The 244,806-nt window shown below is 53.3% G+C and overlaps 4 protein-coding genes across 24 annotated transcripts; 3 read left to right on the forward strand and 1 right to left on the reverse strand.

The window, feature by feature from the left end:
- The first annotated feature begins 2,850 nt into the window (after positions 1–2,850).
- Positions 2,851–57,179, forward strand: MLPH (melanophilin). Of its 2 annotated transcripts, XM_012755708.3 has the most exons (16): positions 2,851–3,051; positions 8,945–9,078; positions 21,603–21,824; positions 22,019–22,128; positions 28,206–28,309; positions 29,370–29,489; positions 30,834–31,038; positions 33,435–33,574; positions 40,601–40,684; positions 46,392–46,568; positions 46,837–46,971; positions 48,309–48,401; positions 49,264–49,341; positions 50,944–51,001; positions 51,866–51,966; positions 52,772–57,179. In XM_012755708.3, exons 2-16 carry the CDS (start codon positions 8,969–8,971, stop codon positions 52,796–52,798), a joined length of 1,764 nt encoding a protein of 587 aa, XP_012611162.2. In that variant the 5' UTR covers positions 2,851–3,051; positions 8,945–8,968; the 3' UTR covers positions 52,799–57,179. The 2 variants fall into 2 exon arrangements, with proteins under 2 accessions (XP_012611162.2, XP_012611166.2); XM_012755712.3 differs by lacking the exon at positions 40,601–40,684.
- A 2,210-nt stretch (positions 57,180–59,389) lies between these two features.
- PRLH (prolactin releasing hormone) lies at positions 59,390–59,992 on the forward strand. Its single transcript, XM_012755605.2, has 2 exons — positions 59,390–59,489; positions 59,829–59,992. The coding sequence occupies exons 1-2, from the start codon at positions 59,390–59,392 to the stop codon at positions 59,990–59,992; spliced, it is 264 nt and encodes an 87-aa protein (XP_012611059.2).
- Positions 59,993–64,940: 4,948 nt separating this feature from the next.
- RAB17 (RAB17, member RAS oncogene family) lies at positions 64,941–77,395 on the reverse strand. Its single transcript, XM_012755730.3, has 6 exons — positions 77,126–77,395; positions 71,792–71,951; positions 69,207–69,358; positions 68,105–68,230; positions 65,958–66,051; positions 64,941–65,730 (listed from the first exon to the last, which is right to left on the reverse strand). The coding sequence occupies exons 2-6, from the start codon at positions 71,946–71,948 to the stop codon at positions 65,621–65,623; spliced, it is 639 nt and encodes a 212-aa protein (XP_012611184.1). The 5' UTR covers positions 71,949–71,951; positions 77,126–77,395; the 3' UTR covers positions 64,941–65,620.
- A 21,626-nt stretch (positions 77,396–99,021) lies between these two features.
- On the forward strand, positions 99,022–232,585 carry LRRFIP1 (LRR binding FLII interacting protein 1). 20 transcript variants are annotated; one of them, XM_076006093.1, is made up of 24 exons: positions 99,022–99,183; positions 168,903–168,989; positions 172,644–172,661; positions 176,203–176,250; positions 178,156–178,200; positions 179,117–179,167; positions 181,386–181,424; positions 185,549–185,608; positions 188,347–188,409; positions 193,812–193,877; positions 197,889–197,966; positions 203,480–203,515; positions 203,933–204,058; positions 205,463–205,534; positions 207,541–207,711; positions 208,372–208,464; positions 209,938–210,030; positions 211,136–211,228; positions 212,838–212,979; positions 223,186–223,235; positions 225,475–225,592; positions 226,335–226,414; positions 227,508–227,612; positions 231,528–232,421. In XM_076006093.1, the coding sequence occupies exons 1-24, from the start codon at positions 99,088–99,090 to the stop codon at positions 231,636–231,638; spliced, it is 1,941 nt and encodes a 646-aa protein (XP_075862208.1). In that variant the 5' UTR covers positions 99,022–99,087; the 3' UTR covers positions 231,639–232,421. The 20 variants fall into 20 exon arrangements, with proteins under 20 accessions (XP_075862208.1, XP_075862194.1, XP_075862197.1 ...); XM_076006079.1 differs by lacking the exons at positions 223,186–223,235; positions 225,475–225,592; positions 226,335–226,414; positions 227,508–227,612; positions 231,528–232,421 and adding an exon at positions 215,506–218,580; XM_076006080.1 differs by lacking the exons at positions 99,022–99,183; positions 223,186–223,235; positions 225,475–225,592; ... (1 more) ...; positions 227,508–227,612; positions 231,528–232,421 and adding exons at positions 156,240–156,561; positions 215,506–218,580.
- The last annotated feature ends 12,221 nt before the right edge of the window (positions 232,586–244,806 follow it).

Genomic DNA, 244,806 nt, shown 5'->3' on the forward strand with positions numbered 1-244,806 from the left:
AATTAAAACGTGCCTCCCTGAGGCCCGTCTTCCACAGTGAGATCCTGCTGGCATGGCCAAGGGAACGACCCTGTCCCCCCTCCCTTGCCTGCCCCTAAATCCCAGCAAAGGCAGGGTCTCCAGACAGCCACCAGTAAGACAAGGAAGTAGGCAGGGGTCCTCTGCTGCCCTTGGTGCCCACCTGCCAGCCCAGACTGTCCAGGGCTCTGCTCAGGCCGTGAGAGGCCCAGGGCTGCAGAGACGAGCTGCTTCTAACTCAGCATGAGGTCTGGGCAAACACCACCCCTTCCCTGGGCCTCAGTTTCCTCCTCTGCGAGACACAGGATGGAACCACGAAGTCTTGAAAAAGAGAGAGCAGCCCCAGGGAGGTGGACAAGCAAGGGCAGGTCGCAGAGCCTGGCCTACAGGGAGGGCACCCCAGCAGGCAGCGGGCAGCCTGAGAAGCGGGGAGCAGGAGCACAGCAGCGTGAAACCCATTCTCTGCCACCAGGTGACACTGGTTATGAACATTTTTAAATGTATGCACCCCTCCCCCCGAAACACTTATTGATGACAAAGGGGCAGGGAGTGACTTGACCATGGAGAAGGCTGATGACAGCACCTTGTCACAGAGACCTCAGCGAGCACCTGCAGTAACAGGACACCCAAACTCACACACCGCCTGGCAGCGTGCAGCGGGAGAGCCCAGCCTGGCTTCGGGAGGTGCCTGCCCAAGATGCAAAACCCAAACTTAGGGGCATTCTACAGAATGAGTGGCCTGTAATACTTAAATATGACAAACCTGTGAAAGTCAAAGAAAGACTGAGGAATTGACAATTTGAAGGAGACACACCCTTTGGCGGTAAGAAATATCATTGAGAAAATCGGCAAAATTTGAAAGGGTACTGATGATTAGATAATAGCAATGTATTATTTACCAATTTTGATGGCTCAGTTACAATTTTATGGAGGGTTGTCCTTGTATATATAAAATACACGCTAAACTGAGCATCATGTCAGCAACTTAATCACAAATGGTTGGGGGGAGGGGAAGTTTTGTACCATACTTGCAACTTTCTGTGACTTTGAAGTTCTTTCAACACCTTAAATTTTTTTTTAATCTATTTGTTTATTTATTTATTGGTGACAGGGGTCTCACTTGGTCACCCAGGCTGAAGTGCAGTGGCACAGTGATAGCTCACTGCAGCCTCAAATTCCTGGGCTCAAGGGATCCTCCTACCTCAGCCTCCCACAAAGCTGGGACTACAGGCACATACCACCATGCCCAGCTAATTTCTGTCATTTTTGTAGAGATGGGGTCTCACTATGTTGCTCAGGCTGGTCTCAAACTCCCAGGATCAAGCAATCCTCCCTCCTCAGGCTCCCCAGTTTCTGGGGTTTAAATGTTTTTAATTTTAGAATTTTCTCTTAAAAATTGTGTACATCCTTTGATTCAGCAATTCTAATTTTAGGATTTTTTTTCTGCAGATATATTTGTGTAAGTATGTATGTACAATGATATGTATGTCTGTACAATGGTATTTATATATTGTCAGAAATATGTATTGCATATATGTCAACTGTAGATATTAAGAATTACCAGCCGGGCACGGTGGCTCACGCCTGTAATCCTAGCACTCTGGAAGGCCCAGGCGGGCAGATCGCTCGAGGTCAGGCGTTCAAAACCAGCTTGAGCAAGATTGGGACCCTGTCTCTACTAAAAATAGAAAGAAATGAATTGGCCAACTAAAAACATATAGAAAAAATTAGCCGGGCATGGTGGCGCATGCCTGTAATCCCAGCTACTCGGGAGGCTGAGGCAGGAGGATCGCTTGAGCCCAGGAGTTTGAGGTTGCTGTGAGCTAGGCTGACGCCACGGCTCTCTAGCCCGGGCAACACAGTGAGACTGTCTCAAAAAAAGAAAGAAAGTAGTTCCTGGAGAAAAGGATGCACCTTGTGTTTGATCATTTTAAAACGACAAGGTTGGGGGAATGCTCTGATGCTCCCAGCCGGGGAGGAAGAGGGAAGATGGTGATTCCCTTCCTAGCCACGGGAATTCAGAAGGACAAGCGGGACCGTTGGGCTGGAGTCGGCGGCTCTGCTTGGGACCCGCTGGGTTTGAAGCTCCCCTGAGCGCCCAGAGGCTGACCCTGAGGTCTGGGAGAGGGCGCAGGCGCAGCAGGGCGGGGCTCCCAGGCGCTCCCGGGCACCGCGTCCTGGGTCCTCACACCGCCCTGCCCCGTCTGCGCGGATCTTGACTTTCCCTGGCAGGCAAGGCCTGGGTCCCCTCCCCGCGGCCAGGCTGCCGGCTGCTGTGGCGCCGTCCTGGTCCTGCTGCCTGGGCAGAACAGAAGTGGTGAGGGGCACGTGGTCTGCAGCAGGAAACCCTGACTCAGTCCCACTTACTAGTTGGTGTTCCTGCTTATTAGGTAGTGGCTTTGGATAGGGCGCTTTTCTGAGCCTCAGTTTCCCCACCCGTAAGGCCAGAGTAAACAGCATTCTCCCTGCAGAGTTAGGATGGGAGTTCTAGGAGGCACTGCGCGCTGCGCTCCGAGGGCGCGCTCAGCAAGCGGGTCCCAGGGTGCCGAGAGCAGGGCTGTGGAGGCCACACCACTCTGGCAAAGTCGCTGCAAACTTGCTTGACTCGCAGGTGTGTGCTCAACTTTCCCTCCCTGCCGCCTTTCTCCCCAAAACTGATTTGGGGGCGGGGAGCGAGGGGCTCTCACTAGCACCCGCGCCTCCCGCGCGGGCGCCCCAGGGTGTCCGCTCCGCCCTCCGCCTGGCCCAGTCCGCGAGGTGCCGGGTGATCCCGGAGCTGGGCGGAGCGCAACCCACCCACGTGATGCAGACGGGCGGCACCAGGACCTGGCGGGCTGCCCGCCCCACCACCGCAGGTCAGGAGCGCGCCAGACCCCGTGAGCCCTGCGCCCTGCCTGGCCCCATCGCCCTGCCTGGCCCCAACGCGCCGCGACCCTACGCCCTGCTTTGTCGCCCTCCTTTCCTTCGCAGGACTGGAGAGAGCAGCGCTGGGGCTGGGCCAGGGACTGAGCGTCCCCCGGGGGAGAAGGTCCGGTGAGTGCGTGGAGAAGGGGGCGCTGGGGTGCGCCCAGGCTGGGGGACAGTACGCTGTGGAAACACCCCCAACCGCCAGGCTTTGGTCCGGGATGGGATGGAGAGCGCCTCAGCCATGGAACTCCAAGCCCCAGGCTTCACCCGGTTACCTTGATCACAGGGGTCTGGGTTCTGCCCCACCCCCAGCCCATTTGGGCAGAACAGCTTGTTTTAATCAGAGGCCCATTGAGGGGCTCAGTGCAGCAGGAGCTAAGGCTGCGGACCTCCAAGGAGACTGGGCTGGACGCCCAGGGGCCCAGGGCTGTCTGGGGAAGACTTGCTCTGGCAGTCAGAGCCCCTTTCCGGAGGGGTGGGGAGGACCTTGGCGTGGGAGAAGGGTCCTGGCTTCCTCTGGGCCTCTAAAAGCCCCAGTTTTATTGGAATAATCTTTTGTTTGCCAACAGGCTCCTTGTGCCCTCCCACCTTGTTGTAGAGATGCAGGGAGGCTCTGTGGGTGACTTCTAGGGCCGACCTGGGCAGCCGTGGGCTTCCTCCCCGCTGGCCCCCGGTCCCTGCAGGGGCTGAATCTCTCTTACAGGTCCCCCAAAGATTGGACAGGCTTAGACGCTGTTTCCCACGGACCTCAGCTAAATACCAAATCCCCCACACCTGTCACTTGCACGGGAAACTTGGGTGGGGGCCTTGACATGCCCTTGTGTGATGTATTGTGATTGTCCCTTATGTCTTTCTGGGGCCGTGGATAATGGGGGGAATGTAGGCTCCAGGAGCCTTTTGCAAGGGCTGGCACTGCCCGCAGCCATGGCGTCTCGGGAAAGGCCGGGCTGGCAGGTGCGGCGTTGGCACCTCGGGCTCAGCAGGGATGTGTCAGTCCCAAGAATCCCATCCCTCCACCTGGCTGTGGGCGGGACACAGCTGGCCTCAGCAAGGCCGCAGCTTTCCCGAGCAAGAGCCCCCTCCCCACCCCAATCTCTCTAAGCACCAGCCGTGGGGCGCTGTGCTCCCAGACCGCGCTCAGCCTCAGCGTCCCATCCGGACACTGAGGACAACAGCCAGTGCCTGACAGGATTCCCTGAGGTCGCATGCAAAGGATCTGGGATAGTGCCGGGCATACAGATGAGGAGTCAGTGGGTCTTATTAAGGCGTTAGTGACTCTGAAAACCTAACACAAGCTGAGTTTGTGCCTGGTGGGCTCTGGGGGATGGAGAAGGGTGTTCCAGAACCCTCTATAGGCTAATGGGAAAGTGACTTTGGTGCCTTTAATGACAGTGCAGTAGAGGCTCAAGCGTGCCCCAGTCTGAGTGGTCGGGGCAGCCTTCCAGGGCTGACCTGCCGTTCATTTCAGAAGCAACTTCTGGAGGAAGATCCCTCCCCCACCCCTCCCCACTACACCCACCCTCACCCCCCTCTTAATTCTAACCGCCTGGCATCGTCAGGGCTGGAGAGGGCCAGAGAGGTCGGAGGTCGTGGAGCCCAACCCCTGTCCCCGGGGCAGATGGGGAACTAGACCCTGAGAGGAGGGGAGCCTGTCCCGGCAGCAGGCCTGGCTGTGCCCCAACCGGGGTGGGCACCCAGCTCCCGCCTCTCAGCCCTGTCCTCTTTCTGCAGCTTCCCCTGGGACCTGTCCTTGCTGTGGACTAGAGCCGAGGCTTTAGAGCAGAGGCAAACCCATGTCCACGTATTACATGATGAGGTTTACGGACAATGCCCCAGAGAGCTGGGCAGGCAGAGAGGATGGGCAGGTGTGTGTGGGGGGGAGGCTGTGGAGAGGCGGAACGCCTGCCCAGTGCCGTTGCTGCTGGAGCCATTCCAGAGCGTGGTGACCACACCACAGGTGTGCCAGGTGCACACTCAGGGAAGAGAGTGGCCCTTCCAGGTGCAAATGTGCCCAGCCCCTGGTGAGGACTGGAGGGCCAGTCCCTACGTGGGTGGCAGGCCCTGCCCACAGAATAGCCACTCGAGCCGACTCAGGCCACAACGTTTGGGAAACAGCCACAAAAGGTCAAGGCAGAGGGCAGCACGGCTGGCACCTTTGCCCACCCTTTATCAGCACGCCGGGGCTGAGTCAGATAGCACCCTGCCCTTGCCGGTGGGGCGTCTGCGAGGAACAGTGACTTGCTCTCCAGTTTCTGTTTGCCCAGGCCAGTGACCACCCACAGTCACTGTTGTCCCAGGGTTCCCAGGGGCAGTTGGCCCAAGAGGTGATTAAGCCAAGTCTTCATCTAGGAGAATCCCTGCCCAGTGTCCCTTCAATTTGGCCAAAATATGAATTCAAATCTCTTACGGGTAAAGACAGCACACCACGGAAATTCAGTGGTATGAATCTGGGACGCCCGTCTTCCAAAGCCAGACCCTCTCCCCTGCCTGCTTGTCCCTCTCTGTGTCACCTCCTTCTCCCCCATGGCCACTAAACGATTGGGGAACGCTGCCGGTCTCAAAGATTTAAGATATGATTAAATGCGTGCAGTAGATGGGACTTGAGTATGCATGGAAAAAAATCAATAAAAATAAAGAATGCATGCGGTAGAGCAGGCGCAAAGTGGGAGTGTTTTGTTCAGGGGCCTCAGGAGGAGGCGTTACCTACAGAAATGGAGCAAGGAGCAGGTGGAGCCGCCAGCAGCTCCCCGCCCCCCGGCCAGGGCGGGCACAGAGCAGCCCTGCACCTCCGTGGGTCTGGCCCATTCTCTGCCCCCGTGTCCCCCTTGACTGTGTGGATGGAGGGGACCTGGTGAGATGGGGACCTGGGGGGTGACCAGAGCGGCGTGATGGGGGAGGAGCTGACTCTGCCACAGGCTGTGGCCGTCCCTGGCCAAGGGGCTGTCCCCTCACCACACTCCGAGTGTCCCCATCAGTGCACTGATCTGAGACAGGCTGGGAGGGACGGCTAGCAACACGTCTCCAAAATGCCAGTGACTTTCGGTTTGTGCATTTTAAATGCTGAAGTCAAACGTATGCTCCATTAGATTTTTGGATCATTTTCTAGAGGTAGTTTTTTAGAGGCTTTAGGCCCGCATTGCATTAATTCACTGAACCGGAAGACTGAGTCACAGTAGATAACATCCATGCTCTGGGCCATTGGCTCTCAACCCCTGGCTGGCCGGGAGCATGCTCCCCTGGGAAGCCCCACCCAGGGCTGCAGGGCGCAGCCTGCAAAGGGGCCACATTGGAGCCCTCCTCTCCCTGCGCCTCCTGCTCGCAAGGAAGTTGGACCAGAGCTAACAGTTAGCTGGAGCGTAATTTTTCAAGTGGCTTCTGACTTGTCCTTAATTGTTAGATGGCGTTCATTTGTTTTCCGAAATCCACACCGCAGAATTCCAGGCCCTAGCAAACTGAGCATAGTGAGCACGTTTTCTTGAACGCAGGGTCCTTACTGCAGCCTCCGAGACTGTGCTTGAGTGTCCCCTGGAGACTCGTGGGGGGCATGAGCCGGCTCCCGTACACGGCCCGCGTGTTCCGTCCCCAGCCTCTCTGCAGGCCAGCGCCAGCCTGTGCCTCCCCCAGCCCCAGCCTGCAGACCCCTCGTGTCCAGCACGTCCCCTGGCCCCTTGCTCTCTCTCCCGTCCCCTGCTTCAGCTGTCTTTGCTATTGGGTTGAGAAGCCGAGCAACTACCCTTATTAGAAGCAGGTTTAGACGGGGTGGGGGAAGGGGCGGGGTGTCCGGTCCGCTTACTGGGCACCCACTGTGCTTTAAGGGAGTTAAGCTCACATGGTAAGAAAAGCGCACTTTCTCCTTTTGTTTTGCTTCCCCCCCCCCCCCCCAAGACCTCACTATTTAAGTTTCTTGAAGCCAGGCCTGGAATTTTGACTCCTGCTTTAGGAGGACAGAGGGAATGGTAACTGCTCAGCTGACGGTCATGCTGTTTGTTCCTCCACTCTGAAAATAGAATTTCAATGAATACTGTCCTTATGGTATAGGCTTTTTTTTTTTCAAAAATAATGAAAAATAAAAATGAATAACTTCTAGTCATCCATCAAATAAGAACCTTTTGTTCCAGTTTTTTAGAAACCAGAAACTAAGTGCTGCAGGGGAACATCAAGAATGAGTTCTGTTGTCATGTTGCTTGTCCAGACTCTAAATCCAACCGTAAATGAAGAGGTCACATGCGTCTGGCACATGGGGGAACCACTTAATGCATCACAAACAACCAGAATTGTGTTTGAGAGTGGAAGTATTGAGGGGTGGGCGCAAAAAATCCATGCAGTTATTTTTTTTACCAGTTTTAATGCACAAGCCAGGGGATATTTTGGTTGACTTCCATGGGACCTATGTAGAAATTTTATTTTAAGTGGTATCTGCCCAGAAAATGTCACTTTCCATAATTAACCTCTTGTGCAACAAAATCGAAGTACATTTCTAGCACAGAGGCAGTTTTGTTAGACATTTTCACGATGAATGCTTCCAAATGGCCAGCAGCGTGAGGGGGAGAGCTTCTCAGAATTCAGAAGCCAAGTTGAGTCTTTTCATTGGTTTTAAGGCTTCCCACTAAAAGCAGACAGATTGGACCCCTTCTCAGATGTTCCTGAGAAAACAAGTTAATGTCCTCAAGGAAGACTTGTAGTGGTTTTTAAACTTTCAGTTACTCACAACAGAACTTGCAGTCACCCAGATAAAACCTTCCCCAGAGCCGGTCTGGCCAGAGTGGCAGCGTTCTTGGCTGAGGGCCTCGAGTTATGGCCCACTGCACACTGCAGAGCTGGGGCACAGAAACCCCCCGCTCGTGCTGGGAACAGACAGAGGCGCTGTTCTCACGGCGTTTAACAATAACTAATGGGGCATCTCCAGCTGTCAGGAGGCACAAAGAACTGCTAAAGGGATGGGAGCAGGGAGTGATGGGTGGAGGAGTGGGAAGTCCTCTGTGGGGAGTGTGCACAGTCATGCATCATCCCCAACATGCACACGTTGGGGGCGAGGCCCTCCCTGCCACAGCCATGCCTCCAATTTTATACCCAGTAGTGATGCCCTCATGCCTCCGATTTTATACCCAGTAGTAATGTCCACACCGGCATGAGCTGTGAGGCTGTGTAATATCACCGTGTGAAAAGGCAGCAAGAGGATCTGTGGTCTCTGTTCAGCCACCACCCCTGCATCACAGCCCCACCTCACACCCATCACCCACAGCCCCTCTGTGACTCTCCCCCCACCCAAGTGGATGAGTCTCCTAGAGCAGTGGTCCCCAACCTTTTTGGCACCAGGACCGGTTTCATGGAAGACAATTTTTCCACATACTAGGGGCGGGGGGTGGTTTCAGGATGACCTCCCCCGAGAGCTGCCCCACCACGTGGCAAACCTGAACAGCCCCCCAAGCTAAGAGGACAGTAAGACCTTCCAGATGGTGCGGAGTCTCCCTACCCCTCCTACATAGGGAGTCGGTCTTTGAGGCACCCCTGCCCCAGCAGAGCCTGCACCCCCACCGTAGGGGGGCTTGGGGAATGCATAGAAGGCCATGAACTTGCTGTGAGGTTTCCTCCTTTCTGTTGCTGTTCCCTCTCCCAGGAGCCCTACCTCCTACCCTGCGGATGGAGCACCCCCCCCTCCAGCTCACCTCTGCGGGTCCCATTGCAACCTGCGGCCCTGGCTTGGGGAAAGGAGCCGTGCGGCTCAATGGGAAATCCTCGACATTCGTCCCACAGGGAAAGAGAGTGGGGGACCCGTGGCCGAGTGTGTGTGTTCTGGGGCGGGAAGTTGATCCCTTCTAAAATTCAAATCTGGGGGTTTTATACATAGATATACTTAAATTCATTAAACTACACAATACGTGTTAAACTACACAGGTTTCCAGACCGGCGTGTGCCCGGTTAGAGGACTCGGCCGCTTTCTGTTTTGCCTCTGACTTTCTGACTTCTCGGCATCCACGGCCTCCCGGGACTGACCTCTCGTGATCCTGTGATGTTCCAGGTGTGACCCTGACACGAGGCAGAAATGGGGAAAAAACTGGATCTTTCCGAGCTCACTGACGAAGAGGCCAAGCACGTCTGGGAAGTCGTCCAGCGCGACTTTGACCTTCGAAGGAAGGAGGAGGAAAGACTAGAGTGAGTGTGCGGGACTGGGCTGAGCCCCCGGAGCACGGGGTCCCTGACGTCCCCCTGAGGGCCATCAGCGGGGGTGCTGTCGGGGGTGGACAGGCAGCAGGGGCTGCGGGGCGAGGAGGGTGGGACGGGAAGGCAGGATTTGGGGCACAGTTCTACTCTCCGGCCGTGGTTTCCTGGTCATGAAAATGAGGGCGTCGCTCTTTCCGAGCAAGCAATTCCGTCGTTCTCCGAATAGTTTCCTTGCAGCTTCCTCTAGCTGGGGTGACATCTCCTAGGCCAGGTGATCGTTAGGCCACAACGTCTGAAGAATACAGGAGAGCAAAAGGTGATAAATGCGGAATGTCTCCACGCCGTCCTGAAACACCCAGCACGTTGGGGCAAAGGGCTTTGGGACAGAGGCTGCCTTTCCGCCGGGTTCTTTTCATCGGTGCCAGGTGGCACCCCCATCTCCACTGTGGGTCACCCCAGCTCCGTTTCGTGCCACTCTGCCCCATGACCGAGCTAAACCGCCTGTTGTCATCCACTCCCAACTCTGCCGCCCGTCTCCTTGCCCCCGAACCTCTGGCCTGTCTCCCCAGCGGGCCCCTTGTCAGCGTCCCTTGGCATCTGCTGTGGGTCCCCTACTGAGCAGGGGACGTGTGAACACAGACTCCAGGTGAGGGAAGTAGCCCGGGAAGGCGGACGGCTGCTCCCCGTGGCGGGCAGAGGGAGCCTGGGCGTGCCGGGCGGGCACAGGCCGGCGTGGCTGCAGCGGGAGGAGAGGCAGGCGGTCAGAGGTGTGATGGGGGTGCTGGCGCCGGTCACGTGGGTCCCTGCAGAGCTTTACAGGACTCTGGCCTTCCTCTGAGTCGCCGCAGGCCTTCGACCTGAGCCGCAGCGAGTAGGTTCCTGAGGAGTGGGCAGAGGCACTTTGCAGGCAGGGCCAGCAAGCTTGGGCTGGCTGTGGGGTGCCCGGACGGCAGGGCCCGGGGCAGCTGCAGGCCGTGGCCTGAGTGACTGAGGGTTTGGAGTTGAGGTCGGCTCAGCGGCAGAAGGCCCCAGTGGGACAGCTTCGGGGGAAGCCGAGAAATGGTTTCCGGCGTGTTGGAGTGAGGCTGCCCGTGAGATATCGGGTGGACGTGTGAGTGGCAGCTGGACACACACGCTGGCCTGGAGCTTGGGGGAGCTGTCACCGTGAGAGCTGTCACTGCGGAGGTGGTGTCTGTGTCAGGTTCCTAGGGCTGCTGCACCTGTGATTTGGAAACTGCAGGTTTAGTGGCTTAAAACACACAAATCTCTCTCTCTCACAGTTCTGGAGGCCAGGAGTCCCAAAATCAAGGTGTGTCTGCAGGGCTGCCTTCCAGCCACAGGCTCCCGGCCTTTTCCACCTTCTAGAGGCTTCCGGCCCTGTGATTGCGGGGTGGGCTTACTAAAGCCCCAAATGCGTATGTGCAGGGAAGAGGTAGAGTGGGGCGTGCGGTCGGCACCGCTGAAAATGCAGGCACGCAGAGAGACAGCAGAGCGGAGAGGCTGGATCGGGGAAATGTTGAGTCAAGAACACGGGAGCCCGCGTGGTGCTGAGGGACAGGTCCTCCGTGTGCAGACGCAGGGCTCGCTGGTGGCACGCTTCTGGGAGATGAAGACTCGTGTGCCTCGTGGGGGGTTGCTGATGGGGTTTTTAGTTTCTTATTGTTTGCTTTTGTCTCTTGTTGATTGTCCCATTGGTTAAATATGCTACTAAAGGTAGAGCTGCCTCTACCCGTGAGAGGCCTGTTCACAGGTCCCTGGGGACCCCAGGGGAGCGGCAGGGGCCCCGGCCCTGGTCGTGAGGCCCTCGCGAGCACGGTGAGCACCGTGAGGCCGGAAGACGTGGGTTCAAGCTCCCTGACACTGGGCAGGGTCGGCACCCGGAAGAGCACGGTTGAAACAAGCGGGGAGGAAAGACTGGGTGCTCAGGGCCAGCTCGGGCTCCGCACGGGGTCAGCTAAAACATCAATGCCAGGAGCCACTATGAAACTGAGGATGATTTCTCAAATAGTAACCCTGCTTCTCCCCAGTCCTTTCCCGATGTCAACCTGCTCGTCCAGTTTCAGCGTAAACACTCACCCGCGTCTTGCTGCCCCAGGGCCCGTTCTCGGGGGCGGCTCAGCGGCCGTGGTGCTGGGTGACGTCCTCAGTGTCCTCAGTCTTGCTCCAGTCACTGATTCTTTAATCTCTAACTCAAAAGTAGCTGAATGAGGAAACTGGTCCTCAAGGGACCAGTAAGTGGGTGACAGTGACAAACTTAGCAGTTCGAGAGTGTCCAGCTGAGTTCCTGGTGCATTTGACCAACTCCCAGGGGGACGCCCGTGGGTGGCCCAGCCCGGGGACACCCACCTCGGTCGTCGATAGGACAGAACTAATGGGGCTGGGGGGACTGTGAAACCAGGAAACATGGTGGGCACAATACGTGGACGCCAGGCCGGTCCCCGGAAGCAGATTGGCCAAGGGGCCGATTTCCCCAACAGCTGACTCGCCAAATACGCACCTTGGAAAACAGCCAGACCAAAAAAAAAAAAGTGCTTCTTTTAAAACTGACAGAATTAGCAGGAATGTGTGTCCGATGGGCGCTGCTCGGTCTGCTGCTCGCCAGGTGAGAGCGTCTGCCGACTCGGAAGCTGCCGGGCAGGGTCTGGCGGTGACGCCCGCACCTTCCCCACATGTGAGGCCGGCACCCCTGTCACTGCTCCCCATCAAAGCAGGGACAAACCAGCTGGCCTGGAGCCTGGCAGGCTGGGGGACGAAGGCATGTGGCCGTGAGGCCTGCGAGACCGGCACGCTGTGCCCAGGACACTGAGCCCCCCGCTCCCTTGGCCAGGCCCGACCCCCTCCAGGCTGCGCTGAGTGGCTCCCCCCGACCCAGGCCCTCCTAGCAGCGTTTTTGGGCGATTAGCAACAAGGAACGGGGAGGCCACCTCGCCTCTGACTCAGCCCCCGGCAGACGTAAATGTGTCCCTGGAGTCGCAGGTGTGAGGGGTCAGGGGAGGCTGTTGGCCGTACAGGGCAGAGCGTCGTTCCTGCCTGCCCGGAGGGCACAGGCTACGTGCCGCGGAATCAGAAACCGGAAGGCGGACGGGATCAGGACATCAATGCCTTCGGCATCAGACAGGCGTTTTGGGATAGACTTGACTCAACCGTGTCCTTTCCCCCCGGGGTGCTGCAGTGAGGGCGCTGGGGTGAGCTCCCACGGGGGCAGACGCCCCTCCTGCGCCAGCTCCGTCGTCCCGTGGGGGCCTTGTGTTCCCGGAGCCCCCAGGACGCGGCTGCGTCCCTGGCTGTGTGGAAGGAGGGACAGCTGCAGAAGCAAGGAAGGCGAAGAGGCCTTGCTCAGAGGGGCGGGGCCCTCCCTCTGTCCCTCCGACGGCACCTGAGCCGCTGTGCTGAGCCTCGGCCGCCGTCCTGCAAACCAGGAAGAAGGGAGCTTCACTCGGGGAGCCACGGCGGGGGGGAGAAGGACCACCTGCTGGAGGGTGGGACTGATGAGGGCAGCGGGTGGGAGCCCGGGCAGGGCAGCCAGGCGGGGCTCCCAGGGGTCAGGGGGTCAGGTCGTCACCCCTAGCCCAGCACCTCTGAAGCACAGGGTGAAATTCCTCCTCCACCTCCAAGGCCCATCCCCATCTGGGCCGCAGCCTGCTCGCCAGGCTAAGGCCCGGGAATCGCAGCTGTCCCCGCTGCTTCCGTCTCACCCGTGCTCCTTACGTCAGCAAGCCCCTGGGCTCAGCCCACGTCCCAAATGCAGCTGCCAATCACCACCCTGAGTGCCAGCCCCAGGTCACAGCACGCCATCCTCCTGGTGGACACCACAGGCGTCTCCGCCTCCACCCTAACTGCCCTGCTGTCCTTTGTCCCCACGGTCCCCAGATTCATCCCTTAAAGGGGAGCAGGTCATCCCCACTTATAATCCCCAAAGTCTTCCATTGTGTCTGCTATGCAGTCTGCTTCGCTGCGGCTCACAGGCCCTCAACCCTGCTCACCTGGGACCTCTTCTCCCTGGGTTAGGGTCAGGGTTAGGGGTTAGGGTCAGCGTTAGGGGTTAGGGGTTAGGGTTAGGGGTTAGGGTTAGGGCCAGGGTTAGGGTTTGGTGTTGGGGTCAGGGTTAGGGTCAGGGTTAGGGGTTAGGGTTAGGTTCAGGGTTAGGGTTTGGTGTTAGGGTCAGGGTTAGGGGTTAGGGTCAGGGTTATAGGTTAGGGTTTGGTTCAGGGTTAGGGTTTGGTGTTAGGGTTAGGTGTTAGGGTTAGGTTCAGAGTTAGGGACCTCCTTCCTTAACACTTATTTGCTCCAGGTGAGTCACTGACTTAGCGTCTGTCTCCCGAGGGTTCCCACCCCCAGGAGTACTGGCTGTGATCGCTGCCGTGTCAGCAGCACCCTACACAGCCCTGCACAGGAATGCTCCATAGCCATCCCTGTATTCACAAGGAGGACGACCTCGGGGCTCTGTCTCTGTTGATTCAGTCCTCAGATAACCCATCATTTGGCTACTCTTCTGACACTGTTTACAGGTGAGGAGACTGAGGCTGAGACCGGTGCCCAGCCATGAAGATCCATGTTGTTAACGGCAGGTGTATATGAGGTGCAGGGTAGCTTGCCATGTCCTGTTTTTGTATTATTGTTGCTCTCATCTTCTTTACCCCCACAACCCACTTATTACATCTAAAATAATTTACAGTAATTCCTTAGTATTAAATATCCAAGATGTGCTCAGATTTCCCCACATGTCTCCAGAGAAGGTCTGTACCTAACACTTGGTTGCTGTATCTTCAAGTCTCTTTTAATCTATAAGATCTCTGTCCATCTCCCTCTTTTTTCTTTTGAATCTTACTTACAGAAGAAAGCCAGTTGTTTCATTTTGCAGAATTGTTCACACTCTGGAGTTTGCTGGCTATGTCCCCGTGATGTTTCTTTTGTCCCTGTCTTTAAGTTCCAGAGACGTGCTTCTCAAAGTGCCTCTCATCTTCTAAGTGTTCCATATTAATTCATGTCAGTTGGGTATTAAAAAGGTTTTAAGGCCGGGTGTGTTGGCTCAGGCCTGTAATCCCAGCACTTTAGGAGGCTGAGGCAAGAGGATCTCTTGAGCCCAGGAGTTTAAGACCAGCCTGGACAACATAGTGAGATCCTGTCTCTACAAAATATTTTAAAAATTAGCCAAATATGGTGGTGCGTGCCTGTAGTCACAGGTACTCAGGAGGCTGAGGCAGGAGGATTGCTTGAGCCCATGAGTGCAAGGTTGCTGGGAGCTACGATCACGTCACTGCACTCCAGCCTGGGCAATAGAGCGAGACCTAGTCTCTGAAAAAAATAAAGGTTTTAAATACAGAAAAGATTATCACATGCTATTTTTTTAATGTTATACAAATACATGGTGGAGCCAAAGTAAACCTTCTTGACGGAACACCCAGTTCATACTCCCAGCTTTTAAACTTCCTCCCTCTCCAGAAGAGCCCAGAGCTTCTTGGGCACCCACCCCCCATCCTGGACCCAAGGGACCTGGTTCGGAGCATGGAAGAAGCAAGCGTCCACCTGGGCATTCTAGAGCTTGCACTCATGGCTTATTTGTGTCTTGCCTGGTATCGTTCGTGGTTATGTAGAAATTATTGGATATTTCCAAAACCCAGGAAGAACAGCAAGCCGGTGTTCTTCTAGCCAGACTTGGGTGACTCATGCCCATGGGTAGGGACTAGAGCCCACTCCAGCGGAACACCCTGTCATATGGGCACGGCCCAGAGATCAAATATTAGGTCTGCTGGCCTCCCCAGAAAGGCAAATAGGTGGGATGTGTGTTTGTGCTCTCTGCACACAGACCGAGATTCCTGAGATCCCCTGGGAAGGATCTCCCAGTGGGATGCATGGGCAAGCCATGGCCCTCTTAAACAACAACAACAAAATTGTTTTAATAATATAATAAGGAATTTGACGTCACCCTTATCTGGACTGCTTGGCAAGGCTGACAGGCAGCTCCAGAAAGGAAAATACAGGAGCTGAAGCAGGAAGTCAGCTGCCAGCGCAGGGCCTGCAGATTAGCCGTGGTCTAAGATCGTGTGCGAGATTCTCCGAGCTCTCGGGCATCCCCGCTGACTTCCGCTTTTTGGTTTGCATGGCCACCCTGGCCATCCTCTCCTGAGGAGCTCCAAGAACTTCAGTAGGTTTAGTAAGGTTCTTCTTCTCTCATTCTAATTTCTGATATTTATTCATGTGGTCAGGATTTTAGATCCACCTAACTGCCCTTAAATTATCATTATATTCCATCTGTGTTCTCTCAGCGGTCGTCTCTGACAGCTCTCTTTAGTTTCATTGCCACACTTCCAACAGTTTTGTCTCTTAGTTCTTTGTAGGGATTTTTGTTTTGTTTTGTTTGAGACAGAGTCTCACTCTGTTGCCCTGAGTAGAGTGCCGTGGATCAGCCTAGCTCACGGCAACCTCAAACTCCTGGGCTCAAGCGATCCTCCTGCCTCAGCCTCCCAAGTAGCTGGGACTACAGGCATGTGCCACCATGCCTGGCTAATTTTTTCTATTTTTAGTAGAGATGGGGTCTCACTCTTGCTCAGGCTGGTCTCAAACTCCTGAGCTCAAGTATCCTCCTGCCTTCACCACCATGCCCCGCCTGTGGTTATTTTTTTAATTATTATTATTATTTCAGAATATTACTGGGGTAAAAATATTTTGGTTACATAAATTGCTTTTGTACAGTTTGAGTTGAAGTTATAAGTGTGCCCATCACCCAGGTAGTGTGCATTGTACCCATTTGGTGTGAATTTACCTCTCCTTCCTCCCTCCCAACTGCTGGATTTCCAGTCAATGTTGTTTCCGTATGGGCACATGAATGTGGATTAATTAGTACCCATTTAGTGATGAGTACGTGTGGTGCTTGTTTTTCCATTCTTGTGATACTTCACTTAGTAGAATGGGCTCCAGCTTTACGCAGGATAATACAAGAGGTGCGCTAGATCAACATTGTTTTTGTGGCTGAGTAGAACTCCATGGCATGTATACATATCACATTTTATTAATCCACTCATGTATCGATGGGCACTTGGGTTGTTTCCACATCTTTGCAGTTGTGAATTGTGCTGCTGTAAACATTTGAGTGCAGGTGACTTTTGATCCAGCAACCCCACTACTGGGGATGTACCCAAAGAAAGGTACATCCTTAAAAAAGATATTCCATAAAAAAAGACAACTGCACTCTTAGTTCCTTGACTCACTGGGTTTTCACTCACTCTTACCATCATCCTTAAGAGTCATTTCTCAGTCATCTGGGGTGTATCTTCAAGTTGTTTTCTCAGGAATGGCTGGACGTGTGGCTTTTAGATTTGCGAATCTCCCTTCCACCTGGCTGGGAGTAAAAGCTCAGCTCACACACTTTCCCTCGGGACTCTGGGGCTGCCGCTCCCGGGGTGAGCAGAATAATATGCCCCCCCCCACAAAAAAAAAAAAGATGTCCACGTCCTAATCCCTGGATGCTGTGAGCATGCCGGGTGCATGGCAGAGGGATTTGAGGTTGCAGGTGCAGTTAAGGCTGCTGGTCAGCTGACCTGGCCATGGGGCGGTTGTCTGGGTGACCTGGGTGGGCCAAGGTCATCTCAGGGCCCAAGCGGAAGGAGGAGGGAGTCAGAGGGGGTCTCTGTGAGACTCGACCCACCATCACTGACCATGAGGGTAAGGAAGGGGCCGAGCCAGCGAGCATGGGCCCCTCCCCACGCTGGGGAAGCCGGGAGCAGATTCACCCCCAGGGACTCCAGAAAGGGTCACGGTCCTGGTGACACCTGGATTTTAGCTCAGTGAATCCCACGTGGAACTGCCCCCGAGAACGCAAGGTGACAGGTGTGCACTGTGTTAAGCCACGACGTCTGTGGACATCGGTAGCAGCGGCAGCAGGACGGGAGTGCCCCGCCGCTTCAACCTTGCACGGAAGCCACGGGCCCGGCCACGGCCCCTTGGAGGTGGCTGTTTATCTGCCCACTCCGGCTGGGATTTTCTCCATCCTTGTGACTGGGCAGCCCCTTCAATCGGTGCGTGTGTCACCTACACTCCAGTGACCCCTTCAAATCTGATGATCCAGCTCTTTTTTTATTTCTTTCTTTCTTTTTTCTGATTGGGAGAGTTCCCCTGTCTTAGTGAGATTGCTGCTTCCGTGGCAGGGGCAGAAACTCGCTCACACCCGGTGAAGCTGTGCGACGGAAATGCAGTTCTTTTATTCCCTGCCCAATCCTGCCCGAGGGCCCCACGCCTGGAGCAGCAACAGAGCTCAGCTGGTCTCTGGGCTCTGTCCCTGGCTGAGCTCGCCTTCCAGAGCCCCCCTCTGCCACCCGGTGCCTTTGGCCAGGGGCTTGGGGTGAGGGCTCACCACCCTCCTGGTGACAGAGTTGATAGTGTCGGGACTTCAGGAACTGCCCGCTGCCTGCAGGCTCCTTGCTGATCCCTGATGCAGGGTGCAGGTCAGGCTGGCGTGCTCAGGTGTGAATGGGCCTGCCCGGGCATCGGGATGCACTTGGTACCCACCACTGAGACGCTGACCCCAGCCACGGACCCCCACTGCGGCCTCTTCTCACCAGCCCCTGGCCGCTCAGCACCTCGAGCCGTCCTGCTGGGGCATGGCCTAGGGTCACTGGAATAGTGGATGCCCCGTTACCCCAACACGGACACAGCAGTGGCCAGCAGAAGCACTGGCCGGGCCCCTCCCCACGGCTGTGCCGGGCCTGGACGGGTGGGCTGCCAGCCCCCCGGTGCCCTGGCTCCCCCGTCCTCCTGCACGCTGCCCCCACACTCCCTCTGGATGCCACCCCAGGAGGGGCCAAGCAGGGACACAGGCCTCATCTCTCCACCCTGCCCAGTGTGTCTGCCTTCCGCACCCCGTCGTTGCTGGAAGGGGCTCCCCGTTCCTCCTCCTGTGCTGGGAAGGTTTCCCTCCATCATATCCGTCCTCTCCTGGGAGGACACAGAGCCCCCCTCTGCAGCAGGCGTCTCCCCTCAACTCCGTTCTGCGCCCACCGGTCCTGGCTCTCAATGTGGGCGTCCCAGGGTGACCCGGAGGGCGGCGGTGTGGGTCCCCTGTCCCGAGGACCCCGCTGCAGGCCCCATCCGCCCTGCCTGCCGTTTCCCGGGTCTCTTGCGCTCTCTGCCATTGCAGCTTCTCCTCTCCCTGCCTTCTCGCTGTCCCCTCCCCTGCATGCTGGGAGAGAGAGCAGAGGTGACTTCAGAGTCAGCGGTTCTCAAGCTTTGGGGCCTCAGGATCCCTTTACTTTCTTGAATTACCGAGGACCCCAAAGTGGGGGTTGCTTACATGGGCCTTACCTGGCGATATTGAAATTAACACTGGGAGGGTTAAAACTGTTGATTTATTCACTCATCTAAAAATAAAAATAAACCCCCCACGTGTTAATGTAAATATCCTTTTTATGAAAAACAACTATTTTTCCAAAACAGAAACGTGAGTGAGAAGAGTGGCATTGTTCTGTGTTGGTGAAAATCCCTTTACTGTCCAGGGCATAGCGGAAGATGACTGGGTCTCATCTTGCCTCCTCATTCCACGCCTTGTGATGCGTTTGGGCGGAAGCATTCGGAGCAAACCTGGCCTCATACGCGGTTGTGTAGTTGGAGAAAGGAGGGCTGCTTTAAAATCCTCTGTCTACGTTATGCTTTGACGCTTCGTGAAAACCTGGCAGTTGGCAGTTTCTCAAAGCTTAGTTGTAATGCGGATTCTGAAACAGCCTCAGCGACCTTCGCCTTTTCGGTGACATCGGAACCCTTTGCTCTGTCTCGCGCTCGGAGCGGCTCTTCTACCCCGGTGCGATATTTGTGGCACCGTGCATTGCTCATTTGGAAAATACTGGTTCGCTGAGTTATGCAGACCTTCCAAATGTTGACACATCTCATCGTGCATAACAAAAGAAAAACACAGCCATTACTGTCACCGCCGGCCCCATGAGAACTCTCTTAAGTGCTGGGAACTGTCACGCTGTCAGCCACGGATATATGTTTTCCAAAGTTCTACTTTGTGCTGGAAAGCTTTGGTTTTGTCATCGGCGATAAATACTGTCGCTCCTTTTCATCCAAGTGACAGGCTCACTTTTGTTCGTTTCTGAGAAAAATGTCTGCCAAACCCGCAAGTCAGAGTAGTTCATCTCTCAGTTTTTCTTTCACGTGAAAACGGTCTTTCGTGAGAAGAATTGCTGGCTCAGGTCGCAATCCAAACACCTGCCCAATTCCTTTTGTTGAGACTTCTGTCGGCCTTTGATGCCCGGCAGAAGTGCTTTATGTACTCCTCCAGTTTGCGCTCACGGAATGCTAAAGGGGCAGGTGCTCGGTGCTCGGTGCTCAGGTGCTCAAAAAGATTCACAACTTTTACTGTTTCATCAAGGCTATACTTAAATGTCCTTCTCTTTCTCAAGGAAGCATACGGAGAGCGCTCATGCAGTGGGTCCCACTGCCTTGATCCGCATGGAAGCCCTGGAAGTTTTGCCCGCTATTGCTTCTGCACCGTTGGGGTGCAGGCATCAGAGAGCAAAGAAAAGGCAAATGATGTCTCAGTGCTGTTGCAAAAATAGCTTCGACCTTGTAAATTCCCTTAAAGGATCCTAGGAACCTCCAGAGGTCCCTGGAACACATTTTGAGAACCACTGTTCTGAATCTCTGGATTTGATGTTCCACGGTAGAGATTCTGCTCCTTTTCCCCTCCATTGCCGACTGCAATTCCCTCCCATGTTTATTTTCACCAGCTCCTCCCCACCTCGGCCAGCACAGCCTGTGGTCTGCCTGCCGCCGTCTCCTCAAGACTGTGCGGACCTTCTTATGCCCCGTTTAGCACACCAAGCGCACTCTGTTTCAAATCTTCTGTTTCTGATATTGCATCACATTCAGGAGAGTCTTTTATTCCTGAAGGTAACTTTAACCTGTAGCCGCGTGCTGGGCTTTCCCCTGCGATGCGCCTGCAGTGGAGGACAGCTGGCTGGCCCGGCGTCTGCGCTAGGCAGGGGGCGTGGGTTGCTGTGGCCCCGTTCACCCTTGGGACCCGAAGCCCCAGGTCTGGTTGATTTGCCCACCTGCTGGCAGGCATCATCTGGTCCCCCCAAATAGGGTCTCCTCTGCCCTCCCTCCCTGTTCTCTGGCTGTGGAGAAGGGAAGTTATGTTTTAAAGAACGTGAAGTGTAGAGCACAACTATCCTTTCCCCCGGGTCAGCACCTGAAATAGACCAACCCCCCGCTGCTGCCCTAGGACTCCACATCCCGGGATGCAATGCTCTCGCACACGTCCTCGGCGTCTTTTCTGCTGTGCTGGGCCTCAGGGCTATAATTCCACCAGGATACAAAATAAGTGGCATCCACCGGGAGAGAGGCCAGGCAAGCCCTGCCCTGCAAAGGGGTGGCCTTGAGGCTTTCTGGCTGATACGTATATGGCAAGAGCCGAAGTAGAGGGCACTGGGCCCTTCCCCTCTGGCCCCAGGTGCTTCTCTGGGCAAAGACTTGACCTTGTGGATGCAGCTTTACCCAGACCGTACTCTGTGGATGACCGTATCCCTCCACCCCCTGCCCCAGATTCCTACAACTGCTTGACTTTTCTTTCTCTTGGTTTTTGAAGCTGCGACAAGAGCCTTGTTTCGTGTCCGTCTTGGTGGGTATGTTAATGAACAGTTGGGAGTGGGGCGTCAGTGAAGCTCAGCAGGGCCACTCTCAGCCAGAGGCAGCCTCCGACACCTCTTAGGATGACCCCGTGGCCCTCGCCCTTGTGATAGTCTGTGCCGTCCCCGTCAAAAATGCAAGGACTTCAGAGTTCTCGGAAGACAACGGCACCTAGTGTCTCTCTAATTTTGTCGCTAAGAATGGATTGATTTTATCTCATCTAAAATTTAAAAGAGTATGTTTGGCAGACATTCTCTGATATCCAAAGCAAAAGAATGTGTTCATTATTATCTAGGTACATTTTCTAGTCGGTTCAGGTTGGCCGGCTCACCAGGAAGCTGTGTTGTTCAAAACCAGATGGTCCAGGAGAGCTGTGGTTTTCCTGGGACTTCCTGGTGCTGGGTAATTCCCTCTCTGGAAACTCTCCAAGCCAAGTGTCAGCTCCACTCTCGGAGCCCTGCTGGAAGAGACCCAGAACTGCTTGCTGAGGAAATGTCACCTGGCTTTGCCCTCAGGACTCTGTCATCCCACTAGGGAGGGTGCAGCGACCTGCCCTCCGAACCCCGGTACAATTGTAAACAGCCACAGAAATGCTTAAATACAATGTCATTTCTATGAAATTAATATGTTTCGATTCCAGCCTACCAAAATTGCACGTTTTAACTCAACCTACTGGTCTTCCTCCCAGAGATAGAGTGGGGCATGCAGTTGGCACTGCATGGTAAGGGCTGCCTTTGGGGGCCTCTGCCCAACCTTGGGCCACTATTTCCTGCATGTGAGAGAGCTCCTCTATGTGTGTGTCTGTGTGTGTGTGTATGCACATGCATACACATTTAAAGCCTGTCGCAAGAACAACATGCCTGATATATTTCCTCTTTCTGGTGTTTTCCCAGGGGGTTGAAGGGCAAGATTAAGAAGGAAAGTTCCAAGAGGGAGCTGCTGTCCGACACTGCCCATCTGAACGAGACCCACTGTGCCCGCTGCCTGCAGCCCTACCGCCTGCTCGTGAACAGCAAAAGGCAATGTCTCAACTGCGGCCTGTTCACCTGCAAAAGCTGCAGCCATGTCCACCCGGAGGAGCAGGGCTGGCTCTGCGACCCCTGCCACCTGGCCAGGTGAGCCAGGGCCTCGAGGTCAAGAGGCCCTGATGGCTTCTGGGCCTGCATGTCCTTGGAGTGTGGCTGGCTGAACAAGGGTGGACATGCGTGTGTGTGTGTGTGTGTGTGTGTGTGTGTGTGTGTGTGGCATTTGCACGTGCCACATGCACGCGGGCAGTGCCGTGGACCTGTGCCGATCGGTCTCTCCGCAGAGTGGTGAAGATCGGCTCGCTGGAGTGGTACCACCAGCTCGTGAGAGCCCGCTTCAAGCGCTTCGGGAGTGCCAAAGTGATCCAGTCCCTCCACGGGCGGCTGGGGGGAGGTAAGGCGTGGACGGGGGAGGGGTTCCTTTTGTTCCCGGGCATGTTTCACATTTCAGGACCAGGCAGACTCCCTTGGAGCGTGTGTGTGTGTGTGTGTGTGTGTGTGTGTGTGTGTGTGTGTGTGCACGTGTCTCTCTGTCGGTTCCTGATTCTGGTGTCTTACATGAAGTTGGCAGCTTTTTAATGTGATGATTATCAAGACGTAGAGAAATCTGTTGCAAGTCAACTGTTTGAGTCTTTTAAATCCAAGTGTTTATTTCATGGAGAACTTGAAATCCAGGCTGTGATCTTAAACTAAACAATGTGATCTCCTGTGTCATCCCTCTCTGAGGCATTTGGAAAGAGAGATCCTTTTAGGGGAAGGATGGGAGGATACCAGAGGGTCACTTGAGCTTGAACTTGAAAGCAAATAATTGAGCAGTGCTTTTTTAGAGAGAGCTTACCTCGTCCCCACTGCCTGAGTCCTAGGCTTCCGCCATTAAGCCTAGCCAACCATTTGGGCTGGGACAGCCACTAAGCGGGTGTCTGGGGTCTCAGCATCCTGGATGTCTCCATCCACGGGACGAAGGACACAAGGCAGGTGCCTGGCTCCAGCATTGGGCCACGGCCAGAGCAGAGGCTGTTCTCTGGACCAGGCTGTCCTCCCCACACCCCTGCCCAGACGTCTCCCCCAGGCCCCCCTTCTGGCGAGGTGCCCTGTTTGTGCTTGGCCCCTAAAGCCCCAGGTTGGATAGAAGGAGCAGAAGTTGGGCACAGCCACCCCTCTGAGTGTTCATGGACTCGCTGGGCCTGGCACAGGTATTTCTGAGGCATCTTAGCGAGCTGTTTAATTTAGGACAGAGACTACCAGAGGCACCCTCACCTGTAACGGCTGCCAGCACCTGGAGCAACAGACCACAGGGTGGCCTCGCTTCCTGGGTGGTGGGGGGGGGGGGTGTAATAAACCATCAAACCCAGGACATTTTTAAGGATAAAAGGAGGCCCTACTGACAACCATGCCACAACACACACGTGACTGGCAGCGCCCAATGGGGCGGGAAGAGACCGTCACCCTATTCTTGGGGGCTGCCATCTCTGTGGCTGTCGTCACTGTCCCAGGCTACAGCCCAGCAGCAAATCCCACCTCCCCGCACCTGCTTGGCCAGCTGGGAGCCACTGCAGGGCCTCCCAGCAGCAGAAGCAGCTCGCTCCAGCCCCCGCCAGGCTTAGGGATGGGGACGGCCAGTGGCCAGGGAGAAAGCCAGGCCGCAAAGCATCTGGGAATCTCAGCCCCAGAGGCAGGTTCTCTCGGGACTGGGGTGGACTCAGGAAGCTGTGTCACTTAAAAAGGACACAGGATTTCCGAAGCCAGGCCCAGGTCTGGAGCTACTGGAGTTAACTCTGCCTGCCCAGAACCTTCTCGTTTTGAAATTGTCACCACTGAGGGCCAGGAGGTGGCGCTGTGGGGCAGCAGGAAACACAAAACAGAACTCGGAGCGGGTCCCAGAGGCCACCAGCTCCCAGCAGCTGCCCCAGCCCCACCTGGGTAGTCTCAGTCCCCCCTCCCCCTGCCCCCCGCCCCGGGGAGATGCCCAGGAGGTGCGTCCCCCTGTCCCCCTGCCGGGTACCTGCAACTACAGCATGTTAAGATGGGTGTGAGCAATGAGCTCCAAACCAGGAGAAGTTGTGCCTTAAAATATAAACATATATTAATATATATGACCTATAAAAATATATGAATATGTATTTAAAAAAAAGATTCAATGTAATCCTAGCTCTCTGGGAGGCTGAGGCGGGTGGATTGCTCGAGGTCGGGAGTTCGAAACCAGCCTGAGCAAGAGCGAGACCCCGTCTCTACTATAAATAGAAAGAAACTAATTGGCCAACTAATATATATAAAAAAAATTAGCCGGGCATGGTGGCGAATGCCTGTAGTCCCAGCTACTTGGGAGGCTGAGGCAGTAGGATCGCTTGAGCCCAGGAGTTTGAGGTTGCTGTGAGCTAGGCTGACGCCATGGCACTCACTCTAGCCTAGGCAACAAAGCGAGACTCTGTCTCAAAAAAAAAAAAAAAAAAAAAAAAAAAAAAAAAAAAAAAAAAAAAAAAAAAAAAAAGATTCAAGTTGAAGTTTTGAAACCCAGCCCAGCCAGGGCCTAATGCAGACCTTGTCCAGCCGGCAGGTGGGCCGCGGGGTCTTCTCAAGCCTTCAGCGAGCCGGGCGTGCGGGGAGCAGAGCCCTGGGCTGGCCCTCCCTCTGCAGAGCACCTCCCTCCTTCCCGGGGCCTTTCCACCGTCCACTGGCCTTGCGCTTGCCTGGCAGGGTGCAGACCTCGCCCAGCGTCAGCACTGAGTCCTTTATGCTCAGACGCTTTTATTTTTGTTTCCTCTTCCCTATCAGGAGTGGTCAGAAAATTCTGTCCCGTGCCAGGAACACGGAAAATCCTTGGGATGTTTTTTAGCATGACTTGGTCAGATAGGTGGGTGAGTGTAGCCCACACCCTTGTCCCCAGCGCGGGAGATGGAAGGGTCCGGGAGCTCCCGGAACGCTTTGCTCCTCATGGTCCCCGTGGGGGCAGGGACTTCACCCCGACAGGTCAGCCTCCCGGCCTCCGAAAGCCCATTTCCACGTCCCCTCCATGCGGGTGCAGTCCACACCTCGGCGTCTCCTCCATGGTGGTTTGGGATGAGATTCCGCAAGGCAGTCGCTGTCTGCAGAGAACAAAAGTGGTTCCCAGGTCTGCTTCCGGCTTTGTCATCGGCCGGCGCCAGCCAGGCCGGCCTGTCCTGACCAGTTCGGGCTCGGATACAGGCATCCGGGGCCCCTTGAAAACTCTTGATAAGTTTCAGTGAAAACTACACCAGGCTGCCCCCTCCCTGCCCCCAGCTCTCTCCACTGGTCAAACTGAGACCCACAAGGCCCACTAAGACAGGGCAGGTGGCAGGTCCCCTCCGTGCACCCGGCACCTTCCCAGACGGTCCCAAAGAGGTGGCAAAGCCGGGAGCGGCAAGGTCAGCTTCAGCCAGGACAGGGAATGAGGTGCATCTGTAACCCGATCTCAGCTGTTCGCCAAAGAGCCCTCCTCTCAGCAGTCCCGTTCTCCCCGCTGGTTCACATTTCTGTCTGTCTCTGTGTTTATGAATGGGAAACCAGACAATGAAACTGTTTCCCAAAACCATATGAAAGGTCCCTGTTGGTTTAGAACAAAGCCTGGGAGCCCACAGCAGCCCGAGGCCCGTGTGTTTTAGAATTGTAGCTGTTGTAAGTGCCATCGGGGGTTGCGTGCACGCATGGTCAGAGAGCACATGGCTGCGCAGTGAGCTCCCGTGTCGGGGGCTTGGGAAAGCGCGCTGACGATCCAGTCTGTGCCCTCGCTGAACACCCGCCAGTGCCGGGCGCTGGCCGTCCTGTGGACAAGCGTGGAAGAGGCAGGCCCTGCTGTCCCCACGCAGGGATGGTCAGTGTGGACCCCTGCTCCCCTGGGACAGAAAGCCCAAGGAGGGGCTCCCCGCAGAGGGCCCCAGGCCCGAGAGATGAGAGTGAAGCTGTGGGGACAGCAGTGGGTCAGCCGGGGAGACGCTGGAAACAGGACCGCACCGCAGTTCCGTGCAAGGAATTGCTAAAATGGTGTTCACTGAGAAAGCGAAAGGGGGTACTGAGGCATCAGAGATACCTGCAGTGAGCACCTGTGTCCCCCGCCTTGCCCAGGGCTGGGGGCAGCAGGCAGGGGCTGGGATGAACAGAAACAAGCAGCTCCCGGGAGGCCACACGGAGGTGGCACCCAGTCCCCCAAGGAGAGGGCCACAGGGGGCTGGGCCGCAGTCAGGCTGGAGGCCCTGGGGCTGGAAGCACGGGAAGGAGCATGTTCCTTCTCCCGCCCCACCGCGTGGGCAGAGCCCTCCGGCAGCGGCAAGGCAGAGGGGCAGAGCGCAGGTGGGGCCGCAGCCTGGAGACGGTGGCTCAACGCTGGCACTGCACAGCAGTCTTGCCCCCCTTGCAGCTGGCAGTGCACCCTCTGGGTCACCAGCTGTCCTGCTAGTTCACGCCTGAGCCCCGCTATGTGCAGAGAGCAAGGGGTGGGCCCCAGACCTGGCTGGGCCCCCGAGGACCCGAGCTCCACGGTGCCAGCTGTGCCCTCTGTAGCCCCAGAGATAGGAAGGCAGTGAATGGTCCGGGGCACTTCCAGCTCTCAGACACTGGGACCTGTTTATGGGATCACTCTCTGCAGTGACCTAAGGAAACAGGGTGCAGGCCGGGCCAGCGTGAACGGGACAAGACAGGGGAAGATGTGGGGCCGTGTGGGGGAGGCCGGGCCCAGGTGGCCAGGGTGAGGAAGGGGCCCTGGGGCAGAGAAGGAGCCGGGCACCGGGCTGAGACTGCCGGGAAAGCGGTTTATACCCAGCTCTGGGCCTCGTTCACCTCACAGCTCCAGGGTCTACCGACCTCCCAAGAAGTAAGTGGTCAGCAAACGCAGGGGCCCCTGCAGATGTGGCCAGACCTGCAGAGGGCTAGTGTTACGCTGCAGCCCCGCCCAGCTCTAGCTGATGTTTGGGCAGGTCTTGGAAAGGCCAGCAGAGGGCCTTGCCTGGGCGTTTCTCAGTGGGGGGTGGATGGCTGGGGCGGGGGGAGAGGGGAGATGGATGGATGAGTAGAGGGGTGCCTGGGTGGGTGGGTGGGTGGAGAGCTTGGTGGATGGATGGACAGATGGAGAATGGTGGATGGGTAGATGAGTAGATGGATGCCTGGGTGGGTGGGTGGGTGGGTGGAGAGCTTGGTGGGTGGATGGACAGATGGAGAATGGTGGATGGGTAGATGAGTAGATGGGTGCCGGGGTGGGTGGGTGGGTGGAGAGCTTGGTGGATGGATGGACAGATGGAGAATGGTGGATGGGTAGATAGTAGATGGGTGCCTGGGTGGGTGGGTGGGTGGGTGGAGAGCTTGGTGGGTGGATGGACAGATGGAGAATGGTGGATGGGTAGATGAGTAGATGGGTGCCTGGGTGGGTGGGTGGGTGGAGAGCTTGGTGGGTGGATGGACAGATGGAGAATGGTGGATGGGTAGATGAGTAGATGGGTTCCTGGGTGGGTGGGTGGGTGGAGAGCTTGGTGGATGGATGGACAGATGGAGAATGGTGGATGGATGGATGAGTAGAGGGATGCCTGGGTGGGTGGGTGGGTGGGTGGAGAGCTTGGTGGATGGATGGACAGATGGAGAATGGTGGATGGGTAGATGAGTAGATGGGTGCCTGTGTGGGTGGGTGGGTGGAGAGCTTGGTGGGTGGATGGACAGATGGAGAATGGTGGATGGGTAGATGAGTAGATGGGTGCCTGGGTGGGTGGGTGGGTGGAGAGCTTGGTGGATGGATGGACAGATGGAGAATGGTGGATGGGTAGATGAGTAGATGGGTGCCTGGGTGGGTGGGTGGGTGGAGAGCTTGGTGGATGGATGGACAGATGGAGAATGGTGGATGGGTAGATGAGTAGATGGGTGCCTGGGTGGGTGGGTGGGTGGAGAGCTTGGTGGGTGGATGGACAGATGGAGAATGGTGGATGGGTAGATGAGTAGATGGGTGCCTGTGTGGGTGGGTGGGTGGAGAGCTTGGTGGATGGATGGACAGATGGAGAATGGTGGATGGGTAGATGAGTAGATGCGTGCCTGGGTGGGTGGGTGGGTGGAGAGCTTGGTGGGTGGATGGACAGATGGAGAATGGTGGATGGGTAGATGAGTAGATGGGTGCCTGGGTGGGTGGGTGGGTGGAGAGCTTGGTGGGTGGATGGACAGATGGAGAATGGTGGATGGGTAGATGAGTAGATGGGTGCCTGGGTGGGTGGGTGGGTGGAGATCTTGGTGGGTGGATGGACAGATGGAGAATGGTGGATGGGTAGATGAGTAGATGGGTGCCTGTGTGGGTGGGTGGGTGGAGAGCTTGGTGGGTGGATGGACAGATGGAGAATGGTGGATGGGTAGATGAGTAGATGGGTGCCTGGATGCGTGGGTGGAGGGACAGAAGCAGGGCGGGAGCGAGGGATGGGTAGGTGGTGGGTGGGTGGAGGGACAGGCTGGCTGTCCCTGGTGGAGTCACACCGGTGTCTGCTGCAGGTGGCCCTGAGCCCAGCCCCGGGGAGAAAAGTGGGGACGGTGAGCAGACGGACGAGGATGCAGAGCCGGACTCGGAGGCCCAGGCCCAGCCCCTTGGCAGCAAAGTACGTCCTCCCCAGCCACCCCACCCCCCAGCCCCAACCTCGGGCTCTGACGTCCTGAAACTCTCCGCGCTCTGTCCGCCACTCCACTAGTCCCCACAGCGTGAGCACAAAGCCTCCGCCCATTCCCGTGCCCAACAGTCCCTGAGTCTTGAGCGCTGACGGGACGCTGCCCGCACCATGAGAAACCCCAGAGCAGGCTGCGGGGCGGGCAAAGCCCACTGGAGAAGCGCCCGTGTGGCTCCCAGGTGCCGTGAGTGCCGGGAGGTGTCCTGGGGCGCTTGGGTCCCCGAGGGGTCGCGGGTCCCTGTGCAGGCTGCCTTCCCATCTTTCAAAGAAGCAGACCCCTCCCCGCTCTCCCCTGGGAACATTTTTGCTCCTGTTTCTTGCCATCCATGAGCCTTGTCTTTATTGGTGTTTATTCCTGGTTTTCACTTACTGTTGAACTTATTTTTTGTGCTAGAGACAAGCGGGGTCTCTGCCCCACACTGGGTTCCCGGGCGGGGTGCGGGCAGGGGAGCTGGCGGGCAGAGTGGGCTCGGTGGGGAATGTCATCACCCTCTGCGTGCACACACCTGGGTCGTGCCATCTATGAAGCGCTCAGAATACCATCCAGCGCCTGGCACATTCCCTCCACGATAGTAAGCTTAAAGGATCCAAAGAATTAAAACCAGGGAGGGATTTAGAACGCCACACGGCTCTCGCATCTAAAGAACGTGGAGTTCTGGGGAGATCACCCGCCTCTGGCCCCCTGGGCCGCCACACCCACCGTTCCTAGCACCCCAAGGGCCCCCACCCAGCTCCCGAGCAGCCTGCGCCTCCCCCAGCGGGTGCAGCTCAGCGCTGCTCTGCCCACCCAAGGTCCTGGGCACGCAGACATTGCGGGTGGGGCAGGTGCTGTGGGCACCGGGCCCCGGGCTGGCTCAGGTGGGTCTTCGGTGCAGGAGGACCCGCTCCAGGAAGAGGCTGCGGGGCTGAGTGTGGGGTGCGGGACCCGAGGGGTCTGGTCCTCCCGGCCCAGCTGACCCTGACTCAAGTCTCACCTCGTCTTGTGTCTGCTAAGAAAAAGCGCCTCCTGTCCTTCCAAGATGTGGACTTCGAAGCAGACTCAGATGACTCTACTCAGCCTCAAGGTCGTCCCCGGAGGCTGTCCTCCGTCCCCGGGGCCACGGACAGCCTGCAGGTCAGCGGCTCTCGAGAGCGGCAGGTGCTCGGGCCCCGGGCGGGGGACGCCAAGAAGCAGCATCTGCGGCCGTGCGGCCACGCCAGGCTCCCAGAGCATGGCCAGAAGTGGGGCAGCGAGGGGACAGGATCCGGAAGCTTCACCCCCTCCCAGGACTCGCATGTCTGGAGAGACGGACCGGGCGCCTGTGACAAGGGGGCAAGGCAGGAACCTGAGGCTGGGCAGATGGGTCAGGGGCCAGGGACTGGGGTCCGTGCTCGGCACAGGAGCAAGGCAGAGCCCAGGACCCAGGAGGACAGGACAAAGAACAGCGTCCTCCAGGGGGTCAGACAGGGCCTGGTTGTACCTGCCTCTGGTCTCACCGGTGGGGGGTCAGAAACTTAGTTGCCCAAGCTAGGGCAGACGTGCGAGTGCAAGAGGCGGCTACTAGAGATGCCACGAACACGGGGCACCCACGGGGGCCATGCAGGTAAACCGGGACATGTGGCCACTCTTCTCAGCCATGTGGCCTTGGTCCCAGGAACCTCTTCTTTGAGGCGCCCTCCCTAATCTGGAAAAGGGTGCTCATTTCTGCCTTGTGGGACTGTTTCCAGGACTACATGTTGAGCCCACAGGCACAAGGCACTTGGGCAGGCAGTAAAGGTAGCTACAGGCACAGAGCTGGGACAAGGCCCAGGGCCCAGGCAGTGCCGGGCCAGAGCTGGTACACCCCTGCTGGCCTGCAACCCCTGTGGGAGGAGGGGCCATGGTCCTGCTGTCACTTGAGGCTGGCATGGAGGTCAAGCTTCCCATGACCTCTTTCTCACCCCCACCCCACCTGCAGTCAAGCCAGAAGGGCGCTGTGGGGTGCTGCTTGTTGAAGCCCTCAGCACTTCTTTCCTTGGGGACAGTGACACAGTGCAGACACACACACCCCCAAGCTATCTGGGTTGCAGCCAAGGAGCTGCCAGGGAGCCCTTCCCCTAGCCACTCTCACCTTCTGACCTTCGAGGATTAACGGGGACATATTTAGGGACAATGCACCCCCCAGAAAAATAACTTCCCTGCCCAGGTCCTCAGGCTCTGGGTCTCTGGGTGAGTCCGAGACCCCCAGGGCTGCATCAGGAGAGTTTTGATCCCCTGTGGGGTGCCCGGCTCGGGTGTCATTGGGAACCCAACATTGCACAGACACTCGATGCAGAATAGGCAATAAATGCCTTCAGAGTGGTTTTAAACTGGACAGAACTGGGAGACCAGAGTGGCAGCGTGGATGGGAGTCTAGGATTTGGTCAGTCACAAGGCTGGACACCCCCAAGACATGGGTTGGAAAGACCCACGTTCTAAGGATTGGCCCCGTGTGCTTAGTCCCTCACAGACGAGCCCTGCTCGGACGAGGCAGCCCCCCGCTCGGCTGCAGGCCTGGAGGAGACCCATGCGGGGGCCGCTGGGGGCCGAGCCCACCCAGGAGAGCAGCCCGACAGCCTCTCGTCTTCCGGACAGGACAACCTCGCTGAGCTCTGCCTGCCTGGAGACCCTCGAGGGATGGCCGCGGGCATGGCGGCTGCACCAGGTGGGTGCCCCTTGCCAGAATCTTCCACGTGGGCCCTGCCGGGGGAGTGGGCCGCCGAGAAACTAACCCACCATCCTGTCTTACGCAGACACACTGGCTGATTTAAAAGATCCCCTCCGTGTGGCATGAATGTCCGGCATGTGCGGTCCTAGCCAACGCCAGGGACACCTGCTGTCCCTGGGCTGGGCGCCTCCCTGCAGCTCCCCAAAATACCAGCTTAGGAGCTGGCTGGCCCCACAGCTCACAGCTGATGGCCGGGGGTGGGGGCATGCAGGTTTCCCCGAAATGACTGGGACCCCGGGTCACCTGACCGCCCATCCTGACCATCAGGTCTAAGGCTGCACCTGGGGCCGCCGCACCAAAGGAGCGGGTCCACAGTCAGCTCCGGGCTGTTACTCCAGAGACCTTTAAGTGCTGAGAACCTAATGTGCTCCGTTTAATTTTGTTATCAGACAGTTTTGCTTCCTAATGAAATCCTCAAATCTCTGTCTCTCCCTGGGCCCGGGGGAGTGTGGACGCTGGGTTCAGGAGTTCAGGTGCCCTATTAAGGTGGGACCAAATGAGATCACTGCGCAGCCAGCCCGCCCCCAGCCGTGGGGGGAAACCCGTCCGCTTGACGTCCTCCCTCTGCATCCTGTCGCAGGGACATAACCTTGGACCATGGCCTCACACTGATTAGAATCTTGGGGGCTTTCGGGTAAAGTCGTGGCTTTCTTTTCCCCAAAAACAATGAATAAATGAATCTGCATTGACCATGTCATAGCTCAAGACCTGGACAGCCTTGTCATCTCCTCCCGAGACCTCATGTCCCCCCAAGCGTGAAGATGCGGGGCAGGTGGGGGAGGGGGAGGCCGAGAGGGCACCCTGTAACTGGGCAGTCCCCAGTGTGGAGCCCGGCTCTGCCGGCCCATGGCATGATTCTCACATGCTTTCTTTTTTTCACATATCAACGTCTCTTAAATTAGGAGTTTCTTGGAGTGCATGTGGCAAGAACAGAGTGCTAGAGTGCAACTGTCTCTTAGTGGCACAGCGTCCAGCCCACGGAGCTGAGATTTGATGAGATACGGCACGCTGTTCCACCACATTGCTTGGCCTCTCTGTGCCTCCCCTACCAAATTGTCCAAAAGGGATTAATAACGTCCAACCCATCCCACTGTTGTTGGGATTAAATGAGGTGGTTGTATCTGTTGACTGTTGCTGCCTAACAAATTATCACAAAACCAGCAGCCCCGAACAACACACGGTTATCATCTCACCGGGCTCAGGAGTGCGGCAGGGTCTAATCCTGTCCTCAGCACAGGGTCTCCCCGGCTGAAATCACAGGGCTGTCGGAGTGACAGCCTCACCGGGGGCTCAGGCTGTCGGCAGAGAGTGCGGTGCAGCGTGGGCCCTGCACACCAGGACAGGAACGAGCAGGGACCCCGGGCTCCCTGCTGAGCATCTGCCCCGAGTGCTCCTCCTTCCCGCTGTGTCTGCGGCCGCTCCAGCCAGCCGGAGGGGTGGTAGGTAATGTTCGGGGAGGACGTGGTGACGGTGACCTCCCCGCCACTGCCAGAGCCCAGGAATAAGCATTCAAGCCACACCAGAGGGGACTCCTGCCCACGAAGCCTGCAGACCCCCTGTCTAGACTGTGGCCGTGCGGACGTGGAAAGATTAGTCCTAAAGTCACCCCGTCGAGGGGGACACGCCAGGCCCCCAGCTGCTCTCCACACACGGGGAATTTGCTGTTACTGTGTTTCCCTGAAAATAAGACAGGTTCTTATATTTATTTTTGCTCAAGAAGACACCCTAGGGCTTATTTTCAGGGGATGTGTTATTTTCCCCTCAAAGCCTCAGCTTGCAGCAGGCACAGGATGGCCGGGACCTGACACGTGGAGCCGACCTTGTTGGTGGGGCTGCCCGAGCCTTTCCGGTCACCTCTGGGACAGCAGCTGTCACGATGGGGCAGATGAGCAGGGCTGCTCCTCTTCTTTCCCGCTTGTGACGAAATGCATGGGTTGTGCAGACACGCTGCGTAGCCACGCCCATCACTAGGGCTTATTTTGGGGGTAGGGCTTCCATGGCGCAAGTGCTTAGAAATCCTGCCAGGACTTGTTTTATGGGTAGGTCTTACTTTGGGGGAAACATGGTATTAACATTTGCAGTTTGGAATTTACACACACGAAGTATGTCAACTCTTCAAGCCCTACCTGCAGCACCAGGCAGGGCCTCTTTCTCCCCGAAGATCCTTGTGTGGGGGCCTGGAATCTGCTCCCTTCTTGCCGTGACTTCAACACCAAAGGGATGTTGTTATGCCCTCGTTTGCTGTGAGCTCTGGCTTTTCTTTACTGGGCAAAACATGCCCATCAGCCTCCAGCTCTTCAGCCCAGGTAATTCCTCCTGCTCTTACTCCACAGGGAGGGGCGTCGCCGGCAGCCTGCAGCTGCCCCCCCAGTACCTGGCCGACGTGGACACCTCTGATGAAGACAGCGTCCGGGCCAGCAGGGCGGCCGCCCACCACCCCAGAAGGAGAGGCCAGGCTGCGTCCGAGAGCCAGGTAACGGCACCCACCTGAAAGACGTCCCTCCTGTCGCCTCTTTGACCTCCCCACCTTCCCCACGTCGCTTTTTGGGGAAATTAAAACTTTCTGTATTTTCCGACTGTAAAATGGCACAAGCCTGCTACAGAGATGTGTCATCAACATACATTTCTTACTGAAGTGAATTCACACACTGTACCGAGCATTTTAGCATGGCAGTTCCTCCAAAAACTACAAGTGGAAGTTACCACGTGGGGATCTAGCAGTTCCACTCACTGGCATATACCCAAAAGAATTGCACGCGGGCACTGCAAGAGGTATTTGTATGATGCCCATGTTCACAGCAACTTTATTCACAATCGCTAAAACGTGGAAGCAGTGTTTCTATCCGTGGATGAATGGGTAAACAAAATATGATATGTACATGTAATGGAATAATTTTTTAGCCTTAAAAAGGACAGAAATTCTCACATGTGCTACGACATAGATGAACCTTGAGGAAACCATGCTAAATGAAATAAGCCGGTCACAAAAGGACAAATACTGTGCTACTCCACTTATATGACATCTCTAGAGTCATCAAAATCATACCAAACACAAAAGGACAAATGCCGTGTGATTCCACTTACATGACATCCCTAGAGTCATCAAAATCACAGAGACAAAGTAGAATGGGGGCGCCAGGGGCTAGGGGGAGAGGAATGAGGAGTCAGTGTTTCATGGGCACAGAGTTTCAGTTTAACAACATGAAAAGAGTTCAGGAGATGGATGGCAGTGATGGTTATACGATAACATGAATATTCTTACCACCACTATAAAACGGTTAAAAGGATAAATTTTTGTCAGGTGTATTTTATAATAAAAAAGATTTTTTTTGAGACAGAGTCTCGCTTTGTTGCCCAGGCTAGAGTGAGTGCCGTGGCGTCAGCCTAGCTCACAGCAACCTCAGACTCCTGGGCTCAAGCAATCCTGCTGCCTCAGCCTCCCGAGTAGCTGGGACTACAGGCATGTACCACCATGCCCGGCTAATTTTTTCTATATATATTAGTTGGCCAATTAATTTCTTTCTATTTATAGTAGAGATGGGGTCTCGCTCTTGCTCAGGCTGGTTTCAAACTCCTGACCTCGAACAATCCGCCCACCTCGACCTCCCAGAAAGCTAGGATTACAGGCGTGAGCCATCTCGCCCAGCCTAAGCCACCGCGCCCGGCCAAAAATTTTGAAAAAAGACAGAAACTCACATGTATTTTATAGAATTTAGGAGAAAATAATCTTTAATGTTTAAAAAAATTAACTATTTTGAAGTGTACACTTCAGTGACAGCACAGTCACAGTGCTATACAGCCACCACCTCTGTCTAACTCCAAAACAACTTCATCACCCCGAAAGAAAATCCCGGACCCATCAAGCAACTACTCTCCCATCCCCTCCCCCAGCCTCTGGCAGCCACCGGTCTTCCTTCTGTCTCTGTGGATGTGTCTGTTCTGGACAGGTCACAGAAGTGCAATCACTGAAGGGCGTGTGACCTTTTGTGGCTGGCTCCTTTCATGGAGCATAATGGTTTTGAGGTTCATCCATGTCGTAGCGTATACGGATATGGAAAATACACATTCCTTTTCGTGAGAATATGTATTTTATATACTATAAAGTATTATGACTTTCACAAGAGGAGGAAATAATCTATCATTTATTTAAAACTCTTAACAGGTTGTATGCAAGCTTTAAGGAAATGCTACTTAGAATACTTAACATGTGTTAAGTGTGAGAATCACGTGGTGGATGTGGATTTATGGAATAGTCCATCACAGGATTCCTTTATGTACCATGAGTTCCCCCCACTGCATTTAAACCAGGATTCTGTTTACAGACAGCTGATTTCAACTTGAGCAGGTACATTTTACCAGGGAAATACAATGCTGTTTTGTATGGGAGCATCATGACCACTGGGCTCTTTGAAGCCATAAAAGATCCAGGCTCATTGACCCCTCTGATAGGGCCTTGACTCCTACCAGTGAAGTCACAGCATTGGGGACCGTTTTGTGACCGATGAATCTAGCGGCATGAAACCCAGAAAGGGTAGGTGTGCTTGCTCTGGATGAGACCAGCTCCGCAGCTCTGCCACCCAGGAGCCTGGGGCAGGTCCAGTTCCATCCATGCGTGGGCAGGTGGCACAGAGCTCCTCCCGGGACCCTCCGTAGGCTCTGGGCTGTCAGGTGGGAAGCCTAGTACAGTGCTGAGTGTGTTCAGGAAAGGCCTGCACACAGAGCCGGGAGGGACAGTGTGCGTATGGGGTTATCTCGGTTCAGGGTGCAGGCTCGAGGGGCAGGCGAGGAGGGACGGGCTTGCAGGGGCTGCTCTGCAGGACTCAAGCTGCGGCAGCACCTCACCCTTCTGTGCAGAAGGGGCGTCGTCCGACTCTGCAGCCATGGAGCTGAGGACTCCCCTCCTAGGCCTGGGGCTCATGCTGCAGTCGCCAGCCCAGCGCCGGCTGGGGCGGTGGGCAACAGGAAAGGCGCCCAGTGGACCCAGGGCTTTTCTGAGCCCTCGTGCAGCGGGAAACCTGTGCCACGGCTGTTTTCCAGGGCTAAACCTTCACGTGCAGGACAGTTCAGGGGCTCTTGCAACCTCTTGTCACTTTGCCTCTGAGCCCAGGGAAGTGGTCTGCCAAAAAGGAGCACCAGGATTTTGAAAAGAACCTTTCTTAGCATGGCATTTTTGCGGAATCATTATAGGGCTTTTTTGCTCTAAAATTGACTGGGCTAAAATGTCAGCAGGGTAGAAACGTGGAGCTTCTGACCCCTGTGTCTGTCCCCTTCCCGAACCAGTGCCCTTAGGCAGGGCACTCGCTTCACTGCAGTGTCATCTGGAAGCGTCCTCCACCCCCGGCTGGACGTTCTTCCTGCACCCAACATCCCCGAGGGGCCGCCTGGTCTCTGAAAGAAGCACCCCGTGGGGCCCACACTTTCTGGAGCACTGAACCCCTTTTGGGTGGCAGCAAGTCCCTGATGCACAGAAGTGTCCTTCGATGAGACCAGGGAGTGACTGGCTTGGCCCCTGGGGGACGTGGGGACTTCGGGGTTCCCAGCTCTGGCAGGGGTTCAAGGCGGACACGGGTACCGCAGCCATCACGCCTCCACCACCCGCATTCTTAGGTCTGTTCCGTGAGACGAACCCTCGCACGAGTCAGGTGGAGCAACTTTATTACTCAGACAGGCAGCAAGGCCCCGTGGGGGCCTGGGGTTCACGGGTGCCCCCGGCTCAGGAAAGCTGCCCAGGGAGGATAGGGCCTCACCAGCACGTGCCCCGTGTCACACCGTGGCTGGGGAATCCCAGAAAGCATTCCTCTCTGCGCTTTGCACCCCAGGGAAAGCTGGGTCACTGGGCTGGCGTGTTAAGGATGTCCTATTCTAGGGCCCGGGCTGTTCCAGACAGTTCTGTCTTGTCCCGGGATGCTGCATTCTCGGTACATCCTACAGTTACCGAGAACTACAAGAGAAAGGGTGTCAGAACTGCGTCAGCCAGGTCCATGCAGGGAACTGTCCTGCAGGTGACAGTGGAGAGCCAGCGAGGCCAGGTAGAGGCCCCCTAGCGTGGCCAGGTAGCGGCTTCTGGCAGAATCATGGCTAGCTCAGGATCTCCCGCTTCCCTAGTCTGAAGACAGAGGGGTGAAGATTAGAATTAAGTTGTCTGTTTTCAGTAAGCGCTAAATTAGCGACTTCAGTAACTCAGCGAACTTCAGTAACTCATATCATGGTCTCCAGCCCTGCCGACAGCAGTTACCTGCTATGCTTCCTTAAAACTGATCTCTACCTATTGCATGTTTGTGCGTCTTGTCTCTGGAATTTCTCTTTTTTTATTTCCACTAACTTTTATTTACTTAACCTGCTACTTCACCTGGATTGCACCATGGGTCTTTATACAACGCTGGTTAAGCAGCAGAAGGAACATCTAAGCCCAGCCAGCAGCTCCCAGACTTCAGGGGAGGCCTAGGCAGACTCACAGGGGTCTCTGTGAAGGGGCCACTGCCGAGCCCGGGGAGGAAGCCAGTTCTAAACTCCGCACCCACAGACTTGCCCTCACGGGCCTGAGAGTGCTCAGGCGTGATGCTCTATCAGGATTAGTCTGCCTGACCCCCGTTGTCTGCTGCCTGCCTTTGCGGTCGTGCTCGTGGTTAGACTTTCTGCACGAGGGTGATCAGGAAAGACTTTCTGTAGGTAACTGTTCACGCCCAGGGAAAGCCAGCGGCTGCACATGCACGTGGTAGAAAGAAGCTTCCTCGGGCTGAGATGGAAGAGGGAAGAGGAAAGGGAACCCTGGCCACATCCTCCCCTCCCCTCACCCCCGCAAGCCGGCCCCAGTTGCAGACACTGACTCAGTTTCCCATACGAGTGTCACCAGTGACAGACTTAAGTGGTTTGCTTTAATCTCTGGCCTATGTCTGTACTGCATTCCTAAATTGTAGATTTTTATTTTGTTGCCTACAACTTGAAAGCAGCAGGAGTTCCTTATGCTACTTTTCCATCCATTCCACTAGGTGGATACCTAGTTTTCCATCCATGCTTATCTAAGTAGCATGATAATTCTGGCAACTGGAGCCCACACAGGCTCAGACATCCATGCCCTGTGTGGGGCTGCCACCACCCTAACAGTTGCTGCTATTGGGAAATGTAATTAAGGGTGAAAAAAAAGAATTTCTCCAACCCAGAAAATCCCTCCCCAAAGATAGTAAAGAAAGAAAACAATTTTATCGTCGAATAAGCATGAAACCAGACTGTGCTGTGCACATCAGGCAATGCATTAGGACAGCACAGTGGTCCCCAACCTTTTTGGCACCAGGGACTGGTTTTATGGAGGACAATTTTTCCATGGGCCAGGGAAAGATGCAGTATACAATTGAAGTAAGATGCTCACTTGCCGCTATAAAGCTAACGTCACTTAACCACTCCCTGATAGGGTTTCGATATGGGTCTGCAAGCAATTGATGATTGATTCATTGTGGTCCCTGTGCAGTCAACCCTCTCTGCTAACGACAATCTGTATTTGCAGCCGCTCCCCAGCGCCAGCATCACCGCCTCAGCTCCAGCCCAGATCATCGGGCATTAGATGCCCATAAGGAGCGGCAACCTAGATCTCTCCACGTGCAGTTTACAGTAGGGTCCGCGCTCCCGTGGGAATCCGATGCCGTCGCTGGTCTGACGGGGGTGGAGCTCAGGCGGGGATGGGAGCGATGGGGGGCGGCTGTAAATACAGGTGAAGCTTCGCCCGCTCGTCCCCCTGTGCTCACCTCCTGCTGTGCCGCCCGGCTCCTAACGGGCCATGGCCCAGGCCCAGTACTGGTCCACGGCCTGGGGTTGGGGACCGCAGCGTTAGGAGACTGGGAAGACAGGAAGGGATCTCAGCCCATTATGGGGCCGAGCAGACACAGCACCTCACATGCCCACTCTCAAGATAAGCCGCCACTAGTCAGGGGAGACTGGACAGCACCGTTTGTCACAGTGCCCATCCCGGCTCTGCCACGGTAATTGGGAGACGCCTCTGTTGGCTTTATCGAAGGGCAAATAGACTTCTCATGTGTTTAAGGCAGGAGGTAGTTTTGCAGATCGGAGCAAGGGGTCACCGACGTGAGCCTCCTACCCTCGCCTGGGACCTGGGAGATCGGGCGCTGTCCCCCGAGGCTTTCGAGTCTCCAAGACGGCTCCCAGCGCCTGCGTTGTGAGACTGCGCAGAGGCTGTTTGGCCGTTATCAAGATTTGCAAACATCCAGAAAGGACAGAGAAAGAAACCGAGGAGAGGCAGGGAGAAGTCTCTTTCCTGTTTTCCGAGGGGAGAATGAAGCTTGTCGTTTGCACTCAGTGTTTGCTCCACCGCGGGGCGGAAGTGGAGGACAGCCAGCTTGGCCGAGGCCGCCACGAGGGGCTGAGGAGCCGCTGCTGCCTTCTTGGTGGCTTCCCGGCGGGCCTCTCCCTCACCCCCTGCTCCACCACCCGAAGCTCCTGCCACCTCTGCCAACCCCAGCCGCCCCCACCCCCCTCCAGTTTCTCGTCGTGAGGCATGTTCCCTGCTCTTTCGCTCCAGATGTGTCTCTTTCGCTCCAGATGTGACATTTCACAGTGACAGTGCCAGGCGCTGGCTGGGCGGGGGCTCTGTTCCTAGCCCGGCACACCGTGCCCCCGGGAGTCAGCCATCTGCTGAGCACCCTCTCCCGGGGGTATCGATCGCTCTCTCTGCGGAAGCGGAATGTGAGCCGAGGCGGCCGCTCGAGGCGCGGGCCAGGTCTAACCAAAACCCTCCTGTTGACACTTGTCAGCTTGCATTGTTGTTCTTGGGGCGGATTTGCCCACTCGAAGCCCTCAGTGCTATGAAGATCAAACTAATTACCTGCCGAACAGCGCAAAAGCATCTTCACAGCCCGCAAGTGTCATTTCCCGCCTTTAAAGCAAGGTGAGCCGCCGACGAGATAATGGCAGGGAAGACGCATCTCTGGGCGAGGAAGAAACCCGGAGAAGAATCGATTTCTGACGTCTGGGTCTGGGAGCTAATAGACTTTGGGTGACTCAAGAGTCCGGTGACTCAAGGGATGAGGAAGTTGTACTTTTGGTCACTGTAGGTTGTCACCTGGAGTGTCTCCCAGCCCACGAGTGACCCAAGGCTCTTGCTAGCTAATGGCCTTTAGTTTGATCACCACGGCATAATCAATTGACACCTTCCCATACTCATCAGTATCGGCCGTGGCAGTAGCTGCCCCTCGGTAATGACACTGTCATAGCCCCTCAGCATCAGCGTCCCCGTCTTGCTGGGTCTGGCGCCTCTCCTGCCGCATCCGTCCTGCCCTCCCTCCCTCCCTCGGTGCTGCTCCCAGGTTTTGCTTGGTGTTCCAGAACCCTCCGTGTCACAGGTGACCCTCCCAGGCCCTGGCATGGGCGGCGGCCTTGGCTTTCCTTCCACTTCTTGGGATTCTGGTGCTTCCGAGGTGGTGGGTGCAGGTGCCCTGCTGGCGGGAGCGGGCTGGGAGCTCTGGCCACTGTTTCTCTCCCTCTGCTGCAGATCTCTGAGCTGAATAAGCGCATGTCAGCCGTGGAGCGCCTGCTCACCCGCCTGGAGAACTCAGCCGGGCCTCCCCCGACCAAGGTAACACCGGCCGCTGGGCCAGGAGAAAGACAGGGCCCCGCGGCGCCCTGGTTCAAGAAGGCTGAGGGGTGCGACACGGCTTTGAGCAGAAGAGGCTGTTGAGGCTTTGCAGCGTGTTTGCTCGAGCTGTGTGTGCGGTACTCAGACAGCGGGGCAGTTCGGCCACACGGCCTGCAGCAGGTCACCTGCCCCGAGCAGGCCCACTGCCTCTCCCCACGGCCTGAGCGTGGGTGCGAGAGAGCTGGTGGCCATGCAGACATAACGGCCTTCCCAGGGTGTATGATGGACAGGAGAAGGTGACTCGATTGGCCCTGCAGGCCTCTGGGGTGCAGGCCATCAGAGCTGGGTGGGGTCCCCTTCTGCGCCGGGTCTGCGAGCGCACAGTCAGCGCCTGTCTGAGCCCATTGTGAGCTGCCGTAGCAGAGCACCACAGGCTGGGCGATTTGCAATGAACAGAGGCCTATTTGGCGGGTGGTTCTAGAGCCAATTCTTGCTTCTCACAGAGGCCCCCGCCTGCTGTCACCCCGCCCCAGCTCCGCTGCATTCTTCCCCCAGGACACACCGGGCTTCCCCCGTCCTGGGGATCCTGCAGTTTCTCGGCCCATTTACTCCGGGAGAAGGTTCTGCTTGTCTCGGGCCCCGTAGGATTAACAGGCCAGATGTCACAGCAGCTCTTTACACCTGCGAGGCCTCTGAGGAGCTTCTGACTTTTGAGCTCTATCAGAAAGGTGGACTCTTATAAAACAGCACCCCAGATAAAACTGTGCGGCTTCTTCACCAGCTCGGTCTAATTAGCCCCGTGTGCTCATCCTGCGAAGCCCCCAGCAGCAAGGCTGTTGATCCGTCCTAATGGGCTTCATCCAAACAGAAAATCAAATGATCTCGAGCAACATCCTGGCTTGCTGGGGCGGGGGAGGGATCGATGCCGCCGTGGGCACCGTGGGCCATGAGTAACTTCCTGGCAGAGGAGAGGCCTGTCCTCCTCTTCAGCGCCCCTCGTCAGCGGAGGTGACTCACCCCCGAAAGGAAGGATGAGGAGGACGTGCTAGAACTCTCTGGGCGCAGCCCCTGCGGGGCGTCACCCACACTTCTGCACGTCCGCTCGGTGGGCGGAGGAGCCCCGGGAGTGCAGGGTGAATGAGTGAATGAACGAATGAATGACCGAGCTCTGCCTTTGCGGCTGTGTCGGTAACCTGACCTGTGACCTGTAGCCCGGCGGGAGTCGGCAGACGCCTAGCAAGCCGCTCGGTGCCAGGCACGGTTGCCGGGGAGGTGCGTGTCCCCGAGTGGTTGCCACTCGGGGGAGGCAGGAAAGGCGACCAACCGCAGGGAAGCGGACTTTCCCTCTAAGGGCCCTAAGTCTGCGACATCTGCCCTGAGCTGCCTGGCCCGGGCACGGACAGGAGAAAGCCGGCGACTGCACTGCCGTGTGCCTTGAGCACGGAGCCCCCACGTGTGGGCCCAGGAAGGGCAGGTGACTGAAGTCCTGCACCACCCTGAGGGGACAGAGAAGGGCCTTGGGGCTCGCAGCTCAGGGGAGGCCGAGGGCAGGAAAGGCTGCTCCTTGTACAGATGAGATTCTGCCAGGCGACCCCAGAGCCACCCTCAGAAGGAAAAGATAGCAGCCTGCGGTGGCAGTCTCTCTGCGGTGGCAGTCTCTCTGCGGTGGCAGTCTCTCTGCGGTGGCAGTCTCCGCGGTGACAGTCTCCCTGTGGCGACAGTCTCCCTGTGGCGACAGTCTCCCTGTGGTGACAGTCTCTCCGTGGCGACAGTCTCTCTGTGGTGACAGTCTCCCTGTGGTGACAGTCTCCCTGTGGTGACAGTCTCTCCGTGGCAACAATCTCTCTGTGGTGACAGTCTCCCTGTGGTGACAGTCTCCCTGTGGCAACAGTCTCTCCATGGCGATAGTCTCTGTGGTAACAGTCTTCATGTGGTGACAGTCTCTCTGTGGTAACAGTCTCCCTGTGGCAACAGTCTCCCTGTGGTGGCATTCTCTCTGTGGCGATAGTCTCTGTGGCGACAGTCTCTGTGGCAACAGTCTCTCCATGGTGATAGTCTCTGTGGTGACAGTCTCCATGTGGTGACAGTCTCTGTGGTGACAGTCTCCCTGTGGCGACAGTCTCCCTGTGGTGGCATTCTCTCTGTGGCGATAGTCTCTGTGGCGACAGTCTCTGTGGCAACAGTCTCTCCATGGCGATAGTCTCTGTGGTGACAGTCTCCATGTGATGACAGTCTCTGTGGTGACAGTCTCCCTGTGGCGACAGTCTCCCTGTGGTGACAGTCTCCCTGTGGCGACAGTCTCTGTGGCAACAGTCTCTCCATGGCGATAGTCTCTGTGGTGACAGTCTCTCTGTGGTGACAGTCTCTGTGGTGACAGTCTCTCCATGGCAATAGTCTCTGTGGTGACAGTCTCCATGTGGTGATAGTCTCTGTGGTGACAGTCTCCCTGTGGCGACAGTCTCCCTGTGGTGACAGTCTCCCTGTGGCGACAGTCTCTCTGTGGCGATAGTCTCTGTGGCGACAGTCTCTGTGGCAACAGTCTCTCCATGGCGATAGTCTCTGTGGTGACAGTCTCTCTGTGGTGACAGTCTCTGTGGTGACAGTCTCCCTGTGGTGACAGTCTCCCTGTGGCGGCATTCTCTCTGTGGCGATAGTCTCTGTGGTGACAGTCTCCCTGTGGTGACAGTCTCCCTGTGGTGACAGTCTCCCTGTGGTGACAATCTCTGTGGTGACAGTCTCCATGTGGTGACAGTCTCCCTGTGGCGACCGTCTCTCTCTGACGATAGTCTCTCTGTGGCGATAGTCTCTGTGGTGACAGTCTCTCTGTGGCGATAGTCTCTGTGGTGACAGTCTCCCTATGGTGACAGACTCCCTGTGGCGACAGTCTCCCTGTGGTGACAGTCTCTCCGTGGTGACAGTCTCCCTGTGGCGACAGTCTCCCTGTGGCGACAGTCTCCCTGTGGCGACCGTCTCTCTGTGGCAATAGTCTCTCTGTGGCGATAGTCTCTGTGGTGACAGTCTCCCTATGGTGACAGTCTCCCTGTGGTGACAGTCTCTCTGTGACGGCAGTCTCTCTGTCGGGCCTCAGGTACCAAATCTTCAGCCTCCGGCGCGTTCGTCTTTGCTGATCCGGGTGAGGCGGATCCGGGCCCCAGCGCAGGCCTGTCCGCACCCCGGCGTCCCTCCCCAGCACAGTCATCCCCCACGGGTGCCCATGTCCCCACACAGGGCAGTTCCTCAGAGATACCGTGTCTGCAGTGTCTCTGAATGGCCAAGTTGAAATAGGTCAGAGAAGTCATTCTGGGGTGACATGTTTCGGTTTCCCTCACAGCCCGGCAAGCGTTAGGAGGTGGAAGAAGCTGGAGAAGAATAAATGGAGGCCGGGGCCTGGGGAGGGGTGCCGTTGTAACAGTCCCAGGGCTCCCACTCGGGGGCGAGATTTTCCCAGAGCGCTAGAAGAGGCGCAAGCCACCGTGTGGCTGTCCAGGACAGAGTGCTGCAGGCGCAGGAGACAGGGTGGCCGGGACGAGGGACGGGAGGTCCGAGCAGGGTGGCCAGGCGGGAGCCTGGCTCCTGTCCTGCTTCACGGCCCTCCTGAGAGTGGGCTGGGCAGGGCCAGGGACGCGGGGGCCAACGAGGAGGAGGCGGACAGGTCCCGGAACGCCATGGGGCACCCCCAACAGGCATGGACATTTGGGACAAGAGAAAATGGCCTTGAGGACGCCCCCAAGGTGTCTGATCCGAGCGATCTTCAAAGGGTGGGGCTGCCTCAACTGAGGTGGGGGCAGTTCACATTTCATCACCCACTGCAGCACCCTTTCGTCTGTAAAAGGCAAGTGGGATAATTTTGCCGTCTTTGTGGTTTTGTCACATAACTCCGGCACCTTCTCGGAGTGGCGCACAAATCCCTTCACAAAAGGCCAGTGGCCGCAGCGGACAGGGCCTGCCCAGAGAGGAAGGCAGCCTTCGGGACCAGACCCCTTCCCACTCACACATCCAGGCGGCTGCTTTTCTGGGATCTGGCGCAACGTGGCACAGAGTGGGTGTTCCACAGGTAGCTGTTAAGTGGCTCCTGGCCAGAGCGTGAGAAGAACGTGGCCACTGCAGCCGGGCCACAGTCCCCGGCCCGCTCTGCCTCTCGGTGAGAGACGGGGCGCAGAGAGATCAGTGACCACACGCTCGGCTCTCCCCATCCGTGAAGTAAGGGTGACAGCCTGGAGCACACGAGCGACACCTGCCCCTGAAGGCTACTTGACGCTTGTTGGTCCCCCTCTGTGAGCCATTCACAATCCAACTCCAATCGAAATTGCAACACACCACGTACAAGAATTATGGCCGAAAAATACAGCATCGGAAAATGGCTCCGAGCAGCCGAGAAACGGCTTGAGTCTGGACCCAGAACTTGCCCGAGATGAGCGCTCGGGTCAGCCCCGAGTTTCCCCCTAGCCAAGGCAAACAAGCAGACATTCTGGGTTATGTAAACCTCACCCGAGATGGGGAAGCAAGCTTCCCTCGAGAGACAGACTTTCCTGGCTCTAAATCCAAGCAGGGACCGTTGTGAAGGACGTCACCCCCTGTGTCCTGGAAGACACCCCCAAGACGCACTCACGGCTCTGTTGACGGTTTTGAGAAAGTCACAAAAGTACTGCCCCTGTCGGGTGCTTAGTGCGGGGGTCTGGGGGTGCAGTCGTGTGGCACAGCTGACGAGAGAACCTGGCACAGCACCTCGCCCCATGCCTGGTCCTCGTGGACACTCGACATGGGGGAGCCGTGGATGCCCTGGTCACTGGGCAAGGTGACGTGCGTTTCTGGGCGGAGCTGAGCTCACGTGGCCGTGGTGTGTTTCAGCGTTAACACGGGGACAGCCGCGAGAACCCGCACGCTGGGACCGGCAACACCCGCCTCAGCCTCAGCCGGCCAGACCTGACGGTTCAGGGCCGCGGTCTCTGTGCCGTTGGTGCCGGGGCCGACAGCCAGAGGAAAGGGCTTGGGGGCCCAGCTTGGGTGGCTGACGCAGGGGGAAGGATTGTCCTCTCATGAAAATTCCCACCCAGGGAAGCTCAGTGTCTTGTTCGAAAGTGGCGGGTCTCACCAGTCACCGCTAGAAGGAAGGAGATGCTGATACCCCCTTCAGCCTGGAGAAGGCTCGAGGGCTGGCTGAGTGACCGAGCCAGTCACAGAAGGACAAACACGGTGTCATTCCACTCACGTGAGGCGTGACGGTCACAGAGACAGGAAGTCGCTCGGTGGCTGCCGGGGACAAGGGCGGGGACTGGGGTTGGAGATTGGTGGGGACCGTCTGCTTCGCCAGGTGAAGAGCTCTGAGGGTGGACGGCGGTGACGGTCCCACAACTGTGTGAATGTCCTTAAGGCGACTGCACTGTGCACTTAAAAATGGTTAAGGCGGACAATTTTGTGTGTGTATTTTTCCACAGTAAAAAAATGTTAAGAGAAGGCCAAAGAAAACGGTGGGTCTGAGCTAGCCAGGGGTAGGGGCCAGCACCCCCGGGACCCCCCCAGCCCCGAGGAGGGAGCCTGACTCTGGCTGGGCCGGGCGGTGGCACTTGGGACCAGCTCACGCAGAGAAGGGACGGGGATGGTGGCTCCGGCAGGGCCCCCCTCGGGGGTGCTGGGGGGATGCACCTCCCCGCCTGTGACCTCCCCGCGGCCCCAGACGCTGACCGGGGTCCCCCGCGTGTCCCGTCAGAGTCCCACCGCTGGGGCGCACACGGACGCCGACCGAGAGTTGGAGACGCTGAAGCGGAAGCTGGAGGAGCTGACCAGCAACGTCAGCGACCAGGGGGCCTCGACTGAGGAAGAGGAGGGCAAGGAGGAAGGGGCAGAGCCGGACAGCAGCGGCGCCCTCACCCTGGCGGGCCCAGAGGTGAGGCCACCCCCAGGGCTCTCGGCGGGGCCCAGCAGAGGCAGGGGCGGGGACGGGCAGTCCCAGCCAGCCAGCGGTTTGCAGCCAAGCCACCGCCCTCCCCAGGCAGGAGGGTGGCCACCCCGGGGGGCACAAAGGGCCCTTGACCAGAGCCTCGGGGGTGGCCAGCGCCGGCCGCCCAGCTCCCCCAGTCCGCGCAGGAGCACAGCGCGAGGCCGAGTGCACCCTCTGGCTGGCGGTCAGCCCGGTGGGCGCATCTCTCTCCTAGGGGTGCACAGCGGCAGGCCAGACGTACGGACAGGACGCCAGCCCTCAGGGCCGCGGGGACCCCGCCTGGCACAACAGGACCACAGACGAGGAGCTGTCGGAGCTGGAGGACAGAGTGTCCCTGACGGCGTCTGAGGTAGAGCAGGCAGAGAGCGAGGCAGCCCCATGGACCACGGGAGCAGGGGCGTCTGCACAGATAGAGGTGCCTGTGACCAGGCCGTTGAGGGCTCACACAGAGCCCCCCGCCCCGTCGGCCCAGTGTGCCAGTGTGCGTGTCTGTGGAGGCCAAGCACGGGTTTGGGGTCCCTGGGGGACTCGCCTGCCTCCGCTGTGGCTGCAGAGCTAGAGTCCGGGTGGCGGACACGCCCATAGCGTACAGGGGTCAAAGGACAGAGCCAAGCGTTCGGGCCTCCTGGGACAGCCAAGGCGAAGTGGGTGCTGCTGTGTCCCCCCACACCCCCCAAGACCCACGCAGAAGGCAGGGTCTGCCCCTCGGGCTGCAAAACGGCCAACGCCCACTGCCCTTCTGCCCGCTTGTCCCGTCGGCAGGTGCCTGGCACTCCCCCGGGGGGAAGGGCACGGCCCCCAGAGCCGTTCACGTCACGGGGAGTGAGTCGGGCTCAGGGGCTTTCATTCCCTCTGGCTTTGCAAAGAGTTTTCGAATGCCTCCCGTGGGGCCAGCCGGCATCGTGTGGGGCACAGAAGTTACGGCTGTGAGCATCTCAGACCGAGCCCTGCCTCCGTGCAGCTCACATTTTAGTGGAAGGAGGCAGACAACACACACACAAGACCATTTCCGTTCATGAACACGGCTAAGATGACGCTAAGTGGGGGTGACTCCTGGAGTGCTGGGGGTGGGGGGCTTAGAGGTGGCGGGAGGGACACTAGGAAAAGAAGCCAGTGTGGCAGATCTAGAGGACGGGGTCCAGGTGGAGGGAAGGGCAGGTGCAGAGGCCCTGGGGTGGCCTCAAGCTCAGCAGCGAAACCTGACACCGGAGCAGAGTGTTGAGGGCAGGGTTGGGAGGAGGCAGAGAGCCACAGAGAGAGGGACCTGGGCAAGGGTGATCGATGGGGCCTTCTGTTTCCAGAAGCTTCCTCTGGCCTCTGTGGGAGGAGCGTCCTGGGAACAGAGGAGGGCCAGGGCTAGGGCGGTGCCCGTGGGGCTGAGGCGGGGTGCGTGGTAAGGAACAGCGGGGTGTTGGGGTCCCTTCCCCAGGCACGGCCGCCTTCGGGCCCTGATGGGACCCGGGCCTCCTGACACACCTCCAGAGGGTGCACAGAGCCCTCCTCCTGCCTGGGTGACCCGCAGGGGGCCCCCCCCCCCCCGCACAGCCGCGGGAGGGGCTGGGCTGGACGCCACCCTTAAGGGAAAACACGAATGAAATTAGCGTCGTGAGTGACCCGGAAGCAGCTGCTCTTTCTGTCCCGTGACCTGGAGCCGGACAAGCGTGTGTGTCTGTCTGCATCTCTCAGGTTTCAGACATCGAGTCCCGCATTGCAGCCCTGAGGGCCGCGGGGCTCACGGTGAGGCCGTCGGGAAAGGCCCGGAAGAAGTCCAGCCTCCCGGTGAGTGGGGGCCGCGGCGCCCGGCGGGTGTGTGTTCCCGGGACCCTACCCCGCGCAGCGCCTGCCACCGATCTCAGAGCCGGAGCCCCACGCCGGCCGCCTGCCCACCCCTTGAGCCGCCATCTGGGTTTCCTAGGAGCGAATGATGGCTACGCGGAGATTCTGTGTTGTCTGTGTTTCTGATGGAGGAAGCTCTCTTTGAGGGCCCGTCAGCTCCCAGCTGAAACACGCACGTGTGCGCAGTTTAACACGCACAAGAAGTGGCCTGAAGGGTCACACCTGGTGTCGAAAGGCTTGAGACGTTGCCATCCCACCATGGGAGCCACCAGGCCAGACGGGGGACACGCCTCCAGGGACCTGCCCTCCTCACAGAGACCCCCGGCCAACATCCTCCCTCCTGGCTCCACTCAGGAACCTTCAGACACAAGCACAGTGCTGAGGATATTTGGCAAAAGAATAAAAGATGTGCTCAGCAGAGTCCCAGATTAGGGCCGCCAGGTAGAATACGGGATGCCCAGGGAAATCTGAATTTCAGATAAACAGCAACTAATTTTCTACTATGAGTATATCCCATGCAACATTTGGGAAGTACTCACACTAACAAAATGTGTTTGTTGCATATCTGAAATGCAACAGTAACTGGGTGTCCTAAATTTTAGCTTTCGCAGCCTGGCAGCCCTAGTCCCGGAGCCTGGGCGGGCGGGCGTGGCGTGCGGGGGCTGACGCGCCGCCCCGCGCTCCCGGCCTAGCGTTTGCAGAGAACGCCGGGCCTTGCGTGTCACTGGCCCACTCCCACAATCCGCCCTGTGGCTGGGTGTCAAACGGGCAGCAATAACCTGGCAGCTCTTCCCTTGTCCCCCAGATATTTCTCCCCCGGGTTGCCGGGAAGCGTGGCAAGAGTGCGAAGGACCCGGACACAGGCTCTTCCGACGAGGTCAAGGTATGTGCCATTCCCTCCACGCCCTGGAGCCCGCCCGAGGAGGGGTGGAAGGCGAGCCCGTGGAGTGGCAGGGCTGAGATGCCCACACAGAGGACGTGGCCGCTCCGTGGGCTGGCCTCCCTGGTGGCGCGCACTGGGACGGGCGTGTGGGGCAGCCACTGTCGGGGAAACCCGGGGCAGCCGGTGCCGGAGTGGGAAAGGGAGATGGGCAAGGCAGGCGGCCAGCAGACGCGGCATGGAGCAGCCCCGGGCGGGCTGACCTTGGCTCCGTCCTTCGGGGAGCTCTGGGGTCAGTGTGGGCCACACCCCGGAGTTGCCCCGCTCCGGGGCACGGCAACCGGGCAGCCTCAGCCATGGGCAGGGGCCAGGCCCTGGGAGGCACGCATGCCCGGGCACTCCTGCCCCATCCTGCACCAGGCACAGAGGGCTCCGGGGGTCCAGGCTCCTCCTTCCGCCCGGAGGGCAGGCGGGGGCTGCTGGGAGCGCAAACACACAGCAGCCAGTGGGCAGACACTCGGGCAGCATGGGCAGGACACGCCCCGACGCCGCACAGAGAGGCAGGAGCCAGCCTGGGATGGAGGAGAGCTCCTGCATATTGGGGAGTGGTTAGGAGTAGGATGAGGCGCCGGCGCCCCAGGAGGAGTGGGCGTCAGCTCCGGGTCCTGCCTGCACCCGGGATACCCGCCGGGAGCCATAACGCACATGTGGCCACTTGCCCTTATTAGGCTCACCATAGTTATAAACTGTGCTTCTTTAATACGCATCATTCCGTTTGCAGTTTAGAAGCCGGGCGAGCAGGCAGTGCTATTGGCCCTGTCGTACTGATGGACAAACTGAGGCTCAGGGAGGTGGATGCGCTTGATCGAGCTCACAGACAGGAAGGGGCAGTGGGGCTCAGCCCTGACCCCTGGCCCTGACCCCGCGCTCTCCACTGGGCCGTGGCGCTTCCTCCTTCGTCCTGGGGAGCCCAGCCCTGAAGGCTTCTGCAGCTGCCTGAGCAGCCCACAAAACCAGACGGGCAAACCCCGAGGGGCAAACACTGGGAAGAACTTCTAGGGCGACTGGGCCACTGGCTCTCTCCACACCTGGAAAAGGCGGAGCGGAGAATGATTTATCCCACTGCAGGAGGTGATAGACTGGAAGAGAGGAGAGGTGTGGTTCTGACAGCTGCGGGGAGCTGGGAAGTGTGTTAGACGTGATGAATCTTCCAATATCCCCTTAAAGAGGGCCACGGGCCCATTCTACAGGGGAGGAGACTGAGGTTCGGAGAGGATAAGTAGATTACTTGTCCCTGTCTCACAGTGCTAAGGGGGTAGCACTGGGATTTGAACCCAGATCCGTGAGGCGGGAATATGTGCTCTCTCCCCGCTACCACCCAACATTGGCAGTTCCCCCAAAGCTGAGCTTCTCTTATGCTCGGGCATTTGGTGCTTCGTGCACTGAAAAGGTGCTGGTGTTGTTAGAAGTTCAAATAGTGCCAGAGAACAGAGACCGTGACCTGGTTCATTAGAATCTGGAAGAGCAATAATCCCCAATTGGCCCACAGAGTTTCTAAACGTTACGACAATCTGATGACGTCTGGAGACGTTCTCTTTCTTCTAGGCAACAGCCGCGCCCTATCTTCTAAGGAGAAAGTTCGCTAATTCCCCAAAAGGTCCAGGTAAGAGCCACCTGCTGCCCTCACCCCTGCAGGCCCGGGAAAAGGGGGTGGGGGTGTTCCGTGAATTTCTTTGTCATCTGTGGGACACCTGCCGTGTCCTGACTCCTGGAGAACACTCTCGGCGACCCTCGGTCACCCTCGGGGCCCGGGAGTTAGTGATCCCGACGACAGGAGTTTGGTGCTTCAAGGGTGCGAAGTCGGTGGTGGTGGTGGCGGCTGTGTTTTCCCTGTAGATTGTCCTAACATGTACACAGTTCCGGGCCTTCTTACGGAAAGTACGGGACATCATTTAGCCTTCCTTAAAGTCCGGGTGGTGACCAGGACACCAGCTTTGTCCCGGACAGATGGGATGTGAGGGCTCCCGGCCCCCCACACGTGGCCGGCTGTCACGGCTCACCTCGTGGCCTGACCACGGCTCGCCAGAGGCCAGCAGCTCCCGTCGCTGTTCAGAGTCCAGCGCTCGCTGACGAGTGTTTCGCGTGCCCCCCTGCTATCCCCGCGTCTGAGCCGGGCCCTCGCACCCTCTGCCCCATTCACACCCCGCCACGGGCCCCGGGCAGCTCTCTGTGTCCCCCGCCCCCCACAACAGCCCTTGGCTCCCAGCTGCTGCAGAACCAAGGGGGATGTCCCAGCACAGCCCCGCGGACTGTGGCCGCGTGTCCACGGGGAGCCCAGCCTGCCCCTCCTCCGCCACCCGCGACGCGCTTTCCCTCCCGTGGGACCACACAGGCCTCCGGCAGACGCTGGGTGCGGGTCCCGGCTCGCAAGTCCAGACACACCTGACTGCCCTCCCCAGCCCTCTGTGCCGTGTGGGGAAGGTCTGTGGTTCATAAACGCGCCTCCCTTGTTCTGTCCTCCCCAAAGGTGAAGACGATGATTCCTTCGATCGGAAATCCGCGTACCGCGGCTCCCTGACCCAGAGAAACCCCAGCGGGAGGAAGGGAGCCGCCAACCACGTCTTTGCGGTAACGTCGCCTCTCGTTTTCTGGGGATCCCTTAAAATTCCATCACCTGTAAGGTTTGCGTGTAGATAGTGAGTCTTCAGAGTAAAGAAAATTGGGGCAAACGAGCAAGAATTAAAGCCAGAGATTCAAAGCAAAATCTTGCCAACGGGGACTTGAAAATCTAAGTGCTTTGAAATAAGAGTAATATCTTCTAGTGCTTTAGCACTTTCAATTTTCAAATACTTTCCATCCACATACCCACAGGACAAGAGCCAGTGTCACTGACTCAAATTCATAGCTGGGGAAACAGAGGCAGAGAGAAGTTACTGAAAAATCCAGGGGATATTGACTGATGCCTTGAAAAAAGCAAACACAAGCATTTGACCAGTGTGTCCATATATGTGTTCGTGTGGCTGTGCGTGCTCCCATGTGTGTATGTGTGTGTGTGTGTATGTGTGTGTGCGCGTGCCAGGGGCATCCTCTCATATCTGACTTTGTATCCATCTGTGTACAGGCCTGTGTATGTGTTTCTGTGTACACACCCTTGTGTGTTACCTGTTTCTGTGTGCTCGCCTGTGTTTCTATGTGCATACCCGTATAGATCTGCATGCACACTTGTGTGTGTGTGTGCACACCCATATAATCTAAGTCTGTGTCTACCTATGTGCACATCCATGTGCACACCTGTGTGTTTGCATGTCTCTTCATGTGTGCCCATGTGTGTCGGTTACATGCCTGTGTATTTGTGTGCGTGCTCATGCACATGCATCTGTGTGCATGCCCATCTGTGCACACTTACGTGCGCATGTGTGTCTGTGCTTCGCAGAAACCCGTGATGGCCCACCAGCACTGACGGGGAGGCCGTGGGGCAGGGCAGAGAGGCAGGGCCGCCCTGCACTCGCTGGCCCTCTACCACTGCCACCATGTCCCTCATTGGCTCTGCACTTCCTGCTATCCACGGTCACCTTACAGAGAGAAACACCTGCCCACGTGGACGCCCACCTGTGAGAAGGAACACCTGGCCGCGTGGACTCCCACCTGCAAAATGACAGCAGCTCTCAGTCCTTCGCTGTTGACCCAGGCTCACTGACGACTTCCACGGCCACCCCGTCAGCCTTCTGATATACGAGAAGTAGCTAAGCTGGCGTGACTTTAGGACACTGTTGTTTAAACTTTTTGAAGGACACACAGAAGACCCTTTCCACTCGCTCTTTCACCCCTTTCACTCTGGGCTTTGGTATGTTGCTTTCCGTGAACGGGATGGGAAAGAGAAGACTATGAGGGCACCAGCCACGTGTCTATTCTTGACCATCTGTGTCCGAGTGTGGGCAGCTGTGTGTGTATTTCCTGTGGGTGTGATTGGAAGTCAGGCATCAAGACAAGTGACTGAACTAATGAGCTGCAAAATGAGGACAGAATAGACACCCCCAGCCCCCCACGCCACACACACCCATTCTGCAAGTTCCCTGGGGTCCACAAATGGGGAGAAATTTCCCTGCGCGGAGGGTAGCACATGCGCGTGGTAGCGAGTGAGCATTTGCTCTGTGCCCGGAAGCAGGTGCAGAGGGCTTGCTGGGACAGGTGGCTGACGCAGCCCTGGACAGGCAGGGAGAAGACCTGGGTCCCCGCCTGGCTCTGCCACTCACTACAGTGGGCCCAGTGGGACAGAGGACAGAAGGTCAGGACCAATCAGTGACATCTGCCACGGGTGGGGGTGCGAGGGGTGGCAGAAATCAGCCAGCCACTTGCCACGGGTTGCGCGGGCGATCTCTGAGCCCTCCGCCTCGGCCAGTCAGGGACTGGGAGTTAATTCTGGATGTCTGTGTGGCCCTTCTGGTCTTCAGGGGAGCCCTCGGGGACTCCCCAGAGCTGCCTTTGAACATCATAGCGGTGACCACACCTTCGCCCTCGCTGAGGTTCACCCCAGACAGGGCCCTGGGTGGAGGCCCGCGTGCTGGGTACAGCTTCCTTCGGAATCAAGCAGGTAGCAGAGACAGGGTCCAGCCTTGTGTCTCCAAGCGTCGACCAAGTTAAGGGTCTCCTGCGCTGTCTGAATCCCACACCTCAGTCAAAGCCAAAACTAAAGTTCAAACCCCAGAGCGCCTTGCCGGGTGGGGGAGACGCCCGAGTCTTCAGGAGATGTGTGAGCGCACACTGTGGCATCAGATAAGAAGGCGGGGGTTTTTTCATGCAACTCCCAGCGTTGTTTATAACTTCCATCCTTTGAAAGAGTTCTTCAGAGCTCCTCTCCCAGCAGATGGCTACTTAGGGACGGCTTCAGGGGAGCTGCACACAGCAGGCCAGGGCCCGCCGAGGCCAGGGCACAGCGAGCAGTGCAGCTGCCGGCAGGAGCCAGGGGTTTCACCGTGACTCCAGACGGAGTCGAGAGACGAGCATTTAAAAGATTTCTCTGAAGTATGATTCTCCAGCAGTTTTCTTTGTCAGGGAAAAAAGAAGAAGTTTTAAGAAGAGTTGAATGCACAGAGCTCCCAAAGATGCTTCACGGTTAGGAGTGAGCTTTGAGCCTGCAGCACGGTGAGTTGCTCTGCCCAGAGAATCTAATGTCTGACATGGTGCCGTCCAGCCCCTAGGTCACCAGCGGACGCCTCACCTCACTGCTCGTGGTCAGAGCAGAGCTCAGTTTGACAGGCTGTGGCGCCAGCTCTCATCAGAGATCAAGCCAACCGTGCATTCGAGTCTGGCAGTGTTTACCATGATTTCCCGTCAAGCCACTGTTTCAGTAAGTGGCAAGGACTGTCACTTGCCGGCAACTCTATCCAAAAGAACCTGCTTTCCTGGGAGCCAAATAGCCCATCCCCGAAGGTGTAATGGAATTGTCACATGCCTGGCTTCAGGGACCCCAGCTGTCCACGTTCAGCACTCCGGCTGGAGCCCGGTAATCTTTGCTGGTACTCACAATGTTCATATCTCCAAAGTTATTCCTATGGGGAATTTTTATTACATGTGAAATATCTTTTTATTTTATTGGGATAAAACAGAAAAGATAGTTATGCAAAAAAAAGAGGATAAACAAAAGAAAAAGAATCATCTACCAACCAGCAACCACTGTTAAGTTCCTCCAGACACACACACATACACACACACCACACACAATACACACATACAAAATACACATAACACACACACATATACACACACAGTGTACACATACACAATACACACAGCACACTACACACATACATAATACACACAGCACACACACACTGCACACACCCCACACAATACACCACACACAATGCACACATACACAATACACACACCACACACACAAACACGTGCAATGCACACACCACACACAATGCACACATACACAATACACACAGCACACACATAATACACCACACACAATGCACACATACACAATACATACACCACACACAATGCACACATACATAATACACACACCACACACAATGCACATACACAATACACACACCACACACACATACACTACACACACCACACACAATGCACACATACACACCACACATACATGTGCAATGCACACACAATGCACACACACCACACACAAACACACGTGCAGTGGACACACACCACACACAATGCACATACACAATATACACAGCACACACACACTACACACACCACACACAATGCACACATACACCATACACACAAACACACGTGCAATGCACACACAACACACACAAATATACACCATACACACTCCAGTGGTGATGCCCAGGAAGCTGCCTCCCCCGGGGCTCAGTCCCCACTGCTCCGGGCGGCTCCCGTGCTGGGCAGAGACCCGCCTCGCAGGCAGGCCACACTACCACAGCCATCACTGCTGCCACCACAGGCTGAGCATCCCTTATGCAAAATGCCTGGGACCAGAAGAGTTTCGAGTTTGGGATTTTTTCAGATTATGGAATGTCGGCATTATACTTACCAGTTGAACATCCCAAATTTGAAAATGCAAACTGCTCCAATGACCCTTTATTTGAGTATCATGTCGGGGCTCAAAAAGTTCCAGATTTTGAAGCATTTCACATTTCTGGGTTTTGGATTTGGGATACTCGCCCTGTATCTGCTAGAGCCACCTGGGGAGCTTTGCGTGTCGCTGGTGCCCGGTGGAATTCCAGTGGGACTTGTCCAGGCACAGCCCAGGCACTGGAACGTTGTTAAAGCTTCCCAGTGACTAATCTGCAGCCTGAGGCAGGGACCCTGTGCCCCACCTTCCAGGGCCCCTACCCTTCTGCCCCCTTTCCCAGCCACCCCTGGACCACAGATGTCCCAGGGAGCCCACCTGCCAATTCCCGCACCGCCAGGAACAGGCAGCCGTGCAGAGAGAAAGAGAATCACGCATGACCCAGTCCCCGAACGACGGGTGAAGCATTGCCCTGGAGCTTTTCCTCAGAGTCTGAGTGGGGTGCAGTCAATGGCACGTTGCCCGTCTGCGAGAATCCAAGGGATGCACCTGCTGCTTCCTCTCCAGATAGTTCCCTTAAGAAGATTATATTCGCCCAGGTGTGGTGGCTCACACCTGTAATCACAGCACTTTTGGAGGCCAAGGCAGGAGCATCACTTGAGCCCAGGAGATCAAGACCAGCCTGGGCAACACAACAAGACCCTGTCTCTACCAAAAAACAAAAAAAAAATGGCCAGACACTTGTAGTCCCAGCTACTCGGGAGGCTGAGGTGGGAAGACATCCTGAGCCCAGGAGTGTGAGGCTGCAGTGAGCTCTGATTGTGCCACTGCACTCCGGGCGACAGAGTAAGACCCTGTCTCTAAAAAACAAAACAAAAAAATTATACTCAACTTCACTTAAATGACCTTTAATATAATCTACAATGATCCAAGAATATGAATGATTCCATATTCCAAGTTAAATGTTAGACTATTGCACAGTTATTTAAAATGGCACAAATATATAGATATTTTAAAACAGCTTGAGGACACGACTATTATAGGTGAAAAGAATGGGATTCAGCGTGTGTAAGTGTGGTGAATCTACCGAGAAAATCCACGGGAAACTCACTTCCCACTCATCAAATGTGGGAAGTGACTGGTGTCTTTGACATTATCAGTGCTTTTTTTTAACATTAAATATTTTGCGTGCACTAAAATTTTTTCCAAATACATAGGAATTGCTTGTATAATAAAAAAATAAACGTGCCTTATAATAATAATAAACTTGTCTATGTTGTGTGCTAGTTATGAAGACTGTAAAGGCCTTGGAAAAAAACATAAATCGTAGCCTGAGGATGAAAATGGTTTGCATATAGTCAGGGTAGCTAGAAAGAGCCGGTGTGAGCAAACAGGGCTGAGCCGGGCCGTGGAGCGAGCGCCGTGCTCAGTTTCCTGCCTGTTCCTGCTCCCCTTTCCCCTGCGCACCCCTTTCCCCTGCGCACCGTGACCACAGGCGGGGAGGAAGGGGCGGGAAGGACCCACAGGGACACCTGCTGCGTTAAGGCCCGGGCGCAGGGACAGGGACACTTGACGCCGATGCCATGCCCGAAGGCCAGCGCAGAGAAGGGAGGCTAATGTGTTTTAAAACCACTTGGCCCAAATGAAATTATATAATCCAGGAAGGAACAAATCAAGTCGCTGATGAGTTTTTTTTTTTTTTAAAAAAAAAAAAGGAGAGAGAAAGAGATAAAGGCCTCTCTCTCTCTCCTGACACCGCCCGGTGTGGGAGGTGGTGCGGTCAGGGACGACAGGCGGCTTGGGGAGGGCTCTGGGGGCCGCATCCTCCTCCTCCTCCTCAGGGCTATAAAAGGAAGGAGGGGCTCCCGCCCGGCCCCGCTGCACGCGGCCACGCTCAGGAGAAGGAGATCGGGGTGAGTAGCACACCCCGCGTGGAAACCCTCGGGGCACCTGGGCGTGGGGCGGGATTCACCTACGGCCCTACCCGGCCTCCTGGCAGCCGGGCCGGCCCTGAGCAGGACGGGCTGCGGCAGCTGTCCCAGGGGTCGTGCGTCCAGGGCCACCCTGCCCCCCCCAGCCCCTGCTCTCCGACCCCGTCCACGGTGGGGGAGGCAGGTGAAGGCTCCCGTTCACCAGTGTCCTCAGCGCGGACCGGAAACCCCACTGGGCGGGCGGCGACACCCCCCAACTCTCGGGGAAGCAGGAGCCCAGCAAGGCTGCGAGGCTAACACCCTAAGGCGCCCTCACCGAGCGAGGGTCCTGGCCCAGGGGACACCGCCGGACCGTCCGGATGCATCTCTTTGTTACGCTTCAGTGGGGCACCTTCATTTCCTCTCGCTAGGGACCCCGGCCCGAGTGGCGCACCCCGAGGGGCTCTGCAGGGGAGACAGTGGCTGTTCTGAGCAGCTCTGATGGACGGCACTGTCCCTGGGGCTCTGGGAGAGGCCGGGCCGGCGAGGCCGGCAGGGTCCTCCCCTGAAACAGACAGGGCTCTTGGGCGTCTTCCATGGCACCTGAGGAGCCAAGGGTGGAGCAGGACAGGGGTCACCTGCGACGGGTTGCCAGGTCTGCAGAGCGGACGCTGTGTCGGCAGGCCAGGGCTCTACGCCAGCAGGGCCGAGCTGGGCCCTCAGGTCCTGCGTCCACGGCAGCCCCTCCGCCTTCACCGAGGGGGCTGGTCCCGCCCTGCGAGGAGAGGTCCCTGGCGCCGCGGGTTTGTCTTGGAGCCCAGCAGACTGGGTCTGGGGTTGCGGTGAGGGCGAGCGGGCTTGGTCAGGACGGAGGATGCAGGCTCGTCACAACGCCTGGCTGTCCGCTGATGCCGTCCTGCAGGGCAGCGGTGGCGTCAGGGGACCCTGGGATGAGCTTGGGAAAGAACCGTGCATGGGGTCCCAGCCCCTGCGCCCACTCCAGGCTCAGCCCTCCCTAACCCCCCAACTGCACCTGCACTGCTGGGCTCCCTGGGACCCGGGACCATCTCCTCGCGGACCTGCTCGCCTGGTGCGCAGAACGCACGCACGGCCATCAGAGCCTGCCGCACCTCCGGCTCCCCGGCACAGACGGCACGCGGGCCCCAGGCTGCTCCAGAACAGCCCACCTCTGTCCACGCGGAGCTCACTCCTCCCGGCCTTCCCGGTGACGGGGGTCAGGGCAGATGTGGCGCAGCCCGCCAGGGCTGACGCACGCGAGCATCTGGCTTTACCCTCACCGTGCGGAGCAGAGAGCGCGTCCCGGGGAGGGCAGGGGGCGGGGGGCCAGCCTCACCTGCTCAGGTCGGAGGGACACACGCAGAGGTGCGGCTGCGTGCACACGCACCCACACGCTCTGTCACGTGCACAGGTGCATGCATAGCGCGCCGGTACGCGCGTGAACACGCACAGGCCGCGCCCTCACATGTGTGCACACATGTGCACACACATGCAGCGTGCACATGGCCAAGGTCCAGCTTTGTGCACACGCACCCTCACCCCTGCCTCATGTCACTCCCGCCCTCGGCCCCCAGACGGCACCCTCCTCGCCTGAGGAGCGAGGAAGATGAAGGCGCCGAGGGCCTGGCTCCTGTGCCTGCTGCTCCTGGGCCTGGCCCTGCGGGCGGCTGCGGGCCGCGCCCGCCAGCTCTCCATGGAGACCCGCGGTGAGTGCCTGCCTGGCGCCCCCTCTCCCCACCGCCACCCCAACACGGCCCCGCACAGGAGAACCGGGGTGGGTGGGGGTAGGAAAGGGAGGTCGATCCTGGTGTGCTTTCGACTTCCTGTTTCCCGAAGCCACCCCTACGCCCAGAAACGGCCTCGCCAGACCCTCGGGGCGCTCCTTACTTGGGGGAGTCCCGGCGTGGCCTGGTGCCCGGGCAGCAGCCAGCTGAGAGGCCCCTCGGGGAGCTCTGAGCATGGGCACCCGCCCTGCCACCCCTGGGAGCACAGTCATGCCCTGGGCCTACCAGCCCCGTGGGCCACTCTCGTTCTTTCTTTTCCAGCCCCCGACATCAACCCTGCCTGGTACAGGGGCCTCGGGATCAGGCCCGTGGGCCGCTTCGGCCGGAGGAGGGCAGCCCTGGGGGTTGTCCCCAAGCCTGCCCAGCGACCCCGGCCAGCCTGCTTCCACCTGGAAGGCCCTGCTAGGTCCTCCCAGGTCGGGTGACCGCCAGCTCGTCAAGAAAATGACTCCGGAGCCTTCCCTACCCCACCCTCTCCTCTCCTCCTAATAAAAGCACGGCTGTGTCTAGCTGCACATCTACAGTTGTACTGATGACTCGGAAGGTGTTTTCTCTCCTGGGCTGTTAGCCTACAAGGAAACTCGGGGCACAGCAGTCTCTTAGGAAAGAAGAGGCTCTGTGACTTGCCCGAGGGCCCCCGGCACTCAGTAGAGGAGCAGGGGCTCCCCTTGGTCATTTGCAGCCCATACTTCATACCCATACCCAGGCCGCCCTGAATGGCTGGCCAGGCTGTGCACTGCACCGGGCCAGGGGCTGCCAGGCACCACCCTGCGTGGGACACCATCCCCAGAGGAGGGCAGCGCAGACCCCAGCCTGAGCCCGGTCCCTCTCTCAGCCCCAGTACGTTTTTTTAAAGACTTTATTTTTCACAGCAGTGTTAGGTGCACAGCAAAACTGGGCAGAAGTGCAGAGGTTTCCCAGGAACCCCTGTCCCCAAATGCACACTGCCCCCCTCGAGTTATCAACGTCCCCAGCAGAGGGTACGGTTGTCACAGTCGATGAGCCTACCCTGCCACTCCACACGCCCTGGTTCGAAGTGTGCGACGGGGCTCACTCTTGGTGCTGCACGTCCTGTGGGTTTGGATACCACGCAGTGACATGTGTGTCCACCCCCACGGCGCCGCATAGACAGGCTTTGCTCGCTGCCCAGACAGCCCTCCGGGCTCTGCATCTGCACCCCACCTCGCCCCAACCCCAGGCACTTGCCGGTCTTTTTCTCCGCTTTGCCTCCCTTCGTGCTCAGAGACAAGACTCCTGGCTCGTTTGCTTCCCGTCCAGGGCAGGGAGACCGGAGCTGCATGCCAACATACTGAGCTTGACCGTGTGGTCCAGGCAGCTCTCAGCGGTGAGGGTTTTGCTCCTTGTGCGATCAACACGCATCTGTGGGGGGCCCGGGCCCGTGGCCATATCCCATTTCCCAACCAGCCCATACCCCAGGGTTTGGCATCCAGTGACCACGCTTGCCGGGATCAATTGTGACACTCTGGGTCACACGTGGTGACTCTAATTCCCTCCACATTTGTCAGCTGGATTCTGCCAAAGAAGAAGGTATCTTTTTTTTTTCCTTTTTTTTCTCAGTTCCTAATAAATAATTTTTGATGCTCGAATTGTCCTAAATTTGGCCAGTAGGACACCACCCCCCGAAGAAAGATATAAATTTTTAAAGAAAAAGAACAGATCTGGCCAAGTGCAGTGGCTCACACCTGTAATCCTGGCACTCTGGGAGGCCAAAGTGGGAGGATAGCTTGAGGCCAGGAGTTCGAAACCAGCCTGGGCAAAAGCAAGACCCATCTCTACAAGAAAGAGAAAAATTAGCCAGGCATGGTGGCACACGCCTGTAGTCCCAGCTACTCGGGAGGCTGAGGCAGGGAGATCGCTGGAGCCCAGGAATTGGAGGTTGCTGTGAGCTACGATGATGCCATTGCGCTCCAGCCCCAGCAACAGAGTGAGACTCTATCTCAAAAATAAATAAATAATAGGTCTGTGAGCCAGCCCCTCTGGGGAAAGTGGATCCATCCAGAGGAGTTAGATGAGAGCACATTCAAGAGGAACAAGAGAAGAAATGGAAAAGATCAGAGTCACAGGTCACAGGGAGCTCCTACCGGTCACCCGTAAACCTCTCCACGCCTCCACTCCCCACACGGGCACCGACAGCAGCTCACGGGAAAAGCCAGGTCCGAACTCAGGCTCAGCAGGGCTGGAGCCATTTACCCTGAAGCATCAGTGACAGGAGTGTCTGCCAGCCCAGTCTCCATCCCCGTGTGCTCGCAGGGCTGGGCCCTCCTGCCTGTTGCCCCGTCCGCCACACCTGCACCGGGTGGGATGGGGGGGGCGCATGGCACAGTCTCCCCTCACGCATGTGTCACACGTGGGGAGGCTGGTACTGGGAAGCCTGCCACTTCTTTCCTTCTCTGGGGAAACACGGCCATGGTCCTTTTGCTGGACACACACGTGTTGAGCGCCTATGTGCCAGACACTGTAGGCAGCGCTGGGAACCTGCCCTCGCAGAGGCTCTGGGCAGACCATGCCTAAACATCAGGTCCACCTAGGAGGGCTTAGAAATCCCTGAGCAGGTGCATGTGGTCAGAAGCTCCGAATGGGTTGCAGGTGCAAGTTGTAGGTGTGGGGTGCAGGTGCAGGTGTGGAGTGCAGGTGTGGGGTGCAGGTGTAGGTGTGGGGTGCAGGTGTGGAGTGCAGGTGTGGGGTGCAGGTATAGGTGTGGGGTGCAGGTGCAGGGTGCAGGTGCCCGATGCAGGTGTGGGGTGCAGGTGTGGGTGTGGAGTGCAGGTGTGGGGTGCAGATGCCAGTGCAGGTGTGGGGTGCAGTGTAGGTGTGGAGTGCAGGTGCCGGTGCAGGTGTGGGGTGCAGGTGTGGGGTGCAGGTGTGGGGTACAGGTGGAGGTGTGGAATGCAGGTGTGGGTGTGGAGTGCAGGTGTGGAGTGCAGATGCCAGTGCAGGTGTGGGGTGCGGTGTAGGTGTGGAGTGCAGGTGCGGGTGCAGGTGTGGGGTACAGGTGAAGGTGTGGAATGCAGGTGTGGGGTGCAGGTGTGGGTGTGGAGTGCAGGTGTGGAGTGCAGATGCCAATGCAGGTGTGGGGTGCAGGTGCAGGTGTGGAGTGCAGGTGTGGGGTGCAGGTGCAGGTGTGGGGTGCAGGTGCAGGTGTGGAGTGCAGGTGTGGGGTGCAGGTGTAGGTGTGGGGTGCAGGTGCAGGTGTGGAGTGCAGGTGTGGGGTGCAGGTATAGGTGTGGGGTGCAGGTGCAGGGTTCAGGTGCCAGTGCAGGTGTGGGGTGCAGGTGTGGGTGTGGAGTGCAGGTGTGGGGTGCAGATGCCAGTGCAGGTGTGGGGTGCAGTGTAGGTGTGGAGTGCAGGTGCCGGTGCAGGTGTGGGGTGCAGGTGTGGGGTGCAGGCGTAGGTGTGGAGTGCAGGTGCCGGTGCAGGTGTGGGGTGCAGGTGTGGGGTGCAGGTGTGGGGTACAGGTGGAGGTGTGGAATGCAGGTGTGGGGTGCAGGTGTGGGTGTGGAGTGCAGGTGTGGGGTGCAGATGCCAGTGCAGGTGTGGGGTGCGGTGTAGGTGTGGAGTGCAGGTGCGGGTGCAGGTGTAGGTGCAGGATTCCAGCGCAGGGTTGGGCCCCGCCCGCCTGGGTGTGGGAGAGGGAAAGGACAGTCACAAGCCCGGACGATGGGCAGCCCGGGGCTCCAGGACCATCAGAGCCACCCAAGCTCACAGAGGCTGCACAAGAATTCCTGATGGAAAAAGCCGAAGGATACATTGTAGTAAAAATTCTAGCCTGTGACAGAGTGTGAAAGACGGGAGAGGGGCGATCACGTGATCGCGCATTCCAGCATCCCACAGATCTGCGGCTCCTACACTTGCTGTTTCCTGCAGCCACGGCCAGCCCTGCGCACAGAGCTCGGCGGGACAGCGGAGGGTTTGCCTCACTGGTGCTGGAGCGCCACCTCGTGGACATGGGCAGCCTTAGCCTCCGCCGCCCCAGGGAGGGACCCGCCTGCCAGGCACAGGGGTCCCCAGGGTCCCCAGCCCTGCTCGGGTCCCGCCGTGGGGCACGGGGCGGGAGGACACAGCCCAGCACACCAGCGACTCACCCCTCGCATCCCTGATCTGCAAGGGAATCGCCACGTGAGAGACGGTCCCCTGTGCTGGCAGCCGGGCACTGCGGTGCTCAGCCATGAGACCTCAGCTTTCACCTGCAAAACTAAGAAGAAAACAGCCTTGGTGAAGATCAAGGAAGCAGGCCCTCGAGGAAGCTGTTATTTTCTGTATTCGCACTTGGCTTTCCTCGAAGACCACGGCAAGGAAGAGCTCGTGGGCATCTGGTCTGCACTCATCTAGTTCAGGCCAGACTCCAAGGGACACCTGAGCTGTTTCCAGAGCAGAAGCAGGTCCCCAGGGGCCCAGCAGGCACAGGCGGTGGCTCCAGCCGGGACAGCAACGCCGGGAGGGCTCGTTAGGAAGGAGCCGCTGCGACTGTGGTTGGGATGCTGAGAACCCGGCCAGCCCCGCAGAGCTGCGCCCTCCCCAGGCCCCGTGGAGGGGGAGGGGCCACCTGGAGGGCACAGTGGCCCTGTGGTGGCACATGGCCCTCTGAGGGCACACGGCCATCTGGGGGCCTCGCCGAGGTGCGTCCCAGCAGCTGAGCCCACCCATCCCCCGAGGTGGAGCCTGGAGGCTGGGCAGGTGGTCTCCACTCAATCGAGCAGGTGCAGGCCGGGAGGAGCAGGCTGCTCGGGCCCCGTGGGGACGAGAAGACCAGCGAATGGGAGGGATGCTTTTCATTTCTCCTCTGTTCACCCTGCGGTCGACACGCGGCAGCCACCTTTTCAGGTGGTGACAACGTCTCACCGTGTACAGCTCAAACCTGCCGGTCACAGTCCCAGAGGCAAGGATGAAAACCAACATCACCTTCCCAGAAATGGCCACCTTTGAAAGACCTTCACCTTGCCACATTGGGTGACCAGAGAGAGACCCGACAGAAAACGCCATGGGGGCGAACCACCCAGAATGGGGATCTAGGTTTCTCTGTGAAGGCAGGCAGTCACGATGGGGATAGGACATGTCACCATCTGGCAGCAGGTCTGGTCCAGAGAGACGGGCGTGCCCATGGGGGGCCACATTCTTGTTTACTAACGTGAGTCCCTCTAGGCGTGTGCAGAGACACCTGAAGTGACACCAGTCACAGGGCCCTAGGACACGTGCAGGGATATCTCAGTGACACCGGCCACTGGGCCCTAGGACACGTGCAGGGATACCTCAGTGACACCGGTCACCAGGCCATAGAACACATACAGAGACACCTGGAATAACAGCAGCCTTCAGGCTCTGTGCCCTACCTTGTCCTCAAAAACTCACCAGAAGTTAGATTGTCAAAAGCAGTTTAATTTTTAGAGAAAAAAATGCATACGGGGTACAACTCGCATCTCAGCCTGAAAGTCTCCGAATCTTCACGCCAACTGGACAGAAACTTTGCTTCATCAGATTCGCAGCCAGGAGGAGAGAGTGGGAGGGGACCGTGTCCCCCACCCCCAGCTGTCCTTCCCGAGATGCAGATGGCTTGGGCCTCCCTCTCTGCCCTCTGGCCTGCTCCTGCCTCTCCCGCCTCCCAGCAGCAGGTGGGCGCAGCCGCAGGCCAGCACACTGCCCAAGCCAGGTACAAGGCGTGGTCGACCATCACGGTGATCGAACTATCTTTCTGATCATTGCTTCCTCTCCGCCCCGTTTAATTCCTCTGTGTCCCAGGGCGAAGCGGCTGAGAGTACGACAGTCCAGATGGCGCAGGCACAGGCTTCCGGAACCAGGTGGCGTCTGGGCTGACACTCTTCTGGGGGCCACTTGACCCCGGATCCTGCCCGGACAACCCCCACTGGCTTTGGGAAGTGGTTACTGTAAAGGACGCCAACCTTCAGGGCCCTCTGGGCCTCAGGGACGATGCAGCGTCAACGGTGAGTCAGAATCAACCTGGAGCTGGCAGGGGCCCACCCTGAAGACTTGGCGTGGGCTGGGCGTCCTCCCCGAGACCCCTCCTGGAGCGGGGGCTGCTAGTGGGCGCAGCATCTGGCCCGCCTCGTGGGCCCCTCGTTCAGAACCACGGCTGCGTCCCTGCCCGGAGCCTGGCCCTCCCCGCCGCCCCTCTGCGAGAGCTCTCGGGCTGTGGAAGCAGAAGGAGGGGCTGGGTGGGGACGAGAGTCGCCAGGGCAGTCCGGGCCCCTCCTGACCTTTGCCCAGAGCCATGGAACCAGGGCCCCCTCACCCCTCCTGGGCGCCTTCCAGTCCCTGGAGGCATTCTCCTGGGTCCCGGCCACCAGCAAAGGAGACCCAGGGAGGCGGGTGTGGCACGGAGCACCTGCCCCCCGTCTGCCCTGGGCCGTCACTCACCCACAGCGCTGAAGGCCTCAGACACCTGGTGGTTCAGTTTGGCCGAGGTTTCCATAAACAGCAACCTGTTGCTCTCCGCAAACTCCTTCCCTTCCTAAGAGAAACAGCCACAAAAATCCAGCTTTTTTAGTAAAGAGAGAGTTTCTGAAGAACACCTGGTTGGTATTAAGACCCGAGAAACACTTGCGGCCGTGGAGACCTGGTTCCTCCACACGTCTTGTTCAAGCGCTGTCTCATGGTCCCCTGGAGAAGCCAGCCCAGGACCGAGGCAGGGGCAGAGGGGAGAGGTGGCTCCCGGGAACAGGTTCTTCCTGGGGCAGAGCCTGCAAAGGTGAGCGTCCATCACGTGGCCCCCCTGCCCCCACGGCTCTGGCCCCTGTGGGCTCTGTCGCCGGCAAAGACACCACCTGAGACCTGGGGCAGCACGAGAAGGTGGGGGGAGGGGAGGCCTGGTCCGAGCCCACCTGGGCCCTTCCTCCAGGAGCCCGCGTGTTCTGACGGCTGGGTTGGGCCCACGTGGAGAAACGGGAAGCAGCAGCTGGCGCCGCACCACCAGGAAGGAGAGAAGCGTTCACCGGAAGGCCACATCCAGGCCAGGAGTCAGGGGGGCTGAGAAGCAGTGGCCTCCCCGCGTGGGCCTCTCCCGAGGAAGAGGAGCTCGTGCGGACCCCGAGGGCACAGCACAGGCTCGGGTCCCCACGGCAGCCACCCCGCCTGGGGCCACTCCTCCCCTGTCCTGGGCCCACAGAGCCGGTGGCAGTCCTGCCTCCATCCCCACTGAGCTTCTCAGCCAGTAACTTCCACGGCCGTGCGTCTGCACCTGCCGGTCCACCAGCCGTCTGGCCCCACCTGCCCCGCCGCCACCTGCACCGAGGGAGGGCTCCAACTCGGCTGCCCCTCCACGGGCTCCGACTGACACTGTCTCCCTTTGTCCCTGGCCCTCCCCATTCTCCACAATCCTCATGCCACCTCTCTGTCTCTCCATGGCCTTCAAGGAAGCCGGGGCCCCTCTCCTTTGGAGGTGCCCCCCTCTGAGCCCTGAATCAGCCCTTCCTTGGGCGGCCGCTGGCGTGTGTGCAAGTCTCCCCACCAGCTACTTGTCTGCAGCTTCCCACACGGTCCTCGTCCTAAACGGAGTAGGGAGGGAGATGCCATGGATAACCAACAGCATCACCAGGGCAACCTGGTGTGAGTGTGCAGGTGTGCGGGTGTGAATATATGGGTGTGCAGGTGTGAGTGTGCGGGTGTCCATGTGTGGAGGTGTGGAGGTGAGTGTGTGGGTGTGTGAGTGTGCATATATGAGTGTGCAGGTATGCAGGTATAGGTGTGCAGGTGTCTCTGTGTGTGTGCAGGTGTGAATGTGCGGGAGTCCATATGTGAATGTGTGGGTGTGCAGGTGTGAGTGTGTGGATGTGCAGGTGTGAGTGTGTGGGTGTGCAGGTGTGGGTGTGCAGGTGTGGGTGGGCAAGTGTGAGTGTGTAGGTGTGCAGTTATGAATGTGCAGGTGTGGGTGTGCAGGTGTGAGTGTGTGGATGTGCAGGTGTGAGTGTGTGGGTGTGCAGGTGTGGATGTGCAGGTGTGAGTGTGCAGGTGTGCAGTTATGAATGTGCAGGTGTGGGTGTGCAGGTGTGAGTGTGTGGGTGTACAGGTGTGGGTGTGCAGGTGTGAGTGTGCAGGTATACGGGTGTGAGTGTGTGGGGGTGTGCAGGTGTGGGTGTGCAGGTGTGAGTGTGTGGGTGTGCAGGTGTGGGTGTGTGGGTGTGCAGGTGTAGGTATGTGGGTGTGTGGGTGTGTGCAGGTGTGGGTGTGCAGGTGTGGGTGTGCAGGTGTGAGTGTGTGGGTGTGCAGGTGTGGGTGTGTAGGTGTGAGTGTTAGTGTGTGGGTGTGTAGGTGTGGTTGTGCAGGTGTGAGTGTGCAGTTGTGAGTGTGCAGGTATACGGGTGTGAGTGTGTGGGGGTGTGCATGTGTGAGTGTGTGAGTGTGCAGGTGTGGGTGTGCAGGTGTGCAGTTGTGAGTGTGCAGGGGTACAGGTGTGACTGTGCAGGTGTGTGGGGGGTGCAGTTGCGAGTGTGCAGGTGTGCAAGGCCTGGACACCGAGGTGGACAGACTCTCTGCTCCCTGGACTTCACAGGGTCACCAAGCGGTACCTCAAACGTGACCTCCCGCTCCTCGCTGAGGTCTATCTTGTTGCCGACCAGCATCACCACGACCTCTCCGGGGCGGAACTCCTTCTCCAGGTCCCGCAGCCACTGCTGGGCCTTGTGGAAAGACTCCTAGGAGAGAGAAACCCTCGTGTCGGACGCAGCTTCCAGGTGGCCTTCATCGGCCACACCTGGCAGGAGGCAGGTGTCGCCGGTCCCACTGTGTGAAACGTCTCGGGACCCAGCTGGCCGCGGACGGACCCGCCGGCTGCTCCGCCCTGAGGAGAGGGTGGCCAGGTCTGCTCCTGCCCGGGCCACCTGTGCGGCCAGGCAGACTGCCGGGACACACCTCAGCTCCGTCCCACCACTGGCCCAGGAGACTGGCGGCCACGGGGGGTTGGGGTCAGGCCCCAGCTCCTGAGGCCTCCACCCCGGATGTCCTCAAAGGGTCACTTTGTGCAAGAGTTTTGGGGTGGCCACCACCCCAAATCCTGGCCCTAACTGCGGTAGCCCTGCAGACCACGTAATGGGGCTCCCCCCTAGCCCGGCCAGCCCCTCCCCACCCTGCAGAAGCCAGCGCTCCCGCAGCCTGTCCTGCCACCCCGACCTCCCCAGACCCCACCACAGGCCTCCCTGCTCACTGCCCTCTGCCACCGCCCAGCCCCACCCCGCACGGCCAGTCCCCGCCTCTCCCGCATGTCAGCTTCCCTTGTCACGCCTGACGTGTGTGCTCACTGGCATTTAGTGTCTGCCCGGGTGACGTGCTCTGCAGAGGAGCGTTACAGAGATGTGCAGACTCGGCCCAGCCCAGCGGCACTCAGGGGCCACTGAGGGTGGACAGCAGTGCTGTGTTTGGGCTGTTCCGGGAGGACCAGGGAGGAGCAGAACCCAGCTGTGGAGTAGGAGGAGGAGGAGGAGGAGGAGGAGCTGGCAGGAGGGCTCCCTGGAGGAGGTGGCCAATGCCCACTACCGTGGTCCTGGTCCCATTCCTTGCTGTGATTACACTACAAAGCACCCGCTCCGGCCACGATTCCCTCAGAGGAGCCTCCCCCGCCCCTGGGAAAGAGAGGGCAGCCGCCTGGAGGAGCAGGGTGAGGACGCGCCCCACCTTCTTGGTGACGTCGTACACCAGAAGCGCGGCGTTGGCGCCCCTGAAGTAGAGGTGGCAGACGCTGTGGAACTTCTCCTGGCCGGCCGTGTCCCAGATCTCAAGCTTCAGAGACGAGGCCCCCACCTCCACCACCTTCGTGAAGAAGGCACCTGAGAGGGGTGGGGGGCGAGAGGAGCTTCGCTTAGGACGAGGTTCCCACCTGCGGCTCCTGGCATGTCACCTTCCTGCACAGGGCCCGACATCGGCAAGTGCACACACAAGCACTAGGTGTCACCATCCTTCCAGAAGATGTCACTAAGAAGGTGTTTGCAGCCCAGGGACTCAGGCCAGAATTCCCCTGCTGTGACCGGTTAGGATTCAAAGGGGGCGGTCTGTGGGCCCCCCAGGTCTGCCCCTCCCCCCCGCCCTGGCCAGGCCCCCTCCTGCCGTGGACCCAGGCCTTGCTGGAGGGGGCAGGCGGGAGGCAAGGGCCGAGCTGAGCTGGAAGCTGCACCAGCCGCTCGGGATCCCGGCCTGCTCCGCCTCACTCCTGCCCGGTCCTGTGGCGGCCAGGGAGCCACCTGACTTCTCGGCTGGGGACCAGAGCCTGTCACATTCCAGCTCTGGAGGACGGCGTCTTGCCCAGAACCGAGCCCAGTACCCGTGGCGTGCCCCGCTGCTGCAGAGCCCTGGGAACCCGGGGGTCCTGCAGCCCTCCCGAAGCCTGGACCGCCCTGCGCGGACACGGCACCACCTTGGACAGGGGGGTCCTCGGCCCGTCCTCACGCTCAGAGTTCGGGGGTGTGTGTCCACAGAGGGAGGGAGGGAGGGTGGCACGCAGGGTGACGGCTGTAAGCCACCCAGGGTGACAGCTGCCTTTCCCGGAGAGCCCCGCCAGGAAGGCGTCCCAGCCCCTCCTCCCAGGGAAAGCATCCCATCGGGTGGAGGGAACGGGGGGCGCCGTGCCCCTCACCCCTCTGTTCTTTCATTCCTCCACCCCACAGTCACTAAGCGCCCCCTGACCAAGCACTGGGCCGCCCTGAGGGCACTGGCACCCCACCCTCCCCACAGGAAGCCGGTGTCTAGCGACAGAGGACATGGGAGTGTCGGCCTTCGAGGGTCTGTGTGCACCACAGGCCACTTTCCCCAAGCCACAAAAGCTAAAGGAATGATTCTGTTCCATTCCCCTTCTGGAGAGTGGCAACATCCACTCTTTATAATGATATATGGCAATATATTAATGCAATCACTATAATAACATAGCTAATAATTTATAGCTATGTTATATAATAAACAAAAAAATGATGCTTATAATAATACAGTAACATCCGTGTACCGGGCCGTGGAGAGCCCGTGAGGACACGTGTGACGCAGACGCTCAGACCAGGGGCCCCAGCTCCCACGGGCAGGGAGGGCTCGCTCCCTGCCGAACCCCCAACGCCCAGCCTCTGGCTGGCACACAGTAGGTGCTCGGTGAATGAGCGCCAGGCGTGGGGCTGGAGGCTGACTGAGTGAATGAAGGAGGAGCGCCAGCCCCTCCGTTCTCGGCCCCACTGGCTCTCTCCCGGCCGAGGCCCGCACCAGCCTGTGGCACCCACGGCCACCAGGGTAGGAGCAGAGACGCGAAGCTCCGGTCCTGGGACAAGGCAGGGCCCCGCCGTGGGACAGGTCCTTCTCTCTGGAGACAGCGGGTGACCCCAGGCCTGGGGAGGGAGAGACTCCAGCCACCCAGCAGGAGGACAGCCCCTGAGGGGCCAGGCAGAGGACCAGGAGTAGAGAGGAGACACCCAGGCCTGCCCCGAAAGCCAAGACCCCCTGGGACCCTCCCTGGGCACAGCCTCTGTCCGCCTCCTGCCAGGCCCCGGGACAGAGAGGGCGGGCGGCTGGGACAGCCCAGGCAGGGGCGAGGGGCACTGGCCCCTGGCATTTCTGGGAGCAGGGGCAGGCGCCCTCCCTCTAAAATGCAGACAGCCCAGCGTCACCCTGACTGCTAAGTGAGTGCGTGAAGGAGGAGGCAGCTCATCTGCTGGGACTCTGCACGTGGCATCTCAGGAGGATGCAGGGCAGGCGGGTGCCCACAGCCCACGGCGCTCCAGAGACATTCACATCTGAGAGTCGGGACATGTCAGTCTCTGTAAGCAGCACGGTGAGAGGGTCTTCCCTCCCTGCTACCCCCCGCCACAGTCCCCCAACCCAACCCAGGCCGGGCCGGTAAACCGAGTCCAGGCGGGAAGGGAGACGTGCTTTAAGCAAATGAGCCAAGGGAGCAGCATTAGCAGGAGGGCGACCTGGGCGGGGGAGAGGCCGGAGCCTGGGAGGCTTCTGCTGGGTCCCCCCACCCCATAACCCCTGACACACCCAACCCTCTGGAGCCAGAGACCCTGAGCTGAATCTCCACCCCTGCAGACCCGGCTGGCTGGTGGGAAGCCAGGGGGTTATACATCCTTCCGGACTCTGCACGTGTGCCTGCCCTTGACCGACTGCCCCCACCCCACGTGTGCTGGGCACACCCAGCCCGAGGCTCCAGGGCAGCGTGGGGACTCCAAGGCAGGCCTCGTCCCCACCCACGGGTCGGCGGCCCTGGCCTCTGCCCCTGCACTTACATCCCACGGTGGGCAGGATGCTCCTGAAGTCGTCCTTCACGTAGCGGAGGGCCAGGCTGGACTTGCCCACGGAGCCGCTGCCCAGGAGCACCAGCTTGAACACGCAGGGCTGGCCGGGGTCGGCCCTGGGCGGGGGGGTCCCGTGCGCCTGCGCCATGCCCTGCAAAGAACCGTGCAGACTGAGGAAGGTGGACTGTCTGAGGCCAACTGCTCCCTCCCGGGGCTGCTTCCCTGGCCGATGCAGACGGCCGGGAACAGGGCTCCAAAGTCACAGCCCACCCGCACTGGCAGCCCTGCTCCACCCTGCACCACGTGCCCCAGCTCCCCCTCTACAAAGTGGGGTGCACAAGGTCTCCCGTACAGGCCCGTTGTGAAGAACAAACACAGCTACTCTTGGAAAGTGCCCGGCACAAGCCACCGCAGACCCTGAAAGGCAATGACTGCGTGTGGCGGTCTCACGGCTCACTGTCCTCATCTGTCACTTCTTTTTACGAATCTGTTACTTATTCCAGCAAGTGTCTGAAACACCCGAGAGGTGAAAACTATCTGAGCACCTCTTGGTTGCCCGTTCATGGGTTAAAGTTGGTGCTTCAACGATGTCAAAACATTCCGGTTCTTCCCATCGCGTCTAAAGCCTCCGTAGCCGCAGCTCTGTGCCCCGGAGGAGAACCAGCTCTGCCTTCAAAACACACACGGCTGAGTCTGCATAGCTGTTCATCATGGAAAGTTCCGTGCACACACCACCCCAGACAGAACGGTCTGCTGGGCCCAGGAACCCACCCCCCTCTTCCCCAGTAAGCACCTCTGGCCACAATGTGTCACCCACGTCCCCGGACCCTCCCCCCCTTATGTTGGTGCAGACACCCCATCCTCTGTGCATCTCAGGAGAGACGCGTATATTCTCTTTTTCTTTGCAGTTGACTTGCTGAAGAAATCAGGCTGTCCTGCAGTTTCCCGGAGTGGATTTTGCTGATTGCATCCCTGTGCTGTCACTGCATACGTTCCCGTGTACCCCGTATTCCCCATAGCTTGGCGGCTCAGAGCAGAAGCCTGATCAGATACGGCTTGTTTTGGCAAGGATGCCGCGAGAGCGTGGCTCGCACTTCCCTGGGGTGGAAGTAACGCCTGGCTGTATTCTTGCAACGTTAGCGGTCACTGGAGGTCATGGCCTGGACCGGAGACTTCACTACGGGAGCTGCAAGTGGTGACACTCTAATGTCATCACTTTCTCTTTCTCTTTTACCCGGATGGCTGCTAGCAAGAGAAACCGCCCCTAATCGGTATCCAAACCCATCGAGGGTGCAGCTCGTCCTGGGAACGGGGTCCCCTCTCCCTCCCTCGCCACACCCGCAAGGAGGACGGGGAGGAATTTTGAAAAGGAAGAAGAGAATCGGGAGCAGCCCACGTTCCTTCTGTGTCCCGACGCACAGCCACGGCCACGGCCTGCCGGGTGCCCCTCAGGGACGAGACGGGAAGAACCGAGTTTGGAAGCAAAGTCTCAGGACAGACAGGACTGAGTCCTGAATGCCAGTGAGACTGATCTGGCCGGACAGCGACTGCAGGGGTGTGGCGTCTGGAAGAGAAGGGTCTCGGGTGCTCCTCCCCGGGGGTGCGGGAGAGGGGGTCTGTGGCTGTTGAAGACATGCCTGGAACCGCGTCTCAAACGAGAACACACTCAAGTTTCACTAGCAAGTGTGATGCCAGTTTCAGAGAAGGATTAGAAAAATAAAATTGTTTTAAGTCTTCCAACCATTCTTTTTAATACACCCCACCCCCACCCCCAGTATGCAGCCAAGGCTGAGAACCACTGCCAGGACTTTGTCTAACTTCTTCAGGGCTGGGCTCAGTGCCTGGCACATAGTAGGTGCTCAATAAATAGCCAAGGAAGGGATGCGGGAATAAGACCAGCAGCACAGAGGAAGAGCACAAGACCCAGCACCTGTGTTCTGAAATATTTTCCCGAACTGAGGACAATTCTCAGGGCCTGCTGTGGCTCAAATGTGTCCCCTACAAAGCAGGTGCTGGAAACTTAATCCCCAATGCCATAGGGTTGGGAGGTACGGCCTAAGGGGAGGTGTTAAGTTCATGAGGACTCCACCCTCGTGAGCGGATTAATGCTGATTCCGAGAGGGCTTGAGGCTGTGGGTTCCATCCTCTCTCCTGCCTGCTCTCCTGCCCCCCCCTTCCACCGTGGGAGACGCAGCGAGAAGGCCCCCGCCACATGCAGGCCCCTGACCTTGGGCTCCCCAGCCTCCACTACAAGGAGTAAGTCTCTGTTCTCTATAAATTGCCCAGTCTCGGGTGTTCCGTTACAGCAGCACAAAATGGACGAGGACAGGGCCTAAGTCACAGTGAGCGTGGCTGGAGCAGGAGCGGCAGCAGCTGAGAATCTGGCTGTGTGAGCTGGGGACAGGTTCTCAGAGCCCTGCCCAGCCCTGCCCGGCCCTGCCCGGCCGCCCACAGGCCCACGGCTGCCCAGCCAGCGCCCTCCCACGGCCCCCTCTGCTGCCCAGCGCCCACTCGCACACACAAAGCCCGAGGCAATTCCTCCCCCAGAGTGCCACCCACTGGTAGAAGATTAAACGTAAAGGTGTTGATAAAATAAACAACACCGGCATGCAGGAATGCACCTCGAAAACTCAGCTAGCCCCCCAGGAAGGAAACGTGCAGCCCCCTGATCCAACCCTGCGAGCCAAAGCACACAGCAGAGTCCACATTCCAAATGAAGCGCCGAGGACGACAGCAGAAGGGTGTTGTCCCCAAGTCCGGATACGGCCAGGGTTTGTCCGTCTACTTCGCTGTCTAGTTAAGGGGGATTTCAAGCCCCCCCGGGTGTCCTCGCTTCTCTCCACTCGGGTTGGTGCAAACCTGTCTCCTGCAGCAGCCTTCTCACCTGTCTCGCAGCTGCCAGCCTTGCCCACCCCACGCCACCCTCCACAAATAGCAGTCGATGGATGGGCAAAGCCCCCGCCGACACGGGACCTGCACGTCCCTGTTCCTCTCCTGGGCTGAAGTTATCTCAGTGTTTGACTCTACATTAATTGGACTAATTATTATGTAAGGACCTATCTCTCTTACTGGGCTGTGAACCTCTAATGAGATTTCATTTATATAATTATTGTCTTAATATCTTCTCTTCCTCCTGGGCTGTAGCCACTAACAAGAGCAGGGACTGCATTCATTGAGTATACAGTGGGTGCTCAATAACCATCTCAGGAATGCAGGAGGGGGTGGCTTACCAAGAAACCTTAATGGGACAGGCATGACGCTGCCACCTCATGGCTTTACCTCCGGTCACACCCGAGGCCCTTGTCCAGCAGGGAGGCAGAAAGGGGAAGAAGGACCCCAGCAGCCGCCGAGACAGGCGCAGCTCCGAGTGGCCAAGAAGGGAAGGCCACACTCGCCGAGGCCACCCTGCACACGGCGCTCAGGTGAGGCTGCCGGGAGTGGCTGGCCGAGACCGGACCCCAGGCCCCCTCCACGGAGAGAGCAGGGTGGGGACACCCACGGGCGCCTGCCCAGGCGGGCTGCACAGCTCCTACTGACACTGGACCCCCCGGGGTCTGCGTTACCCCGGCTTGCAGGGAGGCTCGGCGGAGGCTTTTCCTGGACAGAGACGCGGAATCAAAGCCCGAGCAGGCGGCCTCCGCCTCTGCACTGCACTCTCGGGAGCTGGCGTCACTCCGGCCACCTGGGGAGAGTGGCAGGGCGTGTTTCTGCATCACGATCACCTGCCCCGGGCACCTGAAACGGCTCAGTGGTAAGCTCAGCGGCGAGTCATAACTGATAAACCCCTTTTAGGAATGGAGCTTCGGAACTCTGCAGGCCACCCGGGGCTAACGCCTTGTTTCTGGATAGAAGTACGCAGGGCACCTGCTTGGGCGGAAACATCCCGTCCATCTGCACTGTGATTTCACCCAGAGAGAAAGTCCTAACACACCTGCAGCAATGCGTTCTCGAGCGCCTAAAGATGCCCTTCCATGTTCTCCTTGCTATGTATTCACACAGATTAATGAAAACCACTCATGTCATTAAAACCGATGGCCCAAAACATGCCAGAATTAAGCAAATTGCAAACAGATGCACCGTTACCATAATACCAGACAGCAGCATCTCAGTCCTTTGACAATGACACTTCTCTTTGTTTAAAAATATATCTTTTACTATAAATATAAACATATAATTGTCAATATTTTCAAAAACTATTTATAATACAGTCGCAAATGGGCTTTTGCCTACTTTCTTCTAGTCTTTTTCCTTCTGTGATTCTTAAAAACAAACCGAATCCATAGTGTTAGCATAAAATTGTATATCCTACCTTTAAAAAAAGACTTCAGAAACTTAACATTCCTACAAGTATCGCGATTTGCTGACCCATTTCCCTATTACTAGGTCTTTACTTGGTTTTGAATTTTTTCTCCGTGATGAAATGACTGTGCTGAACATTTTCGTGTGTGACCTGTGTGTGACCGTGTCCCGAGCTTCCCATAACGAGAGGTTGTGCCCTCTGTCCAAAGAGAAAACTGCTCATGTGGCCCCGACCTGCCTCCAGAATCTAACCAAGGTGGGTTATCAGAAGTCTCTCGAAGGCAAAGGAAGGTGTTCTCAGAAATGCCGAGTGCACGGTGAGGGCCTCTCTGCCGATCTTGATTTGGGCCTTCTCCATCTCGTACGCCTCCCCCACTCCAAAGGAAAAGAGCAAAAGACAGCAACCCTCAAACTAGTCTTTTTGGAGGAGGGAGGCCCTTCCAGGGAAGGGTCTGGTGGGAAGAGTGTGCCGCTCAGGCGTGCCCGTGGGCGCCACTCTTGCCCAGGTCGGGAAGGACACCGGGAGGGTCCCCAACACTGCATGGCTGTCATAGCAAGGCGGCCATTTGAGACAGAGGAAAGACAAGCTGTAGATTTCAAGAGGGAGAATTACAGGAAACCCTGACAAGCCCTGTAGGCATCATCAGTCTGTAAAGACCGAACATTTTTGTGCCATCTGAGATGGATTCTTTGAAGGGCTTCTCTTCATTGCCAGTACTTTTTCGCTCGAGGCCTTTAACTGAAATTTTCCCAAAGGAAAACTTAAAAATAGGAGTCTCCTTCCGAGAACCCGACCTACTGAGCCACCAGGGCTGCAAACGAGGACACCTCTGGCCTCGAGTAAAGCAAATGCCCCTGTCCCTGCTTTGCAGCTTTGACTCCGGGCACTCGGGCACAAACAGAGCCACACAGACACTCACAAACACACACTGAGCCACAAACACGTGTGCGCACACACACACGAACAGACACCCAAACACACACAGACACTCTGCAAAGCGCACAGAGGTTTAAACAATGACTCACCTGTCCCCAGGCCTGGTCACTTCCAGGGAGCCTGACAGTGGGTCATGGCCGGGTCCTGCAGGGCCTCCACCTGCCTCCCTCTCACCTCCCTTCTGGCCTGGGGAAGGTCTGCTTCCCTCTACAGGCGGGCGGGGCGGGGGCCGTGGAGGGACGGGAGCAGGCTCTTAGCCGGTGGCAAACAGAGCCCCAGAGCGGAAGTCAGCAGCAGGAGCCGTGGGCCGGGTGGTGCCCGCCCTGCCCCCAGCCCCAAGGTCAGGCCTCTTCCCTTCCCGAAAGGCTCCGGAGCAAAGTGCACACAGTCATGTGGTCACCTGGGGCCAGGAAGGGCGGGAGGCTGGACCGCAGAACAGGTGATCTGGGAGCACCTGGGCACCCAGCCGGAAGTCACATTCCTGTCCTGTTTGTTGGCATTCACCTCCCGCCCGGTTTCTCGGCTTTATTGCAAGGTCTTTCTTTGGTGTCTAACATTTTCCTTGGCTCCTTCCCCAGAGATGGACTGAATCTTTGTTGCGATTGAAAACTAACAGTCTAGGAGAGAAGAAAGCATTTTTGTCAAATGAATGAATTCCTTCAACAACGGCAGAACTTTCCGGGCCCTGCATCCCGACCCAGAGGCAGCCGGGGGTCAGCCAGGTGCAGGAGTCACATCCTAGGCCTGGTGCCACCTGGGGCGAGGTGGGGGGGGTGGTCCTGCAAGCAGGAGAGACGCAAGGGGACCTCCCAAATTGTTCTCGCAACTGTAGTCCTGGAATGTCCTGGCTTGGTGGTAACAGAATAAATCTTATCTTCCAGATAAGATTTTCAGAGTATCTGAGTTTAGTGGGGGGCGGGGGAGAGGGTGGTTGGCCAGAGGCTGAGGAAGATGGCAATTTGTCAGCTTTGACTGCCAGTGCATGAAATCAGCATGCAGGAAGCTAGCATCTTCCTGTTCTCACTGCTCTCCTTAATTTCTAGTTTGGGTCCGCTCCCACTCCCCTGCTGGAAATGAGTTGCCTCAGTTTCCCCAGGCCTTATGTGGAAGGGGGGACACCTGCCCTGGGCTCCTGCTCTTCTGTCATCCCTGCAGGACTGCGTTTCTCGGCTGCATCTGCACCCCCCAGGGGCGGAGGATTCTTCCTTCATGCGCCGCCTCCCTTGATGAGCCAGCACGCCTGGCTGGGCTCTGGAGGCTCAAGAACCTCCTCCCTCTGTGAGCGACTGTCCTGTCCCCTGCCCCAGCCCGAAACTCAGGTCCCGGGAAGGCTGAGGCGAGCTCCAGCTGCAGCTCGCACGATGGAGGGGCAATGTGCTTTTTCTCCTCTGGCACAGAGGGTCTGCTCCGCCGTGGTCTGGAAGCACCCCCTTCCTGCAGGGCTGGGGGCACAGAATGGGAGGGAGGTACAAATGCCAATCTTATAGCAGGAATGCAAAGAGATAAAATTGCTAAACACTAGCTTCTTGCCCCCGCACGGGAGCCGCGTGTCTGCCGTCAGACAGCAAGCCCGGCAGCCAGGCCTGGCCTGGAGAAGGAGAGATCTGGAACCTGCTCAGCTCAGCTGTGACTGTCACAGACCCTGTTAGGGAGGCTCTGGACCTAGAAGGGGTCGGGGGCAGAAGAAGGGAAGCCACCACTTAGCCTCGGGACTGGGGGAGAATGGGGACTTGGAGGTGGCATAGGGAGGGAAATATGAGAGATTCCAGAGAGATCTGAGGAGCCCCAGGCACTGGGGCCAGCGCGGACTCTTCTGAATGCATCACTGGGGAAGCTGGAAGACATCCCAGGCCAGTCCCAAAACAGCACGGCGCCAAGGAGAGGCAGAGGGGTAGCCCAAGAGTGTAAGACAGCACCCCAGGTACCCCTGGGCAACACGCAACGTGCAAGGTTGCATAAGTGACTGATAAGGGTGGTGCAGAAGGGCAGAGAGGCCCCCGGGGTCCAGCCGAGGGACAGGGGATGGACACAGGCTCAGGGGTGGCCGTGGGCAGGGCTGTGGCACTTCAGAGGCTGGCGGTCCAGGGAGACACGCCCTGCAGAGACCGGAGGAAGCCAGAGGGCCCCGCGTGGATTTGGGGACCAGACGTCCCCTCCCCACACTGCCACCAGGTCACGGGCCATACTCCCCGCCCCATCCGAGACAGAGGAGCAAGATGTCTGGGAGAAGGGGCATTTTACCTGAAGTTCCTTTGTGTTACTGTAGCACAGCAAGTCTACTGGATTGGACTAAAGTTTCAAATCCTCTCGATTTTCCATAAGACAGGGGCTCCTGGGAAAAGTTGGGTTCATTAATATGAAATGAAACAAGATTAAGAAAGTCTGCGACTTGTGGTGGGGGCAGGGCACGGAGCTTCCGGAGCTCAGAGAAGAGAACCCCATGTTCACAGTGGCTTCCACCATAGCCTAGGGCAAAGCTAACACAGCACCTCTGGTGAGCTCCGGGGGGACAGGGGCCAATGCCTGTGTAGTTACCTGGGTCACTGCCCGGGCTCCGGTAAGGCTGGTGTCGGTCAGGCTGGGGTCTTTCTGGAGTTCGGGGCGCTCTTCTGAGCTCACGTGGCTGTTGGCAGAATTCACTCCCTCGTGGTTGCAGGAACGAGGGCCCCTGTTCCTGCTGGCATCAGCCGGGGCTGCACTCGGCTGTCAGAGGCAACGTGACCCCTCACGGGCCCCTCCGACAGGGCAGCTTGCTTTCTCTAGGCCAGCGAGAGACCCTGCCTGACTTCTAGACCCTCTTTGAAGTGCTCGCCTGCTTAGGGCAGGCCCACCAAGCACAGTCTCCACTTTCGCCCAACTCAAAGTCAACCGACACAGGACCTTAACTACATCTGCGAAACCCCTTCACCTTCGCCATGTGACGTAGCCCAGGGGTGCTATCCATCACACTCGCAGTCCCGTGCACAGCCAAGGGGAGAGATGTGGACACCAGAGGGTGGGAGTCTCAGGGCCCATCCTAGAATCCTGCAGCCCGCAGTGCCTGAGCCAAAGCTCACACAGCGGAGGGCACCCCCCTCCCCCCGCACAGGTGACATAGAGGGAAAAGCTTCCTGTTAGCACATGCTGCGGGGTGGGGCAGGGAACCCACTGCTGGAGCCTCGTGCTTGGGCAGTTTGGCGGGGCCCTGGGCTCGGGAAGATCCCAAGCCTCCCGACGCCCTCCCATCCCGAAAGGCCCAGGGTGCAGTGAGCAACCAGACCCCAGGCGTTGGGAGGGCCTGGGGGCTCCTCATGCCCCTCTGGTCTCAGGGCACCCTACACACAGGTCACCTAGGGGGGTCTTTTTCCCACAACCCACAGGGTCCTCCCCCAGGGACCTCTGGCCAACCGTCCACTTCCCAACACCTGTTTGCCCCCCTCTACAGTGAGGGGCTGGACCAGATGTCCTGAAACCTCCCTTTCTCATCTGGCCTCCGTGACTGGGTCATCCTAACCCCGCGCGGACAGCCACCCAGCACGAGAGGGAAGCCTGCGGCGTTTGGGTAAGTCAGAAGATGCTTCCCGGAGGGACGCGGGGAGTCAGGCTCAGGCACAAATAAGCCCATGGCAGGGCGAATCAACGCACAGCGCAGGCATTATCCCTGTGCCACACGGGTTTGCTGTTGTGCACAACACAATCATCACTGCCTGTAGTGGAAATCAGGCGAAAATGGAATATAAGCAAGTTTCTTTTTTTTTTTTTTTTTGGAGACAAGGTGTCTCTCTGTTGCCCAGGCTGGTCTTGACCTCCTGGCCTCAAGTGATCCTCCTGCTTCAGCCTCCCAAAGTGCTGGGAGTACAGGCAGGAGCCAGCATGCCCAGCCCTCTCTGGGCGTTTTATAAACTCTTCTGTATTAGCATTGGTAAGCAGAGTTTCCACCACACAACTCCCGCAGGCCACATCTGGAGGCATGTGCACGCCCCTGCACACATTCCCAGTTCCCAGAGAAATGCAAATTTACAGAATTTTGGAGCCAGAAGGGCCCTGGGGATGGTCTGGCCTGAGCACCCGCCCAGCGGCTGAAGAATCTGTGCACCCTCCCTGCCTACTGACTTCTCAGTCTCTGCTCAAATACGCATAGCGACAGGGGATTTTCTCTCCCCGAGGCAGCCCAATTGTGTGGGTTCCTGTCTACCCAAACCGGCCCTTGGTAACTTTCCACGCTTTGCTCTCCCAGGGTGGCATGCAGAGAGCCCGACCCGCTGCTGCGTAGACACCTCCGAGGTTCGGAAGCGGCTCTCAGGGCTGGCAGCGACACTGCTGACTGCCTGCCCAGACCGGGACTCCCCTGCCCCTCCCCCCAACACTGTTCACGTGTCAGACTGTTCACGTGTCCACCTCTCCCTCCCGAGGCAGTGGCCAGGTGACCACACCTGTGGCCAGGGAAAGGCGGGCAGCCCTCTGGTGGCCAAGGGGGCGGTTACCGGAGGCCCAGCTCTGCCGGATGCTCTTATCTCCCAGGGTCTTACCGTGAGTCTGCCTTGCGGGAACCTTCACCCCTGCTTATCTCAAGGGAAAATTCCAGCGGGGATTTCTGATCGCCAAGTTACATTCCTCAGCTCAGTGATCAGCCTGGCGCGTGGCTGCCCGCCAGGCCGGGCACAGCAGGCAAAGCCAAGCCCTGCCCAGGTGCCCGGAGCCCGCGGGGACGAGGCAGGTGCCTGCGGAGCGAGAGGCCGCCTCTTGCCCGGGATTCACACGAGGGGCAGAGGGCACGGGCAGCCCAGTCCGACTCACCTGGCTGGAAGGGATGGGGTGGGGGTGGGGGTCCGGGAAGACCCCTCCCGGGAGGAAACGTTGAAATGGCACCAAGAACCTGCCCAGCGGCAAGAGGAGGAAGCGCGTCCCGGGCGGGGATGCAGTGTGAGCAGGGCGTGAGGACCCAGGACAGCGTGCTGGGGGTGGGCAGCGCTTGGGGACACTGCCAGGGAGCAGGGTCTGGGGTGGGTGGCGAGAGGGTGTGGAGGGCCTTGCCCAACTCTGCAAAGACCTGGATTAGAAACAGGACAAAAGTCAAGTCGACACCTTTTACTGAGCACCCACTGTGTGCCCGGTACTGCGTAGGTCCTTGGCTTGGAGCACCTCATTCAATCCTCACGTCCTCACGGCAGCCCTGTCCCCAGCCCCGGGGAGCAGAGGATTCACTGACAATGAGTCATGGACGTGCAATAAGCACCTGCAAACAGGTTCAGCTTCACGGCATGCACAAACGCCGACCTTGCCCACACGGACATGAGGTCAGCAAGGACGAGGAACAACCGGGACTTGGCAAGAGAGTGGAGGGACATCCACAACTGCCCCGAGGTGGCCGAGCAGACTGGGGTGAGTGTGAGCAGCCGGGCAAGGACACGGCCTCCACCGGGCCACTGACACCACAGGCTCTGCAAGAGCCCAGATCGCAGAATGCAGTGAACGACTCAGTCGGGTGGCTCATCCGCCACTTTCTGCTACACTCGAGGCTGACAGTAAAGCCACGCACCCTCACGCCCGGCCGGCCACGGCACACACGGCAAAAACCCTTTTCAGCAGTCAAAGCTGAGAGCAGCAGGAAGGTGCCGGAGGAGAATGGGCAGGTTGGAATTTGCTCTGCTTAGATCCACACTGGGGACCCGAGGTGTGGACCCCAGGGATTGTCTGCCCCAAGCTGTTCACCTTCCTTTCCCTTCCCTCTTCTCGGGGCTCCTCCCCTTCCTGGGGACCCCTGACTGGAGGGGACCCACTCCCGTGCCCTGCCCCGAGCCTGCAGCCTCTCTGGAGGGTGGCCTGTTGTACAGGGACCAACAGAGAAGCCACACTGTCCACACCCCCGAGGACAGTGGGGTGCGGGAGGCAGGTGGGGACCCGTTGGACAAGGCGCTGGCAGTTACGTTCAGAGGGCACCAGGCAGGACCAGAGGAAGGGCCCGACATGTGCAAAACCCACCTCCCATAGAGAGTGGAGAAGCGAGACTCCCCCCACCCAACATGGTGTCCGGGTTCGCTGGGCCGCTGTGACCAAGTTCCACACGCTGAATGGCTGAAACAACGAAACTGACAGCCTGGCTGTCCCGGAGGCCACAAGCCCAAGACCGAGGTGTCGGGGGGGGGGAGGGGGGAGGGTCAGCAAGGTTGGTCCCTCGTGGGAGCTCTGGCGGGGGCCCGGCCCAGGCTCTCTCCCGCCCCTGCGGGATGCTGCAGCCCTCACGGGCCTTGCAGAAGCGTCACCTCATCTCCGCCCTCACGTTCAGGTGGCTTCCACCCGAGCGTGCGTTTGTCTTGCAATTTCCCCTTTTTGTAAAGAGGCCAGTCCTATCGGATCAGGGCCCACCCTAATGACCTCGTTTTAACTTGATGACCTCTGTGATGGCCCTCCCTCCAAATAAGGTCACATTCTGAGCAAGGGCAGTTAGGACGTGACCACGTCACCACGTGAGCTCTGGAGAGACTCAAGTCATTCAACCCGCGACACTTTGGAAGTCATAAATATTCATGAGAAGGTCACCCTTTTGTGTAGGTCCCTCCCCGTGAAAAGCACATTGGGCATTTACCCCAGGCCCTGTCCTTGGGGGCCCTGAGCCCTGGAGGAAGCTTTTACACCCCAGGAGCCTGTCCTGGGTTGGAGAGTGCTCCCTAAAAATCCACGTCCCTTTGGAACCTCAGAGCGTGTCCTCATTCGGAAATAGGGTCTCTGCGGGTGTAATTTGTTAAGATGTGGTCGTACTGGGTTGGGGTGACTATAAATCCTCTGATGGGTTTCCTTATGAGAACAGAGAAATCTGGACAGAGAAACGCACACGGAGGCAAGAGGCCACTCGAAGACAGAGGCAGAAGTTGGGGTGATGTGCCCACAAGCCGAGGGCTGCGGGCTGCACCAGGAGCTGGAGGGGGCTTGGGACAGGGTCTCCCGCAGACCTCCTGGGAGGAGGTGCCCCTGCCGTGCCTCGACTTCAGACTCCTGGCCCCCAGGACTGTGAGAGAGTGTGTATCTGCTGTGGGGACCTGCACAGTGTGTGGCGATTCCTCGCTGACACAGGACTCGACCTGACCCAGGTTGCTAGCCCAACACGGAACGTCAGACCACGCCCGGGTCCTTCTGAGCACGGCCCGGAGTGGCCACAGGGCATTTGTCCGTGACGCCGGCGCTGCCTTGGACTGGCCCCAGCCGCCGGGCGCTGTGGACCAAGCGGAACGGGCACAGGTAACGAGCAGAACACAGAGCATGCTCGCTGTGCGCCCGGCAACACGCCCCAACTGACTATCGGTCGTATCCCCTGTCTGATCATTCGGCCACAAGAGCGGAAATCATAAGGCAGACCGACAGGAGGGGTTGTGACAGTGGTGTCACTCTAGAGAGGTGGCAGATCATAATTTAGTGCCTATAGCAGCATCGCATCAGTCTAGCTCCCATGAGACCTGCTGTGTGGCCAGAATCCCCCACCGCAAAGCCCCATCACTCCTTGCAGCTGAAGAAGTGACGGCAGAGTGGCCTTGCCTCTGCTGGCTGGGCGGGGCCGGGCGGGCCTGCAAAGCCCGTGGGCAATGGAAGCACCGGGCTCCCAGCGGGGGCCTCACCTGGGGCCACCTCCCCAGCTACCACCTGGCCTGGCCGCCCAGCTCTGTGAACAAGACGGGTCTGGGGTGGCCCTCGGAGCCACAGAGCGCACACCTCTCACCCCTCACCCCTGCAGCTGGAACCTCCACCACCCGCTCCCTCCCTTCGGGGCCAATCTACGACCCACCTGGCTTCTGCTGGGTCTTCCTGTCCTGCAGAGAGGAAGCAGGTTTGGCAAGCACAGAGAGCGGCAGGGCTTGGCCTGGGCATCTGATGGACGTGGGTTTGGAGCCCCTCTGTCCCTTGTTGGCTGCGTGACCCGGGGAAGGCCACTGGACCTCTCGGAGCCCCGGCTCCCCTAGCTATAAAAATCTGATAAATCTGGCCCTAAGAGGTTGTGGAAATGACTGAGATCAGGGATGTCCGAGACCCAGCACAAGAGCGTGGCAGTGGCATGCCAGTGTGGGTCACGTGACTCTGTGCGTTTTCTCTGCCCTGGCATCTCTTGTCTGGCTGCTCTGTTTCTCTGTGCCCACAGCGGCCCACGGCTCAGGCACTGGCAAGGGACCAGCCCTGCCCGGCTGCTAGTCATGCCACCCACTCCCAATTCACATGAGGTCACCCACGGCCACCAACTGCTGGGGAAGCTTGGGGACAGGGGTGCCCGGGCAGGTGGGCATTTGAACACAGTGGCAGGACGGACGAGGCCCTGAGCAAAGGGGGGTCCTTGTGAGCTGGGCAGAGCCCCACAAAGCGATGGCTGTTGTTTTGGTAATGACCATTAAACTGCCGCCCACTTCCTGCTCGCTCCAAAACATGGCAATCCACCTGGCCAGACATTGTTTCAAGTCATCGGGGCAAATGCACCTAAAATATATCCCGATTCCAGGGAGGAAAGACACCAGGGGCTGTTCAGAAAGCCACAGAAAGGTGCAGCAGGGCACCCAGCTAAGTGGCTGAGTCACCCTCAGTCTTACAACAGATGTGCCACCAGACAGACCCTTTATTCTGGTATCTCCAGAAGTGGGCTCTGTGAATTCTCAGCCTGTCCATGCGTTTCCAAGATAAGAGTCCCATGGGTTTGGAATGGCCATTCCTTGCATTCCCTTCCTGGAGCGTCAATGCACATTTGCACTTAAAAGACGCCCAGGAGGCTCACAGCAATGAGACCTGCTTAACTCTGTTAAACGCAGCATTCCCCAAATTTATTGGAGCCCAGACTTATTTTTCATAGAACCCCTATTAGCATGCCCTGGAGCTAGCACTACCAGCACCTCCGCTGGGCTCTCTGACAGTGCCCCCCGCCCTGAGCCTCTCTGTGCCTATCCCAGGCACTGTTCTGCCCTCAGGTCCTTCCTCAGTGACACTTTCTCTGGCCTCTCAGCTTCCTGGGGGCTTGGGGGTCCGCATGGACCCTGCTCCTTGCAGAACCACCTCCCATTATCCTCTCTCCTCCCCGGGCTGGCTGTGACGGAGGCCGAGGCGCGAGTAGAGGCCATCCTGGCGGACACGGCCGCGAGCAGGAGACCGCACCTTCCCAGGGGCAGGACTCCGGGGAGGGGCCGGGGTGGGCTTCCGGGAGGCAGCTTCTGTGTTCCAGGAAAGGCACCTGCGGAAGCCCCGACAGCCGGGAGAGGTGCGGTCATCAGCGGAGAGAGGGGACCTTTCAGGCGCGCTGGAGAAGGCTTGCTTCGCCTTGATCACAGCCGAAGAAGAACACACCACTTGCCTCATTCCCAGGGGGCACTGTGAACATTTGCCGGATTTGAGTGAATGGGGGAATGGGTTGCAGGTGTCACTGTATCACTGCAAAAAGCAAAAACAAAAATGACAGGGTCCCCACCTGAAGCAGGCGTGGCCCGGCACGGAAGCACAGGGCCACGTGAATGAAGGAATGGCACAGCCCCTTAGGGAATGGAATCATCTGGATACGCTGCATTTTGATGGTTTTCCACAGTGCATTCACCAATCACCAGGAGAGACAAAGGCAAGTCCTCGCCTAAGACCGGGAGCAGAGAGCTAATGATGCACCGCGTGTGCACACACACACACACACACACACAGATACACACACACACACACAGATACATACACACACACAGATACACACACACACAGATACACACACACACAGATACACACACACACAGATACATACACACAGATACACACACACACAGATGCACACATACAGATACACACACACAGATACACACACAGATACACACACACAGATATACACATACACACAGAGATACACACACAGATGCACACATAAGATACACACACAGATACACACAGATACACACACACAGATATACACATACACACACAGACACACACAGATGCACACATAAGATACACACAGATACACACACAGATACACACATACACACACAGATACACACACACAGATACACACACACAGATACACACATACAGATACACACACAGATACACACACACAGATACACACACAGATACACACACAGATACACACACACAGATACACACACAGATACACACACAGATACACACATACAGATACACACACAGATACACACACACAGATACACACACACAGATACACACACAGATACACACACACAGATACACACACAGAGATACACATACAGATACACACACAGATACACACACACAGATACACACACAGATACACACACACAGATACACACACACAGATACACACACAGATACACACACACAGATACACACACAGATACACACATACAGATACACACACAGATACACACACACAGATACACACACAGATATACACATACACACATAGATACACACAGACACACACACACAGATACACACATACAGATACACACACACACAGATACACACACAGATACACACACACAGATACACACACAGATACACACACACAGATACACACAGATACACACACAGATACATACACACAGATACACACACAGATACACACACATACACACACACATACACACACACATACACACACAGATACACACACAGATACACACACACAGATACACACACAGATACACACATACAGATACACACACAGATACACACACAGATACACACACAGATATACACATACACACATAGATACACACAGATACACACACACAGATACACACACAGATATACACATACACACATAGATACACACAGATACACACACACAGATACACACACAGATACACACACACAGATACACACACAGATACACACACACAGATACACACAGATACACACACAGATACATACACACAGATACATACACACAGATACACACACATACACACACATACACACACAGATACACACACAGATACACACAGATACACACACACAGATACACACACAGATACACACACAGATACACACACAGATACACACATACAGATACACACACAGATACACACATACAGATACACACACAGATACACACACAGTTACACACACACAGATACACACAGATACACACATACAGATACACACACACAAATACACACACAAATACACACACACAGATACACACATACAGATACACACACAGATACACACACAGATACACACACAGATACACACACAGATACACACATACAGATACACACACACAGATACACACACACAGATACACACACAGATACACACACACAGATACACACACAGAGATACACATACAGATACACACACACAGATACACACACAGATACACACACAGATACACACACACAGATACACACACAGATACACACACAGATACACACACACAGATACACACATACAGATACACACACAGATACACACACAGATACACACATACAGATACACACACAGATACACACACACAGATACACACACAGATACACACACAGATACACACACAGATACACACACACAGATACACACACAGATACACACACAGATACACACAGATACACATACAGATACACACACAGATACACACACACAGATACACACACAGATACACACACAGATACACACACAGATACACACACAGATACACACACATAGATACACACACACAGATACACACACAGATACATACATACAGATACACACATACAGATACACACATACACACATACATACGCAGATGCACACACACACAGATGCACACACATATACACACACACACAGATACACACACACACACACACAGATACACGCACACACACACACAGATACGCAGACAAGCAGCCTGGATGGTCCCTGTCTCCAATCTCAGCCAGGCACTGACGTGGCTTTGTCCCCTTATCTGGGCCTGTTCTGGAGTGCCGTCCTCCTTCCTGGGATCAGGCCTTGGCCTACGCCTCAGCCCCACCCCGCCTGCCCCGCCCCCTCCTTCTTGACAGGGGCGACTTACCTGTCCCGTCGGGGCAGCCGGCAGCTTTGGTCACCAGCAAAGGCCTTGTGCTGAGCAAGGATCCTGGCTCCCCCTCCTCGAGTGACCAGATGGGCGTCCCCTAAGGGATGCAGAGACGTTTAGAACTTCCACCCTTAAGGCGGGGAAACCGGGCACCAGGTACAATCGAGGCTGCAGCGCACAGTGTTCTCCGCCTGGAATCTCCTCTGCTACAGCCTCCACCTGTGGGAGTAAATCGTGCCCATCCTTCCGGCTCCTTCCCGATTTTCCCACCAACATGCCGCATGCGGTGGGATGGGCCATCTATGTGCTCTTCGCTCCTTTGACGCCCTGAGGGCCCCTGGAGGCAGGCAGGGACTGTGTCTTCCTCATCCTCGTCTCTCCCTTCTACACACTGCACACAGCAGGTGCTCTGTCGTGCATCTACAGTGCACTGAGCTCTGTGACCATGTATGGGGTCATTTCATTTGATCCTTTAACGGTCCTGTCTTGCACTGTGATTCCATCTGAGTGTGAGGAAAATCTTCCATAGGAAGAAAACCACATAGTCTTTGTTCTGCTTGAGGCCAGCCTGAATTTCATAAACTGAAGCAAATTTTATAAGCTGTTTTTGGCCTGAGGATGTTGATATAAAGACTCTGACTTGAGCACAGGATGCAAATGAGTAAGTGGCAAACTATTTTTCTATTATGTTCCTAAAATAGCCCGGATGCTGGCACAGAGCGTGCCGTCTCAGCCCATCCCTGAGCTCCGCCGGGGCTGAGTAAAATTAGGCAGAGCCCGGCCCTTCCAGAAGGCTTTCAGTTGTTGGGTGCTATCTTAATGCAGAGGAATTTTCAGTGATTTTTCTCGTGAAAAAAAAAAAAAAGTCCTCAGAACATTATTCAGCACAACAAAAAAACTTGATGAAATGTTTGTGCTATTTAAAAAAAAAAATCGGCAAATCGAGGACACAGAGTGCTTTTAAAAGCCATTGCCAAAAATATGGCAAGTATCTTCCTATAGCTATGAGAGATCTGAAACATCTGTGCTCAATTTCCGCCCTGGAGGACTGGGGCTGTGAGTGGCTGATGAGGGTGGCGTTTGCTCGTAAAGACAGAGATACCTCCAGGGGAAGCCGGGTCAGCTCACTGGCACCTGGAAATCCCAGCGGGGCGTCGTGACCGCACATCGAAAATGCCCGCCAGGCGGAGGGCGTGTGCAAGCCGTCGAGGGCTGCGGAGGAACCTGCCCACGGCAGCACCTCCCGGGCGGCACCTAATGGAAGGACAGCAGCAAAACCCAAACACAGCCCGGCACACCCTGGCTCTGCCATTTAGGTCACAGGTGCTCCATCGGTGACCACGAGTGCAGGAAAGGTCACGGCGACCTTGGGGAACGTGATTAACCGTCACAGAAATAAAAAAAAAAAAAAGACGCACACTTCATGATCCCTTCCGCAAATGGGACAATAAGCCGACCTGGGACTGTGGGTGCATCACCTCTGTATGTGCGAGTCCTGGTGTCACCTGCGGTTCTTCTGCAGGAGGACAGCCTGCCGTGGGCACCTGAGGCCCCACGGCACGTGCCGGGGGCAAAGAGATGGAGCCACTCCAGCCCGCTAAGCTCTCCCGGAAAATGAGTGTCAAATATGCCGAACACCAGATATGCCTTCGCAGCAACTACTGGCCTGGCATCTCCACGTCCTGGACGAAGTGATATCTCAGGCAGCCCCCTAAGTTATGGACCTTCCAAAACTTACCACAGTTAAACCATGAGTTTAACATGATACCTAAAAGGCAAATGCCTTTTTCTGTTGCTTGCTTGTGATTTCATTGATTTGGTTGTTTTCTCATGATCATATTTAAAAATACTCTTTTTTTTTAACTGAAATATAATTTACACATAATAAGATGCACACATTTTAAGTGTGCGTGCACTTGTACATGCAAGTCCACATACATGCAAAAATTCTGCAAGTTACAAATGTGTGCAACATGCGCACAACATAGGTGACTGACTCACCCTGGTTTGACAAGTGACAGTTCCACACCTTGGGAAGCTCCTCGTGGCTAGGTAAACCAGATATTTGGTCACCTTAGTGTAACAACTGACTCACTGAAGACATAGAACGTTTCCATCACCCCCAAATGTCCTTGTGTACCTTTGTAGTCAACCCACCCAACCACCCTCCAAAGATCACCCCTCTTCTGGTTTCTATCGTCAGAGCTCAGCGTTTCCTGGTCTAGAATTTCAGATAAATGGAATCATTCAATACATTCATGTTTGTGTCTGGCTTCTTTCACTCAACATAATGTATTTGAGATCCTTCCACGTTGTTTGTTTTATTGCTGAGTGGGATGGCGTCTAGAAGTACAATTTGCTCATTCATTCACCTGTTAACAGACATTGGGTTCTTTCCAGCTTTGGGGCATTGTGAACCAAACCTCCACGCCCACCCTTGTGCATGTCTCCTTGTGGACACGTTTTCGTTTCTCTGGGGTAAATACGCAGGAGTTGAGTGACCGGATCATATGGTAGGTCATGTTTCCAGGGAACTTCCAAACAGCATTCCACAGGGGCTGTACAGCTCGACACTCCCCCCAGCAATGCGTGAGAGTCCCAGTTGCTCACACCCTCAGCGACATGTGGTCTTGTCAGTCTTTCAGTTGCAGACATTCTGGTGGGTGTGAAGTGGCATCTGCTTCTGGTTTTATTCCGAATGTCCCTGGCCATAGAGATGCTCCTTTGTGTACTTTTTGGCCTTTTGCATATCTTCTTATATGAGGTGTCTGCTCATTCCTCAAGCTTTTGGCCCATTATCTAAATGACACGTTTGTCTTTTCCTTAGTGATTTGTGGGAAGTCTTTATATACTCTGGTTGCAAGTGATTTGCCACATCTGCATATCTGGATATTTCCCCCCAGGCTGAGGCTTGTGTTTTCATTGAGTCCCTGGAACCTTGGTTTTTCGTTGGGTTTGTTGTTGTTGTTGTTGTTTGTTGATGTTTTTTCTCTCTGTCCTTCAGTTTGGGTAATTTTATTGACCATTCCTTGAGTCCACTGGTCCTTCCTTCTACTCTGTCCAATCTGTTGCTGATATGATTCAATAGATTTTAATTGCAAATATTGTACTTTTCAGTTCTACAGTTGCCATTTGGTTCCTGTTTAGAATTCCCGGATCTCTGCTGAAATTCTCCGTCTCTTCACCCATTATATCCACCTCTCTCATAGTTGTTTTATACGACTTACCTGCCAATTCCAGCACCTAGGTTGTCTGTGAGTCTTTCCCAAGCGACTGCTTTTCCTCTTGCCCCTGAGTCTACTCTTCTTGATTCTTCTTGTCTGGTAACTCCCCGTCTAGGGTTGAAAAGCCCTTCTAATTTGGAAGGACTTGAATTCCTAACTTTACCTCCGGCACTAGGCAGCTGCTGCAATCTCTGCTCAACTTTTTTTTTTTTTTTGAGACAGAGTCTCGCTTTGTTGCCCAGGCTAGAGTGAGTGCCGTGGCGTCAGCCTAGCTCACAGCAACCTCAAACTCCTGGGCTCGAGTGATCCTTCTGCCTCAGCCTCCTGAGTAGCTGGGACTACAGGCATGCGCCACCATGCCCGGCTAATTTTCTATATATATATCAGTTGGCCAATTAATTTCTTTCTATTTATAGTAGAGACGAGGTCTCGCTCTTGCTCAGGCTGGTTTTGAACTCCTGACCTTGAGCAATCCGCCCGCCTCGGCCTCCCAAGAGCTAGGATTACAGGCGTGAGCCACAGCGCCCGGCCGAACTTTTTTTCAGCTTCCAGCTGTTCCTTCCTTCTCTGTTTCTTGGAGTCTCACCACATAGACATAGTCCAGGACAAGCCAGGGATGCTCGATAAGTTAGTAGGTAAATCTTGAGGTTCAACCCTCTGTGGGCCCCCCTCTTTTGGTATTTCCCTGCTAAATTTCCAGACGTACTTGTAGCCTCGGACCCAGACATCTAACTCTTCAGTCCAATAAGTCTCGAGCCCTTGAAGATGAGACATGTCCCCTGGGAAAGTGGGTGTCACCTTGTTTACTCCTCTTCCTTCAAAGGCTGTCTGACCCCTGTCTCTCTCTGCATTTCACTACTCCCTGGTGCCTTCAAAGGGCCACTTTCTATACTTGTCTGAGCCTTGTCATTGTTATTGGCAGGAGGGTTAGTTTGATATAAGCTTCATCTCCGTTGCCAGAAGCTGAAAGTCCTCTGGCACCTGTTTAAAACCAATTGAATTAATAGTCAATAAATCCCAGTGCCAGGAGCACATTGATTCCATGGCTAGTCAGTAAGTACCTGCCTGTGTAGCATTCCCCTTCCACCAGGGAAAAGAAAATTGATTCCCACACCCTATTTCATACGGCACTTTCTGAAAGGGTTCTCCCTTCAGTTCAGCCCCATTTTCCAGACACCCACGGGGTCCATAACCCCAAACGAGGCTCTCTGGGGATGAAAAGGCCATCTGGTCCTGGGTCTCAGGAGGTCACCCCAAGAGAGCTGCGCACAGGTGCCCTAGGGGCTGTCTGAGCGACTGGCGCAGTGCACAGGTGAGCAGTCACCCTCAGCGCGTCTCCCCATGGGCACACATGGCATGTAATCGCCCGAAGCATGACATCCTCCTACCCAGGCACTTGTTGGTGCAAAATTCCTGCCACTCCGTGAGGGTGGAATTTTATGGGAATAACGCTTAACGCAAATGATTTCACAGACTTCAGCATGGTAGCTATCACTGGTCACAAATTAGCAGCGATGCATATCACACCTGTTGGGACCCTCCGGAACTGCTGCAACGGTCGCTGTGCAGCCATTCTAAAGTTTTGAGTGTGCAACATGATGGACGTGTATTTCAGAAGGTCACTCTGGCTTTGGTAGGGAGAATGGATCAAATAGGGACAGAATAGAATAGGAGTTCAGAGAGCCCACGGATGGACTTCCAAGTGTCACCCTCTAAGATTGTACTGAAATTTCATGTCCATATGCCCCATTCTTCCAACTCCCGTAAGAGGGGTCCAGCTTTCATCAGATTCTCTAAGGAATTGACCACCTCCTAACATTTAATAGTCCCTGGTCTGGAACCTAAACTTTTTTTCCCCTTTCTTCCTTCCTTTTCCTTCCTCCCTCCCTCCCCCCCTCCTTCTCCCCTCCCTCCCTCCCTTTCCCCCAAACGTTTGTGTTCATGGAAACAATCAGTAAATATTTCTAACCCTTCACACTCGCTTGCTTTTTTCCCGATTCCTTTATTCTACTCAGGATTGAATTTTTTAAATACCCCAGATTTTACAAAGCGCAGCAGTAGAATAAAAAACTGGAGTTTCTTTTCATACAAACTTATTTGGATTTTTTTATATTTCAAATTATTGATACATTCAAAGAGTAATTTTAATCTCTATAATTTTTGCTAACCGTGTCGAGTCACACTTGACATCCAAGCGCAAAGGGTTAAACCATCCCCACAAATATTTGCATATTTATATATAAATTATGTTCATAATCTACCGCCATTAGTTAATATACAAAGGTACACTGTCCACTGAGAATAAGGCTAGTCATTTACGGCAGGAAATGCAAATTCATGTTTCACGTGGTTTTGGTGATTACTAATTGCTCTTACCCACCTGGTAACCTGGTACTGAGGCCAAGAAGACCCTCCTACCTGTGGTGAGAAAACAGACTCTTATTTCTTGTTTGTTTGTGGTTTGGGGGAATTATCTTTTTTGGGAATCTTTTAAATATTTTTAAGCCATTTGTCTACTCTTCGAATTCTAGTTAAAATGAGGCTATCTAATCCATAAATCCATTTAACCTGGTCCATGGAAATACAAAATATGCTGAAAATAATCAAATGAGAGAAAATCCCACTGCCAGTCCCAGAAATACCTTGTGTATCATTAGGACATAATGTGACCACCTGAAGTGAGCTTATATATCAAAAACTTAGTAACATTTAATTTCTAATTTTTAGTTAAAATATATATTAGTAGACATTCTAGTATTTTCTTCCTGGAATCCCATAGATTTTCTCATGCACTCCATCCCAGAGACCCCAAGTCCAGAAGTTGACTCACTGCCGATGATCCACAGATAGGGGAAACGGGGAGCCAGGTACAGACCTTGGTGGCGTCAGCAAAGGGGGCGGAACTGACAGGACAGAGATGATGGAAGGGACCAGTCTGGGCATCGATGGGGTTTAGGGGAGAAGGGAGGAAGGAGGCCAAGATGATTCCAAAGTTTTTAGCCCAAGAAACAGGAGAAAGTTACTGGAAGTGGGGGCCCCCAGGAGGGCAGAGGCACTCATTGGGGTGGGGGTGGGTCCACTTTCTGCCCCAGAAATGTGGTGACTGAGCTGCTGAAGGAAGCACCTGAGACACCCAGCAGGCGTCACCTCGCGAGCGCTGCATGTGCCCTGACCTCGGTCGGCCCCGCTCTGGGCGCAGTTTGGGCTCCAGTGCTAGGCTGTCCCCGGGAGGGCGGGAACGCTCTGCCTTCGTGGCTGCCGTCCAGGCGGGGCTTTCTGTCCTCCAGTAACCGGAAGAGCAAGGCTGGGGCGCCGGTGAGAAGCTCGAGGTAAGGCCACAGGGACGATGCTCTCAGCGGAGCCAGAGTGACTCACGCGGCTGCTCAGAGGCCCTCCGCCCGAGAAGCTCCGAGTCCTCGTGCAGACTGGACGCCCCTCCGCAGATGCTCGGGACCCTCCTTCCCCAGGCGGCCCGGGGGCTTTTCCAATGAGCTCCTGAACGGAGGGAACTCCGTGCTTGGGACGAAACCCCACGTGGTTTCCACAGGGTGGTGCCCCTCGCCAGGCTGCCCGGCTGCCTCCACTTTCTCAGGGACCCTTCCGGAAGGTGGCATCTGTATTTTTGTGACGGGCCTTGGTACCCGGCTTGGAGATGAGCACACTGATTCTCTCTGGCCCTGGACGTCAGATCTGTGATGCAGCTTCTCTATTTCCTGCTCTGAGATAACCCCGGTGGGCGGCACAACCACCCGGAACAGCGGAGGGCTACAGGGCGGGACAGGCGGTGCTGGCGGGAGGGCAGGAACAGCTCCCGGCCAGCCGTGCGGGACAGTCTGGGCGCCAGGGTGGAAGGGAAGCCTCAGCGTCTCAGCACCACAGAGGGTCCTGTGGGTCTTTATCTCCCTCCCATCACAGAGGAGACCCTTGAAGCTGCCCAAGGTCCCCGCCCACCTCCCCCCACGCCCAGGCAGACACCGTTATCCACCGTGCATTCCAGACCCCGGCCTTTGAAGGCGGAGCCGGAGAGACCATGTACTGATTGCCTACGTGTTGAGCCCTGTAAAGGGCTCGGCTCTTTACTGGACTGTCCCCACCCTGAGAGGGGAGACACCACAGTCTGAGTGTTGCCCTCCCCAAATTCATATATTGAAACCTAACGCCCAACGCTCCAGTATTAACGGATCGGGCCTGCGGGGGTAATGAGGTCATGAGAGCAGAACCCGTGAGTGAGATCCGAGCCCTTAGAAAGGGCTGAGGGAGCCTTTTTGTCCCTTCCACCATGCGAGGCGCCACCTCCGAGGGATGGGCCCTTGCCGGACACCAAGCTGCGGCACCGTGACCTTGGACTTCCCCGCCTGCACAACTGCGAACAATACATTTCTGTCGTTTCATAAATCACCCAACCTAAGGCACTTACCACAGCGGCACAAAGGGACTAGGACGGTAGGCATTAACATTTCCGTTAAAAGGCGAGAACTGACCCTAAAGTGAGGGCCAGCCCTCAGACACATCACCAGAGGAGGATGCCCAAGGACAGGGGTCGCAGAGGTCATGACGTCACAGGACCATCTGAGGACCTGGTGATTCCCGAAAGGCAGCTTTTCCCCGGAAGTGGATGGCTGACCCGGGAGGGACCGGGAGGGAATTCGCCAGGGCCTGGAGGCTGGGGCTATTCAGACACACCTCCAGCCAGCCCCTGAGGCCGCCAGTCCCCTGTCCCCGGGCAACAACCCAACAGGGAGAGTAAGGAGGAGGGTCAGGAACTGGACCCAGTTCCGTGAGCGCGGCCGTTACACCCTCCCTAAGCAGCCGGCACGTCCGATCCCCAGAGGGGGGGAAAGCTGAGGAAGACGCGGCCAGCTCCCGCCCGCCCCACTCCGGCAGCCCGTTATGGGAAAATGTGAGCGTTACAGTAAAAAGTGGCTCAAGGTTCTGATGAAGGACAGGGAGGAAGAAGCAGGCCCTGGGAGGTGGGGAGGCTTCTTCCAGGAAGGAAGTAACTTAGCTGTGGCTCTGGATGAGGAGTTCCAGGCATCCCAAGTCAGCCGAGAGGGCAGCGGCCTGGCTGTCATGGCACCTGGGAGGTAGCGGGTGTGGGCGAGGGCTTGTCTGAACAGATGGAAACCAGCCTGGGCAAAGACGCAGAGTTATCACAGTGCCCCGGGGCTGGAGGCCAGGACAGCGGCCAACACAAGGCCAGAGCAGCTGGAGAGGCGGCCGGTGGCTCACGGTTTCCTACAAGGAGGACCATATCACTTAAGGAGTACGGGTCCTAAGCGGGGTGACTGTGGCATAGGAGATTCAATCAACAGGCATTTCCTTAGGGTCTACAGTGCACTGAGTGTAGTACAAGCTCTGGGAGTTCAGCGATGATTGAGGTCACAGCCTGCTCTGCCAACCCACCTGAGTCCACTCAGTCACCCTGCCCAATGTCACCTGGATCTGTCCTCCCTCTCGTGTCACTGGACTCATCTTTTCTCTACAATGAAGCCTCCAACAGTTTTCCCTGCCACTGCGGGGTCCCCTTCCTCCTGTCTCCTCCATCTAGCTTCCAGGGTACCTTCCTAAGAACCAAGGCTATCTGGCCACATCACCTGGTTGCAAATATACCAAAATGTTAGCCATCCCTACCTGGGGTGGGCATCGCAGCTGACTTCACCATGGCCCCCTCCCTCTTCCACCACTACCCTCCCCCATCCAGCCAGGGGAAGCTCCCAGTACCCGAACACGCCAGCACCTTTCCCACCCCTGCTTCTGTGGGCGCCTTTTTTCTCTTATTCAAGACTGACCACTAACAGTGCTGGACCAGAAGGCAGGGGCTTTTGAAACCTCACCCATTTATTTTTAAATCCACCTCTAGGGTGTGGAGGGTGAGCTTCTGAGAGCTCAGGCAAGTTCATTCCTTTTTCGCCTATATATTGAGAGCAGCAGATGCACCAGACCAGATCCTAGAAGCTGGGGACCAGAGTGAAGTGGCAGGTCCTTGCTCTCAGGAGGCAGACACGGGGCGGAGACAAGCACGGGGAACACGCGCGTAAAGACAGAAACGCACACTCCACGCGGTGATTCTGAGCGCAGGGAACAAGCTCCCAAGAGGCTGGCCAAGGTCACCTGGGCCTGACCTCAGAGCCTGGCTCTCACCCCTCGGTGACTAATGGGCCTCTGGCTCCCTGGGGGATGGGGGAGGGGCAGTCTAAACCATACGCTGTGCCCGCCCCTCTGCCCAGACCCGCCTGCCTTGACAACCCAAGCCCCTTAAAGCCTGCCCACCACCCCCATCCCCACTAGCTCGGCGCCCAGCGCCCTGGGGCGGGGCGTTCCACCACTGCGCCCCAGTCAAACAATCCCCCCGCGAGGTCCACCCTCCAGAGCTCCCAGCCACCGCCTACCCGCGCCCATGGTCCCCCGGGTCCCGCGTGCCCGGCCCTGGGCATCCCTGGCGTCTTCGCGACTCTGGTTATCTCTGGCCCCGTAGTTCCAGGTCCCGGCGTCCCCGCCCCAGTTCCCCTTCCCGGCGTTCTTGCGGGTCCCCACCGCCCCGGCCTGGTCCCCCCCCACCTCCCCACGTCCCCACTATCTCTGACCCCCGTAGTTCCTGGCCCCTGGCGTCTTCGCAACCCTTGCGTGCCTGGCCCCCGGCGTCCCACGCCATCGCCCTAGTTCCCCTCCCCAGCGTTCTGCGTCCCGCCACCCAGCCCGGTCCCCCGGCCTCCCCGCGCCCCCGCGCCCCCGCGTCCCCAGCCTGCGCCCGCTGACGCCATGACGCCGCGGCGGAGGGAGGGGCGGAGCGGGCCGGGCCGGGCGGGCGCAAGCGGCGGGTCCCGTGGCAGCTGCGGGCGACGGGCCGATGGACATGGGCACCCAGGGCTCGGGGCGCAAGCGGCTCCCCAACCGGGAGCGGCTGTCGGCGGAGGACGACGCGCTGAACCAGATTGCGCGGGAGGTGAGCGCGCCGGGCGCGCGGGGGCGGCCCGTTATGCGGGCTGGGCGGGCGCGGTGGCCCCGCGGCAGCTGTCAGGCGTCGGGCGGTCTGTCCCTGCGGAGGAGCGTGTGGCCTCCGGCAGGCAGGGCCGGTCAGGGCGCCGGCAGGGGCGCGGTTTCTCAGCGCTGGGCCCCCCTCTGACCTCGGCAGCCTGCAGACCCGGCACTGCACGCCCTCCCCCTCCCCGGCCTCCCCGCCGCTGCCCCTGGGGAGAGGAGCCCCTGCGCAGCGGCACTAGGTGGCCCTGGGCCGGGCGGTGGGGGCGAGCGCCCCGCTTTGTTGTGCCGCATGGGAGAAGGGCCCACCCTGGAGGCCAGTGGACGGTCCCTGGAGGCCACATGGCCCCGCCGACATGGCCCAAGTTTGCCATCGATTGTCACCCGTGGGGTGCAGCTTGGAGATGAACCTGGGGTCACTGTGAACCCCGTTTCTGGACTGAGCCTGAAAACGAGTCCAGGCGCACAGAATGGTTCTCGTTAAAGTTTCCTGGGCAGAGTTTATTGCACCGGAGATCACGTTCGGTAATGAACTTGAGTGTAACGAACTGAAGGTGCACTGGTGTAAGGATCTGTACAAATGCCTTTCCTCTCCCACGGGGGTTCTGCCTTAAGGCTGAACGACGCAGGTGACATCCGGAGAGATGTACAGCGGTTAGGGAGCAGCGGCTTGGGGGAAGGGCAGCAAGCGGGTTGGGGCCCCAGTGGACAAGGGAAGCTTCATTTTTTGTGGTATCCCCTTTGGTGCCCTTTGAATCGTGTGCCATGTGCGTGGGTGCAACCCTCCTCCTAGGTTCCCTTCCGTATTGGGGTTTGCTGCAGAGTTATTCTGTTATACATGTTATTTTCACATGGAAAAACTCCCAGGCAGTTTAGGCTGTGGTGTCTGGTTGCATCAGTCAGGTATTTATTGGGGTCCACTCTACAACCGGTTATGAGGTGTTGGTAGTTGTAAATACCTGAGTCTGCTTTTATGGACCTGTGGCAGTCAATCAGTATTTGTTGAATGTTGGATGAATGAAGACTTTCGTTTTACTCTATAGGAGGCAAATGGGCTTTCCAGGCAAACTCCTATTCATCCCTTGAAGCCCACTGTAGATGCTATGTGAAACCTCCCCACGCCTAGCTTTCTGGCGTGGCCCCAAGCATAAGCCTCCTAGCCCCCACGTGGCTCCCCTGGCTCTTGATCCCCACCCCCGCCGTGGTGCCTCACCGGTATTTGCTCACTTGTAGAGGGTGACACCCAGGCAGGCAGTGTCTCACTGTCATGTCCTAAGAGCTCAACACAGAGCCAGGCATACAATAGGTGCCTGTTGCACCAATTCTTAAACAAAAGAAGCACAAGGCATTTAAAGGACCTTAGGCTAAATATAGATATTTGCTAAATATAGTAGCTTGACTATCACTCACCACCCCCACCTCCTGTGACGACAGTCATTTATGTATGTGTTTGACCATAGCGTCAAACAAGTGTCCCCTGGGAGGGCCAGAGGTGACCGGTGAACCGGTGGCCTTGTCTTGCCATCTGTGGTTGCGGGGCAAAGGAACGAGAAGAATGAGAGTTCCCAAAGTCTGCCTCTTATCTGCTGGTTTTTATAAAAATAGACTGAACGAAAGGCAAGGAAGGGAATGCTCCCCGGTTGCCGGCCCTGAGGTCCTGCCTCCCGTCCAGGGAGGTGCAGCTGGCGGTTACAAAGATAGACTCGGGAGTCAGAGCTGGGCTTGGAAGCCACACGCTTCTCCGCTGGCCGTGCCGTCCTGGGAAAGTGAGTCGCTCAAGCTCCTCGGAGCCTCTGTTTGCTCATCTCTGAAATGGGGAAAGAGAAATGCCCCTGGGCCTTCAGGATTAAAGAAAGTGGGTCGCAGATATGAAGTCTGTGACCAGGCTCCGGGTAGATAGGAGAGCTCCCCTCACACCCTGCCATGAACAGCAACCACAGAGGCAGCTGCTGCGAGTAGTGAGTGGCACATATTGATAGGCGTGGAAGGAGCAGGTGCAACATTTCATGTTTTACTACAAATCGAATTCTATTCCCCAACTGCGAAAATTAAACTCACTATTCAAATGGCAGATTGAGTTCTTAAGCATTCTTATGAAAATCAACACAATTGCCCGAAGTTCAGTACTTTCTCGGTCACTCATTGACTCTACAGGGACAAGTCATGGTCCCCAAACCCCCGCGCAAGGCAGACCAGGAGCCGGGGAGTAGCGGCCTGGCAGGGAGCTGCCCCCGAGAAGCTGGGTCGGAGGGCACTGGGATCTGCAGATCAGTGGCACTAACGGAAGACGGGAAGTGACCCGACATACAGGGCCTGGGCAGAGGGCTCTGAAGGTTTGGAAACGAGAGAGGCTTGCAGCCGGACGATGGGCTCGCAAGCGGCTTCCTGGAGGAAGCGGCACTTTGAGCTCTTGAAGGATGTATGTACCAGTGGGGGTGCTTGGCTGCCGGGACAGGAGCCCTGACGGGACTGGCGCTGGCAAGGGGCACTATACTGGCCCGAGAACAGAAAGCCGGGAGGTAGGGAGGCTTCCCCGGCAGCCTCTCCTGCCCCTGCCGTTCCTGGTGGAGGCCGACTGGCCGCTCGGCTGCCCCCCGGGAGCCCACGCTCGACCCTCCTGGTGGCTCTCACCTGAGAGGTAGAAGCGTCTCCCCGATAAACTCCAGGTGTCTCCCCGGCCGCCCTCTGTGGCCAGCACGGTTGACTCAGGGGCCCAGCACAGTCCCGGTGGCAAGCGGGGTGGATCCCAGCATGGCAAGCGAGGCCCATCCCGGACCTGGGCCGAGCCAGCCTGCCCGGGAACACTGGAGGAGGTGCGGGGGCCTGTGGGGAACTCCGTCCTTAAGGAGGGGCAGGGCGGGTGGGGTCAGGCGCGGAGAGTGCACCTCCGGGAGGGTCAGGGGGGAATGCAAGCCACTAGGGCCCCTTTGCGCTTTTTTTGGGTGGGGGCGGGAGGCAGGGCGGGCGGGAGGTTGAAGCCACAGGTTGCCAGCCTGCAGTTAGCATGATGGCTTGCACTCCAGGCAGGTTTATGTGAATAGTAAATAGAGCTGTTATTTTCAAACGCCTAGCTGCACTAGCGCGAGCCGGCTGCTTCTCGCTCTCTTGTCGCGGGGGAATTCGGGCAAGATGTTTGTCAGGAAAACGGCCCGGCGAGCACCCTGGAAGCACCTCACGACTGCAGACGTGAGTCGCGTTGCTCACATCTGGACAGGCGTCTCCAACGCAGGTAGATTTTCCTCTCCTGCCACGTTTCCGATAAAACCACGCGGCTGTCACCACGCCCGAGGCAGTCCAGGTGTTCCTCTCGAATGGGGAATGCCTCTCCTGGCCCAGGCGCGGTATCTCTGCGGGCGGCGTCCGTAACTGGTCTTAGCCGCGGTCATTTCGACGTTGCAGCGTGCTTCTCCTTTCGCCATGGCCCCAGGAGCGTCCCTCCCTCGCTCAGCAGGGCTGTTTCCCAGAGTGTCCTCTCCAAGCTGGTCCAACTGGACCTGCGTCCTCTGGCCCCACGACCGTGCTGGGCACACTGGTGGCCCACCCTGCTCCCCTCCACTGGCCCCGAGTTGACTTCCTGGCCCTTGAAGGGCTCACAGCACCCCTGTCACTGGAGAAGGGGCCACGCAGAAGGTGGCTTTGTGGAGGAAGGGGTCACGCCACCCCAGGGCAGCCCCGGCCATTGACGTGTCTCAGGTGGGACCGACTCTGTGGTGCATTTGCTGCTCCTGGGCTGGCGTGGCCAGGCTGGGGCGACTCCAGGTGAGGCCACCTGCTGGCCATGCCCTTTCTCCCCGCCCCCCCTCCCCCACCTCCCTCACGCCACTCACAGCCCTGGGCTCTGCTTCTGGGGAGCCCCATGTGAGCCTGCGCCCCTCATCTGGGTAGTCTGTAAATACAGGGCATTTTAATCCTAAATCTCTCTCCCACTTTGCCCCCCCCCCGTCCTTCCTAAATAGCCATCGTGGTCAGCCTGTGTCGAGGGACCCTGTCCCTGTCCTCAAGGTTGCCGAGCACCAAGCCGAGGTGTGCCGTGCACAATCTTTCTCAGAACAGCCTGAAAGTCAGGTTCAGAACCTTCGCTTCCCTTTTCCCAGCGCCGACCCCACCTGGCTCCCTGGCCCCGAGCAGTTGAGACGAGCCCAGCTGCAGGGACCACACTCCTGCAGGCGCGGTGACCTTGGGCCGGCATTCACCTGAGCCCAGTCAAGATGTGGGACGTGTCACCATGCCCTGTTGCACTGCGGTTGTACCCTCCCTCCATGACTTTTTCTCCACGAACTGGCTTTTCTGAGGCCGGTCAGTGGGCAGAAACCGACCAGACCCTGACCGGAAGGTGCCGTCCAGTGTCACCGGTGGTTTGCAGTCAGGGACAGTGTCCTGCACCCTCCTTCCACAGGAGTGGGGATGGGGGAGGGACAGAACACAGGGAGGTCCAGCAGGGAGAGCTGCCCTGCTTGAAATTCTAACACAGCCACCCCGGGTCCCCCAGGGCCACTCCTCGGCTTTAGGACTGTGACACAACCGCATTCCAGATTTCTATCACGAAGTCCGAGCCATCAGGGGTCACAAACACTGTGCCTGTGACCTTGGGCTGTTTGTGTGATTCTCAGAAGATGCTCCTGGTTGGAGAGGGAATGGCAAAACTCAGCTGTGGCCGGTCCTGCTGGTCCCCACTGGCCTGGGGCCCCACCCCCGACAGAGAGCCCGCTGCGCCCCTCCTCCTTTCCTGGGTGGGTCTGTAGCGCCTCCCTGGCTCAGTGCTTAGGGTTGGATTTGTGCGTGGAAGACGTGAAGAGGACGTCAGGGGCCCCAGGCTCCAGCCTGCCTGACACCTGTAGGCCCGGCCGGGTTGGGACAGGAAAGGAGAGATGGGGACAGAGGTTGCCTCTGAGCCTGCAGGGTGCCAGGTACTCTTAGAAGCTTCACTCCCATAATTAGTATAAATCCCAGCGCAGGAGTTTAGAGTGTCTCCCTTTGGCAGAGGGAAAACAGGCTCGGAGACGCTACAGGGCTTGCCTAAGGTCATCTAGTAACTAAGAGGTGCTAGTTTGTCACCCAGGCTGTCTCCTGGATCAGTTCTGAGGCTCCATCCAAGACCCTGTTGCAGCCAGCGTCCTGCGGTCAAGCCAGCGTCACCCGTCCCTGGGCCTCACTGTCCCCAGGCGACCTCTGCACTCACTGTCTGGCGTAACATTTCCTGAGTGGGAGTCCCGTGCTCCTCTCCGCCTTACTGTGTGTCTCTCGCGTCTTCTTGTTCCATTCTCTCATCTTCAGAAAATTAGTTTTTAATTCCATTAGCGTAATAGATGCTTTCACCCTTGCCCCTCTTCTGAGGCCAGTCTCCACGCAGCAGCTCTGTGGTCCTTCTAAGATGTGTCAGATCATGTCGCTTCTCCGATTGAAACTCTCCAACGGCTTCTCGTGTATCACTCGGTAAAAGCCAAGTCCTCGGATGGCCTGCGAGACCCTGCGTGATCTGGGAATTCTCTCCGTGTTGATAAATAATGTGCATACATGCTGCGTCTGGGTTTATCAGTTTTAGCTACTACCAGCTGGCTTCCTGCACGGAAGGATGAGGGCTTGGTGCGCTTGGACCTGGCTCAGGCCCACTTCCCCCTTCCCTTTCTCCTCTCCGCCACACCATACTTGCTTTGTGGTCTTGGGTTACATGAGTATTAGCTGGGCAGAATGACAGACTGGTTAAGAGTATGGGTGCTAGAGTCCGATTTCCTGGGCTCAAATCCCGATTATGGCAAATTACCTAACTGCTTTGCGCCTCGGTTCCCCAGTAGATAAGATAGGAACATTTTAAGAGTATAATTCTCACGGGGTGGTTATGAGAGTAAATGAGATATTTCACAAAAAGACCTCAGAACAATGATTGGCACGTAGTGGATGCTTAGTAAATGCCAGTGATGATGGTGATGTTGCAGACTAGGTGAATAGTGTTGCTTGCAGAGCCAAGCAGTGTACTATAACGTTTCTTTCCTTATACAACCTTTTGTTTTTTTCTAGAGTGATTTCTTTTTTTTCAATTGGTCATCTGTCTACATCTTTCATATCTAATTCTTCACAAAATTTTCAACAATAAAAAAAAATCAGATAATCTATCACAATACTATATTCTGTATGATTAAGTAAATCAAATAGTCTATCAATTCTATTTTATTCCCCCCCTAGAAATCTAGCCCCGAGTGACCCCCGTCCTCTGGATCTAATCTGGTCAGGCTGCTCTCCAGGTTTGCTATAGCTGTCATTCCCTTTGGTGCCATTCTGGGAATTCCTTTTGCCATTTTTTTTTTTTTTTTAGTTATAGCCCTATTTCCTGGATGCTATATTGTCTTCTTTCTTGGATTGCTATCTCATTTTGCTGGAACGCATCCTTCAGTAGCTTTCTGAGCAAGAACACCTTTTCTAAGTATTTGCAAGTCTGCAAATGTCTTTATTCTACCATCACACTTGATTCATTGTTCAGCTGCGTATAAAGTTCTAGGTTAAAAATAATTTCCCAAAGAATGATGAAGAACTCTAGGTATTCTTTGAAATAATTTCCAGTATGTATCGTTAATTGAAAAAAGCAACATGCAGAAAGTAAAAATAGTGTGCTGTTCTTTGTGTGAGAAAGGCTATAATTGTCTTGCATTTGCATTAAAAACACTGGCAGAACACACAGTGCAAGGGGTGTGGGGTTGTAGGTGGAAGCAGCCGTGTGAAGTATAAATTTTCATCCTCTTTTGATATCTGAACCATGTGACTCTGTTACCTAGTCAATAGAATAAATTAATAAATATCAAAAAAGTTAAATTGAAAACAATTTTAGGATATTTTTCTCATTTTATTCTAGCTTTCAGGATTGTTTTGAGAATCTTGATGCCTTGTATATTTTCAGTATCCTGTATTAATATAATATCCACTTTTGCTCTCTAGAAGCTTTCAGGATCTCTTTATCCTCAGTTTTCTGGATTTTTTTTTTCATTTATTGAGCATTCATTGGTTTCAGGCAATCTGGAAACCGGTATCCTAAAATTCTGGGAAATTTTTCTGATTATTTCCCCTCCCCATCATTTTTTCTGTTCCATCTTACAGGAACTCCTGTTGTTTGGATGAAAGTTCCTTTTCACTCTTATTTTCTCGTCTGTCTTTTAGTAGTGCTATATGGGGGATTACTCAACTTTACCTTCCACTCCTCCTACTAAGTTTACCTGTTCTATATTTAATTTGCAAGATTTTTTTTTTTGGTTGTTCCTTGTTACTTTTTTATAGCATCCTTGCCTGATTCAAAAATGCTTATTGCTCCAAGGATACTCACTTTGTTTTTTTTTGTTTTTTCCTGAAATTTTCTTTTTTCCCTTGCATTTTGGTCTGTTTCTTCCTGTTTCCTTTTCTGTTTTGTCTGTTTTGGCCTCTGTCTCTCATCTTGGAGCCTTTCCCAGATGTGTGGTGGTCCCTGGCTGTGGATTCGTATTTGAGCGTGAGGCACTAAAAATTGCAGGTATGATTTGAACCAAGACCAGGAGGGGGGACGTCACCAGGTGTGAGCAGAACACCACCTGGGGTGCAATGGGGAGGCTGCAGTGTGGGTACCAGACGATGGGTCCCCAGGGCGGGGACACACAGCCCCGGTTGGAACCCAGTCCCCTACGCTCAAGGCCAATGTTAGGAGGAAGCGTTGCTTAATGTTCATAGCGCAGAACTCTCTAATTTGGTGCCTATAGGCAGTTTTGGTTTTGATTAAAGGAGTGGTAGGGATTGAGAAGAAAGTTGAAAATCAATCTCAGACTTACACCAGGAAAGGGCAGTTACCCTCTAAAAGCAAGAGAGCCAATCATTATGGTATTCTTTTACTGAGAGTGGAACGAAATGTCAAATTAGGTGATCAAATAAAGAGAGTAATAAAAACGAGATTTTTTTCATAGCTTCAGGCATCAAGAACAATTCATTGATTTGCTTGGAAAATCCTCTAAGATCTGAGATATACTTCCCATGAAACAAATATAAACTACCTGGAGAGTTTAGGTAGGCAGAATGTGATCCGGGCTTGGCAGGGGGCGAAGCCCTGGATCAGCAAGTACCCGAGGGCCAGGCCCGTTCAGTGCCTCCTCTGGCATATCATGTTACCAAGTTTCCACCCACTTCTTGGCTCAGGGGAGTGAAGGAAAAAAATCACACAGTGATTAGGATCCTATTTAAACATAAAGAAACCAGAAGATCTAAAGCCGGTCATTGTGCTTTTAACACCTCCGTCATGTAGGTTTACCATCTTGCCGCCCATGCTCTTGGCTTCTTTCATTTTTATTTGTCACCTTCTTTTAGGCATCTGGGAAGATGTGGGGTTTTTCGGGTTGACGCTTAGAGAGATGGGATGTCCCTGTTGACTGAACTGGCATGACTCCACCCCGGGTGCCCTAAGATATTACTCTAAGCAACCTCAGGCTTATTTTTAAGCCCCCAGAGCAGTGCCGTCCGTGGGACTTTCTGCAGTGCGGAAATGTGTATGGTGGTAGCCGCCGGTCCCGTGTAGCTACCGAGCACTTGAAACGTGGCTCATGCAACAGAGGACCTGCATCTTAAATTCTACTTAAATGAATTTAAATTTCAGTAGCCACACACGGCTAGCGGCTGTGTACTGGACAGGGCAGTTCTAGAGCAGTGGTTCGGTCTTTGCAGCGACATGTCGTAATAGAGGTACGGCTGTGTGATGCGCAATACTTACTGAGTATTCATACAGGGGGCTGTGTGCCACTCACGGCCAGGCACAGAAGAAGAGTGAAATGGTGGACTGGCCTGTGGCAGGCTGGATCCCTGGCGGGGCTGTGGCCTCAGGGACCAGCGGCCAGGCTGTGGCCCGAGCCCAGCATGGGGAAAATGCGCTGGCTGTTGGAAAGAGCAGGGGGAGCCTTCCTGAGCTGTGTGACGATAGGCAAGTTCATCTTTCCCTTTTCCGTGAAGGCGGAGTGATATTATAACCGGGGTGCCTGTACCAACTGCAGCGCCCGCCTCCTGGTGCCCGGCAGGTGCCAGCTCGGTGGAGGTGCTCGTTTGCTAGCTTTGGTGGCTGTGTCTGTCCGTCTATGGGAGGAGGCAGCAGTTCTCCTTGACCCGTTGGCATGTGTCCCGGGGCTGAGATGGGGGCAGGAGGGAGAGAGAAAGGGGAGGAGAGAAATGCAGGAATGACAAGCTCCCGTGCACAAGAGGGACACCGATGGCCCTTGGGACCAATTCAATGAACTCAATAAAAGCACTGATGGCTGTCACTGTAAATAGGTGTGTGTCTTTAGGGTCAGTGCCCCTGTGTACTTCCTTATAAGTTTAGGGCCTGCGTGCCGTTCTTTGCGTTGAGTCAGAAAGGCCCCTCTGTTTCCAGTAGCATTTTCGCTTACTTGGTCTTGGATGAAGAATCAGCTGCAAGTTGCCGTCAGATTTTTGGAGCTGCTCTGCTCGAAAGCTGCCTAGCCTGCGTACCCCGGGTCTTCCTGGCTTCCTGGAAATAAGGGGCCACTGGCCCAGCCTTGTTCTGCACTGAGTATCTTCGGGCTTATCTGCCCTCTCAGAAGCTACTAAGTTACCTGCCTATTTTTAACCTGCAGTGCTTGCCAGCCAGATGAGTTGAGATGAGGTGACAGCCGCGTGGTCTGCCAGCTCTTTATTTCAGTTTCTGAAGTTTTTTCTCTTGCTTTTGTTTTGTGTTAGGGTTTCTCAGCCGGACACCACTGGGATTTGGGCTGGATGATTCTATGTCATGGGCTGTCCTGGACGCTGGGGCTGTTTAGCAGCGTCCCTGGCCTCTGCCCGGTAGCGGCCAGTAGCTCCCCTCCCCGGTGTGACAACCAGACACCTTTCCAGGCACTGTCAAATGCCCCCTGCGGAGCAGAGCGCCTGCTTGAGGGTCACCGTCATAGGTTTTTCCCTGCTGCACTGCCGGGCTCGTACCTTGAGCTCCAAGCCAGCCACCCCTCAGTTATAGAAACCTGATCCTTCCCTCTGACCTCTTGTCGCTGGATATGACCGTTCTCCGGGGGACAGAAAGCACTAGCTGAGCAAACCGTGTTCTGCTCAGCGTTTCCTCCAATTAAACCTCCTGTAAACCAGCACGGAGGGCCCCAGGTGCCCTGGAAGCCGTGGCGGAGCCGAATTGGGACTCAGCTGCAGACCAGGAAATGGAGACTCGGCTGCAAACGTGACCGCGCTCTGCTGCGTCCCAGAGTCTGCCCGCGTGGGTGGCGGGCGGCGGGCGGGGGCGGCAGCTATAACGAGGTTCTACAGCTGGGCGGCTTGACGCACTGCGTTTCTCCCAGTCGGGAGGCTGCAAGGCAAGGACTAGGCACCAGCACACCCAGGGTACTCGCTTTGCCTGTTCAGACCACTCGAATTCCAGGTGTGGCTGTAGGGGCGCAGGGACAGGGAAGACCCCAGTTCTCTCTCTCACTTGTGGGGGCAGGGCTCGAGACCCACTCATGCCCCACCGCCAGGCCCGTCCCCCAGGTGAGAAGGGGGGGACTGGATGTTGGACAACAAAAAAACCAGGGACTGACACATTTCCGTGGGGTTATGATGGTCCGCATGTCTCCTGCAAATGCACATAGCTGAACTTCTTAAAATAGACGGCTGGGTCATTGTCGTGTGCTTGTGCCTGTGCATTGCCCTGGGTCTGTGCATGTCAGCAGGACACTGTCCTTACACCCCCAATCATTCTCCAAGAAAGCGCAGTGCAGCCTCCGTCCCTCCGCTCTTGCTGGTCTCCGTGAGGGAAGCGTGACAGGCAATCATGTCTGTCCAGGACTAGCCCTTCCTGCCCTCAGGCTGCAGAGATGGGGCGGGAAGGGACAGTGGCCACGGTAAAGTTCTGGGGCATTCACCTCTCATTCATTGAAAGTTCAGTTTTAATATTCCTTTTGGTTTAAGGTTTAATAAATCCTTTTTTTTTTTTTTTTTGAAACAGAGTCTCTCTCTGTTGCCCGGGCTAGAGTGCCGTGGTGTCAGCCTAGCTCACAGCAACCTCCAACTCCTGGGCTCAAGCGATCCTCCTGTCTCAGCCTCCCGAGTAGCTGGGACTACAGGCATGCGCCACCATGCCCGGCTGATTTTTTTTTTCTATATGTTTTCAGCTGTTCAATTAATTTCTTTCTATTTTTAGTAGAGACTGGGTCTTGCTCTTGCTCAGGCTGGTTTCGAACTCCTGACCTTGAGCGATCCGCCTGCCTTGGCCTCCCAGAGTGCTAGGATTACATGTATGAGCCACCGCACCTGGCCTTAAAAAATCCTTTTTACTCGAATTTCATTTTTGTGAATAGTGTCACAAATCGAATCTATTTTTATTTCCTAAATAATCTTTTCCAGCATAGAACCTGATAGTTAATCAGCGATACTAAATATAGCATGTGGTGGGAGGATTGCCCTACAGTTCGACAGTTGTACTCTACGCTATCCAACAGCTTGCTCTTAAAATGTGGTTTTTGAATATGGCAAAGCACAGCAAGTTCATGTGGTATTTCAGACAAGGCTACACACCCGGCCCTTAAGGGGACTCCTTTTTAGGCAGCCATGGTGCTTCCTTTCCTGGGCCCTTGCAGGGTTCAGTGGTGAGTGATCCTTTCTTCATCAGGCATGTACGTGGAGCCCCAGCTCTGCTGCTAAGCACCTCTGTGACATGGGCCCGTGACCTTCTTGAAGCTTCAGTCTCCTCGCCTGCAGAATGAAGGCAGAGTTGGTGGAGAAGGGGACACTCGCCAATAGTCCTGTCGATGCCACCTGAGCGAGTGCTCAGTTCTCTCCAACCAGCACGGCCCCTCCCCCCTGAGGGCGCGCGGAGGTGGCACCTCGTTGGGGAAGCCTCCCCACCTGCCCGCTCTCGGCCCAGGCCTGGGGTGTGCCTCCTTCCCACATGCCCCCCAGCGCCTCCTTGTCACTCGTCTCCGTGCGGTTTTCACTTGCTGGCTTCTCCCCCAGTAGACCGCATGCTCTCCAGGGGCCTCGCTGGCCCTGTCGCGGGTGGGCCCCAGGGTGGCACAGTCCCTGGCACACAGTCGTCACCCAGGAACCACCTGCTAGAGGAAGGAAGGTCAAAGGACACATGGAATTCCTGTGTGGTTTGGTGGTCATTAATATCGTCTTATTAATATGAAAACCTTTGAATACAGTACTTTTCTTCCACGTAGCTTAAACTCCCTCTGTCCACGTTCGGCATGACCGCGTGGGGTGCCTCCCATTGGCAGCCCGTCCTGTTGCCCGACGGGCCCATCAGAAGGAGGACTAGATCAGGAGGAGGGACGGTCCTGTGCCCGTACTGACAACCTCACAGAATTCTCCGGCAGGAGGCCGCACCACCAAGAAACCACGCCTGTCCCAGAGCCCAGGCGGAACTTTCCCGCCAAGGCCAGCCCTGCGGTAGCTGCATCTTGGATTTCTCGTGCTGTGAGAGTTTTCCTCCTGACTCCACGACCAGAGACGTTTCCCCCACCCCTGAGGAACTGTCCGGGACACCCATGGAGGGTGCAGTTTAGAGGGCCAGTGTCGGGCTGCAGTCAGGAGACCTGGGCCCGAGGCCGGCGTCACCGAGCTCTGGCTTTGCCCCCTTAGACGAGTGACAGGCGTCTCTGAGCTTAGGTGCAGGAGCCTGGCCCCGAAGCTGTGCACACACGTGGCCTTCTCTGGCCTTCGAGCCCCTGCCTGTTCCGGTCCACATGGAGCAGAAAGAGATGGATGAGAGTCGCCATCGCCATGACGACCACGGATGCCAGGAGCCCAGGCTTGTCAGTGATGGCCCTCCCCAACCTCAGCTGTGCCCCTGCCATGGGGCTCCCTCCGCTCTGCCAGAGGAGAGCCTGGCCTGGCCCCCGCCCTGCACGCCAGCCGCTTGGCACACAGCAGGCCGCGGGTTGCTGAGGTTCAGTGGCGGCGAGTGAGTGAGGGAATGAATGAATGAAATGAAAGAACGAGCGAACAAATGAATGAACAAATGAAAGAACAACCGACTGAGTGAGTGGACTTAGTCCTACTTCACAGTGACATTTGAAAGTTCAGATTCTTTTCCAACCAGAAGGAGATTCCCAAGGGCCGTCAGCGGCCCCTTGCGTGTCAGTGGGGACCTACGGAAGCCCGCGGCCGGCAGGACGGAAGTGGGCGAGCCGTGGACCCTCTGAGACACGCATTTCGGTTCCACCTCGCTTTTCCAGGGTGGTTTGGGTCCTCACCACCCCCCCACACAAGGAATAGCATCCAGAGTGACAGTTAAAGCCAGAAATTATTATAAATCTTTCTCCTTTTCACTCTTAACTCTTGCTCCCTCTTTCCAGCTCCGCGTTTTACAACTTTTCCTCCCTCGTGTTCCTCCGTTGGCTCTTCTCCTGGTGTACGCATTTGGAAAAAATCTCCTGACTGATCCTGGTGCTGGGACTTGACCTCGCCGGGCGCCGTGCGGGCGATGGAGTTGCCTGCGTTGCCAGTGCAATGAGCCCCCGCGCCCTGGGAAGGCCCCCGCTGCGCCCGGCACTCGCCGGGGCTGAAGTCACTGGGCCGCGCCTGCAGAACCTTCTCCTGCGGGGCTCCCTGTTGGGTGGAGGGTTCGACTGGAGGGATGGGGGTGTACTAACACACCCTGCCGGGAGCAGTAAACAGCCGCCCTTGCCCGAGCTTAACCTGGCACGAGCCGGGGCTCTGAGGAGCCCTGCGCGCCGCGGAGTGGCTGGTAACGTCTGGGGAGAGGCGCGGCGCCGATGCGTTCCAGGCGGGCGGTAGGTCGGGGCGTTCCGCTGGAAATAAAAATGAGAGGCTGTTGGAGGTGATCTGGGGAAACTGGAGGGCTTAGCCAGGCTCGTCTGCGCGGGGATGCGCGACTTCTCAGCAGTGTTTTTTAAAAACTAGTGACAGGTTTTCCCGGGTTTTTCCGCTAAAGGCTCTTCTCCGTTCTAGGATCCGTTCCGGGATCCCACGCTGCATTTTTCCTCATCAGGTGGCCTTTGACTCCCCCAATCTGCGGCAGTTTCTCCGTCCTTCCTAGTCTTCCTGACCTGGCGATTCCGAAGGGTAGCGGGCAGGTATTCTGCAGCACGTTCCTCAGTGTGGACTTGTCTGATTAGACCGAGGTCACGGGTTTGGGGGAAGAGCCCCACGGAGGGGACGCGCCCCCTCCCTCGCGTCCCAGCGGGGGCACCTGTTACCTGCATGGGGGCGGGGGGGGGGGAGGGGACAGTCATCGCTGGGGATGTTGGCCTTGGTCACCTGCCTGGCTAAGGTGGTGTCTGCAGGGGTCTCCGCTGTAAAGCTGCGGCTCCTCCCTGGCCCTGCGCTGTCCCCTGGAAGCGGGGCACTCAGCCCAGCACGCACCGGTGACGGACACGTAGGGTCACAGCCTTCAGGGAGGAGCATCGGGGATTAGTGGCCCTAAGGTTAATGGTCGCCACGCTGGTAAATTTGGAGAGAAATGCCTGGCGGTCATGCAGGCATCCTGTGTCGCCCTAGAACTCGTCGGCGGGTATGCGATTCTTTTTGTGGCTGGCGTGGCTATCAAAAGCGGGTTGTCCCGAGTAACCAGTGAACTGGAGAGCAGGGACCGGGGAGCCCTTGAGCGGTCGAAGCCCAGCCCCTGCTTCTCCTCTCTCCTCACTCCTCACTGCCGGGATGCCGCTGGGTCTCTGGGTCTCTCAGAAACCTTCGCGTGTCGTGGGTGCCGCTGGGGACATGGGCGGCCGTCGCCTTCCCGCCCCACACTGCTCCCCTCCTCTCCTGCGGCCTGCAGAGCCAGCAGCAGAAAGGCGGGTGCTCGGCCATCCGCCCCGCCTGTGCTCCGGGTCCTAACACGCATGCGGACAAGATAGACGTGGGAGATGATTCTTTTGGCTTCGTCTTCTTTTTAGGGGAGGGAGGGTGGCGAAATACTTGGACCATTATTTGAATTAAGGCCTTACGTGATAGGTAGAAAGAATAGCGACTTTCTTCTTCTTAACTCAATGTCACGGTTCTTGATCTACTCGCTTACCCTCCCCCCCCCCAGTTTGAGGTGAGACCTCAGTTTTTAAAAGCGCTTGTTTGGCTTCGCTATGGGACATTGATGAAGAACCCCGACAGCGGGCAGCAGGCACCTCGGGTCAGCCCAAGCCTGGTTGGCCATCAAGCCTAAGGAACTGCTGTGCAGCGGGCACAGTTTTTGCTAATTTTGTTTCCTACTTTCTGCTGTTAAAATGAGTAGACTGTGTGGGGGGGGGAGTCTAATGGAAGGAAGGGGAATGAGCTGACTTGTAGGATTTCTCCTGAATAGTGGTGAGCGTGGGAATGCGAGGAAGATCAAAGAAAATGCAGACTCGACAATTAAGAAAAGAAAACGTCTGGATTGCAGAGGATTGCAGTCTTTCCCTAGAAAACGTGAGCAGTAAATCTGTCCCCAGCAGCATCCGCCGGGCTCCCCCGGGCGCCAGCACCACAGGGTTAAGGTTTACTAGCTGGTCATGTGCACCATGGGCTCTGAGCCCTTTTCTTGGCTCATTAACACAGTGACACTATGGGGTAAATGTCCCCACCCCCACTCATCTGTGGAATCCCCAACCCCCCTCTGCGGCCCTGTTTGAAACTGGGCCTCTAAGGAAGTGTTAAAGGTAAAGGAGGCCACAGGGGCCGGGCCTGACCCAGTAGGAGCGCTGTCCTTGCAAGAGAGAACCGCAGGGCCCTCGCTGTCCCTCCCCGTGCACACGGAGTAGAGGTCACGTGAACACACATGCAGCACTGAACGGCCTCTGCAAGCCGGGCATTTGCTGGCCCCTTCATCTGGAACTTCCCAGTTTGCAAAACTCTCGAAAGAATGGATTTCTGCTGGTTAAGCCGCCTGGTCCATCCGTGGTATTTTGTCACAGCAGCCTGGCGGGACCAGGCGGGGGATACTGTTAGTCCCGTGTGGAAGGTGACTAAGCGAGGTCACAGGAAGGAGGAGTTGCTGGCATTATTGATTTTTCTGTTGATTTTTCCTTTACCTCTGGTAGTCGTGCTGCATAGATCGAATGTGCCGTTTGGTGGGTAGAGGTTCCTGACCACTGCGGCTTTACTGCAAATCTACCCCCCCCCCACGCGCCTTTATCCCGCGGTTCCCTTTTCTTCATTTGACTTTTTCCACTTAGAACCCTCCTTCCTGTGATGTTAATATCCGAAACCTCCCGAGTGTCAGCCAGGACAGGGCGGGTGTGACGCGGCGGTGGCCCACGAGAAGTCCATCGCAGCTCTCTCGGGGCCTCGGATAATCGTCCTCCCTCAGCCCCTGCTGACACGACTCTGTCCCCTGTGCAGGTTCATTCTCTGGTGCAAGAGACCTCCACCTGCAGGGGCAGGCAGGTCGTTTGGGGCAAAGATGGGGGGAGGGAGCCGGGCAGGCTCCTCTGGCAGGTGTGGGGGCCTCCGTGCAACGTAGAAAAAGGGAGGAAGACCCCACCCACAGGTGCAGGGCGAGGAGAGGAGAGGGTGTCCCCTCCCTCAGGCAGGGCAGCCCCCGCAAGGCTGGGGGAGCAGGGGCTGGGCTTCACCCAGTCACCCCACGGTGTGGTGCCCTGTTCTGAGCACTCAGGCTGGCCGGGGGACAGTGAGGAGAGAAGAGGCCGAAGGGATACACAGGGAGGGAGAGTCGGAGGAAAGGAGAGTGCGGATAGCACTGGGGCCCAGGCCCCTGGGGCCGTCCAGGTGGCTGTGAAACTTGAGGGCCCCCTGCCCGGTGAGGTAGGCAGCTATTAAATGGCTCTGTTGGAAGCCTGGCCCTCTGGCCTGTGTCTTAAGAGGATTCTTCATGGTGCCGTGTGCAGGACTGCGGTGGCTGGCTGGGCAGGTTGCGCACTGCAGAAGCCCAGGGTGCACCCCTCCTTCTGACTCCTGTGTGAATGGCCGTCGCTTCCCGAGCAACACGGCGCTGTAGGAGGAGCAGACGGCTGGGGGCGAGGGCGAAAGCCACAGACGAGGCTAGACGCTGGCACGGTGACCCGGAGGAGTGATGGTCGCAGACCAGAGTAGAGCCGTGGGAGTGGCCAGGAGTGGTTGCGTTCCTCCTGTCTTCTGCCAGTAGAGCCTAGAGGGTGTGCGGGTGGATTGGGTGTGGGCTGGGAGAGAAAGGCATGAGACGCGAGCCCGGGGGTTGGCCCTGAGCGGCCAGAGAGGGCATGTTCAGGTCTGACCTTAGCTGGTTTGGGGGGCCGGGTGAATGCCAGGATGAGGGGGAACCTATTTGTTCTCTGGGCAGCTCTGCACTCTGCCCCCCACATCCACCTTGGAAGGCTCGCTGGGTCCCTCTGGGGTGTGGCTTTCTGATTAGTGGGGTTCAGAGGCTAATTCGTAGTCCTTAAGGGGTACACTAAATTTATACGATATATATCTCACTCTTTAAGTGGGAGGGTTTTAAAAATGAATTTTAAGATACAAATTGTCAAACATGCCCCCAGTGAGGGAGACTAGTGCAGAGAACGCCCACACACCTGTCACCCAGATCCAGCGGGGTTCTGCCTACCTGCCTCGTCTGGGTCTTCCTCTTCTCCTTGCGTTCTCTGCTCGCGTGCCTCACCCCCTCACTCCTCGGTGTGTGCGTCTGCGGCAGGAATGTTCTTACATGACCACGGTGCTTTCACACCCAACACAACTAACATGAGTTCCTTGGCGTCATCCAATACCTAAAACATATACAGATTTTCTAGTTATCTCAAAAACCACATATCACCCCACCCCTGTTAGGATGGCTATTATCAAAAAATCCCAAAAGATAATAAGTGTTGGAGAGGATGCAGAGAAAAGGGAGCCCCTTGGGCACCGTTGGTGGGAATGTAAATTATTACAGCCATAATGGAAAACAGTTATGGAGGTTCCTCAAAAAATTAAAAATAGGACTACCGTGTGATCCAGCAATCCCACCTCTGGGTGTGTTTCCAAAGGAAATGAAATCAGCATGTCAAGCAGGTATCTGCACTTGCATGTCCGTCGACTGCAGCACTGTTCACAACAGCCGCGACCTGGCATCAGCCCGAGTGTCCACGACAGATGGGTGGGTAAAGAAAATACGCTGTACCGATATACAACGCAATACTGTTCGGGCTTAAAAGTGAAGGAAATCGGTCATTTTTGACAACGTGGATGAGCCCGGGGGACGCTGTGTTAACAGTGAGATAAGCCAGGCACGGAAAGACAAATGCCGCGTGACTTCACTCACACGTGGAATCTGAAAGTCAAACTCAGAGACGCGCAGAGTAGCACGGTGGTTACCGGAAGATGGGGGGAGATGTCGGTTACATGATACTGAGTTTAAGTTAGGAGGAATAAGTTAAAGAGACCTATCGTGTATCACAGTGTCTGTGGTTAATAAGAATATATTGTGTACTTGAAAATTGCTAAGGCAGACTTTAAGCGTTCTCACCACAAACTGATAAGTGTGGGAGGGAGTGTGCATGTTAATTGGCTTGATTTGGCTGTTCTGTGGTGTGTGTGTGTGTGTGTGTGTGTGTGTGTATCTCAAAGCATCACGTGGCACACCATAAATATATATTTTATTTTTCAATAAAAAATAAATAAAAATAAATGAATTGCTTAAAAAAAAAATTGAGAGCAAGGCCTCAAAGAGCAATTTGTATCCCAGTGTTCATGGCGTTGTCCACAATAGCTGAGAAGTGGAAACAGCCCAAATTGTCATCAGTGGCCGCAAAATGTGGTCAGACATGCAGTGGAATATTATTCAGCCTTCAATGTAAAGGCGATTCTGACACATGCCACAACACTGAGGACGTTGTGCTAAGTGAGATGAGCCAACCACACAGGGGCGAATGCTGTGTGATCCCCTAAGTGGGGTCTCTAGAGGAGTCAAGTTCACAGAGATAGAGAGTCGAGTGGTGGGTGCGGGGGCTGGCGGTGGGGGGTGGGGGGTGGGGGGTTAGTGCTCAGCAGGGACCGAGCCTCCCTTTGGGAAGATGAAGTTCTACAGATGGATGGCAGTGGCGGTTGCACGGCAATGTGAGTGCACTAATGCCACAGGACTGCACGCTTAAAAATGGTTAGGATGGTCAGTTTTACGTTGTGTGTGTGTTTTACCACAATTTTTCTTTACAAAGGTTGGGGGAAGAGTGGAAGCGGAGGCAGGGTTGAGCCGGGCACTGAGGTGGGGAGTGGGGTGTGCATGCCATGTGGGAGGCGGGACAGGTATGACCAGGCAGCGGAGACCAGAACTCATGTAAAAAGAGCAGGGCACACCCTGCTGTGAAGGAGCTTACCTGTGCAGGGGATCCGGGGCGTGCATTTAAAATCACCCCTGTAATCCCAGCACTCTGGGAGGCCGAGGCAGGAGAATCGCTTGAGGTCAGGAGTTGGAGACCAGCCTGAGCAAGAGTGAGGCCCCGTCTCTACTAAAACCAGAAAGAATTAGCCTGTCAAGGTAGCAAGTGCCTATAGTCCCAGCTACTCAGGAGGCTGAGGCAGGAGGATCGCTGGAGCCCAGGAGTTTGAGGTTGCAGTGAGCTACGATGACACCACTACACTCTAGTTTGGGTGACAGAGTGAGAGACCCTGTCTCAAAAAAAAAAAAAAAAAAAAAAGAATTTTTTTTTATAAAGTTAAGGAAAAAAAGCAATGTTTTTGGCAACTTCACCATGAATTTGGAGGCTGCCCCAAATCCGGCAGACTCTTGATACAGTATAACTTTCAGGCAGGGCTAACAGTACTTCCAGGAATCGATTCTACAAAACAGACCAGATTATACAAAGCAGATGATATAAAACAAACACCTTTGGAGTGACGGAAATGTTCTGAGTTTAGATCATGGTGATGGCTGCAGTGCTCAATAAACGTACTAAAAATCATTGAATTATACACTTAACGTGGATGAATTTTATGGCTTGTAAATCAAAACTCAGTAAAGCTGTTGACACACACACACAAAGGCACACGCACACGCACACGCACACACGGTCCTGCTTCCCTATAACCCAGGCTTGTCCCTTACACGGGGCAGCCTGCCCTCTGCCAGCGCCCCCGTTCACCGTGAGAACTGCTGACATGTCGGAGCCGTGGTCCCCTCGTGTTGCGTCATCTGTTCGGGCCCCTTCACAATTTTGGAGCTCGAAAGCACTTCCATCTAGACGCGTGGACCCCATCGGAGAGACGACCCCTAATGGCCCAGGGAGTCCCTGCTCTACTCTCGGGCTTCCCTGCAGTTGGGGCCATCAGAGTGACTCGGGCAGGCGGCAGGACACCGGCTTCCAGCCACGTTCGCTCCCTGTCGGAACGGCAGCCCCTGAGGACACGAGGAGGAGGGTGGCCTGGTCTCCCCACGCCCGCCCGCCATTCAGGACCGTCTCTGGCTCACATTTCCACGGCCACCGAGTTTCCTGCCAAAGAAGGAACGGCCGGCCCTGCCCGGGCGCGAGCCAGCAGATGGGACCCGGCAGCGAGGCTCGGACCGCCTGAGCGCTAGGGCTTTCTCGAGAGGGTGAGTGTCCTTAGGACGCCGTCTGTCTGCAGATAACTCTGAGCCCGGCTTTTTGTTTTAGAGCCTCTCATCATGTCATTCCTCTGGATTTTGTCGCCCCGCCTGTGGCTGCCGTGAGGGTGTGCTGGACTCAGTGGCATTTATTAGCGGGGCGCATTCTCAGGGTAGGTGCAGCAGAGGCTGGCTGTCCCTCCATTTAGATGACAGAGCGGCAGGGGACCCTGGGGACGGGGTGGAGAGCAGCTGTTACCCGCCGGGGTTTGACTCTATAAAAGACACATTAAAGAGGCATCGCTGAGCTGTCTGCTGAGGTCAACAGGGACGGTTGGTAAGTGCTTCCCAAGATGAATAGCGTTAAATAAAACAGCCGCGAAGAGGTCACTTATCTCTATCCCGTTTCCTTTATTTGAAAAATGGCCCAGGACTTGCCCAGGGTTATCGGCTACTCAGCGGCAGGACGCAGACTTGCCACCGCGTGTCCCGGGAGCGGGCAGGGCCGACTTCTCACGCCCAGTCCTCAGCCCCCCACCCGTCCCTGCCCACTTCTTCCTCTGTCTGAGTGCCTCAGCGGGTGGCTCACCGCTTGGGCTCTTTACCTTCAACAAGGCCTGTCCGTTCACTGAGGAAATCACACACGCATTCGTACTCAAAGCAACCTGACGATTTTAGGAAATCCATGCGTGACTGAGACTCGCGGTGGGAGTAAAGTCTTCATCTGGATGAAGTTGGTTGAGATAAAACTGTTGGCCCTAAGAGTGGCTTGAGGTGCTATCCACATGACTCTAATGATTCTGGGTGTTTACTTGGTTTCCAGTGTTTATGAATAAGAGTATCTCTCTGCACATTAACAACCTTTACAATATTAGTCATTATTTTGCAATGAGCCGCAGCATCCGGTGGCTTTGAGAGACTTGGACCGTCACTCTCTGCCATGGTGGCTGGAGTGGTAGGTTTTGAGGGCAGCTAAATGACTGAAAAACATATGCCCAGATCTGCTGAGGAACGACTGCTCTAGGGCATAGCAATCAAAAACAATAAGTGCATGACAAGAAAGCTACAGTCACGCTAGTTTGTTTTTCATTTAAGAAGACTCAAGGCAAGTCTTACCTTCTTGATGTCACTCATCTTCTGATGAAGAGGATTTGCATGTTTAAATGAAAGACTGATGATTACAATTTTTCTAAGAAGCTGAATTCACGGTGGCAACAGAGATGACTCCAAAATCTCACGCTAGTGAACGCTAAATGACATGCCGGTTGATTCTGCTACAGATCTGTCATCTTTAAAATGAGTTTGAAAACACACAGGGTAGCTCAACTAAGTCTACTAAATAAACTAAAGCTGATTTGCTTGCTTGTTTTGTGATTGGATATATCTATGCCATATTTTTGACTCCTGAATATAAAATAACCAAAAACGGCTCTATGTATTCCTGTAGAAAGCAACACAACAGGCCAGTGCTGAACGAAACCCTACCATCTGAGCAAAAGGGGGAAAGTCCGGGGATGGTAATCGTCAGTTAAAATAACAAAAGACAAAACAAAGGAGATACTGCTTTGTTTCTTATTAGGTTGCTAAGGAAAAAGACTCAGAATTCATAAACAGGGTAGACAGCTCTTTCTGGTCTCCCTTTATTTTATGAAATGCAAGAAACTGGCTCCCAGTCTGAGATTTATTCACTCAATAAACTGTTAGTCTTGTTATTGAAGTTATTTTCATCTTGCTTCATTTTGTTTCTGGCTATAACTCCATGAAACTGTAATTTGTACGCAGGGGATTGGGGAATGGGAGGTAAGGGAGACTTCCTGCTAGGAATTCCATATGTAACCTAAAATAATGATTGGCTTACAGTGGCAATGTGCGTTATGTATTAAAAAATTAAAGAAGTAATTAGAGCCATGTATATAATTCCTTTTGGGTGCAGTCTTCTTTTTTATGCAATTTAGGATTACAGTGAGAAGAAATTAAAGGAAAATCAAGAGCTATATTAACTTAAAAATCACACAATTTATTAATTTAGAAAGGAGACTTTATTTCTTATAAAGGGTTACAGCCTGCAGGGTGGGAAGCGTAGCCTCAGGCAAAGGCCAGAGACCGGAGGAGGGGAGGAATTTAGGCTGAAGGGTTGAGCAAATATACATATTCAACAGGTTACAGGAGGATCTATGAATATTCATAAAGGGGGTCCTACCGCATGTGTATCGACTAAACATGCATGTTACATATGACCTATGTTCAATTTGGGATGGATACTTATTACACTCAGGCCCTGTATCTCAAAAGGTCTTTTCAGGACACAAAGGCGCTCAAGTATGCAGCCTCCATAAACCGGCCAGAACCAGTCCACGGTCGGTGGTCTTCTTATCGGGAGAAAGTTTCCGAAATCAGGGTCTTGGCCGATGGAAGCTGCAGCCGTGCCTTGTGGAACGGGGGTCAGTCACTCGGTGTCGGGGTGATTGAGCTACGACTGTTTCAACATGCTGTCTCCGGGCCGGTGCTTGTTTAGCTGCTGGAGAAAAAGGAAATCCTTGTGGCAGTTTGAGTGTAGGGTGTGTGACCTAACCCTCACCTGCCACGGCCTTAGGTCCTGCTCATGATTTTATATCTTGTGCCCACCAAGAGTCCGTTCTGTCTGTATTGTGCTGTCTGCTTTAACATTCATGCTGGTCAGTTGTCGTGTCTAAACCACAAGAGGGAGGGGATATAGTGAGGTGTGTCCAACCTCCTGGCCAGGAACTCAGTTTTTATGGTTTCTCTGGAGTCCTTTGGCTAGGAGGACACCTGTTCCATCAGTTGGAGGCTTAGGATTTCATTTGTAGATTATAGCTATTAAACTGGGTAGGGGTGAGGCAAGGATTTTAAGTTCCTTGAATATTTTAGGTTTGCTCAAATCATATGTATGCCTTTATTTTTGCCAAACTGGTGAAATATGTGGTTTGTCATATCTACTGAAATGCCGCCTGAAGGAAGTAAATCAACTAATATTTAGTGAACGACTGTACGTGCAAGACTGTGTCTGAATTTTCTAAAGCAGTAGGTCCTGGCGTGTCCCTTAGAACTCTCTGGAACACCATGCCCAGGAGTCCTGTGTGCACAGCAAGCATCGTCCAGGACAGAGCAGCAGAGTTTTGATGGGATACCCATCTGACTAGTGTACGATTATTTATTTATGAACTGTACATGTGCTAACTACCACAAGAAAAAAATCAATTCACTGTACAATGGAAACAAAAACAGAAATTTTAGAAAGAAGAGGCAAAAAATTAGAAGAGCATGCATTTTACTTGGGCAAGCTAGACCTCCAGAATAAAATTACATATGCTTTGTACCCGTACATGCGTTTGCTTTTTAAACATCTGTAGGTGCTATTTGTGATTAATAAGATATAGCTACTCCTTAAGACATCACTGAACTTCTGTGTAGAAATGGAAGTCCACTAATGCAATGTAGCACTCTGTGGAATTCTGTAATGTTGCAGAGATAACATAATAAATGATAGAAAATAGCTGTTCAAAGATTTTTGTTTTCATCAAAGTAAACTTATCCATGCAGGGGCATTTTCTAAGGGAAAAAAACCCAACCTTCTTTGCAACACTGGCAAAAGGCTGGCCATGGTAGGGAGGTCCCCTACACCAGCCTGGTTCCAGTTACCATCGTGCTGAGGCCGAACACAGAGTCAGAGCCACAAGTCAGCCGTGCAGCAGGGTCTGCCAGCCGAGCAGGGGGAAGGCAGAAATGGGAGGCTCGTGCAAAATGAAACGGAAATAAAGACAGAAAGATACTTTACGAGAGAACCATGTGGAAGACAGGCAAGGGAGAGTCAACACATGTAAAATTGGAGCCTCTGAAGGAGAAAATCAAAGTAAATGCAACAGTAAATGGAATAGAACAATAATTATTTTAAAATATAAATTAATAAAGCATTCCATCAAGAAAAAAATATTAGAATCTACCCTACGTCTCAGAAAACATGGAGAAGCAGAGGCAATACAGAGACATGATCTAGTAAATTTTCTGGCTGGCCATAATGAAGAGTTTCTGGGGAAGGTAAGCCAAAAAAAAAAAAAACCCCAAAAAACCAATAAAACAAAGCAAAACAAAAAACAAGATTAAAGGGAAAAGCATCCACCCTGGCCTCACATTTCTCCATGGCAACACTCACTAGTAGAATAAAGTCGCAACAATTCCTACAAATTCTCAAGGAAAGAAAAGTGTGACTGACAATTGCACACCCTCCAAACTGTCATTTAAACATAAAGAAGGAAAAAGCTTATTCATTTATATATGCATAGAATTTCTCTGGAAGGGTATGTAAGAAACTGGAATTCCATTTCGAGAATGCAGGGACTCGGGAATGTCACTCCCATAGGCCCTTCTTGACTCAGCTGTTGAAGACAACGTCTTCCATCTGATGTGGCTTGATAGAATCACCTGAGACCCTGTAAACAGCCAGGCTCCGGCCACAGCCCAAACTAATTAAGTTAAATTACATTAAAAGCTCTGCGTTATCAGTATTTTTTAAAACCCCAAGTTTGAGAACCAGTGCAACCAAGAGTTAAGTTTAAGAACCACACAAGAGAACCGGCGGTGAGCGTCACACCTGTTTAACGTAGAACTATGATTACAACAAGCGTGGGAACACTAACGCCCAAGGGAAACACCTGAAACCTGCTACAAACAGTAGAAGGATTCAGGAAGGTGCCTGGGCATAAACGAGTGCACAGAACTCACAGCCTCCGCATGTTCATGCAGTAACCAGTTGGAAGATACGATGGAAGAAAAGGCTCGAATTTTAATAGCTACAAAAGGTAAAACACCAAGGAATAAGGTAGGCATAAGAGCCATTTGTGTGAAGAAAGCTTTAAAACACTACTGAAAACAAAGATTTCAACAGCAGGAATGGCCTACCGTATTCTTAGACAGGATGAATTAACATTATAAAAATATCAAGCCTTGCCTGGTTAATCTACATTATGCAAGTCCCAACAAAAATAGCACTAGGATTTCTTTTGGTACCAGAGATCATGATTATAAAATTTACATGGAAAAATTAACAAGCAATAATAACCAGGAAGACTAAAAAAAAAAAAAAAGATTAGTATGGGGGGTTAGCCTGAAGGTATTAGAACATATAAACCTATCATTAACAAAACTAGCACATCTCCTGAACAGGCTAGTCAGTACGCAATAGAAAACGCAGAGGCAGATCCAAATAAATAATGAACTTTTATATGTGGTGAAAGGGGCATTTCCAGCTGGTGGGAAAAGATAGATTATTGAACAATAATTTGGGGACAGATGGCAAACCATATGGAATAAAATGAAGTGAATGGAATAAAATGGAGTTAATGCTTCCCACCTCACACCAAAATAAATGACAAGAAAATCAAAGGTTGAAACATAAAAAAAATGAAACTGTAAAATTACAAGAAGAAATCATGGGGAGAATTTTCAAATAATAACAGAAAACATTTCAATGTAAGATAAAAACCCAGAAGTTACAAAAGAAGAGGAGTTTAAATTTGTCTTACATAAACATGAAAATGTTCATAATGGCAAAAGCTAATATTAGGAAGGTCACAAGACAGGCAACAGGGAAAAAATATTTGCAACTTGTATCATTAAGGCTAATTTTCCTGATACAAAAAGAACTCCAAAAAGTGATTGAGAAGACCAACAATACAAAAGAATAGGCAAACAAAATAAATAATAGTTTTTAAATAAGAACTACATATGGCTATACAACGTGAGAAAGGAAGTGCAAACTTCACTCACATATTAATTAAAACTACTTATCCCCGCCAGCGGGCTAGCAGGGACTGGCAGACGTTTGGCAGCTCACTGCTCAGCATAGATTTGGGGACACAGGGCCCCCGCCCTGCTGAGTCCACAGCAGCGATCTCTGCAGCTGGCCAGTATCTGTCCACTCACAGAGGCATGCGCCCTTTGACCCGGGCATTTCAACTCTAGGAATTTATCTTGCACCTGTATTCCCAGGGTGTGAAATTCCAAGCCATTGACCTCGACATTGCTTATAGCAGCAAACGTTTGCAGATGAACAAACTGGTCAAGTAACTTGTTAACATCCGCATAGTAAAGGCCCTGTGGCCGCAGCAAGGAGAACCCTGAGCCCCTGCGTACCACGTGGGAGACCCCTGAGCTAGATTGTTTAACAAGAGAAGCTCCGGCCAGGTGCGGTGGCTCACGCCTGTAGTCCAAGCACTTTGGGAGGCCGAGGTGGGAGGATTGCTTGAGGTCAGGAGTTCAAAATCAGCCTGGGCAACATAGTGAGACCCTCCTCCACCCCATTTTTATCAAAAAAAAATTTTTAAATTAGCCAGGCATGGTGGCAGGCACCTGTAGTCCTAGCTACTCAGGAGGCTGAGGCAGGAGGATCACGTGAGCCCAGGAGTTGGAGAGAGGCTGCAGTTAGCTATGATGGCGCCCCTGCACTCTAGCCCTGTTGAGAGGGTGAGAACCTGTCTCAAAAAAACTAAAAAAAAAGAAACATGATTGGGTGAAGAAAGCTGGGCTGGATCAGCATGCTGTGCCACCTGTCTCTGAAGGGAGACAAGTGTGTATTTTTAAGATTATGTTAGTACATGCCATCACCTTTGATACTCGGGGTCTGGACACCGTCCCTGTCTGGGACTCACTGTTGTCCTGGGAGAGGGAGGAGGAAGCTCGAGGGTCCCCTCCCCGTCCTGGCACAGGCAGGAGGGGTCCCAGTGGTCACTCTTGGCCTGCGTCTTCTCGCACTGCAGAGGGGAAATCTTGGCCCAGTGGGGTTACGTGTTTCAAGTTCTATTTGAAGCAAACTTCCAGAACTGAGGATTTCCACCTGCCCATAATGTAAATCAAAATGGTTATTTCATACCTCTTCTCCTAGGTACTTTTTTTTCTTTTGAGACAGAGTTTTACTCTGTTACCCAGGCTAGAGTGATGTGGCGTCAGCCTAGCTCACAGCAACCTCAGACTCCTGGGCTCAAGCAATCCTTCTGCCTCAGCCTCCCAAGTAGCTGGGACTACAGGCATGCGCCACCATGCCTGGCTAATTTTTCCTATTTTTAGTTGTTTGCCTAATTTCTTTCCTTTTTTAGTAGAGACGGGGGTCTTGCTCTTGCTCAGGCTGGTCTCGAACTCCTGACCTTGAGCCATCCTCCCACCTCGGCCTCCCAGAGTGCTAGGATTACAGGCATGAGCCACCGTGCCCGGCCTAGGTACTTATTTTTGCCTTAAAGTGACAGTCCTTTTTCTCTGAAATAGTTTCCACACTGGAGGGGCTGTTCACTGTCACCCTGAAGTGCAGTGCTTTGACACCTGTGTCCTCCCTGTCGGATTCCAGGGCCGAAGTCGCTCTTCCTTTGCCTGGGGACGCTGCCCACTTTGGGGCAGACATTGTCAAAGAGTGCCACGCCTTACAGGGAAATGTCAGTGTCCCTGGGGTTCGCTGTCCCCTGTGCCTGCAGCTGCAGTCCCAACTGCTGCCACCCAGGGAACACTCTCCCTTGTCCTGCTTCCAGCAGAATGAGGAACAGAAACCAGGTTTTGACATCTGGCGCTGACCCACTAGCTTTGACACTGGAACGCTTATTAGGGTTAAACTCGTACGTAAATGTCTAACTCTGGAAAAAGACAGTGGGCACAGGCCTGGGCCTCAGGTCAGCTGTAAGGACAATGTTGCGGGATTTGAATGATGGACCTTTCTGTAGGTGGCCTTGCTGCACCGCTTGTTAGAGGCCCGAATTTGGATCATTCCTAACCCTTAGGCTGTTGGTTTTGATGGTGAATAGGAGGGGGAGCCCCTCTCCGTGAACCCAGGCCCCGGCTCCTGGCTTGTAGGGCTGGAGCCTCCTCTCGGGCCCCTGCCCCAGGCACTGCGGGCCCTGCTGTAAGGGACAGTCAGTCTCTTAGGAAACGGACTCAGAGGCACCTCCGGGGCATGTTGTCGTGGAATTTGGGCGTGAGCGTTGCTGCCGGGTGCATGTTCACCATGCACAGGCAAGCCTAGGAGATTTACAGATAACCGGGTACATGCCCCAGACCGGATCAGCCAAGAGGAAGGCGGCCAGCTGGGCCTGGAAGAAATGAGGAAGCAGAGGACTCTGCCGCCGTTCGCGAGTGGGGACGCCAATGGAGGGGTTGGCAGGGAACAAGCGAGAAGGTGAAGTTCGGGGCAGTGCGGGTAGATGCCTAACCAGGAGCTCGAAGTTGGTCACCAGGGTGGCTGTGTGAGCAACACGTGTTCCGTGTTTGGAGGGTGGAGGATGCTGGGGAGGAGCTCAGGGAGGGGTGCGGGGCAGGGGGTGGGTTTGTGTCCGCAAGGGACCGCCCACCCCAACCACTCCCAGACCAGCATCCAGGGAAGCGTGGAGTCCTCGGAACTGGCCGAGGCTTGTTGAAGAAAGTGGTGGGTGGGTGGTGGGTTCCCCTGCTCACAAAACAGCATAGGAAGGGGGGTGTGGAGCTGGGGGAGGGTAGATCAAGTTCCAGACCCCCCAAACCGCAGTCCCTTCTGAGTCCGAGGTGGGTGGGCTTCACGCACCCCGTGTGGCCCCGAGCCTGACTGGCCACCCGTAGGTTTGCACAGGCACCCTGGGGGGACCCAGCCACACAGATGCTTTTCCTAAGGGGGAAAGGACTTCGTAATTCCATACAATTCCGAGTGTTCTCAAAGAGAGCCCAGGGCGGGGACCCTCACTCCCACACTTGCTTCTTGGGAAAAATGTGAAATTTGAGCCCAGCCTCCTCCTCCCGAGGGAAGGGCAGACCCTGTGCCCTGGAGCCTAACCTGCCCTCCCTCCTGCTTGGGGGGGGGGGGGCTGGGCTGCAGGCAGAGGCCTTGCTGCAGCTGGAGCTTCACCCAGGCTGGGAACCCAAAGGAAAGGGTGTCTGGGGCCCCCGAGGGACCTTGGGGGATGCTGGACAGAGCCCGGAAGTGCCTGAGTTGTCCCCTAGGCCCTCTGGTGACTGTCCCGTCTGCCTCGGAGGCTCAGCGTCGCGGCTGGCTCTGGGGGCGCAGTGGGCCGGGCTACAAACGGAGAGGGACCGTGTGTCGGTGCACCCAGAGGTCACCGTGCCCACAGCTCTCCCATGCTCCTCATGGTGAAAACCTTTGTTCCCCAGAGCCCTGCAGCTGGCCGGGCTGCTGCTGTCCCCTGACTGTTTCTCTCCTTCCGGATTTGATTGAATCCCTCCCCCTCGCCTGGCCCCTGGCCCACCTGCTGTCCCCACCTGGGGCAGATAGCTCTACCTGCGTTTCTTCTCTCTGCTGTGGGAGACCATCCTTGTCCTCACTGTCCATGGAATGTCTGAGTGACAGCTAACGGCTGTTACAGAGCCCTGCACGTTCAGAGAGCACAGCCCAGGAGGACCAGGACGTCGTGTCCCCGGGCAGCACAGGGCTGGGCACACATTCCCAGAGCTGCATCGGGGACAGCTCCAGGAAGAGAGGTGGCAACAATTTTCTTCTGTTTCCTGAGTCCACCCTCTGCGGTTACGTGGCCCGGCTGAGTGGCAAAGGCTCTCTAGGCCCGGGTACCTGTCGGCCCCCAGAACAGGAGTTGCCGAGGTTCCCCTGGGCAAAATGTAAAAACAGGCTGTGACATATGACAGCAGGTGTGTATTAGTTTGCTAGGGGGTGCCACAACAAATCGCCGCAAACTGGGTGACTCGAAACAGCAGAAATGCGTTCTGTCACGGTTCTGGAAGCTGGACGTCTGAAGTCCAGGTGCGGCGGGTTGGTTCCTTCTGGAGGCTCTGAGGGAAAATAGTTTCCAGGCCATCCTCTCTCCCGGCAGCCCCCAGTGTTCCTGGGCTTGTAGACACCTGACTCCAGTCTCTGCCCTGGTGTTCACGTGGTCTCCTCCCTGTGAGTCTGCGTCTCTGCGCAAATTCCTCTTTTCTTATACAGAGTCATTGAGTGATCATGCTAATCTAGAAGGATCTCATCTTAACTTGATTATATTTATTTCCAAATGAGGTGACATGCATGGGTCCAGGGTGGGCATGAAGTTTTGGAGGACGCTGTTCAACCCGGTGTTCTCACCATCACATGTGTGACTTTGTCCTTCAGGACGGTGACTCGTGGTACGTGCCACGTGCTCTTAACTTCTTAGACAAGACAAGGAAAACTGTTTTTTCAGGTCCAACTACTGAAATTTATTTTCTTCCATTTCGCTTGGGATTTGAAGGTGTATAACAATATGCCATAAGCTGACCTGAATTGCTTGTTTGTTCTGCCGCAAAATCCATTAATAAAACCTATAACTGGGACAGTTTTATGTCCCCATTCTTGATCTGGCTATTTATAGTGAAACCTATTTTATCTGAATTAAACTGCCTTGGTTAACATGAGAAACTGGAACTGGTTTAAGTGGAATGATTAGAATTTTTGGTCTTACGAAATGATCGATAAAGATTGTGAGCATTCCGTGGGATGAGGAGGGGAAGAAGTTCCTATAGTCCGAATGTTTGTGTACTCCAGAATTCATATGTTGCAATCCCAACCCTCAAGGCGACAGTGTTAGGAGGTGGGACTTTTGGGGAGGCGATCGGGTCATGAGCAGGGGACTCCCATAGATGGGACTAGTGCCCTTATATAAAATAGGCCCAGCGGAGCTCTCCTGCCCCTTGCGCCAGGTAAAGACACAGTGAGAAGGCACCGTCTATGAAGCAGGGGTGTCACCAGACACCAAATCTGCCAGCACCTTGATCTTGGACGTCCAGCCTCCAGAACTGTGAGAAACCAATTTCTCCCATTCATGTGCTGCCCGGCCTCTGGCCTCGTGCCGCGTAGCCTGAGCAGACCCAGGCAGAGGCGAGCAGGATGGCGTGCCGGCTTCCAGGAGGGTGCTTGGGGCGGGATGGCATGACGTCGGGGTGTCCCTCGCAGAGGCCAGGGAGCCCACTGGGTGGGCGGGGTGGGGAATGAGGGAGAAGTAGGCCCCATTCCGGAAACGCTGTGTTTGAGGCAGCTGAGGGCTGCCCGCATGGAAGGGTCCAGCAAAATGTTCAGACATGTTGGCCTGGGCTGCAGGGGAGAGAGGAGTCTTCGGCGGGAGGGGGTGGTTGAAGCCACACGGGTGCCTGAGATCCCCTAAGGAGACGCGGAGAGCAGGGGCTGAGGATGGAGCCCTGGGGACCTGGGGGGAAGAAGGGGTGAGTAGAGGGAGAGTCGCCCTCGGGGACGGAGGGAAGGGGGGGCAGAGGAGAAGCGGCAGGGTCCCCACTGCAGAGACCCAAGGGATCCAAGTGGAGGAACGCAGTAGGGAGGGCCCTGGGGGGGGGGGGCTGCACAGCAGCAGCGAAGCCATGGGGGAGGAAGGGGCACAGAGGCCTGGGTCCGGGTGGGGCGCAGTGGAGCTGGGGATTTGGGGAGCTCCGGCTGCAGGGGCTGGGCTCCTGGCAGAGAGGCCAGAGGTGACCTCCCCAGCGTGGTTCCGTGCACAGGTGTGCTGGCCGAGGCTTTGCTGGTGGCTGTCACTTCGTTCTGGATTCCACCACGGACCAGACCGAGGTCCAGCAGCAAAGGAGGTGGCTTTGGAGGTGTGGCCGTGCGTTCAAATGCCCGGATCCCACCTTCAGAAGAGGCCGGTCGTGTCGCGGATGAGGGTAACAGTGCTGGGGAGGCGGGGTTTCCACACGGAGAGAACCTTCCAGAAAGGAAAGCTGCTCCAACGTTGAGTGGACTTCCCTTTTGGGTGTGAGGTCTGGTCCTGGGAGACATGTCTTTCCTGCATTCTTTGAGCCTTTCTGTTTGGAGTTTTACATTTTGAGCAGACTGCCTTTTATAATCATTCTATATTTATTTTTTCTACTCGATGGCTATATAGTATTCTATCTACGTTTCCCACAGTTTATTTACTTACGCCCTTGTGTTTCTCTGAGATAAATAATGTCAGGATGAACATCCATGGGTAATTATCTTTAGGTGCATTTTTGGTTGTCGCTACAAGAGAAATTGCTGGGCTCAGAGGATGTGGCCATTTAAGACTTTTGAAGCATACTGATGTCCATGCCTCCTCGGTTTTCCATTACGTTGCAGAATTTAGTGACAGCCAAGAATTTTCGTTCATAAACTTGAGTGTAGGGTTTTCTTTGGAAGCTAGTAAATGACTTCAGGCTTGTCCTTGGACCCTTGCACTGTGCTGACTCTGAAGAATTTTCAAGTTTTTCACTTCTCTTAGATACTTACAACTGTATTCATGAAACATTTTTAAAAAGCTTCTTAGTCACTGCTTAATAATGCAGACTTTTTGTTGTGGAATAAGCCACATTTACTTATGTTTTTAAAAATTAATGAAACTAAAGTCTAAGGGTATCACATAAATATTAAGGTAAAATACAATAGTAATTTAATTTTTAAAAAAAAGAAAGAGGCCAGACACGGGGGCTCACTATAAAGTGCTATAATCCCAGCACTTTAGGAGGCCGAGGCAGGAGGATTGCTTGAGCTCAGGAGTTTGAGATCAGCCTGGGCAACATAGTGAGACCTTGCCTCTACAGAAAAAAAATTTTAAAAATTAGCGGAGCGTGGTGGCAGACACCTGTAGTCCCAGCTACTCAGGATGCTGAGGTGGAAAGGACCTTTTGCAACCAGGAGTTCAAGGTTGCAGTGAGCTATGATGATGCCACTGCACTCCAGCCTGGGCCGCAGAGAGAGACCCCATCTCTCTAAAAAAAAAAAAAAGAAAAAGAAAGAAAGAAATGCTAATTTTCTTATTTACTAACGTGAATTGTTCTGATGTTTTTATATATTGAAATAATTTTAATCTACGAGCCTGTGCTTTTGAACAAAACATGTATAGTTGAAGTCATCTGTCATCTATGGAAGACAAGTTTCCCAATCTCTCTCACGGGTGTTAATTGGATAGCCAGGATTGTCATCCACTCTTCATGGAACAATGAGTCGGCTTCCAGCGGTACCAACAACCCAAAATGTCTTAATTTAGCGTCTTATTTGTCAGCACAGTATTTAAAATTGAGGTTCTATTCTGAGTAACTCGCTTCCTGCTATGAAACTGCCCAGAAAGCACTGCAGAAATGACACACATACGTGCTCTTCGTAACCCTCATTCACATGCAGCTGGACACCGTGTAACTTCGTGTCAGTGGTGCCGGGCGGGGCGCTGGCGTGTCCCCAGCGTGGCCGAGCTGGGCGGGGAAGGAGAAGCCCCTGCAGCCCGGGTAGCAGGTGCCACCCCTGCAGCAGCAGGCGCAGCCTTCCTTACCGGCCCGAGGACCCTGCAGCCGCCTGGGCACCGGCGTGGTCCGTGGCAGGACCCCTCCCTCCTTGCAGGAGGGCCTCTGACCGTCTTTGAATGGGAGATGCTGAGAGTTTCCATGGCAACGGCAGTCCTGCTTCAGTGGTCCCCGAACCCACCCGTCTTTGGTTGGGAGCACCCAGGAGCCCGAGTCCTTCCCCAGGGGGCGCCCCGGGGTCCTGGCCGCGAGCTGGGGTGCCGGGGGAGAGGCCCCACCCCGGCTGCACCGCCCGCTGGCCGCACGACCTTGAGCGGTGGTTCCGCCTTTGTGTTCCTCAGTGTCCTTACTTGGAACGTGGCCCTGACTCGTGGGCTTGTTGTAAGAATTCGGTAAGGGGACCCCGTCCAGGGCCCAGCACGGGGCCTGGCACACGGCAAGCTGTAGAGTCCGGCCCTCCCCCTAAAGCGGATACATCAGTTGTCTGAAATGGGCACATTGACAAACCCTGTGGAGCCATGTGAGCTTGTACCGCAGTTGTCGTTGTTTTTAGGTTTATTTTTAAATTGTCTGCAGTCCCTGCCGATGGGAGTTTCATCCATCATGCCCCTCTTCCTGGGCATCAAGGTTGTTTTTTCTTTTTTGCAACAAAATCTCGCTTTGTTTCCCAGGCTGGTCTTATCACAGTTCACTGTAACCTCCAGCACCTGGGCTCAGGCAGCCCTCCCGCCTGAGCCTCCCAAAGAGCTGGGACTACAGGTGCCACCACCACACCCAGCTAATTTTATCTTCTGTAGAGCCAGGGTCTGGCTATGTTGCCCAGCCTGGTTTGCAACTCCTGGGCTCAGGTGGTCCTCCCGCCCTGGCCTTCCAGGGTGCTGGGATGACAGGCGAGAGCCAGAGCCTTCCTGGAGACCGGGGAGACCCTGAGAGGTCTCGTGGGGACAGACGAGGGGAGGGAGGCAAACCCCCGGTGACGCTGCTGAGGAAAGAGGTGTGTTCTCAGCATCGTAAGGTGGAGCACATCTTCACTCATTCGCTCATTCATTCATTCCTTGAACACTCCCTGTCGTGTGGTTTCCAAGGTATCCATTCGGGATGTTGAAATGAAGTCACCTAACCAGTGTGGCGATTGTGTCTCCGGCCACCGTCCCGCTCTGGGTCCTTTGCCCGCAGCCCCCGTCCCCTCTCCTCTGCGCCCCTCCATGCTGCAGCACCTGGAGAGACGCTGTCTGCTTGGTCCCTCTCCCCTGCCACCTCTGCAGGACGTTCTCTTTGCAGTTTCAGCCCCCTCGTGGCTTCACGGTCACCCCTGAGAGTCCCCTCCGCTTTTCAATTCCACCCTGCACCCCGACTTCCAGCCGTCTTCCCCTCCAGCCGGCCTGCTGCGGCCCCTCCCTCCTCGGGTGGTGAACGTGTCCTGGCCCAGGCCCGTGGCCTCCCGTGGCTGCCTCCCCGCCTCCCGGTCCGTCTGCTTCCAGGACTGCCCCCGCTGCAGGTGCGCCCTCGTCTTGGTGTCCCGGTGACCCCTACAAAACGCCGGCCTCTCTCCACGACCCCATGACCCCGTCACAGTGGTCCCTACACCTGCCGCTGTGGCCCCCCCTTGAGTGGAATCTGCCACACCGTCTTTAAAAACAGACAAAGAGAAGAAAACACAAACCTCATGCTGTGATTCCTCTCTTCCCCATCCCCGATGATTGCTGGCAGCTTCCAGAATGAATTTCAAGCTCTTACGACAGCACCCTGGCCCCCTCAACGGCCTCCCTCCTGCCTCAGTTCTCGTCTCTCTCCCATGGGGACCTTATACTCAAGCATACTGAGCGACTCAGCAGTGTTCCCCATCACTTTCTCTCCTTCCAGCCTCAGGGCCCCTCTCCTCCAGGAAGCCCTCCATGACTCCCTTGGGCCGGGGCAGGAGCATTCACCCTGGCTGCATATCGTCTTCACAGTGCTTATCCTGAGGTTTTGGCCTACAACAGTTTTTTTCTTGTTGTTGAATAAGTGAAGAAATCACCAACAGAGGTAATCACTGTTGATGAAAGAAAAGGTTTTAATTTATTGTATTAAATGTCATACATGCTTGTTGTAGAAAAATAATAAGGAAAATTTAGACAATAATAGAAGATAAAAAAATTATGGCCCATACGTGACTAGGCATAAAATCTGTTAACATTGTTTTATTTTCCCCCATTCTTTTATCTACGATGTTTTGAATATAGTCTCAATTGTATTTGGAAATACTGCATATAGTTTTTTTTTGTTTGTTTGTTTGTTTCTTTTTTTTGAGACAGAGTCTCGCTTTGTTGCCCAGGCTAGACTGAGTGCCGTGGCGTCAGCCTAGCTCACAGCAACCTCACACTCCTGGGCTCAAGCAATCCTCCTGCCTCAGCCTCCCAAGTAGCTGGGACTACAGGCATGCGCCACCATGCCTGGCTAGTTTTTTTTCTCTATATATTAATTGGACAATTAATTTCTTTCTATTTATAGTAGAGACGGGAGTCTTGCTCTTGCTCAGGCTGGTTTCCAACTCCTGACCTCGAGCAATCCGCCCGCCTCAGCCTCCCAGAGTGCTAGGATTACAGGCGTGAGCCACCACGCCTGGCCTGCATATAGTTTTTATTCTCTTTTTTTTTTTTAAGGAAAGAAAGAACCACAGCCCAGGCATCAAAGGCCCTGTAAGATGATTTAATAGCCACAGAATAAGGCTCTCAGGATGCAGTATCTTGTCTTCATTTGTGTATTGTCGGACACTTAGGTTGTTTACAGGCTGAGTAAAACCAAAATGACAATTCCGCCCTGAGTGGCTGCTTAAACACACGCCTCTCTGTAAAAGTAACAATGTCATTAAACAATGTGTTTGTTTGCTGTTGTGAACACCATTGCTATGAACTTCTCGAAGGGTAAATAACTTTTTGTATTTCAAACTGTTTCCTTAAATTATAATATTAGAGGTGCAATTATAAATTTTAAAAAGTATAAACATGGCTAAGGACCTGTTACTTGTTTGCAAAAATGTTGTATCAGCTTACACCTGCATGCGGGTCATCTGTGATCACCTCCGCTTTGTACATTTGATAGCTAAAAACTGGTAGCTAATGGATTCTTAGCTATCCGGAGTTCTTTTTCAAATTGTCAAAACAAGTATTGGAGTAAACTTAGTCGAAGAACATACTTAGTACGCATGTTCTCGTCGATTCGTAAGTTGCTTATTAACTTTTTTCTCGATTGTTGCAAGCGTTGTTTCTCGGTTTAGGAGTTGAACCTATCTGCCTTATGTCCTCAGAGAAATATGCCCAGCCAGGTGCTTGATAACCTAAAATAGATTTTCCTGCCCGGCTTTATCGCATAAGATGCTGACGGCGTCACAGCGTGTTGAGCAGATGAGTGAGCGATGAAGGCTGGAGCTAAGCAGAACCCAAACTATGTCTCCACCTCGGGTGAAAGCTCAAACAGTCCTCTCTGCAAAAAAATAACGCGATGTCGTTAAACACGCCCCAGCTGTTCCATCACAGGGTTTCCTAGGAGACAGCTGCTGGCTGGCCGGGGCCTAGCAGGGCTCTGTCATTCCCACCCACGTGTGAAGCGTGTTCACGTGACCCAGAGCCTGCACACCCCCGCGCCGAGGGTCAGCCCGAGTCAACTTCGGTGCGGAGGAACGGGACGGTCTTTGGACAAATCTAAATATTAGGCACCAAATCATTTAATGAAAACCAACTGGGAGGAGTAGGTTTCCCCTGTGTTCTTGGCCATTTCACAAATGGTGGTAAATGGCTATAATTTTAAAGAGGAAAAAGTGATGCATATTCTAAGGATGACTTGTCAATGGGATTTTTCGCAGGGAGGAAAAAGTCCGACATGTCCCGAACGACGCGATCTGCTATTGTTAGAACGCAGCCTGGAGACAGGGTCTGCTCGGCCCTGTGGCTGTGGACAGAGCACTTGCCAAGCCTGGGGTGATGACGCCGGCCTGCGGGGGGCAGGGGCCCAGGCCACGTCACATTTGGGGGCCCCTGACTGTGACTGCAGGAAAGAGGGGAGAACATCCATTTGTCCCAAGGAAGCCAGGGCTGGGGCGGGAAACAGGGCCACCGAGAGCTCCGCTGGGCTGCGGGTCTTGAATCTGTCAACTTGACCCTGAGCCTCGGTTTCCACAGCGGTGCCCGGGGGATGGCAGTGCCGACTTTTCAGGGCTGTGGGCACCTACGTGGACCAAGGCGTGTGACATGCCCAGCACAGCACCTGTGCGTCCCGAGTCCGGTGACCGTCTCACGAGTGTCTGTGACAATGACATTCTCCGGGGGGCGTGTTCTGCGTGCCAGCCCCCACAGCTCCCTGGGTGTGGGACCTGGGCAAGCTGCTCCCCCGTCTGTGGCTGGCGTCCTCATCTTAAGTCAGAGAGCGTGGTCATTCCCCAATAAACCCGCCGAGGCGCGCCGGGCATTTTAACAACGTCTGGCACGTGGTGTGCGCTGCCGTGGTGTTAGCCTCAGCACCGGCTCTCCTCCTCCTCCTCCTCCCCCTCCCCCTCCTCCCTCCTCTCTCCTCCTCCCCCTCCTCCCCCTCCCCTCCTCCCCTCCCCCTCCTCCTCCTCCTCCTCCTCCCTCTCTTCCCCCTCCCCCTCCCCCTCCTCCTCCTCCTCCTCCTCCCTCTCTCCCCCCTCCTCCCCCTCCCCCTCCTCCCCCTCCTCCTCCCTCTCTCCCCCCTCCTCCCCCTCCTCCTCCTCCTCCTCCCTCTCTCCTCCCCTCCTCCTCCTCCCCCTCCTCCTCCTCCTCCCCCCCTCCTCCTCCTCCTCCCTCTCTCCCCCCTCCTCCTCCTCCTCCCCCTCCTCCTCCTCCTCCCCCCCTCCTCCTCCTCCTCCTCCCTCTCTCCCCCTCCTCCTCCTCCTCCTCCTCCCTCTCCCCCTCCTCCCCCTCCTCCCCCTCCTCCTCCTCCTCCTCCTCCCCCTCCTCCCCCTCCTCCTCCCTCTCTCCCCCCTCCTCCCCCTCCTCCTCCTCCCCCTCCTCCTCCTCCCCCTCCTCCTCCTCCCCCCTCCCATTCCTCCTCCCCTTCCTCCTCCTCCCTCTCTCCCCCTCCTCCCCCTCCTCCTCCTCCCCCTCCTCCTCCTCCCCCTCCTCCTCCTCCCTCTCTCCCCCTCCTCCCCCTCCCCCCTCCCCCTCCCCCTCCTCCCCCTCCTCCCCCTCCTCCCCCTCCCTCTCCTCCCCCTCCTCCTCCTCCTCTCCCTCCCCCTCCCCCCCCTCCCCCTCCTCCCCCTCCCCCTCCTCCCCCTCCTCCTCCCCCTCCCCCTCTTCCTCCCCCTCCTCCTCCTCCTCCCTCTCTCCCCCCCCTTAGAGATGTCATCCCTGGAAGTCGGGGGAAGGCGGTGGGCATGGCAGGCGTCAGTGGTGCTGACAGCTGTGGGCAGCCCCTCGCCAGTGCGGTCCGCGCTCCTCTCCGTCTCTCCGTCCCTCCGAACGGACCCCGGACACCTCCTGGGAGACCCAGTCTGTTGCAGCCAGCGAGAGTCCAGGGATTCCCGACCGAGGGAAGCCCTGCAGGTCTCTGTGGCCACTGTTGCTAATAGCCCCAAGAGTGTCACCCCGTCCGAGTGACAGCCTTGGACTAGTGTCGCTCGCGTGACAAGCTGCACTGCACACGCTTCCCGCCAGTGCCCCGGGGGCGCACACCTGGGAGCCAGAGGCTGCTCAGGTCAGCGAAGGCTCTGAAACGCTTCACAGCAACTCCTGAAGTCAGATCCGGGCACCGCCGCGACCCCACAAACGCTCATTTGCTTGTCACACGCCAGAGACCCAGGACGGCACGGAATCCACGCTCTCCCGCTGGCTCACGAGTCCTGCCGGGCACTTTTGGGCCGGACACTTTTCAATCAGAGCCGAACCCATGACAATGACACCTTTTATGTTGTTTGAGCCTTTTGTATTCTAGCAACCGCTAAAGAGAACTGTGGCCGGGAGCGCTGGGGGCACGGGGACGGGGAAGACAGCAGAGCTGGGGACCGGGAGGGAGCCAGGGCAGAGGGGAGGGTGCAGGTGAGGCGCGGGGGCCGTCTCCCAGCAGGGCGCAGGCTCGCACCGCCCACCCCCTGCGTGTGTCCCTTCCAGGGGAGCTGGCTGGGGCCAGGGCCATGTACACGTCTGTGCACGTGTGTGTGTGTGTGTGTGTGTGTGTGTGTGTGTGTGTGTGTGTGTGTGTCTGTGTTTTGACACCCTCTCTGAGTGATGTAACCGGCTGGTCTGGCAACATTTTTTCTTAATGCATTTACTCTGTTGACTGGGTGGAGTTTCTTTTTCTTATTTTGGCTTTTGGGTGCTTTGCTAAATTATGAGACTTAATACCATTGTCATTCTTTTTAAACTGGACATTTTCGTGAATGGTTTTTTTCTCAGCAGGCAATTACTCGGGCAGAAGTGGTTTACGTCTAGATCCTTTAGGAGATATGACCTTATCTTTGCGCCTGTACCATGTGCCTGTATCCAATAGAGTAAAACAACGAACTTCCCTTCGATTAAGCAAGGAGTTACCGAGGAATTTCTCGCACATTTCAAATGAGCAGACTCCGAATGTGACTGTATAACGTAGTCATCAGTGGCTTCTCTTAACATATTGGCTATTAGGCTGATCAAATGAGCTGCCTATTCTAAAATTTCCGCCACAGTGTGATACTTGAATGACCCACATTTCAGTGATAATTTATGGTCCTGGAGTACAAAAGCACTCTTTAAAATACGAATCCTTATTAGGCCTCTTAAGTGTAACATTTGCCTCGATGAGACCGTTTTGTTCACATCCACAGTCCTGCGCCGTTCAGATACAAGCACAGCAATTTCTGTTTATCTTCACATCTGCACGTGTCGACTCTTACTCTTACATGGAAGCACAGCTATCCATGAGTAGGAATTATCTTTTTGCCCTAAAAACCAGCCCTTTAGAGGAGTGTCCCCCTTCACAGCCAGCCCCCTCCAGTTCCTTCCCACGGTTTCTACAGTAGAATCCGTGGAAGCTGGTTCAGTCTCTGCACCTACAGTCACTTTAGAGAGGAAGGATCAGCCCCCCAACTTCTTGTTCTGTTAGTGATTTTTGTAAAAACAGTAGCCGGTACATACCTATATACTGGCAGCATGCATCTCTTAAAATCAAGGTGGGAAATGTGGTTCTTAGGCAAGGGAGTTAGAGTTTTGTGTTCAATGAAAATCTGATATTTGAAAAATAAAAAATTGAGAGCAAATAAAAGATTTAAAAATTCTTAGGTATCCACTACGATCAGGCTACTCGTTCAGAATTGAAAGCAGGGAGTTTTCTGTACCCCTCAATACAAATTTATGTTGTTCTTGAAAAAATATTGAACTAAGAGTGTTTTAAATTTAGTTTCCTTCTGGTTATTCTAAGGGAATATCGACTTTATCTTATATTGAAATAAGGCCTTACGAGTATCTAAAAGTGGGTGATACGTATTTTTAAGTGTTTCCCTTATGTTGAATCTCTAAGCATAGCCTCCCCGTCTGAGTCGGCTTGTGTTTCGAGTATTGCCACAGAGGAGCCACAACATGCTGTGTCTTTTTTTTTAATTAATTAATTTATTTTATTTTAGTGTATTATGGGGGTACAAGTGTTAAGGTTACTTATATTGCCCATGCCCCCCTCCTCCCTCAAGTAAGAGCTACAAGCGCGTCCATCCCCCAAACGTTGCACATCTTGCTCGTTGTGGTTGTATACACCCATCCCCTCCTCCCCCCTCCCACCCTCTCGACACCCGATAAATGTTATTCCTATATGTCCACTTAGGTGTTGATCCGTTAATGCCAATTTGCTGGTGAGTACATGTGGTGCTGGTTTTCCCATTCTTGAGATTCTTCACTTAGTAGAATGGGCTCCAGCTCTATCCAGGAATGTACAAGAGGTGCTATATCACCACTGTTTCTTAAAGCTGAGTAGTACTCCATGGTATACATACGCCACATTTTTCATGGGCAAATGGGTTGATGGGCACTTGGGTTGTTTCCACAGCTTTGCGATTGTGAATTGTGCTGCTATAAACATTCTAGTGCAGGTGTCTTTTTCATAAAGTGACTTTTGATCTTTTGGGTAGATGCCCAGTAGTGGAATTGCTGTGTCTTTAGTAAACAGTTGCACCGTTTCAATTCTTCATAAAGTGCCATCAAAGACTCTTGCAACCCGGTGGAAGGGTTCCAACTTCTTAAATAAGGGGCAGACTTAAAACGAGTTGTGCTTCCATTCGCTTTATGAGAAAAATCAAGGAGTGGCCTTGTCTCTATATTAAATGAAACGCTGGGATCGATCAGTATGCTAACCGATTTCTTCAGCTAGGGGTTGGGCCTTCTTTTATTGCAAATAACTGCCGGATTTGTGTAGACTGTTTTAGTGAAAAAAAGAAACACTCTTTGTTTCTCACTCTCCAAGCCGCCACCAGGAGGCACCACGGCCTTCTCTGCCGCTGGTCCAGGAGGGGAGGGGGCAGGGGTGGGGGCCGCGGGCGGACGCAGGACCCTGTCAGCCAGGAAGAGCTGGGAGGGGAGCAGGGGCAGTCTGGCCGTGGCTTCTGCCCCACCCTCCGCACTTCTCCTTTCTGCAGAAGCCACCGCTGCGTGTTTTATGTCCGCATCCCGCGCCTGCTGCGCCGCTCATCCGGCACCCATCACGGTTGTCATCAGCTAGCTGCGCGGGGATGCGGGTCAGCTTCCCTCCGGAAGGCCCGGGTGCCCGGGTGCATCCTGGCGTCTGACGCGTGGGAGGCCCTGGGTCCGTGGTTGTTGATGGAAGGAAGGGAGGAAGGGAGGGAGGAGATGACATTCAGCAGCGAGGGGCTCTCTGGGACAATTGAGTCACTCTGAGGAGACACGCTGAGGCTGCGCCACACGACGCTGGCCGTGGGAGGGCACCGGAGCGCGGTTAGACGTGAAGATGAACCGAGAGGAGGGAGGAGGCCGACCCGAGGCCAACGGCTGGCACCTGGGGACATCCACCCACGCTGGGGCTCTGCCTCGCCGCGTTCATCGCTGTCTGCCAGTGTTGCGTGGAAGTGTCGTCTCAGTTCATCCTCACAGCCCCGCCCTGCACGGTCGTGACTGCTGCTGTCCCTCCTTTACGGGCGGGGACTGAGGCACAGGTGCTCCATGGAGCCTTGCAGGAGGCTCTGGCTGGCAGTGCCCCTGCAGGTCGGGACATGCAGGGGAAGGGCTGCAGGGGCAACAGGAGTTCGTCTGGGATGTGTCTCCTATGAGATGCCTGGACAGAGGTGTCCAGGGGCTGAGGCTTGGAGAAGTGGGGATCAGAAACCTAGATCTGGTGCTGGGCAACATCTGGTGGTTGGGGGTGGGGGGGCGTTGCAGGAAGGAGCCCTCGGATCCCCAGGATCTAACGCACTCCCCCGGATGAGTGGGCATGGGGCTGTCCGTGCAGGTGTGTGTTTGCTTTCACTCTTTTCTGTGGCACTCAGAAACAGGTATAATACGATAAAAAAGATGCAAAAGTTACTGACTATTCACTTGTTGCAAGAGTGGTAATCTGTATCGATTAAATAAGAGCTGTGCATGCAGAAAGGCATGAATTTGCATTATTATTCCTTTTGCTTTCAAAATATTTTTTAAAAACCTGGTATCAGTGGTCAATGAGGTGACTATTAAAAGCAGAAAGCAAATATTAAGGAAGACAAAGAACTGTATTTGATACCTTGAAAGACCCAGAAGGATTCTTAACCTTCCCAGAGATCCCTGAAATTGGATGAGAAAAACAGAGTAGCGTTAACTTCAATTATCAATGCAGGCACAAAACACCGGGAGTGTTAAAAGTATGCGTGAGCTCATCGCAGGTAGAAATCACGGACATTTTCACGCCACTGCATGCGTGCTCTGTCAGTGTTACGGCAGACAGACGTCAGCTCCGGTTACTTAATGCACTGATAAGGAAGCACGCATAAGCGCTGCTTGCTGAGCTGTTGTCTCTCCAATTCAAGCCCCCCTTCCTCACCCCCACCCGGGATGCAGGGGCCAGAGCTCTGCACCGCGGCGGCCGGGCACTGCCCGCTGCGCCTGCCGGGCTCTGCCCACAGGAGCAGCGGGGCAGGCGGGCGGCGGGAGGAAGGATCCCGAGCAGCTCCTTCCTGCCTGCTTCCTGTTTCTGTAAGCATCACCCTGGCAACGGGACGGGCTGCACCCTGGCAGCCGCTGTTGGTTCCGTTTCTAGTGTTTTTCACACCCCCACCCTCATCTGCCCTGTCTGAGCCTGTGCTGGGAGGTCTGGGTCCCTGCTCCAAGCTTTGGGGCCCCAGTCACCCGGACCTTTGCCCTCGACCCTAGCTATTCCTGAAGTGACCGCCCCTCCCGCTTCAGCCGTCCCACACCTGTTTAGTGGGTCCCCGCTATTAAATTACTTTTAAAATAGCTGCTGTAGTTTCTTTTTCCTGACTCGACTGTGATTGATACTCTGTATACGGATTTGAAAATATATTTTGATAATGTGTTTCAAAATAATCCATTTCCTTCGTAACTCTTGTTTTGTTTTATGCACTTAAAAATCGTATTCTGCAAATGGCCCATAGGCTCTGGCTCCAGCCTGCCCGGGCATCTGAGGAACCGAAACTGCTGCCAGCCTCGTTGCCTGCAGCTTGCCGGGCCTGGTTTGATAGCCTCCAGGAACACGAAGCAGAAAGGTTTTTCTTTCTGTTCTTCCTTCCTTCCTTGTCAAACAGTTACGGAAGAAAATGAGCTTTGTTATTGTTCCCCTGAAAAGTGGTACATGCTCATTGGAAAAACACTGCAAAGTAGAAGGAAAGAACATAAAAGCAGCCCTGGCGCTATTGTGTGCGCTTCCTGAGGGGCCGTGTGTTGTTGTGTGTTTGCTTTTGCGTCGATCTAGCTGGGGAGGGGAGTGGTGTGCACGCCACCACAAAGCAGTAAGTCCACCTGGCCATTTTCTTATAATGTAAAAACTTTTAACATAAATCGTTTTTATTGTGGTAATATATACATAACAAAAAAAAAATTCCCATTTTAGCCATTTTTAGGTTTCAAGTGCATTGTTGTGCAACCATCACCGCCATCTACCTCCAGAACTTTTTCGTCCTCCCAAACTGAAGTTCTGCACACGTTAAACACTAGCCCCCAAATTCACAGACAGAAAATAGAATGGGGGTGCCTCCTCCCAGCCCCTGGCAAGCCCTCATTCTTTCTACCTGTATGAATTTGATGGGCATGAACTTTCACTACTGTGCCTTGCTTTTCTAGTGCGAGTACATGGTAAATGGTTTAAAATGCACACTTACTGCGGGCAGTGCTGCCCGCTGCCTACCTGCCTTCTTGCCTCCTTTCCTAAGGATGAAATTAGCAGCTGCGGCGCAGTAAGACACCTCGCCAGTCCCAGTTGTTACGTGTCTAGTGAAACCTGGAAATTCATGCGGGGGCACGACGACTCTCCGTTTCCATGAATTTCATATGTAGAGAGCTCACGGGGGGGGGGGGGGAGATGATTTTAACAGAGGGGGGTGCAGTGGTTGCATCCTCTGAAGATTTCTCTCTCTACACAGATTTCCACATCTTTTGTGTGGCCAATTTCACATGGAGTCTGTTGGAACTCACACAGTCTAGCTTCTGTTTTCTGGGGAAAACTCCACACTGGTTTTCTTCTTCCTTTTGTGAAATTGCATAAACAGAAGAGTAAAGTGTTTTGTTTTTTTTAAAAAAAAGTATTATTTTTAAATTGTGGTGAAATAAACATACCATGATATTTAGCATCTTAACTATTTTTCGGTGTACAGTCTAGTGGCACTAAGCACATTCACATTGTTTTTGCAACTACCTTGTTTCCCTGAAAATAAGATCTACCCAAAAAATAAGCCCTAGCAGGGTTTCTAAGCATTTTTGCAATAGAAGCCCTACCCCGAAAATAAGACCTAGTGATGGGCGTGGCTACGCAGCGCATCCGCACAACCCATGCATTTCAACGCGGAGCGGTAAAGAAGATGAGCAGCCCTTCCCATCTGCCCCATCATGACAGCTGCTGTCCCAGAGGTGACTGGAAAGGTGCGGGCAGCCCCACCAACAAGGTCGGCTCCCCCGTTGGGTCCCGGCCACCCTGTGTGTGCTGCAAGCTGAGGCTTTGAGGGGAAGATAACACACCCCCTGAAAATAAGCCCTTGGGTGTCTTCTTGAGGAAAAATAAATATAAGACCCTGTCTTATTTTCAGGGAAACACGGTACCACCACCATCCATCTCCAGAACTTTTTCGTCTTCCCAGACCGAGACTCTGTCCCCACTAAACACTGACCCCTGGCTCTCTCCGTTCTGGCCCTGGCACCCCCCGTTCTGCTTTCTGTCACTGTGAATTACAGGAGGTAGCTCACATAATCGGAATCATATTTGTCCTTTTGTGAATGGCTCACTTCACTTAGCATAGTGTCCTCAAGGTTTATCCAAACTTTAGCCTGTGACAGGATTCCTTCCTTTTTAAGTCTGAATAAAAAGCCATTATACGTCTATACCACATTTTGATTATCCATTCGTGTGTCAGAGCACACTTGGGTTGAGTCTGCCTACAAAAGGGTATGTTGTTTTTTTGCATTTAATGTGAATTATTTGAAATTTTAATGTAGATCCCTTTTCCTCGTGATATTATCCGATATTATTAAGCCAACACGAACCTCTGGCACAGCTTACCAGTGGCCACCTTTGGAGCTGGCCCGCCCTCCCAGCTCATCCGCTCCTCCCTCACGTCTTCTTTCCGCACTGGGCGCATCCGTCCCCTTGGCCTCGCTTGGAGATGAAGGTGCTAGACGTTAGAGATGGAGCCATGATATCTTATTATAAATGTAGGACCTATATTTTTTAACAACCACAGAATATTGGAGCTGAAAGGTTTGAACGTATGTATTTTTTTAATGCCCTGAGTTAGTTGCATCACTGTGGGCGGATCATTTCCCCTTTTTCTAAAATCTCTACCCTGGGAAAGTCTCTTTACCCAAAAGGAGAAGTTCAGGAGCGTCCATTGCCTAACACCATTCTTTGGAGACACAGTCGTACCTCCTTCTCTGGCTCTCCAAGTTCAAGTCCAGCCATCTAGATCCTAACTCTCAACGGGGAAGTGCCGGTTGCCTTACAAAAATAACCGTCGCAAATTCAGGCCTCTCGTTATAGAAAAGCAACGTGGTTGCTCGTACTGGAGTTCCGCGTGCACGTTTACCAAGCACGTGTGTTTCCCCGCGCCCGGCCGCACGGACCCGCTGGGGATCCTGAGCTGGGGGAGGTCGAGGGGTAGAAGCGCTGGGGCGTGGCAGGAAGGCGGGTGGGGAGCGGCTGATTTGTCTGGGGCAGAAGCCAACTCCCACATCCCTTTGTGAAGTGTGACTGGGTGCATCAGATGTAGAGCAAAGGGCCCTGCAGCTGTTCTGCAGCTTGCATTGTGTCGACCCATCTTCACTGCACTGACATTCATTCAGCATTGTATTTGTTTAAATAATGGTCATGGACAACAACCCATTAACCCTCGTAAACCCTGTGCGCCAAGGCACCACTATCACCCCCATTTTACTGATGAGGAAACCGAGGCCCAGAGAGCAGTGGGGAACATGCCCACAGGTGAAGATGCCCCAGGCAGAGCCACCTGCGTGTGCCCCTGGTCATTCTATTCTGATATCAGCAATAATAAGAAACTTTTCACTGACTTGAGTGTTATTCCTTCTCCAAGTTGCTTTGCCTGTTAATCTTTTATTGGTCAAAATTAGATTCTAGCCTTTAGGCAAGAAGAGTGTCTCGTTGTGAGACTTGTAATGTGTTTCCCTTTACGTGTGTCAGGGCGCTATTCTCTCTTTACCTTACAGGTGATCGTAAATGCTATTTAAACTCCTGCGAGCCTGGAGTCCTGAGCTGTGTTATTAGAGTGCAAGCACTAACTCGCAAACCCACTGTGTCCTTATCATTTTCCTAATGGTAGCGCATCCAATTTAAGAGGAAAGGGACAGGTCGCAGATACTGTGATGTTACAATGATGATGCAGCTGTGATGTCCAGACCCATAAGAAATCAGCAGTGTAACTACTGAAAAGGAGTAGGTAACGTGTCCACCTACATGCAGACTACATATATGTCTAATCCAAAGAACCGCTCTCCAGCTGAGAGTTCAATGAGATAGTGTGGGATAATACAAACAAAAATCCAGACCATTCCCATATCCTGCCATAATGATTTTTTAAATAACGGAAGAAGAGAGAAGATCCAGACCCCACTCAGAGCTGCATGAAGGAATAAAGAAATACGCAGGGCCTGTATGAAGAAAACTGTAAGAATTTACCAAGGGACATATTCCATTGAAAAATAGAGACCTTGTTTCCAAAGAAGACTCTGTGTTGAAAAGATGCTGACCCATCCCCAGATGATTAATAAACACAGTCAGCCCTTCCTACCCATTGGTCCCACATCCGTGGATCCAACCAACCTAGGAGCAAAAATATTTGGGGAAAAAAATGGATGGTTTTGTCCGTACTAAACATGTGCAGACTTTCTTTCTTGTCATTATTCCCTGAACAATATAGTATAACAACGATTTACAGAGCATTTACACAGTATTAGATATTATACTAGAGATATTATACTAATCTAGAGATGATTTAAGCTATACAGAGGATGTGCATAGATCATATGCAAATACCATGTGATTTCATATCTGGGAGTGGCTCCTAGAACCGATGCCACATGAATATGGAACTGTATGATGCATTTCAAATAAGATCCCCATTTAGGGGGGAAGAACGATTGAAAGTGTAACAGATAGACCCTAAAGTTAATCTGTAAGAATAAATGGTGAGGCCGGCCAAGGACTCTTTGAAAAAGAATAACAAGAGTGGTTTTCAACTTTTTATAGCTTACACATTCTTTGTTCAAACAAAATCTTACCTCCCTGTTCCAATACTTTAGGTGGGTCCTTTACTGCTTCCTGAATAAAGTTCAAGTTCCTTAACCTGAGTATTATAAAAAGACTATTCTCACAATATCTAAGGATATTCCAAAAGCAAGAAAATTCCCACAGTTCCACCACTTCGACAGAGCAGCCCTTTGTTTATTCTGCGTTTCCTTCCAGTCTTTGTCTCCGTGCATAGGTCTTTTACATAGTCATATCCAAATATCCTTGTCTAAGGACGGGGAACACTGAAAGCTTGGCTTTGGGAATAGCAATAAAGCAACAACGGAATTCTGGGTCCAAAGGGGCGCAGCTGCCTGAAGGATGGCAGAAGCTCCCTGAGTGTCCCAAAAATGCTGATGAAAACTTTAAACCCAGTCCAAGCTAACTGAGTAACAGTAGTCTCTACCCAGGACTTCTCTAACCTCTACGTAAATTGTGATTCCAGAGCCCCCTGTCTTGCAGGAGAAATCATCTGTGTGCGGTAAAGTGAGTGCAGACAGAGTAGGCTGCAGGTTCTCTGTAGGGGCACCCGTTCATGCCAGACTCGGGTCCCCCGTTCTCTGCAGTCCCTGGGCCGTCCTGCCTGGTAGCTGTGTCTCTCCCCGTTTGACACAGGAAGCTGGGAGAGGTCATGGGGTTCGCTTGAAGCTACAAACTAGTAAGCAGCAGAGCAGGACTTCGGATTACCTGCCGAACCTCTGCTTTGGAGGTCTGAGGGCTGCTGCCCACGCCCCTGGCACTGCCTGCAGGGTGCAGGGCCGCTTGCTCTCCTCGGGTCGTGTACTCTGCGAGGGGCCTTCCCGGGGTGGCGAGAGGCAAAACTCAGTTCTTTGACCTCCTCGCTTCAAATGCTCTGTCTTTAGCTGACTCCCGCAGTCACACCCTTGGTGTGAGTGCCCCTTCCCTCCCTGTGGCCCCCACGCCCTATCTCTCAGTGTTCCCGGCGCCCACTTCCTCACCCACCTTTTGAGTTCTGACTTGAAGAAGGCTGGCCACAGGTATTGGATGATGTGCTGCCCTATTGCCATCTTGGCCATCATCTCTGTGCATTTTTTGCCACGGATCTGTTGGGGTGTGATTCACCTGTGTAAGTCGATAAGTCAACGTGCTTCCAAGTGTGGGTACCTCGGAGGCAGATCTGAGTCCCTCTAGATCGGAGTGCCATTGGGCAGTGTCTGGAGCCATGTTTGGTTGTCACGGCGGCGGGGGTGCAGCGTGCTGCTGGCACGCAGCGGGTGGAGGCCAGGAGTGACGCACAGGACAGTCACAGCACAGGGGTGTCCGCGGTGCCGGCTGGGGACCCTGCTCTTCATTTACGCCGGAGTTTCCCCAGAGAGTCCAAAACCACGTTGGATGCAGCCGCGGGCACTGGAGTGGAGATGGGGGCGGGGGCGTTGCTATCACCCTTAACTAAAGCCAAACCCGCCGCTGGCCAGAGGCAGCACCTGGGGAGCCTCCCGCGGGAGGGGCGCCACGCCCTCGCGTTGTGCAAAGGCGCTGCCCCAGCCAGGTGGAGGGTGTAAAGGTGACGTGGTCAGGAGTGGCTATTTGATCTCCAGTTATTCCAGAATTTCCACTCTTCTGCCAAACATCTCTCCCGACGGCTGTTCCTCGCTGTTCCTCAAACTCCCTTTGAAGCTCATCTAAAATCTTCATTTTTCAAAGGTGAGGCTTTTAGATGTTCAGGTCTTTCCTAAAGATATCCAGTTCCTGGGAAGGGCTGATAAGGCAGCAGCCCACAATCTGGTGCTGGCCTGTAGCTGGCTTTTCTCTAACTGCATTCCGGGGGCTGCAGCAGAAAGGGGAAGCCACACGGGCTTCCTTGAGTGTGGGCATGTTTGTAGCACCATGCTGAAGTGCCTGTCAGTCTTTATTTCCCTCCAGGGAAACTCATTTTCTTGGGAAGATTATTTTAGGGATGCTGTTTTAGGAATTTCTATACTTTTCCTGATGTTTTTGTCTGTCTTTCAATCAGGTAATCTGTAAGTCAAGCTGTTTGGCTGCAGTGCCAAACTTTTAAACGTTTGAATCCATCTTAAGTACCCTTAAATTTCCCTTTTTGCTATAGGAACTGTTTACATTCAGGCTATAAAGCCCTGTGTTCCCCGCACGTCCTTTCTGTGAATGACGGTTGTCAGCCACACTCGTAGCCTGGCTGGTTTCTGGATTTTCAGCTAGTGGGGTAGATATTATTTCAGGGCTCTGATTGTAGGGACATTCCATATTTTCTGGACTGTTAAACTCACAGGCAGGATTACTGGGGCCAAGCCAAATAAATGGGTATCTGGAAAAAAAATATTGCTTTTGTTTTTTTATTGAAATTGCCATTGTCTGTTGCCTAAGTATGTATTGAAATATTTGACTTATTTGTCAATGGGGTATTCTGTTAGCTATGTACACAGTTGTTGAGAGTAAAGCTTGTTTTCCCCATGTCACCATCTGTTCCGATCAAGAGCATTCTAAATGGACTATTCTGAAAACATATATAGATTTTTTTTTTCTTTGCACTAGAGTTGACTAGGGGGACTTTTCAGAGTTTGCTCCTGTATGACTTAAAAATACATAATGATTTTGGTTATGTTTTCAATATATTTAGAAAATAACCGGTGGGTATCTGCAGTGCGTCGTGTTAATGGAGAACAGAATTGGTTTTCCTAAGAGATGATTTATTGCATGTGCTTGTGGCCATTTCCTTGGTCACCGTGCGTAGGGGGTGTTTCTGGGGCCACTCTGGTCTGCCTTAAGGGTCACCAGTTCTGAGGGATGGACTGGAAAAATGGATACATGTAGGATTGTTACAGACTTATCCTTGCACACTTCTGGAGATGAACTTAATTCCAGAGTAAAATACATTAGAAATCATTTTAAGCGTGGATCGGATTCTGCGCCTTGGCAGTATTATTCCGCTCGGCGGCTGGCTGGCACTCCACGGCAGGGAGCTCAGGCACTGATCACCTCGGCTGGGCCCGGTGGGGCTCTGTGGCACGTCCTTGTTTCTGCTCCTCCGGGTCCCCATCCTCCCTCACTTCTCCACCCAGCATTCCTGCACAGGGACAGCTACTTCTCGCTATCTGCCCTCTCCTGCCCATTTTGGTCTTCATATTCCCATTTAGCTCAGAATCAGGTCAAACCCTGAGTCGGTCAGTACTCGGGGCCAGTGCCTGGCTGATCCCCCTCCCGGCCTCCCCCTCCCTGCGCCCCCTCAGTTGGCGGGTTCTCAGGTCTCCCCAAAACTCCGTCTCTTCTCCTTCCCCTTCCAGCCTCCAGCCTTGGGCTCTTGAGTCTCGTCCATCCTTAGACACCTGTGATCCAATGAACAAATCCCCTCCCCTTGGTCCTGCCGTCCCCCCTTCATTATACGCACACGGATCATCAAAAGTGTTGAATTGTAGAATTTTCACAATGGAATGCAATAACCAGTGTTTTTCTAGTTGCAAAATAAAGACGTTCTTGACCTTGTTCTCTTCCCTCTGAGGCTTCCAGGAGCCACTTCTGTTTCTGTTTCTCAACTGCCCCTTCTCTGCCTCGCTTGTTCCCTACACATCTCATCCGTGGGATGTAAAATCCCAAGATTCCTTCCTTCCGGCTCCTTTCTGTCATCCACAGGTTTGCACCAGCACCTCTAAGTAGCCACTACTCTGTGCTGAAGTGCCTGCAGGACACCCCCACAGCGGCTCTCTGCCACCACTTCCCATTCAGCTCAACCAAGGATCAAATTCACCACTTTCCTCAGAATATCCAAAGCGATTTAAAAAAATCAAAACCAAAAACCAATTAGATGAAAAAGAAGTGTGGTGAATTGCTGGGTGCTAGGTGGTTATGTAAAAAAAAAAAAAAAAAAAAAAAAACCAAAAACCTAAAAGCATGTCATTTTTAAGAGGTTCTATTTCCAGTTGCTACAAAAATATAAAATACTTAAGCACAATGAGAGTTCACGATAACCCACCAAATTGCTCTATTTTATTAGTTCTCTATCATTCATCCATCCACCCATCCGTTGATCTACTCACCCATCACTTATAAAGTTCGGAGCTGTGAGAACATGCTCCCATCCCGGAGGAGCCCACTCATAGTCTGGGGGAAGGGGCGGGGGAGACTGTGTCAGTGGCTGGCGTGGTGAGAATGACCCGTGCTGTTGTGTGTAAAACCCGGCACAGAAGGGGTGCCGCATGCTGGAGACTCGCTCACCGTTGCTGTGCAGCCTCTTCTGCTGCGGGTGCTTCTGCCCCCTGGAAGCAGCCTGGACCTGCAGGCCAAGTTCACCTTGGGCCTGACCCAGCTGGCCGTGGGATCCCACTTTCCTGCAGGCAGCAGGCAAGGTCTGGCTGCCCCGTTTGATGTTCCTACCAATGCTCCTGGTCTTACTGGGAGATCCGGCTCCTGCCGTCAGCCTGGGTGTGTGCCCTGCTTTGCCAGCACCCCTGGAGGGGGCGGGGCAGGGCCACTGGTCCAGGCTGAGCCCAGGGAGACAGCGAAGGGCATTCACCAAGCCCACCTGCTGAATGCCTGTTCCCAGTGAGGCCCCCTGGGTGGGTGGGAAGGAGCACCTCTGTGTCAGGCGGCATGATGGGTGCTTTCCATCATAGTGTGCTAAGGGCTCAGACTGTTAGTGGGGACTTGGGTTGAAAGCCTGGCTTCACCCTTCCAGCACGCGTCTGTGGACAAGTTCTGTAATCTTTGTGAGCCTCGGTGTATGCATAAGGTATTCGGTGAACTGAGAGGTGCTGTGCAAATTCTGGGGGATCAGTTCACGACCACATTTATGATATGACGTGTTTTTAGATGTGAGTCAAAAGGATCCAAATAAAGTAATAAACTACATGTAAGTGCATGGTTTTTACAAGTAATTTAGAGATGTTTATTCGCTATAATCAATATGGCTAGTGATTCGTGTTCATGGAAAACAGACGTGAGGGCTGTGATTTAGAAAAATGATTTCCTATTAGTTATCTGACTAATGGGGAGGCTGAGAGCCACTCTGTCCTCCCGCCTGCCTCTGGCTGTGTGCTGTCACCCTGAAAGGACCTGGCTCTGTGGCCCTGCATGCAGAACCAAGGGCAGCGCAGCTAGCGAGCCTAGCAACACACAGCACCATGGAGACACAGCAAAGCGTGGTCGGGCGTGGCCCCAGACCGGTCGGATGTCCTGGCGTTGCCTGGTTAGCTGTGATTCTGAAGTTCCTGGAACAGAGTTAGACCACTCTGTTTACCTTTTGTTCTTTGCTGACGAGTCTCTTGTGCTTCTGAGAACAGATTTTTAGGTTTGGGGCATTTAATTTTCACTGAGAGGGCACAGAGGAAGACAAAAACTCTCCCGCAGCCATGAGCACTTTTAAGAATGCCGGGCCGACACAGTCAGACCTTTCTCAAAGCCCGAGCGCTTTCTAAGTGCAGGGACTCTGGGCTTAGATAGGGACCACAAGAGGTCGGTTCTGTGTGTTTACGGGTCATTAACCGCCTGGAAATTCGGAGGAAGGGACGAGAAATTTAGAGTCAACGCGTTAGAAGTGGCTGTCCATGAATCGTCACTACCAAAAGGAGGAGAAAATTGAGCACTGGCATCCGCCTCACAGCTCTTTACAGGAAGGCCGGGGCCCTGCTGGCGTGGTCCGCACGGACAGCCAGCCTCTTCCTGAGACCCCTGGGGCCTTTCAAAGGTGCCCTTGGGTTTCTTCTGTGCACCTTTCTGAGGACAGAGACCTGTCCGATTGTTTCAGACTCTTAGGTGATTTCAGTTTTGTCTGCATCAGGGCAGAGCGTTTTATATTGCTCTGCCAAGCCACCTCCGGAGCCGTGAGCACCAGCACAAAACCCTGTGCACTCCCGCAGTTCCCACTGTACAAATGTCACCTTTCAAGCCACACCCATGCCCTGACTTCTGGGCAGGCTCTCCCAGGGCCGAGTTTGTAGGTTCCCGTCACCCAGTCACCACCCTCACAAGTGACCTTGCTGAAAGTTAAAAAAGGCCAGGGGTCAGGGTGGGGGGGTTACTTCATTGAAAGTGGGCTTTGAGGGGGGGCCATTAGAGAGTTATTCGTGTCAAAACCAACAGATGGCAACTGTGGACCCTCCACGCTTTATTCCTGGGGCCTCGGGACCCAAGTAAGAGCACCAAGGAAGACGTATTAAGCACTCAACTTACAGTGTAGACGTGGACATTTGTCCTAGGGCTGGGATGGTTCTGAGATCGGCCACCCCACAGGACTCTGGGCTGAAACACAAGCAGAACGTAGCACCCTCCCATGGAGAAGGGTGCTCGGACGGCAGTTTTCGACAACAGGCTACTACTTGGTGGAATGAGAAATCGGCAGCTGTTTCATCACTGGCATCAATAGTTTGTTCCTGGGTCCCAGAATGGTGAGCTAGTTGCTTCTTGGCACGTCCACTTCCCTGCCACCTACATCCTCTGCAGCGGGCCCTCCCATCGCTTTCGTGGGGGGTGGGAGGTTTGTTCTCCTCCCTGGGCTGCCCACAGACTCTCTGCCGGGCTCATCCCCGTTCTTCTCATCGTCTCAGCCTGTTGACTCGCTTCCTTCCTGCTGGGGAGGAGGCCTGGGCCTCCACCACGGGGACTCGGTCTGGCGGCAGAGGGGCAGGCACTGGTTGAGCTTTACCGCCCTGGGTTTACATGAGGCCGCGCCAGGCTAGCAGGGCAGCTCACCCTAACTGTGCCCAGCAGCGTCTGCGTGCTTGGGCCTTCCCTCCTCCCTTTTAGTTGTCACTGTCATTATCACTGGCATGTGTTAGTTGAGACTCAAGACACAGGAGCTGAGTAACTTGCTCAAAATCCCACGGTGAGTGGCGGAGCCGGGAACTGACCCAGATGGTTTGGTTCCAGAGCCCACTTTCTTACCTGCTTCTCTCCCCTTTTCAGGTGCTGACACCTAGCAGTCGAATGGCCCTGTGAGGTCAGGAAAATGCTCCCTGTGTCATTGCAGGTGTCCTCAGGCAATGCCTCGGGGACAGGCTAAGCCAGTGGTGCCTGTCCCAGTGCCCTGCTCTGGGACATGTGGTGACAGGGATGGGATGGTGAGTAGCTCTAGAATCTGCCAACTGGATTAGAATATTCAAGCTCACGTCTCAAGAGGAGGAGGCTATTTTATTAACTGGCTGCCGTTCTCATCTGTGAAGTTGTTACTACTAGTAAAATTATAATCGCATTCCATGACAAATCCCGTAAGTTCCCACAGTTGCTTATGTAAAACAGCTTAACATTATTTTCTCCAAATAATTGAACTCATAGAATTGTTATATCAATGTTTTTTTTTTTTTTAAAGTGTTATATCGAGAAAACAGACTATTGAAAGATAGGCGTTTCATTCTCTTGGAAAGTTGTTTTTGTGAATCTGAAATGCCCTCCATCAAAGCGTGGCGCTCTGATTGATCATCTTCTAAGTTTAAATCTGGCGCGGCCCCTGTTCTCCTTGTCTCCGTGTCCCCTGCCCCCAGAACCCTGTCCCCGCTGCCCACCCTCCCCGCAGCCCTTTCCTCAGAGCCCTGACTCGGAAGCCCTCCGGCGCCCAGTTCCCAGCGGGCAGGCGGTGCGCACAGGCCGCGCTAAAGAGCTGCCCAGACTTGGGTCGGCGCAGAGAATGGGGGGCTGGGGGACTGTTAAATTTCAGTGTCGCTTTGTGGTCTCTGGAGACTTCTGGAGCCGCCTTTGCAGGGAATTAAGACAGGCGATTCTGCCGGAGATTCCTGTCTGGAGCGGGGAGGTCGCCTTTGTAAGAAAGGCCGTGAAACGTGTCCGCAGGGCACGGCCAGGAGAGGGGCCGCGGTGAAGCGCAAAACTGGTTGACCTTCTGACAGCCACCGTTGACCTTCTGATAGCCACCGTTGACCTTCTGATAGCCACCGCGTGGTCTGGTCGCCTCTGCCCAGCCCGGCCAGGTCAGGGACCCTTCCGGCGCTTTGCCGCAGGACTTTTATTTTAAATTGCTAGGACGCATGAGGGGAGTCTGGTCCCTGTCCCGGGGTGCGGGAGATCAGCCCCTTCATGCGCCCCCGCGGTGCGTCTGCATGGACGGTGCAGACCGCGGGCTCCAAGACCCGAGACCCGAATCGGCGCCGAATGGCTGGCACCGGCCCGGGAGCTCCTCCACAGCCCCTCGGTAGCTGCGGATCCGACCCGAGTTTGCGGGACGTGCGGGGGTGTGGGGTGTGGGGTGGGACCCGGCCCTCGGGCCGCCCCGCCAGGCCCCGCCCGCACTGGCTCCTCCCCCGGCGGGCCCCTCCTGGGGTCGACCCCTCCCGGCTGCGGGTCCCCCAGTGGAGCGCTGGCCTCCTGCGGCCTCTCAGCCGCCCTCCCCCTCAGACCCAGGCCCGGGCGGGAGGGTGGCGGGCGGGGCTGCCCGCGGGACTTTTTGCCCCAGCGCCTTTCCGGTGGGGGCCGGAGGGGCTGAGCGGTGACTAACAGGGGCGGGGCGGGGCGGGGCGCGCAGGGGCGGGGCGCGCAGGGGCGGCTCCGGGCTCCTCTCCACCCCCCTGGGTCTCCTCCCCCGCCCGGCGGGGCCCGCGGCCACCTGCGCCCCGCCCCAGAGGCCGCGCCCGAGCCGGGAACCCTGGGCCGCCTGCGAGAGCGCTCCTCGGCCATCCCGGCGCGGGCCGTCGCGGGGAATCGCTGCGTCGTGGGCACAGTCCCGCGCAGGGATGCGGCTGCGCTGAGAGGTGCCCGCCGCGGACGCCCGGAGGCCGCGCGGAGAGTCCCCGCCGGGAGCGGGCCGCGCGTGTGGCCGCCAGGATGACCAACCCCGCGGCCGCGCAGAACACGGAAATAGACTGCCTGAGTCCCGAGGCTCAGCGACTGGTAAGGGGCACACGCTTTCGAAACTTTCTTTCCGACTGCGAGCGGCCTTTGTTAGCAGAGTTTCTGATTGTTCTAAGGCCAGGAGCAGACCGCACCGTCCGCCGCGCGGGGTGGGCTCCGGGGCCGGAACCCGGACCGGCGACTGGGCGTCCCGGCACGAGGCGCGCGGGCAGCGGCGCGCTCTGCTCTCGGCGCGGCTGGTGGCCCCGGCGCCCCTTACCGTGCTGGAAAGCGCATTTTATTGTAGACGCCCCTTCCAAGGGCGAGAAGGAACGCGCTCTCTCTCCTCTGCCTGCGGGGACGGTCCCTTGACAGGCTCTGCCCAGCTGGTTGGCTCCGGCCGGGTCTGCGCCTGGTCTAGAATTTCACGCCGAGCTGCTTCGTTGGTATTTTACAAAATACAGCGCCCAGGAACTGGTGCCCAGAGCAAGCACGCTCGCCCCGGGGCTGGCACACCAGCGGCTGGGTGCTTCGGAGCAGTCATCCTTTTCTGGAGCCTTAGGACCCCCCCCCCAGGACCCTGCGCCCCACACCCACTGTGGCCGATATCCCAGAGTCTTCCCACTCCGGACAGGATCCTCCACCTGTGGGGCTTCGCCGGTACCCAGCTCGGCGCCCGGTAGAGGGATCAAGGAGGTAGGGGTAGGTTGGCATTGAAATTGGGCAGAGAGGTGGGGAAGCTTTGTAACTACCTATTTCCATGCAGCTAGTGGTTGATTGTGAATGGAAATATTTAAAAGTGAAAGGGGACACTTTGGAAAAGAAATGTTTTATGTAGTTAGTCCACGGAGAGCCCCTATATTTCCGCTTTAGCCAGTCTTCATGGGACCTCGATAAAAGTGTGAGCCTAAAACAATCGCTCCTTCATCGGGTAGAGATTAATCATCTTCCGGGTGTTTGTGAAGGATTCAAGATGAATGAGACAGCCCCGGCTCTGGTAGCACTTACTAGGAAATGCCGGAGAGAAGCTCAGAGGTAGAGATTCTGATGAGAGCACACTTGAAAGTCCAGTTCCTCGCCTGTCAGGTGGTGGCAGGGTTTTCTTTTTGCCCATTTCTGTGTGCTTTGCCTATGACCTCATCTAGGGCTCTGGCAGCGGGCCAGGCTTTTGGAGCTGGTTCCTCTCCCTGAGCCTGCTTAGTTCCTGGGGCCCTGGGACCTGGAGGCAGACCCTCGACTGGCTGTCAGGAAAGGGTTCCTGAGAGAGGGAAGGGCGAGAGTGCTGCAGAGGAAGGCTGGTGTTCGGGGGCAGGCTGGCACTCCATAGATGGCAAGAGAACAGGGCGGATGTGAGGAGGAACTAACTGCTGGCCCAGAGTCCTTGGAGAAGGGAAGAGTAAACACAGAGATCTGGATGTGAGGGAGGGAGGGACAGGCCGACTGGGGAATATGCAGCAGTCTGGGCACACCTAGCTATCCTGCTGGCACTGAAGGCTGGGGCCTCCTGGGCGCGCCTGGGCTGGCTGGCTACTTGGCGGGGAGGCTGCCAGGAAGAAGTGAGAGGGGAGTCTGGGCCGCATCCAGCCCGGGAGGTGCCCGACCGGCCCGGGCTCACCGCCCCTCGCCCCAACTCCAGAATCCAGTAAGCTCTGGAAACGGAAAGGTTTGCGTTTTGTTTTTGTTTTTATACGTTTGTGGCAGAATTTTGGCAGAGAACCGTCCCGATGGGAGGCTATTTTTAGTCTCTGTCCCTCTTAGTGTGAATATTTCATACATTTCTCTACAGCCTTGTGAATGCATTTGACTAAGGGCTGCTGCTAGTAAACAGTGGCGAGACTTTGTTACAGAGTGGGCCATGGAGAGTAGACGTGGAGCACGGCCCCTGTCTGCGAGGGCAATGGTCTCCCGGAAGGGAAACGAGCTGAATGACAGCCAGGCAGGGCTTGGGGGTGCGTTAGAAGTAGAGTCACCCAGCACTGCTCGCTCTGGGCCGTAGGCCGTGCATACCAGTTGGAGACTAGTAGCAGGTGTCGCAAACTGGTCAGTGCCAGTTTGTGTCCTGCATTGTGTCCCTGGGTCCTGGGAACGAGGGTCTCCCGTGGAGAAGAGTGGCTGGAGGCCGCCTTGGTGCGGGAGCAGAGCTGGGCCTCAGCAGGAAGTCGATTCGGCGGGCTCTGCCTCACCTAGCGGGAGGAAAGCCGGATCTGAGCGGCTTCTTGAGCAAGCCGGCGCCCTCCCCGGAGCCGCAGGAGAGGGTCAGCCACCCACAGTGGAGAAACTGCGCGTTTCTTTAACTTTTGTAACTTCCCCGTGTTGGCGAAGGGTTGTGTCACCCCTGGTCTCTTTCCACATACCGACTAGCACTCAGCCCTCGCAAATGGTCCGCACCATCCAAGGAGGGGCAGTCAGGGCACAAAGTGGAGACCATCTCCCAAGTCACCTCTGGTTGTAGGCACCTGTGCCGGGGTCCCCAGGTCTTGGAGAGTGGGAGTGTTGACAGATGAGGGGCTGAAGTCAGCACGAGGTGGCCAGCCCTGCTGTGGCTCAGCCCGAGATAGTGAGCACTGGAGTCCTATGGTTTATTAAGACATGTCATTTCCCCGGGCAGTTAAGGAGTAAAAATGGAAAGGTAGGTCTTTTCTAAGAGTGCCCTACTTTGGGGGCAAAGATGGAGACTAAAATTTCCCTTTTTAAAAGTTAGTTTCTGTTCAGCCCGGACTGGTATCACACGCAGCAGAAACCTCTCTAGTGAGTTTCACTAAACCCTCTAGCCTCAACTGCCGCTTATGCCGAGCACAGGAAATCGAGTTATTTATAGATGCGAAGTTGTGTTTCAGCGACGTTGATTGGAGGATTACCTGATTAGCGTGAGGCTCTTATCCAATCCCTGCTGAATTGTGAGACTAAATGTTGGCGCAGTGTTTGCTCCTCAAAAGGCAATGTTCAAGAGGAATTCTTATCCCTGAAAAATCAGACTGTGTGACTCAGCAAAGGAATTGTTTATGACTGGTTACTCATATGCCAGTGTTTCCAAAATGTTCGTATTCAAAAGGTTAATCTTGGAGCCCCAATTAATAAGCCTGTTACATCTCAGTGTATGTTAGACATGGGACGGGGAGAAGAGGAATTTTTATTACCTTACTGTTTTTACTGGAGGCCACCCAGATTCTAGTTTGTTTTTTTAAATAAAGAAGCTCATTTTCAGGGAGTAGATTTACTAGGACTTTCATTATTCAGATTATCTAGATAAAATTAAATAAACTTCATTCTTTCTCCCAAATTAAACAAAGCATTACTTTGACTACATGCAAGATTGAATGACTCAGAATTACCATGTAAGTGATCGCAGACCACCACTACAACCCCCTGCCCCAAGTCAGACTCCAAAACAATAAAGCAAATAAAAAAACACCAGCACCACTGCTAACATGTCTTCTGCGATTTGTTCATCATTCATTCATTTTGGGGAGGACCAGTGTTTCAAGTGGCTTCTCCTTGATACTGTATCTTGACAACTTTAAAAACCAGTTAAGAAGTTTGAGCTTGAATCTAATTTACAACTACTTTGTAGCAGAGAAGTAAGATTTACTTTTAATTTAAACCAAAATGTTGCATTTGTGTGTTTGTCTAATGGAGATTATTAAAGTAAGATCATTTTGGATCCTCCCGTGTTTTTTACTTTCTGTGGCAAGGAGGTGCGTAGTTTCCCTAGGGGCAGAGGCATAGGGAGTGAGCTTTGGTGTGAGCTGGAATATCCACCTGCCTCCTCTGAAATGTCCTGGGTGGCACCTTTTCCCGCCGTTCTGCGGGGTGGGTGCCTTAGTGTGCTTGTCTTCTCATTGTGCTTCCAAACTTAATGGGGACGGAGTTTCTACTGTTAGATTTAGTAGCTGTCACAGAAGATACTGTGCAAGTTGTAAAAGCAGCCAACATTTACCAAACCTCAACTGAGTCATCTCAGTTAAGTGTTGTATACGCAAGTTTTCCCCGACCCTTGCCGTAACCTCGTGGGGGTTAGGTAGTTTTGTTATCTCCAGTTTACAGATAAAGAGGACACTGGGGCTAGAAAAGTCAGGGGACTTTTCAAGTCCCCACAGCTAGTAGGCAGTTCAGACCCAGGCCTGCTGACTTGGAGCCGGTGCTGATGAACTGTCACCGCTATAGAGAGTGCTTAGGGCAGGGTCTAGCAGGTAGCTGTGCTGCTGTGGCTGTTGTCAGCCGTTCATCGCAGCCTCGGGTCTCAGAGCCCTACATGGGGCTGAAGGATTTCCTTGTGCTAAAACAGCCTTTTAGGACCCGAGTCCTTGCTCTGAATGCTTACGGAGAAGCCTTCCTCCCATCGAACTTTTCTATATCTGGTAGTTTTCAGGTAAGAGCTCATGCAATGAATTTTATTTTTCAAAATAAGGAAAAGAATAGTAGACACAAAAGACTGTAGAAACTTCTGTTTTGCTGTTTTTGTACTATACTAGCATCTTAATTATTACTTACGTCAACATATGTACACCCAGGAATCGCTGAGATTTAAGCCTTTTTTTTTCTGTGTTGTGTAGCCCCTCCCTCATCCTCATCCCAGGAAGCAAGTTCATTGAGGATGGAGACGACGGCTGCCGTTTCTTTCATAGCCGGTCCCAGGAGCACCGAGGGAATTAGCGGATAGCGCATCAGTAGTTGTGCCGCCCACGGCAGGAGCCCGTGGCGCTGCGGGGGTGCTCAGCCCTGTTCCGAGCAGCAACAGTTGAAATGTTTTTGTGCAACCTTAAAGCTGAGGGGTTTATAGGCCGGCCTTGGGTGGGGCAGGCGGAGGCGAAGGGAGGGGAGTCCAGGCGCTGGCAGGAGGGACACCTGCCACCTGGAGAGAAGTGGCGCAGGGGAGGCAGCCCACCCTCACCTTCAGTCCCACACAGCCTCGTTAGTGGTTGTCCTGGCTCTCCTTTCTAGTTCCGGCCTGTGGAGGCTATGGAAAGAAATAGGAAGATTCATTCATCCCAGGGAAAAAAAATGTACGAGAGTAGCGAGAGTAGAAATGCATCTGCCTTCCTCAGCACAGCGTGGGTCGCTGCTGAGCCCGATTGTGCCGCGAAGTTCGAGCAGGTAGATGGATCGGTCATTGCACTCGACAAAGTGGCATCGTTTTGTTCTCGTTTAATGTGTCTGTTGTTTTAGTTTGTGAAGTACCTTAAACCCGTTCATTATTCTGGAAAGCAAAGTGCAGAGATTTCCAGTAGCGAAGCAGGGAAAGAAAAGTCTGTGGACAGCTTCGGTGTACATTTAATTATTAATTGTGCATTATTTAATTCACCTCTGGGGTAAAGACAGAATTTCACAAGATAAGCTCTTAGAGATTATGTAGGTATAGAATTTCACAGGAGAAGGAAACTCTTAGAGATTATGTTCCCCCCTGCTTCTGTAGTGAGGGCGGGTGTTCAAAATTAAGTGATTTACCCAAGCTCACAGAGCTGGCGAGAGAGCCCAGGCTGGTGGACAGGGCCAGGTCTGCAGGGTCCCCAGCTGCGGAAACTCGGATCCCCGCTGAGCATGCTGCAGCCACGGCTCCAGAGACAGTCCCACCCAGTGTTTCCGGGACTCGTCCACTGGGTCCCCCTGCAGGGCGGTAGAGCCCCCTCCTCAGGCTGTAGCCCAGGCCGGAGCAGCCTTGCCAGGTAAAGCCTTCTTTGAAGGCTGCTGTTTTATCATAACATTTCATGATAACTTTAGTGTACTCCTTAACTCGTCTGACTTAATTCTGATGGGAACATGGTGTTCTAAATAGCCAGTTAAGCTTTTAGTCTTTAATTTTGTGTCCTCCAGATTTTCACCTAAGCTTGGTGAAAGTATGTCCTGTCTATTCTGTCCGGACCTGTGCTCTGAGTGGTACCCGAGCGAGTTTGGGAAGTGTGTTGTGAGCCGTCTGAGTGAGGAGGGAAGGACCGCACCTGCTTCCACACTGAGCTGCGGCCCTGCCGGGCCCGGCACCCCCTTTTCATAACAAGGTCCTTCACATCCTCGTTACTAACCTGAAATGAAATTCTTAGGTTATAAAATCAACCAGCATGCATAGTTTTAAGTCAGTATAATATTCGCTTAAAAAGAAAGAAAGGTAATTTATAGCAACACAGCATGAATCTTGAAACAGAAGCGCTCACACCCAGGTGTACCAGGAGCGGTGGATACAGACAGGTGCAGGTGTGCGGTGCTGAGACCCCCACGCCACCCCTCATGTCGCCGCCTGTGATTTGAGATTCTGAAATCGTGACTGACGCCTGGGGAAGTTCTGGACAAAGCCAAGTGTAATCCTCCCTCCATTTCCAATTTCTGGAACGTTTAATACATGTTTGAACCCTGTGAGATATATGTTGAGTTTACTTGTAAGTTGGAATCGGGTTATAGATCCCAAAATTAAAAACAGCAGTTTTTCCATCTGCCCGAGAGGCCACAGTGTGGGCCCATCTGATGCCGGGTGATTGGCGGTCCTGGCCCCGCCCCTTTTGTGCCATTCACCCCCCCCCATCAGTGTGACCCCCCCCCATTTCCAAAATGCCTCTGAGTCAGCACTTCCGGCCCTGACAGCCACATGTCCTCACTCAGTAGCGACTGTCCTCCCAGCCGTGGCTGCAGATGGGGCCCCCTGTGGTTTTTGGGGGACTCACAGGGGCTGCCTGCACTGAAGTAAGATGCACGGGCAGCCGGGCTGGGAGGCACCGGCCCTGTGCTCGCCCTCTCCCCTGCACGTTGCCCTGAGTAACCGGCTATTTTTAGAGGCTCCTGCATCTGAGGGGTGGGGGGTTTACAAAGAAAACAAAAGTGGGTGGCTGTTGCCACTTCCTGTAGCCAAGGCCACTGGGGAAGGGAGCCGTGTGGCAGCCGCCTCCTTGCTTGTTCCTAAACAAAACCGGTCCCTTGTTGGCCCTTCACCTGCACAGTCTTCCTGTACAGTCACAGGAGCGGACTTCACAGACATCCTTCAAACTTTCCCCAAAAGATCGTAGCCTATAGTTGGGGCATATCACGGGGCCTGGAAGAAAGCTACCGGATTTCAATTCAGCATGATTCTAAAACCTGGGGGCTCAGATGCATGTGTGTGACCAACATGCATTCGCCCTCCTGCTGGCGGAGCCCTGGGGGCTGAGGAACTGCCCCTCCCCGAGCAGCGGTCCCCTCCCTCGGCCCCCGGGCGCGGCAGTCGCTGACCTGCACGTGAGTGACGTGCAGTGAGTCTCCACCAGGCTGAGCCGGCCTCCCAGCTGAGGTTGGGTGCCTCCCCAGGGCCCCAGAACTTTCTCAGCCTGGGTGGAGGAAGTGACACATCTCAGTCCTATTTCTCGAGAACTGCCCGAGAGCTGCGGCTCATAGACCCCTTCCAGCTGCTGTGTAGAATTCTGGAGCCCTTGGGTGCCACGTACAGAGTCTGAAAACAGAGGGAGGACTTTTTCTGTGGCTGCAGGGTGGGGGGTCCCGGGGTGTAGAATGCCACACGAGGCTGGGACCCCAGGAAAGCTGCGACGCTCAGGAAACGGACAGGCCGAGCTGGGACTCCCTGAAGTTGTGCCGGGCTTCGAAGAAGCTGCCACAAGGGCCACCTGCCACACCTTCGTCCCTACAGCGGTCAGGACCTCTGCCCCACCATGTCACGTTCTTGTCCTTTGCGTGGGGACTTCCTGGGAGGGGCCACAAGAAGGATGCAAATGCGTTAGAGCTGTCAGAGCCCCCAGACTTCACTGGAGCTGGGTTCAGGGTGTCGGGGCTGCTCGCCCTGGGCAGCATCTCCAGCTAGCAGGGTGCTCTGCCGCCTCTGTCCTGGGCTTTGTCTTGGTGTCCTGGTCAATAGCTTCTTTTTCTAGTTGTCCTTGGCCTCCCCCCAGCCCGAGCGGGCTGTTCCCAGACCCTCAGGAAGGAGCGGCCGTTGTCTCCAGATGACTGTCTTTTGCGGCCGGGAGTCTCTGGTGCTCCGAGCAGGAGCCTGCTCTGTGCTTCTGCCTGGAACTGGAGCCCGCCGGGCCTTTCTGTGTGGCGTAGGGACCCCTCGAGAAGGGAGCCCCTAAGGCCTTTCATCTGTGGCTCAAGACGACGGTGACTTCTTCGCACAGCTTTCTGGAGGCTTCTCCGGCCTGGCTCCGGAGACGTTGCACGGGGTCTGTGCAGCCCAGAGCAGGCCTCCTGTCGTGGGAGGAGGGTGGCTTCGGTGGTCTGTCTCCCCTCTGGCCCGCGGGCCGGGTGCCTGGTGACGGGCCCAGCTCCACGGCAGGCGGTGGGGATGGTGGCGTGGAGGACAGCGGCGGGAGACCTGGCTGCCTCGGCCCTGTCTTCAGGAGGCCCGGGGGGCAGGCCTGTGCTGCCTCGTGTGTTTTTAGACCCCCCGTCCCCATCATCACCTCGGTTCCAGGGTGCTCTCGTGTTTCCATTTGGCAAAATAAGACGTGAAAGTCCAACTCTGCCCAACTCTGGAGTCAGAGGTTCAGCTTTTTAGAATTATTATGGTGAGGAACTCTGGTGATAAATGGAGTCTTTTTTTCCCCAACCATCCCCCCTCCCCCAACGACAGTCTTACTCTACAGCCCAGTGCGTGGAACAGCGTGTGGGACCCCGGCCAGGGCAGTCGGATCCTGGGGGAGGGCCGGCTGTGTCGCCTGCAAAGGGAGGTGGCGCTCTGGCATTCCAGACCCCGGCCAGCGGGGAGCGGCATCTGGTTGGGGAGTTCAGCTGTGTCCGCCTCCCTCTGCCCCGCCCGGCCCTGGGGCAGCTGCGGGACCAGGGGGAGCCCCGTGGGGTGGCACTGCGGGGGCTTCCAGCAAAACCCTGCCCCAGCACCGTGGAGGTCTCCTAGCCATGCGTCCATGGGCTTCGGTTTGGGGGCTCCTTCGTCTCCTTCTTTCCTTTTCTTCTTTTTAAATCTTTGCTATTTTTTAGGAAAGAAGTCAGACAGACCGAGAAGTAGGTGGCCTGCCTAGAGCAGGTGCGAGGGAGAGGGATCAGGGATTGCCAGCAGGCCTGGAGCGCTTGTCGCTTGTGGGAGCCCAGCAGGTCGGGGTGGGCCTGACGCTAGCATTTCTGACAGGTTCCAGGTGAGGCTGGTTCTCTGCTGGGGGCTGACATTTGAGAGCCATCAATTAATTTAAACAGCCCGTGTCCCCCCCCCCCAGCCTCAACAGTGGCCAACCCACAGCCGTTCACACCCCACTTGCTCCAGCACCCAGGTCATTCTGAGACAGTCAGAGGGAGATCCTGTCATCGCACCCTTAAGTGTCTTACTGTGTATCTCAGCAAAGAGGTCTTGAGCAGAGAAGGGCAGCTTCGGGGTCCAGAGCCCGCCATTTCTAGAGTCCCTGGCATGGAGTGACCGTGCCCAGCGTGTAGCTCAGGGCTTCTTGCTCGGCCCAACCACGGGAGCGGCATCCATCACATCCACATCCCCCGCACATGCCAGGACAGGGGCTGCGCAGTGCGTGTGCACCGGTGGTGCTGTGTTTCCCCGAAAATAAGCCCTGCCCATGAAATAAGCCCCAGCAGATGTCTAAGCATGTGTGCAATAGAAGCCCCACCCCAAAAACAAGCCCTAGTGACGGGCGTGGCTACGCAGCGCGTCTGCACAACCCATGCGTGTCGTCTCGGAGCGGGAAAGAAGACGAGCAGCCCTTCCCATCTGCCCCATCGTGGCAGCTACTGTCCCAGAGGTGACTGGAAAGGCGCGGGCAGCCCCACCAACAAGGGCGGCTCCCCCTGTCGGGTCCTGGTTATCCTGTGTGTGCTGCACGCTGAGGCTTTGAGGGGAAAATCACACATCCCCTGAAAATAAGCCCTATGGTGTCTTCTTGAGGAAAAATAAATATAAGACCCTTTCTTGTTTTGGGGGAAACACGGTAGGAATCTCGGGGACCATCCCGGAATTCTGCTTACTGAGCTCCTGTCCTGTCCCCATCTGGTGGCAGCTTCCTCTTGCTTTCCCTTCCCTCTTCCTTGAGTCCTCAGCCTGGACCCTCCTCCCCCGGCCCTCCCTCCCCTTCTGCCAGACCACCCCTCTCTGCCTCCTCTCCCACGCCGAGGGGGGGCTAAGGCCGCCGTGACGACTCTGGCCTGTTACCTGCTGGCTTGGAAACCGAGCCAGCAGTGCGCGGAGCCCCGTCCCTCCCCACGGGTGGCCTTCGTCATTTGCTGGCTGGCTGGGGCCGTAGAAAGTCAGTCCTATGCGCTTTCCTTCTCCGGCCCCTCCCCCCATGCCGGGCCTTTTCCCAGACTCCACCCGGCCTTCTCGCAACGTGCCGTGGCCTTAGAGAGCGAAAACGGCGTGGAAGGTTCAAAACTCAGGTGCAGCTGTGACTTTTGACGCCCCTTGATTTGAAAGACATGGGTGGGTTGATAAAGGAGCCACGGTTATAGGTTATAGGACAAATTCCTTGTGGGGACGCAGGCAGGCCGAGCTGGAAGACAGCTCACCCGAGGCTAGTTTCAATCCAGGTGAGAACTTAGAAAGAAGGTAAATTTGTGACACACTGTGTGGAGGGGATGGCCCGTGACATCAGGACCCCCTTCCTGGCGTGAGCCCGCCGGACGGGGCGCCCGCAGCCCACCTTGCCGCTGGCTGGCCGCAGCCCCCACCAGGAGCACACTGGCCGTCTCTGAAGGCCCTGCTCTAAGATTCTCTAGGAGCCGGGCGTGGGGGCAACCGCCTGTATCCCAGCTGCTCAGGAGGCCGAGCGGGGAGGATTGCTTGAGACCAGGAGTTCGAGGTTACAGTGCGCGATGATGGCACCTGTGAATAGGCCCCACACTCCAGCCTGGCCAGCATAGCAAGACCCCCTCTCTCTGAACAAAAAACAAAGATGATGTGAGTTCCCGGAAAACTGTGTTTATGGAACCATTGGTGTGAGGATTTGCATTCCCAAGAAAACTTAAGTGGAAAGAAGGTGGGATTTATTTGGTACCAGGAAACCTAAATTCTGGAACACTCGTGCCATCTGACATCACTGGGCTGTTGTTCTGCATGAAAACGGCATGAGAATCGTAGCATGTGGAACATGAACATAAACGCGGGTTTGACGCCATGCATTGGCCGTCCCTGGCCGGACAGTTTCAGCGCTCTCAAGTAGAATATGGCAGAACAGCTACAAACTGAAAGGCGGTTCAGTGGAGGCAGTTTTCATTTGTTGGTTTGTTTAACATAAGGACGGACTCTGGGCCAGGCGGGGTGGCTCACGCCTGTAATCCTAGCACTCTGGGTGGCCAAGGCGGGTGGATTGCTCAAGGTCAGGAGTTGGAGACCAGCCTGAGCAAGAGTGAGACCCCGTCTCTACTAAAAATAGAAAGAAATTAATTGGACAACTAAAAATATATAGAAAAAATTAGCCGGGCATGGTGGTGCATGCCTGTAGTCCCAGCTACTCTGTCTAAAAAAAAAAAGGACGGACTCTAACAGCTATAACTATTTGCTCTGATCTGTCTTGAGGAAGGGTGGTTCTCCTGGCACTGCAGGGCTGAAGGGGAAGCTGAGGGTGCAGGTGTGCTTCTTGGTGACTGGCTGGGAGTCTAGAGAGTCGGGGTGAGTCCCAGCACCAGGCCAGCAGCCCCCTGACCTCAGTCTGGCAGCTTCCCCGGCCTCCACTCCCTGCTTGTCAAGAGAGGGGTCAAACTAGCAACCTGCAGGAGCATCCAGCTCTGATGCTCTGCTCTGTGTGTCTGTTGTAGCTCAGAGGAGGGCAGACTGCCCAGCCCTGCCCCTTACAAGCTGTGTGACCTTGGGCAGGTTGCTTAGCCTCTCTGTGCCGTGGGTCCCTCTCCTATAAACCAGGGGTGGGCTGGGCACGGTGGCTCACGCCTGTAATTCTAGCACTCTGGGAGGCTGAGGCGGGTGGATTGCTGGAGGTCAGGAGTTCGAAACCAGCCTGAGCAAGAGCGAGACCCCTTCTCTACTATAAATAGAAAGAAATTCATCGGCCAACTAATATATATATAGAAAAAATTAGCCGGGCGTGGTGGCGCATGCCTGTAGTCCCAGCTACTCTGGAGGCTGAGGCAGGAGGATCGCTTGACCCCAGTAGTTTGAGGTTGCTGTGAGCTAGGCTGATGCCACGGCACTCTAGCCTGGGCAACAAAGCGAGACTCTGTCTCAAAAAAATAAACCAGGGTGGTCACAGTCTCTGCCCAGTGGGGCTGTTCCGAGGCGCGCGTGGCGTAATATATTACCCGCGAAGCACTTAGAATAGCGCCCTGCTGGCATTGGAAGGGCGGGCCAGTGGTAGCGGTTACTATGGCTACCATCGCTGTCACTCCTGACCGCCCTGCAGCCCGAATGAGTCCGGGAGTCGTCGTGTGCCTCTCAAGAGGGAACAAGATTTTCTCTCGGCAGCATCCCTGCTGACCGCGCCCGGGGCGGTGTCTGTGCTCTGATCGATGTCGTTCTGTTGCAGGCGGAGGCCCGGCTGGCGGCGAAGCGCGCAGCCCGCGCGGAGGCCCGCGAGATCCGCATGAAGGAGCTGGAGCGGCAGCAGAAGGAGGTAACGCCCGGGCTCCCCGCCGGGTCCTTTCGCGGTGGTTTTCACTTTAGGCCCAGCGTGCGAATGCGGAGGCACCTGTCGCGGCCAATGCACCTGTTGAGGCTGATGCCCCTGTGGCTGCCGACACACCTGGCCGTCTCACACTGCCCGGGTGCGGCCGTGTGCGCGTGTGACCGCTGCCTGCAGCCAGGCGGGAGTGTGCGGAGCTCGAGACCCAGGTGCCTGCCCGGGACCCCGAGCCAGGCGTGTGAACCCCTCGCCTGGGGAGACCCCCTGGGCCGGCACCTGGCTGAGCGGAGCCCGGAGTGCCGGGCTGGACCTCAGGGTCTCACTGTCGCACTAGAATTTAGATCCTTTGAATTTAAACGGGAAAGAACAGATTGATGATTTTTAAATTGACCGGACTGTTGCATTTGTAGACATTTCCCCCAGGGTTTCTGCGGTGTCGAGTGGGTTTCAGGACACCTGAGGCCTGCGTGACCCCGAGAAGAGGAAGCGGCCTGGATAAAGCAGCTGGGAGCAGCACCCGGGAACCGGGCGCTGAGGCGTGGGCACCTGTGCGCCGCCTGCCGCCTGCTGGCGTCCTCTCGAGCTGACCCCGGGGTGGTCTCTGGGAGCGCCAGGCTCTGTGATGCAGGGTGCTTCCTGTGGCCGCCGAGGCGGAGAAACCTTCCCGCTCAGCTCGCCTTCACCACCCACACCTGCCCCTCACCAGAGGGCCTTTCTCTTTAAAAAGATGTGAGTTTACTGTGCCGGACAGACGTCACCGGCTGCCTTCCCCAGGGCTGGTTTTCATACACAGGTTCCTGTTTGGCTCTCAGGGTGACATTTAAAAAGTCCAGCCAGTTTCTAAAATGTATGAGACTTCAGAGAAAAATCGGAACCTCTGGTTTCCCGTGAGACCATCGCCAGTTCTGCCATGTTCCCAACAAGGACCAAGCCGGTCGCATTCCCTGTGGGGACAAGGCCCCGGCCACCGGTGTGAGGTACCCGTTGCCCTTCCCGCCCCGGGAGTTTGCCGCTCCACATGGAAATACGTGGGCAGGGGAGGGGGCAGCGTCACCCGCCTTGGGAGCCGTCCTGGCGCCCAGCGGCCCCCGCACCCTCAAACTCTGCTCTGTGCGGCGTTGCTGGAGCCCACCGCGTGGGAGACTTCTTTTGTTCGGAACTGGTTTTCTAAAACACGAGTTTTAAATGACAAGATCCCAGTTGCCTTTCAGACTGCACTTTCTCTGTAGAGTATTTCTGTTCATGTTTCAGTACACACTTTGAGGCTCATTGTGTGCCGGCCGCTGCTAGCCCCTTCTATCTGTTCTAGAAGCCATGCCGCGGGAGGGCAGGACGGTAGTTAGTCCCAGAGGCAGGGGCCGCGGCTTCTCGGGCTGCATGGCTGCCTCGTTCCGCAGAACCGGAGCTCGTGGACGGCACAGGAGCTCCGAGGAGCATCCGGTTTTAATCTGCTTCCCCAGCAGGCCCACAGTCTTGATGATGATGATGATGATGATGAAGAAGATGAAGGTCATAAAAGAGTTGTAGGAAGAATTTCCCCAGATATTTTGTTGTTATGCCGGGTTCTGCCACACTTGATTGGATTTAAGTCCCCTGCCCTGCTGGTGGTTTCTGTGTGGCCGTGTCCTGGGCCCCGTGGGGGTGGCCAGGCCGAGGAAATGGGGGCAGAGAGGCTGTGAGTGGGGCCTCCTTGGGTGCTCATGTGACATTAGCCGTCACTCTGTCACTCATCCCATGTGCAGCATGAGGGAAAGTTGCTTTCTCCAAGAATACAAATGCAAAATTTCTACAAAATCAAGGCGAAAATGTATGCTATAGTATACCTACCTTCTGAATTATACATTTAGATAAAATATGTTTTATCGTTCATTAAGGGGCAGAACTGATGTATAAACACATGATGATATTAGCAGCTTGTTACAGAGTTCTTTGGGAAAAGTTCTTGGTTTAGAAAATAAACACTGAGATTGATTAAGCCACAAAATCATCCATTCGAACAGCCTCCTTTGAGAGCAAAGCGTCCCTTTCCTCCTTCGAGCCCAAGGTCCCGGGGTGTGCCTGCGGGACTCGGGCGGGTCCTGGGGTGTGCTGCCAGCACCCCCCTCGGGCGCGTCTCCGGGGCTGGCTGTTGGGAGAACTCGCTGACGCAGTCTGCGGTCCTACAACCCGATACCTGGGGCGCTGGCATTTCAAGTTGTTGATGAGGGCGAAATGAATACGCTGTGGAAGACCAGTGTTTAAGTGGCAGGGTTGATATTTTGGTGTAAAATTGGGAGGTGCAATCCCTGTTTTCATCTGGGTGGCGAGCCTTCCCACCGCACACGGGCGTTTCTGAGTGGCCGAGGGTTTTTTTTTTTTTTTTTTTTTGAGCTGGAGGATGCTGTGAGAATGCAGGGGAGGGCAGAAGCTGGTGGCTGGGGCCGGGTCCCCCCGGGAGGGCGTGGAGAGCGTGCAGGGAGGAGAGGTAGCAGAGACTGCAGTGCCGGGCCCCGATCTGTCACCACGCCTTGGGGGCAGCGAGCTGCCTGCCAGTGTGTCAGATACAGGCCAGCTCCAGCCCAGCCTGAGCCCTCTTGTTGATGGCTGTTTTCAGCAGTTGCACGTGGTGAGAACCGACTGGACTCCCGCTTACGTTAGCCGTGCTCTGGGGCTGTTTAAAAGGACATGTATGAGCTCTTTTCCTATTAAGGGAAAATTATATGTAGATTGTTTTGGGGGAATCCAAGTGACCCTAAAACCTCATTAGAGGAACCTACAGCACCAGAAAAGAATTCGGATCAGGGTGTTGTCTGATGAACATTTTAATTGGAGGTGCTGTGTCTGTTATCGTCACAGCATCGCTATATGTTCACCTGAGCTTCCCCGTATATGACTAGAAACACTAAGTCTAGTCTTAACGGTTTGGGCAGAGCCTTGAACAGTGCCTGACACAAATGTTTTGTTGAATGAATGAATGAAAGTGGTTGAATGAATGAAGGAAAGTGGTTGAATGAATGAAGGAAAGTGGTTGAATGAATGAATGGAAGTGAGTAGATATCTCAGTCTTGCCTAGTGATTACTACAAAATTAGGAACCTCTGAAGCAAACTCATGTGTCAGTGTGTGATAATAACTGCTTTTCCCCCCACTATTTCAGTGATACTCTAATGCTCGCTCTGTTGAGCTGCGGTCTTCCTGGTGGTCTGTATGTGTCGGCATAAATCAGCGCCTCACAGCCTCTTTCTACACTGTTTGTGAATTCGACCGGTTGACTTTCCAATTAAGTTTCTGCACTTTCTGGTTAAACTTTTACTATAATAGTACGGGAAGAAATTTCGAATTAAAGATGAAGAAGTGTTTTTTTCCCTTTCGTGGTAATAGGTTATATAAACTCTGCATTAGAACAATAGCAGGATTGTGGTAGAGATTCATGTGGGTATGCCCGTATTTCTCCCAATATATCTAAAGTGGAACATGAAGTAAGTAATGAAATTGCTGATTCTTTCAGTGGGACCACAGACACTATTTTATAGCACATTTTACCAGTATTCACTGTTTCTTTCCCAGTGTGGCTTTTATTCATATTTCTATTTACAGAACCTTCCTTTCTGATGTTTCTGCTTCTTTAATTGGATTTTATATTTCTTCCCCTTTTTCTTTTCTATAGATCTATCAGGTCCAAAAGGTAGGCTTTTTTCCTTCTTTATTTTCTAATTTGCATGAACTAATTTCTCCCTGCCAAGGGCCTGGTCACCTTTCAGAAATAACGCCTTGCATTGGAGATACACAGAAACTCTTGCTCTCTGTTTCACTGCCTTGTGTGTGAATTTGTTTGAACAAAAATACTAGGACCCTGCTCCAGGCCCAGGAAAAGCCACAGCCAGACACATTCCTGTGTACCGAATGCCTTTCCCGTCTCCATTTTCCTCAAGATGTTAGAAAATTGTTTCCCTCAGAGAAAAACTAAGAAAAAAGTAAAATCATATTTCAGAACGTAAGGAGCCTTTTGAAATCATATATTGAAAGAGAAAGATAATTTTCTTACAAAACGTTTAAAATATCGATGCAAATTACCACCTATTGAGAGGTTATTAGATTTATGATAAAAACTGAGTAAGAGGCCGGGCGCGGTGGCTCACGCCTGTAATCCTAGCTCTCTGGGAGGCCGAGGCGGGTGGATTGCTCGAGGTCAGGAGTTCAAAACCAGCCTGAGCAAGAGCGAGACCCCGTCTCTACTATAAATAGAAAGAAACTAATTGGCCAACTAATATATATAGAAAAAATTAGCCGGGCATGGTGGCTCATGCCTGTAGTCCCAGCTACTTGGGAGGCTGAGACAGAAGGATCCCTTGAGCCCAGGAGATTGAGGTTGCTTTGAGCTAGGCTGACGCCATGGCACTCACTCTAGCCTAGGCAACAAAGCGAAACTCTGTCTCAAAAAAAAAAAAAAAAAAAAAACTGAGTAAGAAAGACAATGCTATAGCAATGAAATAAACCCGCTCTCCGTCCCTAACATTCAGAGTTTCGTGAGCTAACGTGCCTCCCCGTTTCCTAGTATTTTGTAGGGTCGGCTGGGGTTTAGCAGTGAATGCGCCAAGCAGGCCAGGCTCAGAGGATAGAGAGAAAGAGCAAGTCGGTGACTCAGGGCTCAGCAGTAATAAGGTCAGGAGAGAGCAGTTCCCTGAGAATTTGCAGGATTTGCATGCAAGTGAGTCTTGCCCACAAATGCTTTCAGTTTGTTACTGATGACGTCTGTAACAGTTTCTTCTTATGAATTTTAGTTTCTAGATAAAGTACAACTAACTGTGTTATTCTCATAGAGCAGCTAAGGAGGTGAGAATAAGGCCACTCGCTTTCCGAGGGTAGAGTGCACACACCCTCTCAGCACGGCGTCCGTACGTTTGGGAGCCTGGTGTGCCAGATTCCTGTGCTGGCCACCGTGCCAAACGGCCGTCCCTCCTGTCCCTTCGCTCTGCCTAATGCCGCGCTGACGAGGGCGAAGAGATCAGTGATGCAGACCGATGAGTCAGTTCTTTCTAGGGTCCGAGTATCCAAATGGATCCTGAAGCCCGAGTGCCCATCTTCCCCAGTCTGGACAAGCCCCGGCAGGTCAGGGGCCAGGCTGGGGTGGCCGAGTCCGGTCCTTTCCACTTGTGGTCACCCCTTCCCTGAGCTAGTTCACTGCCATTTTCCTCTCACACACGCGCCAGGGATGCAGTTGTGAGAACCCCATCAGGAGGGAGTTTGTGCACGGTGCACGTCCACATGGCAGGGCGGTGCACAGCTCCGTCACGCAGGTGTGTCCCGCGGCAGGGAAGGCTTTCTTCAGCATGGAGATAGAGGAAGAGGAAGAGGAGGCAGCCAGCCTTCTCCCCGCCCGGTTGGCTGTTTTGTGTAATGGTTTCTCTTGAGTCAAAGCTGTTTCTGAAAGTCAAGCTCCTTTTTTTTTTTTTGCATTGGCCTGGCTCGCGCTTCCCTCTGCATGACTCACCGGCTGATCGCGGTGGTTTACCTTTGGAATATTTTGCCCTTTCTGGACTTTGCCGTGCGGGTGCCGGTAGCTAATGTGGGAACTACCAGGGAATGGCGCTGGCTGTCTCTAGGGGTGTTCTCACCCCATGGAGTGGCATGGAAATGCAGCTAGAGCTACAGGAGCTATCGACAAGGCTGCCCATGAACTAGGTGGAAGATTTTGAATACTGGTTCTTATTTTTATCATCAAAAGAGCAATATATAATGTGCAGGATTTTATATAGGTATATAACGGGGCAAAAAGAAGAATATGAAAATAGAAAAACCGATAATACTGATTTATTTTGGAATTTAAGTTTATTGTGAATTTATATAGCCCCTCCTCCCTCCTTTTAAAAAACATATTTGTCATCTATGTTGGAAGTTGAGCCATGAGATAAAGGAGGGGCGATGGCGTCACGTGTTACAGGGGAAAAACCCGGAACTTACAGGAGCTGACGGTACCTGAGTGCACAATAGCTTTAGGCTGATGCATTTCACTGAAATTGAGGTTAAAACAAGACCTTGGGAAGTGTTTACTTTTATTTCTTTTTTGAATTTATATTTAAGGAAATAACTTACAGAAAAAGTTGTGGCTCATCTACTTCTTTTTATTAGAGTCCAATGTTGTTGAATTGTTTAAAGCGTTGGTAAATTCTCCCTCCTAATTTTTCATTTTCCAATTTTCTACTTACTGCTATCGCCAAGACTAGGAGGAGACCATCGGAGAGCTGTAGACTTTAAATCTGGCTGCCTTTCAAAACGAAACTAAACCAAACAGAGCAGCAGCACGTTTTGGTTATTGCAAAACAGTGTCAAAAACTGTCTTGTACTTCTAGCATCCACTTTTTCTTCTGATGATGATATTTTAACGTGTAAAGAGAAAACTCACATCTGTGTTATACGATGTGAAGGTTTGGTGGGTTGTTTCTTAATTTTCTTATTGGAAATTGAAGAAAAAGTAAGGAGAGAAGCAAAACCCCATGATTTGGGACTGTAACCTGGGTCCCCACCTAACTTTGGGGTTACTGTAATTATCAGTGGCAATAGGCTTTCTGAGTCTGTTTTTCTGATTCTAACTGGGCCCGTTATGGTTTAGACTAACAACATAAACACCTGGAGGTATTGTAACTACAGTAAGCTCCAAACATAACTTGCAGGTCTGCGTATCTTTCTAACTGTACAAAGACCTCTTCTGTAGGCTACGGTCATCTTTCTGCCCGTGGCAATGCTATAAAAACACCGAAAGGGTGTGAACCCCCATGGGCCTAGGTTCAGCGTAGACACCAGGCAGCTGGGACAGGTGTACGAGACACCAGGGGGCCAGCGCACAGTCCCCCATCCTCTGGGTGTCCTTGTTCCCGATTAATAGCAACTCGGGGATGGCTCTGAGCTCTTGCTGCTCCCAAACAGTGTTTTATTCCTTCCGCCTTTTTGCTTTGAAGGCATGAACAGCTTGACAGAGGGGCTTGAAATTCTGCCGGGCGCGGGTTACCTGCTGGGGCGGCGGGGGCCGGGGTGGGGGTCTCTCTTCACAGCTCACAACCTGCACGGCTGCGCGGGCGCCGGCTTTCTCTGCGGAGCTCTCTGCCTTGGCATGTCACCCTCCCTGCGTGGCTTGGGGGGGGGGGTGACTTAGAAATGCATGTCGGAACGGTTTCTTAGACAATTACTGTTTCTCTTCTTGCCTAATCGTCTTTCCTTTCTGTCTGTAGAAATATTATGGGCTGGATTCAAAATGGGGTGACATCGAGCAGTGGATGGTAGGCTTTAAATACAATTTTAAGACGTAAATGGTTTATAATTTAATTCTTATGCGGTTTAATTATGTAGATAGATTCCTATTGCACCATAATTTAATACTGGGAGATTTTCTTCCGGGGACTTCTGCATCTGGTCTCTGGTTGTTAACGTCCCCAAACGAGCCTGCTTAGACACAGCCCGGCCAGGCGTTTTGTCCCATCTGTTCAGGAGCCACCGACTGCTGAAGTCTCCAGGCCAGCAGTCTGTGGGGTCCCCACTGCCACGGCCGCCCCACACTCCGTGGGCAGGGGGCTGTCCACGGGGGACTCCGGCTGGGCACGTCCCCGGGTTTGAGAACTTCCCGGCAAACTTGCCCGTTACCACCCCGGCTCGCCAAGTCCGGCTGGAGCCCGAGAGCCCCACTGTGCTCCGTTTCCTTCCCTCGTGATGCCACCAGCTGGCCTCACCCTCATCCGACGTCACCTGCCCTTGCTGCCGGGCCCCTCCTCACCCTGTCCGCTGCGCCCGCTGAAGCCGCTGCTCTTTGGTGAGAAAATTCCTTTACCTTCTCAGCCTGTTTCCTAGAACCACCTTCCCAAGTTAGGTGAGAGCCAGCTTGCCCCTAGTGACACAGGAGTCCCGCTGGCCCTCCCAGGAGGCTGCGGCGCCCACAGAGGGGGCTCTGGCAGGGGCATGCCGTGTGCCTCCCACCACCCTCGTCAGTTAATCGGCCTGAGTCATTCCGCCTCCCGGCCGTGTTGCTTTGTTGACTGCCCTCGTGGATAGCATCCCACACTTTTAGCATTTGAGAACCTGGCCAGGGTGGAAATGCCCAATATTAAATGTTCCTTAGATGTAAAATAAGCAAAGGAAAATGCAAAATTATCTCCTAGCATCTTAGATACTGCATGTAATGTAAAAGAGACTCGTTCTTCAAATATAAAGAATATACACTTCCTCTATTGAAAAAATGATTAAATCTAACCTGTGTTGTAAACCATCATTTTAGGCTTACATGGCACAGGCAGATGTATTTTTATCAACTCTTAAGACACAGTTAAAGGATGCATCATTGTTTTATATACCACGGAGAAAGAAAAGAAAATGTTGTTAATTATAATTGTGAGCAACTTTGATTATAGGATATACCTAACTTCAGAGATGTCCAAGCATGAGAAACTGTGTGTGCCTTAGAATCCACAAAATATAGTAGATAGGGTGATCTTTAGTCAATCTTTTGTGGAAATGATTTATCTTCTGATTCCCAAAGAGAGAGAGTAAGGTTGTGAACATAAAGGAAAAAGTAGGTTGATTTAAATGGACCAGATTATAGAGGTTAAGAAAAAAATTAAGACCCAGACCAGGCACAGTGACTCACACCTGTAATCCTAGCACTTTGGGAGGCCAAGGTGGGAGGCTTCCTTGAGGCCAGGAGTTCAAGACCAGCCTGGGCAACATAGCAAGACCTCGTCTCTACAAAAAAAAAAAAAAAAAACTATCTGGGCGTGGTGGTGTGAACCTCCAGTCCCAGCTGCTTGCTAAGGCATGAGGCTCGCTTGAGCCCAGGAGTTTGAGGTTGCAGTGAGCTATGATTGTGCCACTGCACTGTAGCCCAGGCAACAGAGTGAGAGACCTTGTCTCAAAAAGAAAAAAAATTAAGACCCAGGTTCTGCCCCAGCACACACTGTTTTCAAAGCAAAATGAAATATGCCAATTATTTGTGTGTTTAAGAACCTCGCCCTTTCATTATTTTCCAGTGGTTTAATAAAAGCCTTTAAACGAAAACAAGGCGTATGTTTATTTGACATTTAGGTCAGAAATGCTATATTATGTTGCAATGGGACTATCTAGGCGTTTGTAAAGTACCTCTGCTGTGTCTGCCTGTCTCTAACCTTTTCCAACTCTTTCCTCCATTGTTTCGGTAGGAAGACAGTGAGCGCTACTCTCGTAGATCCCGAAGAAACACATCGGTTAGTACTGTGCTCGTTGCTCCCCTGGGCAATCTGATCAACGTGGAATTTGTACTTTTAGTGACTGAAATAGATGCAGCATCTCTCAATAATGCTATCATCATCTCTTAATGTGTATGAAAGAAATTAGGCCGGGCAGTGGCTCACGCCTGTAATCAATCCTAGCACTCTGGGAGGCCGAGGCGGGCGGATTGCTCGAGGTCGGGAGTTCAGAACCAGCCTGAGCAAAAGCGAGACCCCCGTCTCTACTATAAATAGAAAGAAATTCATTGGCCAACTAATATATATATAGAAAAAATTAGCCGGGCATGGTGGCACATGCCTGTAGTCCCAGCTGCTCGGGAGGCTGAGGCAGGAGGATCGCTTGAGCCCAGGAGTTTGAGGTTGCTGTGAGCTAGGCTGACACCACGGCACTCACTCTAGCCCGAGCAACAAAGTGAGACTCTGTCTCAAAAAAAAAAGAAAGAAATTAATATTGATATTACCTAAACAAAGACTATGAACTTGGCTATTGGCATGTTGACCTCAATTTGGTAAGGAGAGTATATTTGAGAAATTTGTGTTAATATATTTATGACAGTTTTAGTGCTTTTTTTTTTTTGCTATTGGTTATGTATACATAATTTGCATAGTAATACACACTGAGGCTGTGTATTTTTACCTGTGAGTAAATAATGCCAGTTTAATGAAATTAGTTTAAATCCATATTATCCATAAACAGTCCTATGAAAACAGAGGCACACGTAGCCTGTGATGTCTGGGACCTCAGCTCATGACCTCTGAGATTTTCAGAGGCGGCCGGCCCACCCACTGCCGTGGTGTTGGACCGGCCACATCCCTCTGTGACTTGGACGTTGGTTTCTTTGTGTATGTTCTGTTGTCACTTCACGGTTGTTTTCATCCTTTCTTTTAATAGGCTTCTGACGAAGATGAGCGCATGTCAGTGGGTAGTCGCGGAAGCCTGAGGGTCAGTACCCGTGACTGAGTTTGCATGGCACAGTGTGTGGTCCGAGTGCTTTGCTTTTCCATCCTGCATTCAAATCTCCCATCCATTATTCCTGTAGTCCAATCGTCAGTATCTAACCGACAGGATGCTTGTTTAAAATCTAATCAATGGGGCCGGGCGCGGTGGCTCACACCTATAATCCTAGTACTCTGGGAGGCCAAGGCGGGAGGATCGCTCAAGGTCAGGAGTTCAAGACCGGCCTGAGCAACAGCAAAACCCTGTCTCTACTAAAAATAGAAAGAAATTAGCTGGACAACTAAAAATACATATAGTAAAAATTAGCCGGGCATGGTGGCGCATGCCTATAGTCCCAGCTACTCGGGAGGCTGAGGCAGAAGGATGGCTTGAGCCCAGGAGTTGGAGGTTGCTGTGAGCTAGGCTGACGCCATGGCACTCTAGCCCGGGCAACAGAGTAAAACACTGTCTCAAAAAAAACAATCTAATCAATGGGCAAGGTTTCTTTGCTGTTGCGGATAGATTATTAATACACGTAGGCATTTTTATTGTTTCTTTCTCCTGAGAGTGGAAGTCATCATTTTTCTATATTGGTCTGAACCAAAACTACCAGGACAGGAAGAGAGAGATTGAGACAGAATCCAAAATTCCCTATCAAAAAGTAGCATCTTCAGAGCTGGGATCCTCCTGAAACTGTGTGCACTTAGGGTTTTCTGGGAAAAGAATCTTCACTTTCTTAAGATTCTTCGGGGCTTCCTGGACCCAAAGAGTTTATTGCAGTATTAACGAGTATGTTGGGGTTATGCCAGCATTCATCTCACTTTCAATGATTTTAACCAGAAATGAGTTTAATTGCTTTGTTGGACACCATTCTTTGCCAGGACATCAAGTATGTTTGGTTTGAGGCATGGAATTCCATGCGGGCGGTCCACAGGATGCTAAATAAGAGGAGGAGAAAGCAGGTGGCATTTTCGCTTTCAGCTACGTAGTTTGCTACACGACTCTTTCTCCCGATGTACTTGATCCAAAGAAATAGACTCTCTCTAACCACTTCGGTACGAGCGCCGACTACAGCCGACGGCCACAGATGAACGCGCACAGCCCAGCGTCGACTGCAGCGTTAATAACAAAACTTGAGCTTTCTAATTTTTCATGTATCGAAATAAAATTGCGAACATTTAAAAATAGCGTAATGAAAGCATGTATGTATATGTTACCTATTCTGGTATTTACGTGACAAGGAAAGCTGCCTGTAAAGCAAAACAAGCTGTCAGTGCTCTCAAGCTTCCCTCCTCACACGAGAGCAACACGGCCGCGTCGTCAGTGCACAGCACGGACCGCCGTGCGGACTGTGAGCCGGCTGTGGGCGAGGGCTCGTGGCCGGGGAGCGCCGTGCCGAAGTGGTTAACAGTCACCAAACTTGAGAACTTGGACTCTGGAGGTGAGAGTCAAACCTCCTAATTTTTATTGGCCCGGAGCAGCTAAGAGGCCTGCTCGGGGTCATGGTTCTCAGTGACAAGGCCAGTGCCACTGCTCGGGGGCCTGCGGGCTGCGTGTCCTGCCTGTGCTGGTTGCCCCATCCCTGTCCTGTGCCCCTCGCTGCAGCCGAGCAGGGCACCCGACTGCCCTGCGGAACGGACTTGCGTCTCGCTCCACCTCTGTGCATGGCCAGCTCGGTCTGCTCCCGTGTATTTAAATGTTCTGAAATCTGCACTTTGTAAAGTCCCGATACAAGATCATACTTTTTATTTCTTCACTCTCAAAACACAGGCCTTCTGCATTCAATGATGATAAATGCTAAAAAGGGTGGTGGGTGGGATTTTACTATCCTAGTGTTTGTATGGAAAATCTAGATTTTGGATATCATAAGCTTTTAATTATCCTTATTTAAAAATTGACAGTGATGCCTCTGTTACCCTTTTCCCTACTATCATTAGCATGTAAGATGCAGAGGAGTAAGTAAGCTTTCTCATACTGTTTCAGATTTCACGAATTACAGCAATCTTTGCCATGGAAGCTTTGGTTAATATTACTGGATTTTATGGTAGCTATCATTGGAATGTAACTCTTTTTGCAAGTAGACATGAGATCCTAAAAGTTACGGGAAAGTGCCTTTTGTTAACATTTTGAAGATTGCTTGTTTTTCTGTTTTACTTAGCTTTTTAATTTATTTTTTGGCAACTCTCTTTTCTGTCGTTCGCCTCTTCCCTCCTTCTTCTGACAGTCGCAGCCGGACTTGGAGTACGGGGGTCCCTACGCCTGGGTGAGATGGTCGGATAAACTTTGCCGTGTGACCTTAACCGTGTGGCGTGACTGAGACTGACCTGTGGCGTTTCCACTGATTTCATGAGTGCTTTTCTAAAAACCCAAGTGCATCCTTGTCCGTCTGCCAGGCTCTGCCTGGGGGCCGTGATGGGGAGGGCAGGCGCACCCTCTGGAGTGCGGGTCCCCGTGCCAGGGCCTCCTGGGTGCAGCCCTGTCTCCCGACCGGCTCTGGAGCCCGCCAGGCACCGGTGCACAAATACTCCCTAGCCAGATGGTGCGTGAGCACCGGCTGTTTGCCGCACCTCATATAGCAGCTGTGCATGCCAACGTGAAAAAGACAGTGTCTGCTTTCAAGGAACTCAGATCAAAAATTCCTGATGCCTCTAAATTTCCTTTAACAGATTAAATGTAAAATCATTGTACCCAATGGAAAGCCCATTATTTTCTAATCTGTGTCCATTCAAATGAAATGCATGATCCGGCTCTTTAGCCAGAAAGTCCTTTCTGAGGAGAGACCCCAGTGCCAGGAAGGAAAACAAAGGGTTTAGATTTAAATTCAGAATTATTTATTCGTATAGCCTGTCTGTGAGAGTCTCCGTGCCTCCACGCTTCCCCGAAAACCTGTAAAATTTACACCCGAAAGTAGAAAAATTTCTCACCAGAAAGCACAGCTCAGCGTTAACGTGATTTGGAACTGAAGTTTTGAGAGCAGATTATACACCGCTTCACATTAAGGACTTCACGTAAAAGCATTTTGTGTTTCATTTGCCCCATTGCATTTCAGAATTATTTAGCAAGTTCTTTTGTAGTGGCTAGCGCCGCACGTGTGCACGGCGTACCTGGCGCTCTGAGCCCGCTGCGGGGCCGCGGCTCTGCGCTCAGCAGAGACAGCGGGGGCCGGAGCGAACCCCGGAACCCTGCTGAGCCCCCGCAGACCGCCCGGCGCGGCTTAGATCTGCCCGGGCGGTGGAAAGCACAAAGACCTGTAATCAGACTCAGAAAGTGCCCTTCACAGAATGCTGGTCATCCACGAGCACTTCCCCAGTCGCCCTGCTCGACGACAGCATTTCTGTGACACTGTAACTCGAGCGACTCCGCCGTTCTTCAAGGAATTAAACGTATTAGTGGTGCGTCTCTAGATTATTGCTCTTTTTATTTTTTAAGCTCAAAGCAAGTTTTGTTTAAGGGCCAGTGCCTGGTGTATGTGTTTGCAAGGGTCAGGAACACATTTTGGATTTTGTTTTTATTTTCAGTCTCGTTCTTTTTTTAAAAAATTACATTGAATGCATCAGGTATTGCACTCAAGAGTTTTGATTTTTGCCCTTCTTATATATTTTTCCCCCATCTCTAATGCCCTTTAAATGTGCTCTGTCTTTTGACTCCTGTAGAAAAATAGACATTAACATTCATTTAAAAAGCGGACAGTTGACTTTTGCACGGTCACGTGGAAAGTTCACACTGCATGGTGGTCATTCGCGTTAGCACTCAGACTAATCACAAGTTACCGTTAGAATAGCTGGCTTTGGTAGGACATTTACTCGTGTATCTTACTTATCCTGAATTAGAAAATGCTAATTTATGAATGTCCTCTTTATTTTGTTCTCTCTTCTAGCAGTGTTTCTCAATGTTAACGTGTGTAAGATTCACCTGGAGTGCTTGCTAAAATGCCTATTCCTGGGCCCTACCTCCAGGTATTCTGGTTTTCTAGGTGAGGCTCCTAAGAAGCGTGCCAGGTGAGGCAGGAGCATCACCTGAGCCCAGGAGTCTGAGGTCACAGCGAGCTGTGACTGTGCCACTGCACGGCAGCCTGGTCGATAGAGTGAGACTTCGTCTCTTGAAAAATAAGCAAGGAAGCATGCCGGGTAGTCTGCAGACTGCCCCCGAAACACAGCCTGGCAGCGTGGAGCCATTAAAGTGAACAAGCATGTGTACCATGTAAAGCCGCAGAGTACAGTGTTGTAAAAAGAATCCTGTAGCGCAAAGCTAGGTAAACGTGAAGTTAGCATGCTGTCTACGGACTTCTCATTCAAATGTTGTCATGGTTAATTGTCATCTCTCCTTATCTCTCCTCCCATTATGCCACGTAGAAACAGCCCCATCCATCTAAATACACCACGTGAAAACACAATTAAGAGGAGAAAGTTGGTGGTGTTCTTTAAGAAGGTCAAAGTACTTTTCACCGCGGAGGTACAGCCAACGAGACACATTCTAGGAACGTAGTCTGGGAATATATTCCTCATGACAGGATCCCATTTCCACAGACCTGGGTGGGTGTTCCACAAAGCCTGCAAAGCAGGAGTTTCTCCTGCATTTTCATGGAAGGCTAGAAGACAAACGGTGACGAATGAGGGGGTGCATTCGCCCTCCCAGCTCTTGCAGCAGGCTGAGTTTGGAGGATGGAAAGACCCAAAGGGAAGAATTCCTGCAAAGCAGTCTGCATGTTGTGAGCAGCAGTGAAAAACCAGAGGGCTTTTCTATACAATTCATTTTTCTTCCTCATTCATTAGTAAAGGAAAAGTCATCTCAAATGGATGGATGTTAGCCTTCATTATTATATTAATTTTTTTTCCCAGAGACTAGTTTCTAAAGAGATAACCAGGGAATAAGGTTGAGGTCTGAAACATACCAGTCCTTGACATGCATTTTTATGTCAGATCATCTTGTCAGTGAAGACATGAAAGGAAGTGAGGCAAAGTAAATCTGCCAACCTCCAAAGGTTTTTACTATAAAATGCATTTCAGAAGTGTTTTCATGTTACTCATAGAGTTCTCTAATTGAATGGAGAAGGATTTCTACATTTTGTTTCAAAACTTCAAATTCATTGATTTTTTTTTTGAGCTGTAGCAAAGGTAAATAAATAGTTCTACAGTCAAGGTTTCATGAAACTGGATTTATAATGTCTGGAAATTCAATTATTTATTCTGTGTTAATGTCATGGCTGCCAAATATGTGCTAAACGTCACCCCCGACAAGAAACTGTGTCCCGTGGCCCCTGCGTGGCAGGCAGCTTCCACGTGTGTTCCCACACCTGTCCCGTGGGCACACAGTTCACGGGGGCGCTGTTCTAGATGCTTGCGATCCTCGTTTATCATCGCATGTCATCCTCACGGTGGCCTTGTAAAGTGTCTGTTGTTACGCACATTTTTCCTGCAGAGGAAGTGGAGGTTCAAGTGGGTTAAATAACTTGCTTAAGGTCACACGAAAGAGCATCTGTTTGGAATTTGGACACAAGTCCGTGACCTCATGGCATCTCCTTCCATTTTTACCAGTTATGTAGGCCGCTTCTCCTTTTTCTGTCTGGAGAGACGGTTTTGTCTCCAATGTTGGCAGCTCTTGCCTTGCTTGAATCGGCAGAAATTTCCTTGTAGATGAATGAGAGCACTTTTAGAAAGCCCACGCTTGGGCTCAGGGGACCTTGGGCTGAGAACTGAGAAGAGAGGGGAGGTAGACATGCACGGAACATCATTGTTTGTTCCCATTCATTCTGGAGGACAGATTACGAAATCATTTAAGTGAGTCCTTGGATTTCATTTTGAAAAACAAAGCAGGAAGACTGGATGAATGAAAAACCACTATGGAGTACATACCCCACGATGAACATTTTTTTTCCACGATGAACTTCTGTGTTTATAGGTCGAACAGAAGCTAGCTCTGAATCTTTGAATATAGTTCACAGTGGGCCATGATTTTCAAGGACTTAACCTGAACCAGGGACTGAGAACGCCTCGACTCTGGCCCGGTCGCTGCCCACGGGGCTGGCGTGGTTCGCGGCCTTCTTAGAAGCTAAATGTCCGCGGCACCGTCATAAGACAGGAAAGGAGAAAACTGCCGGACAGCAGCTGCCCAGGCCCACACGCCCACCCCACGGGAGGGACTGGGAGCTGCCTTCAGACCCAGAGTGACATGGCACACGGAGACTACTGGCTGTGCTGTTTTCTCTGGGATGTGTGGAGAGGAGGGGCGGCCCGGAGGCAGCCTGGGCTCTGTACTGTCCCGCGCTTGTCATTCACACGCTCACTAAGAAAGCTCACTCCGTACTCGGCTCACCCTTCCTTGCTGATTTGTGCCTGTGCCTTCGTATGTGTACTGACGTCAGTTGTTCTCTTTTCTGTGTTGAAACAGACAAATGGTTATGATGGAGACTTACACGGACCACAGTCCCTGCATAGAAGATCTGGCAGGGTCAGTATAGTAAATTTGCATGCCACCAAATTCAGACAGGTTGCTTTAAAGCAGGGGTCCTCAAACTTCTTAAATGGGGGTCCAGTTCACTGTCCCCCAGACCGTTGGAGGGCCGGACTATAGCTTTAAAAAAAACTATGAACAAATTCCTATGCACACTGCACATATCATATTTTGAAGTAAAAAAACAAACGGGCAGAAAACACCCGCATGTGGCCCGCGGGCCGTAGTTTGAGGACACCTGCTTTAAAGCTTCTAAAACATATTGCTACGTTTAGCTTCTTTGCTTTGTTTTTTTTTTTTTAATGTTATGATGGGGCTGTCTTTTTTTTCCCTAGCGCATGATAGAATGGAAGATAGTGTTTTCAGCTAGTAAACATCCTCAGAATGTTAGTATTCAAACATTCTTAGAATGTGAATCTGACATTCTGAGCTTTAGTGTGGGAGATACTGATAAGAATCTCTAAGTTTAAATGGATCTAAAATTAAAGATTAGCTCTGTCACTATTTCATTGCCCTAGGTGTCTATGTGTGCTGTGTGTATTAAGTGTGTCCAGCTTTCAGAGACACTAAATCCAGTGTGATCACAGTTCTTCGCATCTCTCGTTTGTAATCTCATTGAATGTCTTAACGACACATGCACGGCAGTCCGTGTTTTCCTGGAGAGGAAAAGGAAGAGAGCTGAACGCTTGGAAGGCTCACAGCTGAGGGGTGGCTGGCAGGAGAGGGGCCAGAGGAGAGGTAGAAATGGAGGTGGGGGGAGAGGGGGAAAGAGGGAGAGAGAGAGAGGGAACGGCCCGTGGCAGGGGTGTCAGAGGCCTTTGGATTTATCAAGAAAAAGGTCATTGGGGATTTTAAAAGGTTAAACTGGAACATTTTAATTAAGCTTCTTGATCTGCTACAGGTCCAGTCTACGTTAAAAGATCTAAAATCTTCCTGTTCTTACTGCTTCATTTTTTCTTTTAGCCATACATTCTACTGATTGTGTAAAATAGTATTTCTTTAAATTGATCTGAATTATTTTATGTTAAGATATTATATATATACTTAAATTGTATTTTTAGGCTTCTAATGGGTGAACCACTCCCCCCCCCAGCCTCCCTCCTACCTTAGCCCAGTCTTAGCTTCCTAAAACTGGCTGTGATCGGGTTTTTACTTTCTCATTCCTATCAGGATTGCATACACTTTCAATATATTGCACCCAAGCTCTTCTCATTCCAGACTTTTAAAAAAACAAGTTTAAGGGCTAGGTCCTCCTACTGGTGTTGCTTTTTTTTTTACATTGACGTCCTTTAACTGTCCCCAGCGCAGCTGTGCTTTTGTTTAAGGTGATACAGCATTCCAGAGGGAGGGACACTCAGCTCACCATTCTGTGCACGCTGGGTGTTGGCAGTTTTGCTGACCATGCTCAGCATTCCTGCAGACTGCTTAGTGGTAGCATTGTGAGACAAGAACTGCAGTTATTTTCTGATGGCCTCTCAACCGCTCATTGGAATTTTACTGACTAGTTTGCAACGTTCCTAAATGCATTACCATGATCGATCGCCAAAAAAATCATAGGTTAGAGTTGGAAGTTACTTTAGAAATTCTTTATTCCAACTTCTACCTAACATTACATTCTTCTCTAGAACATCCCTAACGTGTAGTTGGCAACATGTTTGTGGCAGTACAAGGTGACGTCAGGCTCTATGTTGTACATATACCCATATATTTTAATCTTTGGTTTCTACGTAAAGACAGTAAAAGTGTGCTTTATGATTTAGTTAAGATTTAAATAATGCCTCTCTACAAACCAAATACAAAAGGACCTGATTATAAAACTGTTCACCACTGAACGTAATTGGCTATAAAATTGATTTAATAAATAATCAGAAAGTATAATGGCTGAAGAACAAAATAACGTACGTCCTAGGCAGCATCATGTATGGGAAGACTCCCAGAGCAGAAAACTCCAGAAACGGTGTGAGGAGGAGCTTGGAGGAAAGACTGGATGGCAATGAGAAACTTCATAGATGCAGGAAATACCTGTTGGTGGGAGGGAATAAAAGGACAAGACTGACGCCGGAGTTGGAAATGCCCGTTTCCTCTCTCAGGAACCCAGAATCTCCGTAGCAGGAGAACTGATCATTTTGAGTGCCATCTCGGGCCTCCATGTGTACCTTCCACACGTGGCACTATCCCTCCACGACCTTGGTTGACTACACTCACGACACCATACAGACAGCCTGCAGGGCGGCGACACCTGTCACCCGGACAGGTGGGAGCAGGCCCGCTCAGACTCCGCCTGCCTTCCTGGAGCTTCAGGCCCGAGCTGTCGCCCTCACATGGGCTGGGCTGAAAGAAAATTAAAAATTTTTTCAGTGCACAGAATTTTAGTTACTTAGCTAGATAGGTAGTGAGGACAGGTCAGACTAGGAGGCTATAGGTGGTCTGGCGTGAGATTTATTAAGTAATTACAAATAATACTAGAGATGTGAAACTGTGAAAAGCCGGGATAGATAAACGCGTGGCATCGCCGAGACCTAGACGCTGAAATAAAAAAATGCAGCTTAGAATCTCCACTTGTTAAGAATTTCTGCTATGCCAGTTGTCTCGATTCTAGATAAATCAGCATTCCCGGGGTGCTAATATTGGCTTGGTCGTGTCAGCTCTTAGCTGCCTTTTGCGTGGGGTAGGCAGTGCTCTTGGAACGGCGAGGAGCTGCTCACCATTCAAATGTCTTCTTCTTTGCTGCTCAGAACTCCAGCTACAGCGGTGACGGCAGATTCTCCACTTTGTCATCATCCAGGGAGGAGAAGCTGGTCGGTTTCCATTTAAATCTTTCGCATCCTATCTTCAGAAACTACAGGTTTTGTAGCATGCAGTCTTGTATGTGCGAGTTCAGCTCTACTCTTCTCTTTTACTGTCTATTTTATGAATTTTTATTTTGTTATTCCGTGCAGGCTTACTTCTGTGACCTGCATTTGACTATGCCAAAAGGGTCCTTTAATTTGAGTAAAACGTGTGTTGTGCATTTTTCCTAATTGGAATTAATCAAAAGGAAGAAAGAATGAGAAGCATGCCTTGGAGTCCTTTCCTAGACAGTTTCTGAAAACAGAATTACTTTGTAGGGTCCATGCAAATTTTGCTCTGTTTCTCAGGGATGGACCAGACTTGGAATGAAAATCAAAGCTAATCCAAATCCAGATGTCTACACAATAGAGTTCCTTCCCATAAGAACATGCACCAATCTTGATATCGTTTCTGTTGTTTAAGAGCCCTAAAACAGCTAAGGCTTGCTCGTCCTAGTTAAGGTTCATATTCACTCAGCAGAGTTAGGGAACTAGTCTAGGTAAGAAGGAAACTGAACCGGTCCTGGGATCGCAGAGGTAAGCAGGTGAGACAGGTGCTCTCACAGCTCGAGCTTCTAGAAGAGAAGGCAGAACACCACCCCGGTACTAGGGCAGCCGTGAACAGGTCAGTAGATAGGACGCTAGGGAGACGCTCATTTTGCCGGAAAGTGTCCTAACAAAGGATGTGAACTGAACCCGAAAGAATAAATAGGAAAATAAAAGCCCAAGAAGAATAAATGGGAACTAACCAGGTACAGCCTAGAGGGGAAGCTCTTTGAGAATAAGGAGGCCATGGAGCGGAGCAGAGGCCGTGAGCCCTGAGGACTTCTGGGAGAAGCTCTGCCTGGCTGAGCTCAGGGCAGTGCCTGACCCCGGCAACCGCTCCCCTCTGAAATCGGAAAATCAGAAAAAGTCAGACACCCACACAGTGCCTCTTCTGTTTCCTTCCCTGCCCCCATGTACCCTCCAACCTCGTTCAAATGCATCTAGAAAAAATAGCTGGACCCCCTTCCATCCCCTACCCCCCACACCCCAGTCCTGTTTCCCCTCGGGGCCTCCTTTCTTGCAGGGGCCCTGCCTCCTCCCCTGCCACAGTCTTTGAACTCCAGGTCCCCTGGTCCCCTCGTCCTCACCTCTGAGAGGCCTCATTCATACCCCCCCCCATGCCAGAGGGGGCTCCGGAAGGTGCGGGCAGCTCCCTCACCCCTGCGGCTCGTCCACTTTCCCAACTCCTGCTGCCTCCCAGACCCTGCAATGGTCAGTCCTCCTCCGCCCCTCACCTAAGCTGGTGACCTTCCTGCCCCCCAGTGGTGAGTTTTGACTGGACGTGAGATGAGCTGTGAGCACTAAGGTACTGGTGGGTGTTAGCACTTCGAAAAAGAGCTTGCGTCCTTTCTCAGCTCCCGGGGAGATTGTGCTGTTGCAGAGAGCACTTAGTCATTAAGAAAACTTTATTTCCTCCTCGTTTTTGACAAGCTGAGATACTTGCTGTAAACTAGACGGTGGTGATAGGTATCTACTGCTTAGATATGAATTATTCCCCCAAGTTCAGCTTGCATTGGCTCGTAAATTCATTTAAGAGAAACAGCCCACCTCCAAAGGGTTAAATGCCAAATTCGAGCTGGCCCGTTCAAACATAAAGGACATCAGAGCTCGTTCCCTGAGGCCACGTGCCCCCATCAATCTGCTGCCCGAAGTCCCATTTTACTCACCACCCCTCTCCAGAATCTTCCTGGTCATCATGCTCTGGAGGTGCCTGTCTGTCCCTACGCAACACACCAGCTTGCTTAATTTTATTCGAATATAATACTGGGGAATTATCCCTGTAAACGCAGTACTTACCACTCCTCAGAATGACTTCTCCAGTGCGTCGGGTCTGTCAGAAGCAATCCCTGGACGTGACGGCGCGGTACTGAGTGGGGGCCGAGGGCACTCTCTCCCACGTGGCTGGGGCCCCTTGTGCCGTCTCCCACGGCAGGGCGGACACAGCGACATCCACACAGGGCATGCTCTCCAGCTGCTGGAACACGTCCCGGTATTTGCGCTAAATGGTGAGGGCGTCTCCCTGCGCACCCCAGAATCCCACTTACGGAATCTCCTTCAGGTCATTTTGGTGTGGCCTGTCCACGGGATAGGGGCGAGAGGCACAAGGTAGGGGACCTGGAAGAGTCACCTTAAGGTGCTGTCAGGCCACTTGCAGAGAACTACGTCAAGGACTGCGCTGTTCCTGTATGATTAGCATGCCCTAGACAGGTCCGACGCGACTAGCTTCCCCTTCAAGGGTCCTTTAATTTGAGTAAAACGTGTGTTGGGGGAAGCCATTCACTTACATAGGAGTGATCCCCAGAAATGTTGTCCATACCGTGGGTCTCAGAATTGTGCTGCTGAGTTCATCGCAACTTCTGTGACTCCTGAACACATGTTCATCCTGTAAATGCCCAACCAGTTAGGCAAGGGGCCAAGCGGGAGGTCATCCCGGAAAAAGTATTTTATTAGCTTTGAGTTTTTCCCACAAACCTTTGCAAATTAGAACTCAAATCACAAAGGTTTTCCAAGCCTCCAGGGCCTTGCTATCAGTTAAAATCTATGTTTCTCTGTGTGTAGACTCAAAAATCCTGATTTGGTCTCATGTAATAATTCTGACAGTTAACTGGCTGGGCCATCTCTATTTCCTTCTGATCGTCTTTCTTCCCCTCCCCGATAAGTGCATGCCCTTTACTGTTTTTATTGTAAATGTTCCTTGTGTCTGAACTGACAGAGCTGACGTTCCTTTGAATGACATAAGGGTGTGAGCCTTTGTCCCTCCCGCCTGCCGGTTGGCTCTGATTGCAGGGCCCTGCTGCTCCAACCCCGGGCTTCCCAGTGGTGGTCTTGCACCCTGTGTGTCCTGAATGGAAACTGAGTCTGTCTCCTTTTCACGTCACCTTTTCCCTCCTGCTCTTCCCTTCTGTGCATCCTTTAATTGCTGGTTAAACTTAGTGGGTACGTCAACCTTCTCCATACGAAGTCAAAAGAGCAGAGCTCAGTAAGTGTTTTATTCATAATTGGCTTGACTAGTTTGCTAAGACGTCTCTCAATCTTTTTTTAAAAAGTATCTAAAATATTTAGGACCTGATAATACAAAAAAGGAACTTAAAAAAGGAGGGTTTTGTTGAATGTGTATTTTCAAAAACCCAGGTCCAAAATAATTAGTCTCCTGGGTCTCTCCTCCTTTTCCAGCAATTGTTCCCCATTTGGGGTTTCATTTGTCCTTTTAAAAATATTTTTCTCTTGTAAATGTGTCCAGGAAGCAATTTGGAAGGTTTTCGTGCATAATCCGACTCCTTCGTCTTTGAGACAAGGACGTGACAGCGTGATTTCCCTGGCGCGCGCTCTGCTCGGTTTCCTGTTTTTATAAGGCCGGGCCAGGGCCAGCGCCGATTTGCTTGCCACCTTAGCTTTAGGAGGACGAGTCCGTCCTAACACGGGGAAGCCGTGTCCGAGGTCCAAGTGCAGGTCATGTTTTGGGGGTTGAATTGTCATCTCCCTGGCATGCAGGCTACAGTCGCTGAGTGACTCACCGCCCCCGCCCCACGCACCTCGTGTGACTCACGGGCCGTGCCTGGGACCTCTGGCCTGTGACAGTTCGGGACTCTGCCCCGTGGCTGGGTCAGCCTTGCACGCTGGTGAACGCCTCTGAATTCCAGCACGTCCCCTCGCGGGCACTGCCTCGCCAACACACGTGCTGGGCGTGGGCTCCCCTTGGGCAAGGAGGGCACACGCAGGGCACAGGGCAGCACCTGCCGGAGTGCCAGCCCCCCCGCCCCCGGCTCCCTGTCCCATGTTGGATGTGGCTGGCAGCCCGCGATGGAAGTCAATACTACCCTGTCTCTGCTGCTGTCTTCACAGGTGGAAACTGTGCACTAACCACCCCGAAGTGCTTTGCTAGCCTCAGCTTCCTAGTTGTCCCTTTCATTGCTGCTGCTTGTGTTGACCTTGTTACCGTCCGTTCTCTGCCATTCCCCGGCCCCTTTTGTCCAGGAATGCCTGAAAAAAAGAAATGACTAGAAAATAATCATGTCTCAAAGATGCTGGCATTTACTATTTCAAAATTTTAAAATCAAATCGGGATTTATCTTTCTTGTGAAGTTGTGGGTTTGCATCTGTCAGATTTAACTGGCAGCTGCGGTGCCTTCTCACTGCTGCACAGTGACTTGGCTGTCATGGTAACCGAAAGCACCATGGTGGCCTCATTGCTTATTATTTGCTGATGTTTTTCCAAGGCTTCTAAAACCTGCCGTTTGCTTCCGTCCTGCAGCGCTCCTGTCTGCACCGCTCCGCCCGGCCTGCGGGGAGCTACCGGGTGCGTGCGCCCCGCCCGGCACCCACTGCGCATGCGCGCCGCCTCGCCGCGGAACCGCACCTTTGCTCGGAGCTTACACGTGTCGGTGGCGCCTGTCGGTCTCTTTGGCCAGATCTGGGTTTTATCTCTCTGGACGGCTGATAAAGCTGTCACGCTGCCCCAGCCTCCGGGATTGTTAGGAATGGAACCAGGGCAACGTTTGCTTTACCTGTTAGCAGAAAGCAAGCTGGGTTTTTAAGGTGTTGGTAACCTGGGCAGAGGCTCATCACGTCACTATATTTCTTTGCAAATTCCATGTTCTGAATACGGATTCTTAAGCTATGTAGGAAGCAAACTAAATATTCAAAGTAGCCACACTGCATTGTCAAGAACGGTCTAAGTTTCCACCAGATTATACACTTATGAATAGATATATAAACGGCTGAGCAAACCAGTGTGTCCTCAGGGGAAAACAGAGAAAACTTAAGTCCCTTTAAACTGGGCAAAGTTTGACATCGCCACTTCCGTACTGTAAGCTCCTGTTTACCCACAGTGACTAACCACATAATATTTCCAAGCTAACCAAGTATTCTGTTTTCTACTAAGCAGCTTTTAAAGAGTTATAAAATATGCATCATTAAAACTACAATTAACATAGTTTAATACTTTATTTCAAAGTCATTTCACCAGAGATTAATTTCAAACATCGTTGTGTGAGGACGCCACGACAAAACTTAGGATGTTTGAATTGTGTGTTCATTTTAAATCTGGATTAACAAGTTTAACTTGGCATGGAACGATTTCCAAAATAATAGAGGTTGAATGGCACACAGGTTGACAGCAGCTAAAACTTCTCTGCCGTCTGATTTTTGCACGTTCCTTGTGCTCCACGGCTCTTGGGAGAAGAGCTGGAAGAGGTGGCTTCGAGCCCCCCCTGCATGATGGCTTTCCGGACATGCTCCTGGCACGTGTCGATCTTTCTTAGCTTGCGTTTTCTGGGCACTGTTGGAGAAAGGAAGGCGCCCATCCTGACAGTCTGTTTTGGTCACAGGCGTCCGTGTTCGACGACAGCAGCCTCGGCGGGGCGCAGTGGAGCAGGGCCCGCGGTTCCCGTGCTGTAAGGCGCTTTCTGAGTTTCCCGCTCTCCCCCGCCCCGCATGGCCCTGGGGAAGCTCTCCGGGCGGGGTCCAGCCGTGGGGGGGGGGGGTTATCTATGTCACAGGGTGGAAATCCTGTGTCTCGTCTCCATTTTCCGGTTGTCATAAATGTCATGCACAGCGTGACTGGAGGAACCTCTGGTTGTCAGCTTAATGTCTTCACTCGTCGCTGAGGCCAGAGGGAGGCTAACCTGAATCGCGGTCCCTCTGCTGTCTGCTGTCTTCCGCTCTGTCGCACTGGCCGTGCTAGCGAGCAGCAACGGTGTGCTCTTAAAATAAAACAGGGAGAAGAAAAGGAATTTGGCAGGCCACACATTGTTTTCGTCTCCGAAACAAAATGATGGGAGGAAGGCGAACAAATTTAAAGACTTGGAATATAGTACACCTATTTAATTTCCTTTTAAAAAAAATGTTTTTGTCTTTTCACCTCTTTTTTTTTCAAAGGATTTGAAACGATAGGCTCAGCTACCAGAATAAAGTGGGTACAATACGTATTGGTAAATGAATGGGTGAGCGAGCAAAGTAATAGAATAGAAAGGCGAGAGAGTCTGTGGGGGAGAGGAGGCGAACTCGCCTGCCCCGAGGACCTGACCCGTGGGACGGGCGCGTCCAGCCCGATTTGTGCCGCGCGGGCCGGGAGGCTCCTGCACAGCCCTGTGACGCTGCGTTCGAGCCCCACCTGAAGTGCGGTGCTTTGCTAAGAAGTGCTCGAGATGCTTTTATAATTTCGCTTTTGAAATTAATTGGCTAACCCTAACTGTAAAGTCCATTTTTGTGATGCACTATGCTATTTGTCCAACCATCATGGATATTCACAAATTCCTGTGAGGTAAGCCAATCTAGCCTACAGTGTTCTTTAAAATGTAATTTTTCATGAATATTAATCTAATACTCCGTTGACATAGCACATAGTTGACATATTAATTAGATCCATATTAATCTAATACTCCGTTGACATAGCACATAGTTGACATATTAATTAGATTAATATTAATCTAATACTCCGTTGACATAGTTTTTGTTGACATCGAATTGAATACCAATTTTCGTATTGCAGGAATTGTCTAATGTAGTAGGGCCCACCATACTAAACGTTTTCCCCAGTTCTTGCACGTTTTCGTGGGCTGTTTGCTAGAAAGCTCATCAGCTGTGCCTGCAGGCTGAGATGGCCCCGCCCATGGCCTGTAATATGATGGATAAAGTACAACTAAATGGTTTTCTTTCATCAGAAAAGAGGGAGCACACTAATTCTTTAAGAGAATTTTCCCCAAGCGCTAGGTGGTCTTCTGGTGGCCTGAGTAGGATTTCTAAGGCCTGGCAGGATGGGGGGGGGGGCTCATATATGCTCTGTGAATACTACCGTGTCACCCTTGAGGTGAACTCCTGGAGTGACCCGTCCTTAGATCCCTGGCCCGTGTTGCTCTTTTGCGAGCAGTGATTTCTGTGCCTCCCGCCTGCCTTGGGGTTGCCTGGGAGCGCTGGCGTTAGCAGAATCAAGGAAACGAAAGGTCATCTCATCCTGGCAGCACAAGGGCCTAAAATAGGACTGGTAAGCTCTGCTGTCGGCAAAAACTTAGCATGGTGAGTAAGAGGGAGGGGACACAGAGGTTCCTGAGCGCCTGGCCTCACCTGTCTTTTCCCTGAACGCTCTCTGTTCCCCTCCAAGTGCATACTCGTTTTCTTACATTCCGGGGTGTTCACTGGGAGAAAGCCTCCCCAGTTCTTGGTCCAGCTTATGGGGAGGCTGCGGCTCAGGCATCTTGTCCTTCGGCCCAGAGCAGAGTCCAGCGAGGACCTGGCCCCTGGGCCTGAGGCACCACCAGCCCCAGTTGCCGCGACCTCAGGGTCAAGGCTGACCCCAAGCCTGCACGGACAGGCCTGGTCCCACTTTGGGGGACTCGCTCCTGCCCCTGGAAGACCAGGAATTGCCCCCTGGCAACCCCTGAGGAAGGGCTAACGGCTGTGTGAAGTGACCTTCTTAGTCGTTTGACACACTGGGACGCAGTTGTCACCTGTGGTGTCATCTGATCCAGGAGCTAGGGAAGATGTTTCTAGCAGAAAGTGAAAGTAGAGGGGAAAAACAACAACAACAACATGCATTCTCTCTCTTAACCCCAGCACCTCGGTGTGGCCTGTGTCCTTACTTCCATGTCACAGATGGCAGACCAAGTGACACTTATCTGTGATCCTGTGTGGCCAGCAGGAGATTGGAGCTGTGTTTCGAACTCGGAGCTTTCTGACTTACACCAGCCCTGCCTTAGCCACACGACTCGCACACATAGGGCCGCACGTGGACCTCAGTGGTGGAGACTTTTACCTTACTCTTTCCCGCATGGTCCGGGCAGGTCGGCTGGTCTGAGAGCTGTTTCGATTAGGGATGCTTGGGCTGGCGGTAAGCTCTGCTGTCAACAATCTGCCATATCCTTGCACCATAGGCCAGGGCGTGAGAGACTCGGAATGTAGTAGGATTTCTCTACAGTCTCCTACCAGTAAACCCTCAGGGGAAATTCTTCTGCCTTCAAGTGCTAACATGTTTTCCTCTATTTTGAATGATAGTAATACGGGCGAATCTCTTGCCTGGGCCGTATGTGGCAGTGATGTCTCACGTTTGGAGAGCACACAGCAGTGCTACCTGTGCATCTTAAACCATATCTTGCACCGGAGTTGAGTGCATAGTAAACATTTACCGAGTAGGGCAGGGGTCCTCAAACTTTTTAAACAGGGGGCCAGTTCATGTCCCTCAGACCGTTGGAGAGTGCGCACTGTGGGCCCGGGACGAGTCGGCTGCTAATAAGCAGGACAGGCAGCGGCGGTGGCAAAAACACCCAGAGGGCCGGATAAATGTGCCAGGCAGCCCGCAGGTGGGCTGCGGGCCGTAGTTTGAGGACTCCTGGAGTAGGGGAATGGGTGTAGACAGGATGGGTCTGGACCTGCCCAGCCTGACCACGGCACTGTAAAACACTTAATGCTTTTAATCAACATCTGACGGTTATTTATAGTCTAAAGCTGAAACCACTCGTTCAGTCGACACGTGTATTTCCTGAGTGTGCCAGCACTAACCTGGTCCCAGGAGGTCCACCCTGGCGGGGAGACAGACCGACGGAGAGCTGGTGTTTGAGATGAGACCCCGAGTGCCCCGGAAGGTCCAGGGCTCCTCGTAACTTGCGTAAGGGTAATGCCCGCAGGTCAGCGGAGGCCCTGAGGCCCGCAGAGGGGGTGGCCGGCGCCCGGCCCAGGGTGGGCCGTCCCTGTCAGCCGTGCAGGGTGCTGCGTGCAGGGTCCCTCTCGCACACGCTCCTCACTCAGGAGGGTCAGGATGTGCTCGGTGCTTGTGGCCCGAAGGCATCCACACCCTGCCCCCACCACCGTGCCTTGCTCGGAGGAAAAGGAGAGTTTTCTTTAACGACCTGAAAACCTAAGACCAGAGCAAGTCGACGTTAGGCGGGCAGAGCTGCTAGGGCATTTAGTTGCTGGCGTTTTCCTCCACCGGAAGTGAGAAAGCTCAGAGAGATGGGCGGGCGGGTGCACCCAGGGGGAGGGGGATCTCGCACTCGTACGCACTGTGTATTAGCCCTAAATCTTACTTCGTTTCTGCTCGGAAAGGCAGAGAAGCAGAACTCCCCAGCGCTCGGGCACCAGGCCCCGCGGCCTACCGCTCGGTTATCTCCCGGCCCGAGGGGCGGCTCTGTGCGTGAACGAGGGCGACTGCACGCCCAGGCTGAACAGATGCTGTGTGTCATTTTCTTCTTACTGACTCCGAGAATTCTGTATTCCTTTGATAACATGATTAATTTATTTTTCTCCTTGGTGGCACGTAATCTGAGTGTACGTTTGCCCTCTGCCTAACCTCTCTTTCCCCCCCGAGTGTGTGTGGCTGACCCCGCAGCTAACCGGCCTCTGTTCTCCTTGCCTCTCTGCTGACCCTGTTCCTTTGTCTCTGGCTGCGCGTCCCGGCGGCGGCTGTGCGGCAGCCCTCGGAGTGCAGCGGCCACCTCAACTCCGGCTCCCGCGCCTCCTCCAGGGCCAGCTCGGCGCGGGCCAGCCCCGTGGTAAGTCACGCCTCCTGGCCTCGCCCGGGGGCCTTCACCCCTTCCTCTTCCTCACCTTCCTCCTCCTCCCCTTTCTCCTCCTCTTCCAGGGGTTCCAAATTTAGCATATTACTATTTGACGGTGTTACTAGGATTACGCTGCTAAATTTTTCGAGGACCCTTGTAAAAGTTGTTAACAGTCCTTAGCGGAGGGAAACTGTGCACTGGGGGGAACTGTAGCCCCATGCATGGAGGAGTGGGCTTTCATCATTTACAGATGTGAGGGTCTGACTTTGAGCGTTTTGTTTGAAACGTTATCTGTTGTCAGGCCCAGGCAGCGTTTAAAGTAAAGCCTGGGCCTATAAAGGCTGGGAGGTTCCTAGTTCTGCCACATGGGTTCCCGGGTCGTTCAGAACATGCACGTTCACAGGCCTGCACCCTGCCACTCTAGCATGCTTTCAAGGAGGGTTTTGCAGGGCATTTTTGGCCTGGGAGACTGTGGGAACAGGGGAGGGACGCTGGCTGCAGGGGAGGGTTCCGCACTCCGGGCCAGCGGCACCCTCCCCGGTAAGCCCTGGGGAGAGAGGAGGAGGATGGGCAAGGCGATCTCTTAACCCCCAGCCACAGAGAACCCTAAATGCGGCTCTTAACTTGGCCACCCAACACCGTGCTTAGTGTGTTGGTGCCCGAACGTCCGCCGACTGTTCCTGGTAATCAGCGAGTGGCTGCAGGGCTGAGATGTCCCCCTTACGCAGAGGTACCTCGTTCGGCCAGTTTCCTTGTCGCGCTAGTGCTTTGCTTGTGTTGTAAGTCAGAGGCAGTCTTTCAGAAGAACTCTGAGATTTCCTACCAGATGCAGACACCAGCTGCTCTGGGGAAGAAAACAGGGGCGTCGAGTCCCTGGCCGCTCCAGTGAGGGGGGCAGCCTCCGTCCCCACCCACCCCGTTTCGAGGACTCCGGGCCAAGCCCCAGCCGCCATCCCTCCGTCACTGGGCCCGCAGCGGCGCTTGCCCCACGCTGGAGACAGTTTCTCTCCACCATCCCGCCAGGGAGCGTGAGGACACCGGAGCCAGCCCAGGAGGGTGGGTGTTAGCTCGCGGCAGCCTGCTCCTTTGCGCAAGCCAAGGCTGTCCCCTCTGTAACCTGCAGACCCCAGCCTCATCTCACACGTGGCTGTGCCCGCCGGGCTCACAGGTGCCCTGGACACCAGCGAGAAGGGGGAGAAAGCGGGTGGCTGAGCGAGGCAGGTGTGTGTGTGGCAAACGCCGCACAAACTCCAGCACCTGCTGCTCCTCATTAAAAGTCTCCCCAGAACCGACCAAGCAGTGATAGTGAGATACGCAGCCGCTCCTTAGCGTGTGACTTTCGTCTTCACGATCCGGCTGGGTATTCCAAATACTCCTTCCGCCCGGGGGGGAGGAGCAGTCGGTGCAGGGCAGTGTTGGTGTGGGTGTCACGGTGAAAGGGGAATGACCCCTCGGTCTGGCCTTCCTCGGGGCGGGCCGTTACAGGACCCAGGCTCAGATGTCACAGCGCTCACTCCTGGCTGGCGACATCTGGCCAGGCACATAAACTTCTTGAGATTCTGGAAAGAAGGGTCTTGACACCCTTCAAAACAAACACGACTGAAAAAGTGAGGCATGGTTACCTCGATTCTCCTTGCTGGGTTGCCCAGGGGGTGACACAATCGTTGCAGCGTGGTGGCCCGTGGGAAATGCTGCCCCGCCCGGCACTTGGTCGGGGCTGTGCACCCGGGGCTGGTACGGGTGAGGACAGAGCAGGGAAGGCGGAGGTCACAGCGGGGTGGGCCTGCGGGGAGTGCCACCCCGGGTTTAGGAGACTCGCATCTGCTAGAGAGAAAGGAAGGCTGCTGCCCCAGAGGGTGGGGGCGGGGACAGTGCTGTTAAAGAGCAGAAGTGACCAGAACGAAGGAAACGGTCACTTGTCCTGCTTTGAGAAAAAGCGCTGCGGTGTCTGAGACCAGCTAGGAGCACCAGGACGTGGCGTTTGCCCCACCCCAGTCCTCCCAGGGCTGCAGCTCACGGGGACATGTGACGCGGTTGTGCCTCACTCTTGTCCCCCCCCACACACACACCCCACCCCATCCTGAAGAGGAGGAGCCGTCTCTTCCTCTCCAACACGTCCGGCTCTCCTCCCTGAGGAAGCCGTTGTTCGCTCATTCAGCCCCTGAGCACCTAGAACGTTCCGGGCACAGGGCCGTAGTGCGAGCCAACACAGAGCTGCCGTGTCCTCCTGAGGGCTCCCCCGGCGGTCAGACGTGCAGTAGGAACCGCAGCGGCGCGGCCGCGAGGGAGAGATGAAGGTGCCCGGAGAGCGTTGGAATCGGAAGGTTTGAGGACCAGGCTCGGACCAGACATCTGCCCGGGGAGAACGACGCTTCTCCCCGGGTAGATGTCTGGGACGCTTCTCCCCGGGCAGTCCCCGTGGGACTGTGGGAACGGGCCCCACAGTCCCACGGGGAACCCAGCGCCCGTTTCTGAAACCTCCATCAGGAGTGTCCCGAGTGGAGCCGAGGTCCCTGTGTCACCTTGCGTATCCAGAGGAAAGCGAAAGGCTGTGTGACTCACGTGTTGTGTTGTCTGAGGACGCAGGGCAGGGACTAGGAGGTAAAATGGGCCCTGAGTTGTGCTAAGCACGGGAGTTCACGCATAAGTCATTCAGGATCACGTCAGTGTTACTGGATTTCAAACCAAACGTTTCCACCCTGATGATAGGCTCTGCCAGTCAGTTAAATTTGAAAGAAAATCGCCCTAAAAGTGGGTGTTTTCTGAGCACGGTTTGCTGTTGTCGGTTTGTGTCTCGGGAGGGACGTCAGGCAGTGACGTTGCTTGGGCGACGAGGAAACGCTCCTTCTGGGCCTGTCCCCTCGGGCAGGGTGTCTCTGTGCACGTGGACAGGTGCCCACGAATTGTGTTCTGTCTCGAGGCAAGGGGACAAGTAGCTGGTGAACTGGAAAACCTAGCGTTTTGAACCTTACGGGGCACCGTGTTTACGTGAGCCTCAGTAGTAAACTCGTTTAGACACCACGTTAGAGGTTGGATTGCGTAAAATAGTTCACGTGCTCCTCTAAGCATTTGGTTTTCACGGGAAAAGTTGCCGTAAATGAAACTGGCACAGATATTTTTTTTAGAAGTGACTGTTTCCAGTAGGTTTTTAAAGGTGTCTTTGTACACTCAGTTGCGATCCTGCAATATCATGATGTGCATGTTTTATAAACCTGTGGGGGATGAAGTTTTCCCACGGGGCTGAAGTGTTTAGTTTTGCTCAGAGGACGAGAGGGATGAAGTGAATGGGCTGCAAGGCGTGTGCACCGTGGCCATTCCCAGTGTGGAGCCTGTGCCCGGCCACGCCTCCATGTCATGGTCCCCACACCTAGTCATAAAGGGCCACGACAGTGTTTGAAATACTTTCATTTTTTTCAGTTTCTTTGCATATTATTTTCAGAGATAAAATATTGTGTTATGTGTCAAAATTAAATGCACCATCTGGCTTACTGACCCATCTTTCACGGGGCTTCGTGAAAGGGGTGTTGTATAAAGCAGGTGCAGTCGCTTCCTGGGCCCGGCCCAGGCAGAGCCGGCACACGCTGCCTTCTAGCTGGGGCCCGTAGGGGTGCTATGGGCGCCTCCTCCCCCCCCTCCCCCGGCAGGGCAGGAATCCAGAGGGGCTCCGCAGACCTTGTGCTGCAGGAAAGTAGCAAATATATGTGTCCCTTTTAATTCGGACAACAAACAAAACAGAATTTACTCTAATGTGGAATTAATGTTTGTTCTGCAAACTAGCTAATGCTGAGGAACGAAGGCCTTGGGCCCGGAGACTTAATGAATCGGTTCCCCAGCAGACTAGGTGCCGGGCGGTTCACTTTTCCTTAGTTATCTGAAAGTTTAGTTTTGGAAAATATTTCAGGAATATTTTTGCCCCCGAGTGGAGGAGAAGAACCACACTGGAAATGCTAAAACCATCCTCTCGGCCGGGAAGGCTGGCGCAGGGCTCCCTGGGGCTCCGCGAGGTGAGACACAACCGTTTCCATCGGAGGTTGGCCCCAGGGCCCCAAAATGCGTAGTAAGGGCGACGTGGCAGGCACACCTGGAAAAACCATTCCGGGTGTGCGCTTTTACACGTATCAACACGCATGAAAAGGTGCAGGCGGTGTGGGCACACCTGGAGGGCGGCCGTCCTTACCTGCGGGACTGCACCGTCAGGAGGGAGAAGCGGCGACAGGGAGGCGAGTCGCGGGCAGGCTGAGGCTGGGGAAGCTCCCACGAGACACGTGGCTGGGCCTTGGAGGGCAGTGGCTGTTGGCCAGGTGGAAGGTAGATCCTCTAGGCAGAGGGACCACTGGGCATGCAAGCCCCCCAACCCTTCGGGTCTGAGGGCCTCTTCACTTACTTCCTCTCCTGCTCTTAGGACACCAAGGAAGCAGGGTGGATGAGCGTGGGAAGTTCATACGGAGGGCAGCTGCGGGGGCCAGACCTGCAGGGCTACACTTGGATCTGTTGGGCAGGAGACCCTCATGCTTGGCCGTCCTGAGCTGTGAGCTGGTTTGGGAATTTGCTTTCTTTGGGGTTGCTCAGGTGTTCCGGAGGATTCCATTTGCTCCCCTTGATTGGGTGTAATTCCGCGCAGTCTTGTTTTAGTGGTTGCTTCGGGTGTGCTTGGAAGGGAGGTTGAAGGTACAAGGAGTTCGGAGGAGGGAAGGAGCTTTCTTGGTGGGCAGAGGGCAGTCAGGGCAGGGGCACCGGGCCCAGCACAGACTCAGGGGCCACCAGACAGGAAGTGGTGGTTTGGAGGTCATTGTCTCCTGAGCCCTGGCCTCGGCCGGAGCTTGGTGGGAATTTGTCAGACTACAGTCTGAGCCGTCTGCTGCCTGAGCTCACCAGGGTGACTGCAGAGTCCCCGGTCGCCTCTCAGATCTGCGGAATCAAAGGTGTGGTCTGCAGTTGCCACACACGTCTTCCGTAGATTCTCTGGCAAAGTGAAGGAGCTCTGAGCTGCAGGCAGTGGGGTTGGAGGCGTGATGGGGAAAGCATGATTAGGTGACAGCTTCGTCCTGGAGAGTCTGCAGACAGACTCAAGCCCTGTAACCTTCCCAGTGGGCTTGTGACTTTGGATCTTTCAATGTGCAAGAAAAAAAAAGAAACCTGTCTTTTGTTGCACACTGATCAAAGAGAGAAGTAACAGCGACGCCAGCCCGGCCTCTGGTCCCCGAGATATGCTCACAGTCCAGGGCTCTCCCTTGGGGTCTGACGGTCCCAAGAACCCTCTTTCAGCTCCGTAGGCTGCTCTGGAACTCCCTCCCCCCGCCCCAGATTTCTGCTGAGGAAAAGAGCGGGGAGGCCTCAGAGAGACATCCAAGCAGGAAAGATGTGAAAAGCCAAATTTTGGGAGTCCCACTTTTCACTTTTCCAATTGCAAAGGAAGCTAATGTTTTATTTTTTTTAATTACCCTCTAAATTCATGGAATCCATTTAATGCTTATAAAGATTTAATATTTGTTTGTTTTCCTGGACAGGTTGAAGAGAGACCGGACAAAGATTTTGCTGAGAAGGTAAGGAATCATTCAGAAACCTAGAGGGTCCCAAGATTTGTGGGTGAAACTGACAGGAAAATATGTTGCTTGGTCTTGGATAAAGATGTTCCCCAGTGAGTGAACGGGGCGAGGCAGCGGCCCAAGCTGGTGTCACATCCCCCGGGGGCTTCCCCCAGGAGTCCTGTCAGTGCGAGTCATTAGCTCCTGCAGAACGGGGAAGGCGGTCGCCGTGGACCGGGCCGTCTTAAGGTTCATCCAGACAAACCCCAGAGCATCCTCGAGGCCCTGCAAAGGGGACCTGTCGTGCTGCCCGCCGCCCGCCCGCTGGGGGCCTCCCAATTTGGAAGGGGCATTAAAGCGAAGGCGCTATGACATCAGGGTCTGACGTGATTGCGGTTCTGTCTGAAGTCACAGCTGACCCCCATGACATTGCAGGGCTCCCGAGGCATGCCGGGCCTGTCTGCGGCCACGCTGGCCTCCCTGGGGGGGACCTCCTCGCGGAGGGGCAGTGGGGACACCTCCATCTCCATGGACACCGAGGCCTCCATTAGGGAAATCAAGGTAAGACGCTCTGCTCACTTAAAAGAGCCTTTTGTGAAAATCATTCTTCTAATTAAAAAAAAAAAGAGAGAGAGATCTGATTCATGAAGTTCTGGAACTTTCTTCTCAGTCACGTTTCCCCCCCTCCCCCGAGTCACGGCATTCTCGTCGTGACACCGAGACCCAGCTCTGATACTGTCTCCTGCAGGAAGCGGCCCCGTGCCCCCCCGCCCAGCAGGCCACACGTAGCGAGATCGCTCACCGAAGCGTGTGCATGTGTGCTGTCATCCGTGTGCCTGGCACATGCGTCGGCCACATTACTTCCTGCTCCCCGCCACACCGAGTGCTGTCACCCAGCCTTGGCCTCTGAGCATCTTCCCCCTCTGCCTAGAACGTGCCCTTGCCTTTCTGTCTGCCACCTGCCCTTAGTAGACCTCACTGTTGTATTTTAATGAGTTTTTTTCTCCCGCTGGAATGTGGTCATTTTCTGTTCCGTCCTTGGCAGCCAGGATGGTGCCGGGCATTTGGTGGCCGTCCCTGTGTGTGAAAGAGACACACGATGCTGTTCCTTAGAGTAACTAGGGACATTGCATCTGAAAAAGAGGAGACTCAGAGGGAAGGTTAGTCTACTAGGACTTCTGTCCTTGGAGGGCAGACCCAGGACAGGGAGCCGAAGGGGGTGAGAGCTGGCGTGTTTGTAACAGCTCTCTAGTATGAGAACTCGGCGCCCACTGGTGATGTCTGAGCTCTGGGTGGCCGTTTGCCCGTGTGCAGAGAGGGGACTTAAGCATCCACCAGAGCTTGCACTGGGTTACCTTGAAGATGCCTTCCAGCTCCTGTGTTTTATCATGAATAAATGAAACCAGAAGAACGGTTTCCCTGTGCTGCCCCTTGGCCTCCTGCAATGATTTGTTTATTCTTTTCCTACACGGAAGTAGAGTTCGCTGCAGCCATGAGTTGTCTCTGCTCTGAGGGCGCCGTGCCCTGCATGTGTTCAGCAGGTGTGCACAGAGTGGGCTAGCTCAGGCCCGGCGCTGTCCGGGCACCGGGAGTTTGGCAAAGTAGAGCCTTGGAGCTCCGTGAATACAGGTGATTTTTACCTCGAGCATCTTCCTGTGTCTTTGCACAGAGGAGGAATTCAGCGTGCTTGAAGGAATCATTCAATATGAGTGGAATAAGCTGTACTGTTTTCAGAAGCTCTTTTGCTTGTTTTTTGGAACTATGTAAAATCACGCAATATACACCTAAATTTTAATCTTTGTAGTTTTGAAATTTATTTCATTTTCCTTTAACATTTAATAAAAGCAAAAAGAAAATCAGGTGCTCAAACTACCCAAATGATAGATACTACCCAAAAGTATAAAAGATTTAGGGAATCCCCCTTTTTCCTTAACATCATTTGCCTTTCGTTGCCACTTCCCTCAGGAACTCAGTGAGCTAAAGGACCAGATTGAGGACGTAGAAGGCAGATACATGCAGGGATTGAAAGAGATGAAGGTACCCGTTTATGGAAGTGTGGTCTCACAATATTAACCCAACTTAACTTAAAAAAATCCTGAAGAAGTTCAGAGTGCATGCTTTCTCTAAAGAGACTCCAGATTGTAGAGCTCAAAACGGCTGGAATGCTAGCATGGTTGTGCACTCACCATTTCCCCAAATGCAGTTTTTTGAACCAAGACTTGAAAATAGTAACTCTCAGCTGGGTGCAGTGACTCACGCCTGTAGTCCTACACTGTCGGGGCCTGGGCTCCCCATTTCTACAAAAAATTTAAAAACAAGACAGGCATGGTGGCATGCACCTGTAGTCCCAGCTACTCAGGAGGCTGAGGCAGGAAGATCACTTGAGCCCAGGAGTTTGAGGTTGCAGTGAGCTGTGATGATGCAACTGCACTCTAGCCCGGTCAACAGAATGTGACCCTGTCTCAAAAAAAAAAAAAAAAAAATAGAAAGAATTGTAACTCCCCAATCCAAGGGGGTTAAACTAACACATTCCCCGATGCATGTCTTGTGCTCACCATCCCTTTCTCAGGCCTAAAACCAGTTTCTAATTTCCCATAGGCATGTACCAGGCACTGAAGGAAGGTTTTTTGTTTTCTTCACTTTTTGTAGTAGTTGCTTCATTTGATTTGCTTCTCAAAATATCTGTTGTCTGCCAATAAGGCAGTGCTAACATGCCATGCTTCTACAATTCCAGATCATTTGCAATACTGTAACATTTTACTAATTGATTACTAAGTCTGAATGTGTGTCATCCTGAATGTATTTGAGTATACCTAACACACTACTTTTAGAGTGTGGGGTTATTAGTATTTCATCGTGCCAGCCGGGAAGTTTGGGTGCCGTGTCCCTGCAGGTTAAGGTGAGTGAGTGGCCAGCGACTGTCTTCCTCAGGCAGCTACGGCAAATCGCCGCTCTAGCAGTAGACGGCAAATCTGTTTCTTCCTTCTCAGCTCCCCATGAAGGACCTGAGAAATAGTCTGAATTCGGTATCAAAGGACACCAAACAGAGGAGGTGACATAAGTCACATGACTAAGTCATCAGTGTCAGATTTGTCATCTCTCTTTAAAGGCAGAAGAATTAAGACTCTGGCTTTTAATCATATGAGCAAGGAGTTACCGAACCAGCCTAGAACCACTGGCCCCACCCAAGATCGTTGGCTTGGTGTGGCAGTTCAGGGCGAGACCAGCCCTGGTGTCCAGGAAGCCGCCGCTCAGCACCTGCTGTACCTGACCAGGCAGCTGCCACCTCCTTCTTTACCTTTGGGTACTTGGTGCCCAGTGGTTCCAGTCTCTCTCTCTGCTCTCCTGGAGTCGCCTGCCCCTGTTCATGGGCGGGACCCCCAAGGGCGTGGGCCATGTGAGGGCATCACTGTGTTCATTCTGCAGGAGTCTGTCTGTCTTTGGGCCGCCCTTTGGAAGGATGACCTTTCTGTTTTCGGGACTTACCCAGTGAGACCTGTGCACTGTGTTTGGTTTTCCTATAGGTCAAAAATCTGAAGTCACTACTAATCCTTTCCTGGTTCATAAGCCAGAACAGGGATGATTGGCGTCGCCTGTGGCCTGTGGCAGATATTTAGTTATAGTAGCCATGACACGCCGGTTCTTTTGCAGTCGTTGGTCACGCGTCTTGAGTGATTGCTTCCGAAACCTGTTGAACAGCCCTCACACGTGGCAACAGGAAGATCCTCTGTGACCACAACTCTTTGCATACCGTGTGTCTCCTTTGTTCTAACGGGTGTATACATTGCTTTCACCCCTAGACAAAGTAACTGATTTTCTGAGTGGTGGGAATTTGATCCAACTGAAAAGAGGAGACTTCTGTGCATTTAAAATTGCCACGTGTTTCTTATTCCAATTTGTATGCTCTTAAGAAATATAGTCTAAATTTAGGGCTGAATGTTTTTGTGTGTTTTGTTTTGTTTTTGTTTTTTTAAAGAATACTGAACTAATCTTTGTTTTGGTTTTCTTTCTACAATTTCAAAAATATGACCTGCTTCCCGCAGGACTCCCTAGCAGAAGTCGAGGAGAAATATAAGAAGGCCATGGTGTCCAACGCTCAGCTAGACAATGAAAAGACAAACTTCATGTACCAGGTCGACACGCTGAAAGACATGTTGCTGGAACTTGAAGAACAACTGGCTGAATCTAGGCGACAGTATGAAGAGAAAAGCAAAGTAAGCTTTAATATGATAGAGAACGGTGGATTGTGTGTGTATGTATATGTGTGTATATAACATATAATTGATATTACATTATCTGTATGTTTTTAAACAATCATTCTCCGCTTATCCAGGAAACCCAGACATCTGAGAATAAGAATACCATGCTCTTTGCAGAGTGATTTAAAATATCGATATGCATAATTTCAACATGTAAGCTAGAAACCGTTTACCAGGAGAACATTAGTGTTTTACATGTAAGATAAAATTACAACCTTTTCAAAACATTCCTGTGAAAGAGCCAACATGCTTGGATAAGGCACACTCACATGCATCAAGATTTTCTGGTTAATATGTATTTCCTGATTTTTATTTATTTTGTTCTTTCTTAACACCATAGAGAAATAGTTATGAGTATCAAAGGCACAATTATACCATTTAAGAATTAAATACTTTGTGTCCCATCAGCTCTTCAGGTTAATTTTATAGTAAATTATCTGGTATTTTCTACAAAGTCCAGAGGGATGGATTTGTGTTGTTAAAACAAGCCTTGCAGATTCTGACCATGTAGTAGCAGGTGATTTGTTCCGGGGGAAATGTAAATTGTAAGGAAATGAACTAGCAGGACGGGAAAATGTGATTCCACTGCCTCAGTACCGTCTTCCTGCTTTATAGGAATTCGAAAGGGAGAAACATGCCCACAGCACGCTGCAGTTTCAGTTTGCTGAAGTGAAAGAGGCCCTGAAGCAGAGAGAAGAAATGCTTGAGGTAGGTCAAGGCTTCCTGTTTTTCTTTTTCTTTTTTGACTTTGGAGCAATTCCTTGGTTCATGACTGTCTTGGCTTAGGCTACGGTAACAAAATACCATAGCCTACAGGGCTTGGACAACGGAAATTTATTTTCTCACAGTTCTGGAGACTAGAGTCCCCGATCAAGGTCGAGTTCTGGTGAGGCCTCTCTCTTGGCCTGCAGACAGACACCTTCTCGCCGTGTCCTTGCATGGCGGAAGGAGAGCGAGCTCCTGGCGTCCATATGAGGACGCTAATCCTAGCCCTGCCCTTGTGACCTCGTTTAACCTTAACTATCTCCTAAAGACCCTGTCTCCAAATTCATTCACTTTGGGCATTAGGGCTTCGCCATATGAATTGGGCGGATGGGTGGTGGGGACACAGTTCAGTCTATAGCGATGTGTAAAGTTATCAGTTCTTTTAAAATGCAGAGTTTAAGCTAATTGTCTATGCCTGATTTAGGGAAAACGGATTCTGTCACTGGTGAAGAGCTTTATTCTTTGGTGGTCGTGTGTTTGTTTTGGGAGGTGTGGTAGACAGGACACCACCACCACCCTGTAACGATGTCCTCATGGTAATCCCTAGAAATAGTAAATATGTCACCTCACATGGTAAAAGGGACTCTGTAAATGTGATTAAATTAAAGACCTGGAAGGGAGGGGGTTAGCCTAGATCAGGCATCCTTAAACTACAGCCCGAGGGCCACGTGCAGGTGTTTCTGCCCGTTTGTTTTTTTACTTCAAAATAAGATATGTGCAGTGTGCATAGGAATTTATTCATAGTTTTTTTTTTTAAACTATAGTCCGGCCCTCCAACGGTCTGACGGACAGTGAACTGGCCCCCCATTTAAAAAGTCTGATGACCCCTGGCCTAGATGATCTGGGTGGGCCTGAGGTGGCCACAAGGGCCCTTGCAAGAGGAAGGCAGGTCACAGGCAGAAGCAGGGACATGGCCAAGGAAGCAGACTCGGGAGTGGGGGACCGGGAGCCGGGGCTCGGCCAGTTCTAGGAGCTGGGACGGCAGGAGGCAGAGCTCGCCGGAGCCTCGGGAAGGGCTTGCTGCTTTTAGCCTGTGAGGCGCATGTTGGCGTCTGACCTCCGGAATCGTGAGGGGGATGCTTGTGTGTCGTTCAAAGCCACTGAATTAGTAGTACTTTGTTAGAGTGGCAATAGGAAACGAATACAGGGTTGCTTTTTAGTGCTTCATCTCAATCTGTACTTTCACTGGTGCCTTGGAATTGAGAATTTCAGGCAAGCAGGTTTTCTTCCTGCACCTGTTAAAGCTGGGAGTAGGTCGAGGGAACAGTCCTAGATGCTGGCAGTGAGCTCGGGGTCATGAGCTAGGGGTCAACCAGGCGACTGTTCCCCGGCTGGCTCCCAGGTCCTCCAGCGCTGGGGCTGCTCTTCCTGCTTAACCCTTTTATCTTCTCTCTTTCTGTCTGTTCCTCTCCTCAGGAAATCCGGCAGCTACAGCAGAAGCAGGCGGGTTATATCAGGGAGATTTCTGACCTTCAGGAAACAATAGAGTGGAAAGACAAAAAGATAGGGGTAGGAGTCTCATGTCTTTGAAAATCTACCCAAACGGGCGGGCTGCTTAGCAAACAGAGCTCTTCCAGAATTTTGGTTTGCAGAAACGCTTGTCTGAGCATGCATGCAACCGCCACGTATCACAACATTTTGTTAATTTGATGAATTGTCATTAATCTGAGGTGTGCAATTAAGTAATGAACACACTAACTTATCCCAATGTGAGCTCAGTATTCCGTGCCGACTTCTGGCATGGGCGTGGCACTCTCGTCCTGAACACCAGGAGCAGGGCTGGTGCTCGGAGGCAGGTCAGGCCCATGGCAGTTCCCAGGCTGGTGGGGCCTGGATTTTTCCTCGAAGGGGTTTGAGGAAGCTGCAAGGGTGCAAGGAAAGGCTGTGCCCCGAGCATTCCCACCTTGAAACCTCCTCCGGGAAGGCCTCCCAGACCCCCCTCGCTCCACAAGAAAAGAGGAGGCAGCCCGCCTGCATTGAGAGTTGAAGAATAGGGAGCACGGAACCCCACACAGGAACTGCTTTGATTTTAGTTTCCCCAGAATAGCGACTCACACACGTGGCTCTGATCAAGACCCAGAGATGCTGGGGCTCGTCTCGCACGCTGACCCCTGCATGTGGTGGCGCCCGAGTTTCCGCTGCGTCAGCCCTGCGTGCATGTGTGTGTGTTTGCTTCGTGCCCACTTTGCACTTATCCGTGGCAACGGAGTATAAAAATAATGATTAGATTGCTAAAATTACCGTTGCCACGTGGGGGTTCTTCAGCATTCCTCTTGTTCTTTGCCGGGCCCCCCGCTCCTATTAACTGTCTGCTGCAGGGCTGTGACCTGCAGGGAGCTAGAAAGTGACGCACACGAAGTGGCTTCCGGTGCCGTGTCTGTGTGCTGGGCGATGCCAATTCTTCGGGAAGCATGAACCGGGACGTTTCTTAGATCGCATAAACTAAACGAAAAGCTGCTTAGCGCCTGCCTTGTGTTTGTGCCTTTGAGCAGAGTCTCTCTGATGTCTTAACTCTGCTAGTGTCTAGACAGGAGGAGCCGCTCCCCGTTCCTGCTTCTCACGGCCCCTCTCACCCGCGCCAATCTTCTTTCTCTTTGCTCTTCTGCACGCTCAGGCGCTAGAGAGGCAGAAAGAGTTCTTTGATTCCATAAGGAGTGAACGAGATGATCTTAGAGAAGAAGTAGTCGTGCTGAAAGAGGAATTAAAGGTATGAAGCCAAAGTACGGTTTAAAAAAAAAAAAAAAATCCCGGTGACAACAGCAAATTCTGGGATTCTGTGAATATGTGTGTGTACTGGTGTTAGCTAATTGTGTGCTGTTGATTTTAGTTCTGTTAATAAATTCCAATCTTAGGTTAACTGACACTGACGAGGAATAAGTGCGAATGCAGTTGGTTACGCCTGTGGCCGTTAGATCTTCACAGGCATGGCTGGTCTGGACCACAACTCTGGTTTCCAAGAATTTTTTGATATATCATCTACACTTTTTTCTCGTGCTCATTGATAAATTCTCCAGGCTGTTACTCAGAGTTAGATAGCTTATTTGCTTCTTTATGGAAAGCCTCAAAGGTAAGGACCTCTCTAGCTGACCAGTGTGTCTGGTAAGTGGCGTGGGCGAGCCCCACGCTGATCAGACCTGGAGACCCACCGAGTCACAGGAGGAGGAAAGTTCCATGTCCTGTGTGGGCCCCTGTCAGGGGGTCTTCAGCCACTGGCTTGGTGCAGAGTTAAAAACCGGTGGGCAGCGCTCTGGCCGGGCTCTCAAAGTGCTGCCGTAGGAGGCGCTGTTGAGAGGAGGTGGCCGAATAGTCCCCGAATAGCCCGTGGGAGCCTGTCAGCGTCTCCTGCTTGTCTTCCGGGCTCAGAGCCAGAGCAGTAACCAGCAGAGGACGGGCCTAGAGCTGAGATTCACCGTGCTGCTTCGGGAAAGGCCACGAGCACCGGGGTGGGGATTCCTCGTGCACACGGGAACGAGCAGCAGGCGGCGGGTGAGGGACCCCCGAGTCGGGAAGTGCAGCTGTGTCTAAGTGCTTCTCTCTGTAATGAGCGTGACTTACGTTTCTTTTGAATACGCCAGACATTCCAGCCACCTCTTAATGTCTTCATTCCTTCCAGAACACACACATATTTCTTGTTATCTCACTCCCTCGTTTTAAAGAATGCAAACCAGGGTTTTAAAAGTACGGGTCACTTTACAGTGATTTGCTGAAGTTCCACTTTGTGGCCGCCCCAAGGCCAAAAGGATGCCTGGCCAGGCTTGGTGGCTCACGCCTGTCATCCCAACACTATGGGAGGCCAAGGTTGGAGGGTCGCTTGAGCTCAGGAGTTTGAGATCAGCCTGAGCAAGAGCGAGACCCCATCTCTACAAAAAGTGGAAAAATTAGCCAGGCGTGATGGCATGAGCCTATAATCCCAGCTACTTGGGAGGCTGAGACAGGAGGATCGCTTGAGCCCAGGAGTTTGAGGTTCCAGTGAGCTAGGCTGACGCCACCATATTCTACCTGGGGCGACAGAGTGGTCCCTTTGTCTCCAAAATAAATAAGTAAATAGGATGCCTGTTGGAAGCATCTTGTCACCAGCAAATTGAGGCATGAATTGGAACATCTAAGAAAGAAGTCGCCTTTGGAGGAAGGCATTGCAGATTTGTGTGTGTTGATAGAGTATCTATGAGCGGGATGCCTTAGCACTTCTCTGTCTCTGTAGAGTTGTCCTCTACTTCAGGAAAAATAGTTTCCTCTTTTGTTATAAACAAAAGTAATAAAACAAGAGTTTAACCTGATGTCACTGAGGATTACGGCGAGCCTATTTTTGTTCCCAGAAACACGGAATAATCCTAAATTCAGAAATAGCTACCAACGGAGAGACTTCAGACACTCTAAATAACATCGGACACCAAGCTCCTACCAAGATCACAAAGGAGGAGTTAAATGCCCTCAAGTCGGCAGCGGACGGGACGCTAGGTAAGTATGTGTTTTCCTTTGGGTCCTCTCATCTCCCAAGCCAGCATTGGTTCACCTTCACCCATCACGGGAGTTGCAGTAATCACCACTGATCGATTAACAGTCACTCAGCATGCCATCTGTCTCCACGCCGCGTAGCCATCCCCACCGTGTGGCATGACCGCCCGCGTGTTGTCTGGCGTGCATCTCTGTGCCGTGCTCACCACCAGTGGCTCGGGGGTGCGCCCCTTTTGCTTCCCCAAGCTACCACGCGAGGCAGCGAGTGCACCTCAAAATGAAGTGACAGTGTCGAGAGCACTATTTGGGTTTCCCCGGATACGTGCCGAGTGTGGCCTTTTAGCTTACTCTATTGGAGAAGCGTCAGAAGACGAGGACAGTGGAGGCCGTGCAGGAGGTTAGCTGGCCATACCTGCGAGCCAGCGCTGTGCGTCTGCAGCACTCTGCGTTCTGGGGGTGCGGGGTGGCCGGGCGCCCCAGGCGGGGGTGCTGGTGACAGGGCACAGCTTCCTTCCCAGCCCTTCTCCAGCCGGCCCTGGAGGGGCGCAGGCAGCCTGGGCGGTGGGGGTGGCCGTGCGCGGAGGGAGTGCCTCCCCCCAGAGTCTGAACCCGCCCTCCTCGGTCAGCGGCGGCCCTCCCTCAAGGGTGTGCCACCTTTAGCTTCTGAAAGAACATAAAACCGGGGAATCTGACAGATCGTAGGAATATTTTGTGAAATTTTCAAAGACTCACTGATTAATATGTGTTGTAGTATTTGGCTTTGGGGAAAACCTTCAGATTTTTGTGCGCAGCCTCAGGCCGTCGTCTGTCGATACGGCCTCACCGGTCGCTGCTCACCAGTTGTGCTCCAGCCCTTCACGGCGGGGCTGGAATAAGTCAGGGCCCAGGCCTTTTAATTTTGATTTAGAAGCTTTCATCTTACTGCTTTTCTATTTATGGAAATGTGGAACCCTTAGGTCCTGGCTTCTCGGGGCTTGCTTCCTGGGGAGGTCACTCATTTATTGTCTTTATGGCTGTTGCAGAAACACAGCTCTTGCAAATTGTGTGAGAGTTATTGAAAAAGATAATTAACTTGTGTCATATCTTTATATTAGCTCCCTGAACTGCTAGGAATTTGATCATGCTGCTCTTACTCAAATACGCATTTTGCAAATCCTTGATAACCATGGTGAAACACTTAAGGAACCAGAAATAATCAGTTTTGTAAGTGGTCTCCAAATGTTTTTTGATCACATATCTTATCAGTGAAGAATTGTGGGAACTTCTCAATATATATACATTTATTTTTAATTTATAGATGTATGCTATTTCATTAATAGGAAATGTACACTATAAAACATATGCATAGACATTGTTAAAGGGTGAAGTAAAACTAACTCTCAACAGAAGCCCTAATAGGTGCCCCCATTTACCCCAGGGTAAGTGCACCCACCACTGAGACTGCTGGTTATAAACTTATCTGGCCTTGACTTTCAGTATCATGGCACTATATCTAATATGCTAGGATTTTATTTGGAGAATCCGAAATATAACTGTTCATTCCAAAGCAGTAATTGCGTTCTTTAACTGATGACCAGTTTATTATCTAATTAAGTGGTCACTTGAACTTAAGCACTTGCCCCCTATTGGTCCCCTGCCCGGTCCCTTGGGGAGCAGTAGCAGGGCACAGACGGGGGGTTTTCTCAGAAAGACCGTGGTTGGGCGGTAGAAGATAGATGTCTTTTCCCTGTACGAGCTATTTCAAAAGTTGTCTTCTCGAGACTGACCTTGAGGCTGAGTTTCTGAAAGTGAACCGAATGTTCTTTTGAAAAAACTATTGGAAAGCTGCGGTGAGGTGCGCAGCAGTTTGGTAGCTGAGAAAGCGTGAGTTGTCAAGTTGTGCGTTTAGAAAGGAGAACAGGGAACATGAACCTTCAGTCTGTTCTGAGACCCAGCGTTTTGGATCGTGTGGCTGCCTGATCCAGAGCTCGTTCTAGTTGTTAAAACTTAACATTGCTTTAAAAAAATCTGTCCACACAAGACAGCACCAGCAGCCACCCTTGCCTTTGCGATGGTGGCCTGGTGGCCTCTACGATGGTGGCCTAGTGGTCTCTACGATGGTGGCCTGGTGGCCCCTACAGTGGTGGCCTGGTGGCCCCTGCAGTGGTGGCCTGGTGGTCTCTACGATGGCAACCTGGTGGCCCCTGCGATGGTGGCCCCTGTGGTGGGGGCCTGGTGGCCCCTGCGGTGGGGGCCTGGTGGCCCCTGCAATGGTGGCCCCTGCGGTGGTGGCCTGGTGGCCTCTGCAATGGGGGCCTGGTGGCCTCTGCGGTGGGGGCCTGGTGGCCTCTGCTGATCGGAAACTCACTGGTGCAGCTGCTGCTTTGCCGCACGGCACTGGCGAAGGCTTCCGTGTCGCGGGGCTCTCGGGGCCTCCCTGTCTCCGGGAGTCGGGCGGGGTGGGGCTTAGAACACGTTTTTACGTTTTAATGTATGTTAAGTGGCTCACCACATCGTGGGGTCCCCTCAACTTTCTTAATGGTCTTCTAGGAAGAGCCCGGGAAGCGGAGGTGAAAAAGGAAGTGGTGGAGAAGGTGGGGAAAGGAGCCGTGCTGCAGGATGCGGACAAAGAGCAGCACGCGGAGGACCCGGCAGAGCGCCATGCGCACGCAGAGGCGCACCCCGGCGGCCGCGCCGAGGACCGGAGAGCCTCTGATGGCGACAGAGCGCCCTCCCCGGGAACCTCAGCGGGCGCTGGACGCGAGGAGCAGGCGCAGAGCCACAGTCCAGGGGGCACCCCGCTCCTGGGAGGCAGCGCAGGGCAGGGCAGGGGGCACGGGGGCGCGCCCGTGCCGGACGGCAGCGCCGGGGCTTTCCCCAGCCGCCGCTGGGGCGATTTAGGCGGTGAAGTCCCGGGCCCTAGGAGCGGGCAGGGCAGTTGTAGCGACGCCCTGGACATCGAAAACCACAGCAAGGAATCTGCGGAAAAGCAGGAAAAAGGAAAACAAGAGGATTCCAAAAGCGACTCGGAAGAGGTTAGCGCGGAGCCGTGTCGGGAGTCCGCTCCGCCGCCGCCGTCGGAAATGGAAACCGGGGGAGGCGCGGACTCCGGTGGGCAAAGCGCGAGCCGCGCAGAGAACGAGGCCCGGGCAGGGGACGCCCAGGGTGGGCAGCGGCCGGGCGCACTGTGCCATGGGGAGCCGCGTGCGGGCGCTGCCCCCGAGGACGGGGAGCCAAGCGGGGGATGCAGTTTAGAGAAAGAAGGGACCGGCCAGGAAGCGGCGGGGCCCCAGGCGGCCCCGGTGCAGGGCACGGAAGCAGGTAGGGAGGGCGGCGAGGAGGAGAGCGAGGAAGCAGGGCTCGCGGGTGGGAAACCAGTCGAGGCAGGTGTCCGGAACGGTCCTGGCTCTCCAGCGGCCAAGAGCCACCACCAGGAGGCCGCAGGCCCACGCGTGGTCGCCGCGGAGCGTGACGCCCTAGACACGGGAGAGCCCAGGGAGGAGAAGAGGGACCAGCAAGCGGTGGCCTTGGAGTCGTCACCAAGGAAGGCAAAGAACAAGAAAAAGAAAAACAAGAAGAAAAAATCACCAGGACCCGCAGAAACCCTCAAGGGTGTTGGGGACGAGGTGACACTCCAGAGCACAGACGTCAGCGAAGCTAAGGAGGAAGAGCAGGTGGCAGTCACTGACGGGGAGTCTGGCGTGGAAGCTCTAGACCAGGCGGCCGAAAATCCAAAGCAGAGTGTTGTAGCAGAAAGCGGCGAAAGTGCCGATTGTCCAGAAAACCCTGAAAGTGAGTTGGATGGAAAACGTAACCAAGAAGCAGTAAAAACACAGGCAGGGAAAGTAACAGCCGGTGGAGACACGCAGGAGTTTGAAGGTGACCCAGCTCACTGCTCAGGCACCAGCGTTAGTGGTAAAGAACAAGATGAGGATGTCCGTAAGAGTAACGCTGAGAAAGACGGTGCCACCCAAGGCGGCGCCCCGGAACCGGGAAAGGACGCAGTCCCTGGCTGCAGCCCGCTTGGAAATCATTGGAGTCCCGCGGAGGCCGTGAACGACCAAACAGGCAGGGCAGGGGGCCAGGCGGTGCCAGGACACCCCGGCCAGAGAGCGGAGGACGCTCCAGACAGCGCTAGTCTGGACAGCGAGGCCACACCGGCCCCAGCGGGAGAGGCGGGGGGCTTGGATTCCGACAGCAGCGAGGACGCGAAAAGAGGGGGCGAGAAGGGGAGAGGCAAGGAAGACTGCACCATGTCCTGAGCGGAGGCCACCGCAGAGGAGGCAGGACGTGAGGCCGAGCTGTAGAGAGGGGCCGGGACTCTGCACGGTGAGTCTAATCGGAGGAGGCTCTCGCCTGTCGTCTCCCCTGGCGGCGCAGGTAGAGCGTTCTAGGCTCATCCAGATGCACTGTGCGACATCGATCATCAGGTCCCCTGATGCTCCACGGCGTAGACCGCTGCTTGAAGGTTTATATTTAATCATTGACGGAGTCACCCAGGTTAGAAAAGAAGACACGTCTGTTATCACTGTAATTTCTATGGGAGAGCATTCCAGTAGTACCAAACAATAATGTATACTGTGTATAGTCCAGCTTAAAATGAAATAAAGAATATTGAACAGTTGCCTTAGGCTGATATGAATGTGGCCATTCTTGACCAAACACATCAGCTTCTCACCGAAATGACCAAATAGCATTCATAGATTTCTGTGTTAGGAGTGCCATTGATATTTAAATTAATGCCTCCTTCTTATATGTGTACTTTCATACTTGATTTTAGTATATGCATTGTAACCTGCATGGCATTGTATTTAAAGGAAATAAACACCCAAATAGCAAATAGGTCACTGAGTGATAAGAGTTGCACCTTAAGGACAAAAAATTAATCATTTTAGGGTTAACAATATCTCAAAGCATAAGGAGACTCTTATTTTCCTTTACCTCATGTAAATCTTTTATCTCAAATCACTGCTTTTGGATCTCACTGTTTATGATACCTGAATTTACTCTGTAGGAGACTTTGACTTCACTTCATGCTACTGTGTACCAAATTCAATTTATACTAAGATTTCTTTAAAAAACTTTTTTATGCAAGTGGCATGTGTTGAAATTTCATTTCCTACAGCAGTATTTGGGCAGGGGAGTCATTAAAAAATGTTTTTGGACCTTAAAAATCACTTCTCTTTCTGTTTGAGTGTCTAAGCATTATGCAAGAGAGCAATATAAAAGGTTACTTCTTGTGCAAACTACTAGTTAGACTCTAATAAGATATTTTAAAGAGTTGAATCACTTTTGGTATTTCGGTATAAATATTTTCATTTATTGTTTCTCAGCATATTGTTATTGGAAAGTTCTTGTTTTGATCTGCCTGAAGAAAAAATATATTTTCTATATAAAGAAGCATTTAAATATAATTATAAAGGTAGATTTAAAAAATTGTGACATATGAAATCACAAAGAAATGTATGTTATAAATGTTGTTGACACTTTATGAGATTATGTGGGTTCATATTACTGTTACAAGATATCATTGAATGCAAAAAAGACCAAAGCCTCAGTAAAAGTTGAGGCAAACTATAAGTGTTAACTGTGTAATTGAAATAAACACATTTTATAATTTTACAAGCCTGTGGTCCCACTCTTTGGGTGAGCTGAATTCCGATGCTGGCGACCGTTTTACGTGATGACCACCTTCAAGGCTGTCTGCTTCCGGGTTGCTGACTCCCGCTGGGGTCCTGGGGGAGACCCACGCCTGGTGACCTTTGTCAGTCATGAGTGGACGTCTCTCGGCGTCCAGCCTGGTGCTGGCCTGGGGGTGCTTGCGAGAGGGAGAGCTCGTCCCTGGCATCCTCCTCCCCTGTCGTCTGCGGTTCTGACAGGGAACCCGGGCGAGCAAGGTCTCCATTCTGTTGCTCTGCTTAAGTGTGCCGATCCCGGGAACGTTTGAAGAGTAGGTGAAAGCGGCAGAAACGTTGACCGTTTCCACTTAAGTGTCCCCGAAGTGGAGGACGGTGGGGACGACAGAGAAATCCGAGGCTTGCCGGAGAATCACGTCAAAGAAAGGCTGTACAGGGCGTTGAAGGGTTTCAGTGTGGGGCTCTCACTTCGGCAAGGCCGCGTTCCTGCTGGCATGCACGTTGGGAAACAGCTCTGGCCTCTGCGCTTGCAGGCCCCCGGGGCAGCAGTGCAACACCACAGTCGCTAAATGCTGGGGTCATCAGAGCGTTTTAAGTTCTTTCCTTTCTTTCCCATGTTATTCCACGGCCCCGTTCAGCACAGCGGGCACACTTGGCACCCTCAGTCCAGCCGTCCGGCAGCCTCGACTGTCCACTCACCCGTCCCCTTAATTGCCACACAGTTTTGGTCACTCTGCACGTGGAGAGCAGGTGCCGGGAACGCACAGGGAGGACTCGGCCCACTGAGGGGTGGGTGCGGGCGTCCTGGACAGCTGGGAGTCAGAGCAGGAGCGAAGAGGAAGGAAGGAAAGACGCTGAACAGCCAAACGTGTTTATTGGTCGTTCCGGAGCCTTCCTCGTGAACGCCAGTTACTCCGCCCTGAGCGTGGGATGGCTTCAGAGCCCGGAGCGGTAACCGATATTCACAGCGAAGGCCCTTAAATCGTCAAAAAATGGTTCACTTAGGTATAGTCAGTTTAAGAAGGCAGGGAAATATGTTTGAAAGGTTTCAATGTCGAAAGATTCAAATCAGAAAGGAATTGAAAAGTTACCAGCCAGCTGTATCCCTAGAGCAACCCAGACCGCTGAGGGTCACTGTCACACACGACAGAGGACAGCGTCCATCGGTGACACCTGACATCGAAAAGCTTGGGTAGCGTTCAGCCCCAGACCGGAGCACAGGTGCTGTGTGCAGGTGTAAATCTTGCCTCAAAGGTATGATTAATTATAATTAGGGGTGCATGTAGAAAATAGGGGAGGACAGATTTCTGAATTATAGGTCGTTACAGTAGACAAAGGTTCAGAGAGCAGTAAAATGTTTAAAGTTTCAAAGAATGAGATGCAGGGCGTTGACTACTTTCTGTAATTCTCAGTGTTGGCAGTTAACGGAAGACCTAATGCCCATGTAAATTCCCACCATCGCGAGGACCCTGGGATGCTAATTCTGGGGCACAGGCGGTTCGGGCTTGGTGTTTTCTGTCGACAGCCTCCTTTCCTGGAAGACCAACCACGTGTGCAGCCTGCCACGCAGCCACGGAGCCCAGGGAACGCCCCAGTGAGGCTCGTTCCAACGTCCCGGCCCCTGAAGGAAAGAGGGCTGTGTGTGTGTGTGTGTCTGTCTGTCTGTCTGTTGTGTTCAGAATATGGACTCGTGCAGAGTGATGATCATGTATACAGAAAAGTTTGTTTTTCAAGAGGAACATCCTTCTGCTCTTTCTCTTCCTTGTCTCTCTTACTGAGGCAGGGATGTATGTGCTAACTCTGCAGTCCCCTGGGCCCTGGAAATAGGAGAACAAGCCGAGCGGCCGGAGCCGCGCCAGTTCTGCCTTTTGCAGGAAGGGGCTGCAGTCCTGGCGGGAGGCCGGGCTCAGGCAGGTGAAAACCGCGGCAGGCAGGAGCTACAGTCAGACTAAGTGGGCGTGAGGAGGGGTGAGAAGAACCGCATCCAGCGCGTTTGTCGAGAGACCTTGGTCCCTCCTCAGTCCTCCTCATCCTCCTTTGTCACCTTTGCAAATACAGAGGGGAGGTGACTCTCCTGGGCCGTGGGAGGAGGAGCCCCGGCCGGTGATGGCTGAAATCAACCCCAGAATTGGCAACGTGCTCTTGGCAATGCATTACTAGGAGCAGTCTGCTTAGCCTCGCCGTGCCTTGTTTCGAGAGTGGGGTGAGGCCCGCCTTTTAGGGTGTGGGGAGGCCGGATCCCGCACTTCACAGGCGCTGTCGGTCGGCCTTGCCCTGGCCCGGACAGGCCAGCGGGCGACGGGGAGGCCGAAAGAACGGCCAGGGAGCACGGGAGCTCGCAGAATCCCAGCACCTGTTTGGCTACCCCGGGAATTTTCTAGGTCTTACCTCTTTGTTTCCCATTTTATGGGTCTCTAAAATATGCATACCAGAAAGTTTGTTGAGACTTAATGTATGACAACCAGGTTTTTAAAATTATAATCCTTTGACAGTGTTACTAAAATACCTTTAATGGCCAACGGACTTCCCAGTATAAAAGAACATCCTAAACTGGGGACAAGGTGGCTTCATCTCTTTTGATGCCTCGTTTCATAAAACTAGAATGACTGTCTTCATGTTTTCATGTGTTTATAATTGGATGCCACAGACCAGTGATGAGCAACGCTGTTTACGAGTAAATACAGGGCACTACTAGGTTTCCAGTATTCTTGCTAAGTAGTATCACAATAAGTGCATCAAGGAATGTGCTCTCTTCACTCAGCAATGAGATGTGTTGGTTTTTAAAGCTACGAAAAGCCGTACTCCACGTTTCTTCATATCAAATTTATTTTGCTTCATTCTTTTCTCATTTTCTTAAAATTATTTAGTTGTCATTTTCTTCTCCAGTCCTGCTTTAAAATTTCTGTTCCTTAACAGTTTTATCTCTCTGTTTTTTATATTCTCACTGTAAGACCGAAGGTCAAATTATCTTCATTTTTTTGCTAGCACTCATTACATCTTAACACCACCAATCTGGAATATTTGATATGTCTTCTAATAGAAAAATATAATAAAATTGTACAATAAATATAAGAGCTTCAAGATCATGTTCTAATGTATTCAGTGTTTCTTATGATGCCTGTAGTTTTTGTATGTGGGAGGATAAAATAAAAAGTGATATTGGATAAAAGAGCTAGGTTTATAAGCACATAAATGTTTTGTTTCAGCGTGGGTGAGTTTATGGACAGGAAAGAATAAGACATCTGTCAGAAGCAATCTGTCTGTAAATGAAAATGGAACTCAAAAGGATCATAAATTTAATTCACCTTATATTATGCTCAACATTTTGTGGTGTCCTATTTTGTCACTGTGCCTTTCAAAATAACAGGAGAAACAAAGAAAGATGTAACTTGGGTTATAATGTGACTAGACGATTTTCTTAAGTGGAAACAAAGATACATTTCATGTGAGTTATTTTTTCTGATCACATGGCTAATTAGTGTTTTACTCTGAAGAATTTGGAGCTAGGTATTGTGAGCTCAGTGTCTTCTCTGGAGTAAGAGTCCTGGGCCAGAAGTCACACCTGACAGAAGCGGACTCAGGTGTGAGTTTAGATCTGGAAAAACAGTGGCGTGCCGCGGTTGGGGCTGTGCCCTGCTGCCGGGCTGGGAGGCCTCAGGAAGGTTGTGTGATCACTCTGGGCCTCCGTTGTTCCTCCTCTGTAGAACTAGGAGGATGTAATGACAGCCCACCCCATAGGGCTTCCCACATTGAAACGAGCTTATGGCGTCAAAGCTGTGTCACAGAGGAAGTGTGCAAAACACGTTGTCTTCACTGTCATCGTCCCATCATCCTGATTTTGCCTTTACACTGGTGTGGGATTTTACCCAAACCCCCAAACTCTCCCAGGCCTCGGTTTCCTCCTCTGAATCTGAAGATTATAGTGCTCCACGCCCCGCCAGAGAGATGTTTGGGGAATTTAGAGACACTTTAAGGTACACGCATCTTCATTTATCTGTGGTGGGAGGAATGACAGACACCTAAGCCATCACTGCATTTTTCCTCGAAAGAATAGCAGCTTTTGGTAACTGGGTTAGCAGACGTGTTGCCAGTGGACTTGGGGTTCACAAACATGTGGTCGGAAGTCTGACACTGATGAGTCTAGGAGAGAAACGAGAAAGATAAACACGTCTGCTGGGACGTAAACTCGGAAAGGCGAGGATGATTAAAATGTTGGTGCCCATTGAACCGCAATTATCGGTGTGTTTCTAACGATCATTGCTAACGATGTTAAACCATGAAGCCTCTGAGATCTTGTGTTGCAGTGTGGCTTGGCCCTAGAGTTCTTGCATGCTAACCTAAGGTAGAAGATTAGCCTGTTTGCATGCAGCCGGAAGCTGCTCCCGACGTGAAGCATGTTCTGGGCGGTTGACCCAGCCCCCCTTGGCTGAATCCTCCCCCAGTCCTGTCTGTGGCCTCATCCACCATGGTACGTGTGCATAACTACCTTCATCATTCCTTTCACTAACCTGAACAGTCATTCTTCAATTTAGCCGTGTGCTGAAAGGTGCAGTACACAGATTCACCTAAACCTGTATCTTTCTGATTTCTTTAGATACTAGGTTGAAAAAGCTTGTCGATGAGCGGGAATGCTTATTGGAACAGGTAACAATCTTTTTTATTACTTTATGGGGTTCTTGGACAGGGCACCTGAAACCGCCTTCCCATCCTTATTGTTTGCTTACTCAGAAAACCCCTCTGTGTATCATGCCTGAAAATAATTACCAAGCCAACTGGTGGTCTTAATATTTTTATGCAAATAGAACATCGTAAGTCATAGGAGGTTTCATGAGGATGTCTCAGACTCACAGCCAGGGAACCGAACGTGGTATATGCTACCCAAGTGCTGCCTAAAATAAACATTAGTGTAAAAGACCTACGTGGCAGGGGTATTACTAAGTCATTCCAAAGACCACTTCTCTTAACGTCTGCTTGTCATAACACCAGTTTTGTACTTGCCCAGTGACTCTTCCTGGCAGGCATGTCTCTATGACAGCTGATCACAGGTGTTTTAACTGTGGTTTACCTCCACTGCTCTCACCTACCCCAAGGAATACTAAACAGTTGATCTTTTTTTTTTTTTTTTTTCATGGAGGATATTTATTAAATCATTCCATCACAACTTTCTAAAGAAACTCAATTCTTCTAATTTCCCCTCATGAGCCTAATTGAGTGTATCTGACTCACTTTTTACAATTGTGTTGAAGATTCTGTCCATTGGGTTAAAGCACTAAACACAGTGGGAGGATTCTCTTGAACTCCCTGTGGTCTTTTAAAAACATGTATCCATTGGAATTCCGTACTTACGTCCTTATAGCAGCACGCACTGATGGTTTTATTTAATTCGGGGTCTCCCAGGCCACACCAGCCACCTCGGAAAGACTGTATTTGTGCTCTCTTAGAGAGAGGAGAGCTGTGCAGAGACCGTCTTCCTGAAGGCTGAAACCCGCCCGAGCTCCCCTGCAGCGCCGCGGTTCTGTGGGAAAGCGCACGGAGAGCTTTAACTTTGCTGGGCATTTAGTTAAGATACAGCTGAGCCCAGAAGGCTCCGAGGCGGGGCCCTTTCTGGTTTCTCGGTGGATAAAGTTTAATAGCGCCCTGACTTGCTAACCCATAAACATGTAAAAGTATTTTATGTACAGTCTCCTCCTGAGTCAAGAGGGATTCCAACTTTAGAAATGACTTTTCACCCAGAAATGCACAAAATAACTCAGGGCTGGTGTTGTAAAAATCGCTTACCTTTCTTCCCGAGAAGAGCACTAAGCTGGCAGAGGTTTTTTGTTTGTTTGAGTTGGTTTCTTTATGAAAGGGGCGGGATTCGCCATGCGGCTGGTGGGCTGCAGGGCGGGCTGTAACCCTCACTACGAGCCCCGTCCCTCTGGCACCCGGGAGCCGCACCCGGGACTGCAAGGCAGTGGGCAGCTGCGCCGCGGGTGTCGGGACTGCAAGGCAGTGGGCAGCTGCACCGCGGGTGTCGGGACTGCAGGGCAGCGGGCAGCTGCGCCGCGGGTGTCGGGACTGCAGGGCAGTGGGCAGCTGCACCGAGGGTGTCGGGACTGCAAGGCAGTGGGCAGCTGCGCCGCGGGTGTCGGGACTGCAGGGCAGCGGGCAGCTGCGCCGCGGGTGTCGGGACTGCAGGGCAGCGGGCAGCTGCGCCGCGGGTGTCGGGACTGCAGGGCAGCGGGCAGCTGCGCCGCGGGTGTCGGGACTGCAGGGCAGCGGGCAGCTGCACCGCGGGTGTCGGGACTGCAAGGCATCGGGCAGCTGCACCGAGGGTGTCGGGACTGCAGGGCAGCGGGCAGCTGCGCCGCGGGTGTCGGGACTGCAGGGCAGCGGGCAGCTGCGCCGCGGGTGTCGGGACTGCAGGGCAGCGGGCAGCTGCGCCGCGGGTGTCGGGACTGCAGGGCAGCGGGCAGCTGCGCCGCGGGTGTCGGGACTGCAGGGCAGCGGGCAGCTGCACCGCGGGTGTCGGGACTGCAGGGCAGCGGGCAGCTGCACCGCGGGTGTCGGGACTGCAGGGCAGCGGGCAGCTGCACCGAGGGTGTCGGGACTGCAGGGCAGCGGGCAGCTGCGCCGAGGGTGTCGGGACTGCAGGGCAGCGGGCAGCTGCGCCGCGGGTGTCGGGACTGCAGGGCAGCGGGCAGCTGCGCCGCGGGTGTCGGGACTGCAGGGCAGCGGGCAGCTGCACCGAGGGTGTCGGGACTGCAGGGCAGCGGGCAGCTGCGCCGCGGGTGTCGGTTTTTGCCTGACATGCCGCTTCCCTTCTCCCAGGCTCTAAGCGCAGCTGTTGTCAGTCTCGTTTAGGGTAGCGAAGTTAACGTGTCTCGCCGGTGGGTGCTTTCAGGTTAAGAGACTCAAGCGGCAGCTGGAGGAGAGACAGAAGAACGGCAAGCTAGACGGTGTCCGGGCGGAAGAGGATGTCCTAGAAAACGGGACGGACGTGCACGTGCTGGATCTGCAAAGTGAGTGTCGGTTCTCGTGCGGGCGCGAACTCCCTCGCATGTGCCGTTTGCGCTGGACTCGTGCTGGAGGAGAAAAACTGCCCTGGCAAAGAGCACCCAGCATTCCCCTGGGTCCCCCAAAAGCCCTTGAATACGGGAGCACGGAGACGTTCCTCTGTGGGACAGAACAGGGACGGGTCGGTGGGCAGAACAAAGGCGTTTCTCTGAGAGCCCATCGGTTAGAACAGGGGCCCAGAAGTGCGCGCCAAGAGACCACCGTATGACGCGCTGGTAGAAACCGCGTTTATTTTACTGGATACAGCAGGGTTTTGATCTGCCGGTTGCATTAAAAAATTGGAAGGTATTTTTTTATATTTTTTTAATGCCAATAAAGTAGAAACAGGCTTAAGGGAGGTAAAATTATGCCCAGTCTCTCTCCTCGCTTCCCCCAGCCCCAGCATCTCTTTGTCTTCTTCACCCACAGGTGCTCTCTTGCCTGGGGTTTCCTGCCCCTTGCCTGGGATGTGAAGGCACGTTCCCAGCCTGGGTTCACGGAGAGGCGGGGGGGGGGGGTTGGTTGGAGGAGTAGGGGGAGAGAGCGAGCCTTCTTCTGTTTCCACTCGGGCAAGCGTGCAGGCGTGGGCCAGAACTAAAAGGTTTTTGAGATGATTATAAAGTAAGGGCTTGGTTCCCAGTGACTACTGTTTTAGCATTTTAAAAGCCCAAGAGCTTAACGAATTTTCCTTCTCTTTCAACCTTCAAGGGGATGCCAACAGACAGATCAGCGACCTCAAATTTAAACTTGCAAAATCGGAGCAAGAGATAACCGCATTAGAACAAAATGTACGTGCACCCTTTCCAAGCACTAACGGGCAGCTACGCTGATGACTCACTGAAGTTTTCCTTGCTGGAAATAGCCCTGAAAGGCTGAGGACAATGGGAAGCAGAGATTTTTTTTGAACCAAAAAAAGATCCTGAGGGGAGTACGTTGAGACAGCAAGTCTTTCGAAGTGTTTCTTACAGAAAGAACAAGTAGGAAGGAAAGATAATTATCAGGATTCAGGTAGTTATAATAGATACTAATCCATTATGAACAACAGTTAGTTGTAGAAAGTAGCTAGTGTGGCTTGAGAGAGTTTTAAATTTTGTTTTTTAAAAATAGCTTAGTGAATTAAAAAGCACTTCATGCTAGAACATCCATCCATCTTCCCTGGGTTTCTCTCCTGGCCAGGCCAGCTCTCCCTGGGGTCTAGACCAGGGCCCTCCTGCCTTAGCATGTTGGTCCCGGGGCAATTTGTTCAGGCCAAAGAGAGGGGGGAAAACAGCTGCTGTTTCACGCTCAGGTGTGGGTAGACAGGGCTGGAACTTTTGGGGACTTCTATAGAAACAGAAATGAGAACAGTGCACCTAGAAATGATGAGTTTTACAAAGCACGCTTTTGGTCGCAAGAGCATCAGCGTGTGCGGCAGAGCTGTGCCCTCTCAGAGCCCTGACTGGGCGATGCCCTGCCCACGCCCCTCCTCTCGGTCCTCGCCTGCCCGCCCCTGCGTCCCGCCCACCACCCCACGGAGACGGCAGACCGGAGCTGAGGGCCTGGCAGAACCTCTGCATTGTTCTGCCTCGACCTCCCGTCTCCAATAGAGTAATCGCAAAAGAGAGACAGAGCCAGTGCAGCTGGGCGCCAGCACCATGGGGGCCACCCTGTGGGTGGGGGGGGTCAGGGAAACGAGTCCTCGTCAGGGTCGTGGGGGGCCACGCAGAAATATGAGCAAGTAACTTGTGCATATTCCAAAATGTCACATCATACTTCTCTTCTTTGCAGGGTGTGTTCTCCCATCTATTAGACCACACCCTTTGATCTCAGATCACATAAAGCAATCGAAGACAGGAAGCAGGCTTGTCGATTGATACCTGTGGTTCTTCCCTCCCTTTCTAGGTAATAAGGTTAGAGAGTCAAGTAGCACGTTATAAATCGGCTGCTGAAAATGCAGAAAAAGTAGAAGACGAACTTAAGGCTGAAAAGCGGAAACTGCAAAGAGAGGTAAATTTCTTAGGCCATTTCTAGGGAAAGGACGGCTAATAAATGTCCCCCTAGTTGGGACAGGAGAGGAAGGAATCGATATAGTTAAAACTGCCACGGGGCTATGTGGTGGGGGTGGGCGTAGCTTGGGGCAGTCATTGGCATCACGGAGTTCCACCGTCAGGTTCGAGCGTCTCCTACAGGCCCGGCCGTAAACACTCAGTATGTGAGGTGAAGCAGTGGCCGGGCCTCTCTGCTCTGTATGTTTTGTCGTGCGGGGCCAGCCTGGGTGAGGACCAGGAGAAGTGGGCCCGCCATGGCCGAGGGCCAGGTGCTGGTGCAGGGTGAGACCAGGACTAAGTGTCCTTGGGAAGCTGAGCTCTCAGGCCACCTGCTGGTCACACTCACAAATGACTGTACTTCCAATCTTTTTTTTTTTTTTAATTACACACATCTCACCTTACTAAGGACACTTGGCACAGCTGTGCATTCAGCAAATATTGACAGCACCTACTGGGTGCCGGCACGGGTCTGGGTACTGGGGACAAGGTCCCTGCCTTCTTAGAGCCAACACTCTGGAGGGTAGAGGTCAAAACAAAAGTGCCCATGTGCAGGAAAGGGGCTGGGGCGTGGTAATGGCTCGGGCCAGGGGCCGTTGCAAGTAGGTGGCCAAGGCCACGGGAGACTTTCCTTCTGGTGATGTCTAAGGACAGGCCTGAAGCTGGCCAGGGAGTGAGTCACGTGGGACTGGGAGGCAGCCCTTCCACGCCAAGCAGCGAGCACACGCACAGCTGGTTTCTGGCGCAGCAGGCTGGGCGGCTCAGGCTGCTGTGCGTTCAGACCCGAGGACAGGGAGACCGCAGGGGACCCTTGAGACGGCCGATCTCACACAGGCGGGGGCAGTGGGGGCGTGTGCAAACATGCACTCTCTCTCCTCTTTAAAAATCTTTCTTCACCCCTGTGCCCTCTGCCTGTGCCACCTCAGTCCGTATCCCCTTAATAGCCAAGGGGTGACCCCCTGGACTCAGAGCCTAGGTCCCTCCTTTCCCCGAGGTCCACCCCACTCACCCGTTCTAGTGGAGTCACCTTCCCAAAGGTGCCCGGTGGCCGTTCCTCATGTCCGCCTTACCTCGTGCGTCCCTTGCGGGCGTTTGACCCCACCGACCAAATGCCCCTCCCCTTCACACTCCCCTGCCCTCGAAGTAGCACTGCCGCTGCATCCTGCACATGTTGATGAAGGCTGCTGCTGTTATCATATTCCAAGTATTTCCAGATTTCCGTTATGCTTTGTATTAACATTTTAACCCGTGAGTTATTTAGAAATAGGCTTTTTAAAAAACACAGGGTTTTTTTTTCTCATTTAACTTTCTAGCCTCATTTTGCTGTGTCAGAGAACTCGGTCTTTATTACACCTGGTCTTCGAGATGTGTTAGCACTTGCTTGGCGACCTGGTACGTGGCCGATTTCTGTGAGTGCCCCGGGTGTGCTTAGGAAGATGTGGCGGCTCCCGTCTGTGGACGCAGAACTCTGTGTCCCCCGCCTCGAAGCTCGTGCGGCGCGTTCAGACCGAGTCCTTGTGTCTGCTGAAACTCAGCAGCCGGGGAGACCTGCCGCACTCCGCCAATAGACGGTGGTGGGTTTGTCTCGCTCCCTGTCTCTCTGTCAGGTTTTGCTTTATAGATTTTGAGGCCAGGGTTTAAAACTCTCACATCCCCTCGATAAGTCGCAGCGACCCTCTTGGTCCCCGCTGTTCGCCCTCTCAGTTATCCCCTGGCGGCAGAAAGCTTTGCCCGCGCTGGGCGTCTCCACCGCGCAGTGTTCCAGTCTTTTCTGCGTGGCCGTGCGCCGGGCTGTCTCTCCTGGCATGCGTGTAGCCAGCTGGCGGCTGTTTTTAGCTGAATGTGAAATCCATATTTTCATTAGTGACTTTAGCCCATCGTTACTGGTGTTTTTGGGACTTAAGTTTCTACCGTCCCACTGTGGATGTCCCTTTGTCCTGCCTTTTTCATGTCCTTTTTCTCTCTCCAAATTTAAAATTTATATTCAATTTCTATTCTTTTAGTGATCACCCGCGGGATATTATTTATTCATATCGAACTTCAAAAGTCTCAAAGTTGAGCAGCATCTTTATTCTCCTCCTGTGCAATGGGACTTTTGGACACTAGCGCTAGCTCCCTTCCTGACATGCACATGGTCACACACGTGTGTTTGTGTACCCCTATGCCCACTCATCAGACAGTGCTATTATTGTTGTTGTTTTGCATGGTTGACGTGTTTTGGCTTATCTGCGTATCTGCCACATGTCTTTCCCGCTGGTATCTCACACTGTACTTCCAGATCAGGTAACGTATATACATTAGAAGTTCTTGTAGAGCAGGCTTCTTGGTGGCAACCCCCCTCAGTTTTTGTTGTAAGCGGTGTTATCTCACCTTGTTCTTGGACAGTAGTGTGGCGGGAGGCGCAGCTCTGGGAGGGGCATCATTTTTGCTCGGCGTGCAAAGCTGCTGCCTTCTGGCTTCTCTTGAAGACATTGGGAAGTCCGCAGTTCTAACTGCGGGACCCTTGTAGGGAACCTTTTCGTTCTCTCTCTAGCTTCCTTCGAGTCTTTCTTTGTCTTTGACTCTGTGCAGTTTCACTCTTATACGTTAGATGTAGGTTTATTGCTATTTATTCTGCTTGGGATGTGTAGTGGTTCTTGGATCTGTGAATTCTTTTTTAAAATCAATTTTGGAAAATAGTCAACCATTAGCTCCTTAAATAATTCCTCTTTTCTAGTCTCTCCACTTTCTCCTCTTGGACTCTAAATATTCGACCTTCTCGTTGCAACTTCCATATTTTTTAAGCATTTCTCTTTTACATTTCCCATCACCATACCTCTCTCTGTTTCATAATGCTGGAAGTGTTTTTGCATAGATTTTCCAGTTTCCCTTTTTTTTAAAAAAAAAAGGTATATTCATTCCTGATAGTTTCTGGTTGGTAGGTATGCTCTCTTTTTTAATTATATTCTATTTCTTTAAATATTACCTAACAGTTATTCTATTTTCTGTATCTGACAGAAAATAGTCAGTGATATTCAGTGTTTGGGGGTCTAATTGTGTTGTTTATTTCTTCTGTTGACTCTCACTCAAATGGTTTGTCCTTTTGTGTATGTAGGGTTTTGTGAGAATATGCTTGGTTTTAATTGGTAGGAATACTCTACTCCAGGCCTGACTTGGGCACATTTCCTGCACAGAGGACTTGGTTCTGCCTCTGCTGGTGATGGCTGGAAGGACTTCTGTCCCAGGACCCCAGCCTCCCTCCTTGAGGGTTTTGGGTCGGGAGCAGAGCCATAGACTCTGTTTTGATCATTGATATCGTGTGGCTACAGTTGTTCCGGCTCAGGGCACCGCCACACTGCCCTGCTGCTGCCTGGCGTCCAGGCGGCCCCGCTAATGCGGCTTCTGCTGCTCGCCTCCTGCCCTGAGCTCCAGGCTCTGGGGCTCTGGCTGCAGGTGTGACCCTCTTGGCCTCAGCAGACGTGTCTGCTTTGGTTTCTGGCTGCAGAAGCCTTTCTGCTGGCTGCCCAGGCTGTGGGGGGCACTGCCTCCAACCTGGCCAGGCTCAGCTCTTGTTTGTCTGTTCGTTTGTTTGCCTCACTTACCTTTCGTGAGACCACGAGGGTCCCCAAGAGTGTGCCCTGTCTGGGGTCAGTTGTTTCAAAGGAGGAAGGTTCCCTAGTCACTCCTGATGCCAGAATCATGTGCCTCGTGCTACTTTTTAAATTAAATACACACACACACACACACACACACGGATGTATGCATGCACTTTTAGGACTTTAGTGGGACTGAGTTATAGTTGTATTTCTGGCGGGGTTGGAATCTCGGCAGCACGGAGCCCTGCTGTGCCTGGGGGAGACAAGCTCTTCAAAGCTCACTGCCCTTCCTCTGTTTCCAGCTCCGCTCTGCGCTGGACAAAACGGAAGAGCTCGAGGTGAGCAACGGCCACTTAGTGAAGCGTCTAGAAAAAATGAAAGCCAATAGGAGCGCACTCTTGTCCCAGCAGTAGGTACCAGCCCGGGACGGCGGCTGGCCGGTGACTGGAGAGCATTGTCCATGGGCTTGCCTTGTCCTGTCTGGAGCGCCGCTTCCTCCCCCGCCTTCGGAGAGAAGACCTCGGCAGGCGCTCAGCTCCCAGGTGTTTTGTGCCAAGGCTCACCCGGGGGGGTGCCCCAGCCGCCACCAGACGCCTCTGTCTGCAGACCCCTGGCCCGCTGGGGGCGACACTCAGACCCCGCAGGGAACTCCACAAGCACACGGGGCCTCCAGGGGGGCCTGCGTCTGCCGGCAAGGCGGGCTCTGAACGCAGCTGAAAGTGGTGATCCCGGTAGCGATGAAGGTGGGACTTGAGTTTTCTTTTCATGTGTCTTGCTGAAGATTAAGGGGAAATGTGACATTGTTGGGACTTCCTTTCGTGGCAGAATCTGCAATCGGAGCAACTTCAGTAGTATCTCTTAGTCTGCGCTTTTCATACACAAACACTGTGGAACCACAAGCCATTACCGAGCAGAACTCTTCCACTGGAAACAAGGGGGTGGGCTAGACGTAAAAGTGACCTTAAGAAGACTCTTTACAGGCAACAAACGAAGCTTTTCTAAGGGATTTTTGCATCAGTCATAAGAAAAACTTTTTTCCAGGGTAATTAGGCAATAGCTTCACTGAAAATGACGGCTTTTCCTTTGCATTATTTAATCCTTATATTTGGAATTGAAGTTGTTAACTTCTTTTAAAGAATGTACTATTAATTAATAGAAAAATAAAAAAAATGAAATGTTGAAAGACTTTAGCAATGTGGTTTTAATTTTTTTCCCTGCAGAAAAATAAATCTTTAACTGATTTCATATTAGTTGTTCTGTATATTTTGGGGTCTTTTTATTTTTTAAGCACATGGAATCAATTCATTTTTCCTTCCCCATTTAAAAAATAGAAGTATATTCACAGAATTGGTGCACTTATTAAAAAAAAAAAAACATCCCATGAATTGAGGAAGCAGAAAAAAAAAATTAAAAAAAAAAAAAAAGAATTCGTGCACTTATAATGAAAAGTAAACTGAAGAAGTAGGAGATAGCAGAGCCGATGTCAAGGACAAACGTAGAAAAGGCTAGAATGTGAAACTTGTCTTGCCGATGTAGCTGCTGGGAATTTGTTGCTGGCTTTTTTTGTCCCTGTAACCCAGAGTTTCTCAGCCTCAGCACAACCATCGTCCTGAGCCAGATCATTCTTGGTTGCTGGGAGAGCTGCCCTGTGCACCGTGGATGTGGCTCAGCACCCCCAGATGTGGACTCTGTCCCCACCCCCCCATGCTGGGAGCCCCCACCCAAGTCATGACAGACACAAATGTCTGCAGACGCTGCCAACGTCCACTGGGGGGCGCAAAGGCACCCCTGTTGAGAGCCGTTACTCAGCCAGAATTAGAAGGTTGGGAAAGGAGATGTTTGAAAACCTGGACTGGGATCCCAGTTGTACGATTCCTACAACTTACTGTCATTTTTAGAAACGAAATGGCATTTAGGACCTGGCGGAGCCTGCTCAAAAGACATCGTAAGTGGATAATGTGAATAGATAGCACGCATCAAGTGCGGTTCAGGGTCGCAATGAGATGTTTTCCATTGTGTTTTAAAGTTCCCATTTTAGGTCAAGATGTCAACTAAAGAAGCAAAAGCTGCAGTTGATTTTTTTTTTTTAATTATGTTATTATTCAGCAAACAAGGGTTTCTGGTTGTACAGCGCCGAGCGCCTGGGGAATACCAGATGAACGCCCACCTTTAGGAGGCTGCGGTCTTCCGGGAGAGACCGCCCACGCACAGGGACAGCCACAGCAGAAGGCAGCGGGGTTGGGAAGTGCTAGCCAGTTGCAAATTTGCAAACTGGGCACAGGTCCCTGTTGTGTATCTCTACAATCTGCCAAGCCGGATGTGGCCCACATGTTCATATGCCCGTCTGGGTGTGGCGGCAGGGGGTGGAGCTGATGTCTACTGGCCTGCCTGACTCCCTGCACCTGCAGCCACATGCAGAGAGGACCTCATTCCCCCGTGTTGAGGATGCTTGGGGATTTAGAGTCGTCCAACTCTGTGGTCAGAGGCTCTGCCCTTGTGCCTAGGAGCCTCCCGGGCTAGATTCCCACCTCGCTCCCAATCACTTGAGGACTAGACACTCCAAGCCCCCGCTCTGTACTTCCTGCCACTGCCTGTCCACTCACTGCGAGTCTCTGCATTCAGTCAGCTCCCTAGCACGCCCTTGCTTGTGCCTTTCCCCTCTGCCAAAACTGCCCGGACCCCCACTTCCGGGTTGGCCCCTACCTGGCCCCCAGGTGCACTAAGTGCTAAGCAGGTCCTGAGTGTGGTGGCCCTGCCTGTGGCTGGGTCACCTCTCTGCACAGCTGCCTGTCCCCCAGGGGTGGCATAGAAACAAGACCACCACTTGGGGAAAGAGTTCCAAACTGGAAATATCTGAAGCTTCATGTTGACACTTTGTAAATCCCAAGGGCTTCCCGAACTGGAGTTAGATGTCGGGCAACAGCACTGGAGGAGGAGGGTTCCTGCAGTCAGTGTTTACCCTTCACCTCTAGCCTCCTGGGCCCACCGCGGCCGGGGGGCACTTGGGTCCCACTGCGCTCTGCCTTCTGAAGACAGCACCCATGTCTGACTCTCTGTGGCTTTGAACAAGTCCTGCGCCCCAGCCCAGGTGTGCTGAGCTTTCAACCCTGCTCGAGCCTCTCTCGTGCTGGTTTCCCCGTCACCAGCGTGTGGGTCCCGGCTGCGCCTGCTCCACCATGCCTGCCGGCCTGGGTCCCCTCGCGTGGATTTTCTCAGCCTGCCTCAGCAAGGCTGGGATTTTGTGGCTACCAAAAGCAGTATTTCTTCACCACCCCCGTTTTGCTAAATGTGGTTTTAAGATAGTGTGGCTTAATATTCCCATATCAAAAAGATTTAAGAATCCATAGTCTTTTAAGAATCTAGGTCTAATTTGGTTCAGATGCCGTAGAAGAACAAATTTATTTTTCCCTCCTCTCATGGGCCGTTGGGCAGAGTGAGGGGTGATGTGAAGAGAAAAGCCGCTGGCTTCGGTGACACCAAATGTAAAAAAAGATCGGATGCAGAAAAATGCTCCTAAGTACCAAGATTTAGCACGGCTGAGATTTAGCAAAGTAAAACATGGGAGAATGCAGGAGTAGATACATTAATACTACAGCAGCAGGGCAAGTTTGAAAACAAGATTTGTGGGCAGATCTGAGTTAGATCTGCTGAATTCCATCTCAGAAAAGGTAGTTAGTTGCCTCAGCAACTGAAGAAGCTGAGTCGGGGGAAAATATAATTACCAGCACAGGTTTTTAATACCCAGGAATCTCTTCTGTGTTAGAAGCCAATTTCTTTTCTTTATTGTAATTTTAAAGATAATTTAATATTTTTGTTTCTACCCTAAATGCCTATTGGTGTACGTGTGTGTGTGATTCATGATTTCATCAAGGATGACTTTGCAAATTTTCTGGAAGGTGGCCCCTCTGCAGATGATTATAATTCACTAAATATTGATCAAGTACTTAAGCACTGGGATATAACAGTCCTATTTGGAATGCAGACAATAAACCTGTAAATAGTAAGTAAATAAGATTTCAGATGATGAAAGTGCTATGAAACGAGTGGATTAGTAAATTGTGGTACATGTACACCATGGAGTACTATCCAGCTATAAGAAACAATGGTGATCTAGCACCTCTTGTATTTTCCTGGATAGAGCTGGAGCCCATTCTACTAAGTGAAGTATCCCAAGAATGGAAAAACAAGCACCACATGTACTCACCAGCAAATTGGTATGAACCGATCAGCACCTAAGTGGACATAGAGGAATAACATTTATCGGGTGTCGGGCAGGTGGGGGGAGGGGATGGGCATACACATACATAATGAATGCGGTACGCACCAACTGGGGGATGGACACGCTTAAAGCTCTGACTCGGGGGAGGGGGGACAAGGGCAATATATATAACCTTAACATTTGTACCCCCATTATATGCTGAAAAAATAAATAAAAGTGCTATGCAAGAAGCTGAAAGCAGGTGGTGGGGTGGGGAGTGAGCTAAACGGCGTGGTCAGGAGTGGGGAGTGGGGAGGTGGCTGCTGTAGCTGTCTGGTTAGCAAAGCCTTCATGGAGTCAGTGACATTTAAACTAAAACCTAAGGATGAAAAAGTCTTGGCCATTTGAATGTCTAGAACAGCATTATCCAATAGAAACATAATATGAGCCGCATACGCAATTTAAGTTTTTCTAGTAGCTACATTTAAAAAATAAACAGATGAAATTAATTTTAATAATACAGTTTATTTAACCCAATATATCCAAATTATCATTCCACCAAAGTAATAATACACATTTTAAAATTATTAATGAGATACTTTATATTCTTTATAGCAAATTTTCAAATAGATATAGCAAATATAAAATCAAATATGTTATATCTATAGCAACCTTTCAATTCAGATGCTAAGTTTTCATTATGAATACTTGATCTATGTTAAGATTTCATAACATTTACAGCTGAAAAAGTAGATTCAGGCCAGGCACAGTGGCTCACACCTGTAATCCCAACACTTTGGGAGGCCAAGGTGGGAGCATCACTTGAGGCCTGAAGTTTGAGACCAGCCTGGGCAACAGAGCAAGACTCTGTCTCTACAGAAAATTTTAAAAAGTGAAAAATTAGCCAGGTGTGGTGGCACACGCCTGTAGCCCTAGCTACTTGAGAGGCCGAGGCAGGAGAATTGTTTGAGCCTGGAAGTTTGAGGTTACAGTGAGCTGTGATCATGCCACTGCACTCCAGCCTGGGTGACAGACTGAGCCCCTGTCTCAGAAAAAAACAAAAAAAGAGTAGATTCTTATACCTGAGTTTTGTTCTAAAGGTACTTAAAAGTTTTCCAATAATTAAGTTAAATATAAAAAATGCATTTCCTTTAATAATTGTACCTACATTGATAAAACTGATTCATTTTTTTAGAACTGATTTGACTTTAAAGCAAAAGCATATTAGTTTCAAAACTACTTCCAAATTAAGGAAATCCATCAACTCTTGTGTTGATTCAGGATCAATACATCAAATTCAAAGAAGTATTACATAAATTGAAAAGCAACTCTAAATTTATCAGTATCCACAAAGTTCTCTTCAAATTTTTCTTGTAGTTTTTCGACTAATTTACATAACTGTTGATTACAATTAAAATCTTACACATATCGATTCCTGTGTTAAAATCATTACTGATTTGTAATTTGAAAAGTTTCCATTTCAATATAAATCCTCACACTTGTTTAGATCAATCACATATAAGGGTCTTCTTGAACTTCAAATTTAGCTCATTCATATGTAATGTAACATCAGAAAATATGTTACAATGCCAATTTTTTACTTTAATTATCGAATATTTAACAAGTTTCCTTTTGTTTTAAGAAAATCTTGAACTGCAGTTAATAGAAAGTAAATCTTTGTAAAACTCATGACTCAACCCAAATGAGCATTGGCTAAGAGCACAAGATCATTAAATTCATGCCTTCTATTTTACCAGTTTCATAAACTGGTGATTCATAGCATTTGTATGTGTATACTGAATGATTTTAACAACTGTATCCATGACTCTTTTTATAGAGACTGATTCAGAAAACTGAGCACAAATATTTTCATTATGTTTCATACAGTGAAATGAAGCAAGAAAAAAAACAACAGTCTCTCATTTTAGAATGCCAGAAAATTTGTAATTTTGACCTAACATATCTGAAGCACCATCCATCATGATAGAAGCTAATGTTTTCATATCTAATTTCATATCTAGCTGAAGTTCTTTTTTGAGATACATAAAAGATTTTTAAATATTCACAAGTCCAATTTTTTAGGTTACAAATTGACATTTCTTTGTAAGTTTAGAAGTCCTTGGAAACAAAATGTACCCAAAGTATTAACTGGGTTATCTCTGTTATATTAAATGACTCATCTAAAACCAAGATAGAATGTCAGAGAGAGCCCAAAGTGGAAGCCATAGTCTTTTAAAACCTAATCTTGGAAGTAGCATCTCATCACTTATGACATTCAAGGAGAGGGAAGTTAGCTCCATTTTTTGAGAAGAGTATCAAAAAAAATTGGGACATACTTTTTAAACCCCACATATGTGTTTGTTGAAAATGTCTCTTACTATTGTCTCCTTTATTATCTGTAAACAGTTTTTATATAACAAACCAATCACATTTTCATTTTGCTCTTCCCCAAAACTACAATTGCTATTCATCATAGCACTTGCAACATACGTTTTCCTAGGCTCTTCTTTTCTTACTGTTTCAGTCATAGTATTAGCTTCTGTACCTCTACTTGATTCTGCATCAGTAGGATGTCTTTGTTTTAAATCTGTAAATGTATCCATATTTATTTTTGCACTAGAAACAGAATTTATAGTTAAAATAAACCTAAGTATTTCAATTTAATTACCAAATATAATTTATTATGTATCACTGTAACTTGTGCCATCTGCATGAAATATTCAAATAAATGCATTACAGTGTTATATTTGTACATAGAAAAAATTGTTCATGCTGAATCAATCTTTTGACATCAATTAGATGTGTTTATGTTTAATAAAAGAAATAAGACACGCCTCACATGCACAGTACAATAATAAGTGTAAAATCCTACGTGATGCAACAGTGAAAGTGAAATGTAGTCCAACCAAAACAATAAGATCAAAGAGGAGGGCTAGAGAGTTCTGTTTAAGCCACATCAAAATTCAGCTTATGAAACATCAAAACGGCTGTGCCATGAGGCAGTGAGTGCTTCTCTGACCACACCCTATTTAAAATCTCCAATCCCAGCCCAGGCACAGTGGCTCACACCTATAATCCTAACACTTTGGGATGCTGAGACAGGAGGATCACTTGAGCCCAGGAGTTCGAGACCAGCCTGGGCAACATAGTGAGACCCCCTTCTCTAAAAAAAAAAATGATAAAATAAAATTGCCAATCCATCAGTAATTCCTGTTCCCCTTTCCTGCTGCATCTTTGTCAACTTATCACCATATAACATACAAGAGCTTTTCCTTTACGTGCCTGCTGGCATGTAAGCTCCACAACTGATGATAGGGAACTGAGTGTGGAACTCCGGGAGGAGATCTGGTTGGAGGTGTAGCTATAGGGGTCATCAGCAAAGATGCAGTTTTCCAGCGGTGGGACTACACTTGCCTAGGGGGAGGGTGTAACTAACGAGAGGGCACAGGAAGAGCCTAGAACAATCTAACAAGGATTAGGTGGAGGAAGAGGGGCCAGCAGTGGTACTGAGGAGGATCAGCTACTCAGAGATGGCAAAGGGCAGTAGACAGACTATAGAAACACACAACCCAGGTCGGCTTACAAAGCCAGGGTTCTCCTCTCCCTCCCACGCTGCCCCTCCAGCTGCTCCACCTCCCCACATCCTCATCCACGATGCACCGTCATCCGAGACACCGCCCTGAGCGGAAGCCTCGGTGTCACTCTGACCCCTCCTCTCCCTCACCCCCACGCCCATCTCCAGCACAGCCCCGGCGACCCACTGAAGGAGGATCTCGCAAGTCCATCCCTTTCCATCCGCCATCGCCTGCCCCTCTGCACGGGCCATCGCGTCGGCCGCCCACCCTTCCTGGTCTCCCTCACGCTTCCAACCCGTTAGACTGAACTCCTGACCTCCTCTACGTCTGTATCCGTCTTTGAGCTCTGCGGTGACCCGGGGAGACGGGCCCTCTTACACCTCCATGTTCTGAGAGAGGAAATAGAGGGTCCTGCAGTAACACGGTTCTGGCCGAGGCCGGAGGCATGTCTGTCTTGCTCGGAGAGTTTGTCTTGCACCAGGGGCCCAGTGCTTAGAGCTCTGTCTGCCACTCAACACTCGGGAAACGACAGCCTGTGTTGCTTCTTCACTGTGACTACCGACATTACTGTGAGTCACGTGCTTCCCAAAGCGTGTTCTCATGAACCACCGATTTCTAGGAATGTCAGTGCGGGCTCTAAGTAAAGAGCTCTGTAAACAAATAGCCTTGGTTAACACTCCCTTAAACAGTTGATGGGCTTGCCTGTTGAGGAGCATTTAAACATGAATGTCATTGGGATTCCTAGTAAGAAGGACAGGGACTGGGAACCGTTTCACAAACTGTGAGATCATGAGACCTGTTTCTTCGCAGGGCCTTCTGGGCTCTGCAGAACAAAAGGTAGGAAATGCTCCTCTAAAAAAAAAAAAAAAAAAAAAGCTGGTGTGGTGGCTCACACCTGTAATCCTAGCACTCTGGGAGGCCAAGGCAGGAGGATCATTTGAGCTCAGGAGTTTGAGACCAGCCTGAACGAAACTCCATCTTAAAAAAAAACAAAAGGAAATGCCCTTCTAGCCTTGGGGTCAGACACAACGTGGGTGCTCCCAGCCTGGGTCCCTGCCTCCACACCTGCCTCCCTCCTCATCCCCATGCTCTCGATATCTTGAGTCCTCACATTCCGAGAGCAAGATTCCGCTCTTCTCCCACTACAGAAAGCTCTGGAAGTTGCAGCTTTGGGCATGTGAGGCTCATCTCTGCCTGAGAGGACCAACCCAGGAGGGTCTGCAGATGTCTTCAGGTGCGGCCACCATGTTTCAGGACCACCAGAAAAACTATAGCTTAATCCATTGACCCTCTCATCCCTTACACTCTTCTTCATCAAGATTTCCTTCTTCTGCCATTTTCTTTTCTTTCAGTGCCCTATATTCTACCCTGGCAGAGGCCAATTATCAAAATATATGAAGATAGTAGCAGAAGGACTGGTCCTCAATCTTTCATAAGTGAGAATAATATTGTTATGTCATTGATTTGATCATAGCCTTCAGAATGTTTTTGGCCATTAAACTGTGTATGAGGCAGGGGGCAGGGTGAAGAAAATGAACAGTTTCCATGGTCTACTGCCTGCTAAAGCTCAATTTTATTTATCAGTATAAATGGGAAGCTACAGACCTTGAAAAGATTTCATAAAGATAAAACAGACTGAGGAATAGAAGGATAATTCTGCAATATCATTAAAAATACTATCTCAGTTAACATCACATTTGGTAGTAAAACAGCAAATAGAAGCATTTCTGTTTAAATCAGGAAGAAAAAAGATGCCTAGATGGATCATACTTTAGCACCGTTGTGAAAGTTTTAGACAATGCAGTAAAACACAAAATAGTAATAAGCTATAATATTGTAAAAGAGGCAACATAAGTATTATTTGTACTCAGTTGCAAAACTATAGAATTTAATGAATTCCTTAAAATATTAGCATATGTGGTCAGTGCATAGAAATCAACAGCTTACTTGTGCATCAAAACTGATCAGTTGATTTAGAAAATCTAACTAAAGAGTAGTTAGGATCTCATAATAGCAAAAAAAAAAAAAAAAGAAGAAGAAGAAGAAGAAAAAGAAACAAACAAAATTCCCTGAAGAAACAAAACAATAGTAATAATCCTAAGAAATAGAAGAACCAACATTAGGAAATCTATATAATCTGAGAGATATATGAAAAACTATAGAAAGATTTATGGTATGAATGAATACCATAAAGGTGTGACTTTCTCCCTAATTTATAGATTTAATACATTTCTTATGAAATGCACTTTGAGATTTTTTGGAGGGTAATCTCACAGAATTATATTAATAGTCATCTGGTGTGGGGGAAGAAATGCTGGGTGGATGGAAAGAACATGAGCAGGTGGAGGCTCAGGTGAAGGCACCTGCACGAAGCTGCTTGTTTGCTGTGTGCAAAGGTCAGCTGAAAACAGCTGATCTGTATGGAGGTTGTTAAAGTAGCAAACAGCCCTGACCCTTTGCACGTGTCCTTGGAAATAAATACAGGGAGGAAGTTAGCTGAGAGGGCCATTTTCTCCTGTAGATTTTGGTGTCTCTAAGTGCCATGTGTTTCCAGTAATTATTTCTTCGCTACTGAGCTCAGGAGCAAAAAGCAGCCGCAACAAGTGGTGACCCCGACGTGATTCAGGAATTGGCACATCCAGTGAACGTTTTCCTTGCCCGGACTACAAGGGGTCTCATCCTGCTAACAGACAGTCCCACGCGCTGCTTTGGGAAAGGGACCAATGTGCATAGTTTCAGAAGGGGATTGCTCACATGGAGCAGCACCTGACAAAAGATCAGCAAATTTATCTGCGTGCTTTGCAACATCTCTCAAAGGCTGCCCAGTGTTCTGTCGAACCAAAAGCTTTACAACTCTTACGTGCGGTAAGACAGCATTGGCCCCGGTTCCCAAATGAGGGCACGTTAGATTTAGGGCTCTGGGAACAAGTAGGGAAGGTTTTTAAGAAGAATCTTAGGCAGGGAGTTCCTGTGCCCCTTGCCGTGTTAACTAATGGAGCCTGGTGGGAACAGCACCGACTGCCTTGCATATTCCTAAGGATTCTAATCTGTTGGAACCCACTCTTCCTCCTCTGCCGTCTGCTGCCATAAAATTCCCGAATCCTGAGCCATTCTCGCCACCATTGCCTTCTGTGGCTCAACAGGATGAGCAGCTACCTCCTCCTCCTCCAACAGGGCACCCTCCCCTGGTAAACCATCTGCTTTTCGACATTGCCTACAAGAGGGCCAATCTTTATGGGGATGAGATTTGCTAGAACAATGGAATTTTCTAACTACTCAGCCTTTTGAGTTGGGGCTACTGCTCAGGTGCATCCAATACAACCCACACCTTTACAACGGACGACTAATTCGCCCATCTGGATAGAGCACTGGCCCATTAAACTGGATAAATTAAAACATTTAAAATCTCTTCTCCAGGACCAACTTAAAGTGGGGCATAGGGAACCTTCCCTGAGCCCATGGAACACTCCTGTATTCGTCATACCTAAAGAGAACAATAAGTGGTGTTTGCCACAGGACCTAAGAGCTCTTAATGCTATTGTAGTTCTGATGGGGCCTCTACAACCTGGTCTTCCTCAGGTCTCGTTAATTCCAAGAGATTGGCGTTTGATTGTAATTGAGTTAACTTGGGGAAGAGGATATGTTTGTGCTCAAACTTCTACAGGTCCCAAGTGGTTCCCTTCCAGACGAGTTCACCTACATCATGAGCTGGATTCCACAAATGAAACGTGTCTCCCTCCAGCCACTGCTGACTGGGGGCCTGCTGGGACAGACATGTAACACCATGATGGCGCCCAGGGCCACGTGGGGTCAATTCAGACAACTAGAGACACAGGCCTCGGCTATGATAACACAACTGGGGGCTCCTCCTACCCCGGGGAACGCTTTCCTGGCATATTTGGCTATTGTCACCTGTAATAGAAGCCAGGTACCCCGATTCTCCTTTTATTTCTCCCAGGCAGCACAGCCCCAGTTTGCTGGGCCCATGTCTTAAACTCGCCTGTGTTTAAGCCCCTAACATGGTGGGACTAGGAGACCCCTCTGTCTCCCAATGACGAGGAGGATGGTTGCCTCCACGTTCCTTGGCAGAGAAATGGGACAGACTGGCTTAATATCACAGTGTCAGTACTTTATCATTCCTCTAGTCCTCCTGTGTGTTAACAAATTACATAACACAACATGATGCATTCCCATGACCACCCAAAAAACCTGTTATCAACCAGTTGTGCTTGATCTTGTCACTTTCTCATTTTCCAGGACGGATCCGCCAATTGATGTCTCTTCGTAATGGTGTTGAGGTCACTGGCTGAAGCTTACATCATTTGCCTACTCACACTCCGTCCCTAATTGTAAATAAAAAGGGGGACTTGTGGGGGCCGGCCCTAGAAGAAAGGATGGGTGGATGGAAAGAACGTGAGCAGGTGAAGGGTCAGGTGAAGACACCTGCCCAACGCTGTTTGTTGGCTGTGTGCAAAGGTCAGCCAAAAACAGCTGACCTGTATGGAAGTTGTTAAAGTAGCAAACGGCCCTGACCCTTTGCACGTGTCCTTGGAAATAAATACGGGGAGGAACTTAGCTGAGGAGACCATTTTCTCCTTTAGGTTTTGATCTCCTCCTGTCTAAACAGCATTTTGAGTAATTACTCATTCCTTTGCTACCAAGCTCAGGAGCTGAAAAGCAGCTGCAACAATCTGGAAGTTAAACCACAGCAACATTGCCACTAGACTACATAATTTTGATAAAAGAGAGCTTCCACCAAGTATTACCAATGTTACAAAAGTGGGAAGACAGGTCGCTGTGGTGGGACCACCCAGCCTTACTCAAAAGGGCACCTGGCTGCTTAGTTCTACCTTATTTTCCCTTCGCATTCCAGGGTCAGAGGAGCCCCAGGGTGTGGCTTTCATGCTATCAAGACTTTGTTAACACTCGCTCAAACAGTTGTCTATAAATGTCACCCTTTTGCACATCCTGTCTGTTCCACACATTTTAGCCACTATTATGTTCTCTGCTCTCAGACTTTGTTCTTTGAGGAGAAGCCTTGCACTCCGTGGCCTGCCTGATATATAGCAAGACCTCAGCAGGTGTTTGTGGAATAAAATAATTGTAACAGCTCCTGAATGGAGAGGTTCAATATATACAGGGACATCACAGTCCCTGTGGGAGATCTGGGTGGTTTCTTTCTGTATAGCTCCCTCAAAACATCCAGAATAAAGCTCTGTGAGAAGTAGGATTATAGGAGATTTCCACTTCTTCATATTCCGCTGCATTTTCTACATTAAGCACATAACTTTAATAGGATATTTAAAAATTAGAAGCAAAAAAAATTGTAAAACATAAAAGGCAAGTAAAAACTATTACATGAATGATTATTGTGAACTTGGAATTGGGTTAAAAATCTCTAAGATCACAGAAATCACAGACTGATCAATTTCTTTAAAATAGAAACCTTCACATCAAAACAGTATAAACCCCAAATCAATCCCATGGACACGGCAGAACTGCCTGGCAGAAGAGGCAGAGCCACTGGCCTCGCACAAGGACACAGGAAACTCCGATGAGGAGGAGCAAGGGCCACACCCCCAGGGCCAGTGGGCAGTATCCAGAGTCACTGGCAAAAAAAAGGAGGGGGGGTGCAGAGGAAGACAACTGTGCACTGGAGCTCATGGCTACACTAAAACGACTGAGGTCATTCAGTGGGTATGTTTCTTTCACCTGCCACCGTAACACGAGATTACAGTCTGAATGGCCTCTTTATTTTTTGTGTGTGTGAGACAGAGTCTCACTTTGTTGCCCAGGCTAGAGTGAGTG

Source organism: Microcebus murinus, chromosome 8 (genome assembly GCF_040939455.1).
Source record: "Microcebus murinus isolate Inina chromosome 8, M.murinus_Inina_mat1.0, whole genome shotgun sequence".
Taxonomy (NCBI): Eukaryota; Metazoa; Chordata; class Mammalia; order Primates; family Cheirogaleidae; genus Microcebus; species Microcebus murinus.

Coding starts and splice junctions, on each gene's coding strand:
- MLPH (XM_012755708.3), top strand. CDS start 8,969: ATGGGGAAAAAACTGGATCTTTCCGAGCTCACTGACGAAGAGGCCAAG. Junction 33,575..40,600: donor AGGCTGCGTCCGAGAGCCAG/GTAACGGCACCC, acceptor CCTCTGCTGCAG/ATCTCTGAGCTGAATAAGCG. Junction 49,342..50,943: donor GCTCTTCCGACGAGGTCAAG/GTATGTGCCATT, acceptor TCTTTCTTCTAG/GCAACAGCCGCGCCCTATCT.
- RAB17 (XM_012755730.3), bottom strand. CDS start 71,948: ATGGCGCAGGCGCACGGGACCCCCCCGCCCAGGGCCGACCCCGGCCAG. Junction 68,231..69,206: donor TGTACGACGTCACCAAGAAG/GTGGGGCGCGTC, acceptor TCTCTCTCCTAG/GAGTCTTTCCACAAGGCCCA. Junction 65,731..65,957: donor TGAGGCCTTCAGCGCTGTGG/GTGAGTGACGGC, acceptor CTGCTTCCACAG/CCCGAGAGCTCTCGCAGAGG.
- PRLH (XM_012755605.2), top strand. CDS start 59,390: ATGAAGGCGCCGAGGGCCTGGCTCCTGTGCCTGCTGCTCCTGGGCCTG. Junction 59,490..59,828: donor GCTCTCCATGGAGACCCGCG/GTGAGTGCCTGC, acceptor TTTCTTTTCCAG/CCCCCGACATCAACCCTGCC.
- LRRFIP1 (XM_076006079.1), top strand. CDS start 99,088: ATGGACATGGGCACCCAGGGCTCGGGGCGCAAGCGGCTCCCCAACCGG. Junction 193,878..197,888: donor GGGCCCGCGGTTCCCGTGCT/GTAAGGCGCTTT, acceptor GCTGTGCGGCAG/CCCTCGGAGTGCAGCGGCCA. Junction 207,712..208,371: donor AGTATGAAGAGAAAAGCAAA/GTAAGCTTTAAT, acceptor CCTGCTTTATAG/GAATTCGAAAGGGAGAAACA.